Consider the following 235,000-nt stretch of genomic DNA (forward strand, 5'->3'; position numbering starts at 1 on the left):
ATTCAAATATACTGTTGCTATATTCTTGAAACGACGAGAGAAATAACGGATCTCTGTTGCTATGCTAAAAATTGTAAAATTTTATCAATTTGCTAATCTGTATGCCCTTTCTAGACTATTCTAATAATCTTTTTGCAAATTAAAACTTGTTTTTAGTTAAAAAAAAAGACTAACGCTTAGTTGTTTGACGCAAATAGAACTTAGCTTTAATTAATTATTGGTGAACGCTAATCAACTTTGTTCGTATAATAAGGAGTTCGTGTATGGTCATATCAGATTTGATAATTTCACTTAACCTCTTTGTAGGAGAAAAAATATTTAAAACTAGTCTCATTTGTTTAGATAAGTTAAAAGAGTTGTTTGGATATGTAAAGATGGTTGACTAAAAAACATAACGATCAAACAATCACTAAATAGGTTAAGTTAGGGAAAGAAATTGGAGGAAAGAGGAGACAAACTCAGGGCGTCACCGAGACGGTTGATTTCACAGAAAACTAACGAGCTAGGCTCCCACCAGAAGGCGAATAGTAGAATTGCTCCGAGTGTAGAGTTGATTGCTCGTAGAAGAATAACAATCTCGGTTAACCCAGGTAGTTTGGTAGCTGAACCAATTGGACATTTCAAAGACTAAAGTAAACCTAAGAACAGGAATAATAATAGTCTGGTCGCGTTGTGGAGTGGACACCAACGAGCACTTCACGCCAGCTTTCATCTTGTTTTAAGATTGTCAGTTTATCCAGTTCTTAATTAATTGAAGTTAGGACTTGGCATAGTTCTCAGCGGTAGGGTCTCCATCTTATTTTATTCAATAATAAAACTCTTACGACTAGAGAATAAATTCTTCAGTCCAGAGGCAGGAAGACCTTGGTGTTGCTTTCAATCAGTTAATTTGGTAAAGTGACTAAGGTTAGTAATAACTTGTGTTTTAAGTCAAAACAGCTGAATCGGCCGGAGAAAATTAAAAAAATTGATCATTGTCCTTTTGCCTAACTATTGAATAAGTTCTTTTTTTAGCTAGTATCCTTCATCAAAAATACTTCCGAGTATAAGACGATTTTAAAAATTTCATTTTATTTCATAAATCAAGTTATAATTCTCAATTTGCTTCAAGTGAAGGCAAAATCAATTTATTCTAGGCTGCGTTAACGACAAAAAAAATCTAATGAACTTTGTTCCTGGGACAGAAGGATTGCGAAAATGCAGTCTTAGCTCTGTTTTCAACAAATCAGAATTATTTCAACTGCACAATCACCAAGATGATTGTACATTAACTATAAAAAACAAAATAACTAATTTTACGCTCAGGAATTTTGCTTCAAATCGCACCGTATGTCAGTTTAAAAAGACAAAAAAAGAGGTTCATCTGGATTAGTTTTCCGGTCTCCTTTTGGCTATTAGTCACGTGATTTTTCTTGTCAAAAATGCATCTCTGATTAATTGTAGATAGGTATGTTGACAGTTCGTGAAGTGTTTTCCGAACAGTTACTTCTGTAACGCTGATATCAGAGGAAGCTTGTTAAGCATATAAAAACTTTGCCGAATGACGAATTAGTTCACAAACTAATTGTAGGAACCTGGTTCAGTTTGTTCAAGTCAATTATACGTAGTAATACTGTTTTTCAGATATTGAGGTAGTTTGAGTTTGAGTCTCAGTTTCACTTCAAGTATCATAACCGCGTACTTTTGAAAATGATAACAAATTGGAAAACAATTGCACTTCAATGGCAAGTAGTACAAAACTCTGAATGTCAAGCTAGTGTAACTTCGCTGGTTGATTTGTCCTTGAGATAATTTGGCTTTTTGTCAAGCTCAGACATAACATCAGCAGCCCGGTTTTCTATTGCGCAAACACTTTTTTGCTTTGTAGTACACGAGCAAGTTTAAATCGTGGTCGTTTGTAGACTCCGCCGTACGTTCAAATTTTGGTTGATCTACTGACCCCCTCGAACCCATCGATTGTCCCCGTACTTTGACGCAGAATACAATAGTCCTGCTTTTTGCTGTATTAGATCAACCATAAAAGATTCCATTCTCTAAGGTTTTCGCCGTAGATTGCCATGTGTACCAATCATTCAGAGTTGGCAAATAATTTCTACAAAATATGTCCGACATGTGGTTTTAAAAGGCTTCAGCTTGTCGAAAGAGCCTTAGATGATCAACAAAATTTCTTTGCGGACGGGAGATAAGGTAAACAATCATTCTAGTTTCCCAGCAAGAAGTGATTTGAAATCAATCCATCCTAGTCAATTATATATTTTTTGACTAGAAGAAAGGGTCTTGCGTTCAAGGTCCGCTCAACAGTACACATAGTAGTCCAAACAAGGTCATTGGTAACTGATCAGTTCGCAACAACGCATAAAGTGCTTTTTTGTGACCGCCAACCAACTTATCTCATACTCCTTGAACTTGAGGGGCTGCAGATGGATTGAATTTCCGTTTGATTCGTCGTTGAATAAGATTAATTGATACTTTTTCTTTGCTTTCTGCCGGGACATACTCTGAAAGTTCTGGTTTCGCTCTAAAAAAATTTGTCCGTTGTCGCTGATTGCTGTGAGTGGTTTGCCCCATTATCAAAAAATGCATGGCTATTTTTAGACCACTGTCTTTGTTCAACATGGGCAACGCTTTTATCTGTACTGCTATTACAGTTAGACAAGTGTACAGAATACACCGCAGATTTTCGCGCCCACATTTCACAGTGAGCGATCTAAAATAGTCTTGTTCTAAAGCATTTGAAGCATCTAACCGCTGTTTAGGTAAATCTTCCTTTTCTGGTGTTATTGTTTTCGATCTACCCTTTCTTCAGTAAAGAAACTTGTTTTGATTAATCGTACAGCGTTTTGTATACTTGGGGTCCACGGCCTCTCAAGAAAAAAAGAGTTTTTTACAGGCTGAAGGCCTTCCTGTTATTTTTTGTGTTCGTTACGTAAGAGAAACGAAATATTGGATTACTTGCGTTGAAGTGTAGTTGATTTTTTCCCACTCTGCTTTTTGCACAAATAACTGCTTCTGAACAAAGAGGGGCCAAAATTTTATGCTCTTTGAATTTTCAGTTTTTTGACCAAATCATTCAAGCTGTAGTGGCCTGAAAATGACTGCTTTTATCTTTCCTTTTCCTTTAATGCTGACCACTCCTTTTGTTGGTTCGTGCTTGATCGAGGTTCGGTGTAAGTATACCACCTAGTTCAATAGCATAATAAATATAATGAGCCGTAACCACTGAATAACAGCTTTTTTTTCTTCAGCTTTTGTCATCAAGTCTGATGCAGTTATTTTGTTTTGATCTGAGGCAACAAATAGGATCACTTGATTTCGTCACTGACTTTCCGGTTGCCTAAGCCAGAGAGCCGCTCAGTTCTCCTGAATCCTCAATGATATTTCCACTGGTGTCAAAATCTGCGTGATTTGTGACACTGCTCACCAGCTTCCACTGTGAAACGTCAACTGTATCCAATATCTCAGGTACTCGATTGGACAAAAACTGCAGCACAGTTGTGGGCTCTGATCAAAACCTGCAACTCGTTGTTGTCAATTTGTCAGCTCAAGTTTTTCGAAAATCCTTTTAACTGCCATGACTGTCGCTTGCAATTCCTATCGTAGTATTGAAAGATGTCTCAGCCTTGCAAAACTGCAGTTTCCCATAGAAAAGGCTAAATCAGCTGAGTTTTCTTTCGATTGTGAATCTAAATAGGCCACTAAACACATTGTGTCCGCAGATGCAACAACAAAAATATGAAGTTCAATTCCGTTCTTCAATGTATTGGAGTACCTTCCACCAATTACTTGTTTCAGCTACAATCGGAAATTGCTCTTTCTACATCAGAAATCCTACTGTTTCACCAGGCTTAACTTCTTTTGACAATTTTTAGTGCAAATACTTTCCAGAAATCGTCTCATGTGAACAGTGCATCGAGCAAGCAATCCGTTTCAGTCAAAAACTGAAAACACAAGTGACAAAATCTTCCTCTGAGTAATGGGTTTTTCGATTTTTTTTGTTGAGATCTTTGCAGACTTGAAATCCATTGAAATCCTCGCAGCGAAGATGCGTCTGCACGGAATTCCACTTCGACTTGTATTGTGTAGCTGATTGGTTTCAAGCCTTCTCGTATTGCTTCGGTAACTGTATTTTGTTGCTTATCCATTTCTTGGTTTAATCTCATTTTGCTAAAGAGGAGGTTGCAACTGATTGAAAAACTTGACTGCTCATTCTGGTGCTCCAATAGAACTGATAAGGTTGTTGTTTTACAGAACTTTTTGTAATGTTTTTGGTGCAATTAGATAATTTTCCTAATTACCGAGTAAAACTCCCTTGAGAGCATAAATGGCAGAAGTCGAACTTTTTTTTCATGTACAAGAATTTGATATTTGTACATTTGAACAAATTTTTTGGTTTTTCGTTGTCATATAAACCTCAATTATCTTCTGTCCTGCTCACGAACTTGCTCTTGTGGGCAATTGAATTGATGCCAGCTGTCTCGGCTATCGGTCTTTTACTGAAATTGATTCCTATCAAACTATGTAGTGGACCAGGTCCTGCTGTCGTTTGAATATACTTCTTTGTAATTGTTGCGGCATTTCAGACGCGTCTCAATCTAACAGGCTTGCTCGGGCTTCACACTGGACGGACTGGACGATTTGGCTAGTAGAACTTTTCCCCAACGTGCATTTCACTTCCATTTCGTTCATTTCACAAGTTCCTTTTAAACGTCTGTATATTTTGAATGTTGAAACAAATTCTTCGGCCTTCCGAATTTTCCATGAAGAAAAAATGACAACGCTTTCTGCTGTTTTTACCATCATGTTTCTTTCTGCCATGACTGTCGCTTGCAATGATAATCGTAGTATTGAAAGATATCTCAACCTTGCAAAACTACAGTTTCCAATAGAAAATGAGAAATCAACTCGGTTTTCTTTCAATTGTGAACCTCGATAGGCCACTACACACATTGTGTCCTCAGATGCAACAACAAAAATATGAAGTTCAATTCCGTTCTTCAATGTATTGGAGTACCTTCCACCAATTACTTGTTTCAGCTACAATCGGAAATTGCTCTTTCTACATCAGAAATCCTACTGTTTCACCAGGCTTAACTTATTTTGACAATTTTTAGTGCAAATACTTTCCAGAAATCGTCTCATGTGAACAGTGCATCGAGCAAGCAATCCGTTTCAGTCAAAAACTGAAAACACAAGTGACAAAATCTTCCTCTGAGTAATGGGTTTTTCGATTTTTTTGTTGAGATCTTTGCAGACTTGAAATCCATTGAAATCCTCGCAGCGAAGATGCGTCTGCACGGAATTCCACTTCGACTTGTATTGTGTAGCTGATTGGTTTCAAGCCTTCTCGTATTGCTTCGGTAACTGTATTTTGTTGCTTATCCATTTCTTGGTTTAATCTCATTTTGCTAAAGAGGAGGTTGCAACTGATTGAAAAACTTGACTGCTCATTCTGGTGCTCCAATAGAACTGATAAGGTTGTTGTTTTACAGAACTTTTTGTAATGTTTTTGGTGCAATTAGATAATTTTCCTAATTACCGAGTAAAACTCCCTTGAGAGCATAAATGGCAGAAGTCGAACTTTTTTTTCATGTACTAGAATTTGATATTTGTACATTTGAACAAATTTTTTGGTTTTTCGTTGTCATATAAACCTCAATTATCTTCTGTCCTGCTCACGAACTTGCTCTTGTGGGCAATTGAATTGATGCCAGCTGTCTCGGCTATCGGTCTTTTACTGAAATTGATTCCTATCAAACTATGTAGTGGACCAGGTCCTGCTGTCGTTTGAATATACTTCTTTGTAATTGTTGCGGCATTTCAGACGCGTCTCAATCTAACAGGCTTGCTCGGGCTTCACACTGGACGGACTGGACGATTTGGCTAGTAGAATTTTTCCCCAACGTGCATTTCACTTCCATTTCGTTCATTTCACAAGTTCCTTTTAAACGTCTGTATATTTTGAATGTTGAAACAAATTCTTCGGCCTTCCGAATCTTCCATGAAGAAAAAATGACAACGCTTTCTGCTGTTTTTACCATCATGTTTCTTTCTGCCATGACTGTCGCTTGCAATGATAATCGTAGTATTGAAAGATATCTCAACCTTGCAAAACTACAGTTTCCAATAGAAAATGCGAAATCAGCTCGGTTTTCTTTCAATTGTGAACCTCGATAGGCCACTACACACATTGTGTCCTCAGATGCAACAACAAAAACATGAAGTTCAATTTCGTTTTTCAATGTATTGGAGTACCTTCCACCAATTACTTGTTTCAGCTACAATCGGAAATTGCTCTTTCTACATCAGAAATCCTACTGTTTCACAAGGCTTAACTTCTTTTGACAATTTTTAGTGCAAATACTTTCCAGAAATCGTCTCATGTGAACAGTGCATCGAGCAAGCAATCCGTTCTAGTCAAAAACTGAAGACAAAAATGATAAAATTTTCCTCTGAGTAATGGGTTTTTCGATTTTTTTGTTGAGATCTTTGCAGACTTGAAATCCATTGAAATCCTCGCAGCGAAGATGCGTCTGCACGGAATTCCACTTCGACTTGTATTGTGTAGCTGATTGGTTTCAAGCCTTCTCGTATTGCTTCGGTAACTGTATTTTGTTGCTTATCCATTTCTTGGTTTAATCTCATTTTGCTAAAGAGGAGGTTGCAACTGATTGAAAAACTTGACTGCTCATTCTGGTGCTCCAATAGAACTGATAAAGTTGTTGTTTTACAGAACTTTTTGTAATGTTTTTGGTGCAATTAGATAATTTTCCTAATTACCGAGTAAAACTCCCTTGAGAGCATAAATGGCAGAAGTCGAACTTTTTTTTCATGTACAAGAATTTGATATTTGTACATTTGAACAAATTTTTTGGTTTTTCGTTGTCATATAAACCTCAATTATCTTCTGTCCTGCTCACGAACTTGCTCTTGTGGGCAATTGAATTGATGCCAGCTGTCTCGGCTATCGGTCTTTTACTGAAATTGATTCCTATCAAACTATGTAGTGGACCAGGTCCTGCTGTCGTTTGAATATACTTCTTTGTAATTGTTGCGGCATTTCAGACGCGTCTCAATCTAACAGGCTTGCTCGGGCTTCACACTGGACGGACTGGACGATTTGGCTAGTAGAACTTTTCCCCAACGTGCATTTCACTTCCATTTCGTTCATTTCACAAGTTCCTTTTAAACGTCTGTATATTTTGAATGTTGAAACAAATTCTTTGGCCTTCCGAATCTTCCATGAAGAAAAAATGACAACGCTTTCTGCTGTTTTTACCATCATGTTTCTTTCTGCCATGACTGTCGCTTGCAATGATAATCGTAGTATTGAAAGATATCTCAACCTTGCAAAACTACAGTTTCCAATAGAAAATGAGAAATCAACTCGGTTTTCTTTCAATTGTGAACCTCGATAGGCCACTACACACATTGTGTCCTCAGATGCAACAACAAAAACATGAAGTTCAATTTCGTTTTTCAATGTATTGGAGTAACTTCCACCAATTACTTGTTTCAGCTACAATCGGAAATTGCTCTTTCTACATCAGAAATCCTACTGTTTCACCAGGCTTAACTTCTTTTGACAATTTTTAGTGCAAATACTTTCCAGAAATCGTCTCATGTGAACAGTGCATCGAGCAAGCAATCCGTTTCAGTCAAAAACTGAAAACACAAGTGACAAAATCTTCCTCTGAGTAATGGGTTTTTCGATTTTTTTGTTGAGATCTTTGCAGACTTGAAATCCATTGAAATCCTCGCAGCGAAGATGCGTCTGCACGGAATTCCACTTCGACTTGTATTGTGTAGCTGATTGGTTTCAAGCCTTCTCGTATTGCTTCGGTAACTGTATTTTGTTGCTTATCCATTTCTTGGTTTAATCTCATTTTGCTAAAGAGGAGGTTGCAACTGATTGAAAAACTTGACTGCTCATTCTGGTGCTCCAATAGAACTGATAAGGTTGTTGTTTTACAGAACTTTCTGTAATGTTTTTGGTGCAATTAGATAATTTTCCTAATTACCGAGTAAAACTCCCTTGAGAGCATAAATGGCAGAAGTCGAACTTTTTTTTCATGTACTAGAATTTGATATTTGTACATTTGAACAAATTTTTTGGTTTTTCGTTGTTATATAAACCTCAATTATCTTCTGTCCTGCTCACGAACTTGCTCTTGTGGGCAATTGAATTGATGCCAGCTGTCTCGGCTATCGGTCTTTTACTGAAATTGATTCCTATCAAACTATGTAGTGGACCAGGTCCTGCTGTCGTTTGAATATACTTCTTTGTAATTGTTGCGGCATTTCAGACGCGTCTCAATCTAACAGGCTTGCTCGGGCTTCACACTGGACGGACTGGACGATTTGGCTAGTAGAATTTTTCCCCAACGTGCATTTCACTTCCATTTCGTTCATTTCACAAGTTCCTTTTAAACGTCTGTATATTTTGAATGTTGAAACAAATTCTTCGGCCTTCCGAATCTTCCATGAAGAAAAAATGACAACGCTTTCTGCTGTTTTTACCATCATGTTTCTTTCTGCCATGACTGTCGCTTGCAATGATAATCGTAGTATTGAAAGATATCTCAACCTTGCAAAACTACAGTTTCCAATAGAAAATGCGAAATCAGCTCGGTTTTCTTTCAATTGTGAACCTCGATAGGCCACTACACACATTGTGTCCTCAGATGCAACAACAAAAACATGAAGTTCAATTTCGTTTTTCAATGTATTGGAGTACCTTCCACCAATTACTTGTTTCAGCTACAATCGGAAATTGCTCTTTCTACATCAGAAATCCTACTGTTTCACAAGGCTTAACTTCTTTTGACAATTTTTAGTGCAAATACTTTCCAGAAATCGTCTCATGTGAACAGTGCATCGAGCAAGCAATCCGTTTCAGTCAAAAACTGAAAACACAAGTGACAAAATCTTCCTCTGAGTAATGGGTTTTTCGATTTTTTTTGTTGAGATCTTTGCAGACTTGAAATCCATTGAAATCCTCGCAGCGAAGATGCGTCTGCACGGAATTCCACTTCGACTTGTATTGTGTAGCTGATTGGTTTCAAGCCTTCTCGTATTGCTTCGGTAACTGTATTTTGTTGCTTATCCATTTCTTGGTTTAATCTCATTTTGCTAAAGAGGAGGTTGCAACTGATTGAAAAACTTGACTGCTCATTCTGGTGCTCCAATAGAACTGATAAGGTTGTTGTTTTACAGAACTTTTTGTAATGTTTTTGGTGCAATTAGATAATTTTCCTAATTACCGAGTAAAACTCCCTCCTTGAGAGCATAAATGGCAGAAGTCGAACTTTTTTTTCATGTACAAGAATTTGATATTTGTACATTTGAACAAATTTTTTGGTTTTTCGTTGTCATATAAACCTCAATTATCTTCTGTCCTGCTCACGAACTTGCTCTTGTGGGCAATTGAATTGATGCCAGCTGTCTCGGCTATCGGTCTTTTACTGAAATTGATTCCTATCAAACTATGTAGTGGACCAGGTCCTGCTGTCGTTTGAATATACTTCTTTGTAATTGTTGCGGCATTTCAGACGCGTCTCAATCTAACAGGCTTGCTCGGGCTTCACACTGGACGAACTGGAAGATTTGGCTAGTAGAATTTTTCCCCAACGTGCATTTCACTTCCATTTCGTTCATTTCACAAGTTCCTTTTAAACGTCTGTATATTTTGAATGTTGAAACAAATTCTTCGGCCTTCCGAATCTTCCATGAAGAAAAAATGACAACGCTTTCTGCTGTTTTTACCATCATGTTTCTTTCTGCCATGACTGTCGCTTGCAATGATAATCGTAGTATTGAAAGATATCTCAACCTTGCAAAACTACAGTTTCCAATAGAAAATGCGAAATCAGCTCGGTTTTCTTTCAATTGTGAACCTCGATAGGCCACTACACACATTGTGTCCTCAGATGCAACAACAAAAACATGAAGTTCAATTTCGTTTTTCAATGTATTGGAGTACCTTCCACCAATTACTTGTTTCAGCTACAATCGGAAATTGTTCTGTCTACATCAGGAATCCTGCTGTTCACCAGGTTCCAACTCTTAGTCCCAGTTTTCCAATTTTTAGTGCAAATTTATTCCAGAAATTGTCTCATGTGAACAGTGCATCAAGCAAGCAATCCGTTCTAGTCAAAAACTGAAGACAAAAATGATAAAATTTTCCTCTGAGTAATGGTTTTTTCGATTTTTTTGTTGAGATCTTTGCAGACTTGAAATCCATTGAAATTCTCTCAGCGGAGATGCGTCTGCACGGAATTCCACTTCGACTTGTTTTGTGTGGCTGATTGGTTTCAAGCCTTCTCTTATTGCTTCGGTAACTGTACTTTTGTTGCTTATCCATTTCTTGGTTTAAACTCATTTTGCTAAAGAGGAGGTTGCAACTGATTGAAAACTTTGACTGCTCATTCTGGTGCTCCAATAGAACTGATAAGGTTGTTGTTTTACAGAACTTTTTGTAATGTTTTTGGTGCAATTAGATAATTTTCCTAATTACCGAGTAAAACTCCCTTGAGAGCATAAATGGCAGAAGTCGAATTTTTTTCATGTACAAGAATTTGATATTTGTACATTTTAACAATTTTTTTGGTTTTTCGTTGTCATATAAACCTCAATTATCTTCTGTCCTGCTCACGAACTTGCTCTTGTGGGCAATTGAATTGATGCCAGCTGTCTCGGCTATCGGTCTTTTACTGAAATTGATTCCTATCAAACTATGTAGTGGACCAGGTCCTGCTGTCGTTTGAATATATTTCTTTGTAATTGTTGCGGCATTTCAGACGCGTCTCAATCTAACAGGCTTGCTCGGGCTTCACACTGGACGGACTGGACGATTTGGCTAGTAGAATTTTTCCCCAACGTGCATTTCACTTCCATTTCGTTCATTTCACAAGTTCCTTTTAAACGTCTGTATATTTTGAATGTTGAAACCAATTCTTCGGCCTTCCGAATCTTCCATGAAGAAAAAATGACAACGCTTTCTGCTGTTTTTACCATCATGTTTCTTTCTGCCATGACTGTCGCTTGCAATGATAATCGTAGTATTGAAAGATATCTTAACCTTGCAAAACTACAGTTTCCAATAGAAAATGCGAAATCAGCTCGGTTTTCTTTCAATTGTGAACCTCGATAGGCCACTACACACATTGTGTCCTCAGATGCAACAACAAAAACATGAAGTTCAATTTCGTTTTTCAATGTATTGGAGTACCTTCCACCAATTACTTGTTTCAGCTACAATCGGAAATTGTTCTGTCTACATCAGGAATCCTGCTGTTCACCAGGTTCCAACTCTTAGTCCCAGTTTTCCAATTTTTAGTGCAAATTTATTCCAGAAATTGTCTCATGTGAACAGTGCATCAAGCAAGCAATCCGTTCTAGTCAAAAACTGAAGACAAAAATGATAAAATTTTCCTCTGAGTAATGGTTTTTTCGATTTTTTTGTTGAGATCTTTGCAGACTTGAAATCCATTGAAATTCTCTCAGCGGAGATGCGTCTGCACGGAATTCCACTTCGACTTGTTTTGTGTGGCTGATTGGTTTCAAGCCTTCTCTTATTGCTTCGGTAACTGTACTTTTGTTGCTTATCCATTTCTTGGTTTAAACTCATTTTGCTAAAGAGGAGGTTGCAACTGATTGAAAACTTTGACTGCTCATTCTGGTGCTCCAATAGAACTGATAAGGTTGTTGTTTTACAGAACTTTTTGTAATGTTTTTGGTGCAATTAGATAATTTTCCTAAGTACCGAGTCAAACTCCCTTGAGAGCATAAATGGCAGAAGTCGAACTTTTTTTTCATGTACAAGAATTTGATATTTGTACATTTGAACAAATTTTTTGGTTTTTCGTTGTCATATAAACCTCAAGCATCTTCTGTCCTGCTCACGAACTTGCTCTTGTGGGCAATTGAATTGATGCCAGCTGTCTCGGCTATCGGTCTTTTACTGAAATTGATTCCTATCAAACTATGTAGTGGACCAGGTCCTGCTGTCGTTTGAATATACTTCTATGTAATTGTTGCGGCATTTCAGACGCGCCTCAATCTACCAGGCTTGCTCGGTCTGCACACTGGACGGACTGAACGATTTGGCTACTAGAAATTTTCCCCAACTTGCGTTTCACTTCCATTTCGTTCATTTCACAAGTTCCTTTTATACGTCTGTATATTTTGAATGTTGAAAGAAATTCTTCCGCCTTTTGAATCTTCCATGAAGAAAAAATGACAACACATTTTCTGTTTTTAGCATCATGTGTCTTTCTGCTATGACTTTCGCTTGCAATGATAATCGTAGTATTGAAAGATATCTCAGCCTTGCAAAACTACAGTTTCCAATAGAAAATGCTAAATCAGCTTAATTTTCTTTCAACTGTGAACCTCGATAGGCCACTACACACATTTTTGTCCTCAGATGCAACTACAAAAACATTTTTTCTTTAATGTTTTGGAGTACCTTCCACCAAATACTTGTTTCAGCTACATTAGGAAAAAGTTCTGTTTACATCAGGAAACCTGTTGTTCACCAGGTTCCACCTCTTAGTCCCAATTTTGCCAATTTTTAGTGCATGTTTCTTCCAGAAATTGTCTCATGTGAACAGTGCATCGATTAAGCAATCCGTTCTAGTCAAAAACTGAAGACACAAATGACAAAATTTTCCTCTGAGTAATGGGTTTTTCGATTTTTTTGTTGAGATCTTTGCAGACTTGAAATCCATTGAAATTCTCTCAGCGGAGATGCGTCTGCACGGAATTCGACTTCGACTTGTTTTGTGTGGCTGATTGGTTTCAAGCCTTCTCGTATTGCTTCGGTAACTTTACTTTTGTTGCTTATCCATTTCTTGGTTTAAAGTCATTTTGCTAAAGAGGAGGTTGCAACTGATTGAAAACTTTGACTGCTCATTCTGGTGCTCCAATAGAACTGATAAGGTTGTTGTTTTACAGAACTTTTTGTAATGTTTTTGGTGCAATTAGATAATTTTCCTAAGTACCGAGTCAAACTCCCTTGAGAGCATAAATGGCAGAAGTCGAACTTTTTTTTCATGTACAAGAATTTGATATTTGTACATTTGAACAAATTTTTTGGTTTTTCGTTGTCATATAAACCTCAAGCATCTTCTGTCCTGCTCACGAACTTGCTCTTGTGGGCAATTGAATTGATGCCAGCTGTCTCGGCTATCGGTCTTTTACTGAAATTGATTCCTATCAAACTATGTAGTGGACCAGGTCCTGCTGTCGTTTGAATATACTTCTTTGTAATTGTTGCGGCATTTCAGACGCGTCTCAATCTAGCAGGCTTGCTCGGGCTTCACACTGGACGGACTGGACGATTTGGCTAGTAGAATTTTCCCCAACGTGCATTTCACTTCCATTTCGTTCATTTCACAAGTTCCTTTTAAACGTCTGTATATTTTGAATGTTGAAACAAATTCTTCGGCCTTCCGAATCTTCCATGAAGAAAAAATGACAACGCTTTCTGCTGTTTTTACCGTCATGTTTCTTTCTGCCATGACTGTCGCTTGCAATGATAATCGTAGTATTGAAAGATATCTCAACCTTGCAAAACTACAGTTTCCAATAGAAAATGCGAAATCAGCTCGGTTTTCTTTCAATTGTGAACCTCGATAGGCCACTACACAAATTGTGTCCTCAGATGCAACAACAAAAACATGAAGTTCAATTTCGTTTTTCAATGTATTGGAGTACCTTCCACCAAATACTTGTTTCAGCTACAATCGGAAATTGTTCTGTCTGCATCAGGAATCCTGCTGTTCACCAGGTTCCAATTCTTAGTCCCAGTTTTCCAATTTTTAGTGCAAATTTATTCCAGAAATTGTCTCATGTGAACAGTGCATCAAGCAAGCAATCCGTTCTAGTCAAAAACTGAAGACAAAAATGATAAAATTTTCCTCTGAGTAATGGGTTTTTCGATTTTTTTGTTGAGATCTTTGCAGACTTGAAATCCATTGAAATCCTCGCATTGAAGATGCGTCTGCACGGAATTCCACTTCAACTTGTATTGTGTGGCTGATTGGTTTCAAGCCTTCTCGTATTGCTTCGGTAACTGTATTTTGTTGCTTATCCATTTCTTGGTTTAATCTCATTTTGCTAAAGAGGAGGTTGCAACTGATTGAAAAACTTGACTGCTCATTCTGGTGCTCCAATAGAACTGATAAGGTTGTTGTTTTACAGAACTTTTTGTAATGTTTTTGGTGCAATTAGATAATTTTCCTAATTACCGAGTAAAACTCCCTCCTTGAGAGCATAAATGGCAGAAGTCGAACTTTTTTTTCATGTACAAGAATTTGATATTTGTACATTTGAACAAATTTTTTGGTTTTTCGTTGTCATATAAACCTCAATTATCTTCTGTCCTGCTCACGAACTTGCTCTTGTGGGCAATTGAATTGATGCCAGCTGTCTCGGCTATCGGTCTTTTACTGAAATTGATTCCTATCAAACTATGTAGTGGACCAGGTCCTGCTGTCGTTTGAATATACTTCTTTGTAATTGTTGCGGCATTTCAGACGCGTCTCAATCTAACAGGCTTGCTCGGGCTTCACACTGGACGAACTGGAAGATTTGGCTAGTAGAATTTTTCCCCAACGTGCATTTCACTTCCATTTCGTTCATTTCACAAGTTCCTTTTAAACGTCTGTATATTTTGAATGTTGAAACAAATTCTTCGGCCTTCCGAATCTTCCATGAAGAAAAAATGACAACGCTTTCTGCTGTTTTTACCATCATGTTTCTTTCTGCCATGACTGTCGCTTGCAATGATAATCGTAGTATTGAAAGATATCTCAACCTTGCAAAACTACAGTTTCCAATAGAAAATGCGAAATCAGCTCGGTTTTCTTTCAATTGTGAACCTCGATAGGCCACTACACACATTGTGTCCTCAGATGCAACAACAAAAACATGAAGTTCAATTTCGTTTTTCAATGTATTGGAGTACCTTCCACCAATTACTTGTTTCAGCTACAATCGGAAATTGCTCTTTCTACATCAGAAATCCTACTGTTTCACAAGGCTTAACTTCTTTTGACAATTTTTAGTGCAAATACTTTCCAGAAATCGTCTCATGTGAACAGTGCATCGAGCAAGCAATCCGTTTCAGTCAAAAACTGAAAACACAAGTGACAAAATCTTCCTCTGAGTAATGGGTTTTTCGATTTTTTTTGTTGAGATCTTTGCAGACTTGAAATCCATTGAAATCCTCGCAGCGAAGATGCGTCTGCACGGAATTCCACTTCGACTTGTATTGTGTAGCTGATTGGTTTCAAGCCTTCTCGTATTGCTTCGGTAACTGTATTTTGTTGCTTATCCATTTCTTGGTTTAATCTCATTTTGCTAAAGAGGAGGTTGCAACTGATTGAAAAACTTGACTGCTCATTCTGGTGCTCCAATAGAACTGATAAGGTTGTTGTTTTACAGAACTTTTTGTAATGTTTTTGGTGCAATTAGATAATTTTCCTAATTACCGAGTAAAACTCCCTCCTTGAGAGCATAAATGGCAGAAGTCGAACTTTTTTTTCATGTACAAGAATTTGATATTTGTACATTTGAACAAATTTTTTGGTTTTTCGTTGTCATATAAACCTCAATTATCTTCTGTCCTGCTCACGAACTTGCTCTTGTGGGCAATTGAATTGATGCCAGCTGTCTCGGCTATCGGTCTTTTACTGAAATTGATTCCTATCAAACTATGTAGTGGACCAGGTCCTGCTGTCGTTTGAATATACTTCTTTGTAATTGTTGCGGCATTTCAGACGCGTCTCAATCTAACAGGCTTGCTCGGGCTTCACACTGGACGAACTGGAAGATTTGGCTAGTAGAATTTTTCCCCAACGTGCATTTCACTTCCATTTCGTTCATTTCACAAGTTCCTTTTAAACGTCTGTATATTTTGAATGTTGAAACAAATTCTTCGGCCTTCCGAATCTTCCATGAAGAAAAAATGACAACGCTTTCTGCTGTTTTTACCATCATGTTTCTTTCTGCCATGACTGTCGCTTGCAATGATAATCGTAGTATTGAAAGATATCTCAACCTTGCAAAACTACAGTTTCCAATAGAAAATGCGAAATCAGCTCGGTTTTCTTTCAATTGTGAACCTCGATAGGCCACTACACACATTGTGTCCTCAGATGCAACAACAAAAACATGAAGTTCAATTTCGTTTTTCAATGTATTGGAGTACCTTCCACCAATTACTTGTTTCAGCTACAATCGGAAATTGTTCTGTCTACATCAGGAATCCTGCTGTTCACCAGGTTCCAACTCTTAGTCCCAGTTTTCCAATTTTTAGTGCAAATTTATTCCAGAAATTGTCTCATGTGAACAGTGCATCAAGCAAGCAATCCGTTCTAGTCAAAAACTGAAGACAAAAATGATAAAATTTTCCTCTGAGTAATGGTTTTTTCGATTTTTTTGTTGAGATCTTTGCAGACTTGAAATCCATTGAAATTCTCTCAGCGGAGATGCGTCTGCACGGAATTCCACTTCGACTTGTTTTGTGTGGCTGATTGGTTTCAAGCCTTCTCTTATTGCTTCGGTAACTGTACTTTTGTTGCTTATCCATTTCTTGGTTTAAACTCATTTTGCTAAAGAGGAGGTTGCAACTGATTGAAAACTTTGACTGCTCATTCTGGTGCTCCAATAGAACTGATAAGGTTGTTGTTTTACAGAACTTTTTGTAATGTTTTTGGTGCAATTAGATAATTTTCCTAATTACCGAGTAAAACTCCCTTGAGAGCATAAATGGCAGAAGTCGAATTTTTTTCATGTACAAGAATTTGATATTTGTACATTTTAACAATTTTTTTGGTTTTTCGTTGTCATATAAACCTCAATTATCTTCTGTCCTGCTCACGAACTTGCTCTTGTGGGCAATTGAATTGATGCCAGCTGTCTCGGCTATCGGTCTTTTACTGAAATTGATTCCTATCAAACTATGTAGTGGACCAGGTCCTGCTGTCGTTTGAATATATTTCTTTGTAATTGTTGCGGCATTTCAGACGCGTCTCAATCTAACAGGCTTGCTCGGGCTTCACACTGGACGGACTGGACGATTTGGCTAGTAGAATTTTTCCCCAACGTGCATTTCACTTCCATTTCGTTCATTTCACAAGTTCCTTTTAAACGTCTGTATATTTTGAATGTTGAAACCAATTCTTCGGCCTTCCGAATCTTCCATGAAGAAAAAATGACAACGCTTTCTGCTGTTTTTACCATCATGTTTCTTTCTGCCATGACTGTCGCTTGCAATGATAATCGTAGTATTGAAAGATATCTTAACCTTGCAAAACTACAGTTTCCAATAGAAAATGCGAAATCAGCTCGGTTTTCTTTCAATTGTGAACCTCGATAGGCCACTACACACATTGTGTCCTCAGATGCAACAACAAAAACATGAAGTTCAATTTCGTTTTTCAATGTATTGGAGTACCTTCCACCAATTACTTGTTTCAGCTACAATCGGAAATTGTTCTGTCTACATCAGGAATCCTGCTGTTCACCAGGTTCCAACTCTTAGTCCCAGTTTTCCAATTTTTAGTGCAAATTTATTCCAGAAATTGTCTCATGTGAACAGTGCATCAAGCAAGCAATCCGTTCTAGTCAAAAACTGAAGACAAAAATGATAAAATTTTCCTCTGAGTAATGGTTTTTTCGATTTTTTTGTTGAGATCTTTGCAGACTTGAAATCCATTGAAATTCTCTCAGCGGAGATGCGTCTGCACGGAATTCCACTTCGACTTGTTTTGTGTGGCTGATTGGTTTCAAGCCTTCTCTTATTGCTTCGGTAACTGTACTTTTGTTGCTTATCCATTTCTTGGTTTAAACTCATTTTGCTAAAGAGGAGGTTGCAACTGATTGAAAACTTTGACTGCTCATTCTGGTGCTCCAATAGAACTGATAAGGTTGTTGTTTTACAGAACTTTTTGTAATGTTTTTGGTGCAATTAGATAATTTTCCTAAGTACCGAGTCAAACTCCCTTGAGAGCATAAATGGCAGAAGTCGAACTTTTTTTTCATGTACAAGAATTTGATATTTGTACATTTGAACAAATTTTTTGGTTTTTCGTTGTCATATAAACCTCAAGCATCTTCTGTCCTGCTCACGAACTTGCTCTTGTGGGCAATTGAATTGATGCCAGCTGTCTCGGCTATCGGTCTTTTACTGAAATTGATTCCTATCAAACTATGTAGTGGACCAGGTCCTGCTGTCGTTTGAATATACTTCTATGTAATTGTTGCGGCATTTCAGACGCGCCTCAATCTACCAGGCTTGCTCGGTCTGCACACTGGACGGACTGAACGATTTGGCTACTAGAAATTTTCCCCAACTTGCGTTTCACTTCCATTTCGTTCATTTCACAAGTTCCTTTTATACGTCTGTATATTTTGAATGTTGAAAGAAATTCTTCCGCCTTTTGAATCTTCCATGAAGAAAAAATGACAACACATTTTCTGTTTTTAGCATCATGTGTCTTTCTGCTATGACTTTCGCTTGCAATGATAATCGTAGTATTGAAAGATATCTCAGCCTTGCAAAACTACAGTTTCCAATAGAAAATGCTAAATCAGCTTAATTTTCTTTCAACTGTGAACCTCGATAGGCCACTACACACATTTTTGTCCTCAGATGCAACTACAAAAACATTTTTTCTTTAATGTTTTGGAGTACCTTCCACCAAATACTTGTTTCAGCTACATTAGGAAAAAGTTCTGTTTACATCAGGAAACCTGTTGTTCACCAGGTTCCACCTCTTAGTCCCAATTTTGCCAATTTTTAGTGCATGTTTCTTCCAGAAATTGTCTCATGTGAACAGTGCATCGATTAAGCAATCCGTTCTAGTCAAAAACTGAAGACACAAATGACAAAATTTTCCTCTGAGTAATGGGTTTTTCGATTTTTTTGTTGAGATCTTTGCAGACTTGAAATCCATTGAAATTCTCTCAGCGGAGATGCGTCTGCACGGAATTCGACTTCGACTTGTTTTGTGTGGCTGATTGGTTTCAAGCCTTCTCGTATTGCTTCGGTAACTTTACTTTTGTTGCTTATCCATTTCTTGGTTTAAAGTCATTTTGCTAAAGAGGAGGTTGCAACTGATTGAAAACTTTGACTGCTCATTCTGGTGCTCCAATAGAACTGATAAGGTTGTTGTTTTACAGAACTTTTTGTAATGTTTTTGGTGCAATTAGATAATTTTCCTAAGTACCGAGTCAAACTCCCTTGAGAGCATAAATGGCAGAAGTCGAACTTTTTTTTCATGTACAAGAATTTGATATTTGTACATTTGAACAAATTTTTTGGTTTTTCGTTGTCATATAAACCTCAAGCATCTTCTGTCCTGCTCACGAACTTGCTCTTGTGGGCAATTGAATTGATGCCAGCTGTCTCGGCTATCGGTCTTTTACTGAAATTGATTCCTATCAAACTATGTAGTGGACCAGGTCCTGCTGTCGTTTGAATATACTTCTTTGTAATTGTTGCGGCATTTCAGACGCGTCTCAATCTAGCAGGCTTGCTCGGGCTTCACACTGGACGGACTGGACGATTTGGCTAGTAGAATTTTCCCCAACGTGCATTTCACTTCCATTTCGTTCATTTCACAAGTTCCTTTTAAACGTCTGTATATTTTGAATGTTGAAACAAATTCTTCGGCCTTCCGAATCTTCCATGAAGAAAAAATGACAACGCTTTCTGCTGTTTTTACCGTCATGTTTCTTTCTGCCATGACTGTCGCTTGCAATGATAATCGTAGTATTGAAAGATATCTCAACCTTGCAAAACTACAGTTTCCAATAGAAAATGCGAAATCAGCTCGGTTTTCTTTCAATTGTGAACCTCGATAGGCCACTACACAAATTGTGTCCTCAGATGCAACAACAAAAACATGAAGTTCAATTTCGTTTTTCAATGTATTGGAGTACCTTCCACCAAATACTTGTTTCAGCTACAATCGGAAATTGTTCTGTCTGCATCAGGAATCCTGCTGTTCACCAGGTTCCAATTCTTAGTCCCAGTTTTCCAATTTTTAGTGCAAATTTATTCCAGAAATTGTCTCATGTGAACAGTGCATCAAGCAAGCAATCCGTTCTAGTCAAAAACTGAAGACAAAAATGATAAAATTTTCCTCTGAGTAATGGGTTTTTCGATTTTTTTGTTGAGATCTTTGCAGACTTGAAATCCATTGAAATCCTCGCATTGAAGATGCGTCTGCACGGAATTCCACTTCAACTTGTATTGTGTGGCTGATTGGTTTCAAGCCTTCTCTTATTGCTTCGGTAACTGTACTTTTGTTGCTTATCCATTTCTTGGTTTAAACTCATTTTGCTAAAGAGGAGGTTGCAACTGATTGAAAACTTTGACTGCTCATTCTGGTGCTCCAATAGAACTGATAAGGTTGCTGTTTTACAGAGTTTTTGTAATGTTTTTGGTGCAATTAGATAATTTTCCTAATTACCGAGTCAAACTCCCTTGAGAGCATAAATGGCAGAAGTCGAACTTTTTTCATGTACAAGACTTTGATATTTGTACATTTGAACAAGTTTTTTGGTTTTTGGTTGCCATATAAACCTCAAGCATCTTCTCTCCTGCTTACGAACTTGCACTTGCAGGAAATTGAATTGATGCCATCTGTCTCGGCTGTTGATCCGTTACTGAATTTGATTCCCATCAAACTATTTATTGGAGCTGTCGTTTGGGCATATTCTTTATAATTGTTGCGGCATTTCACACGCGCCTTACCAGGCTTGCTCGGGCTTTGCACTGGACGGACTGGAAAATTTGGCCAGTAGAATTTTCCCCAACAAGCCTTTCACCTCCTTTTTGTTCAATTCACAAGTTCCTTTTGAACGTCTATATATTTTGAAGGTTGAATTCAATTCGTCGGCCTTCTGAATTTTTCCGTGAAGAAAAAATTGCAACAACTTTTGGTCTCTTTTTACCATCATGCGTCCGCAGACTTTCCGGTAGTCCAATGGGTATTGTAGCTCATAAACATTTGGACCAAAGACCATGCCCAATTCCATCCAGTTCAAGCTATTGTTTGTGAGAACACTCAAATCATTGAGACCTTGCTTCTACTTGCGCTTGTCAAAGTGGTTCCCATTGACACTTACGTGTAGGCAAAGACTTCGATTGAATGCATGTTTGAAGGTAGTTGCTTCAATTTGAAGGGAAATGTTCTCTTTTCAGGTCCTTGGTCCTGTATATGGCAATTAATTTGAGCATAACATCGCTGCCGTAGTGTCGTAACTTCTGTTGTAAACTTTGGTCGATGAATGAAACTGTTGAACCACTATCGATGAGAACGTACGTAATCAGCCTGTTACCACCACTCTGTATTGAGACAGGAACTGCCTGAAGACAGCTTGCTACTCTGTTTGTAGGTAGCTACCCTTACTGCATAACTTTGACTGCGTAACTGCCATCGTCGATTTGGTTTTCTGAGAAATGGTTGTGTTTTATGGTACGTACAGTACTGGTTGACTTTACAATCTTTGATTGCATGTAATTCTCCCCAGAACATTTACATAACCGTTGCATCCTCAACGCTGGAGTTGAACCCTGGAGTTGAAAATTTGTTGAATTGTTTGTGTATGCCATCAATTAGCGGACAGTGATCATATTGCATTTGCTTTGTTTCATTCACATTTGAACTCATACTGAAGTTCGATGGCTCAGAGAACTGTTTTTCTCTATCGGTTTTTATTCGATTTTCTTTTATTTGCTTTCCCTTGAAATATGAAAACTTTTTGAAGAACGGATGCTATTCGAGATATCCATTTTCAAACAAAATCTCTTGAAGAATTTGGGGTACCTTATCTACTGACAAATACAATGTCGAATTTTGTTTTACATCCCCCACTTGTCACAAAGTTATGCATACTAAGTAAAAATGGATCAGATCTGTGCATGAATGTTTGAAGAAGGTCATGAAAATTTTGTTTCAAGACCTCTTCAAACAGTGTTAGAGAACTGTTAGAAACACCCATTCCAGAGAATACCAATTCTGCCTTGCCTCTAAGTAGACACTTTGGATAGCTCATTTTCTTCGGTTTTCTCCGGTCAGTTCACTGTAGAAATGAATATGCCAGATCACTCCGGTTAATTCAGAGGTTTCTGGTGAAAATTGTTTAGCTTCAGCTGCAGTAGATTACTGTCACCTTAATTATTAAAATTGTTATATTACAAAAAAGCTTTGGAGAAGCGTCGCGGTGTTCAACGCTTGATGAACAATCGCGTGAATTTCGTTGCCATGAGAAGTGACTGCGCCCAATCGGTTCAGGGGTTGCTTAAAGGCATCCTTTGGGTTTCAGTTGAAAGGTAACTTGCCCCAAACAATGGTTGAATGAGAGCAAAAATCATCGCTCTTTTGTAAATTTTCACTTCACTTTGCGCTCTAGATCACGCACTTCTTCCATTATTTGGGGATTCGGTTTGAGTTTCTTCAACTGCATTTCGTGCTCTAGCTTTCTTCTACGGACTGGATGAATTAGATGGCTTAGCAGTGGACGGACTTGAATTTGGCAAGTACCATTTTTCCCCACCGTGGGTTTTACATTTCGTTCATTTCACAAGTTCCTATCAAACATTTGTATATTATAAATGTTGAACCAGGTTCTTTGCCCTTCCGAATCATCCATGAAGAAAAAATGACAAAACGTTGTCTGGTTTTTACCATCATGTGTCCAAAGACTATCCTGTAGTCAAATGGGTATTGTAGCTCATAAAAATCTTGACCAAGGTCCATGCCCACTGCCAACCAGTTGAAGCTTTTGTTTGTGGGAACATTCGAATAATTGAGGCCTTGCTTCTGCTTCCGCTTGTCAAAGTGGTTTCCATTGACAATTACGGGTAGGCAAACAGTTCGATTGAATGCATGTTTGAATGTAGTTGCTTTATTTTGAGAGGAATTTGTTCTTTCTTCAGGTCGTTGGTTCGGTATATGGCAGGTACTTTGAACATAACATGCCGTGATGTCGTCACTTCTCTGAAAAACTTTGGTCGATGTGTGAACTCTTGATCCAATATCAGTATTCAGCCTGTTATCAACACTCTGTGTTGATACAGGAACTGCCTGAAGACCTCTTGCTACTCTGTTTGAAGGTAGCTGCTCTTACGTTGACTGCGTAACCACCCTCATCCTTTGGTTTTCTGAGAATTGATTGTGCTTTATGGTACATACCGTACTCATTGACTTAACAGTCCTTGATAGCATGGAATTGGCCCGAGTTTTGTAACATAAACGTTTCTTCCTCATTGCTGCGTACAGATCATTCACATTCGTGTTCTTAAAGAAAGTAGAGTTAAAAATTTTGCGAATTTTTCGTGAAGGCCTTCAATTAGCTGATAGTGATCATATTGCGTTTGCTTTGTTTCTTTCAAATTTGAACTTGCACTGCAGTTCGATGGCTTAGAGAACTGTTTTTCTCTATTTGCTTTTCTTCGATTTTCTTCTTTTTGCTCTCCCTTGAAATCTGAAAACTTTTCATGAACAGATGCTAATTGATAACCAAATTTCAAAAATAATCTCTCTAAGAACTCTGGGTACTCTGTCTACTGTCATATACAATGTCGCGTTTTGTTTCACATCCCCCACTTGTCAGAAAGTTATGGAATAGTTTAAATGGATCAACTTAAAAAACATCAAAATTGCCTGCGGAAGCCCTCCAGATGTGCATCAATGTTTTCATGAGGGCTTCAAAAATTATTTTCAAGAATGCTTCATACTGTGTTATAGAACTGTTAGGAACACCCCATTCCAGAAAATACCGACCAACACTGCCTTGCCTGTAATTAAAAACTTTGGATGGCTCATCATTTTCTCCTGGGTTTTGGAGTCAATTCACTGTAGCAATGAACATGCTACATCACTCCGATCATTTGAGAGGTTTCTGGTGAAATTTGTTTAGCTTCAGATGCAGTAGATTACCGTCACCCTAATAACACTGTTATATTGTAAACTAGCTTGGCGGGAGCGTCTTGTTATTCAACGCTCGATGAACGATCGCGTGCATTTCGTATCATGAAAAGTGACTACGCCTAGTCAGTTCAGGGGTTGTTTTAAGGCAAGTTGTTGGTCAATTTTGTCTTAAAAGTTGCCATTTCTGCTGGCCTAATTTGAGAAATCTATTTTCTTTGGGTTTCAGTTGAAGGGTAATTTTCCCAAAACAATGGTTGACTGAGAGCAAATATCATCGTGTTTTATAAATTTGCTCTTCACTTTGCGCTCTAGATCACGCTTTGGTTTGAGTGCTTTCATTTGCATTTCGTGCTCTAGCTTTCTTCGTTCAAACAAAGCCCATTTCGGTCCCAACTTTTTTCGAATTTGATATCAGTTTTTTCCCATCCGTTCTTCACGTCATTGATTGGCTGAAGATGTTTTTGAGACATTTTTTTATGTCCTGATCAGTTGATGTTGCCCTATTTGGTACTGTTTGAGCAACTGAGTTGTCTGTTGAGTATTTGTTGTTATTCTTGCTCTAAATCACCGCTTGAATTGCTTTGCTTTGCTCTCCATTCATTTCTGGTCACATGCATAGGCTTATGCATTCAAGCTAATGAATACCCGACTTCACACTTTGCCTATTTTTGATATTTTTTAACAATTTTCCATGTGTAGGTGTTAATTTATTGTGATGCTGCTTGGGTATTTATTCCTATAGAGAGCGATTGTCTGTTGGTACAGAAACAATAATTTTTCTAGGTCGATTTGAATTGTCTATCATTTTGCAGCCAGACCTTCTTCTGATGTTTATTTGAACAACTTAATCTAATAAAGTTTTTTTTATTAAAAAATTGATTTCAAGGTAATTGATTTGTGATGGCTGATATTGTACTGATCCAAATTGTTGTAATGGCGGAGTGTGTATTTTTTTAAACCAAGTCTCGCACTTCATTTTCCTTATTGATTTGCACCTTTCGATTGCTGACTACTTGTTCTTTCATTCGTTCGAATTTTGTTTTTTTTTGTGCTTTTGGCACTCTTCGTCAGATAAGATAGCAGTTTACATTCCATTGTTTTGGTTGGAAAAACGGATGTAACGGCTGCTCTCCTGTCAAAGACAAGGGGAAAAATTCACCGACCGATTGCTTACGCGGTTTCAAATAGGGTATTAGGTTTTGCAATAAACTGTTGTCTCCACATTATCTGCTTTTAAGAAGGCTACCGTTGTATTGGTTGATACTTGATTAATCCCAACAACTAATCGTTCAGTTTTGCTATTCAACAATCTGCTTCGCTCAAAATACAAAATATTTCAAATGGCAACAGTTAATTTTTGTTTGAGTTTCTGTTATGAATTGAAACTATAAATTATAAACCTAAATTGACTCAAATTTAAATCCTCCGTAATACACCTTACAATCTATCGAAAAAAGATTTTCTGTGTTAATTCCAATATATCACAATAGGAATTTGTTTCTAGTTTTCGATGGGCTTCAATAGCACCGATATTGAAACTGAACTAACTTTTCTTAAAGAAAGTAGCAGAAATTAAAACTTTGCTTTAAACAAAGTGTCTCTTTCTAACTGTTTTCCAAAAAGAATGCTTGAGAACATCAATTTTCTTCCGTTTTCAACATTTCAATGTTTATTAAGCGATACAATCACCAAGGTGATTTACAAACACAATTCACAATTTCAATTAAATTACCCTACAAGAATGGATATTCAAAACGCACTGTATGTCCGTTTAAAAAAATTTATTAACGAGTTTCAACTGATTTTTAGTATTTCTCAAGCTCTGCTTGATGCAATTTTTTGAGTCGTTTTTTCATGGCAATAACTTTTCTTGATATGAACTTAATTAAAATTAACAGTTTAACCTCTTGTGTGATTACCCCGTACCAATAATATCAATTAACTAAAGATATATAGAAATATGAACAAAATATTTTTGCTTCGATGGAAGGTAGCATTGATTTTTGATTGTCATGCTAACTGCTTGATTTGGTCTTCAATTGATCTGCTTTTTTACGAAGCTGGTATTTCACACAAAGCGTTCGTGGAGAGACAGATTTAATAAAGTGCACTTCTTATCAAGTAAAACCTTGATTGTAAACAACCTAATTCTTGATTTAATGAGAACAACATCGATAGTTAAAGTTTCTGTTCAACAGAATCTTCATCAAAAAGGTACGCAAAAAACAGATTTGATGGTTAGGGTGGTTTAAAAATTTCACAAATTTTTTCAGAGAAAAAATTTTAAAAAAACTAGCTCTAGCAATTGATAAAGGGCTGGGAATTTGTGCGATGAAAATGAAAATTCAAACAGATAAGCTAAACAATTTTCTTAGCATCTATCAGGTTTGAGCTTCGAAGACGGAATAGGACAATAAGAGAAACGGAGAAACAGGTTCATAGTGTTTTACATGACATAATGAAACAGAGAACGATAAGAGGAAAGTTTTATCAGAGACTAAGGAAACCTGGATTGCAGCCGTCAAGAAGATACTGAATTGCCAAAGAAATTAAAAACTGTACAATGCTTCGGCCTTTTCTCTTAAAAACGAGTAGCGGCGAAGAGAATGTGGATAAAACTCGGTCTTACTTTTGCAAGGATTTACCAGGTGGTTGAGACTAACTAAAAAAATCCCAGAGTTGCTGTAAAGTCTATCTCTTTGAAGGATCATGTGCAAATAGTATTTCTCAGCTTCTAAAGTTTATGCATCAATGTGCCTGTAGATGAAACGAATGAAAAATTTATTAAAGAAATACTTAGACGTTTTTCACTAGAGGTAAACGATGTTCACTTTAAGTTTAATTACTTGTTGTAACCACAATCTGGTAGCTTCGTCGTCAGCCTTGACAGCCTTTGCTGCTTCCTTGTCCATAATGGTGGCGAATATGTCGTCTTGTGCCTCCTCGTGACAGTCAAATCTCCTTTTGCAGTCGTGCCAGTCGAACGCTCGCTTTGCGTTCCTCGTTCGATAAGAATCCACTAATAGTTGCACGTCTGCATCATCGATATTCTGATGGATTGCCAGATGACGTTTGATCCGCTTAACATGGGTGTAGCAAATCAACCATTCCACCTTAGCATCCATCTTGACTACTTTTACCCGCTTGCCTGACTGACTTGCTGTCTGACTGTCTGTGTTGTATTCAGATTCAGCGGTTCCAACAACTGGCTCTGTATCCACTTCGTCACATTCTCCTTCAACTCCATCTACTTGCTCGCCATCCGACTGAAGTTCGCCATCCAACTGTAACTCATGTTCGCCATCGTCATCCAAAATATTATTTTCTACAACTGGGTCTGCATCCACAATAAAACTGTCTACAACTGGCTCTGCATCCACAATAAAATTTTCTACAATTGGCTCTGCATCCACAATAGTATTTTCTACAACTGGCTCTGCATCCACTTCGTCACATTCTCCTTCGACACTCTGACAGCAGGTAGAACAAAGACATTGTTCGTTCCTGTTGCCAAAATCATTGTCCGCATACGACACTGTTATCTCTTCACCTGGAGCAATACTGGTGATTGTTTCAATTCCAATCACTGTTAGGTTTTTCTCCCCTCCGCTTTGTATCTGGAGTTCGGGTTACAATTGTGATTGACAAACGAGGCAGGTCCCAACATGATTCTTGAATATTTGCAATTAGTGGTGGGAGCGAAGACAGAGAAGGTCATATCATCAAGTAAATCGGGTTCATCAATTTTCGCCGTATAGCCTCTAAGACCAGTCATCAGAATTTTTGGTTTTAACGCATTTCTGGATATAACCACCATTTCTGTAAACTTGACATTTTGGCTAAATTTATTTGTTGTTACAATATCTAAATTCTGGAAAGAATCTATATAGGCATCTCTAATCATTGTTTGAAGTTTTTGGTTCCTTGGTAGCTTCAGGAAACTTTTGATGTTGTGATGTTCAACTAATTTGTGAGCTTTAATTTCTAAGCTCTCAATGAATGTCTCGGTAATATGTGCGTCGATGTAACCTAATACTTGCCAAAAATGGGGGGAAACGTTCGGTGAAGGGCAATTTTGTGGGGCCTTTTTAACATCAACAATTTTCAACTGAACCAAACCAAAGTTATCGAAATGATTCAGAACAATATATTGCTCAGCCGATATTTCCACATAGTTTTCGTCCATTTCGATCAATACTTCTGCTGTTTCCTCCTCATGTAATTGGCATACGTAATCGTTGCTCTTATGTATAATAACGATATCGGGATTTGTTCGGGCCGATATTTTAGATCGGTTAACAACAACTTTGTCCGGGCGAAACAAATCGTCTGGTTGTGCTTCGTTAGTCCGCTTGCGTTTAGGTCACTTACCTTTTAAAGATTGGAGCGTAGATTCGCCTTGAAATTTCAAATCTCGGCTCCGCAAGCTTTTAATTAGCTGTGGTTCATCCGTTTTTTTAGTCTTCTGCTGCGGGTTGACATAACTCAGTTAAAAATTTCAATTAAATTAACGATGAATTTCTCAAGAGTCAAGGATGAATTTCTTTATTTTGATATTAGACGAAGGTTTAACGTAGTAAAAACAGTAGAATGATAGAAAAGTTGGCCAGAATAGAGTCAAGTTTAGTGAGTTCATCACCTGTTTATTGGTTTAAGTGAGTCTCTGACGCTTTTAAAACAAAAATTGACTCATGATCAAACTGAGTCAATTTTTGAATGCCCCTGCACTTATCAATAGTTTTCAATCGGTACTCAAATTCAATCGGTACTCAAATTAATGGAATGGCTTATATGGTTTTGCTTAAATCGAACTTTACAAGGAATAATGTATGCACAATTTTAGATGTTTTTTTGATGGTCTGCTTATGAAATTCAAAATTTTTTTCGGCCAGATTTTAAAGACGAACACATAGTAGTATCATGACAAGTTTCAAAAAAATAGAAAAATTTTTGCGGAAGGGAGCTGAGAAACTTTTTTATTTATTTTAAAATGATAGAAATTAATAATAATTATAAGGATAGAAATTTTTAATATTTTACTGCATAATTTAAAGGTTTTTTGATGATCTTACTTCTGAAATTCAAAAAATTTTTTCCGCCAGAGTGTAAAGGCGAACACATAGTAGTACCATGACAAGTTTCAATAAAATAGAAAAATTTTTGCGGAAGGGACCTGAGAAACTTTTTTTGTATATTTAGATTTAAAATGATAGAAATTAATAATTTTTTACAAAGGTATATTCTAAAAACCTTCGAATTATAACTTTACATTCGCATTGACGAAAACGGCCTTTTTAGTGGTTGCTTTTGTTGGCTCCAAACATTGGTTCCAGGTTAGAGGACTACTATTGTTCGGATTCATATGTTTCGCATTGTTCTGTTTGATATGTAAGTCATGAGTGTGGGACACTATTACAAATCGCTATTAATTTGTACATAATCTCCTTTAATCCGCTCGACTGCAATGCTTACTTGTTGCACGCGCATTGTTCTAATTCAAACATTGTTGTAGTTTACCAAATATTAGTTATGGGTGACAAAAATTATAAAACACTTTTGGCCGACAAAAGCACATAAATAAATCATCGTTGTAAAAGCACATATATCAAACTTCAGAATACTATGTGTTATTACCTCCTGGAGGATACCACTGATGGGATTACAAAACAAGCATTGGTAGTTCTTTCGGCTAAATTGTTTATCGTCTACGTGCCTAAATTTTATCGTCTACGTGGCATTTTTGTTCTGCGCTGCCACTTTTCGTTACCGCCATTTTGGTGTCACTAGTTGTTTCATAGTATCACAGTATGTGTTGCTCAACGCATTTGACTTCTGTGCTCGTCAGCGGATCGTTCGAAATTGTTTTGATTTTTGTGTTTCTTTCATTTTCGCTTTGTTAAATCCCAATTGTTATTTTCAGATTGATTGATTTGCTATAATGGATACCATCGATGTGACGGAGATGTTTACAATGGCAGAGAGTGGTGCTCTGGAGACCGCGGGATTGCAAAAGGTGCCATTGAGAGAAGATTGGATATTTGAAGACCGCTTCCCCGATGAGCCGTTTGTGCTTAGAGGGGCGGCTGCGAGCGAAATCTTCTCGTGGTCCGACCGTTTAACCCGCGAGTGGAAAGGTGGGGCTTGTGATGGAGATGAGTTTGTTCGAAGGCTGAACGCTTCGAGGGTAACGTTCACATCTGGTGAACAACTTCCTGGGTTCTCTAATTCTCGTACAATATCTTTCGAGCTTGGTACGTCTGTTCTGAAGACGTTTGCACCCATCCAAGTTTATATGTTCACAGTACAGCAAGCATTGCCGCGTTGGGAGCTTGGTTCAATCCTCCCCATATTGAGTGGGGCGGTGGTGAATCAGTGGCCGCTCTGATTTCGGGAAAGAAACTTTGGATCTTTTCGACAACACCCCAGTCGACGAGGGAGTTTTTTCTGTGGGACAGTTATTCAAAGCTATTGTCGATTTTGCGGAGGAGTTTATCGTCACGAACAAAGAGAAGAAAAGGGTTTTATACGAATGAGAAGTTATTGTATCATATCGGACAGCCAGGAGATCTTATTGTTCAGCCCGGTTTCGCCATGCACTGTGTGGTAACAAAGCCTCTGTTCGATGGAGATCAACCGTTGTTGGCGTTGGTCACAGAATATGAAGGCATTGACATTCGTCTGGCAAACCGTGCTTGTCGTGTGTTTTTCCCTTTTGTCCTGGAGAAAAAGCGTTCAGATTTGTTGGCTGAAGCAAAGTAATAAAAGTTTGTAGCCCTCGTCAGATTACTGAAAGTTGACGTATATCGAATTGCTGAAGACAAGTGCAGGAAATCCGGTGGCAGTTTAGAGACTACGCTTGATTATTATGAAGAACCGAACTACATGACGCACATGAGAAAGCTTCTTGAAGCAGGCTACGATGTTGATTCAAGTTTGGAGAATTCAACAGAGACGAATTTCCAGATTGCGAAAGAAATGAAGAGAGCGAAACTTGACAACTTTGGGCCGAGGGCAAGTACTTCTACTGAATCAGTTTGGAGTTCTTCTTTGACAGAAATGACACCGACAGAGCGAGAAAGGTGGTCTAGGCTGTCTGGAGTTGTGGAAGACATTGAAAACATTTGACTGTAAAGAACATATAACTTTATGTTGTTGAGGGGACATAGCTGTTTTAGAATTTGTACGAGGTTAAAGTTTGTATGAGGTTGATGGGGTAACATATCTCCTATGTTAACCCATCAACTTATGTTACCCCATCTTATATGATGGGGTAACATATCAGAATTAGAATTTGTATTAGTTTGATGGGGTAACATATCTCTTATGTTACCCCATCAAATTATCTTAACCCACATTTCAGACTGATTAGACTTAGTTGGGAAACATTTCAGACTATATATAAAAATATATATAAATTTATATTTCAGACTGAACAGACCTAGTTGGGGGTGCTACTACCAATATAGCAGCCCCATATATTTCAGACTATATATAAAAATATATATAAATTTATATTTCGGACTGAACAGACCTAGTTGGGGGTGCTACTACCATTATAGCACCCCCATGTATTTCAGACTATATATATATATAAATAAATATATTTTTAATTTATGTTTCAGACTGAACAGACCTAGTTGGGGGTGCTACTACCATTGTAGCACCCCCATATATTTCAGACTATTTATATAAATATATATATATAAATTTATATTTCGGACTGAACAGACCTAGTTGGGGGTGCTACTACCATTATAGCACCCCCATATATTTCAGACTATATATATATAAATATATATATAAATTTATATTTCAGACTGAACAGACCTAGTTGGGTGTGCTACTACCATTATAGCACCCCCATATATTTTTATATATATATATATATATATATATATATATATATAAATTTATATTTCAGACTAAACAGACTGAACAAACCATACTGAACATATCCCCCGCATCATACCCAAACTAGTGGGTCTGATGTGGGGGGTCTATAGAAATATTGCTCCTCTGAAATACAATTCGAAAGAAACGATTTTTTCACAAACTATGTAATACATAGTTTGTTAACCATGTAAACTTCGAATTGCCTGATTTCATTACTTGACTGTTCTAAACAGTCTCAAATCAGTTTTTTTGTTACCAGTGAGCTAAATTTGGCTCTACTGAACAGAATATTTGATGAAATGTTCATTTTTGGAAAATAAAAAAAATGCTACTAATGAAAAAATTCGATGCCATTTGAAAATTTTAAATTGTAAAATGGATCTTTCACCGAAAAAAAATTTTTTTTGAGGCCAAAATAATGTTGTTACTACTTTTCCAAAATATTTCGGGAATCAGAATTTTTTTCGTTCAATGGGCCCAAAAAATTTGCCTTTTTCCTTCCTGGGTGAAAAAAATTCATTTTGGCCTCTAGACAAAACTTTATGACGATGTCCATTTTAAAAGCCATTTTACATCTAAGTAATTTCCCAAATGGCCTGAGATTAATTTTTTTTTCTTACTGCAAAATGGCCTTGCGCTGAATACTACTACTACTACTACTACTACTACTACTACTACTACTACTACTACTATTACTACTACTACGACTACTACTACTACTACTACTACTACTACTACTACTACTACTACTACTACTACTACTACTACTACTACTACTACTACTACTACTACTACTCAGAGATTTTACGCCGCTGCTAGAGTATTTCCAGTAGTCGCCGATCATAGCGGGTAAAATTTATAGGTGGACACTCCATGCTAAAAAAAACGGAGATGAATAAGTGAATGGAACCAGAAGTTCGCATGACATTCTTGGTCTCTATCGATCAGAAAAAACTTTCAGAAACTTTCGGAAATCTCTTCTAATGTAGCAGAACCCTAAGTAGTCGGGCATTTTCTGTTTTTGACGTTTCATACCGTGAAAATAATTTCTTTTGAAAAGTAGGTTCTGAGTCGGTTTTGGGTGTGCGAAAAGTATTTTTAGTCAGTGTGTTGTGCTCCTTGTCTATTATATCATCTGTTTCTGCGTTTTTAGATCAATCATATTGGGAATTCAGATTTTGCAGGGTTTTGCGCATTAGCAGCAGGCTCCTCTCTCTTTGGGTAAACTTTAGTGTTTCCGTCTGTGCAATACATATTTCATATTACAGTGTTGTTTTGATTGTTGTTCCATGGACAATTCAATTTGCACGTTTACGCCGGAGCCTTCCGGTCATGAAATTGTATTGCAAACCCACGATTATATTGGTTCGAGTTCCCAAGTTGTTAGTACAAGCACGTCAGCTCCGACTACCAAATGAAAGAGGTCCAAGCTAGTTACACCAACACCCAAAAAGCAGAAGAGGAATTGTGGAAATAATGAGGATGAAAAGGACAGCCAGATAGACTCTCAAACAACGAACCCCGTATGGCCGCCTGATGTACAGTAAGTTTTTATTTAGTGAGGTCAGACTTCGTTGCTATATATATATATATATATATATATATATATATATATATATATATATATATATATATATATATGGTATCCATTCTGACTTTTCTTTTAGCCGACCCGATATCAGAAGAAGCTTCTGACCTTGACGAAATCCAACAGTTGGATAGTCCCCGAGTTCATCGTGTGACCAAGAAGTCCCGGTGTTATGTGTGCGGAAGAAAATTGGCCGATAAGGCCCAGCACTACCAGAAGTCCCACTACCGCATGACGAGAAGTGTCAGACTTTATCTCTTGGATTGCTGAAGGCATTTTAATTGTTCCGGATCATGCAAACATCCAGTATATGATTGCACTCTGTGCTTGCGTCGCTTCGTCAACCAAACTAACTATAAGAAGAAGGGAGATGAGAGGAACAGAGAGGCTATCAATGGCCTCCATGATCATTTCGATAACGATATAATCAGAATCAATAACCCCAAGGACCTCGGAGAGATGCCGGAATTCATTCGAGACGAATTATCACAACTCAGAGAACCGAAGGTGAATGGGGGATTACTCCTTGAGTATTTTGTGCGAGACCAAGTGAAAAAAGCTAGCCGAAAAAATAATAGCACGGACGTTGTTCATAAACGCGTCACAAAGTCCTTCCAACACCATCTCAATCGCTTGTGGGTGACGACCGGCCAATTCAAGAGGCATGAGGAAGCAGGAAAATTTATTGAAGAGATCAAGAACAATGGGAATTACAAGGCTAGCTCGATGGTTCTTTTCATAGTCGTAATAAAAAAGTACCTGAGGTACATCAAACGCAACCAAAAGCAGATCAGACCTCCCTACGACATTTGGGTGGACGTTCTGAGCAAAATTTTGGGTGACTACAGACACCAAATGAAAAAAGATCAAGTGTTGTTAATGAATAAGAAGAAAGAAGAGACCCCGTCGGCAGATGAGTGTGCACAGATGTTGCAGTGTGTCACGGACGACGTGGATAGTCCGACCTCTGATAAGTACTCATATAAGTTTCTGAAGGGTTTGGTGTTCTTCTACATTTTGATTCATTGTCTGGTACCCGACCGGGACCAATTCTGAAATTGAAATATGAACAGTGGCCAGCATTGCAACGCAGTGAACCGGTATACTCAACGGATCACAAGACAGGTGCTCAATTTGCAGTCAAGTTTGAGCTCACCGTGCCTCAAGTCCCGTTGTTCGAGAAAATGTTTTCGGCCTTCAAGAAGGAGACAGGAATGGAGCCCTTGTATATATTCCCGAAAATCCTTAACCACAAAGAGAAATCCATCGCTCGTTTCGTCAAGGACTCGCTCAGTGAGATAGCACCAAAGTCCCTCCTCACTAAAAAGTTCAACCCGACAGCAATGAGAAGAGTGATATCAACATACATGTATGGACAAAAAGAAAAGAATCCACAACTCTACCAAGCACATTTAAGTCAGACTGCACACCAGGACAAGACGGAAACGAGACACTACGTGATGGACTTACTAAACTCAGGGAAGGTACTGCAAGAATATGGGAAGCTTTTTTGCCTACCGACAGAGAGAATCAGAGCCCTCCCCTCTAACTTAACGCCTGAAGAATTCAACATGATGAGCAGAGAGACCATCTATTTCAATTGTGGCGAGCCCGGTGAACCCATTTTCCCTCATTTGTACGAACAAGATCCTGGACCAAGTTGTAGTAGAGAAGTGAAAGAGGACCTCGCTGATAATGAATCGGATATGGATGAGGAGGACGTTAAGGCTATGTTTGAGGTGGAAGCACACGATCAACACGTGGACGCATTGGAAGATGATAGCGACCTCGATGCAGAGGAAATGGCACGTTATCTTGAATTTGATGGTGATGGGTGTGGTGAGGGCAACGAAGAAGAATTTGACCCGCAGCAAGAAGATTTCTCAGACTTAGTTGAGAACCTCTCTGTGTTTTTGTCCACAGTGTCAGCTAGGAGGCTCCGAAGTTTCGTCCCGGAAAGAAGGAGGAAGGAGTTTATTACTAGTCTAAATAAATTCTCTGGTAGAATAAACTGGAAAGCGGAGGAGAAAGGTCTGCTATTAATTTTCGCTCAAATAAAAATGACCCCGAATAAGCAGCAGATTGCGACGGCAATTCGTGAAAAACTGGGGAGAACACCCCACAAAAACACCGTAAACAAGATCTATGACAAACTTAAGGATCTGTTTAATCGGCTGGCCGAGTAAGAGACCTATAAACTTGATTACCTAAACAGGTGAGACGAGACTTTACTGCTACTTTTGTTATTCTTACTTTGTCTTATACTGATCTTGATGTTGTGATAAGCTTACTATTGTGTTACTATTCTTGTAATGCAGTCTCACCTTTGTTTATTGTGGAAATTTATTTTAGTCTTTTGTTATATAGCCAATTATGTTACTCAGATTATGCATTTCGAAAACTGCTCTAGCAGTCGGGTCCGTGGCCCGTTTTCAACCAGTTTCAAAGCCCATGTATATAGAAAGAGAGCAAGAGGAGAAGTTAATTCAAATGTTGGGGCTAGATCTTGTCTTCTATTGAGATCAGAATTAGAGACCAATATTTCAAGTGGGTAAGTGCAAGTAGTGGGGTAACTACCCAGTAGTGGCTGTCAGTAGGCTACGAGATAATTTTTTTGATGATTTTTTGTGTCAGGTGTCACTGCTATTAGTCAGCACAGAACTCTCTCAGAGGCTTGTAGAAACTTTTTAACCTTTCTTGCAGTGTTCATACACGTAGGTTGTAGCTCGCTCTAGACAGTGAAAAACATGTTGTGAATCAGCAACATGTTGAAAATGAGAGGAGTTTTTATCTTCAATATTAGCAGTAGCCTACTCTCTTTTTCCACAACCACCGCTATGTAGGTATCAGAAATAATGATTTTAGATACCTAGTTCCTACACAAGGATGTCTTTCCAGGCGAAAACAATGATATTGGTGCAAAAAAAAGTCATCCAAAATGTAAATTGGGAATCTCATACACGTATAAGCACTAGCAGCGCGGTCTACTCACCAATCTACTACTAAAAAGTTAGCCCATCTTTATAGCTTGAATTTTGAAAAAGCCGAGAACACAAATTGTTGTGATGCTAGAGAGCTTTCAGAAAAACTTTAGATCTTTTTCAAGAGCCTTAGGAATGTGCAGTAATCAGCCTCTGAAAAAATATTATCACTGACGTCTGTGATAAAAAGTGGTGTAGCAGCCAGGTCTACTCACCCGCGATATTAGGGTCCACTACTAGGCCGGTAGTGGGCATTTTTCCGTCCAAAAAGTTAAGGTCTTATCTAATAGTAGGGATGTCGAGCAACCCTCCCAGCACGGTACTCGCTGTCTAAGGGCCCTAGTCTAGGCTCTGCATATAGGAAGTTGTTGATCATACCGAGGAGCGTTGTCCCGGACACCCGCTGATACGGACCCCCGCTGCTCCATATAGCAGGAAGGTCCCGCGCTGATACTACTAATACTACTACTACTACTACTACTACTACTACTACTACTACTACTACTACTACTACTACTACTACTACTACTACTTCTACTACTACTACTACTACTACTACTACTACTACTACTACTACTACTACTACTATTACTACTACTACTACTACTACTACTACTACTACTACTACTACTACTACTACTACTACTACTACTACTACTACTACTACTACTACTACTACTACTACTACTACTACTACTACTACTACTACTACTACTGTTTCAACACTTTAATTCCAAATATGAAATAAAAGCACGGTTGGCAACAAATACAAACAAAACAAGAAGAGTTATTTGTTTGGTTATTCTGTGAAGTACTGTACGACGAAATTGTTGAAGGCATTCTTTGACCCGGTTGCTGCTTTCTCCTGCAATCTGGTGAACGATACTTTGTTTCGTACACAGTCTCCTTCGATTTGACTCATCCACATTTTCCGTTGCCCCCCAGGAGCGCGTCTAGCATGGACGTATTGATCGGGCGGGTCCCAATCGAAGGGACTGCGGGCTAATCTTCATGGTTCCATTCTCTGGATGTGTCCGTACCATTTTATCCGTTTGAGCATGATCATCGTGGATAGTTGGGGCATTCGTGATCTTGACATAATTTCTTCGTTCGTTGCTTTCTCCAGATATGACACACGTAGAATTCTCCGAAGACAACCACAGTGGAAACTCTCAAGTTTTCTCTCCATTAATTTCGAAAGAGTCCAAGTCTCTGAGCTGTACAGCACGGCTGATAAAACGAGTGCTTTGTACAAATTGCACTTGAGGTGCACGCTGAGCTGCTTGCTCTTCCAGAGATTTTGGAAGTTAGCAAACCGTTGTCTACCTTCTGCAAGTTTGCAATTGACTTCCTGCAGGTCTCCATGCTTGAGGCTGACATATGATCCGAGATACTTGAACGCTTCTATGTTTTCAAACTCGTTTCCGAGAACATCTTGTACTTTGCAGGAAAACACGCGTGTGGCAACTGCTTTAGGTTTGCCACAGTATCTTGATTGGTGAACTTTTCGGCCATAGACTGTTTTGAACTTTCTTTCACACTTGTCACAGGTAAGGCCCGCCTCTAGTTGCTCCAACTTTGACTTGTCGACGACATTTTTTGACAAACCGGCTTTGCAGAATCTTGTTTGGTGCACTTTGCGTCCGGTAACTGTACTGAATTGCCGCTGACAATTCTGACATCTTAAAGACTCTTGGTCAGCCACCACTGACATACTCTCATTTTCTAGCGACTCTGAATCTGCTACCGCAGATTGTTGCTGTGAAGCTACCAACGCTGGCTTAGCCACCGCTAAGCTTTTCAATCTTAGCTTCCGGCCATCTTGTGTTTCGAACCAGCCCGCTTTCTTTTTCGTTCCCAGCAGCACCTCCGTGCTGATGGTTAGTCGTACTACTACTACTACTGATACTACTACTACTACTACTACTACTACTACTACTACTACTACTACTACTACTACTACTACTACTACTACTACTACTACTACTACTACTACTACTTCTACTACTACTACTACTACTACTACTACTACTACTACTACTACAACTACTACTACTACTACTACTACTACTTCTACTACTACCACTACTACTACTACTACTACTACTACTACTACTACTACTACTACTACTACTACTACTACTACTACTACTACTACTACTACTACTACTACTACTACTACTACTACTACTACTACTACTAATACAGTTACAATTTTGATTGATATTGTCTTAGAGTCACGCTGTTTTTGAAAACATATCATCAGATAAAAATTTGAGTTTCTGGGAAGCTCAAATGAATAGAAGACTCTACAATGCTGGAAATCCTTGACCACTTTCACAACTCGATGAAGAAGCCTGTTAGGTTTCTCTTATTGTCAGACAAAGAGATATTTTGAAGTGTATGATTTTGTTAGAGTCTTTACTGCCTAATTGTCGAAAAATTTGATAAATTGGATGCAGCTTTCTCCACTTCTAAATGCTAATTAGAATTAGAATTTGAAATTGCACTCAAGCAAATGATGTAATATCTGAAGGCAGTTAGCTCGCCGCAATAGCGATAAGTAGTCTGTCCCACCATAAAAAGATGAGAGACATTTGTGTCAAAACTTCTTGATCAACTGAAATTGAGACACACCAGGAATCCAAGATTTTGACCAATAACGAAGCTTACAAGTAACGCTAGCATAATACAAATTCACTTTGGCTGTTCGAAGTTGGCTGTATGGTGCATTGTGCCTCAATTAGTTAAAATTGTTTCTCCCTGAGCAAAATTGTATGCGTATGAGCAGATCCTATTTTAAATTCGACAATATTTCAAGTCTAAGGTCAGAGACTTCACTCATTGACCATCTAAAAATATTTTACTTGAGCATTCCGGACGAAAACATCTGAAAGCAAACTCACTGTTATTAAAAATAAAACAATCGTAAACACACCGCTTGGAAAACAAACTGAGATGGCTCTGAAAAACCATTCTATCATCACGCCAAAACGTTTTGTTCCATCAGCAATAAAGTAACAAGTTAAGTATTCGTGTAAAGTTAGCATGCCATCCATATACAACAGAAATCATGCGGGACAAGAGCACTGCCTTGGGAACATCATCTTTTATGTCAACAGTTGCTGGCAAAAGTTGTTCATTTATGGATCGCTGAGTTCTTCGAAAAAATTCCAATTTAAAAAATTTAGAAGTCGATAATTAAGTCCCAAATATATTTTTTGCCATTGATATATTGAAGTTTACGCAGTCAGAACTATGATGGAGACTAGATTAAAAACTACCTTTATTCTGATTTTCTCAAAGTTAGCGTAAGCTTCATTGAGATAAACAATTGATTGCGTAATAGTCGATTGCCCGTTATTTATTGCAGGCGGCTCAGAAATTAATCCATATCGTACTTCAGATGAAAAAATTCAAAATTATTTGTTCAAAAAGCGAATATAATTGCGGAAGGATAAAGATAGGCATACAAACTTTGAACATAGTTCTTAGATTCTCTCTTGTGCTTTGTGGTTACCAAAAATCACATTTTCAAATTTCAGGCTGCTCGGAAGAGGATGACTAAAGAACGCCAACAGCTTAAAAGTCAGTATATGATCTTGTGCCGCAAACTATCTGGTTGGTATCAGATCAATATCATTTCAGAGCAAATATTTGTTGTTTCTTACACTGAAGAAAGAAACGTCGCGATTGACATAATGATAATAAAACGTTGAACTACCGTCTTTTCAAATACAAGTTTGAAAATATAAGTCGTATAGCTAGAATTTTTTTGTTTTTGCCAGAAAACTTCAAAAAAATTACAGGTGTAACTGGTTCTAACGGATAATTGCTTCAATAATTTGAAGGCGTCAATCACAGTAAAATAATGAGAAGAGGAAAGAATGGCAGCTTTATCAAGCTCACTAAGTTTGTTGAATTTGTTCTTTCCTCAGTTCTTCGATGGAAAAAGAGCTCATATATGGTGGTCTAGCAGACTCTAATTTGTTTATAAGGTGAACAGTTGAGAATGAGTTGAATAGTTGCATGTTTCTGCGTTTCATGCGTTTTTAATGTCAACCATGGCCGAGGGCATTATTAGAGCTTGACTTCTAGTGGGATAAAAAATTATCATTGTGTTTGCCAACTGCAGTGCCTGATAAACATATAATCAAAGATGTTTATTTAAGGCTGGTAACTAATTAATCAGATAACACCATTTCTCCATGCATAATTTTTTATGAGGTTGTGATCTGAGCAGGCGGTATTGAGTATTACGTAGTCTCATAAATTAGAGGTGAGACTTTGTAATACTCAGAAGACAATCATGAGACAATCTTGATCTCTTTTAGGAGACAATTATGAGATAGGAAGTCGCGGAGAAATTGTTTGTGCAAATGTATAGACTTTAGAACATACCGGTTGACAACAGGTGGAATGATGTCGTCAAAAATGAGCACTCGAAATTTAATAGGTTTAAAAGAATGTTTGAAGAACTCAAACACCTCAAAAAGACTTTGTATTTCATCCTGCACTGTGACCGCCGCCAAGTAAATCTTGGAACCTCTTTAAAAGCAAATAAAAAAGTTTTACCAAAGCTCACTGAGAAATTATTATACAACTGTTGAAGTTGTTTCAGATTTTTAAATCCGAAAGCTCAATACATCTGTACAAATAGGCAAAAGTAGCTCATCATGTTTTGATTGTTTTCTATATTCTCTTCACAAAATTAATTAAGACAAACCACAAAATACAGCAGAATCGCAGACGAAGTCATCGAGCCAAATTAAGGATTCATTTGTAAGATTATCTTGTTCGTAAGAATGACTTGTACTTCGTTTGCAAGAAATTTTTTCTCGTGTTCATGACCTTGTTTAGGATGAAAATTTAGTAACTTCGTTTCAATACCGCTTTTTTAACACTGAAAGTTTGATCCGTCTTTTTTGTGCGCCAATGTACGTTTCTCAAATTTAGACTTATATCGGGTTTCAAGCTTGGATTAAGTCAAATCAGCGTCCACAAATTTGTTATGATATTTTGATGATACTCCCAAACTAATCGAAGTAATAATGCTTTGCGCAGTTTAAACTCCCTAAATACACTTTGCTACTCGGGAACTTAATTGATTTGCCTTTTTTGTCCTTTGTACCTTGGCGCTGTAAATTCCCATATGAGTATTGACAATTGCAGATTTCGTTCTGGTTGAATAGGCTCGTTCCAATATCAACAAATTTATGAGGATAGAAATTTAAATCTGTTTCAATAATTTTTAAAAATTTTTGGAGAAATTTTTTAGTAGAGTCTGGAATTAGCAATTGATTATCAGGGCTCGGGACAAAATATGGAAAAATTGCAGACAAGACGAATTTGTCAATAAAAAAAACTCAATTGATTTACAAAATGAACCTTTTTGAACAATGCGTTCATTTTCAGCTTTGTTTAATACTGATTTCACAATCATATAATTTTTTTTTACAAAAATTATAATCCTGCAATTAATTCTATCTATCGGATTCTACGAAATGAGTTAAAACTACAGCTATTTTTAAGTTAATATTTTGTTAAATTAAGATTGACAGCAAATTATCTACATTTAGTACACTAAACGTTTTCATCTTTCTTTCAGGAGTTTTTTTTTCAAATTACCGAGTTTTTTTTTAACCTGACAAGGAATTTTTAGTTCCATTCCTATTCATTGTTATCCTTTAGTTGTTTGGGCCGACAAACGTTTCGAATTAGCATGTACCAGAATAAATTCTGAAGTTCAAAAATCAAATTTTTTGCATCTGAACTAATACTTCATTTTCAACTCCCGCCCCCGGTACTCTTCGCGGGTATTTAGTTGCTGTTTCTCCTTTTGGATGTTGGTCGCTTCTGGTGTCATTACTTTTGAACCCCGCAAAATGCATAGAAAAAGGCCCACTCAATATTATACACTGTACCACAACATTCAACAAGGTGTTCTCCCACAAGGGGAATGTTTCTGATGCTCCAAAATTCTAGTTGTAGCATGTCGGCTGGTTTGGCCAACATGGATGGAACTGCTTCTCTTACATGTAACTTTATATAACAAATGCGATTTCACATTTTTTATCAAAAATCGGTTTAAGGTGGGGCAAGCAAGTACTTATTTTTTCGTGGTGAGGGTTCTAGAGGGTTTTACTAAATTTTTTCACTAAATTTTGTCAATCAACTTGCAAAAATTTGAGTGCTGTTTCCTCCACACTGAAGAAAATCATCGGTTCAGCACATTTTTGCTAAAACTGTGGACTGTTTTGAGATATTTTTCAGTTTTTGGGGGTTTTGCTGTAACCTTTTCTCCTCTGACTATTTTATCCAGCGTCTCATTTACCACACAGAAAGACCACTCAACTAAACTAATGCTAATATTTAGTTTAGATCTCCTCAATTGTCCTAAGAGCTGCATCAAAAAAGTGCCAATCATTGGTTGCATTTGAAATCCCATGTACAGTTCTTTGAATCACATTTTTATTATGATATAACGATGCACAGCTACGGAATTTTAGGGTTAAGCCGGTATTAGTAGATTTTTGATACCGATTTTTCCTTCATCGTTTACGATTGTGTTCATACTTAAGAACAAGAGGTTTCAATTACCGTGGAGTGTCTCCACAGTGAATTGTAACTTTTTGTGAGCAGAATTTGCTCACTCAAGGTTTGCTAGAGGGTTCTTCTTAACGTAGCACACTATATCAACTATATAATTTTTGAATAATTTTAATTCCTGTGTGTCCTCGGTTGTACCATTTTTTTCCATATTAGGAACAGATCTAATAAAAATTTTCAGCCTCTTTTTATCCTACGTGTCACTAATGTTTTGAGATTTTGCATGAAACCTGTTTTTAAATGGTTTGCACTCGACATCTTTCCTTCGAAAGTTAACGTGTCGCTTAAGATCTATGCACATTCCCCTCGTTTCAGGAGTTTTGTTTTTTCTTTCTTCAATTGGTTTCTGCAAAAGTTTTTCGAAAGATTTCATCCACAAATTTGCCAAATTTACCGCCAGCAAATTACCCACGGCTAAACCGTCCGATTGGTTGTGCACTTTAAGTGAACATTCATTACGGATAGTCTCAATAGGCTCTTCATAGCTGACGTCGGAAACTCAGGAACCTCCTGACTGGATTACAGTTTTTCAAAAGGAATTTCAAATGCCTCATCAACAGGTTCATTGGTGTAAAAAATCATTTAATGCCAAGAGATACTATTAGCTCATCTTCCTCCAAAATGCTCTGACATCTTTCGAGTAAGTATTTGCGCCTGGTAACCTCTGGAAAAAAATAGACTTAGTGGAAAAAAAAGAATTTAGTGAGGTTTTTGTAACTGCTACCGGGTTTTGACAAAACGGGACGGCGCGGAGTACAGTTTATGTTCTTTACCAAGTCCGTTAAGCCTGGCTGGTTTCAATCCAGTTGTCTTGAGCCTGTGTTAATATTTTTTCACTTATTTCTTTGTCTCTCAGTTCTGATGGTTAGATCGTCACTCTCCATTCCAAGCCTCAAACTGAATTGCAATAAGGATTTCTTTTAGTTATAAGAATAATTAAAGAATTCACGCTCTTCATTAAAAGGTACAGCTAATGGTACAGCTCTTTATCAAATGGTACAGCCATGTTGTTGTGATAAAAATATTGACTAGTTTGAGATAATTTATGCCTAATACCTGAGGTCAGCAATTAGATTCTGTGAATGATGGGAAAATAGCAACGTTGTGCTGTGTGCAGGAAGAAATTAAGCGAACAGTGGACTTGTTGTAATCTTTGTATAAATGATTTCATGCAACATGTTAACATGTTGTGGCGTCTCAAAGGAAAAGTTCAATACTATTCAACAAATTTAGAGCGTTCTATGGTTTTGCGAATCATGTATCTCTCTTGCACAAGATAAGTTGAGGTTACCTTAACCGGAAGAATTGATTATGGATGAAATCAATGCTAAAATACAATCAGTTAGCAAATTACCAAATGTTGTTATGGCAGCCGCAATTAAATTCATTAATGAAACACAAAAAACAGCACTCATGACAATCCCATAGGAACATTTGGACTATTTGCACAGTGCTTACCTGACACAATAGATGGAAATTTTTTTGAACGATTACAGAGTGATAAAGAATATGCTCAGAAAAAAATCTGATGTTTATCTTAGATGAAGATGTTACAATAGATGATGTTTGTAGAATTGATTGCGACGACAAAAAAACAAGAGAATGAGGAATTTTATTGTCGTGCTTGAGAATGTGTGGCAGTACCAAGCACTGCTCCGATCAAGCTACAACTTTAAAGATTATCTGCAAACAAATTTTATGTCGAAACAGCTGTTGGAGAGAGAACGCACACTGGAGAGAGTTTGCCTTATCACTGAATCAAACCTTATGAAAAAAAGGACACAGAAGAGCGATATAGTCAAAATCAATTTCATGATTTTGGTCAGACGGTCTGCTTAAAGTCAGTTGCTTGAGCATTCCGTCAACAAATTTGACTACAAAACCTTAATAAACTTTTCTGATTGCCAGATCGTTGCAGAAATCAATCAATTTTATCACCTAAAGAATGATATCAATGATAAAATATGCTAAAATGCTGTATCACCGAGACCTGGTTCAATAGAGAACAATTTAGTTTTTTATCGCTATGATCGTGACTTATCCAGTAGTGAAAATTCTGGTGATGGCATTGCCTGGTAATGTCGTAACTCGGTCACTTGTGAGCCAATAACGCCTCAAAATGCTCTTAGAAATCCTGGAGACAAAACCTAATACGAAAGCAGGAAACTTAAAACTAGCAGTTATTTAATCTCCTTCTGATGCCAATTATGCGTCAATTTTAGCCAACTATGTCAACGATACCATTAAAAAGTTCAATTTGGAGTTTGATTTCGATTGTGTAAAGGTGTGTGGTGCTTTTAATCATTTTAATTTATCTCTTATTACAAATGGCAGTGGATTGCACATCATTGATATCGGGCATACAAGAGGTCACAATATCTTGGATTATTAACTGTTCTGATCCCTCCTTTTTTATTACACTTGAGACATTATCACAACGTTAAACACTAATCCTAAAGTTATAATATTGGTTGAAAGAACGGCAAGAATAACCGTATTGTTCGGTATTTCAGTGATCAGCGAGTGATTTAAAAGATCTTTTTGTTTTGCTTGAAGCAGTTGATGATCAAATACAGTTCTTGAAGAGTTGCTGCTTGAGTTGCTGAGTTCCAGTTCTGCTGCCCGCTTCGCAGAGTTAAAAATCGAAACTCTAAAAATTCTTCTGTCATTCCGGTGTTGAAACTGCTTTTGAAAAAGAGAACTGCTGTCATTCTCAAGAAGCCATTTGCTGATGCGGAACTGGTTGCTAGTTACATCAGATCAATTATCTTCCACAACGCGCGTGATAAAAGAGGTGGTAGGCGTTTATGGCATCAGTTTTACAGCGATTTGGTTAAACTTTATCAGAATAACAAAGAGCACATCAACTTCGCTGCTGATAGACTAAATGACTTTCATTCTGGAGTTTGAATGTCGGGCAAAGCTCCCAATATTTCCGAATTCAGTGCGGCTGAGTTTTACAAGAATTAAGTCAAACCACTTTACGTTCAATTTTATCTCAAACGAATATCTCGCTCTGCCTGTGGGCCTGATCAATTGCCCCCTTTTGCTTTTTCAAAAAGAACAGTTTAGGTTTGGCTGCACCAACAGCCCACCTTTTCAATCTTTGTTTAGTTGGCGTTATCTATCCAGATTCTTGGAAAACTGCATGCATGTCTACGCCATGTGCAAAAACGCAATGATGTAAAGCAACCTAAAAATTCTGCCCAATATCCTTAACGTCTATTTTATCTTTACTATTTGAATAAATTCTCTTTGCCAAATATGTTTTTCGCTCATACAATGAAAAACTTACTGAGCAACAATTTGGTTTTCGTAAAATGGGCTGCACGTTTAAAGCCTTGCTGAAAATTTTGATTGCAATTAGGAAATACGAGCCTGAATTCGATTATTTATCGCTTGATCTTATTGCACATGTCCAATGCATTTAATACTGCTTACCGGTCCTCGATTATTAGCAGTTTGGCAAAATTTGAACCTCCATTAGACATTCACAATATCAACGTCTTTAAAAATTTTCTGGCTGATCGACAACTCTTTACAATATTCAAAATCGTTTAATCGAGCTCTCGACTAGCCCTAGTCGAGAGCTCGATTTAACGCTTTTGGATATTGTAAAGAGTTGTCGATCAGCCAGAAAATTTTTAAAAACGTTGATATTGCGAATGTCTAATGGAGATTCAAATTTTGCCAAATTGCTGATAATCAAGGAGTAAAACTGCCAACTTAGGAGCCCCCTAAGACACTGCTTCAGTTCACCCATGTTCAACGGATCAAATTGGCAAACAATAGAGGAGGTTGTGACATTCAGATATGAGTGTCAATTCACGGCCTATGCTGACGACATTACACCTATAACTCTCGGCTTAGTAAGCAGTCAATATAGTGCCGATAAAAGTGATTTAACTCTGTGACGCGTATTCAAAAATATAACTCTTGCTCAACAAATATAAAATTAAATAAACTAATCGGGTTTACCAAGAAAGGAGATGCGTCCCAATCATCAGAAATTGAAAGCGTTACTGAAATCAAATTTCTCGGTGCTGGTTTCGATGAGAAGCTAGCTTTAATATCATTTTGCTATTACATACAACAGCGAATTACGACTAAACAACAACAACGAAGCAGCGAATTACGACTCGTATTTATCTCTTACGCCGAAAAATACTAGGATATTCCAGTATTGAACGTTGGTTCTTCTATCAAAGTCTAGTTACAAGTGTCATGACTTATTGTTGTAGTGTTTGGGGGCGGTGCTTCTATTTATATCATGAACGAATTGGACTGTTGTCAGAAAAAGGCAGAATTTTCATTATTGAGGATTTCAAACTTTTTAGGCAGGTTATCAATGAGAGTGATCAACGTTTTTTTGACGAATTTATGGACATTGGTACAGCCCATCCACTAGTCATGTTTGCTCCAAAACGGTCTGATTTCGGTTGTAACCTGCGAAAAAAATGTCCGTCGGTATCGAAAGCAAAACCCCAATTGAACTTTCATTTTTTCATAACAGGTTCCTCAAAAAAACATAATTTGTCTGTTAATATGCTATAAAACATGAAAGCCATATCGTATTTTAATAAAAGCTATTTCTTTCTTTCTAGTTTTTGATCTTGAACTTCCCCTCTATCCATTAGTGTCTCACGTACTTTTTTTGCGAACCATGTTACCGATAATTTAATTTCACTATAACTCACAAACTAATCTATGGAAAAATTGCTTGATTGATGTTGTCATCCTTTTGCGTTTGGTTTTCGTTGCTGTCATCGATAGTTTTGCCTATAATTTAGGATTCTTTGCACTCAAAATAAAAAACAAAATCGACAAGGTTTGATATAGAAAGACTTTTTTGTTCAAGCTGGCTGTTGGTCTTCGTTTTATCGCTGATTCAGTTTGAAATTTTCTTGGTTCCATTGTGATAATTTCCTGGTTAGAGTCGAATAATGACTCATTCGGCTAAGTTCTTGGTTTTTTTGGTTTTTACACCCAAGTGAGCGTACAATACTTTTACTTTTAAATGTTTATACTTGGTGCAAGTTCATTGTCGCATGCAATTTGATTTTTAATTGAGTCGTTTTGCCCGCAAAAAGAAAAGACTATCAAAAGCTCGTCGGGAAAAATCACTTCGCGTCCATAAAATCACTACGAGCAAAAAACTCTTGGTTCTCAGTTTATCATTCGATACAGCCTGAGAACTCATCTTGTGCTACTTCGGACCGGTTTGAGTACCTGGGCCTTAGTAACACGTGCTGAGTTTATAGGCAGAAGTATTGTGGGGCAAAATGTCTCGCAACTCCGAAGGAAAATGCAAAACATGTAAAAGTCAAATCAAAATAGGAGAAGCTGTATACAACTGTATCTCTTGTGGATTGTGCTGGATTGGAGGAGGACGCCATAAAGATGCTCTCAAGTCTGATGATTAATGTTTTACTCCTGTGTAACGAGTGCGTGAAAAAAAGGAAGAAAGAGCAAATCATCCAAAACTGCACAAAAGGGAACGTGGAAGAAAAAATTGACGACATGCTCAACGAAAGCCTGAAAAAGATGGAGAATTCCCTAATTAAACAGATCGATCAGAAAATCGAAGCTGCTCTTGCAGGCAGCGATGCGAAGACTGAAAAATCCATGAAGAAAAGCTTTGAAGAGAATATAGTTAAGAAAGTTGTGAATGTGCAGAAAACTTCTGATGAACAGAAGGGAGTTCATCACAATATCTTGAAAACCTTCGGAATTCAAGGAATTCCAGAAGGCCTGGAAAAGACAAAAAGTGAGAACTTGATTTCACTAAATGAGAACATAAAAGATATATTTGATGCAATTGAAGTCAACACGACGGTTGAAAACGTGAGAAGACTTGAAAGGTTTGATAAAGAACGCTCGAAGCCAAGAAGCGTTCTAGTATCTGTCTCCAACTGTTGGGACACACGGAGGATTTTAGCTAAGGCTAGAGAAAATTGGAAACTACTTTCTGGCCGCTTCCATCACTAACTAAGGTAGAATCCGAAAAAGAGAATGTGTGTCTTAAGAAGAGACTTGAGATGATAGAGAACGGAACATCTGCAACCGAACTCAAAATTAGAAACTTTGAACTGTTTCACAACGATACGAAAGTCGATTTAGAAGAACCATCCGATTGACTAGAAAATTTAAATCTGATGTTAGTAAATGCTCTTAGTCTTTTGAAATTTGATAGACGAACTAAAATTGCAAATGCTGTGATGACCTGTAGATACCCCATTGTCATCGTTAGGAAAATTGGTGGAATGAAGACTTAGAAGACACAGAACTTATGTTTCCTGGGTATATCTTACTCAGATACGAAAGAGCTGTCAAAAAACACGGAGTTGTTTTGGTAGCTATCCAGAGCATCATCCGTGCAAAACGAATCAGTGACGATCTCCCGGATGGATGTATTCTCACTATCGTTGACATACAACTGAAGAAATATCTTGTATGTGTCATCTACAATCCTCCACTAGGTAGCGCCCACAGATACACTTTAGCTGACTTTGAACAGGTACTCAGAGTTATTGAAGAATTCAAGTCATGCGCATGTTTGATTTGCGGAGACTTCAACCTACCAAAGGTCAACTGGAGCCTAAACCACTGTGCAGATGAGTACGAGCAATCGGTGATTGAAATGTTTGAAAGACATAACTTTCACCAAATAAAGGACTTTAGTACTTGTGGAAGGAACACACTAGATCTTGCATTTGAACGGAAAATGGAAAACACGACTGCCAAAATTGATCGTGTCTTCAGACAACTGTTTGACGTTTAAGATCACGAACCGATATTATGTCGATTAAAGAACACAGAGAAGAAGGCAAAACCCTGTCTCTAAATATTTCAGCTTTTGCAACGCCGATTACGATGCGATGCGGCGAGAAATGACCTTGTTTTCTTTTGAGGCTACATGCTTCACTAACATCGATCGCATGGTTGAAGAGCTTTATGATTACCTTAAATCGTTAATAGAGAAAAATTATCCCAAATGTTCTCAACATAGACAGCTTGTGCCTCCCTGGTTTTCTAGGGAGACCTCTCATACTATGAAGATGCTGAGCACTGCTCGGCGAGCCCAACACAAGAAACCAAACGCTTTAGTGCTATCGGAAAAATTTTGAGACTAGAAAGTATGTTACTGGAACTTGCAGAAGAAGATAGGTGTCAGCATCAACAAAAATTTGTGACCACTCGTGATACGACAGTGATCTTCAAGCACCTAAAGAGCCTTAGAAAGACAGTAACTCTACCCAACAAACTTTTTCTAGAGGAAGAGACTGCCGATTCCACTCAACAGAAAGTAGACCTGTTAATAGGTATTTTTAGGCCGTATTTTCTGAAAAGACAGAAGACACGGTAGCCGATAACCTTCCGGACCCAACCCTAATGAATTTTGATGTCAGCTCAAAAAGAATAAGAGCAATATTAACAAACCTTGATGTCTCAAAAACTCGAGGTCCAGATAACATTCCCGCCTGTTTCTTGAAGCAGCTGGCTGAACTGCTCAGTCAATTCTTGAGCGCAGTCTCTGGGAACATCAAAAGATTAGGAAAAATCCCGAACTGTTGGAAAATTGGCGCTGTGTCGCCCATCCATAAAAAAGGCTGCAGAGCAAGTGTCAAAAATTACATACCAGTGACATTGCTGTCTATAGTTTCCAAAGTACTCGAACGATGTATGTATGATCCGATCGAAAAGCAGTTCTCGGATCATTTAACAACCAGTCAACATGGATTTGTGAAAAAACGATCCGTGTGTCAAACATGCTCTGTTTCTTGAACGACGTTCAAGTTGCTTTGGGAGGAAACCCAAATTCGGTGTATTCCTTATACACCGACTTCTCAAAAGCATTCGATTAGGTCACGCATGCTGAATTGTTGACCACAGTAAGGAGAATTGGAGTGGGCGGATGTGTACTTAGTCTTCTCAAGGACTATTCATGTAACCGTAAACAGTTCGTAGGATGTGATGATGTCAGGTCGGAACTTCTACAAGTATCAAGTGGTGTTCCGCAGGGGTCCATTTTTGGCCCCTTACTCTTCTGCATCTTCATAAAAGTATGCGGATGACGCAAAGTTCTTGTTTATTGACAAAAGTAACCAAGAAATTCAAAAAGAAAATGACAGAATCTCACTTTGGGTATCCAGGAACAGAATGGCACTTGCTGCTGAAAAATGTTGTTATTTAATCCTACCCTTGATTATAAATCCCTAATTCTACCCTTATATAAATCCCTAATTCTACCCTTGATTACTTTTGCTTCAAGCACTTGGCACCCATCGCGTGGAAGTATGAGACTAATGGAATGCTTTCAAAAACGTGCGTTGAAGTGGATAACGGGCTATAGGAATATGTCGTACTTTGAAAACATGGTATCCCTAAGATTACTTCCGCTTCCTATGTTTTTGCAACTCAATGATTTACTTCTATTGTCTAAACTGTACCATGATAAAGAAAACGCACTTCCATTGATAGAAACCTATGAACACCAATATGGTAGAGTTAAAAGCAGATTATTCAAATTTCCAAAACTGAGAACCGAGAAATTCAGAGAGAACTTTTACTTTCGAACTGCCAAAGTTGCCAACAATCTGCCTGAAGAGATAGACTTTTCCCAGCCTGTGGGACTCAAAAGACGTATTCTGTCATTCCTGTGGGACCGTCTGATGTTGAACTTCAACGAAAGAGTAGTGTGTACATGGACCATTTTCTGTGATTGCTCCGATTGCAGAAAATAGTGGAATCAAGACCAGAACTTCTATGGGAGCAATCCCCTCGGCTTGATGCCGAAAAGTCACAACAACAACATATTGGTTTACAAAGTAATGACAAGTTCTCTGTAACTGGGGATGCACAAACTTGAAAGATCCCGAGTTTTCAAAACTTTTCTGTTCCAGATAATTTAGTATGTAAATAGCATTGAAATTTGTATCCATCCTCTTTCCCTTCCGAAATGAAAGGCCCTCCTATACTACTAACCACTCTCATTTTCTGTATAACAAATCTGTTATCTGATCTAATCAACGGAGAAAGTTGTCGAGGAAAGGAACCGAGGAGAATTATTTTGTCCAATGATGGTGAAAGTGGAAATATTACTGACGGGGATGAAGCAATAAACTCTGTGCACTGTGAATGGCTAATAGAGAGGAACGAAAGTTCCCTAACAGGGGCTTCAGTGTCAATCACTTTCACTCAACTAGCGACAGAGTGCAGTTTCGATTATGTTTTCGTACAGGAAATAGAAGACACTGGAAACTCACGTTTGATCGGTGCTTTAAGTGGCCTTCGTGACAATGTAACAATGACCTCTTCAAGTGGAAAGGTAATCTCTTTTTAAAAAGTAATATATACATCTGCTTCGAGTTTGGACGGCATGTTGTATTAGCATTTTGCTTGTTTCAGCTCCACATTCACATGTTTTCCGACACGAATTTCTTCTTGAAAGGTTTTAAAGCCACATATAAAGTGTCAAAGTGCCCCAACAGCTGTTCTGGACACGGAAAATGTTTACAAGATGGTGCGGGTAACTACTACTGCGAGTGTCAGAGGTATCCTAAGTATGTGGGAAGCGACTGTAGTTTTCGGCAGTGTGCTGAAAAATGTTGGCAACACAAGAGTCAAGGAGAATGCACTGTCGTCAAAGTAAGTACTTCTCTAGCTGGTTCGCTTTTAGTAAGTAATTTTTAATTGCTCTCAAGAGAAGTTTGTAGCAATTGCATTTTAACCATCCAAAAATGTCCCATTTTAGAGCTCACGCGTTTGATAAATACGATTAGCATTTTCATCCCCCAAACACATACGAGAACATAAAACAACTCAGCGTCGCGCGAAGTGCTCTCGAAAAACAGGCGTCATGGGGTTGATTAGAACTTTTCATGTCTAAAGGGAGGGTACCCGACACGGGTTCGTACCCTCGACCCTCAGAATAGCAGTCGTCCATCTTAACAACATGCTATAACAACTTCATATCGGCGTTTCTCACAATCGCTTTTATCGTATCAATGAACATGTTGTAGGTTGAGAGCATTTGAGATGAAACAAAAGTATGAAAAACTTAGTTGAAAGCTAAGAGTATTCTAGAATCGGGCAAAATCTGTAATGGTAAAAATTTGCAAAAAACACGTTTACAAAAAGAACTTGAAACTTTGTTCGGAAGCATTTAAAAAACACGTAGGACCCAGGGCAGTAAATCCTCCCTCTGGGCGATCATACTTTTCAGCCCTCTAAGCCTAGTGGTAACTGCACCTGACTAACAGTCTTTTCTCCAATGTTCGGTTCTCACCTATCTACTTTGAGCCTTTTACGTCATTGACCTCTCGCGAAATGTTCGCTTAACCATGCTGCTCATTAAACATGCGCTTCGAGAGGCCCCTTAAACACGCAAAAATGTTGTCCCGTTTTAGAGCTGACGCGTTTGATAAATACGATTAGCATTTTCATCCCCCAAACACATACAGGAACATAAATCAACTCAGCGTCGCGAGAAGTGATCTCGAAAAACAGGCGGTATGTGGTTGATTAGAAACTTTCATGTCCATGAAAGGGAGGGTACCCGACACGGGTTTGAACCCGCGACCCTCAAGATAGCAGTCCATCTTACCAATTGTGCTATAACGACTAAATACCACCGTTTCTCACAATCGCTTTTATCGTATCAAAAAACATGGTTCAGATTGAGAGCATTTGAGATCACACAAAAATCAAAAAGTAAAGCGTGAAAAACTTTGTTGAAAGCTAAGAGTGTTGTAGAATAGGGCAGAATCTGTAAAGCTAAAAACTTGCAGAAAAACACGTTTACAGTAAGAACTTCAAACTTAGTTCGGGAGCATTTAAAAAAACACGTAGTACCCAGGGCAGTAAATCCTCCCTCTGGGCGAGCATACTTTCAAGCCCTCATATCCCCGTGGTAACTGCACCTGACTAACGGTCTTTTGTCCCTGGTTCGGTTCTCACCCATCTAGTTTGACCCTTTTATGTCATTGACCTCTCTCGACATGTTAGCTTAACCATGCTGCTCAATGCGGCTCTCATACATGCGCCTGCTCAATGCGGCTCTTAAACATGCGTTTGGAGAGGCCCCTTTAACATGCAAAAAATTTGCCCCCTTTTAGAGCTCACGCGTTTGATAAATACGGTTGGTATTTTCATTACCCAAACACAAACTCACACACAGGAATGTAAAACGATTCAGCGTTGCAAGAAGTTCTCTCGAACAACAGGCGGCATGGTGTTGATTACAATTTTTTATTTATCCAAAAGCGATGGTGCCCGACACGGGTTTGAACCCTCGGCCCTCAGAATAGCTGTCCTCCATCTTACCAAGTGCGCTATAACGACTGCATACCACCGTTTCTAAAAATCGCTTTTATTATATCAATAAACATGTTTCAGATTGAGAGCATTTGAGATCAAACAAAAATAAAAAAGTAACGCGTAAAAAATTATTTGAAAGCTAAGAGTGTTTTAGAATAGCGCAGAATCTGTGAAAATGTTTAAGAAAAACACTTCTGCAATAAGAATTTCAAACTTACTCCGGCTGAATTCAAAAAACACGTAGCACTCAGGACAATAAATCCTCCCTCTGGGCGAGCATACTTTTCAGCCCTCTAAGCCTAGTGGTAACTGCACCTGACTAACAGTCTTTTCTCCAATGTTCGGTTCTCACCTATCTACTTTGAGCCTTTTACGTCATTGACCTCTCGCGAAATGTTCGCTTAACCATGCTGCTCATTAAACATGCGCTTCGAGAGGCCCCTTAAACACGCAAAAATGTTGTCCCGTTTTAGAGCTGACGCGTTTGATAAATACGATTAGCATTTTCATCCCCCAAACACATACGAGAACATAAAACAACTCAGCGTTGCGCGAAGTGCTCTCGAAAAACAGGCATCATGGAGTTGATTAGAATTTTTCATGTCTAAAGGGAGGGGGCCCGACACGGGTTTGAACCCTCGGCCCTCAGAATAGCTGTCTTCCATCTTACCAAGCGCGCTATAACGACTGCATACCACCGTTTCTAAAAATCGCTTTTATTATATCAATAACCATGTTTCAGATTGAGAGCATTTGAGATCAAACAAAAATAAAAAAGTAAAGCGTAAAAAATTATTTGAAAGCTAAGAGTGTTTTAGAATAGCGCAGAATCTGTGAAAATTTTGCATAAAAACACTTCTGCAATAAGAATTTCAAACTTACTTCGGCTGAATTCAAAAAACACGTAGCACTCAGGACAGTAAATCCTCTCTCTGGACGAGCATACTTTTCAGCACTCTAAGCCTAGTGGTAACTGCACCTGACTAACAGTCTTTTCTCCAAAGTTCGGTTCTCACCTATCTATTTTGAGCCTTTTAGGTCACTGACCTCTCGCGAAATGTTCGCTTAACCATGCTGCTCAATAAACATGCGCTTCGAGAGGCCCCTTAAACATGAAAAAATTTTGTCACGTTTTAGAGCTCACGCGTTTGATAAATACGATTAGCATTTTCATCCCCCAAACACATACAGGAACATAAATTAACTCAGCGTCGCGAGAAGTGCTCTCGAAAAACAGGCGGCATGGGGTTGGTTAGAAACTTTCATATCCACGAAAGGGAGGGTACCCTGCACGGGTTTGAACCCGCGCCCCTCAGGATAGCAGTCCTCCATCTTACCAGTTGCGCTATAACGACTACATACCACCGTTTCTCACAATCGCTTTTATCGTATCAAAAAACATGGTTCAGATTGAGAGCATTTGAGATCACACAAAAATCAAAAAGTAAAGCGTGAAAAACTTTGTTGAAAGCTAAGAGTGTTCTAGAATAGGGCAGAATCTGTAATGCTAAAAATTTGCAGAAAAACACGTTATGTCATTGGCCTCTCTCGACTTGATCGCCTAACCATGCTGCTCAATGCGGCTCTTAAACATGCGCTTCGAGAGGCCCCTTAAACATGCAAAAATTTTGGTCCCATTTTAGAGCTCACGCGTTTGATAAATACGATTATTGTAAACTTGTGTGTCTTTTTTATGCAAGTTTTTTGCTTGACAATTTTGTGCTTTTCTTCTAGAACATTCTTTGCCTTCACAAGTGACTTTTTCACGCTTTCGTTCATCATTTTTGAGTGATCTCTAGTGCTCCGTAGTAAAGCTTGTTGCTAATATAAAATCGGTCGCTTCATAGGAAAATTAAGTGAATCGTAGCGCAGTGCGTAGTGAGGGTGGCCATGGATCGGGAGGTCAGTGGTTCGAATTCCTGTGGGGTCGATGTTTTTTGCACCCATCAAGAAAAATTGATCTATACTTAAGACCGTGAATTAAATTGCCTCGCCTGTCGTTGAAGAGCAATTCTTCCGAAATTTGTCGGTTTATGTTTTTTAAAGATAATTCAATAATTTTTTGCCTATTTTGTCCTTTTAAACTTATCGCTATACTGTTTCTTGTTCAGTATAGCGATACAGTATTTCTTGTTCTCTATACTGGCCTATTTTGTCCTTTTAAACTTACCGCTATACTGTTTCTTGTTCTATCTTTAGCTTGGAGTTATTTGATAGTGTCTGCTCCTAAAAGCAGCCGTAAAGGTCACTTTTCACTGAAATAAATAAAGCAAGTTTCATAACTGTTCGGGTTTTTTTCGTTCGTTGTATTTTTTTGTCGTTTAATAGGGTTTTGTCAGGTGTTAGGTGGTTTAGTGCCTGTACAGAAGGATTAATAAAAATGTATTTGCCAAATAATTTGTAGGAAATAGCGTTTTGTGGATAAGTTTGTACAAATGTTTTGTTGAACAGATTTCCTTTTTGCAGCTTGTTCTTAATTTTTTTCTAGTTTTTCTCTATATGAACTATTTTGTCTCTTTTTCAGTCAATTGGTAGTTAATTAATGAATAGTAAATAAATGCGTCGAGAGGTTTTTGCCAGTAGTTGTTTTTGAACCGCAATTCATAAGCAAGTTTTTTCTTTTCCATTGTTATTTTGCCTGTTACCGTTACAAATTTATCAGAATAAGCAATTTGTAGGTGCATTGCGTTAGTTATGGTAATCAATTTTCTGCTCCGAGTCGTTTCCGGAAGTCTTCTAGTTGTGTTTTTTAATTCGTTTTTTCCTTCTGATCACGTTTTTCGTTCTACATAAGTCACGATTTTCACGCTTGACTTCTGACTTACCTCACTCACTGTTTCAACTGAATGGATTTTATTTTTTTCACGCAATGATATGCGCAATGTAGTGATTGCGGTCGAAGTCAAAAGAGCAAAATCAAAAGAAACGGGATAACCCGATAAAGCCCGGTCATTAAGTCTTTGCGCATCAGGTTGTCAAAGTTAATAAGGTCGATTTATCGCTGACATTTTTTATTAAGCTTACTAGCTTTCAGTTTAGAAGCTGAATCAAGTACAGTAATAGAATCTAATTGAATCTGCACACCAAATTAGAACCTTTATTTTGAGACTGAGGAAAAGTTTAACGTTTTTAATAGCCGCGAAGCGATAGTGGCTGTTATTGGGGACATCGTGGTGTTTTTTAATCTGTCGTCTCCATCGATGATTCTTGGAATTGACTTTTTCAATGATTTCAGACTTCTACTGCTTTGCAGTTAAAATTTTTGTGCATGACGTCACTTCTGCTTTTAGGTCAATTCCGTGACTTATCTCACAAAAGAGATGACTTCTGAACTCACTTATGGAACCTTAAATATAGATCAATAGTGTGCATCTAAGTAGTGCCAAACTTATATGCCCTAATTCTAGAGTTTGTCTTGAGTTTTTGATTTCGATTATCAATTTTGAAAGCTCTTTTTAGGGCTGTTTCCTTATAGACCGTATATGTCAAAAAATTGACAGTCCTAATCTAACCCAAAAAGTCTAGTGGTGTATTAAAGGACTTGTGGTCGATCTGTCTATCTTTTTTCTTTAGTTGTTTCAATTCATGGGAGGCCGCAAGCGTCTATCGCGGCTATTTTCCGGCAATCTGCCGGCTATGTTTTCGTTTTCTGTTTCAATCCAGATGTGCGTTAGCGGCGGCTGTTTTCCGGCAATTTGCCGGCTATGTTTGATTAGTGTACCGGGCATAGTTGAGATAGACGGCAAAGCCGAGTTGAAACGCCCGGTACTAATCAATGAGCCATCAAAAGTAGTTCTATAATCGTTTGGCTACCTATCCAAATTGGTGAAATGGAATGAAAACTTGGGATTAACTAAGAGTTTTTTTTATCAAACCATGAAGCTAAGCACAACACAAATGGATTTCAAAATCTCATTTTTTCAAAGAAGATTCAGAGGGCGAGAAACTCATTTTCATGGGTACAGAATGAATCAAATTTGCCTTTCTAATTATATAGGAATGGTTTTTTTTGTAAAGATCTTGATTCTAAATCTTTTCTCTAAAGCTCTTGAAAAACAGAATTTAGTTACCGCAGTTGAAAAACATCGGATGTAGAATAACTACTACACAAGAATGAAAAATACAATTGGTTTATTGCTTTTGTTTCTTTAGTGGGCACTTTAGGACGTCAAAATATATTAGTAAAAGGTAAGGCTTCCTGCTGGATAAATTTATTGTAGGCTCTTAAAACTGATTAAAAGTTGTTTGTTTTATTTTGAATTTTCAATCAACTTAAAAATCAGAATCTTAACAAAATATTGAGTCGTCACTGAGTTACACAGAGTTCATCCCCTATTGAGATTTCCCGGAAGAAGAGTTTGAGATTTCAAACCCTAGAAAAAGCCAATTTAATCAGTGCAACCTGATATCACTCCACAAAAGGTCAAAGTTGACATGTTCAAGATTTCGATACTTAACCAAATCAACCAAGTTTCTATTAAAAAGTTTATACGCTTAAACTTCACCCCTTATCTAATTCCAACAATACATGTTATCTATACTCTACGGCACAAGTCTTTTTTGCAGTTATTTTGGCAATCTGGCGTTTATGTTTAATTGCTCTCGAACGAAGTTGGAAGCAATTATTATGAACGTGTTGGTCTGTTTTTTTGCACAATTTTTGTTTGAGCGATTTGACTTCTCGAGTGACTTTCGCACCCTTTAACTTTTTTCGTTTTGCGTGATCTAAATTTCTCTTTCATTCGCAATTTTAAGCAGCTGAAATCGAGTGGCGGGAGTTCACTGCTAAAAGTCAAATGAAATGTTGGCCAAAATTGGTGTCTTTTTTTCACTTTTAATTTAGTGGTTATAATGGTATATAATAACCTCTAATGATGTCATTTGAGCTCCCTTGGCAATTTTGTCCCCCTGACTGAAGCAGGCTGCAATAGGCTAGAGCTCGCACTAGTAGTTCGAGAGCAATTCTTCCGACGTTAGTCGGTTATGTTTGAGTTTGGTATCTGGGCACACAATAAAATTGTTAGTTTGGTAACGATTACGACTGCTGTTTTGCAATTAATTAGTGGTGGTTTTAGACCGATATAAGCCGACAATGGTGCAGTTGCAGAGGAAAAAATATTGGAGAGACTTGCTCTTTGAATCTGGAAGAAGGAGGAGAAGATATCTGGTACCGACTGCACTCGCATAAACCCTGGGAGTTTGCAGGGAGGATGTCATCAGCTGCCGTATACGTAAAGTCAAATAGCGATTCAGACGATAATGCCATATACATCTATGGAGGTTTCAACCTGAGTTCTATTTTGAGCGAATTTTTATTTTACGATTTTGAACAGAATCAATGGCGACCTGTGAATGTAGCAACTCACAACGGGTTAAACCCTCCGCCTCTGATGGGCCATACTTTAACTGCAGTCACTGTGAATGGAAATTACGAGCTAGTTATGATCGGTGGTCGGAGCGGCGAATTTCCCAACAATCATTCTAGAGAAATTTACTATTTCAATACAGGCAAGTTTACCACCGCCAAACTATTATATCTTGTGTGTATTAATCATGAGCCTAGTACTGTTTTTAGGCGACCGAATTTGGCGAGTTCTGCCTCAGAAAGGTCCAGATGTTGCTTGGCACACTGCTAATTTGGTTGGAAAATGTCACATCTATATAGTTGGAGGTGAGTAAATACAGGAAAATATTTCGAACACCGATCGATTGGCAATTATTGTAACAATAATTGTAACAAATTACTGTTGTTAGCGTTAGGCAGCCAGCTGGAAATTTAAACATGGTAGTAGTACCGGCAGATTAATCTTTGACCATCGCATCTGTGGTGCTCAGTATCCTTAATTTCGCGGTATGAAGAGTTTTTAATCGAGTTGCAAAGCTTCCAAGAGAAGGAGAAATAGCATCTGCAATTACATAAAAAGAGCATTCAGTAGAGTTCTATAAGTTTATGGGAATTCACCTATAGTTTTTGATGTAAGTCTATTGATTGTTTGCTCTCAAACAAAGTTGATTTTTAAATTGCTCTCAAACGAATTTTGTAGCAATTATATTAGTCCTGTCAGTCTTTTTTATGCGATTTTTCGCTTGACCGATTTTTCGTCTGACGCTTTTGAGTTTTCGTCCTCAAAAACGGGATAAACAGGTAGCGCCAAGCGGGCATTAAGTGCTCTTAGAGCCTTTCAGTTCTGTTTCTGCTCAAAATATTTCGGAGACTTATACTTATGGTGTGAAGGGTGGTTCTTAGAGGTTGAAGACACCCCACTGTTGACCACCCCCTCCCTCCCCATCAGCAACGCGGTGCAACCATAGCTCCGTGGCTACTGACAATTAATGGATCGCTACAAACTCGCAATTTTGTTTTAATTTTCACAGTTTTTTTCAAGATTTTTAAAAATCTTTGTCATTTTTCAGTTCTTTCAGCTCTAGGTGTCAAGGAACCTCCTCTAGGGTTTTATAAAAGGCTACTGCATAGTTTCCAGTGGTACTGGAATGGTTTCAATTTTTAAAATAACAAATTTTTCGTGCAAAATAACGAATTTTTTCGACAAAATGTGCATATTTTTTCAATTTTTTGACATTTTGCATTAATCACCTCTTTCCAGACGTAGGGGCCAGAAAACGTCCTAAAGGGTTTGATAATAAGCTTCTGTCGGTTTTTGTGTTTCTCCAGCCTCAAGAGCCGAGGAACCTCCTCTAGGGTTTGACAATAGGTTTCTGTATAATTTCTAAATGTAATGGAATGTTTTTCAAAATTTCAACTCCACGATAGTTGCTAGAAATAATGAAATGATTATCAATATTTTAAGGACTCCAACTTTAGCATTTTTAATAAAATTTAGTTTTTTTTTCAACTTTTGAAAGTTATCAGGTTCCAAGTTTATGAGCCAGTGAAACTATTTAAAGCCTGAAATAGGGATACTGGATAGTCTCTTAAGACATTGAAATGGTTTTGAAGATTTTAATATCTTGAATTTTAGCAAGACTTTGTTTAAATTTGCGGTTGTTTTCAAAATGTTTGAATATTTTTGCCCTTTTCTCAGTTTAACGATCATTACTGGCCAACGAAGCTTTTCAAGTCTTGAAGAATGGTTGCTTGACACGAAAAGAGTTATGAACTATCGAGCATGAAGACTCAGTCTCAAATAAAATTTACAAAATATTAACTATCTATTAATAGAATGAACTAAAAATATTTGAAAATGAAACATAAAAACTGCACACGGAACCCAAACATTAGAAGGAAATTCCTATTAGAATCGCTCTGCAGAGAGTTACAATATGGCGACAGAGATCATGAGCGTCATTCTGGAACAATAAAGACACGGAATCAGAAAAATTATCACAGCTGAAGCTTCACAAAAAAATCAATTGTCTCAAAATTCATGTTTATCTCAAACTAATGTTTATTTTTTGGGAAATTTATCACTCAAAAACAAGCATGTTCTGGATGCCGTGTAACAACTCCCCAATGTCAAAATTGTTCCACCGATATCCAAGAGGCACGGAATATTCATCATTAAAAATAAATAAAACTCAACAAAACTTAAACTCCCAGAGGGTGATATACACGAACTCATAGAAGCTAATGCTGGAAAAATCAGCTTAATCACCTCAAATAAACCAATAATCCCGACCTGCCAACTTTGTCGATTGAAAGCAAACGGACAAGATCCACAGGAGAATTGTTCTTTTCACTCGTAAAATACAACAACAGATATGGCCGCGCCGCACTCACCACAAGTATCGTTCAAACGTTTTGCCGGGCTACCCAACGAAAACTGGGACCAATTTGAAGGTCTTTTGAGAGCAAGCATAGCAGTTGCTTTAATTCCGGCGGATCATAACCAACAAGCCCGATACCTAAATTTACACTTCGGCGGAAACGCTTTAAACTATTATCTACGCTTACCAGAAAACAACGAAACGCCCTTGGTGACGCATTAGAACAGTTAACTGCTACCGCTACTCAGGTCCAGACCAACGGCGTAATTTTGAGTTAGACTCACAGTGCAGAAAATTTGATCCCGTGAAAGAGCAACCAGACGATTTTCTAACTGACTTTCAGCGGCTTGCCAACTTAGCAATCGTCGATGACGCTGGTGCCGGAATTGACCGCAATGACGAGCGGACAAGAAGAGTCCGAGAACAATTTATACAGGCGATGACCTTGAAATACAAAAAAGTTCTTCGCAGAGAATTGGACATTGTGGGAGTAAACGACTTATGCTCCATAGTCAAAAGACGATTTCGAATAGACCAATTAAACCCAGAGCCAGCACACCACAGCCTTCAACTCACTAACAAGCTCCCAAAAATCTGCTTTTAACCAAGCGGTCGAAAATATAATGGCAGCAGGAATGCTTCAATTCAGGCATCAGCCTCACAAACAACGCCACCAAGATGGCCTAACACCACCCAAAACACATTAACAAGCCTTTCACAAACTACAACAGAAATAACACATCATACAGATCGCCAAACCCAAATAGAAGCTTCTCCGGTTATCAAAACCGCCCCTTCTATCGAGGTAGAGAAAGAGGTACAAACGCTATAAGCAGATACAACAACCGAAGTCAACAATACAACCAGCGACAACGGTCTCCCACACCACTGCGGACTTTTTGCAGGATAAGCGCAAGCAAACAGCATACCGCACGTGATTGCACTCAGAGGCAACCACCTTATCGCGACACCACAATGCCATTCAACCAACAGCCAAAAAACTGAACAGTCTGCATGCTTTTCTACAGATTAAGCTTTTTTTGTACAACTAGTTATAACGAAAACTTCCTGATTCCCATTCAATTAGGCTCAATTACAATGAAAGCCATAGCTTACACTGGAGCATTTAGTAGCGCTATGTCACAAAAACATTTTGATAAAATCTACAATGATCTAACGCAAAAACCCATAAAAAAGGCATCACCGGAAATAACCGTCTCAACAGCGTTTATGCCGTTTATGCATCAGTCTCAAATCTTATTCACGAAAAATTTATTTTTCAAAATTGGCCATTTAGAGCTCACAGAGGACTTAAGGGTTTTTGAGAAACTCTCCGGCATATTACTTGGATTCCCTTTTTTCGACAAAAATGAAATAAGAATGGACGCCCACAACTGCTATCAACCTTTCCCTGATTTTACACTTCAGCTGAATTTGATGCAGACGGCAGGCTCAAAAACATCAAAACGATTCAATAACAAGCGTCAAATTTATCTAAAAACTACCACTCGAGTTATAATTAACCACGGTGAACACAAACTAACGAACTCATGCCTTGTCAACCATTAGAAGCAGATCACCAAATTGGAATAGTAGAGCCCACAACAAAATTCGAAAACATATCAGTCTGCCTTACGAGTACAATAGACAAAATGCTAAAGGACAAACCAATTCAACTAATGGCTATCAACAACGGAAGTACCTATCACAATCAAAAACACATTACCTTCAACTTTCACGATAATCACACCCGAACAAGCTCGCTATCTTATCCCATTAGAGCGCAAGTTGCTGGGTTGCTGGAAATTGATAATTTCTCAAAGACAACAAAAACCATATCGAAATATATTCAGAAAGTAGCGAAGGGCCAGCTAAATTACAGCACAGTTATTCACAACGCAAAATATTGGTTTGCAACCCCAGAGACAACTGAAGATCCATCCAAACTCAGAACTAGAAAAACGAATTTACGAAGAACTCATTCACTTCAAGAAGAGAGAGAGAGTCCATTCGACCACTGGATAATGTAGAGGACCGAAAAACATTCTTGGAATCCTTTAATTGGCACGGAAGTGTCCTAACAGACAACGAAAATAAGACAGAGAATATCCTATTGGAATTCAACGATATATGTACAAGACGTCGCCTTGACATTGGCTACACCTCTAAATTCTCAGTAAAACTCACGCCTGATACTGATAGACCATATCCAATTCCAAAAGTATATTAAAAAACCGTAGTATATTCAAAAAAATCAAAGCGTTTCCATCCACTTCAAAAACGATCTCTTAGTAGAACTCGCCTTATTACAATACTACGGCGTGATTAAAACGTTGCCATTCAGAAAATATTCATCACCAACTTCGCATAAAGAAAACCGAATGGAAAACTTCGAATATTATTAGAGCTGCATAAAATCACCCACCTAATTCGAAATGACTATAACAACAACAATTTCCTAGTAGCAACACTGGCTGATGCAGGAAGCCATTTTGCAGGCAAAAAGCTTTTTTGCAAAATGGACGGAAGCCACGGATACTGCTCCGTGCCAATGGCCAACGAGCAATCTATTCAACTGCTCGCCTTCAATTTTGCATCGCGAACATACGCATTTAAAATATTAGCACACGGACTGAGCAGAAGTGTCAGCGCATTCAGCTCTTTCATGCGACAGAATCTTGACCACGTAATTACAGCTGACAAATGTTTTCAATACGTAGACGATATTGGAGTAGGTGCTCCTGATCTCCCAGATATGCTGGAAAAACTATAAGCAGTCTTTACGAGCATCAGAGATTCAGGAATGAAGCTAGCTACAGATAAATGCGCCTTTGGTTTGCAGGAAATTCAGTTCTTGTGGAACAAGATAACTTCAGAGGGTTTGACCCCCATCAAACCGAAAATCGCGATGTTTCTCAGAACATTCAAGATGCCGAAAAGTGTTAAGCAAACAAAGAGAATGATCGGTTTCTTCAATTTTTACAAAGCTTTTATACCAGAGCTCGGAGAAAAGCTGCTTCCTTTTAATAGAATTTTTTTTAAGTAAAAAACAGACTTTGAAATAAACGAAGAGCACAACAATGTGAAGGAAACTGACACAAGACCTACAATCAGCCTGCGAAATATCACTGAGGCTGCCGATGACCAATAGACAATGTCATTATGGCCGATGCATCATTCTATGCTGCCGGATTTGTAGTAATGACCGAGGATTACACCCAAACGGAACGTCTGAACACATAATCTTGCACCTGTAAGTTTCGGTTCACGTATTTTCAAACCCAATCAACTCAAGATGTCACTTTACGCGAAAGAATTTTTTGCCGTTCATTTTGCCCTGGATATGTTTGCAAACATCCTTTGGGGATTCGAGAAACTAGTACTAGTCCTAACAGACAACAGAGCTGTCAACAGATCCTTTCAAACAAAGATCATTCCACCAACGCTGTGGAATGCATTAGATCACAAACTGAGTTTTGACATAATACTAGGACATATCCCTAGAAAACTCAACTTCGCGGCAGATTACCTATCAAGGATACACATAAACCCGAAGGAAAAACTCACACTTCGCATAAACTCGAAGTTACCAATCAGTGAAGTCCAAATTGACACTGCCGCCGAAGTCCCAGACAACTCAATTAATACACTCCTGCACGAAAAATCCAAGGAAAACACTAGGAAACATTGTATTTTTCAGACCGTCAACGAAACAGATCAAACAGAAATCATTGAGGAGGTTCATACTCAACAAATAAAACCGGCGCAACTCGAGGCAATACACGATCACAATCCAATGGTCGAGTTGGATAAAACCGGTCACTCGCCATTGAATATAAGAACCGAACAACAAAGACCCAGACATCAAAAGGGTTATCATTCGGTTCGAAAGAGGCCCACCAACAACCGCCCAATATCTCTCAACAGCGTTGAAAAAGTACCTGAAACAATACCCAAGACTCGCTATGTTTGACTGAGTGCTACACAGAAAGTTCTACAATCATACAGGAAACAGCTTTATCAAAAAATACTCTGTTCCAATTCAATTGCGAAAAGAAGTACTTTTCCGCATTCACAACAGTTTCTGGAGCGGACCATAGCCGAATTTCGAAAACGGTTTTACTTCCCAAATTTCACGGAAACACTGACTACATCAAAAATTGCGTGACCTTTTTTTCAAACAAAACCTAGTGCCACAGCAGCTCTGAAACCACCTCTACAACCAATGTCTTCCTTACAAAATTTTCCAGCCGATGTACTCTTCATCCACCTTGTCGGAAAAATGCACCCTTCACCGTACACTTTCATTTTATCCGGGATAGATGTCTTCTCGAAATACCTATTCGCAATACCTCTGATGGAAGGTGACGCAGACATTGTAGCCCGAGCGCTTATTTCTATCTTCATGTAACTTTCCTACATTCCATCACAGATAATCGGCGATCTCGGGACCGCTTTTACGTCACATTTAATGAGCGAACTCGCTACAATTCTTGAACTCAAACTAAAACACTGCACATTGAAACACGCAAACAATTGGATTACTCGAAAGAAATCAAGCCCCACTCAATTAAATTTTGCGAATCAATGAAAACCAAACATCTTTAGACTGGCATAGATATGTTGATATCGCAGTATTTATACACTCCAGCACTAAGAAATATTACGACAGGAAATCCAACGCATCTCTGAAAGAACAAACTTGCCTCATTTGGACCCAAAGTGTACAACACAAATCGCAACTATGAAGAAACAACAGAGCTGATGGATTCCTATGTACCGAGTGGAAAAGAGACTCACAAATGCCAATTATATTGTGCGGAAAGTTAACACAAACTATACAATGTGTACACAGAATGCGGTTGCGACCAATAAAACCACAATATGAAATCAAAGACTTAGAATCAATCGACCCTCGAAATTTTGAGGTCGATCCCACAATCCCAGAAGTTGAACGAGAACCTCAGTTTTTTGATAACCAGATCGAGAACCACATCAACCAAGAAGCAATGACTCTACCCAGAACAGTCCCAGATACCAGATCAATCAGTTTCAATCAAAATGTACAAACAGCAAGTTTCTCAGCACAAGAACCGCCAACAAACCACCAACAAATACAACAGGAACCTATATACGATGAAAATATATTCTTTTTGGAGGGCTCAGTCCCGTCTGCAGCAAGAGAATCACCAGAAACAATTTATGTGGGAGACTAAGTGTTTTCTGCAAACTGTAAATTCCCTCAAACAGATGCCGGATCTGGCTCACAAAGGCCCTACAAACTGAGACGCGGCGACCACCTTGCATTGGCAAGAGAGCACTCAGTATATAAAAGCTTACAAGTCTCCGAAGAAGATCCGCACGTGAAAGTAATCACTTACTTTCCACTCAGTCATTACCCTGACCCGGACCTCTCTATTGCTTTCAGTGATGCGGAAAATAGCAATATAGAAACTAGCACCAGTGACCCCGAGTCCTAGCTTGAGTTTTATTTCTCAATAGCTTCGGGAAACATCAATGATACCTTCAATTCTGCGGTAACCAACACTTTGATGCCCCAAAACAATGATGCAACTGAACAAACATCAGAAACTGAAAATGGAAACAACTTGCCTGAGAAAGCTTCTCTACGAGATCAAACAAATGAATTAGCAGTAACCAACAGCCAAGAATATAACGAAGGAGTATCGTACGACGATCCAGTATTTGAAACAACAGAAACTAACTCAGACCTTATCTTCCAAGGTCCTAGGCTTTCACCGCCATTAAGGCATCGGGTACCTCCCAGAGAATTAGGACCTAGGTCCAATTTTACCAAACAGAAGGCGGGTCTTTCCACTAACTCTCCTCAGGCAGGAAATTGACGGCAATCTTCATTAGTCTGGACTACGCCACGACCACAGACGAGTCTTTACTATGACGTCATTACTTCACTGCTCCTTTTCTTATTGGCTATTATTTCGCCCAATGACAATCGTTTGCATTCACTATATATTCCACAAACATAACTAGCAAAATCATTCTTCAACTTTCTTCACTTCGAAATCAGCAGCATTCTCAACTCGAAAAAAAACAACTCTATTCATTAACCATGTTCAATTACCTTCCGGAACAAGCCATAGCCTGCTTCATACTTCACTTACTGACAAATATTCAAACCACCTCATGTAACCAGCGGGCAGTGGCAACTAAAGATGGTGTACTTTTTAACTTAAATCAGAAAATTCTCTTAACAGAAAAATTTATAAAGACAGAAATCCTAGTCCCTTACCCAGTCTACAATAAAACAGTAGTAGAGTCGAAACTCACAAATCTCACTCGAGAACTGGCAAGTATGTGGACTTCAAAGATTTATGGTTGACCACTCAATTATACTAACATGACTGAATCAACATCCGGCTTACAATGGATTGCAAAACAAGCTATTATGGAAAACGAACTTGCACAAAACGATGTCGAATCGTTTAAAATAGAAATGTCACAACTCCTTCGCTCACATGCCGTGACCGATACAACCTTTTCTCGAAAACTGAGAGATGCCGACGTTGCTGCAGCAGCCGCTGCAGTGTTGGGAATAGGCGTTTGCGCTGGAGACAAATTACTCTGCTTCATCAATATAGTCTTTGGTGGATGCGACAATAGAATAAAACGAAACCAAGAAAACATTAGACAAGCTTTGGCTTATCTCCAATACCTCACAGAACATGTCGAGCAAATCACCACTAAATAAAACGAAAAATTCTTTGTCTCTGTAGAACTTAAAGCCATAAAAGAGGCGCAGGATGAAATCATTAAAACACAGAACAGAAACTGGTAGCTAGCCGAGGGCCAGTTTACCGCGCTCCGCCAAAATGTACACCATTTGAGAAACTTTGTACAGTATCTTTACGTTCGAGAGCAAATTAACCAACCTAGTCTTGTCTTGAGCAATATCTTCCAGACAATTCTGGCGAATATTAAAAACTACAGAGCAGCTCTGTGCACCTTTAGAATTAATGTTATGAATTCACTAACACCACTCATGAACTAGTTGTTACCTATGTCGCTGGTACCTCGTCAGCAGCTACATGAAACTCTTACAATGGTACACTTACAACAAAATGGGCTACAGGACCGATTGTCACTTGCCGTACCAATTCAATACATTCTCTCGTACAATGAGACAAAATTGGTCACACAAGTTGAGGCAATTGAATCAGGTTTGATCCTGACACTGGCCATACCGATGGCATCGAAGAGCACAGTTATGAATGTGGTACATGCCATTCCCATCCCCATGCCAGACGGAGATACAGGAAAAGCATTAGTTTGGCGTCAAGAAGCCAAATACATGGCCGTCTCGGACGACGGAGAAGAACTCGCGATTACCGATGACAAAGCTCAAAAATTGTATTGGGTTCCAAAAATATGCAATACGCACAAAAGCCATACCTACAGTGCAGACTCATCAGTCTTGCATGGCTACACTTTTATACCGCGACGACTAGCTACTTGCATTGCAACGCTGTCAATTGGATGTTATCGAATTACCATTGACTGAAAAGGCTCGCAATCTTGACTTCGGCGGTTAATAACGTCGGCAAGCGACGACTACGCACTCATCGAGAGCGCAGGGAATGGCAGCAATCCCTTAGCAAGGATTGAGCATCCTGGATGCAGAGTTTTCATCACATTAGGTTGTGGAAAGCAATTACGTGGACCAAGCGTTCACTTACGATCAGATCTTACTGCTTGTGATTCGGTACCGGCAATACGTCTTGACTTCCAATTACCTGACCCAATAAGCACAATCTTTAACCTCCTACCACCACATGAAGAATTGCGAAGTTTCTCATCTAGATCAGAAGCACAAATTCAAGTTCTACATCAGATACAGCCACAATTCCAACAAGTTGATTCAAGAAGAACAAGCACACAAACGATTGAAAAGATCGCGCAAAAAATTCTGGAGAAAATACAAGCACTGAAGCCCAAGCTTGAAAACAGATTGAAGGAATATATTCCATGGCAGATGTCACTATTGTTTGGATTCGTTTCATTCCTGATATGTGTTTTTCTGCATCTCACATACTCACAATTCTTACATAAATGGGCAAAACTACACCGCAGGTTTCCTTTCCGATTAACACATGAAGGGAGAAAGATCAAAACGAAGTCAGTGCAAGTAGTTGCAATCAACGACTTTGAATATCTACAGGAACATCTTGAACATCCACTACAAATGTTCACTTGTTCTGCCTTTGGAAATTAAAAACGAATTTGACACCCAGCAGGACAACGATAGCACACGAGCACATACACCGTACACTTTTTTGAGGGACTAGATCAAACGACTGAAAAGTGCGGAAGAGCCCACACTAACGATTGAACATATTAACAGACCTCCACTAGTCACTTCCTAACCAATTTACACTCATATACCAGAACAAGCTCAACCAAAACTACCAACCCATTACGGGGCGTACCCACTCAGAACCATGAACACCGGAACTGTTTAAAAAGGAATTAAATTTTTTATATAAAAACGAAAATTTTTCGCATCAAAAAGTTCGAAAAAAAACGCCTAAGTCCAGAAATTTTCCCTTGGGAAGACTAATTTTGAAAAAAATTACAAGTGTCGAAAAAAATTTTCCACTTCAAAGTGCGATATCGCGAAACCTAGAAGAGCTACGACCCTCAAACTTTCAGACCTAAATTCGGACTAAAAAAGAATAACGGTCTCCTTGTTGAACCCGGCTTAAAATTTTTCCTAAGTCTTTCCTCAAAGATGCTATTTCAAAGCTTGGGAAAAAATCTAAAATAACAGGAAACTTAACAAAAGAAAAAAAGAAAACTCTTACATCACAATGATAATCTCATCAGCCTCTAAAGCGCGGCCTAGTTATCAGCTCAAGAGTTAAAGAAGTTTGCGCCTAAATAATTGCAGTCCAGCCTTAACGTAAAAACCAACGGAAAAACACGCGAAACAGTAATAAGCAACAACAGTATTCTTAACATTCGAGCAAAAGGAGATCTATCAGTTTCTTTGATTTTTAAATCCAAAAAGAGGACATCAGGGACCATCAAACTCTAGTAATAAAACAACAACCAAAGAATCACTTCTAAACAACTCGGGAAAAAAATGAATCAACTCACCTGCCACATAACAGAATTAAATAGAAGTAACTTAAAACAAAACGAAATCAAATGCAGTTTTAACCTCTCACGGGGAAGCGAATGCGTGAAATGCAACACAATTCAAACCCCAAAAATGAAAAACATGCAAGAATGAACAAAAAGTTAAAGCGAATATCACTAGACAGTGAATTAATTTCAGAAAGCAGAATTATTTGAGGGAAATGCAGTATTTAACTATTTATTACTTGAATGCAGAAAACAGTAGCTGCAATTACAAAATTGGATGAAAAAACAAATCTTTGAGTGGCTGAACCAATTAACGAATTCTTCATAGAAATACAAAACCCAATCTTTACATCCCCTGATCATTACAACGCCACAATCGACAGTTATAGAATTTCATTTTTCTTACACCAGGGACCAAACTGTATCATTGCATCTCTCCCATTACAATCTAGGTCGGAGGGAACTTCTCCATTTAGAATTCTTTCAATATTAAATCTCCAGCCGACTGAGCCATACAAACATTCATAAGCTGATACCTTAGCATATATGCGTGATTCATCATGAGAAGCCGGCATATTATCAATAAAACATTCAACTTGATTTAAGTCAGCAAGTGGTTCCACTTCTTTACAAAAATCCTCCTTTATCCCGACAATTTCTTCATTTCGAATACCTAACGGCAACTTCGGCCAACCGTTTTTACCTACTTTTGACCCCCTCCCTTCCTCAACTAACTTAGCCCCTAATTGATGCCAACTCTTCAACCCAGAACCGTCAATCCATGGAACTTCCTTCCACCCAAGTTCTATTAACTTACCCCTCTTTAGATACTCCTCCTTAAACTTACTTATTTCCCCCAAGAGATCGCTTCTTTGCCGGGTACGCCCAAACAAGGCCATATTAAAGATTGTTTCAAATGAAAACAAAAACTTTAAACTTTAAAAAAACGAACCTCTCTGATTGCGTCGATAGAATATTTGACACCTTTAACCCAGTTAACTGTCGAGCCATAACATTTCACTGGAATATTAATTCTAAACTCGACATAATAAAACAAAAAAAAACAACTTCCAAATAAAACCCAGCAAACACAATTTAAAAGAATCTACCCCCCCTTCCCCCAACAAATTTGTGCCAAAAACCCGTGACCGCTAGCAGTCAATCCAAGTATTAAATATTCAACTCAAATTGAAATCATTGATTCACAATCACGTTCCCATTAAAATTCCCAATTTCGGTCAGTCCATTTCCTCCTGATCCCACAAAGTCTAATCAAAAAAGACATTTGGGAGCCACTTCAGTCTACTCTAACCACATTTCCCGAAGAAATTGGCATAGTTCTTCTTAAATCTAATCTTCAATGACGTTACAACTAATGCTGATGGATTTCTCTGGGCCTCCTTATCACACGAAGAAAGATTTCCAATGCAGCTACGCAGGGAATAATAGCAGAACTAATCCCCTGGGCTCCAGATGCCTCCACCCATTCGCCACATACAGAATGACGAAAGGGGACAAAGCTCACAATTCTACCTCCAACGACAAAAGTTGTATTGTACTGGCAACAAATTGCCACAGAATCATTCCGAGGAATCCTCTCACAAGCAAAACTGACACACAAAAGTGCACATAACAAAGCCACGCAACTGAATATTCTCGATCTAGGAAAACTCGACACAACTTAAAACCAGAAATTAAACTCACATGTTAATGGGTTTTCCAACCCATGCTAAACGCTTTTCTAGATATCCGCTTTTCTACATAGACTCAGACTCAAATAAAACTTATAAAATATTCACTATCTATTAATAGAATGAACTAAATTCTGATTGGACATAAATGTAAATAAAAAGTATAAATAAGAAGTGCATAACACAATCTATTCATTCATTATTCAATTGATTCTTGTGAAACTTAGTGCTATTTGCCATCCTCAGAACTTGTGAAGTTTTCACATCTTAGCAGAATACCGGACGCTTGGGAACCTAAAAACTTAAAAATATTTGAAAAGGAAACATAAAAATTGCACACGAAACCTAAACATTAGTAAGAAATTCCTATTAAAATCGCTCTGCAGAGAGTTACCATATGAACGTTTTCACTGCTAAATCTGGAAGCTTTTTAAAATTTTGCAATATTTTGCAACTTTTCAAAATATCAGTTTTTAATTTATTTACTAACGAGGCTAGAAAACTAAAAGTTGCAGAGTCGAATCAAGCTAAAGCTAGCCTCACTATACCGTGGTTAGCTACTGACGAAGCCAACCGCTCGCTGGTCCTTTGAGAGCTATTCGCCCTACGTTCGTCGGATATGTTTTTCTGACTAGTCCAATTTACTTTTCATCCTCAGAAACTGACCAACTGGGTAAAGACAGAGGACATTTCTTTTCGGATTGAGCCATTTCTTTTGCGCTTTTGTTCTGGAATATTCTTTTATTTGAGTGACGTTTTCTCACTTCAGTTTTTCATTTTGAGTGATCTAAGTTGCTCTTTTCGGAATCTTGTTCGTTGGTGGTAAAACCTTTTGTGAGGGAATGGAAATCGAAGTATCTGTCCGTGTAGTTGCGTGGTTAGGAGGTCAGGCTACCACCCTGTAGGTTCAGATTCAAACGCCAGCGGGAAAGTTTTTTTTGCACCCACAAAACAATACCAAGCTACGCCTCCGTATAACGTTCGAGAGCAATTCATCTGATGGTAGTCGGTTTATGTTTGATTAATTTGGTCTATTATCATCTCCGCTTTTTCCCCGGATTATATTTAAGTTCTACGTAGCTCCAAATTTTCTCTAATTTTAGCTCCTAATAGCTCCACATTCTTAAAAACAATTGCCTATGCAGTCGGCTTTACATTCCCCCTCCACAGAAACTTGACATATAGCCTAAATATTAAGTACAACATAACTGCAAATAGTTTTGTGTCGTAAAGTTTTTTTACACCAGTCTTAAAGTGGAGTGAGAAAATGACTTTTTTAAAAACTGATATTTGCTTTCGCGATTGTGTTTTTTTTTGCATCTGACAATTTGATCTCAAAAGCATTTCAAAAGCTGACCTCATCTTTTGAGCCATGTATTATAGTGGCCGTATTTTTACAATTCACAGGATTTGTTTTTACAATTCACAAATTTTCATGTTTTTTTAGTCACGCCGAAGCAGGAAGTGGAGCGAAAAATCGAGCGGTTTTGAATTTGTGTTTCACTAAAATGTTTCACTAAACTGAGTAAACAGTGTTTCAACACAAAATCTTTTTCTATTCGATAATTTTCTTTTCACATGCGGCAAGTTGACTGAGATTTTTTATTCGTTTTTAATCGGGTGTTTTTTTGAATCGTTTTCGAATTCCACTCCTAGTCCTTTTTAGTTCGTTTTTTTTTCGTTCTGTCAATAAAACTTCCTTGAATTGTAATTCAGGACCTGTGGTGCTAAGTTTTTACAACCCAAAGTTTTTGGGTTGTATTGGTGTGTTGTCTTTTTTCTAAGATCTCTTCGCACTTTTTTGGGTTTTTCGCGTCATTAAGAAGTCAAATTGGAGTGGAGTGGTGATTTTAATCACGCTGGATTAGCAAAGGGAGCGAAAAAGCGAGTAGGCTTGAAGCCTGATTTTCTCCAGGTACGTTTGAAGTGGATTGAGAAGTTGGTACTTAAACAATTATTTTGATTTTTGAAAGCATTTTTTTCACGTGCGGCAATTGGGTTGCTGTTTTTAGTTTCTCGAGTTCTATTATTATGATACCTTTGTGTTGTAATAGCGCATATTTGCAAATTAGTTAAACTCCTCGACGGGCCGGTATTGCTTTTTTAGTTTGACACTATTTAGTGTCAATATTTTTGAAAAATTGGTTGTTAGAGCCCCTTTTTTTGTTAATAGCCGCACGGCGATAGCTGAGGCTCTTATAAGCCTTCTTTTGGTTTCTCTTTTCTAGCTCATTCGTGATTAAATCGAAAATCCTTACGCTCAAAAATGACTTCTGACTCTGAAATTGACGTTTTCTTTAATTCAAAGAGATAAGGTCTAGTGAGTGCGTGTCCCTCTAATTGAAGGGCATTTGAGAGCACCTAATAGAAGCAGCAATAACTTAAGCAGATGCTTAATCAAAATACAACATCTCAGCATTAAATAAAAAAGTTTTGTTCTGTTTTATCTTTTTGAGTCTGCAGATCTACGAAGCTATAGGGGCTAGTTTCTGGCAACCTGCCAGCTTTGTTATTTGTGTTGTCTTATCACCTAGCATCAATAATGGCAGTGTCGTTGGTTGCTAATGAGGCATAATTGAGCCTGATTAAGTATTTGAGTTTGGCTATTGGTTTTCATGACTAACACTCTGTTCTCATAGTATTTTAAGATTTTTTCGTGTTTCGGAGTAATTATTAATAGCCGCCGTCAGCCTGTCAACGGCTATTATTTAGGCGCCCTCTTCTTTCTTGAATTCGATTTACTTTTTGATTACGTTTTTCGTTTGACATAATTCACGATTTTTATGTTTGACATCTGACTTACTTCACTCACCGTTTCAACTGAATGGATTTCACTCATTCAATTACGCAATATAGTAATTGTGGTCAAAGTCAAAGGATCAAAATCATAAGAGACGGTATAAACCGATAAAGCCCAGTCATTGAGAATTAGGTTATCAAAGTTCATTATAGTTTTTGCTAGCTGACATTAGTATTAAGCTTATTAAGCTTTCAGTTTAAGATTCGAGTTAAGTTTAGTTTTAGAGTCCAACTGAAACGTTCTTTCGAAATCTCTATGACTTTCGTTGTTTTCAAGAAGTTTTATCAAATATTTGAAGTCTTCGAGATTTAATGGCTGAATTTGTTGTCTTTTCTCTTAGTCTCCTTAATGACAAGGTTCCTCGATTGCTAATTATGCCCAAATTAATCGAATTAATCGTTGCAAGCTTAAGCTGTTTTTTCTTTGACTCATGCGCTGTTGGTTTTTCAAAAGTTTTACCGAATTTTTGTGTTTTGTTAGTTATTGTTGTACTTATTGCTGTTTTATCACTTAATCTCTTTAATTGCAGTTTTCATCGGTTGCTTTTAAGTGATAGGTGAATCTAATTAGTAGCTTGAGTTCATAACAATTGTTTTTAATATTGTGACACCTGGTTTTTCAAAAAAACTGTTTATTCTGTGGTCTTACGTGTGTTTTTGTTGTCTTATTGCTTAGTATCAAAAATACGATATCCCTTATTGGCTTTCTAGTGCTGCTTATTTTTAATCAATTCATTTGCTCCAACTTATAGCCAACGTTTTTATTTCTCTAAATTACCGTTTGTTTTTGAAATGTTAATGATTTTGAAAATCTTGCGTTCTTTTGTAGTTTTATTGTACGTTTTTCAGCCATTAGATCTGCTTAAAGGTATCTTCTGACTTCTAAAGTTTTATGCGATGCTCTTCAAGATTTTGGCATTTAGTTATGTGGTTTTCGTACTTTGATGCCTCTGACCTCCACGAATTTTTGCCAAAAAACACTAAATCTTGGAAAAAAATTCCATATTTTTCAAGATTTTGTTTCGAGATCAAAAATAAACTAGAAGAACGCATAAAGCCCAATTTTATATATCTCTTGATTGAGCTTTGTTCTTGTAGGTCTTAATTACCGTCTCTAATTGCCGTTATTGGTATTAATACTAGCCTCTGTTTTCTCTCATTGAGTAACAGGAGTCTGTTCCACTGCGAAATGAATGTTATCATAGCAGTTCGCACTTTAAAAATGGTTTTTGTACAAAATCAATTTTTTAATACCAATTGGGGTTATCAAAATAAATGGCAGCTATTATCCGGATTATCCGGATTCGCCGGTTATCTTATTTATGCAAATTTATTGCTTGACCGTTTTGATTTTTTTTACCTAGAGCGTTTTTGAACATTCTTTTGCTCACTCTAGCAATTGAAGTAGACTTTGCGTCCCCCCGAAACGGTATAAGCTGGTAAAGCCCTAGGGAATTAATTCTTTGATCACCTCCTTAGAGTTTTAATAAGATCATGTGTATGGTTGAGCCAATAGGCAGATTCTCATGGTTTAAAGGGCAATCTTTAACCTTTGTACCAAATGAAGGTCTAAGCAATCTTTCGTGTTTATTTTCCTTCAACATGCGTGTTTTTGAGATGTAAATGATTGATTTCATTTGTATCATTTTGTATAATTTATTTGCTTATCAATGAGATGTTAACATCTTAGCCAGCTGTATAGACTCGAATTATAAAGCGGGCTTATTTTTTGCACTCAATAGTTGATTACTGTATAAGTGTCAACTAAAACTACAAAGCTTTGTTATTTTATTATAACATTCAAGTTAAAAGAGTCCATTGAGAAAATTAACGAACAGTTCGTTTAAATGTTCAACAATGGGCAACTTTTTTGACCGTACATTTGCCTCAATTTTTAAAAATGAAGTTGAAAGAATTACTAGTCTTTTAAGGGAGCGTCATATCTAATACTTGCCACTAGAATGTTCCTAGGATTTTGTGCATTCGCTTTTATACTTGTGTTATGATCCTGTTATACTTGGAAGATATCACATTGCTTTGGCGGTAAATTAGGAAGAGAAACAAGCTGGTCAAATTTTTCCTTCGTTGCGTGACTCAATAACATCGGCAGATATTTTATATAGTTTCTCTCAAACCAGTTGTCCGAACGGAAGTTATTGTTTGTTTGTAGGACGTATGAGTAACTATTCATATAACGAGGAGGTGCACATTCTGGACTGGTGTCAGAATGACAAGCGATGGCAGTTCAATGTGAGAGTGTACGGACTGAAAACTACAGTGCTGCAGTTAGCAGGCCATTCCACTGTCTACGTGGAGAGATACAGATCTCTCTTCATATTCGGAGGATTCACGCCCGTGTCTATCAAGTGAGAGCTTGCATACTCACTGCTTAATCCCGCTCCTTGAGACATTTTTTACAGAAATGTTGGAAAACACGGCTTAATCGAACACCTTTGACCCATAGGGATTGCACTCAAAGTGAATTTACAGGGCCACACCACTCCACCCCCAAACACCCCCCCCCCCCTCGCTTGTGCTATCATCCTTAAGCCCCAGTTGGCTACTACCGACGTTAAAAAGCAATTCGCCCGACGTTAATCGATTATGTTATCATTCGCACTCTTTTGAACAGAGAATTTCAATGGTTCTGAAATGGTTTGTTATTCTTTGCATGATGTGAACGCCTATAAAGTTTGTGGCGAAACGTTTTGTCGGAGATCGAATTGATATTATGTTGGCTATTTCGTTAAAAATGAAGTCTGAAACTAATAGGAATGGGGAAACAAGACGGCGCACGCGAGACTGCGCGTAGCACAGAAAGTTCCAACATAGGTCCAAAGTTTGTCAAAATTTTTCTTGCTCTGAGAAGAAAAACTCTTTTTGTCAATCAGATTTAAAAAGCTCAAGTTTAAGCAATTTTTTGGGGCCACCTTAATGAGAACTTTCACTAACCTTAAAACTGGAAAAAATCACAACCCGGATTTTGATATAATGACATATTAAACCACATGCACTGTCAATTTTTGCAGTACACAGCAGCTTCTCAGAAATTTGATGCTCAAAAAGAGCAATTACTTGCAAATAATATTTAATAACAGACGGTTGTTCTCAGAAAAAATGAAGCCGTCAGTTTAGCCGCTCGAAGCCGCAAATAATTAAGTGATTTTTAGCATAATTTTTTTTCTCATTGAAAATTTGTTCAACAAATGAAATCTCTTCCAATTAAACTGACAAAGATTGCACTAATTGTTCAGCCTCTCGACGGCTATCATTTCGACGGTTATGGTGGTCAATTTTCTGCTCCGAGTCGTTTCCGGAAGTCTTCTGGCTGTGTTTTCTAATTCGCTTTTTCCTTTTGATCACGTTTTACATGAGTCACGATTTTCACGCTTGACTTCTGACTTGACTCACTGACTGTTTCAACTGTATGGATTTTGAATTCTTTCACGCATTGAATTACGCAGTAATGAATACGGTCAATGTCAAAAGAGCAAAAGCTAAAGAAGGGATAAACCGATAAAGCCCGGTCATTAAGTCGTAGTGAATTTGAATATCAAAGTTCCTTAGAGCGATTGCTAACTGATATTATTATTAAGTTTTATTATACCCTTCAGTTTAGAAGCTGAAGCAAGTATAGATTTAGAATCTAACTAAAAATAATGTGGCGATTACTGTCAAAGTCAAAAGAGCAAAATTAAAAGAAATGGGATGAACATATAAAGCTCGGTCATTAAGTCATAGTGCGTTAGGTTGGAAAAGTTCATTAGAGCGATTGCTAGCTGACATTAGCATTATGCTTAATACCTTTCAGTGTAGAAGCCGAATTAGTTATAGATTTAGAATCTATCTGAAATTGCAGACCAAATTTGAGGTTTTTTTTGAAACGTAGGAAAAAAATTATCTCAATTTCCCTTGTCTTTTTTTCTGTTTCAATCCCGATGTGCGTCAACGTTGGCTTTTTTTCGGCAATCTGTCGACTATGTCTTTTTTCTCTTCTTCCGGCTACGATTTCTGCGCACAGAATCAATTCAGCTAAATATAGTCCTATAGAAGCCTTAACTGACTGGAGGAAGTGCTTTTAGCAAACTGTTTCAGCAATTTGGAAAGAAACTTGCTAGCTAAAAAAACATTATTTTTTATTGTTTTTAAATGAAAACATATAAATGACTCCAGTAGAATATCTAATAAACAACAGTGTTCATCGAAATGAGACCATTAGAACACTGCAAACATCAAAGTCAATTCAAATTTGAAGTAAAGAAGTTGAAAAGCAATCCATTTCTGAATGTGCACTATGAAACCAATTCCAAAAAACCAATTTTATCTGACGCGTTTGTTTATGCCATATTAAAGCTTAAATTGAACGTATACAATGAAGAAGGATTAGAAGGCAGATCATAATTTCGCAGGAAAAAAACCAGAAAGTGAATTTCCACTTTTCCTTAACCTTTCCTGATTTGCTTTCCTATTTCTCATTTGAAGCAAAAATACTTGTAATTTCATCTTTTTTTGCTCTTCCTGTTTTCCTATATTCATGGTCAGTTAGAGACCAACGAAGAGCTTTAATTCACCTGAAGCATCAGGAACAAACAACAGAATATTGAATAAAAGATAAGTTTTCGTTCTTCCTCACATTATTTTCTGTAGTTCTCGTCTCGAATTTCCCATATTTGGCCAAGTCTGTTTAAATTTCAATTAATTTGCAAATGATCTCTTTGGGTTTTTTCAAGGTTTCAGCGTAGGTACTAAGATAATTTTACAAAATTCGGCTATTTCATTTATCTCTCTTGCTCTTATTCGTCTTTCTCTTTCTTATTTTAAAATTGTTTGCAGTTGATTCATTTAGCTCACTATATAAAGGCTTTTTTTTCTTGCAAGATGGTTTGTTCGAGGGCCTGAAAAACAAACAAAGAGAAAAACCAAAAGTTTCAACTTTGTTAAGTATTTTTAATAGCTGCGTCAGCAATTCCAGGCGGCTAATACAGCGCTCCTTTATTTTTACAAATCAAAGAATTTGAATTGTATTGGGGCGATGTTTTTTTAAGATGTTTTCACACATTTTTCAATGACTTTGATTTTTCCAAACGGGATAAACAGGGAAAGCCCAGCGGGCATTAAGTTTCATTAGAGGCCTAAAGTGGACGTTAGTAGTCCATCATGTGCTTATAGTGTTGCAGCTGCTGGGATGGCCTCAATTCAAGGTAAAAAGGTCATTTTTTAGGAGTTTTTGGGCTTAAAATGGTGCAATTTCTTGTTTTTTTGGTGATTTTTTTAAGTTTTTTACTTGAATAGTCTTAGGTTGAAGTTTTTTAAAAGTTGATGAGGGCCTTTTGCGAGACAAAAGTACTTGTTATGACCATTTTATGAGCTTTATGTTTTGGTACTACAAACAAACACGCATTTTTTTCAAAATTTTTTTGAAAAGTTTCACTTTTTGCGTTTTTCCGGCTTCAGGGGCCACGGAATCTCCTTTAGGGTATGATAATAGGGCAAACTATAATTTCTAGTAATAATGGAGTGGTTTTCAACATTTTAATGTCTCGAATTTGAGCTTTTTTTATTGAAAAAGTCTGCAAGTGTTTTGTCAATTTTTGGTATTTGTCCATTCTCAAGTGCCAGGAAACCTATTCCATGGTCTGCGAAAAGTTACTGCATAGTTGTTAGTTTCATTGAATTTGTTTTCAACAATTTAACCTTTCGAATTTTGAAAATTTTCTGATAAAACTTTCAAGTTTTTTTCAAAACATTTGTCTTTTATTCAGTTTTTCTTGCCTGTGTAGCCAGATAGCCTCATACAGGGTTTGATAGTGTGTTATTAAATATTTGCTCGGGGTAATTGAATGATTTTCAAGATTTTAATAGAACGAATTTCTGTTTTTTGAAATTTGAATTTAAAAATTATTGCCTATCGATCTTTGAACCAATTAATTTTTTAAGGCTTAGAATTGGTTTACTGGATAGCCTCTAGAGACACTAGAATCATTTCTTAAGAAATGATATTAATATCACGATTTTCACTAACATTTATTAAAATTTCAATTGATATCATTTTTTTTTAATTTTTGAATTTAAAGTTAATCGATCTTCAAGGGCCAATGAATTTTTTCAAGCCGTGCAAATATAATACTGCACCAATTTCAGAAACAAAATTTGGTTTTGAAGATATTTTTGAAATAGGTATATTTAAAGGGATCAAATTTTGCCTTAGAGGTAAAAGCTTCAACGTTTTATCAATGATTATATATTTTGTTTAGTTTATTTGATTGTTTGTTTCACAATTTTTCGATGATTTTGTATGTGTTTTGGCTGGCATCGTTGAATTGATCTGCTGGTCAGGTAGAGTAATTCTAAGTTTTCCATTCAATTCTTTGAATTGTATTTCAGGACTTTTCCTGCTATTTTTTTTTACTTCGTCTAACAGATTTTTGTTTTGTCTTACCCTGACGTCTTGGAATTGACTTTTTCAATGACTTAGTGACTTCTACTGCTTTGCAATTAAAATTTGTGTTCGTGACGTCATTTTTTCGTTTAAGTCAATTGCGTGACTAGACTCAAAAAATGACTTCTGAACTCACTTATGGAACTTTTAATTTTATGAACATTTAGTAATTAAAGGTCAATAGTGTGCATCTAAGTAGTGCAAAATTTATATGCCCTAATTCCTGAGTAATAGAGTCTTGGGTTTTAATATCAAATATTAATTTTGAAAAAGCCCCATTAGGGTTTTTTCCTTGTAGAGCAAATGTGTCTAACCCAGTCCGGATCTAACCCAAAAAGTCTAGTGGTCTATTAAAAAGCTGGTGGTCGATCTATCAATCTTTTTTCTTTAGTTGTTTCAATTCATGGTTGGCCACAAGCGTCTATCGCGGCTATTTTCCGGCAATCTGCGGGCTATGGTTTTCCTTTTTCTTGCACTTAAAAAATCGTTTTCTTACATATAAAGAGTATCACAGCAATCATTTGGCTCTGACTTCTACAAAATGATGTATCTCTTCTTTCTCTACGATGCGTAAACAAAAAGTGAAAATTTGACCTGAAGAAAAAGAAAAAAGCCAGCCTGCCATATATTCCCCCATTTTGGAAAAATGTTGGAACAATAACGTTGGTTTTAAGTGTTCTTTCGGAAATATCTGCGAGGTTTTCTGCATTTTTGTATAGTTATTTTGTTTCGGGAAATTAAACAAATATTGACTTATTTCAACAGCTGATAACAACAAAACTTCTAATTAAGGTATCTGCAATTAGCGAGAATTTGCTGAAAAATTAACGCAAGTTAGTGTAAATGGCTCTAACTCTAAAACTGTAATTTTAAATCATTGTACAGGACAAATTGAAGCGCCAGAGCCCTTGTGTTATTCAAATATGAACGAGTTAGCAGCCTTAAAAGAGATGAGTTGCAAAAACTTACATAACTTTGCTGCAAATTGCTGATTCTGTACAATATTAAAAAGATGCTTAAGTACTTCAATTTTTTTCGAAAATGTCTAGCTGTAACCAAACAGGTTAGCAGCCCTTGGAAAGTCTTAACGAAAATTTGGGCAGAAAGGTAATGAATGATATAATCAGTCGGGAAAATTATTAAAATTTGACAAAAAAAAAATCCTCTAAAAGTGACAAAAAGGCAAAATTAAGCCCCTAAGCCGTTGAACCTCAGCTCGAGAAGACGAAATTCAAAAATGTTTCAATTGAAGTATTCTGCGCTCGACGGGCTTTCTAATATCTTACAAATCTTTTGACACGGAGTTTGTCGATCGACCAAGAAGTTGAACTGAACAAAAAACATGGGAGAACATTGTGTCTCTATATCCAACTAAAGTGTAGTTCGGAACCATCAGACGTTTCAATAACTCGCGTGTAAGCATGTGCGGTGTTCAGGTCATCTGAGAGGAGTGACCGATTGTTTGTACTCAATACTGACAAGATGTTCCTCTCTGAGTGGTCCACTGGGAATCAAACTGAGGCTGCCAGACCACCCAGTATGGCCTACCACACTGCAGTTGTACTGGGAAACTATATGGTCATATTTGGTAAGTGAGAAACCTCTAATTGCATATGTCGGACATCGCAGCGGCAGGTGCTGTTCCAGATTTGTTGTAAAAAGTGGATTATTGAAAGCTGCCAAGGATTATTGAAAGCTGTTCTTAGTTTTAAGATGATTGAATTATTTATTAATTGCTCTCAAACGAAGCTTGTAGCAACTATATTAGTCCTGTCGGTCTTTTTTATACGATTTTTTGCTTGACCGATTTTTCGTCTGACTTTTTGTCCCCAAAAACTGGATAAACAGGTAGCGACCAGCTGGCATTAAGTGCTCTTAGAGCCTTTCAGCTCACTAGTCTCCAAGTATGCGGGATCTATTCTGTTTCGGCCCCGTGTTTTTTATGACCTCCAGTTACAAATTATATGTTATATAGAACGTTACTATATAGGAAAATAGCACATGCGCCTCGGGCTCAGAAAAGGTTTTATGCTCAATAAGCTGGGGGGGGGGGGGAGAGGGGTGTGGGAAACAGAATAGATCCGTATGCGATTCACAGAAACTGTTTTGGAGACTTATACTTATGGTGTGGAAGGGCGGTTCTTAGAGGTTGACCCCCACAGAATTCAAACTCTGAATTCTCTGCAGTTCTATTAGCACAAAACTATAGTGTGATGTCCAGAAATGATGGTGTGAACTAACATGTGTGCCCAATCAAATTGTATCATTTTGAACTTGATCCAGTGTACATATATGTCCGTTTTGTTGTAATGATTAATTGTTCTCGAACGAAGTTTGAAGAAGTTGTTGTAAACGTGTTTTTTTTATGCTTGACTGTTTTGTCTTTTCGAGTGACTTTAGGGCCCTTGACTTTTTCGTTTTGCTTGATCAAAATTTATCTCTCATTCACAAGTATCAACACAAGTGGCGGCAGTTCACTACTAAAACTCAAATAAAAAGTAAGCCAAAACTGGTTTAATTTTTTCACTTTATATAATTTTAGTTGTTTAGTGGAATATAATTACCTCTAATGATGTCATTTGAAGCCCCACCCCGACTGAAGCAGTCTGCTATAGATGCGATTTGCCACTAGTCGTCCGAGCGCAATTCTTCGACGCTATTTGTTTTTTTTGCGGTGTTCCGCAATAACTTAAAATATATATATTGTTAGTTAATCCACGTTACACAGCACAAACTTTTTTTGTTCCGACCCCGCCTTAGTGGTGGGAACTATATGCTCAATTTGGTTTTTAATTGCTCTCAAACTATGTTGAAATCCTGCGGTCTTTATACGATTTTCCGCCTGACCAATGTTTTCCTGTCTGACGCGTTGATCGTTTGGGTAACTTGTACCAGTCTTCACTTCCTAATTTTTACGTGATCTAAATTGCTCTCATTCAGAAACTAAGACGCTATCTTATTTCGGGTGTGAGTGAACTGTTTGACCCGACTTTTTTTTAGCTCAGCTTTGTCCTTACTTTTTCAAGTTTCAGCATCAAAAATGGCACTAAATATGCTTCTTTAGCCCACTGTTCAATTGCTCTCAAACGACGTTCAGCAATTATATTAGTCCCGTTGGTCTTTTTTATGCTATTTCAATTCACCCCTCTCCGCAATCCCCAACCCTGCACATTGTTCAGGCCGTAAGGGTCCCGTGCGACCGAAACCCTCTCCCACCGTTGACCACCCCCCCCCCCCCCAGCATCCCCCACCGCTGCTCGCTAAACTGTGGCTAGCTACTGACGAAGCCAACCGCTCGCCGGTCGTTTGAGAGCAATTCGCCCAACGTTAGTTGGTTGTTTTCAAATTTGAAGTCGTTATCAGCCTGTGGGGGGGGGGGTGAAATTAGAGAATTTTGTTTCTTTATGCCTGTACCAAAACCATGACCCCCGAAGAAAGCGTTCTTGAAATAATGAAAAAATATATCAGATCACTGCTAGATCCATCATCGCAACAAATTATTTGTCTTGTTGATCGTTTACGATTTTTCGCTTGATCGGTTTACTCGTTTTACCGATTTGAATGTTTAATATTGCTGAAAGTGTAGACCTTAAAACTGCTAACAACATCTTGAATAAATGCAGAAGTGGGCTAGTTCTTTTTCTCTTGCTATAAGTGTCTTGTTTTTGTCGACGACTTGTATCTTAGTTTCAGCAAACATAGAAAACATCCTCTTTTTAATGAATTGAAATGTAATTTTTATACTGGTTTTGTTTTTTAACTAATGCTTTTATGGATTTGTTTAAGATTTTCATTTTTTTTTGGATATCTGCACATTTTTGAGATCCTTTTTTGTCACATCATCACAATAATAACTGGTTCCATTCGGGTTTAATGAAAAGGTTCAATGGAATATTTTAAATGTTTTTAGTGATTAGCTGATGGTTTTAACGGCTTCGAGACAGTTTTCTCGCAATATTTGTTGCCTGCATTTGTCGTTATTTTTGTAGTCTCATGAAAATGTCGTTTTTGGGTAATAAAAGATCTCAGTGGTTTCCTTTTGATGTAATAATGAACCTATTTAAAGATTTTAGTTGATAACTAATCGTTTTAGTGACTTCGATATTATTTGTTTTCAAACGCATTAACGTATTTTTCAACTTAGCGCTCTTCGTTTTTTTTCCGACTTGTTAACTATTCTCATTAAGAACGATTCTCTACTGAATTATGAAATAATTTCTTAAATTAGGTTTTATCTGATGCTGGTTTGACTTTATTATGAGTTTATAATAGCCGCGTCAGCAATTTCCGGCGGTTATCATTGCTGTCCTATTTTTTTTCAATTCCTCTAACAGATTTTTGTTTCGTCTTACCCTGACTTCTTGGAATTGACTTTTTCAATGACTTAGTGACTTCTACTGCTTAGCAGTTATTATTTGTGTTCGTGATGTCATTTCTGCTTTTAGGTCAATCTTGCTCACTTAACCTCACTCGAAAAAATGAACCACTATGTTTAAGACAATAGACCTTGAGTTTTTGTCGTAATTAATGTTTGTTGTAGATATTTTATTTTGCTTTATGTCTTGCCTCTTAGTGTCATTGATGGCAGCTCTCATCGGGCCTAAGGTGTTTCATAAAATTTTTAATATTTTGCTTTTAAAATGTTTTTTTTTACTAATGTGTTTGTTTTCAAACACGAATTTTTGAAAGTGTTCTATCTCCTCATTTTGTGGATGTTTAAGTGAAAATTGTATTTCAGAGGTTTCAGAACTTTATGTGCAAACCTAAATTTCAGAGGCGTCTAGTACGTCTTTAAGCGCAGTACATCTTTGTGTTACATCTGACCTAAATTGCTTCCTTATACTCTCAAGCAAGGATAAGGGAAGTTCATTTTAAGAAATGAATTTACTTTGAATATTTATTGAAGTAAATAAAATGAGGTACTTATAGTTGCCTGATAGTAACATTGCCTGATGCGCCATTATGTAATAATTTCACAAAATAGCCAAAAATTCTTTTGGCCTCATCATATGACAAACTATTTCGAGGCAAGTGAGAACAATAGTTCTTGCTTAGAATTCTTAGTTTCCTGTTACACAAAATGTTAATTCTAAAATAGATGGTTGATTTAACGGCTTCGACACTGTCTTCTAGCAGAAGTTAAAGGGTTTTTCTTTTTGTCGTGTAAAAACTTCTGGTTAATTGCAGGTCTTAGTGGCTTCCTATGGATGAACAAATTAACCTATTTACTGACGATAAATAAATCTTTTCATGATTTTGAAATCAAATGTATTAAAAAAATGGATAGACGTTTTTTTTTAAAAATTTGCACATTGCTGTAGTTTTGTGTACCTATTACCTAATATCTTTTTTTAAAGGTCGCATATCGCCTTTTTCGTATTGAGCAAATGCACAATTGAAATATCTTATGCTTAGTGCATCGCTTATTGTTCTAAAGTTTGTGACACTGGTTTTTTTTGCAAAAACTCAGTTTAGAATTTGATGTTGTGTATTTTTTGTTCTTTTTGTAGATTTCTGAATATTGACTAATCTCAATGTATTTTTCTGGCGAATTAAATGAACCTTTTGATTGATTTTATTTGATAGCTATTGTTTCTATGACTTTGAAATTAAATGTTTTCGAAAAATAGAAATGCATTTTTCAACTTCTCCTTTGCGCTTCCCCTTTTTGTGTACTTGTTAACTAGTCTCACCATTCGATGTCACTCATCGCGTTATTGGTGTTCATTTAAAGCGCAATTGACGTTATTTTGTTTTACAGAATAGGTTATGGTTTTAACTTCTTCGACAGTCTTCTAGCAGAATTTTTTTGTGATCCTATGAAATATTCCGTTTAATTGCAGATCTGAGCGCCTTCCTGAGGATGAGAAAAGAAAGCTTTTTACTGATTTCAGTTGTAGCTAAAAGTTTTGATGACTTTGAAATCAAAGGTTTAAAAAATAGACATATTTTTAACTTTTCCCTTTACTGGTCTTTTTTGTCTACTTTTTCCTTGTTTCTTTAATTACCCTTCGGATAACAAATTAGTTGCGTTAGGCAATAGAACCTATCTTATCTTTTTTGTGCATTCCCCATTGCTTTAATGGCTTCGACTTCGCTTTCTGACAAAAAAAATATAATCTGATTTTTCTCTATTTGTCGTTCTTTTTGTGGACGTCTGACGTATTCTGAATAATGAATGATCTGGTTTTGTTTTTTAGAGAAATAAATGAACCTATATAATGATTGCAGATGCTAGCTTATTTTTTTTTTTGACTTTGAAATTAATTGTGTTCTAAAGTTTGACTTTGAAAGGACTTTGAAATTAATTGTTTCGAAAATGATTTTTTGTAAACTTTGCGTATTTGTTACCTAGTCTCCTTGTTCAGAGATAAAATATAACATTATTGATGTTTGAAGAAGGCGCAATTGGATATTATGGTTTTAACGGCTTCGACACAGTTTTTGTCGCAAAATCTAATTGATTTTTTTTTGTTTTCCGTCTGTATTTGTTGTTTATTTTTGTAGACGATAGTTTTCTGGATAATGATAGATCGCAATGTCTTAAAATGAAGATTTGAATGATCATAAACCTATTTCAAGATATTAGTTGATATCTAATGCTTTTCTTATTTGAAATGGTTTGTTTTTAAAAACTATAAATGCATTTTTTAATTTTTCCGTTTTCTTTTTTGTCTACCTTTTGCCGAATCTCATTAAGGGCTGGTCCCATTTTTTTCTAGTGAAGTACAAAATAATTTCTTTAGTTTAAGTTCTATTTGGCGCTATTTTGACTTTGTTTTTTATTATTTTTTAGTTAGATGAATTGGAAGCATTTTTTTATTCATACAGCATTTATTTTTAAACAATATTTGAATTTCTGAAAGTTTTCTATCTCTTCCTGATTTGGTAGTTAATTAAGCCAAAAAATCGGATGAGTGGGGTGGGAACATTATGTGCGATCGCAAATTACCGAGCCTGTTTGTTTTATTCAGCATAAGTTTCTCATTGTTTCATTCACTGGGTATGTTGGATTCTGCAAGCACTAGTTTCATTCACTTGGACGCAAACTAGCGCGAGCTGAGCTTTGTGCTGTTTGAATCACCATGTGGACAATTTATCCTCTTGAGAAACTCAGTGATTGGGCTGCTGGAAATTTGCGTTGCAAATATATCAGGTGTTTGCAGATCTAACTAAAAACACTGATTTAAAAAAATGACTTCCGCCTGTATTTCGAGAATCAGTAGTATTGGATGCTTGTATATGTGCGGCCCATTTAGGTGGTACAGCCTACTCGCACAAGCGCGAGCGTGGCTTTGGTGCTGATGATATGTGCTACAGGAACGAGCTCTACTTCTTGCACTTGGATTGTGTCCTCTGGACTGACAAGGCCAACTTGTCACCTTCAGAGAAAGGTACATACATACATACATACCACCTCCTTTCCTCTTTATTTAAACCACTGGCAGTATTTTCGCTGTAGTTGCAATTAGCCAAGCTTCTAACCGTACCAGTCGAATTTTGAGTTTCGTGTCAATTGGTTAGGAGCTCTTAAGACTTGGAACTGTTTCCTTTCTCACAAATGCACAGGTGATACTTTGCTCAGTAAGAAAGGACAACAGTTTCACAGAAGCCTGGATGCTTGGATACATAGAAGCATCTATTCTCAAAATTGATTTGCCACATATTTAAAATTGTTTCGGGTAGTTTTATTTTAAGGGGCATAACTGCCAAACCGTTCTATCAAGACCTGCCAGAAATGATCAGGAGCAGGCTAAAAAAGCAAAAAGTAGGCGAAATAATAGCTGATAAGATGCGTTTACAATTTAGTATCCCGAGAATCGTTTTGTGCGCATATATAAGTGTGTAACCCGCGCGACTGGCTAGCGAATTAACCCAAATTAGTTTCAGCTTTAGTTCCTCTTCCTTCTTAGTTATGTTAATTGATTCTTCTGTCTTAACTGATGTTGGTTGCGTTGCAGCAAATGAGCGAATCAAGTACTTGATAATGGACATCAAAGACTTGTTGCGTAAAGAAATGCAGACCGATAAATCAAGTGGGTAACTTTGCAGAATCACAACGAGCATATCAATATTTTTGCAAAATAGTCACAATGACGTATCTGTTTCCTCATTTAAGACGTTCTCTGCGATATTTACTTCAGAGAAATTTAAAGTGAAAATTTTAAATATAACCAGCAATTAGAGATCTGAAGTTCTTAGTTTTTAGTTTTCTTTTAATATTTTGAAAAAACAATTATTTCCAATTGTATAGAGAGATCATCCGTGGAATGGTAGTACGAGTCGACCAAACTTGAAAGCAAAAAATGGTATCAACTCTGTTTACCTAGCCAAATGATGTTACTGTAACAAATGAGAAACATTAAAAGCTCCGCTGTTCTAAAGTGCCTTCTCTTTCCTAAATGAAAGCAATAATTTACTTGAAAACGCCAAAACCGAAAACGCTTCTAAGGAAGCATCCAACAAATCGGTTCTATTGGAAAATGATAATCCATTGTCTATACAACTTCAGTATTGGCAGTAGATGCGGAGTGACTAAGAACTCATTGCAGATCAGATGATTGGATCAAAATTGGCTACCATCTGATCTGGTTGCAATAATTTACAGGATATATTGTAGTCGATCTTTTTGGCTATTATAATGTTGCAGAAGGGGTGGGTGAGATATTTATGAAGAAAAAATAACTAGACAATTAAATGAGGAAGCGAATTGAGAAAAGCGGGACGATTATGGGGACTATATACTAATGGGCATCTCATTTGCACGTTTCCTTAGCTTAAGTTGAGAGGATTGGTGGTGGGTTTGATGATGAATAGATTTGCAATCTCATTTCTGGTGGCTTTGTAGGTAGCTCGCGTTAACCGGAGAAAAAAGGGGAGAACAGATACGTCATTGGTGTGTAGTAGTGTCTATGGCATTGGATTGTTTTGAACTTATTTTCGGCTAAGAAGAGTTTGACAGTTTTATAGCCAACTATGGCATACAAATTTGCATAGACTGTTTTCAGAGTGAGAGAGATAAGCTGTGGTGGTGCTGGAACTTGTAGTTTATTACATAATATACTACTTCCTTCTACTGTTTGCTGGTCTGTTCTGTTTGTTTTTTGTTTGTTTGCAGTGAGCGAGAGAAAAGAATTGTTTTCCTGAATCAGAAGTGATTGTTTTCAGCACTCGTATTGCATAGCAGAGAATGGAAAAGACGCAAAGCCAGACAACTGTACTGTTCTGATCTGCGTTTATTTATTGCTATAATTTTGCATAAAATGTACTTTCAAAAAATACAACTCGTACAATCATTTGTAGCCGCAGTGCTTGTACATTACCTTGAAAAATGGTAACAAAGCAAAAATTTGAATATAGTTCAACTCCACTTACACACAAAATACATGCGGCAAACAAGCGTTTAAATTTTAATGATGTAACCCTAAATTCGGTTATCTTTAGATCGAATTGCGAAAAGTAATCTCAATTCTCTGTGTTTTCAATTGAGGCTGTTTATAAGTTAACGCGACAAAATTCGGTCCTCAGAATGAATTAAGGCTAAAACTGACGTCTAACTTATCAATTACCGGATTTCAAAATAAACTTTGAAATAGTCAAATAACCCCCTGGTCATTTAAGTTTGTCGTTTGGATAGGTTTTTGATAAGCAATTTGCGATGCTTATTAAGACATGGCAAATATCATATCGGTAGAGAAAGTTTTTGCAATTTTGGTCTACTTGCATCTTAATGAGCCAATGCGCGTATATAGAACAGAAAAATTTGCTCATATTTGTATTTGCGTTCAAAAGTGCAAAAATTTAAATGAGAGGAAAGTCAAATATGAAAAGAAGCTGGGTGCAAATAAAGACGGTCGGATGCAAATTGCAGGTGTTTAATTGCTCTCAAACGAATTGTTTTAGACCAATAATAGTCCTGCGGTCTTTTTTAATGCGATCTTTTGCTTAAGCCCCAGCTGGCTACTACCGAATCCAACCGCTCACCGGTCGTTTGAGAGCAATTCGCCGGACGGTGTTCGCTTATGTTAGAAAGCGTTTCAAGTGAAGAGTATGTTAAGAGTTGGGAAGAATTACTGTATAAAATTAAGAGGACTTGTGTTGGTTTCAGTGTTCGCATTCGAGGATGCCAAATCAAAATTCGATGATATTTCCCATTATGGTATGTGGAAAACAAGAGTAATAACAACTTCAATTGGACCACTATTGTCTATTAATTAACCAACCAAACAATCGAAATCATGACTTTTGAGTTAACACAGTAATTAAACAGTAACCAAGAAAAACGTATCTCACAGCAGCTAATGGCCAAAATGTCATTGATAAAAATGGAGTGATGGTTTAAATTATTTAACAGAGGTTCCAGCTTTATATTATTCCAGCTTCTGATTTTCCACCTCATTCGATATTTTGTTCGTTCCGTCTGGCTAAACTCATGACCGTGGCTTCTATTGTTCTTAGTGTAACTCTATATCCATGTAATTGTGTCACAAAGAACCTCGATTGAACTGAAATTATGAACTGAATTAGGTTACTGTTTGTGTCATATTTGCGTTCTGATTAAATTCGCAATTGATATCTGCATTGGGATAACATTATTATGTTAATGGGTCCTTATTACTCATTTGTTCCCCTGTTGATTTAGAAGCAGATGTTTTAAATTAGGCAAAAGCCGTTTATTATGTCAAACTAAGAGTGATTATGGTAACTATAGGCTTGATTAACTTGTTTTACTGAGTCATCAAATTGATCTCTTTTGAGATCGACCTTTACTGATAATAGAAATCATGCAATTGAACATATGTCTTTTCACATAACTGAATATCAAATTACGACAGTTCAATCGAGGGATTTTCACACCCAATTAATATTGGTTTTCAAAAACCAATTGATATAGGCTTCTTCATGGATACTACGAGCACCTATCGGCTAGAGAAGATCATGTTTTTTTTTGTGTTTTGTTGATGGTGCGCTCAATTCATTGTTGGTTTCTGTTTGACAGCTACGGTTTTGATTCATGTTTTATTTTTATCATTCCTAGCAAATTTTTAACTTGAGCTTCTATCTCAAATCATGTCGAATTTTATTTATTGGATCTTTTCGAAAAGCCCCCCTCATCCCTGTACTACCGCTTTCGAAATTTCAATGAACAGATTGTCAAAAATAAAAAAAATGATGGGGCACTTTGCGGATGGTTTGCGAGGTGGAACAGTTTGTTCTAAAGTTTGCATTTGATAATGTTCTAAGCAACAAAACAATGCAGGCAAACAAAAAAGCAACTGATGCAAGAAGACTCGCTTGTCTCCGTGTTGGAGAATGGATACTAACATGTTCTAGAATAACGTATCATTGGAAAAGAAAAAGAGAAGTGAATAACGGATCTCATAAACAGCTGTTATACGCACACTTCATAAAAAAAAATTTTGCGCACATCTTTGAGTTTCAGATGCAATTTTTTTGTTTCATGAAAGTTTCGGTTTAGTCAAATGACTTCACATTTCTCACGGAAGCCAGGAACTGAAACGTCTTCCGGTCTCAAAAGTAATAAGAGTTTTAAAGTATCAGTTGCAAGCTTCCTGACGCATCTCAATTCAATTTGAGTATAATTTGCAGTATTACTAGCAGGGGTTCGGTTAATGCTGCAATTTAAAGCAACTGGAAGTAAAATCCAAAACATATTGGAATCTGGAGAAAAAGATTTTGACGTCCGATTGATTAAAACTATTTTTTTTACTCTTCAAAAGATCATAAGTTTATTATGTTTAATAGCCGCCCTCATCTTCTCAGCCGGCTATTATAGCGCTCCTATTTTTTTTTTACTTCGTCGAATAAAAAAATGTTTCGCTTTACATTTTGCCGCCTTTTCAACATTTTGCGTGAAATCTTTTTGACTTCTCTAGGCTAGTTTCTCTCTTCTCTCATTCTGCTAAAAGTGATTTTGAACATCAGTTGCTCAGCAAAGCAATTCAAAATGAACAGAGTCAGTAGAAAAAATTGAAGTCAGAAATAGAAACGGGATAAAGCCCAATTTTAGATGCCCGCTATTTGAACGTCGTTTTTATAAGTATTAGTTACCATCTCTAATGCTTATTGTTATTGATAGTAGCCCCTGTAGCCTCTCTCTAAGAAACAGAAGTATAATCAACTACGAAATGGCATCAAAATAAATCGGACTTAAAAAAATGTTTTTGTACAAAAATCTTTTTTTTTTCAATATCTTCTGTTATTTCAATCCCAATCATGCTTATTGGAATCAACGGCGGCTATTTTCCGGCAATCTGCCGGGTATGTTTATATATATATATATGTTTATTATAGCTACGAAGCTGTAAGCTGAGCAGTGCTATATTACGGTGATTTAGTTTTTACAATTCAAAGAATTTGAATTGTATTGGGGCGACGTCTTTTTTTAAGATCTGTTAACACATTTACATGATTTTTGAAGTCAAATTGGAGTAGTGATTTTGGTCACGCCGAAACAGGAAGTGGAGCGAAAAAGCGAGTGGTTTTGTGGTGTGAATTTTTTTCGCTCTAAATTTAAATAAGAGTGAGAAAACGGTGTTTGAACAAAAATTCGCTTTCTCGCTAGTAGTTTTTTGTTCACATGCGGCAATTTCACTTTGATTTTTACAGTTTTTTCATTTTTTTTGGATCGGATTTTTTTCCAAATGGTTTTCAATCCATTCATAGTTCATTCTAGGCCTAGTTTTTTGTTTGAAGCAAAGTTCCATTTCTCGAAAGTAGTTTCTTAATTCACATGCGGCATTTTGACATTGATTTCATGTTTAATTGCTCTCAAACGAAGTTTTTAGCAATTATATTAGTCATGTCGGTCTTTTTTTATGCGATTTTTCGCTTGACCGATTTTTCGTCTGACGCTTTTGACTTTTCGTCCTCAAAAACGGGATAAACAGTTAGCGCCCAGTGGGCATCAAGTGCTCTTAGAGCCTTTCAGCTCAAACTGTTTTGGAGACTTATACTTATGTTGTGAAGGGCGGTTCTGAAAGGTTGAAGACACCTCCACTGTTGACCCCCCACTATTGCCCCACTCCCCCACACCGCGCTTGTGCATCCCCACACCCCAGTGTTGCCCCACCCCCATCAGCCGCCGGTGCCCCCCCCCCCCCCCCCTTGGCTAGCTACTGACAACAACCGCTTGCTAAATACGCAAGTTTATACTATTTTGCATTTTTTTTCAAGATTTTTGAAACTTTTGACATTTTTTGATTTTTGTCAGTCCTAGGTGTCAAGGAACCTCCTCTAGGTTTTAATAACAGGTTACGGCATAGTTTCTAGTGGGAATGGAATGGTTTCAACTTTTTAACATCACGAATTTTAACAATTTTTTTGACAAAATGTGCAATTTTTTTTTAATTATTTGACATTTTTTTCCTTATTCAGGTTTTTCCTGACCCAGAGGTCAAAAAACATCATAACGGTTATCATAATGATACACTGACAAATTTTTTTTGGCCATGGAATAGTTTTTCAATTTTTTAATGTCACAAATTTTGGCAATTTTTGGATAAAACTTGCTTTTTTTCAAGTTTTTTTGAATTTTTTGTCGTTTTTGAGATTTTTTCAGCCTCAAGCGCCAAGGAACCTCCTCTAGGGTTTGAAATTAGGTTACTGCTTTATTTTTAGTTTAGATGGAATGTCTTGCAAGGTTTTGGCAACACGAATTTTTGCATACTTTTGGCATTTTTTGCCACTTGCAATTTTTTGACATTTTAAATCATTATTCAGGTTTTATGAGGCTCAAGTGTCAGAAAACCTCCATTAGGGTTTGATAATCAGTCACTGAAAAATTTGTATTGGTCATGGATTAATTTTTTTTAAAAATATCTTAAGTTAGCAATTTTTTTTATAAAATTTGCATTTTTATCAATTCTTTCATTTATTGTCATTCAGGTTTTTCAGACTAACAGACAATCTCCGTTAGGGTTGGATAATAAGTTGATGGAAAATGTTTTTCGACCATGGATTAGTTTTCAACTTTAAATATCGCAAATTTTAGCAGTTTTTTATGCAAGTTGCAATTTTTATGTTTTTCGAATTTTTTCGTCGTTTTTTCGGTTTTTCAGACTCAAGAGCCACATAACGTCGTCTAGGGTTTGATTATAGGTTACTGCATAGCTTCTAGATGTGATGGAATGGTTTTCAAGATTTTAATAAGCAATTTTAAAAAATTATTTCCAATTTTTTCCGGCACCAGGGTCCTAGGGACGTCCTCCACGGTTTGAAAATAAACTGCTGCATAGTTTCTAGAGTTAATGACATGGTTATCAATATTTTTCTGACTCCAGCTGTAGCAATTTTCTGATTTTTTCGGAAAATTTTTTCATGTTCCAAGTTTACCGATCTTTAAGCCAGTGAAACTATTTAAGGCTTAAAATAGGTGCACTGGATAGTCTCTTGAGACAATGAATTGGTTTTGAAGATTTTAATATCTTGAACTGTAGCAAGATTTTAAAACTTGCGATTGTTTCCAAAAGTTTTGCATTTTTTGTCTTTTTCTGAGTTTAACGATCATTACTCGGCAACGAAACTTTTCAGGTCTTGCAGAAGGCTTACTTGACATAACTCCAGAGAAAAAATGGTTTAAAACACTTTCACTGCAAAATCTGGAAGCTTTTCTTTTAAATTTTGCAATTTGCAAATTTTTAAAATGTCAGTTTTTTATTTGATTTATATACTAAGAAGGCTAGAAAACTAAAAGTTTCTAAGTCGAATCAAGTTAAAGCTAGGCTCACTAAACCGTAGCTAACTACTGACGAAGCCAACCGCTCGCCGGTCGGTTGAGAGCGATTCGCCCGACTTTAGTCGGTTATGTTTTATTTTTTGATGTTAATTTTTTAGAAATAGTTTTCACAGTTCACTAATAGTTCGTTTTTGGTCTAGCTTTTTGCTTTGTCAATGAAAATTGATTTGTACGTCAAGACTTGTCCTGCTATGTTTTTTTAAAAGATATGTTCACACATTTTCGTGGTTTTTGAAGTCAAATTGGAGTAGTTCTCTTGGTCACACCGAAACAGGAAGTGGGGCGAAAAAGCGAGCAGTTTTGCAGCGTGCATTTTTTTCATTCTAATTTTAAAGTAGAGTGAGAAAACGGTGTTTTTTTCTTTTTTCGGTGTGAAGATTCTGCGTGCGACCATATGACATCACGCTCACTTCAAATCTGCCTTTTGATCTTGAAATTGCGACTGAATTGGGTTTGTGACGTCATTTATCACACTTGATAAATGAACAGCGAGTTTTTGTTCATTCGCGTGATTAATTTTTTGGACCTAAGTCACTTACCATGCTCTCAAAATGGCTCTTACTCCCTCTCAAAAAGATTTTGATTACTTTAATTGAAGGAGATTAGTTCAACTAAGTCTATGTCACTCTAAATGGAGCTTTGGTATGGACAGCTAATGAAAACAACACAAATTATACAATTTCTCAATTAAAAACTAATCACCAGTTTAAATATTCTCTCCTCTTCTTGAAGTTTCTCTTTTCCGGGCTTCTTTTGTTGATTGTTTTTTGACACTGCAGGTCTACGAAACTCTCGCAGCTATTATTGCAATCTTTGGCTGTTAAATTTCTCTCGAACGATGTTTGTGACAATTATTGTAAACGTGTCTTTTTAATGCAATTTTTTCGCTTGACCGTTTTTGCATTTTTGTTCTACAACATTCTTTTACTTCTAAGTGGCTTTTACGTTTATTTGTTTTATTTGTGAGTGATCTCAATTGCTGTCATTTCGAAATAAAGTTGCTAATATAAAAGCGATTGTGAGCAGTTGAGTATCAAATAAGTTGTAGCTAAATGGTTAAGATGTTAGATTACTCTCCTGGAGGTCTTGGGATTCAAGACCTCCAATTTTAAACGTAATTTTGTGACTACTTCGATAATTTTGTGTAATTGAAATTAACAATTTAACTGTTCACGCGCATGAAAGTTTCTGTCAATTTGAACAAATTTAGTGACAAAATGTAATCTAATAAAATTTATTCTCGTAAATGGAACTGAAGTCAGATTTAGTTTAGATTAATTTCACAAATTTTCCTCATGAACTCAATTAATCCCTTTAAACCCTTTGCAAGACAGGTCCAACTGCTTTTTGATAATTCATCTAAAAATACACGCAACTCAATTTCTAATGGCAATAGCCCAATTTCAAGCGTCAAAGAGGATGTCAGCATCATTGCAGTCCATTTTGCCCTCAAATATAAACGAGAGAAATGTGCGGTGACATTGAATCGGAAGTGATGAATTTTCTGTATTTTTAGGCAAAAGGCAGACCAGCTTTAAAACATCAGGCGAGCACAGAATGTCAACTTGGAAAAGTAATTAGCACATTAGTGTAATCGATTTTAACAACACGTTAATATAGGAAAAACTGTTGATCAGTTTTCCTTCGTTTTCAATTGATCAGTTTACTTTTTTGACGAACTTTTTTAGCTGAACTTTTTTTTGTGTATTACCAGACTCTTGTTTAAGCTTCCTCACAAGCTGTTGATGTTGGTTGTTTTCTTGCCACCGCGCTGACTCTGTCAGTACGTGCGATAGCCGCTTCGGTGGTCTCTGTTTCTCCAATTTGTGTTAAGAAGCCTTCGTCGAAATTGGAGCTTCGTCAACATCTTCGGGTGATATTTCGAGGACCGAAGACACTTCATTCCATGGCATGATTTCAATTTCATTTTGATCAGCTAGCACCACCTTCGCTCTTCAATTCATATAAAATAATCAGTCGTTTTAAAATCGTTTAACCTCGTCCCTCTTCTTTTTGATAAGTTTAGGCATGACAGATGAAAATGATTATTGAGGGACATTTGTGAAAAATTAATAAATGATTCCTGTAATTCTCGTTAGTTTACTACTTGTTGAACGGCTTAGGGACGTTTTTGAGAAAATCTATCTAAATTTAATTTATTTTTTTTAAGTTTTTCAATTCTCCTCAATAGTTGAGGGATAATTATTAAATCTATTGTCAATCTGAGGGACTTTCAAGGAACTTATAATCGTAATCGTGCTGGCAGTGGCTTGATTATTTTCAGTGAGGGCAGTTTTATGATGGACACCTATGATGTGACGGAAAAAATTGACTCAACTTAAGGATTATATTAAAATGATCAATGGCAATGGAGACAGACAAGTAAAATGATGCCTGTGAAATTGTCAGAAGTTTATGAAGCTCATTAACTTGAAATTTTTTCTAGTTTCTTATTCTATTGTGTTCGAATAGTTCTTTTGGTGAATTCTGGAGATGTGACATCAGAAATGTTGTGACAGTCGTGACATGTGTTGTTGCGCAGTTCCTAATGTTGTTGGTCGTTTTTTGTTGTCTTGATTCTAAAACGTTGAAAATGATAGTTTTCAATTGAAAAGATGTTAATTGATAAGATGTTTCAATTGAAAAGATGGAATGTAAGCTACAATTACATTCGCGAAATGTAATAACTTTAAGGATAGATTTGAAATACAAAGCGCGTTGAATGTAATTTCTTTAAATCTTCTAATTTTATATACGTTGCGAACGTGAAATCTAACGACAACTTTCTGTTAGTACTTTTCAATTTCCTTTGGGATTCATTTACGGATGAAATCAAATTTGCATAATAAATTTAGGGTCAAACAACTCATGTTTTCTGAAAAAGATCTATGTGCAGAATAGAATACTCCTTTACGTAATTTGAAAGTTAATTTTTGTTCAAATGAGTTTATCAACAATTAAAAATTAGTGCGCACAAGAAAAACCGCATTCATAAAAATTTTTGGCATCAAAGATGAAGCTTTTTTGTGTCTCGGAGCGATCTTTTCTAAATTTTGCATAAGTTTCTAGGAAAAGATGAGTTTTCGCTGAATGAAATGGTTCACGATCATTTGAAATAGGCGTTTGAAAAGTATATCAAATGAACAAAATGGCGTTCGGGTTGGGTATATATTAGTCAGAACATCCAAACCCCACGCTTACTGTAGTGGTTTCGACTTCCAAAAACAGACCTTTTACCCCGCGGAAAGTTCTGTGACCAGGGATGGCTGAGGGGTGTATCAAAAGATCCAATTGTTTTTATTTTAATATTTGTTTTAATAGACTTTTTCACTTGCACAAAACCAAGCTATACAAACCATTAAATTTAGGGCATGCATGTTTGCACTTAAACGTTATATTGTGTGCTTTTAATCGGGATGGCCGGATGTGTGGGAGTGCAGCTTTCGTTGTCTGCATTTATGGTAACCGGATCATGATATGGAATCTCGGTTTCCAGAGAGATGGTGCTATAATTTTGTACATAGTGAGGCAAATCATTAAGTTTTTAATGTTATTCTCTGGTGCGTTCCTAGTAATTTTGACTGCTACTATGATTATACGGCATTTTGGAGTTATGGAATCCCGAGTGACTGCATAAGAGAAAGCGAAGCATAGTTTATTGTAATCTGACAGGAATGGTGTTGAGAGCCTCCGTTTTGTTTAACGTACATTGGCAAAGAGAGGAAGTAAGCAAATTACTTGCCTGTGATTGTTTACTTCAACACATCAAAATGGGATGATTATCAGGTAACCGCGCAGTGCGGAATGCAAAATTGGCGCTCGTCAAAAGCTGCTCTGATTGTCATATCGATTTTGTCCGCGACCCACTAGCCGAGATCCGACTAACTTGAGGTCTAATTAGGAAAAGATTCATCTGTTCTTTTGTTTTGCTTGATGCGGTCAAGCTTGATACGATTCGTTTTAGCAACCTCGCAGATCGATTTCTTTGAAACGTTAATTCGTTTGGTAACGAGTTACATGTCTACAATTGATGTGTTGCCATTTAGAGAGAGGTCCGCCTCTTAGCCCCAATGACCAGAGAGCTCTCGACACACTTTACGACCGTAAGATATATGTACTCTACTCAACTGTACATTGGAGATATACTTATGAATACGTACCACCAATCAATTTACTCTGCTACTGACTGTGTAATGGCAATTGGGTGTGGGTTCAAGACGAATCCTCTGCTCGGATACACGCATTTACGCATCCGCCGCCTCATGTGCATTGGATAAACAGTTATTTTTAATAGCCGCCGTCAGCCTCTATTATTTAGGCGCTCTCCTTTTTACATTCCGAAGAATTTAGATTGTATTGGTGCGCTGTGTTTTTTTTAAGATGTGTTCACACATTATTCAATAACTTTCAGAACGGGATAAACAGGTAAAGCCCAGCGGGCATTAAGTTTCATAGAGGCCCAAAATCGGCTTTAGTAGTCCTTCAAATGCTTAGAGTTGGGCAGCCGCTGGGATGGCCTTAATTTAACGTTAAAAGATCATTTTTAGGAGTTTTTGAGCTCAAAATGGTTCAATTTTTCGTTTTTATTTTTTTGCGTTTGTTTGATTAGTCTTAGGTTGAAGTTTTTGGTTGAAGTCTTAGGTTGAAGTTGACGAAGGGCTTTTGCGAGACAAAATTACTTGTTACGACCATTTTATGACCTATTTGTTTTGGTATTACAAACACAAACAGGCAGAATGATAATTTTTGCAATTTTTTCAAGTTTTTGAAATGTTTTGTCTCTTTTAGGGTTTTTCCGGCCTCAGGGGCCAGGAAATGTGCTTTAAAGTTTGATAATAGCGCACTGCATATTTTTAGTAACAATGGAATGTATTTCAACATTTTAATGTCTCGAATTTTAGCGTTTTTTTAAATCGGAAATTTTTTTTAAAGTTTACCGAAAACTTTGGTCCGCTCTTGATTTCTGTCCAGCCTCAGGGGCCAGAAAAGCTCTACCACGTTCTGATGAAAAGTTACTTCTTGGTTGTTATTGTCAATGGAATTGTTTTCAACAGTTTAACATTTCAATTTTCAAAAACTTTTTTGATAAAGTTTGCAATTTTTTTTAAAGTTTTTTGAAGTTTTTTGAAGCTGTGTTTTTGTTCAGTTTTTCGTGCCTCAGAAGCCAAGTAACCTCCTCTAAGTCTTGATAGAATATTTTTACATAGTTGCCAGAGGCCATGGAATGAGTTCCAACTTTTTAATGGAACGAAATTCTGTTTTTTGACAAATTTGAATTGTTTTCTACAAATTTACCTAGTTTATCGATCTTTAAGACAATGAATTATTTAAGGCTTGGAATTGGGTTACTGGATAGCCTCTAGTGACACAGAAATGGTTCTGAAGATATTTATATTACAATTTTCAGCAACATTTCATCAAAATTTTCAATTGATTTCAATTTTGAATTTTTCTGTCATTGAATTTTTGAGTTTTTCTGTTATTTTCTAAGTTAATCAACCTTCAAGTGCCAATGGTTTTTAAGGTCTTTTAGACGTGAAACGAGCGATTTTAGAGAAAAAATAGTTTTGAACATTTTTTTGAATCAGGTATATTTAAAGGGATCAATTTGCCTTCGGGGTAAAAGTTACGAGTTTTAGCAATGAGTATGTTTTTGGTTAGTTTGTTTGGTTGTTAATAGCCGCACAGCGATAGCTGGGGCTATTATTGGCCTTCTCTTGGTTTTTTTTTATTTCGTCGTCATGATTTTTGTTACGACCAAATGACGTCACAGCCACTTTTTGTTCATTCGTTCATGCAATTTTAACTGAATTGCATGTGTGACGTCATTTTTCGCTCTTAGTGGAGCGAGTTTTTTTGTTCAGGCGTGTGATTAAATTTTTGGTCACACTTGACTTACCTCACTCTCAAAAATGACTTCCTCACTTTGAAATTGACTTTTATTTACTTTAATTCAAAGAGATAAGGTCAAATGGGCGTGTGTCACTCTAAATGAAGGTTATTTGAGATCAGCTAATAGAGGCAGCAATAACTTTATACAGATTTTTAATCAAAATATAACATATCAGCCTTCAATGAAAAGACGAATTTTTTTGGTCTGTCTTTTTTACTGTTTTTTTTAGACTGCCGATCTACGAATCTATTGCGGCTATTTTCTGGCAATCTGCCAGCTATGTTTCTAATTTGTCGACTTTTGATGTTGTTTGGCTGCCATTGTTCAATTGTTCAGCGGAGCAATTTTTTCATTTTATTTCATTTTTTAAGATCTGTTCACGCGTTTTCATGATTTTTGAAATAAATTGGAGCAGTGATTTTGGTCACGCTGAAACACGAAGGCGGCTTGCATTTTTCACTCTAGTTTTAAAGTAGAGTGAGAAAACGGTGTTTGAACAAAAATTCGCTTTCTCTCTAATTGTTCACATGAAGCAATTTCACTTTGACGTTTACTGTTTGTTTTTCGATTTTTTGGATTGGATTTTTTTAAATGGTTTTGGCAATCCCTTTCAAAATCATTGTATAACTAGTTTTTTTGTTTGGAACAAATTTCCATTTCTCGCTAAAGGTTTTTTTGTTCTAATGTGGCATTTTGACATTGATTTTCCCTTTTTTTTTAATAAATTTCTTGATCTGATTTTTTAGAAATGGTTTTTCCAATTCTCATAGTCCGTTCTTTTTCCAGTTGTTTGCTTAGTCGGTGAAAATTCTTTGAATTGTACGTCAGGACTTGCCCTGCTTTGTTTTTGTTTTACAATTCAAAGAAATTGAATTGCCTTGGGACAGTCTTTTTTCATGATCTGTTCACACTTTTTTATTATTTTTGAAGTCAAATTGGAGTATTGATTTTGGCCATGTCGAATCCTGAAGTGGAGCCAAAAAGCGAGTGGTTTTGCGGCGTGTGTAGTTTTTCAACTCTAATTTTACAATATAGTGAGGAAACGGTGTTTGAACAAAAATTCGCTTTCTCGCTGATGAATTTTTGCTCACCTTCGGCAATTTCACGTTGATTTTTTTCTGTTTTTTCGTTTTTTTTGGATTGGATCTTTTTCTTAATGGTTTTTTCAATCCATTCATAGTTCATTCTAGAATTAGTTTTTTTTGTTTAAACCAAATTTTATATTTTCGCTTGTGGTTTTTTGTTCACTTGCTGCATTTTAACTTTAGTTTTTTTTTGATCTGATTTTTTTTTGAAATTTTTTCCACAATTCACTCATAGTCTGTTCTAGGTCTAGTTTTGTTTAGTCAACGAAAATTTCTTGAATTGTTCGACAGGACTTGTCCTGTTATGTTTTTTTTAATTCGCTTTTCGTTTGATCACGTTTCTCGTTTTACAAGTCACGATTTTCACGTTTGACTTCCGACTTAATCCAGTCACTGTTTGAAATGAATAGATTCTAAAGTCTTTCAAGCATTGAATTAACGCAGTAATGGATACGGTCAATGTCAAAAGAGCAAAATCAAAAGAAACGGGATAATCCGATGAAGCCTGGTTATTAATTCATAGTGCATTAGAATTTCCTTAGAGCGATTGCTAACTGATATTAGTATTAAGCTTTATACCCTTCAGTTTAGAAGCAAGTATACATTTAGAATCTAACTGAAACTGCGCACTGAAGTGAATTGTCAATTTCAATCTCCTCGTTTTTCTTTTTCTGTTTCAATCCCGATGTGCGTCTAGCGCCTGAACGACGGCAATTTTTTGGCAATCTGCCGGCTTTGATATGTTCATTTTAGATAAATTGCTGGCTGATTTTTAAAAACATTGTGGTTTTACAATAGTCTTTAATTTCACATCGCAAGAAAATAGGATTTGAGTCTAGAACAAACTTCTTTTATTAATAGACGCCCTTATTTCAGCCGGCTATTATAGAGGCCCTTTTTTCATAAAAAAGAATTGGACTTGTAAGAGGCGCTGTCGTTGTACGATTCGTTTTACGCATTTTCGGAGAGAGCAGGAAAAATAGTTGTGAAAAAAATGAGAAACAATATTTTGATCACGTGCGGCTTTTTTATAGCAATTTTTAATAGCCGCCGTCAGCCTCTCAACGGCTCTAGTTTAGGCGCTCTCCTTTTAGGCGCTAGTACGAAAGATTTCGATTGCATTGTTGTGCTCTCTATTTGTAAGATATGTTCACACTTCAACTGCTGTTTTCAGTTTCTTCTCTTGATTGCTATTAATAGGATACATATTTGTTCTATGTCAGCTATTTGCAATTGATTGAACTAATCGATGGGTCGCTTATGTTGTTTTCTACTGACAATATTTGTGGTCATAAAATATTTTTATTAGCCGCCGTCAGCCTCTCAACGGCTATTATTTAGGCGATCTCCTTTTTTAAAATCCAAGAATTGGATTTTATTGGTGCTCTGTCTTTTTTCTTTGTAAGATTTTTACACATTTTTCAATGACTTTGATCTTTCAAAGCGGGATAAAAAGGTAAGGCCCAGGGGTGATTAGTTTCTAGTTTTGCACTTTTTTGGGGGTTCTTCCAGCCTCAGGGGCCAGAAAACATCCTGTAGGGTACGATAGTATACAGGTGCATAGTTTGAATGCCAAGAGAGTTTTACTCAACATTTTAATGTCACGGTATTTGGCAGTTTTTTCAAAATAAAATTAGTAATTTTCATTTTTTTGAAAACATGTCTGTTGTTTTTCTTGCTTCGGTGTTTTTCCTGCTTCTGCTTTAGGGTTTGATAGTGTATTATTGCTTAGTTTATTGGGGAAATGCAGTGGTTTTCAGCATTTTTTCAAGAATTCCTTGTTAAATTTTTTGTAATAAATTTTGATTTTTTTTCAAGTTTTCTTAGAATGATTATCATGCTCTGAATATATCAATTTTTATGAGCCAGTGAATCATAAGGTTTTGCAAATGGGTTATTGGACAGAAGGGTTACTGATAAGATAGACAAAAATGGTTTAAAACTTTTTAAATTTGGAAAATTAAACTTTTACAAATTTTACAAATTTCACTTTTTATAATTTATTTGTCATTTTATCAAGTTTTCCTGTATATATTGGCCAGTTTACCCGTTTCAATGCTTGTGCGTGTGTTAATAGGTGCATTTTATTAGATCAATTTTGGCTTTCCAGGTAAAACCCTCAAGAGTTTTAGCAGGGATTAGTTTTTTGTTTAGTTTGTTGATTTTAGTTTCTCTAAACTTCCGAGATTGCTGATCTTATTGACTGGCATTGTCCAATTGATCTGCTGGTCAGCTACAGTATTTATAAATTTTTAATTCATTTCATTGGATTGTATTTCAGGACCTGTCCTGCTGTGTTTTGTTAAGTCGCTTTACCTTTTTCTCACGTTTTTCGTTTTACAGAAGTGACGATTCTCACGTTTGACTTCTGACTTACCTCACTCACTGTTTCAAGTGCGTAGATTTTAAATTCTTTCACTCATTGAATTAAGTAATGGTTTGAATACGGTCAAAATCAAAAGAGCAAGATCAAAAGAAACAGGATAAACCAATAAAGCCCGGTCATTAAGTCATAGTGCATTCGGTTATCAAAGTTCATTAACGCGATTGCTAGACTGTATTAGAGTGATGCTTAGCCTAACTGATTAGGTGCTGATTTAAGTGTAATTTTAGAATTCAGCCGAATACCCAGATTCATTAATGACAGTTTCATTGGTTGCTAATAAGGCATAAATGAACCTAAATTAGTTTTTAAGTTGATGGCTAGTGGTTTTTTGTGACTTTTATACTATCTGTTCTCAAAGTTTTTGTTATACTTTTTGATGTCTTATCAGTTAATCTCACTAGGGACAAGTCTAATAGGTTGCTAATATGAACTATTGTCATCGATTTAATTGTTTCCAAATATTTAAGTTAGTCTTTTCTATGACTTTTACTTTCATTGTTTTCAAGAAATATCGAATTTTAAAGGTCAGAGATTTTTTGCTCAATTTGTTGTCTTGGCTTGGTATCCCTAATTACAAGTGTCGTCGGTTGCTAAGGATGACTAATTTAATTACACTAATAACGTTTATTTGTCCGGTCTCATAATTAACAAATTCGTATTTGCGTTCTGTTGCAGCGTAATTTTAATCAATTTGTTAGTTCCAACTTTCACTCAGCGTTTTCATTCATTGAGCTACATTTTGTTTTCGAATTGTTTATCTGTAGTTCTACTATTCCGCTTTTCAACCATGAGATTTGCGAAAATTATCTTGTAACTTCTTAAGTTTTTCTATGCTTTGGTTAAGGATTTTGGCTTTTAGTTATGTGGTATTCTTACTTTGACGCCTCTGACTTAGATGCAATAATTTCTATATCTTGTTGTTACTTTCAGTGAATCATAGAACGCGAAATTGTGGGGAAAATGTTTCTAATTCTTTTTCAGATTTTTTCTTTTGCTAATAGGGTTAGGGGCTTTGTTGACTTCTTAGTTTGATATAGCTCTGAAAATTTTAGTTGTCGGGTCATTAGTTAATTCAACTATGTGCATTGTAGTTCAGGACTTGTTCTGGTATGTTTTAATTCACTTTACCTTCTGATCAGGTTTTTCGTTTTACAAAAGTTAGGTTTGACTCGTGACTGGCTGCAGTCATTCTTTCAACTAATTGGATTTTAATTTCATTCACTCATTGAATTAAGCAAAGTAGCGAATGCGGTTAATGTCACGAACAGAATCAAAAGAAATTGGATAAACTGATAAGTTCCTATCATAATGCATTAGGTAGTCAAATTTCATTAGAGCCATTGCTGGCTGACATTTGTATTAAGCTTAAAATTGTTCATTTTGAGCTGAATTAAATATAGTTTTAGAATCTAATTGACACTGCACACCAAATGCGAACGGTTTTTTAACTTCGGTCAATTTATCTTTTTTTCCTGTTTCAATCCCGATGTGCGTCAAGTGCGTCACTGGCGGCTATTTTCGGGCAGTTCGCCGGCTGTTTTTCCTAATTTTACTCACAAATGTTTGTCTCGTTTATCCGATTTAGCAATGATGCGTCGAGAAGTTTTTTGACCATCTGAATCAAATATTACACTTCTACATTAGATTGTTAGCTTTTAATTTTTATTCATTTTCCCTGTCAGATTTTTTTGTTATCTTATTCACGTTCTTAAAGCATTTGGGGAGTATTGTGGTTGATTTTAGTTGTTGTAGTGGTTTTAGTTGTCTGTGGATTTGGTTGAAGCTATTTTTGAACCGTTTTGTTGAAGAAATTTGAATAATTTTGAAGTTTTGACCAATTCTTGTTTCTTTTTACAACTTTTCTTGTTTCTTTTTTCAAGTTTTCAACTATTCTGTAGTTAGTGCTACTAAGAGGTGACACTTTGTTGAAGGCAAGAAAGGAAAGTTATCGCTGAAATGAGTTAGATTTTTCATGTTTATTTTGCTTTCCGGCTCTTTAATTGTTTATTTTAATAAATCTCTGCCAGTTATTGGGTGGATGACTGATCAAACAGAAGAAATTATAAAGCTTTTTCCGGAGTAATTGATTGGAAGTAGCGTTTTAGTTGTCCATAGAGAAATTCGTAGAGAACATTTTAGAACATTTTAGAACATCGTAGAGAATATTTTAAATTTGTCCTTCATTTCTTTCCCTTTACTCAATATTCTGAATGAACCTTTTTATTATTTTTTTTCTGTTTTTCGGTGTTTCTTTTTTTGAAAATTGACGGCATGAAAAGTACTTCATTACATGGTGTTTTGTCAATAGTTGTGCTTGCGTTAGTTCTTGTAATATATTTTCATCCGAAAATTTTCTGTCCGAGGCTTTTCTTTTGTTTATTTTCCTGTTTTTTTTAGAAATTGTTAGTATGATGAAGTAAGTCGTAATTTCCTTAATGTGGTCGGTCAATTTGAAATTTCGAGTCTTTTGCGGAATTTTTTTGGCTATATTTTTAAATGCTCATTTCACTCATTTTCGTAATTTTTGAAGTCAGTGAGGTAGGGTATTTTGGTTTCACTGAAACAGGAAGTGAAGTTCAGATAGAAAGCAGCGTTTGAACATAATTTTGCTTTCTTGCTATGGGTTTTTGTTCACGTGTGGAAATTTGAATTTGATTTTTACTGTTTTTTTCATATTTCGCTCGTATTTGTTCTAAATGGTTTGGCAAGGTTGTTTTAGCTTGTTTTTAGTTAATTATAGATAGTCCTTTGTTTAGTCGATGATAATATCTTGAATTGTATGTCTGGACTTCTGTTCTATTTTTGCATTCGAAAGGATTTGGATTTTTTTGGAATTATCAAATTAGAGCGGTCATTTTTACCTTCAGGGACAATTAATAACAGTTCCCATCGTTTAGTTAATAACTGTTTTGTGTTTTTTCCGCTCATTTCTCGCAAAATTTTGTGGTATACCGTAATCTGATTAACCATCAGATCAACAATATATTGCTACTGAATGTTAAATAATGAGTTCGATTGTTTAAGTTCTTGCTTCCAATGGCTTTGAAACAAAAGCTTTTCTAAGGTTATTAGCTAAATTTGTTTTTGCTGCTTCTTATTTTTCGTTTTCTTGTCTTATAACTTAGTGTCAATTATCACCATTGTCATGTTTTTTTAATGCGGTATAATTGATTCTAATTAATGACTTGAGTTCAAAAGGTTGATTTTTAGGACTTTTAAGCTTTTTTATTAATACAAGTGAATTACTTATTTTTGGTATGTTTCTTGTGGGCGTGTCGCTTGGTCTAAAAATAATTCTAATTGGCCATCTGTGGCGTAATTGTCGTCATTTTTATCGGCTTCAACTTGAATCTTAGTGTATTTTGGTCGTTTTCACGTAACTGAACTTCTAAAATTGGTTTTATGACTTCGAATATTTCCGTGATTATAGATTTAAATATGTAGTTTTTTTTCTTAATATGTCAGCACCAATTTTAAAAAAAAAGTTGGTTTTTGCCAAATTAGTCGATTGTTGCCGCTTTTTACATCCTATATTGTTGCTTTCTACTTGACTTTTGTCAATGTTTTTTTTATTGGTTTCTGAAACTATTTTGTAGAGTTGATTTGCATTTTTGAATGTCAGGTCCTAAGTGAATTCAATTCTTTGGATTCTAATTGGAAGCTTGTTCTGCTATTGTTACGACTCGAAGGGGAGTATCCTTGGTGCATCTTTTTGATCGATTGTTTCGAAGTGTATATGAAACAGGTTGCAAAGGTCAACGCAGCATGTGAAAACTAATGGTTTAGGTCAAACGGCTGAACCTATTGAGGACAGTTTAATTTATTGTTTTTGATTGAGGACAATTCGATATATTTTTCTGCAAATTTTCTGTATTACAAGAATTTTTGTCAATTGTAATTTTTGAAGTCTCAATTTAAATTTTTTTTTTCACATGCTATAAATTTTTCTCACTTACTTCTCTCGTTATTTTTCCTGTTTTTGTTTCAAAAAGTTTTTTTAGTTATGTAGGATATGCATTGGGCCAGTGAGAATCTTCAATTTTCTACTGTTTGCAGTTTTTTGTTCATTCGATGATGAGTTTTTTCTACTGAATCTCATGTGCAAGGTCATTTTTTAGGCTAATTGAATATTTTTTGATGACAAATGATGGTTTATACCTACTATAATTTGAGGGATATTGGTCAATTCAGGACACCGGGCTCTAAATTGTCTGGAAGGCATTATAATGTTATTATTAATAGGCGCTCTCCTTTTTTAGGAGAGCTGTTATTTAGGCGCTCTCCTTTTTTATTTGCTTTGCCTTTTGATCGCGTTTTTTTTTTGTTTTACATAAGTCGCGATTTTCACACTTGACTTCTGACTTACCCCACTCACTGTTTCAACTGAATGGATTTTAAAATTTTTCATGGATTGAATTATTCAATTTAGTGAATACATTCAAAGTCAAAAGTGCAAAATCTAAACATCAAAAGAAACAGGATAAGCATATAAAACCCGGTCATTAAAACAGTGCCCCAGGTTATCAAAGTTCACTAAAGCGATTGCTATTTGACATTAGTGCTATGCTTATTAGCATTCAGTTTAGAATCTGAATTAAGTTAAATTTTAGAATATAACCGAATATGCAGAATTGGCACCAAATAAATGAATTTGACAAAAAATCTGTCAATTTCTTTTTTTGTTTCAATCGCAATGTGTGGCAAGTGGGTTAACGGTGGCTGTTTTTTGGCAATTTGCTGGCTATTTTTTATGTTTAAGATGAACTCTAGGATATTGCATTTGAGTTTTATATATCACTTACAGTTGTTATATTTTTTTCTGCCAGTAGTTGTACAAAGCATGTTTTCGTTCGTCTCATTTTCAATTGCAGCTATTTCTTTCTCTAAAAGTTTGTTTTTGAGTTTAATTTAAAAATATTGCCTTTTTCTAGTTCAGAATTTATTACTCTGGGGCAACAAAAGGTAGTCGGAAAAATTTATTTAGTGCATTTGCATAATCGGCGTTCTTTTATCGCAATATCTAATATATACCTATCTTGAACGGTTTTCGCACAGGAGTGTAAAAACTGTAGAATTTTATACATTGCAGTATTGTAAAAGGTTTTCCTGACCTACCTACGACAAATCCTAGATCTATTTGTAATGATCAAGTTTTTGGGCATGCCTCCGCGGCCCGTGGGACTTGATATGAAACTACCTCAACTGAACATGAGATAAGTTTACTCACAAATTTTTGAGATGGGGAAATGTGGTTGATGAGATACTAAGCTACTGAGCAATCAGAAAAGGGAATTAGTGTTTTCTCAATGTTGTTTGGCTAGATAAAAATAATCTTTCAAATGTCTGGTTGATTTTCCGTTTCGAATTGGTTGGCGGATGTGTGCGTGCTTCCGGGTTGAGTACTTGCGGTAACTTTAAGATCTACTACTTAACACGTGTTCAAAAACTCTCCCCGTTAATTGTCCCTTGACTCATAATACTTCTAATTGTCAACAAGTTTCAGGTTTAACCTTTGACCTTATTAAATGGAAATCCTTGTATGAAATTAACAGAATCTCATTGTTTAGAACCAAGATGCACTTATGGAATTGAAAGTTTTGACTGTCTCAGATTTTATGGAATAGAATGTTATACAATTGGTTCCTTACTATCAATCTTACTAGACAAACTAGCATTTCCATTTGTGACAATTGATGTGCAATTAAGTTTTTGAACTGTGTACTGAACTGTATTTTGACGAAGAGCGAGGTAAACATGTATAATAAGAGACTTGTTATTTTGAGTCTGTCCCATTATTGTCCCGCCCACACACACAAAACTAAGTGTTGATATTACGAAAACCCACCCAAATTACGGTAAATATGCCATAATGGGGTGGGGCTATAATTTCATTTGGGGAGGGTGGGCTAAACTGGGAAAGACCCGTTATTTTCTGGTGGCGGTAACGGTTGTGGTTGGAAAGGTGATGTGATAAGTGTTCAACTGAAATGTGGTCAATTTTCCGATTATGTTCTGCGAATGTGGACTTGCCAATTCAGGATAACTTGTGTAGCTGTAGTTTAAATGGAAAATGAAGGCTGGCGCGCATTTGTAATTGTAGATTTATACTTCCTCTATTTTGACGGAGACGTTCATTTTCCAATTGACAAGTGACAGATGATGAAAAAAAGTATGTGTACACAATTATGCTGTGCTATTTTTGTTGAATTAAAGCGCAGTTGTGACTATTGTTTCTACCACTAAGACGCGCGCAACTGCAGAGCGAGATGGAATAAAGCTGAACATTTTTACAATGGGTGTAAAATGCCATTGGAAGAGTTTCTTCCCACAAAATTTGCATACAAATTGAGAATTACATGCCGAACAATAAGAAATAGAATGGTAATGGAGCAAAATTGGCTGTAATACTTTTCACACTATGGGAAGTCTTCCTTGTGTTATATGCGCAATAATATACATTTGAACCTAATTCTCTCGATTTTTACTTCCCCCTCTTGTATACATGATCAAATTGGCATCATCATCATCAGCTTGGTGTTGGCATTGTTCTTTTGGGTGTGTGGTGTGTCGCTTGTTTTGCTATATAATGTTTGCTACCCTTTTGGTGTGTTATTTGTCTGTTAACTATGATTAACAAAAGCCAAACCCCTGCGTGATTTTATAAAAATCCAAATAAAACGTTAAACCATATTCATGTAACATTTCGCTAAGAGGATGTTTTATCTAAACGTGCACATGCACAAAAGTTAGTGTGGTGTAAGAGGACATGTACGAGGTAGGGTAAAGAAGTGACTATTTGGTCTGTTTAGATCTATCCATTCAATCTCGGCCGCCTAGTAAAAGGTACGGCCATGTGATGTTGAATCTGACCAATAACGTGTTAGTCATCATCGGTGGCTTCGACGGGACGGCTATGGGAGATATGTATGCCTTCAAGGTGGGTACCAATCAATCACACAGAATCAATTTTAAGTTTATGGTCAATTCGCCCGATCGACAACTTAGTACTGAGTTGCAACTGTTAAACGGATAAGGTAACTGTTTTAATGTCAGCCACTTTATTGTTCCAAGATATAAAACCTCTCTAAACTCAAATTTTCATCCACATCCAAAATCTAATTTTTTTTATAGCTGCGAAGCTGTAAGCTGAGCGAAGCTATATTGCGGTGCTCTTGGTTTTTTTTACAATTCAAAGAATTTGAATTGTATTGGGGCGCTGTCTTTTTTACGACTCGAAGAGGAGTATTGGAGAAGTCCTCTTTTTAAAATCAATTTTATTGGAGTGATTTTTAAGCGGGAAATGAAACGCGTGAAAAATTTGGAGTGATTTTGGCGGTGAACAAAAGTGAAGAGCGGAGCGAAAAGAGAGTGGTTTTTGTTCATACCGCTGTTTTTGAGAGAGCGAGAAATTGATGTGTGAAAAAATTTTCTCTAAGCGAGCGAAATTTTTTTGTTCACGTGCGGCATTTTAAAGCAGTTTTTTCCATTTATTTTGGTTAAGATGTTTGGTTATGATTTTGTTTTAATTTTAGGCTGGTTTCGGTAGTGGTTTGAAGGTTTCCGGAAATTAATATGAATTTTATGATAATTCGGAGGTTTTTAATGTTTTTTGCTGATTTTCGGGCTAATTTTTGCGTTTTTTTGACGATTATTTTGTTTTACTAGCTCAAATTGGTATTGAAGAAACCCCTTCTACTTGAGCAATTTTATGATAACAATTGGTTACAGTTTCGTGGGTAAGAATCATTTTTTTTGTTGAGAAATATGACAAAAAAATGGCGAAAATTGGAACTATTTTTCTAAATTTTTTGCAGTTTTTCGTTTTCTGTTTTTAGCTAAATTTTTTTGCCTATTATGACTTGCCTATTGTTTTGCGAACATCTGGATACCCTATTGGCTGAAGGTAATCTTTCTTTGGATTTATATGTTTTTGAAATATTAAAAAATTTCGTAACTTTTTCCAGTTTTTCAGTGAAAGTTGTTTTTAGGAGCCTTTTTTCATAATTTTAGCCTAAAGTAATTTTCAAAATTCACATGGTTTTTGTAAGTACTAGTTGTTTTGATGGCAGAGATAGTTCTTTCGGGATCTCATTTTATAACAAAATTTGATCCGATTTTTTATCATATTTTAACAGATTTGATTTTATTGTTTTTACTTTTGTTTCATGACTTTGTTTCAAGATAATCACAAATTAGTGAAAGCACGTTTTGTTTGATGAGTAGTTGGATGGCGTTTTAATGGATTTTCACTTCGAGTCGTCTCCGGAATTCTTCCGGCTATGTTTTTTTAAGATATGTTCACAGATTTTCATGATTTCTGAAGTCAAATAGTAGTGATGTTGGTCATGCCAAAACAGGAAATGGAGCGAAAATGCGAGTGGTTTTCCGGCGTGAATCTTTTTCGCTCTAATTTTAAAGTAGGAGAAAACGGTGTTTGAGCAAAAATTCGCTTTCTCGATAGTGGTTTTTTGTTCATATGCGGCAATTTCACTCTTGATTTTTACTGTTTTTTCGATTTTTCTGACCTGATTTTTTTAATGGTTTTTCCAATCCATTCTCAGCTCATTTTAGACCTAGTTTTTTGTTTGAATTTAATTTTCATTTATCGCTAGTGGTTTTTTTGTTCACATTCGGCATTTTGACATTGATTTTCCGTTTTTTCTTATTTTTTGATTTGATTTTTTTTAAATTGGTTTTTTTCAATTCACTCATAGTCCATTCTAGGTATAGTTTTTCTGTTTAGTCAATGAAAATTCTTTGAATTGTACGTCAGGACTTGTCCTGCTATGTTTTTTTGTTTCGTCGTCTGACGCTCTTTTTCGATTTTACATTTGTTCACACAGCAAGCTGAAAAAAACAAAATTTCTGGATGACTTCTTGCTCTCACTAACGGCGTTTGCGCGTGTAACGTTATTTCTCAATCTCTCTAGCAGAAGTTTTTTGCGTGATTATATTTTGATCATACATCACTTACCTCACTCAATAAAATGACTTTTGCACTTTAAAACTTAAGTTTAAATTGAATTAATTTAAGGTCAAAGGAACGCATGTATGCAGTGAAGGTTTCTTATAAAAGGCTTTATTAATTTATCGCTGAAGGTTTTAACTAGAATTTTGAGCGGCGTCGATTTTTTTCAATTTAGATCTGTATCTGTTTCTATCTCTATTATACGGCACGCAAGTCTATTCTTTCGCAGCAATTCCGGCAATCTGCCGGCTATGATTTACATCACCAATTGTACATCACTTGAAAAAAGAAGGGATCAGTCCTTAAACGGTATTGTTAAAAAATACGTTTATAGAAAATAGGTTGAAGTTACGTTAACTATTATTTATCAACTGAACTGAATTCTATAAATAGGTTTGTTCACTCATACCTCCATCGCCTTCTTTGAACACCAATAATGTGATATGTGACCTCTGAACTATTAGACTAGGTAAAAACTAGACAAAAAAGAACAAAGGTCAAAGTTAAAAATGCTCATTTGTGTTCTTCGAAAACAAATAATTCCAAAGTTATAAAATCATTAGCTATCAAGTGAATTCATTAAATAGGTTCACTTGTTTCTCTGAAAAAAGCCATTGAGATCTGCCGTTATTCAAATTTTGTCATACGTCAACAAGAGGAACGACAAATACAGAAAAATCAAATTCAATTTATTCGCGAAAAACCGTTGTCAAAGCCGTTAAAACATTAAGCAATGCACTAAAAACATAAGATGTTTAATTGTGCCGTTTAACACCAATAATGTGATATGCGACCTGCTATTAATGAGACTCGGTAACAAGCCGCCAAAAAAGAAAAGCAAAGTGCGAAATTGAAAAATATGTTGGTTTTTTAAAAAATATTTCACTTCAAATTTATGAAAAAACTTGAGTTATGAACTGCAATCATTAAATGGGTTCTTTTTATCCATAGGAAGACGCTAAGACCTGGAATTATCTAGAAAGACAAAAATGAAAAATTATACTAAATTCAACTAGTAGATGGTGTCGACCTGTCATGAGGAAACCTTGATTTGAATTGTTCTGTTTGAGTTGATTTGAACAAATTGCGAAAGTATTTTTCTAAAAACAACGATCAGACCAACACTAGCATGGCTGTTTACTATTGCTGTTCGTCCATTAGGAACACGCAATTGTTCCTAATGTGGTGAGCGAGAAAACTGTTTTTCGATTCAATCGTAAATTCCACTTGGAATGAGAGTAATACTATACGTTACACACAATAAGGCAGAACTGCGCTTTTGCATTGTTATGCATTTGCACTATGTGAGGTGCTAGACAGATACCTGTCAGAATAATGTTAACACTTCGTAACACTTCATAACTAATCAGTAAGGATGAACAGAAAGTAATGTGGCTTCACTATGATCAAGTACTACACTTGATTATAATATATAAACTTATCGTATAGTTTAAGAGAGTTTATAGTTAATACTTGTAAGTGCTTGGTTACTAGTTTCTCGTCTCCATTCGGAGATAGGTACCTTGGTACCACACTCCCCCGGCCACTGTGAAGAATTTCACTTGTGTAATTTTTCCTCGTAGAAGTCGCTTGGTTTGATATCCGATATCGAACTCTTTGCTGGCGATGGTGATGCAGTGTAATGTTCTTCGTTACGTTCGTTTCCCAAGATACCTTCCGTCGTAGGTTTATTTTCTTCATTCTCTTCTTGGTGGTTCTTCGATGCCGGTGCTGAGTTCTGTGTTTCTTCTATTTTGTCTTTCATTGATGCCTCAACTGGATTGGTGATGGCTTTTGAGCTGCCTTGTATCTCCTTTTCCGATGTGCCTCCATGGGGAGTTGTTATATTTAGAATTGGCGAGGTGCTGAACTTAGGGGATGCCTTCAGTTTTTGTATTTTTCCGACCGCTTTGTCCAACTTTGGAGTTGAAATTCTTGACTCGAATTGTGGGGGTATTTCGGGGCTGTCCGGTGATGTAATCATAAAGTCGTATTTGTTATCTGATGTAAACACTTTTATTGGACTATTTTCAGTAGAGTCCGAGATGGTTATGCATTCAATTGTTGGGGATTTTACTAATTCTTGTTCGTTGACTTTAATGAAAGATCGATTTTGTTTCTCCATATGGAGTTTTGATTGATTTAATGCTGCTGCTCTTGATTTCGTTCGGAACGTATCGCTTGAGCTTGGTTTTTCCTTTCGTTTTTCCTTCTGGGGCATCACGTGTCTTTTGTTTCTACGCGGTGTGAATTGGTGTTTTTCTTGCTGTTTTTGTGGTTGTTGTTTTCTTGCAGGCGTTTCTTGTGCCTTCTTGGTTTTCCTCTTCTGCTGTTGTGCCCTTTGGTTCTTTTTCGCGATCGAAACTATTTGTTCGTGGCTGTAAAGATTTTCTCCGCTTGGAGCCGAAGTTGTTGCGGTGCTTGTTCCCTGTTTCAATTGTTCCTGTCTTTGCTTCGTTTGTCTCTTTTCTTCTAAAAAAATTGTTTACTTTTTTCTTTGTTATTGTTGTATTCTCTTAGTGATTTGCATGCTACCATGTGTATTAATCTTTTTGGTGGTGATGGTTGTCTTTGATGTGGAGTTAGTGGTTGTGTTACTATTTCTAAGTCGCTCTTTCTAATAACTGTGTTTTTTCTATTGTTAGTGTCCAGTGTGATTGTGTGTGGTGAATAATTTGTGATTGTACCATTTTCAATTATGTTCCATTGTGGTTTTAGTGTTCCCCGTGTTTCAGGTGCTTTTCGTGCTATAGATTTTCGTGCTACTTGTTTTTTACCGTATATTAGTGTTGTAGTTTTGTCTCCGAATGTGACTTCAAGTTTAGAAGGTATTATCGTACCCGGGGTGCGCGTGGGGCTAAGCAGCGGCGCATTCTCGGAGTCGTCGCTTTCTGATGCGATGTTTACCTCTGGTCTTGTTCCTTTCTTCGCATCTTCTCTATACTGTATGTTCAGTTCTGGCTCCGAGTCCTGATCCATGTCCCAGATTGTTGCAGGAGACAGGACTGGTTGCTTGAGTAGTTTGCGATCTGAAGCGAAATGTTTTATCTTTTTATATGATAAGTTTTGTTTGTTTGGTTTTGTTACTATATTTGGTAATACAGTGTTTGGTTTCCTACCGAAATGTGCTTCGAATGGGGTTATTTTTGTTATTCTGTTTGGAATTAATCTGATGTTTTGAATAATGTTTGATACAATTGTTGTGATATCTTCTGATGACCATAATGGATCTATAGCCATTACACCTAATTTTCGTTTTATTGTTTGGATAAGGCGTTCGACCATGCCCGTTGCTCTATGATCTCCAGCTGGAGCTAGGATGAGTTTTATGTTATTGTTCTTGCAATGTACGTTAAAGTCTCTAGATTTAAATGCTTGTGCTTGGTCGCACCTTAATGACCGTGGTATACCGTGGAACTTACAGTATTCTTCTAAATATTCTATTGCTGTTGATGCGTCGCAGTTTTTAAAGACTTGGGCAGTTGGGAATCTAGAGTATCTATCCACTGATACTAAAATATAATAGTTGTCTGTGTGATTTCTAAAAGGGATGGGGCCTGCGAAATCCATTTCGAATTCTTCATTTGGTTCTTCCAAATGTTGGAGTTTTCCTAACTTTTGCTTAGGTATTATAGGTTTTAGATTTTTACCTTGTCTTGTACCTTCTTCGCATGCTTGGGCTTTCGAGGTTAGGCTGCGATGTATGCAGGGAAACCAAATTAGATTTCCTAAACTTAGCATTCCTGCTTGGCCCGGGTGCGTTTGGTGTATTGCGTCGATGACAAATTGTTTTAGACTTCCTGGTATTACTAATTTGTTGTCGTATAGCATGCATCCTGATGTTGTTATAGATAGGTCTTTTCGCAGTGAGTAAAATTACTTGTTGGATTTCCTTAATGCCTCCCAATCTTTTTCCTTAATCATTTTCATGATGGGTGTTAATGTTCTGTCCTGTCGCGTTGTCTCCGCGAGGAATTCTTCTCCGAATACTTGTGAAAGATGTTTCCTATAGTCGGGTATTGTTTCACTATTGCTGAGGGGAAAGATTTGTGGGTGAAGTTCTGGTTGTATTGGGTCCCGTCCTTTGCCTGTGTTGTCAATGTCCTCCGTTTGGGTACTAATTGTAATTAGAGGTGGTCTTGTTGTTAGGTTGTCCATCTTGTGTGGTGTTGTTTTTCTTTTGTTGGTTGTTCTGTTTCTTCTAATAATGGGTCTATTCGCCGTTTCAATATGTGGTCTATTTCTAGTGATTGCGTTAATAAATTGATTTGTATAATGAAAATTTGTAGATGTTTTTATAAAGTTTTTTGAATGAATAGGTAAGGGGCTAATTTGAATAATTTTTAATTTGACTGAGTTAATGTGTTCCGTTTGGAGAAATTGTTTATTTGAATAGCGTGTTAGATTTGGCGACTGTTTTCTAAGGCGAGAATGGCAAAAAGCGTGTTTTGTACGTTGCTTGTGTTGAGAACGATTAATGACGTCATTGTTGTTATGTGTATTGCTGGTATTGTTGCGTAATGAATTCTTAATTAGTGTATATTTAAAGTCGTTTATCTGATTTATTATGAAATGTGTATCTTCTTCGGATGGTGGGATTGCTATTCCATTTGGATTTCGACTAAAATAATCTGCGAATCCCATTTGTTTACCTGGGATATGTTCTATAATAAAATTAAATGGTAATAATCTGTCAACCCACCGAGTAAGTCTACTTTGGTAGGTTTTGTTTCCTCTGTTTTCTTTTAGTGCTGTCAGTAATGCCTGGTGATCCGTTTGGAGTGTGAACTCCGATCCTTGTAGATAATGTTTGAAATGTTCAAGAGACCAGACTACTGCTAGTAGTTCTAATTCGTTTGTACTATATCTTTGTTCTACTGTATTTAGGAATCGGCTTGCGAATGCGATGGTGTGCCATATATTGTCTGTTTTCTGTTCTAGTGTTGCCCCTAGTCCTAATTTACTTGCATCGCATTTTACTCTTGTGTCTTTGTCAACGTCGAAATGTTTGTTTTCTACGATTTTTGCTATTTGTGTTTTGATCTTTTCGAATGTTTTTGTATGTTTCTCTTCCCATTTTAATTTATTTGATGCTGTGACGTTTTCCTTTTTTAATAATGGGCGTAATGGTTCTGATATTTCGGCTAAGTGTGGAATAAATTTAATTAGGTGGTGGATGCTACCCATGAATGATCTCAGTTGTTTGAGAGTTTTCCGTATATCGAATTTTTGTAGTGCTTCCGTTTTGGTTATTAATTGTGTTACTCCATGTGGAGTTATTTTGAATCCAAGCCATTCAATCTCTTGTTTTGCAAATTCGCATTTTTGTAAGCTAATTGCTAGTCCTTCTTTGTTTAGTCGGTCTAGTATTATATCTAATGTTTCTTCGTGTTCTTTTAGCTTCCCTTTTGTTGCGATTAGTATGTCATCTAGGAATGCGAAGTAGTTTTTGCAACCTTCTAGCGTTTTATCTATAGTTTTTTGGAATGTAGCCGGCATGTCTGTTAGTCCGTAGAAGCCGTTTATGAACCTGTATGTTCCTGTTGCTTTCCCTCCTAGGATGTTGAAGTTGCAGTGTTCAGCGATGCTATCGTCTAATGGTATTTGACTGTACGCGTATTTTAGGTCGATTTTACTAAACCACCATGGTCCTTCATTGTTTTTGTTTGATGCTATTTGCATTGCCAATGAGTCAGTTAAGTGATCAATACTTTGCATTTGGTATTTATTTTTGTGAATTGCTTTGTTTAGCTCTTTTGAATCTAGTGCTATTTTTATTGACTTGTCCTTTTTTACTGTTATTACTACTGGACTTATGTATAAATCATCTGGGCATTTCTCCAGACGGATAATCTGTTTGTCTTCTATTAGTTTTTGGAGTTCGTTTTCTACTTTTTCGACTAGATGTAGTGGTACTCTTCTTCCCTTGTGTTGTGTTGGTGTTTTTTCTTGTTTCATGATGGATTTTGCGATGTGATTTTTACTTCTGCCGAGTCTTGTACAAAGGTGTGGATATTCTTTGAATATCCATTTTATGTTTTGTTCGATAATGTTTTCGTTGATGTTAAGGATTTTCTTACCTTCATTTTGTTGTTGTGTTAGAGTTAGTCCCAGTTTTGCGAGGATGTCCCTTCCCATCAGGTTTTGTGAGCCGTGTTTTACCACTAGTATGTTGCAGTTTTTTGCTGTCCAGGATCCTGAATGTAGTTCCATGTGGATTTGTCCTATGATGGGTATGTCTTGGTTGTTAAAACATTTGAATTTCGTTTGTCCGTTGTATGGTTCCATGTTCATCTTGTTGTTGTTTTGTAAAATGTCATTAGCTGTCTTGATGTCAATAAAGCTCCGTGGGGATCCTGTATCTGCGAGCCAGTCTAATTTATGTGTTTTGTTTATTGTTGTTTGAATGATAATTTCTCCATGTGGAGTTCGGTTGTTTATGTCACAGTTTTTTGTTTCTTTAAAATCTCTCTATCAGATTAATTTTTTTCCAATCCTCCATGAGTTCTGTTATATACATTGTTTGTTCTGGGTCAATTGTTTCTTCCTCTTCCTCTTCTTCTAGTGGTGGTGCAATAGTTTCTTCCTCTTCCTCGATGATGTTTTTGACATTTCTTGTTTGTTGAAATTGTCGTTGTTGGTACTGTCCTCTGTTTTTAGGTAGTGATGGTATCTGTGAACGGCACATTTTTGCGAAGTGTCCTTGTTTTTTGCATATATTGCATTGTGAGATTCTTGCTGGACAGTTGTTATTGTGGTTTGGTGTGAACGATCCTCCGCATCTCCAACATTGTGGATATTGTTTTGTGTTTTGTGGTGTTGGAAGAATTGCTGGTTTTGTTTTGCGTGCTGATAAGTGTGCAACCGTAGTGTTCCATGTGGAGTTATTTCCTCTCAATATTTCTTTTTGGTTTTGTTGTCCTCGTTCTCTTGCTAGTGCATAGTTGAGTGCTTGTGCAGGTGTTCTCATCTCCGAGAGGAGTTCCATTTGTATGGCTGTATTATTCATTTTGCCGATGACGAAGTCTTTCACTAGGTCCTGTTCTACACCCCCAAATGCTGCCTTTGCTCCCAGTTCTCGAAGTCTACTATAGAATGTTTCTAATGACTCATGTGGCTCTTGTCGTGCGTTGATTATTTGGAATCTGTCGTATGTCGTGTTTCTGGGCTTAGTGAAAGTGATGCTTAATTCGTGTGCAAATTCATACGTGCTACATGTGTCTATGTTTGTGTGTGGATTATTTTGATGGTATTGTCGTGTCCCTTCTTGGCCGATTGATAGATATAATAAGCTTTTGATTTTCGTGTCCGCCTCGTCCCACGGGTATCTGTCCACATATGGTCCTCTAAATTCTATCGTCTTGCATTCATTCTCCCAGTCAATTTTTCTTCTTTGATTCCTTATATATCTCTTTCTTAGCTCTTCCTCTGTTTCGTTTGGTCGTTGTTCCTCTAGACTTGGCATTGCCGGGTAGAATAAGTCGGCAGGTGTTGGTTTTGTTCTCAACAACTTGTCCACTTTTAGATTTTCCTTTGCCATGACGGCTAGCTTAAATGTTGAGAACCATTGGGCCCATTCTTGATTCGGGTTTGCTCCTGTTTCCCAGAATAACGGGACTCCAATCGGAGATTTTAGTGTTGACTGCGCCATGTGGTGAGCGAGAAAACTGTTTTTCGATTCAATCGTAAATTCAACTTGGAATGAGAGTAATACTATACGTTACACACAATAAGGCAGAACTGCGCTTTTGCATTGTTATGCATTTGGACTATGTGAGGTGCTAGACAGATACCTGTCAGAATAATGTTAACACTTCGTAACACTTCATAACTAATCAGTAAGAAGGATGAACAGAAAGTAATGTGGCTTCACTATGATCAAGTACTACACTTGATTATAATATATAAACTTATCGTATAGTTTAAGAGAGTTTATAGTTAATACTTGTAAGTGCTTGGTTACTAGTTTTTCGTCTCCATTCGGAGATAGGTACCTTGGTACCACACCTAATATTCCGGATATTTTTAATTTGACAAAAAGGTCTATCAAAATTAATGATGCATTTTGGAAAATTATTGGGTTATTTCAAGAGCACCCTCAAAGGTAGCGAGAGTAAAACACAAGCCCTCTTAGGAGGTAACGAAGAACGTGTAGGTAGTTTAAGGAAGTGTTAATTCGGCAAATTTCTAGAAAGTGGAGTAAAGAAGCGTAGTTCGTGCCTTCTTTAATGAAAAAGCTGAATTTTGAAAAATTTAGCAAAAAATAGCCAAATAATTGGATCAAAGAGTTCAACAACAACACTTTTCTATATTTAGAAGTAGAACCAACAACATTTTCGTTAACAATTATAACACATTTTCCAGCAAAATTGGCAAAAAAATTCCTAAAAATACGGAAAATGAACAAAAACAGCGAGAACCAGTCAATTGTTCACAAAACCTTAAACCCCGATAACTGTGGGAAAAGCAAAATTCTTCAAAATATTTTAGTTCTAATTTCTACGCAGGGCGGGAATTGTAATGATACCACTCACAACCTTCGATGAATATATCAATAGGTCAAAATTTATTGAAAAAAGTGGGTCGCAACAACAATTTATCTGGCTTTTATTTGTAACAATTGGAAGTTTTTCTGATATACATATAGGAAAATCTTAAGAAAAATACAGTTTTCAGAAGCCGAAAAGTTTCAGCTTAATTTTCTGTGCTCAAATATCGAGTAATTTAAAAATTCTTTGTAATTGTATTGCTAGTTCTGAACAATTGAAACCGAAAGTGTTTGTGAATTCTGTTTTAATTTTTTCCGATCATTTTATTGTTGTTCTGCTTAGTTTGCAGGATCCAGTAAAAATAGGCTCCATTAGCGCGCAGATTTATTATTTTTAAGGGCCGGAATAAAGGACACCTATTTTCAAAACGTAAAACTACTAATTCCCACAAAGTTTATAGTAAATTTTATTTTCTTTTGACCTTCTATAATTTATTGTTATCAAATAAATTTGGTTTTTGAATGCAATTTGTTCCCGGAACGATTTTTCGTTGACTTTTTGTCCTCAAAAGTGGGATAAACACTTACGAATGTAATTATACGATTCACTGAAACTCTTCTGGAGACATGTGTTAAGTCATGGTATGAATGACGGTATCAATTAGGGAAAATCTAGCCTGCGTAAAATGTATTTAGCTTCTGACGAAGCCAACCACCTTCCACTTCTTGAGAGCAATTCTCCCGACAATAGTCGGCTATGTTTCTGAATTGTCAACAACAAATATCTGCTTGGCTCATAATATTGCTTGTTCAGCCTCTCGACAGCTATTATTTAGGCGCACTTCGTTTCTTCATTTGTTTTACCTTTCGAGCACGTTTTTTAACACCATTAACGACATTCACAATTGACTTCTGACTTGCCTCACTCACTGTTTCAACTGAATGGATTTTAAATACTTCCACTCATTGTATTACGCAGAATATCGCGCAAAGTTCAATAGAGCGATTGGTATCTAGCATTAGTATTAAGCTTAATATCGTTCATTTCATAAGCTGAATTAATTTTTGTTCTAGAATCTAACTGGAACTGCGCACCAAATTAGAATACTTTTTGATACTTAGAAAAAATTCTTTCAATTTCTATATCTTTCCTTTTTCTGTTTCAATCCAGATGTGCGTCAAGAAAGTCAAGGGAGGCCATTTTCTGGAATCTTGCCGGATATGGTTTTGTGTGAGCGAACAGGCTCTACTTCATGGCAAAAAAATATTTTTCTACTTTTTTCAAAACCTGTGAACTTTTGATTCTTTTCATTTCTCTGTGCTTGCAATGGTGAAGAGAGATATTTTTAGCTCACATATCTGTATTGGATGTCTACATTCATATTTTCGAAGTAATTGGCTTTAAGGTTCGAAGCCAGTTACTTCGAAGCTTTAATTGGTTGGAAGCAACTGGCTTTAAGGATATTAACGACCCAGAAAATTAAAAATTAGTAATTTTTTCTTTTGTCTGTTCTGGCATGAAAGGCTGAGTACTTTCCCTTAACTTGCATAAATTTATTTTTTGAGAGAAATTATCATTTTTAAACCCTAACAGAATTTTAAAACATCCGAAATTGCTTTTGCTACTTTCTTGGTCCAAGTTTTGGTCCAATTATTGTATCAAGGGTTGAAGCTGGGCTTAATGGTATTCACGTAGCTACCTTCTGATGAAGCCAATTCCTCGCCATTTGTTTGAAAGTAATTCGCCCTCAATATCAACAACAAGCATTGCCGTGGCTCATAATATAGCGTGTTTAATAGCGTTGAATTTTGGTCCAATTTCTTTATCTCAGGGGTTGAATCTGGGCGTAGAGGTATTCACGTAGCAACCTTCTGTTGAAGCCAATTGCTGCTCGCCAGTTTTTTGGAAGCCATTAGTACGACTTATCAACAACAAATATTTCCGTGGCTCCTAATATAGCGTGTTTAATAGCGGTCGCCAGACTCAATGGCTATTATTTAGGCGCTCCTTTTCTTAATTTGTTTAAATTTTCGATCTCCTTTAATTGCTGTCAAACGAAGTTTGTAGCAATTATATTAGTCCTGTCAGTCTTTTCAATGCGATTTTTCGCTTGACCGATTTTTTGTCTGACTTTTCGTCCTCAAAAACAGGATAAACAGGTAGCACCCAGCGAGCATTAAGTTCTCGTAGAGCCTTTCAGCTCACTAGTCGCCAAGTGTGCGTTCCACAGAAACTGTTTTGGGAGACTGATACTTATGGTGTGAAGGGCTATTCTTAGAAGTTGACCCCCACCCTCAACAACCCCCCTCCCTCTCGCCCCCTCTCACTTTGCCCCAGTCCCCACCCCTGCACATCGTTCAGGGGCCGTAAGGGCCCCGTGCAGCCAAAAAGCCCTCACACCGTGCCCCCCCCCCCAATGTTGCCCCCCCCCCCACCGCTGATCGCTAAACTTTGGCTAGCTACTGACGGATGAAGCCAACCGCTCGGCGGTCGTTTGAGAGCAATTTGCCCAACGTTAGTCGGTTATGTTTTGGATTCTGTCAAAGATCTTTTTTACACCAATTTTTTTTTAATAATCGTATCCTTTCTCTCATACTATTCAAATTGGCAATGGTGCACCCTATTTACTCGAACATAGGCAAATTTTCACATCAGGCATTGAACATTTCTTTGACCTTAAATTAAGCTTGTTAGAGCAGTTTTTGTTCTCTGTCGAAAAGAAACCAAAAAATCATTTTTGTTAATTATGTTAAGGAACTGCATTTCACGATTGAGCTATTTATCTTGTTGCAATAGAATTTAGGCAATGCGCCGCATGAGAAATCTTGTTGAAAACTTAAAGAGAGCGGTGGGGGTTGTCAAGTTTGTGACCATGACCCTTTTAGCGCCATTGTCTTGAAAATCAAATGTATTATAACTGCGACAGCTGAGCGGAGTTATAATTCACTCAAAGTCCGTTCTTGGTTAATTGCTCTCAAACGAAGTTTGTAGCAATTATATTAGTCCTCTCGGTCTTTTTTATGAGATTTTTTGCTTGACCGATTTTTCGTCTGACGCTTTTGACTTTTCGTCCTCAAAAATGGGATAAAGAGGTAGCGCCCAGCGGGCATTAAGTGCTCTTAGAGCATTTCAGCTCAAACTGTTTTGGAGACTTATACTTATGGTGTGAAGGGCGGCTCTTAGAGGTTGAGACCCCCCCACCCTGTTGACCCCCCAGCACCACTATTGTCGCCACCTCTCACCGCGCTCTTGCCCCCCTCCGCCCAACCCAATGTCCCCCCACCCAACCCAGTGTCCCCCCATCAGCCCCCGGTGCACCCTCCCCCCGTGGCTAGCTACTGACGAAGCCAACGCTCGTCGGTCGTTTGAGAGCAATTAGCCTGACGTTAGTCGCTTAAGTTTCTCTTTTTACACATGTAACAACTTTTATCTTTGACTTCTGACATACCTCATTCACTGTTTCAATTGAATGTATTCTAAATGCTCTCGCTTTTTAATCACACATTGTAGTGAATATCGTCAAGGTCAAAGGAGCAAAATCAGGAGAAACGGTAAACCGATGAAGCCCGGTCATTTTTTCATGGTGCATTGGGTTATCAAATTTCAATACAGTGATTGCTAGCTGGAGTTAGTATTACTCTTAATATTGCTCATTTCAAAAGCTGATTTGATTATTATTTTAGAACCTAACTGGAACTGCACCCAACTTGGAAAACTTCTAAAAAAAATTCTCTCAATTTCCTCTGCGTTATCTGTTTCAATACCGATGTGATTCAAGAAAGTCAACCGTGGACATTTCCCGTCATGTAACCGGCTGTTTTATTTGTGTGAGAAAACACGCTCTTCTTGAGGCATTAACAAATTTCTGGAAGAAAAAAAACTAATTTTGAATCTTTTTCAAAAACCTTGAATTGATGTCGGTCTTTCTGTCTTTGTGCTTCAAATGTTAAAACAAAAATTTTGGCTGACATATCTATATTCGTTGCCCTCATCGATACGTTTGAAGTAGTAGCAATTGGCTTTAAGGGTATTAAAAACAAAAAGGCCAAAAAAAATAGTAAAAATTTCGTTTCCCGTTTTTTCTCTGTTTTGTTATTGGAAATTATTTTTTGCTTTTTTCTTCAAGACTTGAAATTTCGGTCCATTTTTATTGTCTGAAGGGTTGAAGCTAGATTTCATGGTATGCACTGTCAATAGTTTTGTAGCACCGGGTGTGGCTTTGATGGCGAAAAAGTTATATGGTATTTGATGGTATAAGTTTTCTCTTTAATCTGTTTTGATTTTAAAGGTCAATGAATGTTTCCATTGGTAATTTTGCCAGTGTTTTTTTCACAAATCATATGCGTGTTAAAAAGTCATTTTTGAAATCCGTGTTTTTGTATATTTTGTTAGTGTTTGAAATCAGTTAGAGACTAAAGTAAGTCTTATGAAAGAAAAACTAGTGACGTATTTCAGCTTGAAAATTACTGCTTGTTCTGATGAAGGAGCATTAAGCACATGAAAGGAATAAAAAATTGATTTTTTGCACTTCAAGATCAGCGAAACTTCTTGCGGCGTTAAAATGCAACAAATAAAAACATTACTGCGAATTTAACCAACTGGTCACTTAATTAAACTAGTGCTGTTACCTATTGAGCAAGTCATTGCCGTACTTACTTTGAAAAAGAACTCAGGATTCTGAGTTCCTTCAAATTCTTAGTTCTGATTACTCATTTTGATATTTCCTTGCAAGGTGTGACCCAGAATCAATTTGATATTTCCTTGCAAGGTGTGACCCAGAATCAATCAGTCTTTGTTATACTGGCGTGCCTAGCTAGTTTAGTTTTCCCGTCAGATAGGTAAATTAGTAAATACCTACCGAGAAAAACAAGAGATATGAAAGAATCAAAGTCAAAATCTGATAAAATTTTCACCTAAGACTAACATAAGATGTTCAAAAGTTTCCACGAACAAAAGTAATTAAAGGGCAATAGAATTATGCAGATAGCCCCTACGAAACATAAAAAAACAGTAACAAATTTGAACTCATTTAACCCATTTTCTGGATCAAACGTAAAAGTTACTTAATTCTATTTGTTGAAGAAACTCCTTCTGTAAAGCTTTTGAGATATCAAATGGATGAAGTTGGCCAATTTTTAATCTAATTAGTACTTGAAAAAGAGAAAAATGTCCTCAAAAATAGTCCTAAGTGGTGTTTAATAAATGGTTTTGATGTTCAGAAGTGCACGATATTCTCGTCCCTCCATTGACTGCGAATATAACAGATGACAGACAACAACAATGACAAGAAATTTTTTTTGAAGAGAAACAAAGAAAACATTTAATTCGGTAAAAAAAAAGGCCCAAGAAAAACCGTCAAAATACTCGAAAATTACCTAAAAGGATCTTCGGGTTCAAGTTTTTAAGAATTGTTTTGAAAAGGGTAGAAGAATCATGCAGACAACTTCGGAGAAAGATGAAAACTAGCCTCAAGTTGAAAGATGAAAACAAGTGATTCGATGTAATCCACTTTTTGGAGCAGTGACTGCGAATACAATAGATGGCACACAAAATAACAATGAGCACACAAGCAATTATAAAGAGTTTTAAAGAGAAACAAAATGCTTATAGAGAAAACTGCCTAACTAGGAGAAATTGGAAAAACAAAAAAACTTTTAAATGAAACTTCAGTTAATATTCTAAGTTCAAGTTTGGGCAAAGAAACCTAACTCGAAGAAATATTTTAAACATCTTCAGTGAAACGGCTTAAAAATGATGAAACGTGAGTGAAACCTAATTAATAGCCGCCCTCATCTTCTCAGCCGGCTATTATAGCGCTCCTATTTTTTTACAATCCAAGAATTGAATTGTGTTGGTGCTCTGTCTTTTATTTTTGTAAGATGTTTTCACACCTGTTTTCATGACTTTGAGCTTTCAAAACGGGATAAACAGGTAAAGCTCAGCGGGCATCAAGTTTCATTAGAGGCCCTCGTTTAGTAGTCCCTCAAGTACTCAGAGTGGTAAAGCTAGTGGGAAGGCCGTAATTCAAGGTTAAAAGGTCATTTTTGGGAGTTTGGAGCCTAAAATAATGAATTTTTTAAGCACTTTTTCGTCATTTTTTGGATTTTTCGTTCGACCAATCTAAAATTGAGGTTTATTAAAGTTGATAAAGGTCCTTTGCAAGACATAATTGCTTTTTACGGCCACTTTCAGCGCTATATCTATTGCTACTCCAAACATAAACACGGTAATTTATACTAATTTTTTCAAATTGATGGAAAATATTTGTCATTTTTTGAGTTGTTTCAGACTTTGATGTCAAAAAAGCTCCTCTGGGGTTTAATAATAGGTTATTGTATAGTTTTTAGTGGTAATGAAGTGGTTTTAAACATTTTAACTTCATGAATTTTACCAATTTTTTTAAATCAAACTTGGTTTTTTTTCCAAATTTTCTGACATTTATTGTCATTATGCAAGTTTTCCAGCCCCATTATGCAAGTTTTCCAGCCCCATTCCAGCCACATTTTAATATCTTTTACCAATTTTTTTATAAAGTTGCTTTCTTTAAATTTTTGAAATTTTTATTCAGTGACCAGGGAACCTCCTATAGAGTTTGCTAGTATGTTACTGCATAGTTTCTAGGGGCAATAAAATAGTTTCCAATTTTTTAATTTTGCAATTTTAGGGAATTTTTTAAATAAAGCTTGCAATTTAAAATTTTCGATTGTTTTCAAATTTTTCGATTTTTTTGTCATTCTCTGAGTTTAACTATCTTTACTGGTCAACGAAACTTTTTAAAGACGGTTGACAAAACAGAACTCCAGAGTCAAAAAATCTTCTGATCTTTTTGAAGCCCTATTTTTGGAAATTTTCTTTAAATTTTCTCTTCTCAGTTTCTTGATGCATTTGTCATATTTGTCCAGTGTATCTACTTTTAGTCGCAGATTCATCTCTTTCAAGGTTTTTGCGTGAGTTAATGAGTATTTTGAAATGAGTCATATATGGCCTTCAAGTTGAAAGCTCAAGGGTTTAGCAATGATCGTTTTTTTATTCGTTATTAGTTTGTTTGATTCTTTTATTTTCTCAATTTTTGAGATTTTGTCTTGTTGGCTGGGATTGTTCAATTGATCTGCTGGTCAGGTTCATTAGGTCTGTCTTTCATTCAATTACTTGGATTGTATTTCAGGACTTGTCCTGCTATGTTTTTTTACTTCGTCGAATAAAAAAATGTTTCGCTTTACCTCATTTTGCCGCCTTTTCAACATTTTGCGTGAAATCTTTTGACTTCTCTAGGCTAGTTTCTCTCTTCTCTCATTCTGCTAAAAGTGATTTTGAACATCAGTTGCTCAGCAAAGCAATTCAAAATGAACAGAGATAGTACAAAAATGGATGTCAGAAATAGAAACGGGATAAGCCCATAAAGCCCAATTTTAGATGCCCGCTATTCGAATGTCGTTCCTATAAGTCTTGTTTACCATCTCTAATGCTTATTGTTATTGATAGTAGCCCCTGTAGCCTCTCTCTAAGAAACAGAAGTATGTTCAACTACGAAATGCCATCAAAATAAATCTTGTACAAAATTTTTTTTTTTCAATATCTTCTGTAATTTCAATCCCAATCATGCTTATTGGAATCAACGGCGGCTATTTTCCGGCAATCTTCCGGGTATGTTTAGTAATTACAGAAAATGGTCCTAAATAGATTTTAGTAAGTGGTTTAAATGGTCAGAAGTGTACGATACCATTTTCGCCCCTCGGGTGATTTGCGAATACAACCGATGGCACACAAGACTAAAAAAAATATACACAAAAGACTCAAAAAAATGAAAAGACTCAAATTCATCTTAAGTGAACCTAAAATCGGTTGAACGAGAAACACTTTTTTCAGAAAAAAGGCCATTGAAAAACCATCAAAACACCTGCTGGAAATTAAGGAAGCTTCTGGGTTCAATTTTTTTAAAAACCTGTATTGGAAAGAACAGAGTGAAGATTTATGCCGACAACTGCAGAGAAACGTGAAAAGCCACTTTTGAACTGAATTTTTGTATGTTTTCTTGAGCGAAAATTGAAGATGCCTTCCAGTCAAATTAAAAAATTGTTGCGTGAAAGGCCAATTGATAGTCAAAAAGTTCTCGTTGACTGCTATCAATAGACGGAGCAGCGTTTGAGTTTTCTGGAAAAGGTCTAAAACATCACCAAATGGAATTTAAAAATTCATCGTAAGTGAACCCAAATGCTAATTAAAAAATCGAAGTTGGTGCGTTAAAACAGTCAGTCCTAAATGGTATTTATTAAGGAGCTTAAATGATCAGAAGTGCACGATACCATTCCTGTCACTCAAGTGACTGCAAATAACAGACAAAACTAGTCGAGATCGGTGAAAAAACTTGCCGTAGACTGTTATAAATAGACGAAGAAACGTCTGAAGCGTCTTTGCAAAAATGTCTAAAACTTCAATAAAGGGTTATAAGAATAATCCTAGTAAAACCGAAATTGTGATGAAATTTTAATGATGTTTTTTGTAACACATCTTTAAATAGATTTAAATAATAATTCTTATTGAACGTAAGTACTAATTAAAGAATAGAAGTTGGTCCTCAAAATACTTTTCTAAATGGTATTGGATAAAGGGCTTAAATAGAAGTGCATGGCACCATTCTCGTCCCTCCAGTGACTGCGAATGAAACAGATGACGCAAAAAACAACAATTAACACACAAAAAACAAAGGAAATTGAAGTTTAGTTGAAAGAGAAACAAAGTCATTTTAGGGGGAATAAATGGACCAAACATAAAACCATCAATCAAATAACAACCGCTGAAAAAAACCTGAAAGGTTCTACTTGCAAATTGTTTGAAAATATTTTGAAGGGAGGAAAAATTATATTGACAACAAAAAGGAAGCATGAAGAACAGTCAGTCACAAACGTGACTTGATTTAATCCAATACATTGTAATAACTAGAAGAGGAAACATCTAAAAGGTTTTCTGCAAAGCGTCTAAAATTTTAAATTGAGTTATAAAATTGTTCTAAATTAAACCTAATTAAAGTTTGAAAATTAGAATGTTTCCACAATCGTGTCTTATTAATTGCTCTCAAACAAAGTTTTAGCAATTATATTAGTCCTGTCGGTCTTTTGTAATGCGATTTTTTGCTTGACCAATTTTTCGTCGGACGCTTTTGACTTTTCGTCCTCAAAAACTGGATAAACAGGTAGCGCCCAGCGGGCATTAAATGCTCTTAGCCTTTCAGCTCTGTTTCAGCTCAAACTGTTTTGGAGACTTATACTTATGGTGTGAAGGGCGGTTCTGACAGATTGAAGACACCCCCACTGCTGCCCACCCTCATCATCCCCCCCCCCCCCCCCCCCCCGTGGCTACTGACGAACAACCGATCGCTAAAAACACGCAATTTTGTACTAATTTTTTTTACAATTTTTTTCAAGCTTTGAAAATTTGTCATTTGAGTTCTTTCAACCCTAGGTGTCAAGCAAACTCCTCTAGGGTTCTATAATAGCTGACTGCATAGTTTCTAATAGTGGAATGGTTTCAACATCTTAGCGTTACGAATTTTAGAATTTTTTTGACAAAACGTGCAATTTTTCTCAATGTTTTTGACATTTATTTTTCAATATTCACATCTTTCCAGATACAGGGGCCAGAAAACGTTCTTAAGGGTTTGATAATAAGTTACCGAAAAAATTTTATTTGCCATGGAATAGCTTTCAATTTTTTAATACGACAAATTTTAGCAATTTTTTTGATAAAAGTTTATTTTTTTTTCAAGTTTTTCCAAAATTTTTGTCAGTTTTTAGGTTTCTCCAGCCTCAAGAGCCGAGGAACCTCCTCTAGGTTTTGACAAACGGTTACCGTTTATATTCTAACTGTAATGGAATGTTTTTCAAGATTTCAACACCACGAATTTTAGAATTTTTTTGAAAAAAAAACTTGTTTTTTTTTTCATTTTTTAAAAAATTTGTTGTCATTATTTAGCTTTTTCCTGGCCCAGGGGCCAGAAAACTTCCTAAAGTGTTCGATAATAACTTTTATTGACCACGTAATAGTTTTTCAAATATTTTATGTCACAAGTTCTAGCAATTTTTTTTTATAAAATTTACTTTTTTCAAGTTTTTTTTGAATGTTTGTTTTTTTTTTTGGTTTTTTTAAGCCTCAAGAGCCAAGGAACTCCCTGTAGGGTTTGAAAACGGGGTACTGTATAAGTTTTAGAGGTAATGGAATGTCCTACAAGATTTTAACTTCACGAAGTTAAGCATTTGTTCGACAATTTTTGCAGTTTTTTTTTTACATTTAGTCATTATCCAGGTTTTTTTGAGCCTCAAGGGTCAGAAAAGCTCGTTAGGGTTTGATAATAAGTTACTGAAAATTTTTGTTGGCAATGGATTAGTTTTCATTTTTTATTATCATAAATTTTAGCAGTTTTTTATGCAACTTGCCTTTTTTTCAAGTCTTTTGAAATTTTGTCATTTTTTAGACTTCTCCAGCCTCAAGAGTCAAATAACCTCCTCTAGGGTTTGATTATATGTTACTGCATAGCTTCTATATAGAATGGAATGTTTTTCAAAATTTTAATATCAGCTATTTTTTTTAAAATATTTGCATTTTCAAGTTTTTTTTGAATTTTTCATCATTTTTTCCGGCACCAGGGTCCTGGGGACCTCATCCAAGAATTGATGATAAGCTGTCGCATTTTTTCTGGAGTTAATGTAATTGTTATCAATATTTTAATGACTCCAGCATTAGCAATTTTTTGATATTTAATTTTTTAAATTATAGGAAAATTGTTATCATGTTCCAAGTTTATGGATTTTTGTGAGCCAGTGAAACTATTTAAAGCTTGAAATAAGGATACTGGATAGTGTCTAGAGACAGTGAAATGGTTTCGAAGATTTTATTATCTTGAATTGTATCAAGATTTTGTTAAAATTTGCGGTTGTTTCACATTTTTAATATTTTTGTCCTTTTCTGAGTTTAACGATCATTAGTGGCCAACGAAGCTTTTCAATTCTTGCAGATGGGTTATTTGACATAACTCCAGAGACAAAAAACAGTTTTTAACATTTTCACTGCGAAATCTGGAAGCTTTTCTTTTAAATTTTGCAATATTGCAAATTTTTAAAATATCAGTTTTTTATTTGATTTATTTACTAACAAGGCTAGAAAACTAAAAGTTGCAGACTTGAATCAAGCTAAAGCTAGCCCCACTAAACCGTGACTAGCTACTGACGAAGCCAACCGCTCGCCGGTCGTTTGAGAGTAATTCGCCTTACGTTAGTCGGTTACGTTTAGGGTTTAGAATGGTCTGAAGTGCTGCCATACAACTACTGTTTGCCTTATCCGAGAAAAGTTTGTGTAACTGAGCAAATTTCAGCAACCCCCTTTTTGCGCTCTCCTCTCTCTCTCTCTCTCTCTCTCTCTCTTTCTGCGCAATTAATAAAGTAGAAACAAGCTGCCTATCTCCTTGCTTTTGAATTCTGTGAATTGGACTCACTCAAAACAAATTCTAACGTACGGCATTGACCTTCACATTCTGTTCAATAATTTCATTAAATTTCATATGTTTACTTAATGACTTACTATGTAATGGTACTTCTCTCTCTAAAGGGGTTAATAACGTACGGGGGGCAATGGAGATCAACTTTTATTTTCAGTTGCTATTAAATTTTCAATTGAATATCAAATTCAGAGATATGTTTCCTCCTGTTTAGAAGTCGGTTTTAATTATGATTCTATATTGTTCTAAAATGCTGTTCAATTAGTTCAACACTTTGGTGATTAATTAGTGCTGCGGTCTCTTCTTATGCAATTTTCTTATGCTCGACCGATTTTTCGTCTGACGCTTTAAGTTTTTGTCCTCAAAAACGAGACAGTGTAAAGCCCGGAGGTCTTTAAATGGCTGAGCATCTCTCTAAAGATCCTTCTACCTGCGTAGAATTTTGAATTTTTGTCGTTAGAAGGCTTCTAGCTGAGGACTGACTAGCGCCCAAAACCCTATCAAAATTCCGAAAGTTTTAATTGGTAGTTCGTTTTGTTGTAGGGAGTGTACTATGTTGTCCCCGAAAAGTGTTGCTCTCTCGGCTGCTTGAAAACTTCACTCTGGATAATTGAATTAATAATCAAAATATGCCCAACCAGCAACAAGTAATTTTATAGCCAGAGACAGTTAATCGAGTAAATTCAACAATCAAAAGGAATTTTTCTATCAAAACTAATTATTGGTCCACACTAAATCAAAAAATTCAATCACTCTCTCCGCAAGTATCCACAAATCCGTCACTCTACTTCCTATACAAGCTAACTAAAATAAGTTCTGCTTCCCAGTAGCTATGTTACTGGCCAGAAACTTATAATCTTCACAGCCAACAATTTTGAATAACTTTGCAGTTTCACTCACTGCAACTGCGAAACTATGTTCTTTCGCAAAGAACTCAACAACAACTATTTTCTAACTCTGAGAATCGACTGCTCCACTTGAGCTTTCTCTCTAAAATTTTTGACTGACGAACTGCTGTTTCTCAGCCTCGTAAGTCTTTCTCTCAGACTTGCTCTCTCGCGTCTGGTGGTTTTTCTTGTGCTTAAGGGTACTCAACCTTATCAGTTTTTATCAGCGAAATGTAACGTGTCGTTCCTTTTAGATCATTTTGACCTAACGTATAAGTGCAATAGTGGGCGTAGAAGTTACGCGCTGCAGTTTATCTGATATAATTGTTTGCTCAATATGACCGGAATTTTGTGAATAACTCGCTTTCATGAATTCAAGATTCAACAAAATTTATGTTTCATGTTCAACAGTCCTTATACAAGTACATGCATTCTGTTTTCATCCTTTTCCATGTTACTGATACTTCTCTGATTTAGCCCTTGAAAACTTTTTAACCCCTTGTGGATGTAGCAATGTTTGTTTTAACCAACCTTTAACTATTTTCTTATTTTCACAGTGAAGAAAAAATCATGGAAAACATCTTTCTGCCTTTTTCTTTGTAGAATATTCGTTAGCGTTAATAACATGAAACTGAACGATAACTAATTCGCGTTCAAGTTTGATTGTGGTTTTTGGTAGATATTTTGATTCTGGTAAGAGTGTTGCTTCTTTCATAGAAGCACAAAAAAAAATCAGTTGTCGCCTTTTGTTTGTTATAAAAAACAAAATGAACAGTTTCAGGTACCGGAAAAAGCCCGTTGTACTTCTCATTGCATATGTAATTGTACAAAGAGTTACCAGTTAAATTTTGAGGTCAACCGGATTTGAAGTAGGATTTTCAGGACTGGGGGGGGGGTGGAGAAATTATAGACGCTTGATTTTCTTGCGTTTTAGTCTCTCTTTATCGGAATTTATTCCAAACAGCCATTGTGCACTTTTGGACTTACCAATCTATTCTCAAGAATACTTTGGAGCAATAATTAGTCCTATCTTAAACATCGAACTCACTTCATAACTCGTTATTTCCACTAAAAATCCTCTTTTGCAAATTTTTTGACCTTTTGAAGCTCCAATACTTTAGTTACTGCTTTTTCTTGACAATAAGGATTCCTTCCTCTGTATAATTACTAAAACTTTAGTTATATTTTTTTACCTAGCTCTTGTTTCAATTAAGTTCTGTAAATTTCCCAAATTTCACCTGATGTACTCAACTGTATGAAAATTTGAAAATCAGAACACCAACAATTTTTTTGCCTTATTTACTCAGATTTGTTCCAAATGTGCCCCATAATCACAAATTCACTTTGAAATTATCATTACACTGGATGTTCATTATGATCGCTTTACATTTTATCCAAAACTACAACTAAATACAGAAACAAACAAAAGTCGATTGCAGTTTTTTTTAATTTCATTTCTTCATTCATATCCTTTCAACCAACCATCTGATCCATTTAATTGCGTTTTGATAACAAACCTGTCTGGTTATTCTACAAAGACAGGAAAGACCTGCCCACTTACACCATAAAAGAACCATTTTTAGTTAACAAAATTCTTTTTTCCTACCATTCACAAAATAAAACAATTGGTAAGTGTAATTTTTACTATATAGTAATCTTCTTCTTCAAACAAGAAATTTGGTGACAAGTATTTTTATCTGCTGTTCTTAATTTTCTATCCTCATGCTGTGGGTAACCATTAGATGCAAACAAAAGTCCTTTTTCTTGGAAAAATTCAAATTTGGCCGACAACTCCTTCAAAACATATCTTTTGTTTTTCTCTCTTCTTTAGCAGTAATTTTTTCTAGTTAGCATACCCATTACATCCTTCCTGAGAACACTAACTGGTAACCCTAAACATGTAGCTACCAATAGGGAGTAAATACTCACTTTTTTATAGCAAAATGGCTAATAGAGGGTGCATTTTTTGGGATTTGGGGGGAATTCATAAATAAATATCGTTGTTTTTCCCAAGCTCTTCCATTGTGGGAAAAATTCAAATTTGGCCGACAAATCTTTCAAAGCATATCTATTGTTTTTCTCTCTTCTTTAGCAGTAATTTTTTCTAGTTAGCATACCAATTATATCCTTCCTGAGAACACTAACCGGTAACCCTAAACTTGTAGCTACCTATAGGGAATGAATAATCACTTTTATTATAGCAAAATGGCTATTAGAGGGTTCATTTTTTTGGGATTTGGGGGAATTCATAAATAAATATCGTTGCCTTTCCCAAGCTCTTCCATTCTTTTTTCTGCTGTTATCATACTTTGTTCTTTTTGTTTAGTGAACTCAGAGTTTCATTCTGAATATTTCTGACAACTTGATCATTTTGCTAAGCTAGTCTCCATTTTGTTTACTTAAATAACAATCAATCAATTCGCTCCAACTTATGTCGCTCAAATTCGTTCGTTTTGTTTGCATAGTCATTATGCTCAAGATTAGCTCCTAAACTCTGCAAACCAATTAACCAGTGAAATTGCAAGTTTCAAGGTCATGTAAGTTCAACGATTTGCAGTAAAAATTCCACAACCCGACTAGTCTCTTAAAAACACCAGGGCTCGATTTCATCGGTCACTGAAACTTCAAGGTAGAGTGCTCAGTTTGAAGATTGAACTTACGCTGAAAGAAGTAAAAGTCTAATTTAGGACACTACGTTTAGGGTAAAAAGATAACTTAGTTAGAAATCTAGCTTTCGACACTTGAATCAAACCGCTATAAATAATGGGTTGCTTCGCTATCGGAGACGGAAACGTTTGGTTTATTTCAACTCCTTCATATTTTTAATGATGAAACTTTTCTTTCATTCATCTACAAAATTAAATACGTTAGAACAATCTTAGTCCCTATCTCTAAATACGTCAGACAAAATCTTAATCCCCCTCGGGTGACTTAAGATTTTGTTCTAACATATACTAAGTATGCTATTCACCAAAACTTCTGAGGAAACAAGTTTATGGCCTGATGTGCGGTTCTTAATCGAGTTTGAGTCCCCTTAGTCAGTCAACTCCTCTCCCCTTCATTGCACCCCCCGAATGCTGGCATCCCTACGCCCTACTACCGAAGCCAACTGCTCGACGGTCGTTCTAGAGTAGATCGCCCGACGTTAATCGGTTTGGTGAAAAAAGAATTTTTACTGTTGGTTGGGACATTGATGATAGTTTTAACTGTTTATTTTGGAGATTAGCGTTTGATCGATTCTGCGTTTAATTTCGGAGATTTTTGCTCAGGGTGAATGCTAAGAAATAAAAATTAGTTTCTGCCTAATAGCAGGAGCAGCAGGTCATGGCAACATTGTTTCGTCAACGGCCTGTTTTTATCTGCCCTTTTTATTATGCCCACATTTCATGACTGCTCGTCTCATGAGCAGCTTTTATTTTTTCATGACTGGCCACCTTTTCCATGTTAAACTTTTGTGTGGTACCATACCACATTGCAGCTCGATTGGTCATGCAATGATTGTCTGAGCAGTGATTGATGGTCAAGTGAATGTTTAACGTCGAGCAGGGGGCTTTACGGAGGCATTGGATTCAACTGTCAGTAGTTCGCGTGTTAATCATTTACCTTAACTCTTGGCTATTTCGTCAAACAAATTTTTATTTACATTTTTGAATTAATAGATATTTTCCGGGATTCTTTCTTGAAGTCCATCGTTTTTTCAGGAGTCTTTCTTGAGCTATTTAAAACGCTATTCAATATTTATGTCAATTCAAAAACTCAATTTAAGATGCATTTACAAATTTTTCTGTCGGGATTTTAAAAGCTTTGCAGCTAGATTTAGTTGGACTGGAGGTATGAAGTCCTCGTGCATTGTTTGGTCTTCCATAACTTGCTTTCAAACATAGTGTGTAGCAAATATTTTTTTCCGTTGCGATTTTTCGTGTTACCATCTTTCCGTCTGATCGTTTTCCCGTCCGAGCATTTGAACTTTTCTCCGAGCATTTGAACGGGATAAACAGGTACGGACCCGGAGGGCTTTAACTTTGCTCTAGAGCCTTTCGGCTCGCTAGGATCTAAGTATGCGATTCACCGAAACATAATTTCATGGTGTGAAGAGCGGTTAACCCCTCCCCCCCCTCCCCCCCCCCCCCCGTTTAACCCTACCTACCTACCCCCCCCCCCCCCCCACCCCCACGACTTCACCCCAACCCCACTCCACCTCGTGCACTCGCACGCCCGTCACCACCCGTGCTCACTCCCTCGGTCTCCCCTCTTTTCCATGCTCCTCCCACCACCCTTCAATTAAGCTAAAGCTAGCCTTCCTAAACCTCAGCCAGCTACTGACGAAGCCGACGTTGGTCAGTTGTTTATACAAGCCCTTCTTGCCTTATGGGATTTTTGTACTACCGACATTTCGTCCGACCGTTTATTGCCTGAACACCGAATTTTCATGACTTCTGTCTTTAGAAACGGGGTAAACTGGAAAAGCCCAAGGCAATTGAGTCTTTTAGTAGATCATTACTGGTCTCTATGTATGCGATTCACCGAAATGTTGAGGAGACCCCCTACTTTAATCACTACTTCCATACTCCATATATATCACAGTTCGGATAGCTCGTCCGATTTTAATTTTGGTTTTTCATGATTCGGAAAAATCCAAAGGAGAGATTCAATTCTTCGGGATCTGTACTTCGTCCTAATTTAAAGAGAAATTCAAAAACTTTTGCGTTTCATTTTTGAAGCTGTCGATGGAAAGAAAATCCTAATCTTTTTCAGACGGAAATAAAGTCTCAAAATATATTTTAGCTGATACTGGTGCATTTTATTCGTATTATAGAAAGGTTTTTATAGCTGCAAAGTTGTAAGCTGAGCGGAGCTATATTGCGGTGCTCTTGGTTTTTTTGCAATTCAAAGAATTTGAATTGTATTGGGGAGCTGTCTTTTTTTTAAGATCTGTTCACACATTTTCATGATTTTTGAAGTCAAATTTGAGTAGTGATTTTGGTCACGCCGAAACAGGAAATGGAGCGAAAAAGCGAGTGGTTTTGCGGCGTGGAATTTTTTCGCTCTAAATTTGAAGTAGAGTGAGAAAACGGTGTTCGCTTTCTCGCTAGTGGTTTTTTGTTCACATGTGAAAATTTCACTCTAATTTTTACTGTTTTTTCGATTTTTTGGATCGGATTTTTTTCTAAGTGGTTTTCCCAATCCATTAATAGTTCATTCTAGGCTTAGTTTTTTGTTTGAACCAAATTTCTATTTCTCGCTTATGGTTTTTTGTGCACATGCGGCAGTTTGACATCGATTTTCTGTTTTTAAAAATTTTTCTTTTCTAACTGATTTTTTTTAGAAATGGTTTTCCCCAATTCACTCATAGTCTGTTGTTTCCCAATTCACTCATAATTGTTTGTCTAGTCAATGAAAATTCTTTGAATTGTACGTCAGGACTTGTCCTGCTATGTTTTTTTGTTTCGTCGTCTGACGATCTTTTTTCGTTTTACTTTTGTTCCCACAGCAAAGCTGAAAAAGTCAAATTCTCTGAATGACTTCTTCCTCTCACTAACGGCATTTGCGCGCGTGACGTCAATTCTGACTCGCTTTAGCAAAAGTTTTTAGGTTATTTGCGTGATTAGATTTTGATCATACGTGACTTACCTCACTCAATAAACTGACTTTTGCACTTTAAAACTTAAGTTTAGTTTGAATTTGTTTAAGGTCAAAGGAACTCATTTGTGCAGTAAAGGTCCCTAATAAGAGGCTTCTGCGGAATGAATTTTAACAAGCTTTATTAATTTATCGCTGAATGTATTTTACCAGTTTTTTTAGCGGCGTCGATTTTTTTGAATTTAGATCTGTATCTGTTTCTATCTCTATTATATGGCACACAGGTCTATTTCGCAGCTATTCCGGCAATCTGCCGGCTATGTTTGTTCATATTTAGTTAAAGTTTTTCACTGGGGTTTTGAATTTTACAAGTTTTGTTGTACCGTTTCTTTTTGTTGAACAATGGTTAAATTTTTAATTCAAATAGCCAGTATAAATAAAGCAGCGAGAAATGGGCGTTGAATGGTCTGGAACTGAGTTATAGAGAGACAGATGTTTGACTGCATAAATATTCACTAAATGTCTCAACTTATTGAAGTTCAGACTTTGTTCAACAAATTTATGCTGTATTGCATACGGATAAGATCAGAAGAGCAAAGTGATAAAGCGCTGTCATCAAGTTAAAATTCAATAGTCCAACTGGTTGAGATTAGTTGTGAGATTAATAGTCTTCAGTTTAGTATCGGCATTTAGTAAAACTGAATTTAGACGCACAATTTAGAACAAATTTGAGTTTTAGAAAAAAATAGATTGTCAATCTTTTTCATTTGTCCTATTATTTAGTTTTTGGTTTGTTGATAGCTGCAAAGTGGTAGCGAGGTTTTTCGTTTAATCTTTGTTTTTAGTTCTTTGTTACTTTGTCGTCTTCATCAATGATCTTGTAAACATTTGAGTTTTTCATATTCAGAGACTCCTAATAGGAAAGGATAAACCCATAAAGGCTAATATTAGATGCCGGTTACTTGAACTTTGATTTTATAAGTCTTAGTTAATATCTCCAATGCCTATTGGCATTGATTCTACTCCCTGTATCTTATCATTGAGGAACATGCGCATGCATAACTCTGAAATCCAATCAAAAAAGTTCGCATTTATGAAATGTTTTTTTTTTATAATTGGTAATCAATGGCCGCCATTTTCCGCCAATCTGCTGGGTTTATGGTAATCCACGATTTTCTGGCATTTTCCGGGGTTATGCTAATCAATGGCCGCCAATCTGCCGGGTGTGTTTAATTTTCGAAGAGGTGTTAAGGTTATCTATTGTTTATAATTGCCCTCGAACCCAGTTCGAATAATTTTTGGTAGCCGCGTTATTTTCACTCGTTCAATCTATTCAAATTTTTGTCCTGAGAATCTTGATAAACTTGTAAAGCCCGAGAGCATGAGTCTATGTGTACTTCTTTTTAGGCGCTAAGTGCACAGATTACCGAAGCTGCTGGTGAGGGTGACCTTAATGATTTGAGAAATTTTCACCCAACTATCTGCCCCTCCTTCTAAGTCAGTGCGGCTGACCTCCTTAGGTTAAGCTAGCTGCACCCGACGCCAAAATCTTGGATATTGCCGGTTTCTTTTTTGCTTATTCATAAATAAGGAGCTTTTGAGTTATTCTGATTTACTTTCTGAGTTATTGATAGCAGCCTTCATCTTCTTAGCTTGTAGCAACGTGCTCTAAATTTTTTACAATCGAAAGAATTTGGCCAGTAGCGCTGCTCTGTTTTAAGAATAGTTCATACATTCATCTGATGACTTTCAGCTTTCATAACGGGATAAACAGGTAGTTCGTAGAGGGCATGAAACTCCGTCGAGGGAGTTCAGCTGGCTCTATTAGTCTCGAGTGCTCAGTGTGCTGACGTTGTCCAAAAGCCTAAATTATAGGAGGAAAGTTCTTTTTTTGAAGTTTACTGTCAAAATGTTTGCTTTTCCTCGGTTTTCTGCTCCTTTTTGTTGAATGGTTCTTACCTTGATGTTGATCGCAGTTCAGTTAAAGTGGTCTCTCATATTGGGGAATTTTTTTTATTCATATCTGTCCCTGAGGTATATGTATTGATGATGCCAGCTTAACAAAAAATTTTTTGCCTTGTTTTTTACTTTTAGAAAAGTGTGTTCAAGAAGTTGCGCATATCTCATTAGGCAAATATCAGGAACACAAAACTTTTCAGCTGAAGAATTAGCTTCAGAATAATTGGCCAATTTTGCGGTAATTTTTGCTATTATAAATTTTGGCTATTTTTAAAAGCTTTTGTCATTTGTCTGTTTGTCTCTTTACATTTTAGTTGGCTTGCAGATAATGCTTTAGTCTAGCACGACGGCTTTGAACTCCAGCCTAGTCGCAATTTTTTGCGACTAGGCTGGAGTTCACTCTAAATTGGCGCGCCTTGTGTTCTAGAGAAATTTGTCTTTCCTTTGTCGGTTTATATCCGACTTTTCTTCTTTATTTATAGTTTCTAGCGTTCTAATATTGGCTAATATAGCCAATTTTTAAAATTATTTTTCGCTATCTCAAGTTTTAGTAGTTGGGGAATATTTTTGCCTGCTTGGTTTGCAATGCTCAACTAGTCTGTCGGTTCTTTAGATTCTATTGCAGAACTAGCCTTGCTATGTTTTTTTCTTGCTGTGGATTTTTTGAATTTTTAAAAAAACCACAGCAAGAAAAAAAACCACCTGCTTTTTTAAAATTTAACCAGTGATCAGGTGGGCAGTCTAAAACAGAGGGCCAGCCCATGAAGCCCTTTTGATACACTGTATTTGAACTTTGATCTAATTAGTCTCAGAAGTTACGAAGTCTGATAATAATCCATGTATCCTCTTATTAGGAAACAGGATTTTGCCTAACTACAAAATGCAATCAAAATAGCACGCACTTGTGGCATTTTTTGTAGGACAATGACCTTTTTTGTGTTCCTGTTTTGATCTCAATAGGGGTCGTGGAATCTTCCGGGTATGTTTCGACTTCCAAATGCAATTAGTACCTTCTTTAAATTTCATCTTAGATACTTTTTTAGCTGCTCCTTCCGGATGAAGCAGGCTACAATCTATTTGAGCCCCTGTTAGTCCCCGTTTGAAAGCAATTTGTACGAGATTAGGTCTTACGTTTTTGATTGTTCTTACCATGTGAAGAGGTTCTTTTTGGGGGGTTCAGTGTGATCGGTTTCATTGAAAACTTTATTGAATGCGTTGATCAAAATTTAGGGTTAGAATATACATACACTCTACTCTACTACAACCATGTTTTTAATACAGCTAAGGGGGTTTTACAGTATTGCCCCTTTCCATTTTTAAACTTTCTTCCCTAGCTTTTCGGCAGATTTTTAAAATCTGCTCTATTTATTGTGCCACAGATTTTAAATGCTGCCTTGTTTTTTCTTGTCTTTCTCCGATCAACAATTCAGGAGACTATGTTATCCCGGTTTTTTTTCTGCCAATTTTGGGAGACAAAATTGACAGAGCAAAAAGTGGAGCAATAGAGGAGAAAGAGTGGAGCCCAAAAGTTTGAACTTATTTGACGGTTCTTCTGAAACTACGCAGTTACTTGTTTAATAGCTGTGATCTACTAATTCGTGAAAGAATTTTTGTTGAAAGCTATGTGAATTTGAGCGTGTACCCTAACTATAAATGTGTCTTGTAGATGTTTAACTCCGGGCAGGAGCCCATTTACGTTCGAAATCACTCTCGACCCTCGCCTAACCGACGGGTAAGTGAGTCACCCATTGACGCGACTGAACATATCATAAGTAAATCTCACTGGGCTTCGATTTGTAACAGTCAGCTCTGCTTGTGTGCCGCAGCAGAGTCTCAATATGTTGTCAGTGATATCGATGTTGATTTATGATAACATGACATGTCATGAAAACGACAGCTTCCTTTCGATCTTAAAGTTTTTGCAAATATAAATTGATGTGCTGCTAAATGTGTAACGTCAAGTTAACTTAACCACGGGGCAGATACATAAATACCTTTAATGAAGTACAGTGTTATATTAGTTCGCCTCAACTTTTCACCTCTCTTCAGATAATTGGTTAAATAGATGTATATAAACAATGGTCCCGAAGTCTGAGGTAGTGGGTTTTGTTCTGAATGCAGAAATAAGTTGCAACACGTTGTTGTCAATAGTGAACAATTAAGTCTTAACATTTCGGAAGCTGGCGGTTTCTATAAAAGTAAAGATGATTTGGTGCTGAAGAGTAAAGTATGCGAATCTCTGTTGTGAGCCAGTACAGTATATACTCGATGGTTGACGTTGTCTTTAGTAGATAAGAATTACTCTGTTGGCACTCAAGTTATATCAAGACTCACTCAATCGGAGCAGTTTTCACAGAAATTGACGGGAACCCTCGTAATTAGATTAGGAGTCAAACTAATTCCCCTCACTAACAATGAAGTTCCTTCCTGATTTAAAAGAATCACCTGTCATTGATCAGTGATCAATTTTGTCCTAATATTTTACGGATGCGCATCTGCTGAAATGGTGCAGAATTATTTGTGGCCGAGAACTAAAATGATTTAAAATTTGACAGTAATGTAGTCTACAGTTTTCAATGTTATAAAGTGTTGGCCTTTTCATCGCTTTTCTCTTATCTGCTGGATAATTTCATTTTTTGGTTATTGAATTATCTTGAGGTAACTAAATGTTTTGCATGCATCCAGCGTTAAGAGTAACAAGGGGAACAAGGTCGAAACAAATGTAGCTTTCATTTGTCTTATGGATTGGTTCATTTAGGTGTCTGAACTGGTGGTACCTGCTGGAGGCAGCGGTAGTGGCAGTAGCAGTAGTCCTTGTACCAAAGTGAACAATGAGAGGGAGTGTTTAGGACACCCTGAATGTGCCTGGTGTCGTAACAAGAACAACATGGGCATCGACAGCTGTCTCCATCGCAACTCACATCCACTGGTCTGTTCTGATCTGCGCTAACAATTTGCTCCGATTTTCCAACTCGAATGAAAACTTAATTTCTCCGGCATATTTTGCCAAAAAGGCAAAGGGAATATTCTAATCAACTGATGTCAAGATTGAAGATTGCTGCAAATTAACTCCTGAAAGATAGTTGTCGCAATCTTACTTCAGCCTTACTAACATGATTGATCACTTTAGCCTGGGAGCTGTCAAAAGTTTTTAATTGACCTCGACCGCAGTTACAAGCAATTATTGTAGTCGTGTCTTTGTAATGCAAAGTTTTCGCCTCACCATTTTTGAGTTCTTAGTTGAGTGTTACGGCGTAATCTTAGTGAGCCATGAGTAGTATAAGTAAATGACTAGTTGTAACACTAGGGGGGTCACGCACTAAAAAAACGACCCCCTCATTTTTGGCCGAAAATACAAATTTTCAAAAAATTTTAGAATTGATCCCTCCCATCCAAGGGAGGGTATTAATATTCATATTAGAGATTTAGTGGCGAAATGTAAAGATTTAGAGGGGGTCGTTTTTTTACAGTGCGTGACCCCCCCCCCCCCCCCCTCCCTAGTGTTACTACTAGTCATTTACTTATACTACTGCCATGCCGGATTTTAAAGGCAACCCCATTCACAGCTTTAAGCACCTCTGCTCAATGGGCTGCAGTTTACCCCTGTAATGCAAATTAAAAGTGCGCCAAAATTGGCTCCATTTTTTCACTTTATCTTATTAGTGGTTTATATTAACCTGTGATGACGTCATTTGAAGCACCTTTGGGACCTTCTTCTCCACAAGCCGTGGCTTGTACGAAAAGTTGGCAGAATGTTATATATGTAAATTGACTTTTTGAATAACTTTTTTATTATAGCTGCGAAGCTGTAAGCTGAGCGAAGCTATATTGCGGTGCTCTTGGTTTTTTTTACAATTCAAAGAATTTGAATTGTATTGGGGCGCTGTCTTTTTTTTTAAGATCTGTTCACACATTTTCATGATTTCTGAAGTCAAATTGTAGTGATGTTGGTCACGCCGAAACAGGAAATGGAGCGAAAATGCGAGTGGTTTTGCGGTGTAAAATTTTTTTGCTCTAATTTTAAAGTAGAGTGAGAAAACGGTGTTAGAACAAAAATTTGCTTTTTCGCTAGTGATTTTTTGTTCACATGCGGCAATTTTACTTTGATTTTTACTGTTTTTCGATTTTTTTGGATCGGATTTTTTTTTCTAAATGGTTTTCCCAATCCATTCATAGTCCGTTCTAGGTCTAGTTTTCTGTTAAGTCAATGAAAATTCTTTGAATTGTACGTCAGGATTTGTCCTGCTATGTTTTTTGTTTCGTAGTCTGACGCTCTTTTTTCGTTTTACACTTGTTCACACAGCAAAGCTGAAAAATTCAAATTTTTCACGGCATTTGCGCGCGTGACGTCAATTCTGACTCACCTTAGCAAAAGTTTTTAGGTTTTTTACGTGATTAGATTTTGATGATACGTGACTTACCTCACTCAATCAAATGACTTTTGCACTTTAAAACTTAAGTTTAATTTGAATTTGTTTAAGGTCAAAGTGACTCATTTGTGCAGTAAAGGTCCCTAATAAGAGGTTTCTGCAGAATTAATTTTAACAAGCTTTATGAATTTATCGCTGAATGTTTTTTACCTAGTTTTTTGAGGGGCGTCAATTTTCTATTTAGATCTGTATCTGTTTCTATCTATTATATGGCACGCAAGTCTATTCTTTCGCAGCTATTCCGGCAATCTAACGGCTATGTTAGGTTACACATCTAAGTTGGAACAGGAAAACCTATTACCTAGAGATGAGCTAAACATGAAGAAATGCTTGCCATTTGGATTTCGACGTATCTATCATTGAAATAGGTGATAACATTGATTTGGACTTTCTCCGAATTGGATTAAATACTTCGCAAAAAGATGGACTCAACAAAAAGGTCGACCATCAAAATCGGCTTGCCTCTGTACGAGCCTACGTTTATTTTTCTCAAATAGCTTGCACTCCAGTTCTTGTGGCACTCACCAGCTCGCGTAGCCACTTGGTTTTGAAAAGCTCATGCTTGGGTAGGATAGCAAGGAACTTATGGCGGATTGATTCGCGAGACGACTCCTAGATGCGTTAATCCGATGTTTTTACAGCTGCGAAGCTGTAAGCTGAGCGAAGCTATGTTGCGGTGTTCTTGGTTTTTTTTACGATGAATTTGAATTGTATTGGGGCGCTGTCTGTTTTTTAAGATCTGTTCACACATTTTCATGATTTTTGAAGTCAATTTGGAGTGGTGATTTTGGTCTGGCCGAAACAGGAAGTGGAGCGAAAAAGCGAATGGTTCGCGTCGTGAATTTTTTTTGCTCTAATTTTAAAGTAGAGTGAGAAAACGGTGTTTGAACAAAAATTCGCTTTCTCGCTATGGTTTTTTGTTCACATGCGGCACTTTCACTTTGGTTTTTTCTGTTTTTTCGATTTTTTGGATCGGATTTTTTTCTAAATGGATTTCCCAATCCTTTCATAGTCCGCTCTATGTCTAGTTTTCTGTTAAGTCAATGAAAATTCTTTGAAATGTAAGTCAGCATTTGTCCTGCTATGTTTTTTGTTTCGTCGTCTGACGCTCTTTTTTCGTTTTGCATTTGTTCACACAGCGAAGACGAAAAAGTCAAATTTTCTGAATGACCTCTTCCTCTCACTAACGGCATTTGCGCGCGTGACGTCATTTCTCACTCGCTTTAGCAAAAGTTTTTAGGTTATTTGCGTGATTTGATTTTGATCATGCGTGACTTACCTCACTCAATAAACTGACTTTTGCACTTTAAAACTTCAAACTTTAATGATTAATTTGAATTTGTTTAAGGTCAAAGGGACTCATTTGTGCAGTAAAGGTCCCTAATAAGAGGCTTCTGCAGAATGAATTTTTAACAAGCTTTATTAATTTATCGCTGAATGTTTTTTACCTAGTTTTTTGAGGGGCGTCAATTTTCTATTTAGATCTGTATCTATTATATGGCACGCAGGTCTATTCTTTCGCAGCTGTTCCGGCAATCTGCCGGCTATGTTAGGTTACACATGTAAATTGGAACAGGAAAACCTATTCCCTAGAGAACATTAGCTAAACATGAAGAAATGCTCGCCATTTGGATTTCGACGTATCTATCATTGAAATAGGTGATATTGATTTGGACTTTCTCCGAATTGGATTGAATACTTTGCAAAAAGATGGACTCAACAAAAAGGTCGACCATCAAAATCGGCTTGCCTCTGTACGAGCCTACGTTTATTTTTCTCAAATAGCTTGCACTCCAGTTTTTGTGGCACTCACCAGCTCGCGTAGCCACTTGGTTTTGAAAAGCTCATGCTTGGGTAGGATAGCAAGGAACTTATGGCGGATTGATTCGCGAGACGACTCCTAGATGCGTTAATCCGATGTTTTTACAGCTGCGAAGCTGTAAGCTGAGCGAAGCTATGTTGCGGTGTTCTTGGTTTTTTTACGATGAATTTGAATTGTATTGGGGCGCTGTCTGTTTTTTAAGATCTGTTCACACATTTTCATGATTTTTGAAGTCAATTTGGAGTGGTGATTTTGGTCTGGCCGAAACAGGAAGTGGAGCGAAAAAGCGAATGGTTCGCGTCGTGAATTTTTTTTGCTCTAATTTTAAAGTAGAGTGAGAAAACGGTGTTTGAACAAAAATTCGCTTTCTCGCTATGGTTTTTTGTTCACATGCGGCACTTTCACTTTGGTTTTTTCTGTTTTTTCGATTTTTTGGATCGGATTTTTTTCTAAATGGATTTCCCAATCCTTTCATAGTCCGCTCTATGTCTAGTTTTCTGTTAAGTCAATGAAAATTCTTTGAAATGTAAGTCAGCATTTGTCCTGCTATGTTTTTTGTTTCGTCGTCTGACGCTCTTTTTTCGTTTTGCATTTGTTCACACAGCGAAGACGAAAAAGTCAAATTTTTTGAATGACCTCTTCCTCTCACTAACGGCATTTGCGCGCGTGACGTCATTTCTCACTCGCTTTAGCAAAAGTTTTTAGGTTATTTGCGTGATTTGATTTTGATCATGCGTGACTTACCTCACTCAATAAACTGACTTTTGCACTTTAAAACTTCAAACTTTAATGATTAATTTGAATTTGTTTAAGGTCAAAGGGACTCATTTGTGCAGTAAAGGTCCCTAATAAGAGGCTTCTGCAGAATGAATTTTTAACAAGCTTTATTAATTTATCGCTGAATGTTTTTTACCTAGTTTTTTGAGGGGCGTCAATTTTCTATTTAGATCTGTATCTATTATATGGCACGCAGGTCTATTCTTTCGCAGCTGTTCCGGCAATCTGCCGGCTATGTTAGGTTACACATGTAAATTGGAACAGGAAAACCTATTCCCTAGAGAACATTAGCTAAACATGAAGAAATGCTCGCCATTTGGATTTCGACGTATCTATCATTGAAATAGGTGATATTGATTTGGACTTTCTCCGAATTGGATTGAATACTTTGCAAAAAAGATGGACTCAACAAAAAGGTCGACCATCAAAATCGACTCGTCTCTGTACGAGCCTACGTTTATTTTTCTCAAATAGCTTGCACTCCAGTCTTGTGTCACTCACCAGATCGCGTAGCCACTTGGTTTCGAAAAGCTCATGCTTAGGTAGGATAGCGAGGCACCGGTGGCGGATTGATTCGCGAGAGGACTCGTAGATGCGTTAATCCGATGTTTTTACAGCTGCGAAGCTGTAAGCTGAGCGAAGCTATGTTGCGGTGTTCTTGGTTTTTTTTACGATGAATTTGAATTGTATTGGGGCGCTGTCTGTTTTTTAAGATCTGTTCACACATTTTCATGATTTTTGAAGTCAATTTGGAGTGGTGATTTTGGTCTGGCCGAAACAGGAAGTGGAGCGAAAAAGCGAATGGTTCGCGTCGTGAATTTTTTTCGCTCTAATTTTAAAGTAGAGTGAGAAAACGGTGTTTGAACAAAAATTCGCTTTCTCGCTATGGTTTTTTGTTCACATGCGGCAATTTCACTTTGGTTTTTACTATTTTTCAATTTTCTGGATCTGATTGTTTCTAAATGGTCCTCCCAATCCATTCATAGTTCATTCCAGATCTAGTTTTTTGTATAGTCAATGAAAATTCTTTGAATTGTACGTCAGGACTTGTCCTGCTATGTTTTTTTGTTTCGTCGTCTGACGCTCTTTTTTCGTTCTACGTTTGTTCACACATCAACGCTGAAAGAGTCAAATTTTCTGAATTAATTCTTCCTCTCACTAACGGCATTTGCGCTTGTGACGTCATTTCTCACTCGCTTTAGCAAAAGTTTAGGTTATTTGCGTGATTAGATTTTGATCATGCGTGACTTACCTCACTCAATAAACTGACTTTTGCACTTTAAAACGTAAGTATAGTTTGAATTTGTTTAAGGTCAAAGGAACTCATTTGTGCAGTAAAGGTCCCTGATAAGAGGCTTCTGCGGAATGAATTTTACAAGCTTTATTAATTTATCGCTGAATGTATTTTACCAGTTTTTTGAGCGGCGCCAATTTTTTTGAATTTAGATCTGTATCTGTTTCTATTTCTTATGTGGCACGCAGGTCTATTCTTTCGCTGCTATTCCGACAATCTGCCAGCTTTGTTAATTCAATTTCTGAAGGCAGATTACTACTGCTTCACAATTTACAATAGTTCACGATCAATTGACCATTCAGAACTACCAAATAGCAGATGCTCGTCTAGTGGTGATCTCTGAAGAATATTTCAAATCACGTGGAGAACAAAAATGATTTATTCTGTATGTTTCCAGAAATAAGTTTATGATTCAAGCTTTGTTTTAAAGCATATAATTTTTTATTGCGATGAGGACTTGAGATCCATTTTGTTAGCTTTTTTGTTTCTTGTCTGATTTTACACAACGTACAGCTGTCAAAATATTTAAATTTGCCGGAGCAGCACAGTCAATTATTAAGTTTATCCTGATTAAATTGTTGCAGAAGTGCCCCCAGTCTTTTGAAGAGCAGTTCACTGGGTGTCGGACTCTTAAATTTAATTTAAATAAAGAGAAGAGCCTGTTGGGAAGCTCACAAGTCTTAAAGGGACGGCAATAAAGCTCCCAACATGCTAATAAACTATTACTTTTCGTTTAGAAAATTTGCGGTTCTGAAGAGAACTTCGACCGGAGCTACTGTCCTGGAGTTTGTTCTGCCCTGACCGACTGTCAGTCGTGTGCTCTGTGGGGATCTGGACAACCCAATCAAGTGAGTTGTGGCTGGTGCTCTCACGCACACAAGTGCATGCCCAAAGAAGAAATCTCCAAGTGCATCAAACAAGCAGAGATAGAACAATGGCGGGGATTCCTTGACCTAAATGTAGATCCAATGACCAAACGAGTTCCATTCATTGACACTTTTGACGCATGTCAGAAAGCTGAAAATTTTCGGGGCATTATTTTGGAAGAGCATCAGTTTCCGCGTAATGGCATTTACCCACATGGAATCTATTTCCTGCCCAAAGTGGAGAGGAATGATTCTTTTGCACTGGAAAAATTGAAGCTATCTAAGAGTTTTTGGGATTCGGCGATTAACGCGAATAACGAAGATGCATATATTTTATTCAATACGTCGCTCAACGTATCATTCCAAGCCAACGATCGGGATAAAAAGTTCAGACTTCTTGGCACGACAAGTCGTCTAAGCCAGACTATTACGGTGTCAAATGAGCAAGCTTATGTGGATGCAGCAAAGTGCATTGGAGATTCATCTGTGGAAAACATTGTTTGCCTCACTCCCATGCAAGAGGCATACTCAAATGTAAAAGTTAACTTTGAGCAGATGCTCCATCCCCTTGCTCTTAACGGCAAAGACTTCAAATTCCAATTGTCTCTCAAGCTCTCTGGAGTTGAGAACTCCTTGGCAGTCATCCCAAGCTCTTATGTTTTCGCCCCGGAAACTTGGTCTGTGGACGAATGCAACGCCCAAAAATCCTGCTTCGCTTGTCTTCGAAATGCAGCTTGTGGCTGGTTCTCGTCGCGTGATCGACCAGCGGTAGCTCGGTGCTATCACAAATCAGCAACAACCTTAACACTGACCATTACTCCTCAGCATTGTGTAAACTGTTCTGATTTCACCAATTGCTTGTCTTGTGTAGATAGAGATAACAACGGTCAATGTATTTGGTGGCAAAATCCCGGGAATTCGATGAAAGTTGACACTGCTAGGTGCATTGAGAGGCCACCAGAAGGCCATGAAATTTTAGGCAACAACCCTACTAATGCTAACGAGTGTTTTGAGCCCTGTATCAAACGAAGGAATTGTTCCGCATGCACGGCCAGCAGCCAGATTGCGTCTCATTGCGCGTGGTGTAATGACCCCCCTGTTTGCTTTCCATTCCAATCATACCTGACCTCATTTCCGTATGGATCATGCAAGTCCTGGGTGGACGCAAAGTCACCTGACGTAGATGAGCAGTGCAAAGACTGCAGCCAGCACAGCACTTGCGACAGTTGTACGAATCAATACGGGTGCGGCTTTTGCTATTACAAGAGTGGGGAAGGAATGTGTGTGTCGGGAGGCTTTCTACCCGACAGTGCTGATCAGAATGCTTTCTGTCATTCGAGGCTGAACGGAGTGAAAGCCAAGTTCAACTACACTTACAGTGTGTGCCCTGAGAAGAACTGCAAAGGTAGGGATGACTACTGCGAGGCACCCAAAACGTGCGAAAAGAGTAAAAGCAATCCGGGAAAATACGAATGTGCTTGTAGAAAGGGGACTACTTGGAAGGAGGCCACATTGCAGTGCAAAGAGACATGTAATCCCTCTTGTGTGCATGGAGGTTGTGTAAATGATACTGTGTGTGAGTGCAAACAAGGATACACAGGCAAGGACTGCAGCATCGACTGTGGATGTAACATGCGTGCCAACTGTACCAAAGTTGGAGTGTGTGGACCTTGTGTGGAAGGCTACTGGGGATCAAAATGTCAGTTTTGTTCGGAGATGTTCTTCAGAAATAAAACGGGACAATGTGAAAAGTGTAGATGTAACGATCACGGCACCGGCTGTAATGAGAAAGGAGAGTGTAGTTGTGTTAACAACACCATTGGTCGTAACTGTGAGAAATGTGACGAGAGTTATTACGGAGACCCAAGGAACGGAGGCATCTGCTACAAAGGCTGCTCTAGTGGACAAGCTGTTCTGACTAATACGGAGGGCATCATCTATCTGGGTTCTAAAGGTGGCAGTGAGATCACAAATGCAAAAAATGTATCCTCGTGTATTTGGAAAATAACTCACAAGAAACAAGCAGGATTACAGGACAAACAGCCTTCGTTCATTCCTAAGATGGTTTTGACGATAACGCGAATTAATGTGATGTGTAACTACCAGTTCGTCAATGTGTATGATGGGGAGCCGAGCAACATGAATGGCTTGAGTGGCGACACGGGTGGCCTTGATGACTCACCTTCTGCGATGCAAACTCCATCTGGTTCGTCCACTTCGAAGCTTTTGGGCTCTTTCTGTGGCCGAACAACATCAGACCAGACGCCAGAACGTGTTGTGATAGCCGATACAGGAGCGATGACAATTGTATTCAATACGAAAAAACGAGAGGGAACGGGAATAAATAGTCTACAGTTTTTTGAAGCCGAACATACAGTGTTGACGGAGCCATGTCCCGATAAAGAACATTTCAAAGTCACTTCTGGAGCCGGCAGTACAGGTGGGTCAGTCTGCACGTGTGCCAATGGTTGGGGTGGAAGTTTATGCCGGGTTCGACTTTGCGACGATTCTGCTGGAAGGCCGTGTGCCAACAACGGAGTATGCCAGCCAAATGGTCTGTGTGATTGTAAGCCTCAGTACTGGGGAGAAAATTGCACCGAGCATTCTGAAACCAAGCTTGCAAGGTTCAATTTAGAGTACGATGATTTGTTGGAGGACACGGAAAGTAATTCGGACAAAGCACGTAGTGGACACAGTATGGTGGCGGTTGGAAGTCAAATTTTTATAATCGGAGGATATCTGGCCAAGTCTGCTACGTCACCACCTCGAATAATGACTTTCAATTCAATAAAACGATCCTTGAGTTTCTTTACAAATGCTGGCTTGCACAATAACATACACTATTCACTTTCAGCTGCAGCTTTGGTCCAGGTAGAGAAACAAGATCCTAGTGTGGGAACCGTTCGAAAGGTTGACGCAGTTTACATTTATGGGGGGTTTGGCAGCGGACTTTCCATTAGTGGTAGCATGCAAGTCCAGTATCTGTCATCTAAGTCAGGATCCATGCCAGACTCTGCAGCTGGCACCCTCGCGGACTCTTCTTTGTCTATGAACTACGTCGAAGTGCCTAGTTGGGTTCCAAAATTAGTGGGTCACACTATGACAGCTGCAGAATTAGGAAGAGATATTGAACACAGTGTGCTGTTAATCATTGGAGGTTACTCGCCAGATGAGGGTTACAACAATATGACGATTCTTTATCATGTGCAACGCAACGAATTTGTGCCTTTGCAAATTAAGGGAGATTTTCCATTAGGAATTTACTGCCATTCAACTGTGTTTTATAAATTCTCAAAAGCTTTTTACGTCTATGGTGGTCTGCTTTACGATACCTGGGGATCGCAGAAGGTAGACTTGAGTCGGGTCTTATTTATCGTTACAATTCAGAATTACGGCAACGACTTGTCACAGTGGCAGGCAACATGGACCATAGTAAAGCCGAGAGACAGCAGAAATCCACCAAAAATGATGCTTCATAAGTCAGTTATTGTGAACAATTACATGTTGGTGTTAGGAGGCAGAACTCACGATCATGATTTTACCAACAAGACTTTCATTTATCAGTTTACTTGTAACACATGGCTCATCCCTGACATCAATTTGCCCAGTGACAGTTTTGTAAATTTGGGTCTTTGGGAACCGGTTGTGGGACACGATGCGGTTGCACTCAAAAACAAAGTGTACATATTCGGAGGTTTCAATGGGCGCTATTTATCGCGGGTTGTCAGTTTGGAGATGCCTACAGACATTTGCAATTTAATGAGCAGGAGAGATGAATACGCGGAAGATAGCATAGCTGCAGAAAGATGTTGGAAAGTATCTGGGTGTATGTATTGCCCTCTTGAAAAGCAATCTTGTGTGCAATATAAAGAAAATTCTTTTAACTGTAAACCCAATCCTAATAATCGAATCAAAAATGTCTGTCATTCTACGGCTCTCTCCACTGCAGTGCGCCTGAAGCCTGCGTGTGAGCAACTAACAAGTTGCAACGAGTGTCTATCACCAGATCCTTTTTTGAAATCGGCCTCACCTTGTGTGTGGTGCAAAAAGTGTCAGGTACAACGTTGCATGTCCGCAACTCTTTCATGCAGTTCGCTCAATGTAAATTGCAGGGGGTCGCTAGAATCTGATTACCAGATATTTACTAATCAACAGTCTTGTCCGGAGCAGAGCGTGTGTGTGGCCAGTACTTGCTCGCAGTGCGTGGCGGTGAATGAACGGCTAAAACTTCTGGAAGCCCAGAAAGCAAATGGGAACCCGACTCCTGAATGCATCTTTACCCAAAATGCCAGAAGTGAGTCTCATTTTGAGGGAGCCAAGCAAGTTATCAATTCCAGGCCCATTTTCGACTGGAGTTGTCAAAAGTACTACACGAACATCGTGACAAAGAACGATTTGGATTTTGGAGGATCAAGTACTTTGGAGACCTGCCCCAAGAGATGCTCGGAGTATCTGGACTGCAAGTATGTTTCTCCACTGCTGTTTTCTCGAGGCAGTTGGATTATATCTAGCTCAATCCAGATTGTAATAACAAGTGTGCAAATGCGCCAAGTGGTTTTTTAAGCTCTTAAAACTTGGTTGTCTCTTGTTCTTGACAGCTTTATTTCGGCTGCGTTTGCGCTGAAGAAGTAGACCGTCTATTTATGCAATGTCAAGATTCTGCTATTTACATTTTTAATTGCCGCGTCAGCAATTCTAGGTGGCTTTTATTGCGCTCCTAATTTTTTTTTACAATTCAAAGAATTTGGGTTGTATTGGTGCGCTGTGTTTTTTTCTAAGATGTGTTCACACATTATTCAATAACTTTGATCTTTCAAAACGGGATAAACAGGTAAAGCCCAGCGGGCATTAAGTTTCATTAGGAGCCCAAAATGGGCTTTAGTAGTCCTTCAAGTGCTTAGAGTGGTGCAGCTGCTTGAACGGTCTTAATTTAAGGTTAAAAGGTCATTTTTAGGAGTTTTTGGGGCTCAAAATGGTGCAATTTTTCATGTTTTTCTTTGTGGTTTTTGATCGTTTTTTGTTTGATTAGTCTTAGGTTGAAGGTGACGAAGGCCTTTTGCGAGACAAAATTACTTGTTATGACCATTTTATGAGCTATATGTTTTGGTACTACAAACACAAAAAAGCAAAATGATACTAATTTTTGCAATTTTTTTTTTGAATCTTTTTTTGAGTTTTTCCAACTTCAGGGGCTATGAAATCTCCTCTAAGGTTTGATAATAGGGCACTGCATAGTTTCTGGTAATAATGGATTGGTTTTCAACATTTTAATGTCTCGAATTTTAGCAATTTTTCGATAAAATCTGCAATTTTTTTAAGGTTTCCTAAAGTTTTTGTCATTTTTTTTTAATTTTTGTCCATTCTCAAGTGCCAGAAAACATATTTCACGGTCTGATAAAAAATTACTGCAACAATTTAACATTTCGAATATTAAAAATTTTTTGATAAAATTTGCAATTTTTTTCAAGTTGTTTAAAAACATTTCTCTTTTCAGATTTTCTTGCCTCAGAAGCCCGATAAACTCCTCCAGGGTTTGATAGTATGTTATTAAATAGCTGCTAGGGGGCAATTGAATGGTTTTCAACATTTTAATAGAAAGAAAGTCTTTCTTGAATTTTTTTTTAAAAAATCATTGCTTATCGATCTTTGAGCCAATGATTTTGTTAAGGCTAGAATTGGGTTACTGGATAGCCTCTAGAGACACAGAATTGATTCTGAAGATTTTAATGTCACGGTTTTCAGCAACATTTCATTAAAATTTGCAATTAATTTCTTTTCGAAAAAAATTCCGTCATTTTCGAGTTAATCGATCTTCAAGGGCAAATGAATTTTTTTCAGGTCGTGCAGAAATAATGCTCTACCTATTTGAGAAACGAAAATGGGTTTTGAACGCATATTTTAAATAGGTATATTTAAAGGGATCAAATTTTTCCTTGGATAAAAGCTACTAGAGTTTTAGCAATGAGTATTTTTGTTTAGTTGTTTGTTTCTCAATTTCTTTGAGTTGATTTTGTTTGTGTTTTGGCTGGCATTGTTCGCTTGAGCTGCTGGTCAGTTAGATTACTGGTTTGATTACAATATCAAGTGTTAAATTCCTTGTAGAGCAAATGGGTCTCATAAAAATTACTGTCCGAATCTAACCCAAAAAGTACTGGTCTATCAAAAAGCTGGTGTTCGATCTGTCAATCTTATTTCTTTAGTTGTTAATAGCCGCACAGCGATAGCTGGGGCTATTATTGGCCTTCTCTTGGTGTTTTTTACAATTCAAAAAATTTGAATTGTACTGGGGCGCTGTCTTTTTTTTAAGATATGTTCACACATTTTCATGATTTTTGAAGTCAAATTGGAGTAGTGATTTTGGTCACGCCAAAACAGGAAGTGGAAAGAAAAAGCGAGTGGTTTTGTGGCGTGAAATTTTTTAGCTCTAAATTTAAAGTAGAGTGAGAAAACGGTGTTTGAACAAAAATTCGTTTTCTCGCAAGTGGTTTTTTTTGTTCACATGCGGCAATTTCACTTTGATTTTTACTGTTTTTTCGATTTTTTGGATCCGATTTTTTTCTAAATGGTTTTCCCAATCCATCCGTTCTAGGTCTTGTTTTCTGTTTAGTCAATGATAATTCTTTGAATTGTACGTCAGGACTTGTCCTGCTATGTTTTTTTGTTTCGTCGTCATGATTTTTGTTACGACCATTTGACGTCACAGCCACTTTTTGTTCATTCGTTCATGCAATTTCAACTGAGTTGCATGCGTGACGTCATTTTTCGCTCTTAGTGGAGCGAGTCTTTTGTTCATTCGCGTGATTAAATTTTTGGTCACACGACTTACCTCACTCTCAAAAATGACTTCACTTTGAAATTGACTTTGATTTACTTAACTTCAAAGAGATAAGGTTAAATAGGTGTGTGTCACTCTAAATGAAGGTTATTTAAGATAAGCTAATAGAGGCAGCAATAACTTATACAGATTTTTAATCAAAATATAACAGATCAGCCTTCAATGAAAAGACGAATTTTTTTGGTCTGTCTTTTTTAATGTTTTTTTTTAGACTGCCGATCTACGAATCTATTGCGGCTATTTTCTGGAAATCTGCCAGCTGTTTTCAATTCATGGTAGGCCACGAGCGTCTATCGCGCCTATTTTCCGGCAATCAGCCGGCTATGTTTTATTTGGTTGTATTTTGAACTTTCCAAAGCATTTTCGGAGAAAGCGTCAACAAATTGATGATTTTTTCTGCTGTTTTTTTTTACTGGAAGAATAATTTTGAGATGAATTTTTGTACACAGGTCATGCTTGGATGCACCTGGAGGCTCAGATTCAGGATGGCGAAGCTGTTTCTGGGCTACTGGTCTTGATAGATGTATTTCTCCCACATTTGAGCCCGTTTTATGTCTGGACGGTGTTTGCGACATGGTCGTGCGTGGATCTGCTGAGCAGTGCCCGAAACCGTGCGAATCGTTTTCGAGATGTATTGATTGTGTTAATATGAGACATTGCGGCTATTGCTCTCTGCAAAGCTCAAATCCTGAAATTGGAGGTCGGGGCATTTGTCTGGCCGGTAATCTTGATGGGCCTAACTCAGAAGGGGGACGGTGTACAAGTGATTCTGTGATCTCAGCATTCATTCAAGAACGCGACGAATCAGCCAATTCGGGATCTCGTGGTGGCTATGGACCTCCCATAGGACAGCTTCCTGGAGAATTCGATGGTCTGTCGGGGCACCAATGGGGCTATCAGTCATGTAGCGATGAAAATGAATGCAGAAATGGGCACCACGACTGTGATTTGGATCGGGAGGAGTGTAAAGATTGCAAGCGCGACAAGGAAAGCTGTCATCTGGGCTATTTATGCCTTTGCAAAGAGAAATACAAGCGTAACAATACTAACAATATATGCGAACCTCAATGTGACCCAGCATGTGGACCCCACGGCACTTGTTCAGCTCCAGATGTGTGTGATTGTGACTTTGGATTTGCCGGAGAAACATGTATGGAGGAATGTCAGTGCAATGGGAACAGCAACTGTGATATTGAAAAAACCTCCGAAAGCCCAAAGTACTGTACTAAATGCTTGTTCAGTACGAATTCCGAGAGCTCAAAATGTGATAAGTGTAATGCTACGTATTATGGAGTCGCCACAAATACAAAAGTATTGCCAGAAAGACGTTGCAAGAGTTGTCTGGATCTGTGCAATAACAAAACCTCTATCTGCCACTTCACCAACAAGCTATCGGATGTGTCACCTTTAACGGTAAGTTTGGCTGTTATAGCAGAGCGCGTTGGCACTCTCTTCGTTTCTGTCTGCACAATTTTGTTAGCACTGACCTATGTAGATAATTCTTGTTGAATAGCCGCACAGCGATAGTCATCCCGATAGCCTTTTAATTGCTCTCGAATGAGACGCAATTATTTTAAACGTGTCTTTTTTGCAAATTTTTCGCTTGACCGTTTCGCGGCTTTTTTCAGAATAATCTTTGACTTCTCAGGCGACTCTTTCACGCACTTCTTCTTGATTTTTGAGTGATTTCAAATGCTCTCACTCCGAAATAAAGTTTGCTGTTTAAACAAAACGATTGTTTGGGAGATGATGACAGGCACTGATAGCGTAGTGGTTGATGCCTCTGTCGAGATTACGGAATCGGACTCAGGAGGTCTGGGTTCGAATTCTACCGTCGGTCGATGGTTTTGCACTCAAGAAAAAATTTATGGAGGCTACAGCCCCTGAATTAATTTGCGCCGCCGAGAGCAATTTTTTCGGCGTTAGTCGGTTTGTTTTATTTCGTCAACATTTTTGTTTCGAACATGTGACGTCAGAACCACTTCAAATCTGCTTTTTGTTCATTTGTTCATGCAATTTTAACAAGTGCACGCGTGATCTCTTTTCTCACTCTTAGTGGAGAGTTTTTGTTCATTTGCGTGATTTAGTTTTGATCACACATGACTTACCTCAATCAAAATTGACTTCCTCACTTTGAAATGGACTTTTCTTCACATTAATTCAAAGAGATAAGGTCAAGTGAATGTGTGTCACTCTAAATTAATGTAATTTGAGAGCAGCTTATAGAGGCGGCAATAACCTGTACAGATTCCTAATAAAATTATAACATCTCATCCTTTAATGGAGCGTATTTATTTGAACTGTCTTTTTTACTGTTTTTTGAGACTGCAGATCTACGAAGCTACTGCGGCTATTTTCTGGCAATCTGCCAGTTATATTAATCTGTGTGAAACAAACCAGTGAAGTTTGTAGAAATTAGTGTATTTGAATCTACTGTCCCCCATGCACAGTTTTTTGTTACGCCCACTTTTTTTGTTATATAGCACGTTGCTATGTGAAAAATAGCATGTGAGCCTGGAGGGGCGTAAAGGTAACATGCCCTTGCTGAGGGGCGGAAACAGAATAGATTGTTTCTTTACGACTCGTGGTGAGTTTTTGGTTTTCTACGTTTTTACCATTTGAAGACAATTGTTGGTCTGCTGCCACTAAAATGACCAAAAATGTGTGCCGTATTATTTTGAGCAATATCAGACTATATACTCTTGGTTTTATGTTTGATGTCTTTTTGTTTTCAGATCGGTTTCTCCTGGATATAAATTTCATGTTTTCTAGATTTCATGTTGCACAAATTTGAAGTCGGTTCCGGCGTTCTGTCGATTGTGTTTTAATATTGAGCCCAACTATGTTTGTGATCATTGACGAAAATTTAAATATACGTAATTAAATCCAGTAAATCACCCGTTTGTGATGTCTTTTTCCCACCGTTTTTTGAAAAAATATAAGGGAAAACTTATGCTTGCGCCACTTTTGTTGTTCAGACAGTTTCGACTTCCCAGGCTAGCATATGTGGTATCAAGTTGAATCATTTTTTTGTCAAAATTCAGTTTCTTATGACAACTAGTGGTTTTTTCGAAGGTATCTTTCGAAGTTTTCCTGTTTTTTCAAGGTCTCCAATTTGTAGAAATGCGAAATTGCATTTTTTGAGAAGAAAAACTGAGACAAATTTTTAGCGAATTTCTAGACATTTATTGAATTTTTAAACCGTCCCTCACCTGGCTTACTCTAATTTCTTATCCAACGTTCAGTTTTTAGACATCCTTGTTTAAGTCTTGATAAACATGGAGAAAGTTAGTTGTTATTCTTTGAAAAATCACATCAGGTAGCAGAACGGGTAATCACACTGAGGTAGCACAGGTAACAAATAACTTCAGTCTTCAGAGCGCGGACAGCTATTTTCGAGTTAAGAGAAAAATAAATATTCCGCGATTTTTGAAGTGCCGTGCTTGGACTGGTGCTTCTAGTGTTATCCATTTTTCAATATTATTCTTCGTCAAGACTGTTATTTAAAAGCAACAACCTAATTCCATGAGTGCCTAATTCCAATTGCGTGAATCACTTTGGTTCTGATGATAGATTCTCAAAATAATTTTTTTGAAAGGAAAACTCGACATTTTAATTCTAGTTCTCCTATTCATTCCTTTTCGGCAACTTCCCTGATTATCGTTGATGACAATTCGTATTGAAAGGAAGTAATTTTTAGTGCATTTAGATTCATATATGCGCATTGAGATAACCTGCTTAGAAACGATACTTTTTTCAATTCAGAACCTTTTACTTTTTCAGTTTTGTTCTAATTTGTTTTCTATTTTGATCTGTGTTCTTTGCTGTTGATGACAGCTTTGTCGAGTTTTAAATTTAAGCAATTTGAAATAATTCGGACTTCAACTCTTCCGTCTCTCTGTTCGAAACTCAAATAGCTACGTTGTCCTAATGGCTCTCCCGTAAAGTATATCAAGTTCCTTTTGAACTTTCTTGTACGTAACCTAAATAAGTCTCATACATTTTTTATGCTTTGTATTTTAATGTTTTTTAAGGCTAGAATTAATAAGCATGTTTTGGATCAAGTGAACTGCACAGGTTTTCGAAAACCAAATCGGTTTTGCTAATTTTCTTCAGTTTTTCAGCTCTCCATAATCTTTCAACTATTTTATCATATGCATCATCCGGGTTCTTAGCTCATTCTGTGTATCAACTTGATTATCGATTACTCTAAGCCCACAGGTTTCAAATATTAAACTTAACTTTAGTTTCTCAATTGTGTATCCTTTTCTGCTTTGCCGTTAGCAGAACACGTCAGTAGTTACGAAATTATTTAGATGGTCAAAATTTCTTTTGCTTTGTTGTTCTTTGCTTGAATATTTTTCCGGGATTCAACCTGCTACGTTTATGAATTTCTCAACTAGATTGATTCGTTTAACCCGATTTTGCCGCCTGTTTATACAATTACCTAAGTTTTTTTCTCTTCATGCTATTTAATTCTTTCATTCGACAGAAATAACATTTAGGGATGTTGCAAGAATAATCTTGAAAAAATGTAAGCCAATTTTTCTCGTTGATGATGTAAGCCATAAAATTGAAACTGACGATTTTTTTTTAATTAATTCCGATTCCAGTGTTTTGTATTGAGGAAACAAAGTGTTACGACAGGTTAGGAATAGCTTGAAATCAGAAAGTTTATACTGAATCCGTGGAGCTGTTGTTTTCTTACTGGTTTTTCGGTTCGTTCTTGGTTATCTAGACAAACAAAACTTTTTTAAAAAACTACTGTAATTTCTGCAGCCACATTTACCAATATTTTTGAACAAAACGTTCTTCCTGAGAAAAGTAGAGGGTATGGAAAACAGTTTACTTTGACTTAGAGGTAATCAGTTTGACTTTTGAGTTTTAAAAGATGTTAATTTCTTTGTTGTTTTCACACATGACTTACTGCACCCAAAGATGACTTCCTCACTTTGAAATGGACTTTTCACATTACTTCAAAGAGATAAGGTCAAGTGAATGTTTGTCACTCTAAATTAATGTAAATTGAGAGCAGCTTATAGAGGCGGCAATAACCTGTACAGAGTCCTAATAAAATTTTAGCATCTCATCATTTAACGGAGAGTAATATGGTCTGTTTTTTACTGTTTTTTGAGACTGCAGATCTACGAAGCTACCGCGGCTATTTTCTGGCAATCTGCCAGTTATATTCATCTATGTGAAACAAACCAGTGAAGTTTGTAGAAATTAGTGTATTTGAATCTATTGCCCCCCATGCACTGTTTTTTGTTACGCGCGCTTTTTTGTTATATAGCAAGTTGCTATGTGAAAAATAGCACGTGACGCTGGAAGGGCGTAAATGTAACTTGCCCTTGCTTAGGGGCGGAAACAGAATAGGTTGTTTTTTACGACTCGTGGTGAGTTTTTGGTTTTATACGTTTTTACCATTTGAAGACAATTGTTGGTCTGCTGCCACTAAAATGACCAAAAATGTGTGCCGTATTATTTTGAGCAATATCAGATTTTATACTCTTGGTTTTTTGTCTGATGTCTTTTTGTTTTCAGATCGGTTTCTCTTGGATATAATTGATTCTAGATTTCATGTTGCACGAATTAGAAGACGGTTCCGGCGTTCTGTCGATTGTGTTTTAATTTTGAGCCAAACTATGTTTGTGATCATTGACGAAAGTTGAAATATCCCTTTTTATAAATCCATTAAATCACGAAATTGCGGAAGTATTTTTCCCCGCATTTTTTGAAAAAAAATGGGAGAACTTATGCTTGCGCCACTTTTTTTTTCAGACAGTTTTTGACTTTTTTGAGGACATCCCAGGCTAGCGTATGTGATATCAAGTTAAATAATTTTTTGGTCAAAATTCATTTATTTACGACTTTTCGTTTTTTTGAAGTTATCTTTGAAAAACAATTTCTTTTAATTTGTCAAGTTCTCCAATTTGTACTGAAATGCGAAACTGATTTTTTAGAAAATTGAGACAAATTTTTAGCCAATTTTGGACATTTTTTGAATTTTTAACCCATTTTAGCGAGGGCAGCTATTTTCGAGTTAGGAGAAACATAAATATTCCGCGATTTTTGATGTGCCGTGCTTTGACTGGTGCTTCTAGTGTTATTCTTTTTTGAATATTAGACTTCAAGACAGTTATTTAAATGCAACAGCTTAATTCCATTAATTCTTTATTCCAATTGCGTTAATCACTTTGGTTCTGATGGTTGATTCTCAAGATAATTGTTTTGAAATAAAAACTCGATTCTCAAGATAATTGTTTTGAAAGAAAAACTCGACATTTTAATTCTAGTTTTCCTTTTCATTCCTTTTTGGCGACTTCCCTGATTATCCACGATGACAATTCGTATTGAAAGGAAGCAATTCGTAGTGCATTTAGTGTCATTTATGCGCATTGTGATAACCTGCTTAGAAACGACATTTTTTCAAAACAACGTTTTACTTTTTCAGTTTTGTTCTAATATGTTCTATTTTGATCTGTTCTCCTTCCTGTTGTTGACAGCTTTGTCGAGTTTTCAATTGAGGCAATTTAAAATAATTCGGACTTCAACTCTTCCTTCTCTCTTTTCGAAACACAAATAGCTACGTTGTCCTAATTGCTCTCTCCTAAAGTTAGATCGTGTTCCTTTTGACCTTTCTTGTACGTTACCTAAATAAGTTTCAAACTTTTTTAAATATTTTTAATGTTTTTTAAAAACTATAATTAATAAGCATGTTTTTGGATCAAGTGAACACCACCTGTTTTGGAAAACCAAATCACATTTGCTAATTTTTGCCAGCTTTTCAGCTCTCCATAGTCTTTCAACTATTTTATCATATGCGTCATCCGGGTTCTTAGCTCATTCTGTATATCAACTTGTTTATCGACTACTCTAAGCCCACAGGTTTCAAATATTAAACGTAACTTTACTTCCTCAATAATGTAACCCTTTCTGCTTGGCCGTTAGCAGAACACGTCACTAGTCACGAAATCTCATTGATTCGTTAAACCCGATTTTGCCGCCTGTTTATACAACTGCCTAAATTGATTTTGACCTCTGCATGCTATTTAGTTCTTTCATTCGACAGAAATAACATTTAGGGATGTTGCAAGAATAATCTTGAAAAAATGTAAGCCAATTTTTCTCGTTGATGATGTAAGCCATAAAATTGAAACTGACGATTTTTTTTTAAATTAATTCCGATTCCAGTGTTTTGTATTGAGGAAACAGTGTTACGACAGGTTAGGAATAGCTTGAAATCAGAAAGTTTATACTGAATCCGTGGAGCTGTTGTTTTCTTACTGGTTTTTCGGTTCGTTCTTGGTTATCTAGACAAACAAAACTTTTTTTAAAAAACTACTGTAATTTCTGCAGCCACATTTACCAATATTTTCGAACAAAACGTTCTTCCTGAGAAAAGTAGAGGGTATGGAAAACAGTTTACTTTGACTTAGAGGTAATCAGTTTGACTTTTGAGTTTTAAAAGATGTTAATTTCTTTGTTGTTTTCACACATGACTTACTGCACCCAAAGATGACTTCCTCACTTTGAAATGGACTTTTCACATTACTTCAAAGAGATAAGGTCAAGTGAATGTTTGTCACTCTAAATTAATGTAAATTGAGAGCAGCTTATAGAGGCGGCAATAACCTGTACAGAGTCCTAATAAAATTTTAGCATCTCATCATTTAACGGAGAGTAATATGGTCTGTTTTTTACTGTTTTTTGAGACTGCAGATCTACGAAGCTACCGCGGCTATTTTCTGGCAATCTGCCAGTTATATTCATCTATGTGAAACAAACCAGTGAAGTTTGTAGAAATTAGTGTATTTGAATCTATTGCCCCCCATGCACTGTTTTTTGTTACGCGCGCTTTTTTGTTATATAGCAACTTGCTATGTGAAAAATAGCACGTGACGCTGGAAGGGCGTAAATGTAACTTGCCCTTGCTTAGGGGCGGAAACAGAATAGGTTGTTTTTTACGACTCGTGGTGAGTTTTTGGTTTTATACGTTTTTACCATTTGAAGACAATTGTTGGTCTGCTGCCACTAAAATGACCAAAAATGTGTGCCGTATTATTTTGAGCAATATCAGATTTTATACTCTTGGTTTTTTGTCTGATGTCTTTTTGTTTTCAGATCGGTTTCTCTTGGATATAATTGATTCTAGATTTCATGTTGCACGAATTAGAAGACGGTTCCGGCGTTCTGTCGATTGTGTTTTAATTTTGAGCCAAACTATGTTTGTGATCATTGACGAAAGTTGAAATATCCCTTTTTATAAATCCATTAAATCACGAAATTGCGGAAGTATTTTTCCCCACATTTTTTGAAAAAAAATTGGAGAACTTATGCTTGCGCCACTTATTTTTTTTCAGACAGTTTTTGACTTTTTTGAGGACATCCCAGGCTAGCGTATGTGATATCAAGTTAAATAATTTTTTGGTCAAAACTCATTTATTTACGACAACTTTTGGTTTTTTTGAAGTTATCTTTGAAAAACAATTTCTTTTAATTTGTCAAGTTCTCCAAATTGTACAGAAATGCGAAACTGATTTTTTAGAAAATTGAGACATATTTTTAGCCAATTTTGGACATTTTTTGAATTTTTAACCCATCCCTCACCTTTTTTACTCTAACTTTTCATCCAACGTTCGGTTTTCCAATATCTTTGTTTTAGTCTTGATAAACATGGAGAAAATCATTTGAAATCTGTCTATTATAGTTGTTAGTTTTTTTGAAACATCACATCAGGTAGCAGAATGGGTAATCACACTGAGGTAGGACAGTCAACATTTAACTTCAGTCTTAAGAGCGAGGACAGCTATTTTCGAGTTAGGAGAAAAATAAATATTCCGCGATTTTTGATGTGCCGTGCTTTGACTGGTGCTTCTAGTGTTATTCTTTTTTGAATATTAGACTTCAAGACAGTTATTCAAATGCAACAGCTTAATTCCATTAATGCTTTATTCCAATTGCGTTAATCACTTTGGTTCTGATGATTGATTCTCAAGATAATTGTTTTGCAAGAAAAACTCGATTCTCAAGATAATTGTTTTGAAAGAAAAACTCGACATTTTAATTCTAGTTTTCCTTTTCATTCCTTTTTGGCGACTTCCCTGATTATCCACGATGACAATTCGTATTGAAAGGAAGCAATTCGTAGTGCATTTAGTGTCATTTATGCGCATTGTGATAACCTGCTTAGAAACGACATTTTTTCAAAACAGAACGTTTTACTTTTTCAGTTTTGTTCTAATATGTTCTATTTTTATCTGTTTTCCTTCCTGTTGTTGACAGCTTTGTCGAGTTTTCAATTGAGGCAATTTAAAATAATTCGGACTTCAACTCTTCCTTCTCTCTTTTCGAAACACAAATAGCTACGTTGTCCTAATTGCTCTCTCCTAAAGTTAGATCGTGTTCCTTTTGACCTTTCTTGTACGTTACCTAAATAAGTTTCAAACTTTTTTAAATATTTTTAATGTTTTTTAAAAACTATAATTAATAAGCATGTTTTTGGATCAAGTGAACACCACCTGTTTTGGAAAACCAAATCACATTTGCTAATTTTTGCCAGCTTTTCAGCTCTCCATAGTCTTTCAACTATTTTATCATATGCGTCATCCGGGTTCTTAGCTCATTCTGTATATCAACTTGTTTATCGAATACTCTAAGCCCACAGGTTTCAAATATTAAACGTAACTTTACTTCCTCAATAATGTAACCCTTTCTGCTTGGCCGTTAGCAGAACACGTCACTAGTCACGAAATCTCATTGATTCGTTTAACCCGATTTTGCCGCCTGTTTATACAACTGCCTAAATTGATTTTGACCTCTGCATGCTATTTAGTTCTTTCATTCGACCGAAACAACAGTTAGGGATGTAGAGAGAATAAACTTCAAAAATTTTTGGAAACAATTTTTCTCGTTGATAATGTAAGCCATAAATTCGAAACTGACGATTTTTGTATAAAATTGATTTCGATTCCAGTGTTTTGCATTTAGAAAACAAAGTGTTGCGACAGGTTAGGAATAGATTGAAATCAGAAAGTTTTTACTTAATACGTGGAGCTGCTGTTCCCTCACTGATTTTTGGGTTTGTTCTCGGTTACCTGGATGAAACATGAAAACATGTTTCAAAACTACTGTAGTTTCTGCAGCCACAGTTACCAATATTTTCGACCAAAATGTTCTTGCTGAGTAAAGTAGAGGGGTTGGAAAACAGTTTATTTGAATCGGAGGTCATTATTTTGACTTTTGAATTGTAAAAATTGTTAGTGTCTCAGATTTATAGAAGTTAGTTACAACACCTTTTAGGAAACCTCCTTTGATCAAAATCTTAATTTAACTGCAACAAAGAATTTCATAATTGAAGATTTCTTGCTCAGTTTTTTTGGTTACTCTGAGAACTCAACTATTGATTTTTCTCTGTTGTTTCTGTTTCAAACTTGTTTCGCTTAAAAATGATCTCTCGAACCGAAGAATTGTTGGTTCAAGAATTTGTTGGTTCCTCTCGAGCCAAAGAATTTGGCGACTATAAATTATGAATGATTTTACCATTAAAAAACAAATTTTCTTTTGAAAAGATATTTGATTTGCAAAATATGTCTGCACCAAGCAGTCTTTGAACATTTTTTAACGACCAATGCAGATAGTTCAAATTTTTTTTATTCTCTTAATTTTTTTAATAGAAGTTTTTTGGATTGCCGTTGATTGAAAAGCAATTTTTGTAAACGAGCGTCTGTTTATGCAGATTTTTTACTTGACCGTTTTTGTGCTTTTCTAGAATAATCTTTGACTTTTTGACGCATTTCTTCATTTTCAAAGATTTCAATAGATCTAACTCGGAAATAAAGTCTGTTGCTCTAGCAAAACAGATTCTTAGAGAAACGGTTACATGCCTCTGATAGCCGAGTGGTTAAAAGCTCAGTCAATGTGATGGAATCGGACTCAGGAGGTCGGGGTTCGAACCCTTCCTTCGGCTTGTGTTTTCGCATCCATAAAGAAAATTTATCTAGGCTACAGCGCCTGAATTTAATTGCCCCGCCATCATTCGAGAGCAATTTTTCCGACATTAGTTGGTTGATATTTTAAGTTCGCTTATGATATCTTAAACAGCAACGGGTTCAAATATTTTGGAAGCACATCGCACCGAAAATAATACGCCTCTACCAGAAGTAGGGGCTCATGGAGAGGTCAAGCTTTTATACAACTATGGCTTAACAGAAGAGACACACTGCAAAAGTTGTTTCGATTTTTTGAAATGATTTAATGATGAATGAAGAATGCTGCACATGACACTTGTTTTCAGCTGTTTTAAGAAGAAAGGAGACAGCTGTACTGTATTTTTCTTTTTTTGATAATAAAGTTTTCAGACTTCGACAACAAATCCTCTTTGAATCTGTTCAGCATCGGAAATAGACAAGAAAATTAAGTTCAGGATTAAAAAAATTTTAGAATAGCTGCTTTGTAGTATTAAAAGCTAATTTTTGTCTTCTCTTGGTGTCTTCAATTCTTAACCTAGATGTTTTGCGACCATACCTTTTCACTCACTTCTGCTTTGTCATGAAATTTTTACTGAATGACGTACTTGACGTTTGTTTTCAATTTTTGTGGAGTATTTAATTAGTTCACTTGTGAGTCACCTCAATCTCAAAAGTGACCTGCCTCACTTTCTAAATTGACTTCTGCTTACTTTAATTGTATGTGACAATTTCAATTGAATTTATGGCGCTTTAATTGATGGTTATTGGATGATGGTGATGCATTTTCTCCGAAAGCAAGATATATCTCAGCCGTTAATTAAATAAATTTCTCATCGTCGTCATTTTTAAAATTTTCCGAGACCGCTGTTCTACATAATTATTACAGCTATTCTCTTAGAAATCTGCCAGCTATATTATATTCATGACATCAACTATATTCTTGACATCAGCGAAGATCAAAACTAGCAAATGCAATTGTTCTGTCTTAGTAAAACATAATATGCCTGTATTTAACCTGGCCAAACGAGTACCTTAACGACTACGAACTCTTACTGTGACTACTCGATTTTAAGATCAGACGGAAAACGGCTAGGGGGAAGCAACATGCATGGAGGCGTACTCATAGCAATAATGAATACCTTCAATGCTGAATTAGTGTCACACGAACAACCAGAATGCTGCGAAACGTGTAAAGTTGTTGTGGACGGAAGCCCCATTAGCGTCTGGTGCTCCTACCAGCCCCCAAAAGGCAGTAACTTTTGATACGAGCTTCCTGATTTCAAGCGAAAAGTCAAAAATTTACCCAACTAAGCCCCGAAAAACCACAAACTGCTAAAGAACATCCAAAAGCTTCGAAAAATCCCAATCTTTGGAAAGTGGCAGCTATATCTCCAATATACAAGAAAGGAGACAAAAGAATGGTTGAAAAATACCGCCCTGTCTCCCTATTGATCACCGAGAGTAAAAAACAGGAAAAGCTAATGTACAGAGCACTATACTAGTATTTTGTGGACTACCTGACAAAATACCAACATTGTCTTGCTCGAGATCATGACTAACGAACATGATTTAGTTTCTGAAAACAATCTAGGAGGCGGTGGACAAAAATTTGCACTATGAAATCATGGCGTTCTACTCGGACTTCTGTAAAGCGTTCAATCAGAGTTCCACATTTGAACTGCTGAAGAAAGTGGCACAAATGGGAGTCGGAGGTTGCTTCCTTGAACTCCTATACGATAGCTTAAAGGACAGGAAACAATACATGCGAGTTGAAAATGCCACCTCGAAAACACTAAATGTCACAAGTGGATTACCACAGGGTTCACTTCTTGGACCATTGTTGTTCTGTATCTTCATTAACGATCTACCCGAAGTGCTCAAGTTCAATAGCCCATTCATCTTTTCTGACAAGTCTAGCGATTGCGAAAACCCCCGCAGAAGTATACGAGGAAGTACTGGCAATCGAACGATGGGTAAGAAACAACAAAATGGAACTAGCCGTTGATAAATATGCCAAAATCATCTTTCGTGGAAGCCAAGTGGACCATCTCCTGGGAAGAGAAATTCAGCTCTCTACATGAAATAAGGGATCACAGTGTGCAGCTGTTTGTCTTGTCAGCACATGTCAACGCTCGTCTGAAGAAAACCAACAGAGTTCTGTACGCAATTAGGAGAAATGTGGCCTTCAAAGTCAAGACGTTCATTAAACTGGGACTGTATAAATCACTCGTTTTGCCTGTGCTGCTCTACGGATTGAACTGTCCAACTGACGAAAACTGACCTTCAAAACAGCGACAAGTTTCCAAGGGCTGTCTAATGGATAACCGGCCAACCTGAAGTACAGTACCTGACAAGCCTGGGGCTACTGAATATACTGCCGCTTCCAATGTATATACAGCTAAACGACCTTCTCACGTTTTCGAAATTCTCACGGAAAACATGGAATCGAATTTCGTGATCTGACTGAGTCTAGAGGACGAAGCTCTGAACTGTTAGATCTGAGGAAAATAAGACCCGAAAAGGCCAGAAGAGAGTTCATCTTCAAAACCGCGAGAACTGTTAACAAAACGACCTCTGATATCGACTTTCTGAGAACGGAAGGCGTGAAAAACAGAATCCTGACCGCGATGTGGAACTTCGTCAACAAATGTTCTTCAAGAGATTACACCTGCACGTGGCAACTAGCCTGCGATTGCCATAGGTGCAGAAATAGCTGGAACAGATTTAAACAACTTGCCAGGGATAGACTCCCATCAGCCATCGGCTGTAAATCTACAACAACAACTACTACTACTAAAATTAATCTTCCTTGTGAATACGAAGATTAATAATAAAATTGGTCTGAAGCATTTAAAGATTATTTCCCATTCCAAGCCATTTTTTTGAATAAAAGTTTGTCGTTTAATTTCAGCCTCCCGTTGAAACAGAATATCTTGCATTGCATGAACGAAAACTTTGATACATTGCTCCTCCCGTATCAGTGATATGCATGGTTTGTATATATGATTGTGGGAACATTCTGTGCGTCGCACAGAATATTGCGAGCTTTCTTATTTAAGTTGCTCTTTTTCACAATCGTAATCAGCTGAAGGTAATGGGTGGCAGTTAGTTTGAAATCAACTAAAATACTGGGTAATGTTTCAGCTGAAGTGGGTGAACTATATAGCCTTTCTTTTTCTCCAGCCAAAATCCATAATGTACGCATTCTGGAAAGATAAGAGTGGTACCTTTTAAAAGCTCAAAGTGTAAAATTCAGATGCAAAAAGAAAAATTAAAAATTGTTATGTTACTCCCATGTCTCTCTCACACAAGAGCACACACGCACACACAGATTTAACCTCATCATCATAACCAACTTCACCTGCGTCAACTTTTTTAAAAAAAGATTGCTAATTGGCCTCTGCTCACTTTTCGTCATCGTCGATATAAGTCTCGTTTGTTTACAAGGGTTTTAATGTATTGATTTTTTTACGTATGTGTATTCATGACTTGAAGAAAAAATTGTGAAATTTGCAAGCTTTTCAAATTCTTTTTATTTAATTTTTAAACTTGATAGGCCCATTAAACTGCTTCTATTTATGCATATGTGATATGCGAACAATTTTTGCCGCGATGTATCTTATTGAAGATCTCAATCCAGAACTAAATAGAATTTCAAGTAATTTTTTATAAATTTATCAATATTATTGACAGTTTTTGTCCCCATTGCCTCTGGTTGTGTCTTATATGTCGATCAAGGTTTCTGCTGCTTCAAAGTTATTTATTTGTATCATTTCACACACAAGAAATGTTTCGAAGACATTAGATTCAAAAATATAAACGGTATTTTAGTGAATGAAATTTGCAATTTTTCAAAAAATATTTATAGTACTTTTTCTGTCTGTCTGTTGTTTATAATGGCCTGGAGTAGAAAAAAGTAACGTGTCTTGTTTAAATATTCGCTCTTTGCTTTGGAATTAATTAACAGAAAGCTTTTCTTAAAAATTAGTAACTTGAGTTTCTTAAAACATCGGAGAACTTCTGAACTTCGCTTACAGAAAGAAGCTTAAATTGAAGAAGACTAATTCGGATTGAATTATTGGAATCTCAACTTCTGGAAATGTGCGTAAAACTTTTAATCAATGTATTGAGATTGAGCATTTCGACAAGATTTCTGTACGAATAACCCCTTTTCACTCCCCTCTTTGACTTTTCTTGCATTTTGTTTAATTGCTCTCGAACGAAGTTTGAAGCAATTATTGTGAACGTGTTTGTGTTTTTTTAATGCATAATATTTGCTTGACCGTTAGAATCTTCTAGAATAGTCATAAACGTACATAGACTTTGAAGCGTAGTGGCTAGTGTCCAGCACGAGAGGTCGCGGGTCCCTATTCATTAGTTTTTAAACCATAAAAATGTCTCTAGCCTATGCCTCCTGAATTGTTTGCCTCGGCCGTCGTTCGAGAGCAATGCGTCCGACATTAATCGGTTTATGTTTTCACTTACGATTTACAGAACATGGTGAAGAAGATAACTAACGTCATTTTAGTTGATGATGAAAATTTAGGTTGTGAATTTTGTGGAGTCTGTGAGCAATAAGGGGCCGAGCAGTGACGATCCTTCAGAGTTGGAGTGCTACGGATGTTCTGACAACACCGAGGGACTGCACTGTGAGAAATGCCGGGCTGGCTTCAGAAAAAAGAAGCAGATTGGCAGTCTGTTCACGTGCGTCTTGTGCAATTGCAACTTCCACGGAGCCAACAACAATTCATGCAATGAGAACGATGGCAGTCAGTGTAGATGTCAGGGCCACACAAGGTCTCCCGATGGATGTGACTCAGATGCGACTTGCAGAATATCCAAACAGGTAAACTATCTGCTTGCGTCACCATTTTTTGTTGAACGCTAACACAGGTTAGTAAAATTACAGGGCATATAAGATAACCAAACTGTTTTTATAGCTGCGAAGCTGTAAGCTGAGTGAAGCTATATTGCGGTGCTCTTGTTTTTTTTACGACTCGAAGAGGAGTATTGGTTTTCTTAAGGTTTTTTTTTACCGGAAGTACTATTCGTTCAGACGCTGTTTTGACCTAAAAGCGAAAGTGAAAAAAATTGCCGTGTGAACTAATTTTTTCTGAGCGAGAGAAGTTTTTTGATCATGCGCTGGGTTTAGTGAATGACTTTTTGACTTTGAAAAGTAGTTTTTGACTGAATGGCACATATAGATAACCGTTTTTAGCCGTTTTTTTCGTCTAAGTGGCCCATTTTTTTGCTTGTAATTTGGTTTTTTGTAGAAATGATTTTTATTCGATGCTATATTGAAATGTAAACCTTGGAAAATAATAGCACAGTATTTTGCAGAGCCTGAAAACGCGTTTCAAGTTCAAAATTGGCTTAAATTTCTTGATTTTTTAATTAATTTTTGGCCTTTTCCCTATTATTTTCTTCCTTTTTGGATCTTTTAGGCGTCTTTTTGTCAAAAATCAGTCAATATGACAACTTCCCGTTGACAATTCATATACTCGAAGCCTCTTTTGACCTCGATGTAATTTTGTTTTATAAAATTGTACATATGCTAATCTGATTTTGGTAGTTTTTTTCCTATTTTTCTCAGTTTTTTGTCTGTATTTTGGTTTTAATTACTAGAAATATTCTTTTGGTGCAACATGAGGGGCTTTAATTTTGTTTCAATAGAAACGTCAATAATTTTTTAGCGTTAAATTTTTGAAAATTAGTTAAATTTTTTCTATAAATGCAGTCCTAAAAATTTTTTGACCTTTTTTTGCAAAATGTTTCAATGTTTCGTATGTTTGATTTCTGCTTTTTCTTTTTTCGATCTGTTCAGGAGGATAGATTTTTGTGTCGGATGTATCGTTGTATTTTCTATGTCTCGAATGCTGAAAAATGAAATGGTGTTAGTTTTTCTTGTTTTTTTTTAAATTTGATTTTTAAACTTTCAAAACTTTTAAACTTTGATTTGAACTTTCAAAAATCAAGAATTAGTCTTTGTTACGGTGTTCCTTACATTGTGTCCATATGGTTCACTTTCTAGCTTGTATCATTCTAGCTCTGTCCTGGCACCTACACTTATACTGGTTTTATTGATTTTTTCAGTTATTAATAAATTGAATGATTTCGTCTTTTTCTTAGATTTTCGTCATTTCTTTGGGTTGCAATTGATTTCATTCAACATAAGGCAGTACTAAGAGTTTACTAGAAAGCCTTTTCCAGAATTGCTACTTATTACTTAATTTTACTTATATTTTATTTACTTATTCTTATTTTTTTCCGACCTTGGTATTGTTCTTTAACATTTTTTTGCCTTTAAATATTACTCGGTTGCTTTTCTATGATTATTTTAATTTTTGAATTAGTTTGAAATCATATTGTCTAGAATATATACAAGACGAAAAAAGTGTATGTTGTTTTTGTCTTAATTGCAGTGATGAGAAATCTAACTGTAGTAGTTTTCTGATTCTTAACTTTGAGCATTTTTTTTTTTGAAAAATTTAATTTAGTTTCTAAGTTATTATTATCTGCCGTTTGCTTTGCGATCTTTTTGAGATTAGAATCATGAATTATTTGAGGGCAGTTGATAGCCCTGTCAGCTTTTTGAGACTATCAGTGTTTTGACTATCCTAATTATTTTGCACTTATCCTTACCAAACGTTTTCAATAATAAATATTTTTGCGGCATTTTGTTTCTCTTGGTGACAGTGGTTTAAATTTCACCAATTTTTAGATCAGACCCGGGGGGGGGGGGCGATAATAAGTTTATGGTTTATTAAAAAAGGTAATGGTTTCAGCTGCAATTAGGGATTTGTCTAGTTATTACTCTTCGAGTTGCTTCCGGAATTCCTCCGGCTATGTTTTTCTGTTTCGTCGTCTGACGCTCTTTTTTCGTTTTACATTTGTTCACACAGCAAAGCTGAAAAATTTCTGAATGACTTCTTCCTCTCGCTAACGGCATTTGCGCGCGTGACGTCATTTCTCACTCGCTTTAGCAAAAGTTTTTAGGTTATTTGCGTGATTAGATTTTGATCATACGTGACTTACCTCACTCAATAAAATGACTTTTGCACTTTAAAACTTAAGTTTAATCCGATTTTGTTTAAGGTCAAAGGAACTCATATTTGCACTAAAGGTCCTTAATAGGAGGCTTCAGCGGAATGAATTTTAACAAGCTTTATTAATTTATCGCTGAATGGATTTTTACCTAGTTTTTTGAGCGGCGTCGATTTTTTCAATTTAGATCTGTATCTGTTTCTATCTCTATTATATGGCACGCAGGTCTATTCTTTCGCAGCTATTCCGGCAATCTGCCGGCTATGTTTATAGCTGTCAGATGAGACGCTATTTTGTGATACCCTTGGTTTTTTTACAATTTAAATAAGTTTTTACGGTTTTTGATTCATGTGGCAATTTTTTTGTTCAGGTGCGGACTAATTGTTGTTCTTGCGCGTAATAATTTTGTGTCTTTGTGCTGCACTTTAAAGCGCGTATAGCAATTAAATTCTGGTCTTTATCGTATTGCCAACTTTTCGTCTGACCATTTTACGTTTCTTCCTCAAAAACGGGATTAACAGGTAAAGCCCGGAATCTATTAAGTTCTTTTGGAGCCTTAGGTCTCACAGTTTTCTGTGTGCGATTTACCGAAACTATTGAAGAGACTATTGAAAGTTTTTAGCGTTATGGGGTGGTTCGTAGACTGTTTCACCCCTCTTTCACTTCACCCCTCATCACCGACCACTCCATGCTCACCCATTGAGCTTCCATAAGTCGAAGCTCTTACTAGGCCAACCGCCTGCCAGTCTTTTGAGAGCAATGTGCCTGACGTTAGTCGGTTCTGTTTAATAGCCGCCGTCAGCCTCTCAAACGGCAATTGTTTAGGCGCTCTCTTCTTTTTAAAGTTCAAGGAATTTGATATGTATTGGGGGCGTTGTCGTTTTTTAAGATCTGCTCACACATTTTCATGATTTTTGAAGTCTAATTGGAGTAGTGATTTTGGCCACGCCGAAACGGGAAGTTGAGCGGAAAAGCGAGTAGTTCTGCTTCGTGAATTTTTTATTCTAATTAATAGCCGCACAGCGATAGCTGGGTCTACTATTTGCCTTCTCTTGGTTTTTATTTTGTCGTCAAGATTTTTGTTGCGACCATATGACGTCACAGTCACTTCAAATCTGCTTTTTGTTCATTCGTTCATGCAATTTCAACTGAAGTGCGTGCGCGACGTCATTTTTTGCTCTTAGTGGAGCGAGTTTTTTTTTATTTGCGTGATTAAATTTTTTGTCACATGACTTACCTCACTCTCAAAAATGACTTCCTCACTTTGAAATTGACTTTTATTTACTTTAAATCAAAGAGATAATGTCAAATGGGCGTGTGTCACTCTAAATGAAGGTTATTTAACAGGAGCTAATAGATGCAGCAAAAACTTATACAGATTATTAATCAAAATATAACGCATCAAACTTCAATGAAAAGACGAATTTTTTGGTCTGTCTTTTTTTACCGTTTGTTTAGACTGCAGATCTACGAAGCTATTGCGGCTATTTTCTGGCAATCTGACAGATACGTTTTTAAACTAGAGTGAGAAAGCGGTGTTTGAAACAAAATTCGCTTTCTCACTTCAACTGAAAGGATTTAAATTCTTTCATGCATTGAATTACGCAATATAGTGAATACAGTCAAAGTCAAAAGAGCAGAATCAAAAGAGACGGGATAAACCGACAAAGCCCGGTCATTAAGTCCTTGAGAATTGGGTTATCAAAGTTCCTTACAGTGTTTGCTAGCTGATATCGGTTTTAGGCTTATTAGCTTTCAGTTTAGGAGCTTAATTTAGTATAGTTTTAGATTCTAACTAAAACTGCTCGCCAAGTTAGAACAGTTTTGACAATTAAAAAAAACCAGAAAAAATTCAGTCAATTTGTCTTTTTTTTCTGTTTCAATACCGATGTGCATCAAGGGTGTCAGCGGCGGCTAGTTTCCGGCAATCTGCCTGCTAAGGTTACTGTTTAGCGCTATTTTTAAAACAAAATGTGGGCTTTTGCATACTTTTTAAGCTAGTTAATTTTTTAAACCATTATGGGTAGTGTTTAGGCTAGAAACTTTTCTGGCTTTTCGTTGTTTCATTCAATTTGACTTGTTTTGTTCAATTTCCGGGAGGATGTTTAGTGTTCGGTATTCAGATGTATTGTCAAAGCTTTTGCTTTCTTAAAACCTTTGTTTGATAAGTCGTTAAGTGTTAGATAACGTCGGGCCAATTTTTGGGAATGGAAATTAAAATTAGTTTTTCAGGTTTATCATGTTATCAGGTTGTTCTTCAGGTTTATCGTGTTATCAGGTTGTTCTCTTTGCAATTTTAATTTTTTATGCTGTAGTGGCTTCTGCGTGCTGAGCATAAATGCTTTGAAAGATATTTATGGCATTTTTTGTGTACTTCTGATCTTTTTCGACTCAGTGAGGGAGTATTTGTTTAGTATAGTTTTTTGCGTTAGCTGGTATTCTTGCATTTTTTTCAGTCATAATTAATCTGGTTTCATAAATTTTGGGTGGCGGATAATAACGTAGAGTTTATACTCGTTGCGTTTGTTTTTTGGAACGTTGTTCTGCTGTTTAGGTTATTCTGGACGACTTTGTTTAATTAAGTGCTCTCGAACGAAGTTGGTTGCAATCATTGTAAACGTGTTGGTCTTTTTATGCAATTTGGTTGCTTGACCATTTTGCGCTTTTCTTCTAGAACATTCTTGGTTTTCTCAGGTGACTTTTCACGCTATCGTTCTCCGTTTTGAGTGATCTCTATTTCTCTCTTTCCGAAGTACAGCTTGTTGCTAAAATTAAATCGATAGCAGCATAGAAACAAGAAGGGCGTGATGGCCGAGTGGGCAGTGCTTTTGGTAATGGAGCGGGACGTCAATGCTCCGAATCCCGGAATGGTCAACTATTTCTGCACCCATAAAGAAAAATTTATCTAGGCTACAGCCCCTGAATAAATTGTCTCACCTGTCGTTTGAGGGAAATTCTTCCAACATTAGTCGGTTTATGTTTGATATTTAAAAAGTAATTGAACAATAAAAATTTTTGGCATTCAAATGTTGTCACTATTTTAATTTATTAGCCCATTCAAAATTGAGTTGTCTTTAAGTTGAAGGAGGATTTTGAAGACTTTTTAGTTTCATTTTTTAGACATATGAATTCTTTAAGGTGCTACCATTGGTGGTGATTGCGATTAGCGCTCTCAAAGAAAATTTGTAGCAGTTTTATTAATCTTTTGGTGTTTTCTACGAAATTTTTGCCTGAACGATTTTTTCTCTGACGTTTTTAACTTGTCTTTCCCGAAAACGGAAACAACAAGTTACGTCCGGATGGAATTCAGTGGCCGAGCAGCTCTGCTAGAATGTATTCGGTTCACTGAAACTTATGACGATCCTGTTTTGTTTCTTTCTGTTTGCTAAACATCGGACTTTAAAAGTCTTTTAGTTTCTGATATATAGTGGCCGGTAACTGCTGGTAATATTCTAGGAAAATGCCAACTGAAAATTTCTTTATGAATATTTCTAATTAAAAAGTATTATTTTTATTTTTGGCATTATTGTTATTACTTTTAAAATTTTTTTTCTAATATTATTTTTTATCATTTTTATTGTTTTTTTATTAATATTATTATTGTTAATATTGTTTTTTTACCAGTTAATTTTTTTGATGTTTGTCATTTAAGTAAAGTTAGTTTAGAGATATTGTTGAGCGTCTCTTCCCGGCGTTTCCGCTAAGACATCGGACTTTTTGACGGAGTCAAGTTTTTTGTGCGTTTAATTTTGACTTCTAATTATTTGAGTTTTGACTTCTGTTTTTGAATGTTGACATCGGGTTTTGAACATTGGAATTTAACAGTAGCGTAGTTTCTAATGTATGGTAATAAGGAGCAAAGTTTTATAATTGTGGTGAAGAGTTTAACCTCCCTCCCACCACCACCCATCCATATTGTTGCTGTTACTATTTATTATTATTAATCTGACTAACAATATTGTTTTATTTTAATCAGCCAAGTTTTTCTTTGTTATTTGTCATTCAAATAAAGTTAGTTAACATAAATTGTTGATCGTCTCTTCCAGGCGTTTCCGGTAAGCCGCGTGCGTTGCTGACACCAGTGTCAGCAAGCTAACCCCAGCTAGCCTCAGCTGGCGAACAGATTTGACCCATCCCCCTTTACCCTCTCATCTACCTACCTACATACCCCTCAAAAGCCTACAACTCCAGGATCCATTTTCTGTCTGTTGTTCGTTTAGTTTAAGAGTTTATATTTTGCGACAATTTGAGACGTTTCTTCTATACGACCCGTTGTTTTCATGCGATTCTTGGCTTAACCGGTTTTTCATATGACGTTGTTGAATTTTTGTCCTCAAAAACTGGTTAAACAGGTAAAGCGCGAAGGGTATTAGGTGACTGAGCACCTCTCTTAGAGCTTAGTAGTCTCTAAGTATACCATTAACCAAGTTGAGACATAAATTCATATGTGAAGGGCGTCTCTTAGAAGTTTGAACGCCTCTCTCAGTCCGCCCATCTTAGGTAACCACACTATTGCGCTTTGGCTTTTGATTGGTGGATAAAATTAGATAATAAAAAATTTTTACCCTGTTTCAGTTACTTACACTACCGTATTTCCGTTCAGTTGCTTCTATAAAGCAGCTATTAACTTAGAAAATAACTGAGCAGAAATCAGAGCGTTTTTTAATTTTTACCCCGCTCTTGGTGAAACCTAGCAAAAACTCTGGTTGAAAACCCCTAGTAAAGAGTTCAGGCATTCAAGTCAACTTCGCATTCGTCGACAAGTCTGAACAATTTAAGTTCATTGGTTCTTGAATACAACCACTGTACAACTTAGCAATCCTTACATGGAACTCAACTGGCCTCTTCAACAGCATGACCAAACAGCAGTAATATCCTTTAAGTGTCCAATCAAACCACCCAATGTCTTAAAAACAGCCCAGACAAAATACTTACTACGTTTATTGATTTAACATTTCTCAGACACAAAGAAAATCTTAAACCGACGGCAGACCCAAGCCCTCATGTCCAACGGCGACGTTTCCTTGGATTCTCAAATGAAAACTGGGACCAATTTGAAGGCCTGCGTCGGGTAAGCATTGCATATCAAGAATAGTACCACCAACGAGCACAACACCTTCACCTACATTTTGATGGGAACGCACTTAACTTTTATCTCCGGCTGCTAGAAGCCACGCAAAAGGACCTGAACAACTCACTACAAGAACAACGCAACCGCTATTCAGGGACAGTTCAAAGACAAAATTATTCGCTTGGCCTATAATCCCGAAAGTTTGACCCGTAAACAACCGGACGATTTTCTCGCCGACCTACAACGCCCCGCGAATCGTGCAATAGTAGACGACGCCGGTTCAAGAATAGGTTGCACAAACTAAAGACAACCATGATTAAGGGAGCAGTTTATACAAGGCACGCCATTCAAATGCAAGAAAGTTCATCTGAAACAAAATAACAATATTGCAGTAAACGAATTCTGCGCAACCATCAAAAAAACTAGAATCTACCAAATACATCTGGAACAACCGCACACCACAGAATTCAACGCATTAAATGCATCAAGCAACCCAGCAGTTGTCTATGTTTTAGAAAATATTTTGTCCACAGGATGCGCATCAGTTCAAGTATCATAATCACAAAAACCTCAAATTTCCAGCCTTACACCACCTTTCATTATCACGCGAGAATTCATTCTACACCACACTACAGCCTAAACAGGAAAAAGAAATAGACGTTACGGTAATCAAACATTTCTCACTGGACAATTCATTACCGAGAATTTTTTTTCCAAATTGATGCGAAAGACAACTCGGATGAAACAGAAAATCACTCAAACAGTGACACGGGTCTGCTACACACGAAAAAGAATAGCCATGATCACTTGTGGCAGGACTGGTACATTTCATTTGAACCCGACTACACAGCTAACATCACCAGCACTTACTACTCTGGTTACGAATACGGATATTACACAATGGACTTCACAAATCCGGAACCAGACCTATCGAAAAATTTTCAATTTGACGACGAACAATGTTATAGTAACTGCTAGAAACAAAATCACACAAAACTCAAACAACAGCTCTTCGATGGACGAGCTTCAAATAACGTACCAGAAGACACCCATTTCCCGAGAACATCATCACCGATCCCACAGAGTATCAGAAAGAGAACTCCGTGATCTCGGACCTATTTTGAATCAAAGAAAACAAGAAGAACCAGTAACCAAATATTTGCGTTCGTCATAAAACTGAAAACTAGGAAAAAACGCTGCCGTTGATTGGCCATGGGAGAAAAATGAAACGGAACAAAATCGCAACACCAACTGAGACCATTTTTTACTACTTGCACCACTGAAAATCAGTTGCAACAAATTTTGGGAAATTTTTACATATATAACATGTACACTGCAATTTATTTTTCGACACTAGCCTTCAAATCAAAATTGGAACGTTGCATAATCACGTTGCATGCTATTCTCCTGACTTACCGCCCTGTTACCCCAAGTCAACCAACAATGGCTACAAAAGTTTGAGTGCTTTTCAAGCTTCACCAAAAAATTCTACTGATGGAAGAATTTGTTAAAACCGAAATTCTGGTCCCGTTACGCAATTACAACAAAACAATTTAGAAAACTTTTAAACCTTTTATGGGAAATTCAGAGAATGTGGACTACAAAAAAGAATGGATGCCCATTAAAGTTTTGCCAAAATTTCTAATTCAACAGCTGGGTTTTATTGGATACCCCGGCAGTCCATGATGGAAAACAAACGAGGACAAGAAGATATTGACAACCTTCGCCTGGAAATCAGTACGTTTCTGAAAGCGAACAGTCAAACAAATTCAAATTTGTAACGCTAGCTACGGGGAGCGGCAGCAGCGGAAGTCTTAGGAATCGGAATTTGTGCTGGAGATAAACTGCTTGACTTCATTAAATCTGTCTTTGGCGGATGCGATAAGAGTTGCACGTAACCAATAAAGTTTAAATAGAGCAATGAACTAGCTTCTGTACTTGAACACTAGTGTAGAAAAAATCACGCCATAATACAATGAAAAGTTTTAAGTTGTGTCTGGTGATTTGAAAGTGATGAAGAAAGCCCTAAACAAAATAACAGACACAAAACCGCAGCTCTGAATTTGTGGAGAGGCAATTCATGGATCTGCGAAAGAACTTGAATCACATGCGGAATTGCATGCAATATCTGTGTCAGAGAGCAAATTAACCAACACAGCTGATTCCTCAGAAATATATTTCAAATAATTTTTGCAAACAAAAACAAGCCGTGCAGCATTATACTCATTTCGAATTAACCTTCTCAATGCTCAACCAACTATTACGAATGTCACTAGTAACACGAGCCCAATTCAACAAGATTCTGACTGCTGTTCACTCGAGTCAAAATGGACTAGAGGACCGATGATCTCTTGCCGTGCCGATTCAGGAGATCCTATCATACTATGAAACCCAGTTGAAGCAATCGACTCGGCTGTTATTCTAGCACTGGCCGTTCCCATGGCCTCAAAATGCGCCGTGATGAACGGCCTACATGCAATTCCCATCCCAATGCCTGATGCAGACAGAGAAAGCATTAGTGGGGCGTTTGGAAGCCTTATATATGGCCGTCTCTGATGTTGGAGAGGAAAAAGCGTTTATCGATGAAGATGAGCCGCAGTTTGTTCTGGGTCTCAAAAGTATGCGATGCAGCATGCTGGAAGACCATCAAAACTGATCAGACTGGCAACTCCTGTATGGCTACATTACTTAACGACGAGGATGAGCTACTTGCATTGCAACGCCGCTGACAATCGGATGTAAGATTTGCCACTGACTGCTGAAAAAGCGTGCAATATCGGCTTTGGTCTTTTTTAAAACTACATCGTTTCAAGACGACTATGCGCTTTTAAGGCGCTGGAAAGAGCACCCTGGATGCTGGGCTTGAATCAGTACCGTAGTATGCGGAAAACAGCTATGAGATCCAAACGTTCATTTACGTTCAGACTCAACACCCTGCTGAACAGTACCGGCATTACGGCTCTAATTTCAACTCATTAAAACCTAACTTCCAGCAGTACTTTTTCTGGCAAACGTTAATTCTTTTCGGTTTGCTGTCATTTTCAATAAGCGTTCTTCACCTAAAATATTCTCTTTTACTTCAAATAGTCTAATCTACATAGATTCCTATTCAGAATAACACATGACAAAACCAAGACAAAACCAGTCACTATCAGCGATTACGAACACTTGCAAGAGGTCCCGCAACAGTAATTCTCATTAGTACTTCCTCGTGCGATTAAGAGTGATTTTGAAAACCAGACAGTCAGACAAATCACAATCAGCGGACGCTGTACACATTCCTCTGCAACTACATCTGACCACTTCGACAAAACGAAGAAGTGTAACAGTCGAACATGTTAATCGACCCGCACCTCCAGTGTTTTGTCGCAACCTCTGTGCACTCACATTCCAGAACAAGCAATATGACATTCTGCAGCTTACCCTTTACGAACAATGGAACTCGGCAGTGCTCAAGAAAGAGAGAAAAATTCTTTTCGAAAGAGTGAGATGTATTTTACAGAGAAAATACGGGGAAACAATTTTTAGGTTTTTGGAAATGGTCAACTTTAATTTTCGATTTCTCGAAAACCAGAGGAGAATCGGCCATCATATTTTAGTGCTAAATTATGGCCTTGAAATTAAAACTAAATAAAAAAAATTAAATTTTGTCAACTCCACTCACTCGGAAAACTTGAAGATCAGGCCAAGACAACTGTGTACTACGCCACCAAAGCATCCAGCACAAGCAACATTCAGTTCCTAACAACATCAAAAGGAAAAACTGCGAAAATTCACAGCTGAATAATAATCATTTTTTTTGAAACATTCAATCGTCCCATTATGACCGCATTAGCAACCCCCTTGAACCTCTCAAGTCGAGGCCGTGGTTTGCTCCCTATCTTGCTTGTTCTGCAGAGAAATTAGAAAACCAGACCAAATGAATTGAAAACCTTTATAAACATTTATTTCACATCGAACGCAGTTTAAATTGTAAGAACACGGTAAAGAAATACGGCTGTATTTCATACACTGACGTCATAGCTGCGGCTGAATTAAAAATAAGGTATAATCTTAAATTATCACGTGACTTCCGTTTAGTAAACGACCTCTTTTGGATATTCAAGTGTGGTCAATAACTCGTTCATTTATCTTCTAAGCGACTTGCGAACTCGTTTCAATTACACAAATATTTTATCGAGTTGTGGGAAAAAGACGACACTCCGACAACCAATACTTTCAATATCAATGATCACAACACAAGAAAACAATCGATACTTTGCAACAAAAAAGCTGGAATTTATCCCATGGAACGAGTATAAATTTAAATGGCAACTATTACGTGTTTCACAGCCAATCACGTGTTTCACAGCCAGTAATGCCGGAATTCGGCTTCGATAAAAAAAACAAGCTCCCTTCTAATTTGTGAAAGCAAAAATCTTCATCATTAAAAATGAGCGAATGTAGCTCCCACTTTCTAAACTTAGAACCGACGATACGTACAACTTTTGATAATATTTCCGTTTATATCAATTGCTATCAATTTTAGTTTTTTCTTGAACACGAATCATTTAATTAATCGAACCTCACTTAGCAACCATGATATTACGTCTGTCTCAAAGTGGCAACAAGATACTGCAGAGCCTTTTTCAAACATTGTTGTCCTGACTGATGGAACATTTGTCATCGGGGCTATTCTGCCAATTGGTTTGCTCATACATAGATGCCACTTTAAGCTCACATGGGAGTACTACATTTCTGTCCGCCATTTTATAAAATCTGCAGGCCTGTCTTTGAGGGATGAACATTTGGATTATATCAACTTACAGTGACGACCCTCTTGATCCCGAATTCCTGGAAGCAGTTCACAGGATGGACACCTCACCCCAGGCCTCTAATCAGACAGAGCCCCCCTAGCTAAACTATGTATCCCTTTTTCTTGTATTTCATTGTGGAATTCAACATCAAGCTCGGAGTCTTCAACGAATATCTCATCTTACCGTGCAACACCATTGCGTTCTGGTTAACTTTTTTGATAATTTTACTCCATATATGGCCTAGTTTAAATCAAGTAGTCCCGAATATACCCGAGTACGAAGATTTGGTGAATTTGAATTAGAAAAGAGCTCGGATCAAAAGTATCTACAGCAAACTATTGCCACCTTAAACCTGTTCGAGGTTTCGAACCAATTTACATCACACAAAAACCGTTTTTCAACAAGAGGCATTTGTTGCAAATGCATCCTGAATTCGATAATTCATAGCAGAAAAATTCTTGTCAACAATCCATTCTAAAATTTTACTTTCAATTACACCAAAAAACCACAAGTGCAATCTATTGCAGCCCATCAAAACCACTGTCAGCTGCAAACATCAAAATCACACGGGGCATTTCTTTAACTGAAATAAATTTAAACTTTGGCGTAAAATTATTGCTCCACAGATTTGGTTTCATTTTCCAGCAGCGTCAACCCAATTTTATTGCATCTTTTTGAGAAACAAGTGTCTCACGCTGATTGTCTGAAAAAGGTTTATTGGAAATCATTAATCCTTGAGAAGTTAGCAAAACTATAAAACCCTGGTTTATAAATTTACGTTCCAGTTGGACTACCAAAAAGACATCTTATAAAGAAAAATTACGCCTAGGCATACCGTGCCTTTTGCGACAGGAAACTGTGACTTATAGGCACTTACTCGGCTCTAAATATCTTTATCTTCCTCTTTTTTTACTCGTTAAACCCACCTACGGAAACTAATGAGCTACAACTGGAGATTACCAAATCCAGAATATGGCTGCATGCCAAATTTTTTGAGAGAAATCAAAACACATATATATGTACCACGGAAGGCCTCGTCGCAACGAAGTGAAATTGGCCGTCTAGAATGCTTTTTTAATCATTTTGTTACTGCCTTTGACGCAAGCATAGCAAAAATTTGTTTTGCACTGCCACTGATTAGTAAATTATTGTATTTTTTTTTGGTCTATGATCAAATATTTTGGAATGTTCCAGATAGTAACTTTAGTTCCAAATTTTTAAAAATTGCATCATTTTCGTGATGAATTGCTCCCAGCGTGATCTTGACCAAGAAACTGAATCATTACAGCACTCCTAGAGCTGTACACTATAACTTTTGTTTTGAATCAGGAGGTCCTGGATTCGCCCGTCCCCCCAACAGCTTCGAATTTTTTAGACAGCCGTAGTATCAGGCTTAGGCCTTTGATTGTGTGATGAAAATAGAAAATGGAAAAATGTTACACGCTGTAAATTTGTTTCATTTCAGTTGCTAGCCGTTCGGTTGCTTTTATAAAGCAGCTATTAACTAAGAATTTAAATAGCCGAAATCGGAACGTTTTTACCTTGTACCCGCTTTTGGTGAAACTTAGCAAGAACACTGAAGAAAAACCCTTGCCAAAGAGGATATGAACACTACTACCAGAGCTCCTTAATACGGGAGATGCCACACACACTTCAGTCGTTCTTCTTCAATGAACCCACATCACACCCGGTCTATTTTCCTCGACTTGGCGATTTGAACCGACCTCTTCGTTCCCCCACACGCTTGACACCTCTTGGAACCCCCCTCTTCTCACCCCACCTCTCCCTAATGCTTGCTTGCCGCTCCTGCTGGGGGCTACCAATGTCAATCGAATATTGGTATTTTGCAGGGTTGTACTACTCGAAAGGAGTATTTGTGTTTTACATTTCTTTAGCTGAAGCTTTTGTTGATGACTTGAACTTCAGCCCTAACGTGGACCACGCCTACCTCGCCTACACCCACCCCAGCACATTCACCCTCCCTCCTGCCTACCAACGCCCCCTACTACACTCGCCGCCCAATACAGACACCCTACCTGCCCGCCCCCTGTGACCTGCCCCTACCTACTTGCCCCCTAGTTTTGTAGCTGAAGCTAGTTTGTTCATCACTTTATGGTTTCATTGGGCACTTACATGTTTTAAAAATTTCTGCCGTAGGTAACTATAATGTGCAGTGTAATCTGCTTTCGCTAGGGATTATATTGCAATTATAGTTTCTGTATTTTACCGGCTGTTCTTTTAAACTGAAGCAAGTTTGTTGCTGACTTGATCTTTGTCTTCTTTTTTCAATTGATGACTTTAATTTAGGAACATCGACTTCTGTTTACGAACATTGGTTTTTGACAGTTGCGTAGTTTCTAATATAGAATAAATAGGAGCTGCTTGAAGTATTCAAGGCCGAACGATCATTTTGATAAATTTTTTCCTATAAATTTTTTCCCCTATTCAAACTACTGACACCCCGACCTACCTGCCCGTGCTACCTAGCCCTCACCATGCGTATCCTGTCTACCCCATTTGTCATTCAGCCTCAACTGCAGACCCATCCACCCCACCTATCTGGCACCTAAGCAGTAAACTAAAAGTTGTGTCTACATTTTTCTATAGTAAATTGGGTTATTATTTTTATTTCTCCTTTTGGTATTTCTTTTTCTGATTAAGGTGGTGTTAATGTTAATTATTTATAGCCGGAATCGGCCTCTCAACGGTTATTATCTATGTGCTCCTTTCTATATCCTTTTTTCGACTCTAAGAGGCGTTTTGGTTTTCTGTTTTTTTTTATATGTCAGCTAGCAAATAAACTTGAAGTTCAGGTAGTAAATAAAGTTAAAAAAAGGATTTTCTCCGTTTTCAAATTTGAAGAGTAGAAATTTAGGTGTGGCAATTTGCTGAGGGAGTGATTTTTTGTTCTTCTGCTTCTTTTTAAAGCTTTTTTGTTGGTTTTTATGTTGTCTAACAGGTTATTGTAAATTTCTTTGGACTATGATCAAATTTTTTGGAATAGCCCAGATAGTAACTTTGGTTCCCAAATTTTAAAAATTGCATCATTTTCGTGATGAATAGCTCCCAGCGTGATCTTGACCAAGAAACTGAATCATTACAGCACTCCTAGAGCTGTACACTATAACTTTTTTTGAATCAGGAGGTCCTGGATTCCCCCGTCCCCCGACAGCTTCAACTTTTTTAGACAGCCGTTTTTCTCTGTTATCAAATTTGAAGAGGAGAAATTTAGTTGTGGAAATTTGCTGATGGAATGATTTTTTTGTTCATGTACTTCTTTTTGAAGCTGTTTTGTTGGTTTTTATGTCTATCAGGTTATTGTATATCAAAGAAGTAATATTCTGCCTGACTTTTTTTAATAACGGGATTATAAGCTAATTCGAAGTTTTTTCATTTATTTGGCTGTTTTTTTGCAATTTTTAACCCATTGTTTACATTTATTGATTTTTTTTGGTAAATGAATTAAAGTGCCATGCTTTTAGGCTCTGTTTGCTACAAAGTATATAATTTTCTTCTGCTACAAATTTGTCAGTTTCTTTTAAATTTGACAAAAATTGAGAGATTTTACGCTGACATCATATTTTATTTTTTCTTCTTTTCGAAAATAGAGATGTTAAGGCCTAATTAAAGCTCAGCTGTTTTTTTGCTGTTAGATTACTAGTTTCCAGTTCATGAAGCAACGTTTTACGGTTGTATGTGTACCTATAATATATGAAAAATAAATTGAATTTTCTTAATTTTTCTTGCTGTTAATTTTTTCTTTTTTGACTAAAGATCGTTGTTCTCTCTGCATTAGTATTTATCCCTTTGAGAAGCCACTTTTTCGGGGGGGGGGGGTACGACTTCGTGTCGTTTCCGCAATTCTTCCGGCTATTTTTCCCGATCATTTAGTCATAGTGCATTAGGTTATCAGACTTCATTCCATGGAGTGATTGCTAGCTGACATCGTTATTAAGCTTAATAGCTTTGAGTTTAGAAGCTGAATTTATTAAAGTTTTAGAATCTAACTGAAACTTCATACCAAATTCGAACTCTTTTTGACACTTAGAAAAATCTTTTTTATTTTCTTTTTCTGTTTCAATCCCGATGTGCATCAAGCTCGGCAACGGCGGCTTATGTCTGGCAATTCGCCGGCCATTTTTGTACTGCATTTCGGGTATTCTAGTGGCTATGTTTTTACGTTTCTGTGTTCCATAGAGATCAGGGTTGACGCGGCTCCGTCGAATAGTCTGCCGTCTGATTTTTTTGCTCTGCGCGTTATGTCGAGAGAAAAGCCGTATGACCATCTAATCGCTGAGATTTTTAAGATTATTGTCGTTTAAATGAGACAGTGTCGCAATTTGATGCCACTCATAGTTAAAACTCGGCAAAATTGGAGGTTGGCTTCTGGGATTACTGTTAAGTTTTAAGTTATTTTTCCCCTTTCACAATGTGAATAAGCTTTAATAGAATCATGGCCCTTAACTAATGATAAGAAGCGAAGTTTAGGAGTAGGTGGGTGCCAAAGGCTGTTAAAGAAACAGGCAATATTTGTTTCAGTGCTCGTTGTGCGACAACAGAGATGGGAATGGCGACTACGCTGGTACAGGGATAGATGGACAGCAGTGTTACCGAAGAATGTCCTCTGCCCCTTTTCAACCTCACAACACATTCTCCATTAATCCAGACAACGCAGTTTACACTCAGCACAGTCCTGAGAAAGGTTTGTCTCCCGGAGAGGCGGCTTTCTTCTTTGTTGTACCCAGGTACAGAAATGTCAACATCAGAATCACGGTTGAGGTCACTTCTGGACAAGTGGACGTCTATTTGACCCAGAATTCCAAGATCATCAGATTGAGGAGTTCGTCACAGGAAACACCCAGTGTTGACCAGATCTCCTTGATCGACCCTCTCAATGACAAAGTCCAGTTCTCAAAAATGGGACCAGTGGCGGAATCCAAAAGCAAGGAAATAGATACGCTTGAGGATGAAGAGAAACCGGCAGTTCGACTGCGGAGATCTGTTATCAAAGTCGTTGCCTCCGAGGAATCCGATAAGCAAGCAGTGAATTCAAAAGAGAACCGCGTTGATGATACAGAGACGGCGAAGCCTTCGAGCGAGAAACAAATTCAAGTTGCAGATGACGAAACCATTCATTTTTACAGAGCAAATCAAACCAATGGAAAACGGGAACTTTTTGTACGTTTAGAATATGAGAACTCTATTCTGTACGGTCTCAACATATCCGGTCGGCTTGTAATAGAACTTCCTCATGAGAAGTTCCTCTTCAACAAGGACAAATTTTACATTGCGATTCACAACGCAAATTCGGAAATGACAGCAAGTGGTATTATTTATCAGCAACAGTTGCACAATTCTTGGAGGGTAATACACATAATAACTATCTTGTGTGTGGCTTTCATACTGACTGTGTTTGTGACGATAGCAGTCTACTTTCTCTACATGCGCCTGTCTCAGCCGGCTGGTTTTGTCAATCCGAATCGACATGGACGTAACCTTTACTCGGCTGCCTCTCAGTTTGGCTCAGGGAGTCCCTTCGTACCTTGCGATTTCCTATTTAGCGAGTACAACTTCCAACCGCAGCCAGTGTCAACAATCATCCCCAAAACTGGCAAGAGCGCCCAGCGGTACTTCACTGTGGACTCGAGAATGAAGAATAAATACACACCATCTGTGATTGGTTACCAGATATTCAAGAAAAACGAGAAGATGAGAGTTGCGACTGTGCTATTTGAGTTGCCTGGAAAAAGCTTTAACCTGTGCTTTGGATCCGCAGTAATTTCTGTGTGTGAGAAGTTCCCAATAATAGAGACTATTCCCAACACTCCAAGTATGACCATTAACAATCGTAAGAACAACACCATTGGCAACCCCATGGCTTCTTCGCTCCCATTCGTTGGAAACAACACAATCTGCAATTCCACCATTACTCCACCTATCCAACACGCAACCATGTCTCATGTATTTGACAACCACCCTCTGAAGAAAGGAGGTCAGCAGAAGGTGCCAGCCACCTTGACAGTGGAGCTCCCTCCGATAAGAGGCTCCTCCCCCTCCAGAGCTCAGCCCTTACACCACCCTCAATTCCAGACATCCATGTTTATGACCCCACAGCAGGCCATGATGCCTCAGGCAGGTCAACAGGGCCCAGGTTTTCACCCGAGCTCCTTGTCCGGAACATTGCAAGACGCCAAGAAGCCCAAGCGGAAGGGCCAGACTTCTAATTTCCAACACTTCCCCGATACTCCGACTGGCATTGGCCGCAGTGTGGGTCCTGGTGGAAAATCGGGTTTTAATGCTACCCCATCTCCTAAAAACGTCTTTGCTAGGCTCCCAAAAGAGCCCTAAACAATGTAAAGCTCACTGTGGAAAGGGAACTTTTTAATTGCTTCTTTTTGTTTCTGCGCTAACTTTCTTATGTAACGACGACAAGTGCGCGGTCGTGAATCTAAGCATGTATATACAGTGTAAATTCTATTCTATTCTATGCTCTTTGATCTCTGACTGACTGATTGACGTTGAAGAAGAATGGCCTTACAATGACCTGATTGTTTCAGCGAATTCATTTTTAGTGTTGTCCCAGAAAGGCTTTAAATTTGTTCTACATGCACTTAAATTACTGCCGCTCCTAATTGAACTTAATTTCTAATTTGATTTATTTGTAATCCTAATGATCCATTTGTAAATCTTCAATTTGATACTTAATTTGCAATTATCCATTAAAAATCCCTTGCTGAGCAAGACTTATTTATCCACTATCCTACTCAACCTACGTGCAGTCAACTTGGTGTGCTTATCGCTCCATTATTTTTTATGCTTAAATTATTACTTAGAAAAATGAAGATGCGAGAAAAGCTTATTTGATTCGAAACATATAAAAAATTAGCTTAACTATGATGTGCATGAACTGATCTTTCAAATCTATTAGTGCAATACAAATCAATTTAACTTTTGTCTCCAACCTTTTCAACATCATTCTTTGCTCCACTTTTTTCAGTTGGTCTCAAAAAAGCTCGTAGCAATTATTTGAGTATTCTGTTTTTAATAGCCGCGAAGAGATAGATAGCTTGGGCTATTATCGGCCTTCTGTTGGTTTTTTTTAAATTCAAAGGATTTGAATTGTATTGGGGCGCTGTCTTTTTGCGACTCGAAAATGAGTGATGGCGATCTAGTTTTTTTTTTAAAAATTGGTGACTTCTGTTTTTAGTGGACGTGTTTTTGAAATCAAATTCTGCACGTAAAAAGAAGTGTTGATGTCAATCTGCTGAGCAAAAGTCAAAAAGAGAGAATTTAGTGGTTTTTGTTAGAGCGTCATTCTGAGAGAGAGAGAGCGAGCGAGAGCGCAAAGTATGTGTGAAAAAATTTCGGGCTATGCGAGCGAATTCGTTTGATCACGTGCGGCTTTTTCGCAGCTGTTTTTAGTTTTAGCTATGACTTTTTCAGCCACAGCAGTTTGTCTCAATTTTCGAAGCCTGAAATTTACGTTTGCTATGATTTTGTTGAACTTCTAATATTCAATTTAAAGATGCAATTTTGAGCTATTTTGCCTTGTTTGACGTTTTTCATAGCAGTTTTTGCAAATGTTTTCTTTGGCATGGCATCCTTGGTTTTTAGTTGAATTTAATTATTGAAGTGGTTTAGGTTGTCTTTCGAATCGATTGATTTTCATTTTGTTAAGGTATTCGGTTTGTTGAAGAAAGTAGGTACTTTTAATCAAATTTTGTCCCTTTTGCGTTGATTTAAATGTTTTGCCTGATTGAAGCTTTTTGCAATAGCTTTTCTTGTTCACTATTTATTCTAGAGCTAATATTTAGTTAAGGTGTATTGTTGCTAAGAGTCGGCACTTAAAGGTTGTATGCGGCCGTTTTTACTGAAAAAATTTATAGTAATTTCCATCGAGTTTTCATTGTTTACCTTTTGGATTGCTGATTAGCGTTTTTCGGACTAGCTTTTGGGTTGTTCATCGAACGAGGAGCAGAATGGTTTTTACGGAATAGTTGTCGGAAGGTACCTTGACTTTTCAAAGCAAGTTCGTAGAAATTTACCGTTTTTCTTTTCCCTGTCCTCGGTCTAATTTTATGTACCGCCATCTATTGTTTTTTATTAATAGCCGAAAAGCGATAGCTAAGGCTATTATTGGCTTTCCCTTGGTTTTTTTATTAGTCGTCAAGATTTTTGGTACGACCATGTGGCGTCACAACCACTTCAGCTTTCCGTTCGTGCAATTTTAACTGAATTGCGTGTGCGACGTCATTTTTCGCGCTTAATGGATCCAGTTTTTTTAATTGCTCTCAAACGAAGTTTGTAGCAATTATATTAGTCCTGTCGGTCTTTTTTTATGCGATTTTTCGCTTGACCAATTTTTCGTCTGACGCTTTTGACTTTTCGTCCTCAAAAACGAGATAAACAGGTAGCGCCCAGCGGGCATTAAGTGCTCTTAGAGCCTTTCAGGTCTGTTTCAGCTCAAACTGTTTTGGAGAATTATACTTATGGTGTGAAGGGCGGTTCAGAGGTTGAGACACCTCCCCCCTTGTTGACCCCCACCCACACTATTGGCTCCACCCCCCACCCCCCCCACCGCGCTTTTGCCCCCCCCCCCAACCCAGTGCTGCCCCCATCAGCCCCCGGTGCACCCCCCCCCCGTGGCTAGCTACTGACCAAGCCAACCGCTCGCCGGTCGTTTGAGAGCAATTCGCCCGACTTAGTCGGTTATGTTTATTCTTTCGCGTAAAAAAGTTTTTGGTTGCAGATGATTTATCTCACTCTCAAAACACTTCCTCAATTTGAAATTGACTTTTGTTTTTTCTAATTCAAAAGAGATAAAGTCAAGTGAATGTGTGCCACTCTAAACGAAGGTTATTTGGGAGCAGGTAATAGAGGCAGCAATAACGTAGACAGATTCTTAATGAATACCTAACTTTTCAGTTTCAAATAGAAAATATTGTATGGTCGGTTTCTTTTTTTTACTATCTAAACTGTATAGCTAGAAAGCTTCTGAGCCTATTTTTTGGCTATTTCCCAGCTATGCTTATCAGATCGTAATCATTTATTGAATGATGGCTATCTGTATTGCAAACTGTTTTGCCAATAGTTGTATCAGATTTTTTTGAGATATCAGTTTTGGTTTCACTCATGTTCTCAATTTTCCTCAGCTAATTTTTCAAAATTTTTGATAAATTATTCAATAAGTTCATCCCATTTAGTGAGCGGATTGCTAGATCTTTAGTAAATATCTGCTTTGAGTGAGTTCCTGGTTTTTCCGGCTATGTTTTTAAGGGTCATGTTGACACATTTTTATGCTTTTTGTAGTCAAATTTAATTGATGATTTTCGCCACGCGTTAATGGGAATACCAGCGAAGGAACAGGCAATTTAAGGGCGAAAATTTTATTTTGCTCTGGTCTCATAGTAGAGAGAAAACAGGGTGCTTGAGAGAGTCAGAGTGTTTGAAGAAAAAGTGACTTTCTTGTTGGTGGTTGCTGTTCTTATGTGGCATTTTGACAATGATTTTTACTGTTTTTTTTTTCAATTTTGCTGGATCTGAATTTTTCAAAATGTTTTCCGTATCAGCTCACTGTGAATTCTAGGTCTAGTTTTTAGTTAAGTAAAAATTTTTTGAATTTTGTCAGGAGCTGCCCTGCTATTTTTTTAATATTATTTTATCGTCAAGATTTCTGCTACGACCAAATGACGTCACAATCACTGCAATTCCGCTTTATGTTCATTTGTTCATGCAAGTTCAACTGAATTGCATGTGTGAAGTGTTTTTTTTTCAAGGGTTGCTATCTTTTTATAGTGTGAGAAAGAAAGAAAGTAGGTTTGCAGGAATTTTTCGCAGCAGTTTTTAGTTTTAGCTATGACTTTTTCAGCCAAAGCAGTTTGTCCCAAATTTCGAAGCCAGAAATTGTACGTTTGCTATGATTTTGTTGAACTTCTAATATTCAATTTAAAGATTCAATTTTGAGCTATTTTTGCCTTGTTTGACGTTTTTCATAGCAGTTTTTGCAAATGTTTTCTTTGACATGGCATCCTTTGTTTTTAGTTGAATTTAATAGTGGTTTAGGTTGTCTTTCGATTCGATTGATTTTCATTTTGTTAAGGTATTCGGTTTGTTGAAGAAAGTAGGTAATTTCAATCAAATTTTGTAGTCAAATTTAATAGATCATTTTCGCCACGCCGAAACGGGAATAGGAGCGAAAGAACAGGCAATTTAAGGGCGAAAATTTTTTTTTTGCTCTGGTTTCGGAGTAGAGTGAGAAAACAGGGTGCTTGAGAGAGTCAGAGTGTTTGAAGAATAAGTGACTTTCTTGTTGGTGGTTGCTGTTCTTATGTGGCATTTTGACAATGATTTTTACTGTTTTTTTTTTCAATTTTGCTGGATCTGAGTTTTTCAAAATGTTTTCCGTAACCGTTCACTGTGAGTTCTAGGTCTAGTTTTTAGTTAAGTAAAAAATTTTTGAATTTTGTCAGGAGCTGCCCTGCTATTTTTTTATTATTATTTTATCGTCAAGATTTCTGTTACGCCCAAATGACGTCACAATCACTGCAATTCCGCTTTTTGTTCATTTGTTCATGCAAGTTCAACTGAATTGCATGCGTGAAGTGTTTTTTCTTCAAGGGTTGCTATCTTTTTATAGTGTGAGAAAGAAAGAAAGTAGGTTTGCAGGAATTTTTCGCAGCAGTTTTTAGTTTTAGCTATGACTTTTTCAGCCAAAGCAGTTTGTCCCAAATTTCGAAGCCAGAAATTGTACATTTGCTATGATTTTGTTGAACTTCTAATATTCAATTTAAAGATGCAATTTTGAGCTATTTTTGCCTTGTTTGACGTTTTTCATAGCAGTTTTTGCAAATGTTTTCTTTGGCATGGCATCCTTTGTTTTTAGTTGAATTTAATAGTGGTTTAGGTTGTCTTTCGATTCGATTGATTTTCATTTTGTTAAGGTATTCGGTTTGTTGAAGAAAGTAGGTAATTTCAATCAAATTTTGTAGTCAAATTTAATAGATGATTTTCGCCACGCCGAAACGGGAATAGGAGCGAAAGAACAGGCAATTTAAGGGCGAAATTTTTTTTTGCTCTGGTTTCAGAGTAGAGTGAGAAAACAGGGTGCTTGAGAGAGTCAGAGTGTTTGAAGAATAAGTGACTTTCTTGTTGGTGGTTGCTGTTCTTATGTGGCATTTTGACAATGATTTTTACTGTTTTTTTTAATTTTGCTGGATCTGAATTTTTCAAAGTGTTTTCCGTATCCGTTCACTGTGAATTCTAGGTCTAGTTTTTAGTTAAGTAAAAATTTTTTGAATTTTGTCAGGAGCTGCCCTGCTATTTTTTTAATATTTTTTATCTTCAAGATTTCTGTTACGCCCAAATGACGTCACAATCACTGCAATTCCGCTTTTTGTTCATTTGTTCATGCAAGTTCAACTGAATTGCATGCGTGAAGTGTTTTTTCTTCAAGGGTTGCTATCTTTTTATAGTGTGAGAGTGAAAGAAAGTAGGTGTGCAGGAATTTTTTTCGCTAAGAAAGCAAAACTTTTTAGTCATGTGCAGTATTTTAGAGCAGTGTTTTTAGTTTTAAGTTTACTTTTCCGGGAAGGTGGTTGCTCTAAACCACATTGACATCAAAATTTGCGTTTGGGAGCATTTTTACTATTTCTATCATGTATGAGTTTTTAAATGCAAGCTCGAGTTGTTTTGGCGATTTTGATAATTTAGACGCTTTTGTAGAGTTTCATGGACTGTTTGTTCATATTTTCAGTGTCCTGGCGTACTTTTTAGTTGAAATAAATTTCTATAGTTTTTGTTTTTTTTCGTTTTTGTTAATTTTAGTTTAGTTTGTTTTTTTTTGAAGAAAATAGGCTAAAGTATTTGAGCTGAATTTTTCTGTTTTGAGTTTTTGTCTAATTTATCTTTTTTCCTGACTTTCAGAATCAGAAATGTTATTTATATTCAATTGCTTAATTAGGTTTGTTGGTAGGGTTAGTGCTACTAAGTGGAAACAATTGAAGGTTTTATAGCACATATTTTCATAAAATACACGAAACAATTGTGCTGTTTCTCTTTTTTCATTCTTGCTCATGTTTTAAGCGCTTCTATGTGCGTTTGGATGTCGTGTAGGTGCTCCATGAATAAACGAGAACTTTTGTCGACTGTGTCGAAAACAATTATTCAGTTTGCACTTTTTGGAGCATACTTTTAACAATTATCCGTCTTTTAGATTTGGTCTGTCATTCTTTTCCGTGTGCATGGTTTTTCCTTTTTCTAGATGTATCGTTGGTTATGATTTCGTCATCATTTGATGGTTAGATGTTGAAGGCAATCAAATCATACGAGACAATCTATTATTAACGATGCTTTTGGATATTATTTTGATATTTGTCTTCAGATTTCAATTTTCCCTCCATTAATGCGTTTGGCCGTTTAAGACATTTGGAAAGCTTGTTTTTTCGCGAAGTCAAATTCTTCAGGCTATACTTAATTGTTCTCAAACGAAGTTTGTATCAATCATATTAACCCTTTTTATGCCATTTTTCGCTTGAGCGATTTTGCGTCTGACTTTTTCAAATTTTCATCCTCAAAATTGGTAAAAAAGGAAGAGCGTTCAGCCCTCCAAACTCTACCCCCGCCCATCGCAGGAACACCCCCCTAACGCTTGACCCACCGCCCCCTTATAATAGCATTCCTAAACTCCAGCTGGTTGCTACCCAAGGCAACTGCTCTTCAGTCGTATGCGAGCAATTCTCCCCACGTTAGTCGATTCTGTTTTTAAGATGTTCACATGTTCAGACGTTGTGTTGTCAGTGAGAAGTCTCATTTAGAGTAGTGATTTTAACCACAGTAGTCATTTAGCAAAAGCAGAAAAGAAAGTAAAAGGGGTCAGCAATTCAAAGGTGTGAAAGATTTTTTAAAGTGCTCTAAAAGTGTAGTGAGAATTTGATGTTCGAACATTTTCACTGCTGTTTTAATGATATTTATCCACTAATCTTAGCTAAGTTTGTGTGTTCGAACGCTCCGTATAAGCAATTGTAAATATTTCTTACTTGGCAGATAGAAATTTTTACGATTTTGTTGCCCTTTGGTTAAAAAAACTGGCCTTTTTAGGTTTACCCCAATCTGTTGCCGCATTTGTCTTGTCTCCTAATATCATAAATAACAACTGTCAGCGGCATTCAAAAGAGGCAGAAGTTACCTTCCCTGTTTCTTTCAGTGGCGTTTGATTTTTTTTTGAACTTTTGCACTACCTGTTGTCCAAGATATTCGTGATATTTTGAGCTTTACAGGTATTTTCGTCGTTTTTGCTGTGATGTCGCTTTGCATCATTGATCACAATTTTACATGTGGTAATTGGCGTCGAAAGTTTTGACACCTCTAGTTTTCCTCACGTTTTCGTTTTCCCAGACTTTCTAATTATTTTGTTGGTGCACTCAAAATCTTCGATTGTAAATGAGGACATATTCTGCTATTTTTTTTAATAAACTTCGGTGTATAATTTTTTGCATTACCTAATTTTGGTGCTTTTTCACATTTGCGTCGAATCTTTTTATTTCACATTGATAATTTCACTCTTGTCCAACACCGCTGAAAGTGCGCTTAAACAGCAGTTACTCTGCAGGGTAATCTAAAATGAACAAAAAACATTTAAAATAGAAACGGGGGTAGCAGACCTAGATTCTGATTTCCTGTGTGTAAATTTCTCTAGTAGGCTTAGTTTTTTTGATCCTTTTTTATTAAGTCTCCACTATTAAATAACCTTGGTTTATCTTAATCTAAACGTCAAAGGTTTGCAAAGTTTTGCTGATATTTCTTATTGCCAATCTTAATTTTTTCTCCGCTCTTTGATGTTTCCGCCTCTCTTTCTCAGCCTTTTAACTCCCGTTCTTTATTTCCTCGCGTTATTGAACTTGAATTGAGCATAAGTCCCCTTCTGTTGGATGACATTGCTTAAGAAAAATCTCCCCTCTCATTGGGTGAGTTCAATAATGGTTTTGGGTGTGTTTCCTACTCATCAAGATATTGATTCAGCTCAACACTAACGTCTAGGAATAGTTATCTTCACATTGCGTCCAACGTAATCGGGTCGCTAATTATCGGACATGTTCAAATAAAAGCTGCGTTCAACTACGGAGCTCGCGAAAACAGCATAGTAGCTGATCCTTATATAATGACAACAGAAAGTGACTGAACTGCTCTATCGAAGACAATGGAATGTCTCACTGACTGATAATTTCTCCTATCAGCTAACAATGACATGCGCAGTTAGGCGTTCTCAGAGTCCTTGACACACCGCCCAAAACTTCGATAGCCAGAGGGACCAACGAAACTTGTTTTTGGCGCCACTTCAAATTAGCTACAAAAGCCATCAGACAGCAAGAAATAACCTTTGAAACTGAAGAAACTTAACATTTGTCAAAACTGAAAATTTTTACAAGTTGGTACCGAAATTTTTTAAACCCATCCCCCGAATTTTGGAAGGGAAAACTTGAGCAACCCGATGTTACGGCACACGGTTAGGGTCACCTCTAAGCTATTCATGGACCCAACAACCGTTATCGCATCAGGCCCACAAGTGTGGCTATTACCACTTATATGGTGCAAAATTGGCATTCTTTGATATTCTTTTTATTTTTTGTTGATTTTCTTAAGTTGTTTATTTTATGATACTTTGGTGTTCATAAAAATCCAAATACCGTATATTCGATGAATTTAGAGCCATGTAATAAATATCCGTAATTATGTCAGCAAAAAACATGCAGTAATGTGATATTTACTATGTAAACAATGATCTAAATCACTTTCTTGATTAACGAATCGGAAACAAGTAGCGTTGATGTTATAATTGATCTATTTCTGATTTTTTGCTCTAACCCAATTGTTTGAATAGTGAAACTATATTGCATTCAGAACCATTAGAAAGTGTTATTCAGAGCAGTTGCCTCTCAGATTAGACTAAAGTTTGATTCTTTAACAATTTTAGTCTTATTTGCAAATTTTTGCTAGATCTTAAGGTCTTGAGAGTTTTAAGATAGTTGAGCTTGACGTGAAGTTAGGAACAATACTACTGGCTGAAGCATTACCAGCTTCAGCACGAGATTGAACACAGATCAGCACTAAGAATTTTCTTTACTTCAATTAACAAATTTATAGTTACAGCCCTTTAATACGTCCGAATGACTAATTATCTCTGCGAGATCATTAGACAATCGGTTTCAGTGAAGAACCAGGCCGGCGAAAAGATTCAAAACCAAGCTGTAATACATCGGTTCCGCTGAGATTCCTGAGCAGCCGCAACAATTGGTCCGCCGACCCGGACAACAACACGAAGAGCAACGAATCTTCGATTCAATTTGGTGGATCAGAACGAAACCTGTACGATGGCTGGAAAGAGCCCCGATGGACATTGATAAACGACTGACCAGAAGAAGTCAGGCCAACTCTCAAGAATGTAGAAACTGAGCAGGCTGAATTGCTCAAAACGTTTGACAGACATCTAGCTGATGTGAAAAGTCACTTGGCTCAGAAGTAAACAGTGTCCGCGGAAAGAGCATATCAATTGTTCTTTGAGACTTGCGATGATTTCGAGAAAAACAGACAGCAGCAGAGACAACTCCAGAAGCCCAAGTTTTTGGAGGGTTTCGAAGATGACACAGGGCGAAATTTGGTTGAATGAAAGAAGACGCTCAAATAGCTAGTTGAACAATACTTAGAGAAATTGAATGATACAGCAGCTGCGTTTTTAATCTACGAAAAGACAACTTGCGTAAAAATGTGAATCGTTTTACAGAAAAGAAGTGAAATTGGAAGAGGAGTTGGGATCAGAAAATTTAAACAACCCCGCAAGCAAGCATTGTGTAATAGACTGGAACCGCTGGTATTTAAACTAGACTCAAATCTGCAGCACCTATACACATCGTGACGTCAGATATTGCTACGGATTACATATTGGTTGACGACTTTAAGTGAGAATAAAGATTATCATCAATGAATTCTGAAACAGTAACAGCAAGCCGCAGAGAGTGGAAATCAAACATCGTTAGTGTCATCTACATCGGCTGTTGATAAAGATCCAAACGGCACTGTAATGGATACAGGAATGGGAGCAAAATAAAATGCCGAACAGAACGTCGAGGTCTCTTTCAGGCATTCTGCTACAGATGGAAGCAGAAAACAACCCAGTATCGCCATCTCTCGATCATTGAGAAGGCGATAGATCGACGAAATGGAGCTCGAAAACCTAAGAGCTAAGAAGGAAACAGAGCAACGACTGCGAGAGCGGCAGTTGGAGTTAGAGCAAGAGCTTGAAGAAATAGAACTTCATCGCCAGCAAGAAGAATTACGTTTACAACAACAACAACAAGAACAGGAGTTACGTCTAAAGATGCAGCAACACGAAGACGAACTGCTTCTTCGACAGCATGACCGAGCCCGTGAAAACGAAAGAAAGAAAGCAGAGGCCGACGAGAACAAAGATGTCTGAAACTTGAGCTGCCCAAAGGAAGCTCAAGGGCATCTGTGTCAGTGGCAGATGAGATAGAAATTGTTGGATCGAGATGCAATCATGAAAGAACAGCCGGGTGGACAAAATCAGTGCCTCAACTGTCTGTCTCTAGACGTCCGCTATCTCCAAACGTTGTTATCGACCCTAAAATGAAAGTCACACAGGAAAGAGTAGACAAACGTTTCAGCACCTACCCGAAAATTACCCCACTGTTCCAACCGGGTGAAGGACTTTTCTCAACACAACTGACAGAAACGAGCATTCTCAAGAAATCAGAAATCCGTAAGTCAATTAGTAACGGACCCAACAGCGCCGTTGACAAGGACGACGTTTCAGTAGCTGGGAAAGTCAGCAGTTAAAGCCGAAACATGAGTCCCCTTAACAACTCTCGAAACAGGTCTTTCGAGGGCAGAAACAGGAGCACACTGAATCAAACCACTCCCCAAGTCCTTTACCAACTAGTACCAAGCCGCGGTGTCAGTGGTTTGCCGAATATAAAACTGATTGTGTTTTTAGGAGATCCAATCACTGGAGTGGCCAGAGTGGTCAGATCTGTTTCATGTTGTTGTTGTTCATCAAAAGCCAATCAGCGTTACGGAAAAGTTTGAATTCCTGAAGAACAGTCTCACGGGTCAAGCAAAAGCAACAATAGCAGGAATGGGATTCAGCTCACTGTCATACTATCATGCTTGGGATATACTCTGTGAGAAGTATGGCAGAGCAGATGTCAGCAATGCGCAATTCAAGAAATAACATACCCATCCTCCACGACGATTCTACGAGCATCGTCAAATTTGCGAATGTGGTCACAAATTTGGTGAACAACTTGACTCAACTTGGATACTCATCAGACCTTGAAGCAGAAGCAGAGCTAAATTCAACGTCGGGAAAATGTTTGCCGCAACTGAGAGAACGGTTAGTGCAGTATATACAGGATCGTTGACTACTGAGAGGCAACCTGATTATTTTCAAAGAGCGGCTTACCTTCAAAGCAGTAATTCAAAAGAATTTGTTAGCATAGACAAACTCGTCGTCTGACAGAAATAAACTTTAAAACCGTGATAAACCGAAAACAAGTACCTTTTCATCAAACGCCGAAGAGTCAGGAAAACCCAAGAACCTCGAATGTCCTTTCAAGGATGGACAATACCCCATTTGGACTTTTGTGAAAAGTTCAAGTCAATGAAAGTAAATGAGCGACGAGAGCATGTCCAGAAGTTCCTACTGTATTTAATTTTTTGAGACCAGGTCACATGTCGAAGGACTGCAAAAGCAGGACATGTAGTGTACCCAGCTGTGGAAGGCAACACAACAGACTGTTGCACAGCGACTTACCGAACAAGGATACTACAAGGAATGTCTCAGATACTACAACTGCATTGGCAATTAACATCATTCAAGGAGGATTCCCAGTTGTGCGAATCAAGCTGACAAACAGAGCCTTAAGCCTAATTTTACTAGCAATGTATGATTCAGGATCCTCGTTTTTTTCTAGACAAGTCAGTGGTGTCTAAACTTCAACTTCAAGGCCGAAAAGCGTCTTTAGCAGTAGCAGGGATCCATGGCTCACAAGATGTCACGACTGAAATAGTGCCGATGGCTGTTGCAGCGCATGAGAAGTTTCAACAGTGGAAAACAGTGCAATTACATCTGCAGGCGAAACTGAAGTTGGGTGACCAGATTGTGGAGCTGTAAGAATTGAGAGACCGTTACCCACATCTGAGGAACTTGCCAAATCAGACCTACAATCTAAACGAGGTTCAAGTGATTCTCGACAAGACTGTTATGACGTTCATCACCCTTTAGAGTTCAAGAGATCTGAAGATAAAGCTGCACCATGGGCATTGATATCAAAGATTGGCTGGGTCTGAAGTGGTTACCTACCAGGGAAGCAGGCAGCAACTCTTGCCACAACAGCAAAATCAATCGCAGATGATAAACTAGAAAACCAGTTGAGTAAGTGGTGGGATATCGAGTCCTACGGTTCAAACTGCGATGTCACAGGTCATTTGAAAGAAGAGCAACGGGCAATCAAGGCGTTTTAGCAAACAGCCCAATTCAACGGCGAAAGATATGAAGTTGCACTTCTGTGGCGAGAGGATGAAGTGAAGTTACCGAACAACTTCTACTCTCCAATGGGGCAACTAAAGTCTCTAGAACGGCGCCTGCAGAAAGACGGAATGCTAAAGAAGCGCTACTAAGAGACCAATTACACAGATGTCATGCTAGATACTTTCGGAAAGTTGATCAAACTGAACTGAATAAAATTAAAGAAAAACTACAATGGTAAAGACAAACTGCAAGGGTATTTTTCACATCATCCTGTCATAAACCCGCATAAACCTGAAAATGTCAGAAGAGCAGCAAAGTATTAAGGCAGCAAAGTATATGCAACACAGCAGCAAAGTATTAAGGCGTTGCCCTGAACAACAAACTTCTTTCTTGCCCAGACCTGCTGCAGAGTCTGATAGTGGTTATTTTTCGCTTCCAAGAACACCCATTAGCTTTATCAGCCAACAGAAGCGATGTTTCTCCAATTCGCTGTCCCAAGCGACGACAGCCGATGTCTCCGATTCTTCTGGCGAGAAAACTCAGAGCAAAGAATAGAAGTTTATGAGTACACACGACATGTTTTTGGGGCGAAAAGATCTCCGACTTGTGCAAACTACGTTTTGCACCAAGTGGGGAAAGATAATGCTGTCAACGACGAAAGTCTCGTCAGAACGGTTCAGCGAAATTTCTACATGGACGACTTCCTCAAGTCAGTCAGAACCCTTCAAGAAGCAATCGAAATCTACCAGAAAGTCAGAGACAACCTCATCAAAGGTGGATTCAAAATGACGAATTGGATAACGTGTGACGATGAAGTCAAGTAACACGTCCCAGAGACAGACAGGTCAACGAAAGTTGTTAAAAGGCAGAACCACAATCATTAAAGCAGAACCACAATCATCTTCAATCCTTGGACTCAGCTGGAATGTGGACACAGACAGTCTCGATGTCTGTCGTGGGACTGAGCAAGAAGTTCCGGCAAAAAAACTCAGAGACTTGTCCTATCGGTTGTCTCAGCACTTTTCGATCCGGTTGGGATATGTTTACCCTTCACCATACGGATGCGGTATTTACTCAAAAGCATTTGGGCAGCATAGGGGCAAGCATGGGACAAAGAATTGACAGAAGACCACTCAAAACTGTTCCTTGATTGTAGCTCTGAGTTGAGAGAAATAAGGACGATGTCAATAAATTAACTTTATTTCGAAAATGGATGTTCAAACCTGAGACTTCATATTTTCACAGACGCATCTGAAAAGACAATCTGCATCGTGGCATATCTGCAAGATGAAGCGACGTTAAGACTAACCTATGTAATAGGGAAATGGTGTATGACACCCTGAGACACTTGACAAAACTGAAGTTAGAGCTCCGAGCCGCAGTCTACAGTTACAGTTATCTCACAAGAAACAACACGTGTTTGTTGCCAACAGGGCAGCAGAAATGCTGGAAAACTCTTCGATGGAACAATGGAGACACCTCAAAGGCATCGAAAACCCCGCAGATATTGGCACAAAGGGGATGTCCATCGGAGGCTTTAAGGAGTCCGGTAGGTTAAACGGGCCAGCATTGCTCCAAGTGAACGAAGTTGGTGCCAGGTGAACGAAATTGAAGCTGAGCAAGCTGCCAGTACTGTAGCCACAGAAACTAAACTAGACCAACTATTTGACAGGAGACGATACAGTACCTTCATCCGAATTAGAAACTTCATTGCCTACTGCATGAGGTTCAAGACCAGGCTGAAGGGACCCCTTAAAGCAGACGAAATTCATCAAGCAGAGGAAATACTGTTTCGATTTGTTCAAAACGAACGCTTCCTGAATGTTTCGATGTCGATTACAAATAGCAAGGAAATCTCCAAAACATTGAACATCGCCAAATTGTCAGCCTTCATAGAGGAAGATGGAGCAATGAGAGCGAAAGGTCGACTGAAGCATTGAAACCTTGATTACAATGCTAAACACCCAATATTTTTAATCTCGAAACATCCAGTTGTAAAACTTCTGTTAGAGAGAGCGCATCGTGACAACTTGGCAGATAGAAATTTTTACGATTTTGTTGCCCTTTGGTTAAAAAAACTGGCCTTTTTAGGTTTACCCCAATCTGTTGCCGCATTTGTCTTGTCTCCTAATATCATAAATAACAACTGTCAGCGGCATTCAAAAGAGGCAGAAGTTACCTTCCCTGTTTCTTTCAGTGGCGTTTGATTTTTTTTTGAACTTTTGCACTACCTGTTGTCCAAGATATTCGTGATATTTTGAGCTTTACAGGTATTTTCGTCGTTTTTGCTGTGATGTCGCTTTGCATCATTGATCACAATTTTACATGTGGTAATTGGCGTCGAAAGTTTTGACACCTCTAGTTTTCCTCACGTTTTCGTTTTCCCAGACTTTCTAATTATTTTGTTGGTGCACTCAAAATCTTCGATTGTAAATGAGGACATATTCTGCTATTTTTTTTAATAAACTTCGGTGTATAATTTTTTGCATTACCTAATTTTGGTGCTTTTTCACATTTGCGTCGAATCTTTTTATTTCACATTGATAATTTCACTCTTGTCCAACACCGCTGAAAGTGCGCTTAAACAGCAGTTACTCTGCAGGGTAATCTAAAATGAACAAAAAACATTTAAAATAGAAACGGGGGTAGCAGACCTAGATTCTGATTTCCTGTGTGTAAATTTCTCTAGTAGGCTTAGTTTTTTTGATCCTTTTTTATTAAGTCTCCACTATTAAATAACCTTGGTTTATCTTAATCTAAACGTCAAAGGTTTGCAAAGTTTTGCTGATATTTCTTATTGCCAATCTTAATTTTTTCTCCGCTCTTTGATGTTTCCGCCTCTCTTTCTCAGCCTTTTAACTCCCGTTCTTTATTTCCTCGCGTTATTGAACTTGAATTGAGCATAAGTCCCCTTCTGTTGGATGACATTGCTTAAGAAAAATCTCCCCTCTCATTGGGTGAGTTCAATAATGGTTTTGGGTGTGTTTCCTACTCATCAAGATATTGATTCAGCTCAACACTAACGTCTAGGAATAGTTATCTTCACATTGCGTCCAACGTAATCGGGTCGCTAATTATCGGACATGTTCAAATAAAAGCTGCGTTCAACTACGGAGCTCGCGAAAACAGCATAGTAGCTGATCCTTATATAATGACAACAGAAAGTGACTGAACTGCTCTATCGAAGACAATGGAATGTCTCACTGACTGATAATTTCTCCTATCAGCTAACAATGACATGCGCAGTTAGGCGTTCTCAGAGTCCTTGACACACCGCCCAAAACTTCGATAGCCAGAGGGACCAACGAAACTTGTTTTTGGCGCCACTTCAAATTAGCTACAAAAGCCATCAGACAGCAAGAAATAACCTTTGAAACTGAAGAAACTTAACATTTGTCAAAACTGAAAATTTTTACAAGTTGGTACCGAAATTTTTTAAACCCATCCCCCGAATTTTGGAAGGGAAAACTTGAGCAACCCGATGTTACGGCACACGGTTAGGGTCACCTCTAAGCTATTCATGGACCCAACAACCGTTATCGCATCAGGCCCACAAGTGTGGCTATTACCACTTATATGGTGCAAAATTGGCATTCTTTGATATTCTTTTTATTTTTTGTTGATTTTCTTAAGTTGTTTATTTTATGATACTTTGGTGTTCATAAAAATCCAAATACCGTATATTCGATGAATTTAGAGCCATGTAATAAATATCCGTAATTATGTCAGCAAAAAACATGCAGTAATGTGATATTTACTATGTAAACAATGATCTAAATCACTTTCTTGATTAACGAATCGGAAACAAGTAGCGTTGATGTTATAATTGATCTATTTCTGATTTTTTGCTCTAACCCAATTGTTTGAATAGTGAAACTATATTGCATTCAGAACCATTAGAAAGTGTTATTCAGAGCAGTTGCCTCTCAGATTAGACTAAAGTTTGATTCTTTAACAATTTTAGTCTTATTTGCAAATTTTTGCTAGATCTTAAGGTCTTGAGAGTTTTAAGATAGTTGAGCTTGACGTGAAGTTAGGAACAATACTACTGGCTGAAGCATTACCAGCTTCAGCACGAGATTGAACACAGATCAGCACTAAGAATTTTCTTTACTTCAATTAACAAATTTATAGTTACAGCCCTTTAATACGTCCGAATGACTAATTATCTCTGCGAGATCATTAGACAATCGGTTTCAGTGAAGAACCAGGCCGGCGAAAAGATTCAAAACCAAGCTGTAATACATCGGTTCCGCTGAGATTCCTGAGCAGCCGCAACAATTGGTCCGCCGACCCGGACAACAACACGAAGAGCAACGAATCTTCGATTCAATTTGGTGGATCAGAACGAAACCTGTACGATGGCTGGAAAGAGCCCCGATGGACATTGATAAACGACTGACCAGAAGAAGTCAGGCCAACTCTCAAGAATGTAGAAACTGAGCAGGCTGAATTGCTCAAAACGTTTGACAGACATCTAGCTGATGTGAAAAGTCACTTGGCTCAGAAGTAAACAGTGTCCGCGGAAAGAGCATATCAATTGTTCTTTGAGACTTGCGATGATTTCGAGAAAAACAGACAGCAGCAGAGACAACTCCAGAAGCCCAAGTTTTTGGAGGGTTTCGAAGATGACACAGGGCGAAATTTGGTTGAATGAAAGAAGACGCTCAAATAGCTAGTTGAACAATACTTAGAGAAATTGAATGATACAGCAGCTGCGTTTTTAATCTACGAAAAGACAACTTGCGTAAAAATGTGAATCGTTTTACAGAAAAGAAGTGAAATTGGAAGAGGAGTTGGGATCAGAAAATTTAAACAACCCCGCAAGCAAGCATTGTGTAATAGACTGGAACCGCTGGTATTTAAACTAGACTCAAATCTGCAGCACCTATACACATCGTGACGTCAGATATTGCTACGGATTACATATTGGTTGACGACTTTAAGTGAGAATAAAGATTATCATCAATGAATTCTGAAACAGTAACAGCAAGCCGCAGAGAGTGGAAATCAAACATCGTTAGTGTCATCTACATCGGCTGTTGATAAAGATCCAAACGGCACTGTAATGGATACAGGAATGGGAGCAAAATAAAATGCCGAACAGAACGTCGAGGTCTCTTTCAGGCATTCTGCTACAGATGGAAGCAGAAAACAACCCAGTATCGCCATCTCTCGATCATTGAGAAGGCGATAGATCGACGAAATGGAGCTCGAAAACCTAAGAGCTAAGAAGGAAACAGAGCAACGACTGCGAGAGCGGCAGTTGGAGTTAGAGCAAGAGCTTGAAGAAATAGAACTTCATCGCCAGCAAGAAGAATTACGTTTACAACAACAACAACAAGAACAGGAGTTACGTCTAAAGATGCAGCAACACGAAGACGAACTGCTTCTTCGACAGCATGACCGAGCCCGTGAAAACGAAAGAAAGAAAGCAGAGGCCGACGAGAACAAAGATGTCTGAAACTTGAGCTGCCCAAAGGAAGCTCAAGGGCATCTGTGTCAGTGGCAGATGAGATAGAAATTGTTGGATCGAGATGCAATCATGAAAGAACAGCCGGGTGGACAAAATCAGTGCCTCAACTGTCTGTCTCTAGACGTCCGCTATCTCCAAACGTTGTTATCGACCCTAAAATGAAAGTCACACAGGAAAGAGTAGACAAACGTTTCAGCACCTACCCGAAAATTACCCCACTGTTCCAACCGGGTGAAGGACTTTTCTCAACACAACTGACAGAAACGAGCATTCTCAAGAAATCAGAAATCCGTAAGTCAATTAGTAACGGACCCAACAGCGCCGTTGACAAGGACGACGTTTCAGTAGCTGGGAAAGTCAGCAGTTAAAGCCGAAACATGAGTCCCCTTAACAACTCTCGAAACAGGTCTTTCGAGGGCAGAAACAGGAGCACACTGAATCAAACCACTCCCCAAGTCCTTTACCAACTAGTACCAAGCCGCGGTGTCAGTGGTTTGCCGAATATAAAACTGATTGTGTTTTTAGGAGATCCAATCACTGGAGTGGCCAGAGTGGTCAGATCTGTTTCATGTTGTTGTTGTTCATCAAAAGCCAATCAGCGTTACGGAAAAGTTTGAATTCCTGAAGAACAGTCTCACGGGTCAAGCAAAAGCAACAATAGCAGGAATGGGATTCAGCTCACTGTCATACTATCATGCTTGGGATATACTCTGTGAGAAGTATGGCAGAGCAGATGTCAGCAATGCGCAATTCAAGAAATAACATACCCATCCTCCACGACGATTCTACGAGCATCGTCAAATTTGCGAATGTGGTCACAAATTTGGTGAACAACTTGACTCAACTTGGATACTCATCAGACCTTGAAGCAGAAGCAGAGCTAAATTCAACGTCGGGAAAATGTTTGCCGCAACTGAGAGAACGGTTAGTGCAGTATATACAGGATCGTTGACTACTGAGAGGCAACCTGATTATTTTCAAAGAGCGGCTTACCTTCAAAGCAGTAATTCAAAAGAATTTGTTAGCATAGACAAACTCGTCGTCTGACAGAAATAAACTTTAAAACCGTGATAAACCGAAAACAAGTACCTTTTCATCAAACGCCGAAGAGTCAGGAAAACCCAAGAACCTCGAATGTCCTTTCAAGGATGGACAATACCCCATTTGGACTTTTGTGAAAAGTTCAAGTCAATGAAAGTAAATGAGCGACGAGAGCATGTCCAGAAGTTCCTACTGTATTTAATTTTTTGAGACCAGGTCACATGTCGAAGGACTGCAAAAGCAGGACATGTAGTGTACCCAGCTGTGGAAGGCAACACAACAGACTGTTGCACAGCGACTTACCGAACAAGGATACTACAAGGAATGTCTCAGATACTACAACTGCATTGGCAATTAACATCATTCAAGGAGGATTCCCAGTTGTGCGAATCAAGCTGACAAACAGAGCCTTAAGCCTAATTTTACTAGCAATGTATGATTCAGGATCCTCGTTTTTTTCTAGACAAGTCAGTGGTGTCTAAACTTCAACTTCAAGGCCGAAAAGCGTCTTTAGCAGTAGCAGGGATCCATGGCTCACAAGATGTCACGACTGAAATAGTGCCGATGGCTGTTGCAGCGCATGAGAAGTTTCAACAGTGGAAAACAGTGCAATTACATCTGCAGGCGAAACTGAAGTTGGGTGACCAGATTGTGGAGCTGTAAGAATTGAGAGACCGTTACCCACATCTGAGGAACTTGCCAAATCAGACCTACAATCTAAACGAGGTTCAAGTGATTCTCGACAAGACTGTTATGACGTTCATCACCCTTTAGAGTTCAAGAGATCTGAAGATAAAGCTGCACCATGGGCATTGATATCAAAGATTGGCTGGGTCTGAAGTGGTTACCTACCAGGGAAGCAGGCAGCAACTCTTGCCACAACAGCAAAATCAATCGCAGATGATAAACTAGAAAACCAGTTGAGTAAGTGGTGGGATATCGAGTCCTACGGTTCAAACTGCGATGTCACAGGTCATTTGAAAGAAGAGCAACGGGCAATCAAGGCGTTTTAGCAAACAGCCCAATTCAACGGCGAAAGATATGAAGTTGCACTTCTGTGGCGAGAGGATGAAGTGAAGTTACCGAACAACTTCTACTCTCCAATGGGGCAACTAAAGTCTCTAGAACGGCGCCTGCAGAAAGACGGAATGCTAAAGAAGCGCTACTAAGAGACCAATTACACAGATGTCATGCTAGATACTTTCGGAAAGTTGATCAAACTGAACTGAATAAAATTAAAGAAAAACTACAATGGTAAAGACAAACTGCAAGGGTATTTTTCACATCATCCTGTCATAAACCCGCATAAACCTGAAAATGTCAGAAGAGCAGCAAAGTATTAAGGCAGCAAAGTATATGCAACACAGCAGCAAAGTATTAAGGCGTTGCCCTGAACAACAAACTTCTTTCTTGCCCAGACCTGCTGCAGAGTCTGATAGTGGTTATTTTTCGCTTCCAAGAACACCCATTAGCTTTATCAGCCAACAGAAGCGATGTTTCTCCAATTCGCTGTCCCAAGCGACGACAGCCGATGTCTCCGATTCTTCTGGCGAGAAAACTCAGAGCAAAGAATAGAAGTTTATGAGTACACACGACATGTTTTTGGGGCGAAAAGATCTCCGACTTGTGCAAACTACGTTTTGCACCAAGTGGGGAAAGATAATGCTGTCAACGACGAAAGTCTCGTCAGAACGGTTCAGCGAAATTTCTACATGGACGACTTCCTCAAGTCAGTCAGAACCCTTCAAGAAGCAATCGAAATCTACCAGAAAGTCAGAGACAACCTCATCAAAGGTGGATTCAAAATGACGAATTGGATAACGTGTGACGATGAAGTCAAGTAACACGTCCCAGAGACAGACAGGTCAACGAAAGTTGTTAAAAGGCAGAACCACAATCATTAAAGCAGAACCACAATCATCTTCAATCCTTGGACTCAGCTGGAATGTGGACACAGACAGTCTCGATGTCTGTCGTGGGACTGAGCAAGAAGTTCCGGCAAAAAAACTCAGAGACTTGTCCTATCGGTTGTCTCAGCACTTTTCGATCCGGTTGGGATATGTTTACCCTTCACCATACGGATGCGGTATTTACTCAAAAGCATTTGGGCAGCATAGGGGCAAGCATGGGACAAAGAATTGACAGAAGACCACTCAAAACTGTTCCTTGATTGTAGCTCTGAGTTGAGAGAAATAAGGACGATGTCAATAAATTAACTTTATTTCGAAAATGGATGTTCAAACCTGAGACTTCATATTTTCACAGACGCATCTGAAAAGACAATCTGCATCGTGGCATATCTGCAAGATGAAGCGACGTTAAGACTAACCTATGTAATAGGGAAATGGTGTATGACACCCTGAGACACTTGACAAAACTGAAGTTAGAGCTCCGAGCCGCAGTCTACAGTTACAGTTATCTCACAAGAAACAACACGTGTTTGTTGCCAACAGGGCAGCAGAAATGCTGGAAAACTCTTCGATGGAACAATGGAGACACCTCAAAGGCATCGAAAACCCCGCAGATATTGGCACAAAGGGGATGTCCATCGGAGGCTTTAAGGAGTCCGGTAGGTTAAACGGGCCAGCATTGCTCCAAGTGAACGAAGTTGGTGCCAGGTGAACGAAATTGAAGCTGAGCAAGCTGCCAGTACTGTAGCCACAGAAACTAAACTAGACCAACTATTTGACAGGAGACGATACAGTACCTTCATCCGAATTAGAAACTTCATTGCCTACTGCATGAGGTTCAAGACCAGGCTGAAGGGACCCCTTAAAGCAGACGAAATTCATCAAGCAGAGGAAATACTGTTTCGATTTGTTCAAAACGAACGCTTCCTGAATGTTTCGATGTCGATTACAAATAGCAAGGAAATCTCCAAAACATTGAACATCGCCAAATTGTCAGCCTTCATAGAGGAAGATGGAGCAATGAGAGCGAAAGGTCGACTGAAGCATTGAAACCTTGATTACAATGCTAAACACCCAATATTTTTAATCTCGAAACATCCAGTTGTAAAACTTCTGTTAGAGAGAGCGCATCGTGACAACACAATGGCACAGAGTACGTGAGAAACATGCTCCAACAAGAATACTGCCTTTTCACTTGTCTAACAACGAGAGCAGTGCACATCGAAGTCGCACGGTTATTGAACACCGAGTCTTGTCTAGCTGCAGTGACAAGATTCATTGCAAGACGTGGCTACCCAAATGCCATCATCAGCGACAATAGAACGAATTTCGTTGCAGCAGCCAACGAGCTGAAAGCAATCATGAACGAGTGGGATAAAACTAAGACTGAGAGTGACTTAGCTCAGAAAAAGATTGTAATCTTGGCCAACCGAAGCCTTTACCGTATTGAGAACAGCAATGCGTCTTGTAGAGCAGACTCTCATTGCAAGACCCCTGACAACAGTAAGTGACGATCCAGAAGACTTGACGGCACTAACACCAAATTATTTCTTGCTAGAATGAGAGAACGCAAGTGCACCATTCATTCCATCCAGTGAGCGTTATCTTGACCTGAAAAATCTTTCAAAATGTTTTAAGCATAAGACGACATGATAGGTCAAAGATGGGATCGCGAATACCTTCCACAATGGAACCAGAGATCGAAGTGGTCAAAAGAACATGTGCGAAAACTGAAAGAAGGCGAGTTAGTATGGCTTGTAGATGACTCTGTGAACCGCTGTGAGAACAAACTGGGACTAATCATTGAAATATACACTGGTAACGACGGCGTTGTGAGATCAGCGAAAGTCAAAATGCAAAATGGACAACTGAACACGCCAGTCGTGAAGTTAGCGCCAGTATTCTACGAAGGTTTTTCCGAGATCGCCACTTCAAATCAGCTACAAAAGCAATCAAACAGCAAGAATTAACCTTTGAAACTGAAGAAACTTAGAATTTGTCAAAACTCAAAAATGGTCAAGACTGAAAACTTTTACAAGTTGGGACCGAAGCTTTGTACACCCCCCCGATTTTTGGAACGGAAAACCTGGGCAACCCGAGGTTATGGCACACGGTTAGGGTTACCTTTAAGCTACTCGTGGACAGCATCAAACGTTATCGCATCAGACTCACAAGTGTGGCCATAGCACTTATACGGTGCAAAGTGGGCATTTTTTGATATTTTGTTTTATATTGTTGAATTGTTTAAGTTGGTTATTTTATGATAGTTTAGGTGTTCATTAAAAGTCAAACACCGTATATTTGACGCATTCAGAGCTAGGTAATAACCATCCGTGCTTATGTCAACAAAAGCAAAAATTGCGGTAATGTGACATTTACTATGTAAACAATGATCTAAATCACTTTCTTTATTAACCAATCAAAAACAAGTAGCAATGATGTTATAACTGATAAATATTTGATTATTTACATTAACCCAATTGTTTGAATATTGAAACCATAAAGTATTCAGAAACATTAGAAACTGTTATACAGAGCAGTTGGCTCTCAGGATAAACTCGATTTTGGTTCTGTAACAATTTTAGTTTTCTTGCTAAGTTTTGCTTGATCCTAAGGTCTTGCGAGTTCTATGTTAGCTGAGCTTACTTGACGAGAAGTTAGCAGCATTACTAGCTACTGGTTGAACCCTTGGAAACCTCACCACGGGATTGAACATAGATTATCACTAAGGATTTCCATAACTTCAATTAAGAAAATTAAAGTTACAGTCCTTTAATACGTCCGACGACTATCTAATTTTGCGAAATTATTAGAGAACCGGACTCAGTAAAGAACCAGGCCGGCGTAAAGCTTGGGAACCAGGCTGTGATATATTGGTTCCGCTGAGATTCTTCAGCAGCCGCAACATTTCTTGTTGAGCACAACTATTTTCATACTGAGCAAATTTTCGATCTTCAGCAGCTTCATTTGCATAGCAACAATATGAGAAATATTGTTAATTTGCAGAGAGGAAGTCACGGTTATGTCTAGAGCAGCAAATTGGCCGGATTTCCGAGAAAGCAGATAGACGTCTCCTGGGCGTGAGTTATTTTCCGCAATGAGATTGCTATTTTTAATTACTGGGGACAAACTAGCTGTTGAACAGGGGAAAACTGTACGATCGGGAAATCTATTGTGCCTGGAAATCGCATCTCCCCTTCAATAGCAGGCAACTGCATGGTCACCAAATTTGTCCAATGTACCTGACCTGAAATAAGGACGTTTGCTTTCTAGATCGTAAACCGCGATCCCAAGCCTGTACTTGACTTGAAAGGATTGAAATTTCTTAGCCGAAAAGTGTAGACCTAGAGCGGGGGTTGGAGGAGCAGCAAGCCACGCGCCAGAATGAGGAAGGCATCGTAATTGGAGTCTTGCCTTTTCCCCGGTTGACGTTTGATTTCTTATTAGGGCAGCAAGTTCATCTTTATCAAGTGCTTCTTGGATTTTTTTGCGTGCGCGAAAGTAGATTGAACGGTTCCATACTTTGGTGTATCTCTTTTAAAGTGTCACTTTCACAGCTACTTGTTTTTTTATTGATCAGCTCGTCTGAGACTTTAACTGAGACCACGAACGCTCCTTTGTATTTTTGTATTGCTCTTGTGACAGTCTGACGCCTAATCCCGACAAACTGATAGATAAGAAAGAGTGTTTCTATGCGTCATCACCAATGATCGGTGTTCCCAAACAGTAACGAAGGATACCTAATGCACATTCAGGATCGTTGCAGTGATGTAAAATGTCCAATATTGATAAAATTTGATGAAATCTCCTCTTCAAAGAAGAAGCGACAAATGCTTTTGAAGCAACCGCAGCACCCAGAATTTCAAAACTGTTTCCTTTTTACTGCCTGATCAACGGAGGGTAAATCTTTAATTGACCACTGCTCATATATGTCTTTTCTCAAGATCAGATTTCTCTCAGGACCTTCGCTGGCTTGGATTGCAAGCTTTTGTTTGATCTGATCTTCAGCCCCCGGCAATAAACCCATCTTCTAAGTACCAAGTGTGCTGTAACAAACTCGGAACTGAAGTCTTGATCTTTCTTATGATTGCCCATAACGTCAAGGGGAACAATTACGATCCCAGCTGATCACCCTGCTGAACACCCGATACACTTTGATACGATTGCATTGTTATAAAGGAGTGGTGTGTGCTGGGAGTAGCAAAAACTAGTAAAGACGGCAATAAGAGAAATATATTCATAAGTCGCTTTTTATAACCTTAATCGCTTGACTGAGTTAAAAGCGTTTTGGAAATCATTTTGAAGCACGCCTTGGTCCAACTGAGCATTGTGTTATCGTATTTAATTTTTGACGAATGATTGATTGCCTTAGCGCCTCCGTAATTTAATGGCTATGCTTTATAGCCGCGAAGATGTAACTTGAGGGAGTCGTGATTTTTTAGCAATTCAATAATTTTGATTTCTGTTTGTGGTCCGCCTTCTCACAACTTGAAGATGAGTTATGGTGATTTATGTTTTTTGATAAGCTATTGCCGAACTTAAACATTTTTTTGTCAAACAAAGTTCAAGTCGCAAAATTAAACAATTTTCGAGAAAAAAATTGGACTCTACTTCCGCCATCTACTCAAAACTGCTATTTTAGTCACATTGCTTTTTTCGAATCGCATCATACTTCCTTCAGGTTTCAAGATTTTCACAAGTCTCAATATAGCCGCTCAATTATTATCGCATTACACGCAACTGTATCTGTTTAATATAATAAGAGATGCTTAAAATAATATAATATAATAATTGAACAAATTTAAGCAATCTAGTGAACACTGTCGAGCTCTCGGTCTCACGGCTCTCAAATTTTTTCTTGTTTTTTTTGTTTTGTTGTTTGAGTCCAATGGACATCAATGGGGAACGCATGGCCATCTTGCAATTTGTTGATGCTATTTTGTGTTTGTTTCCTGCTTCAAAATGAACCGCTTAGTAAGCTGAATCAGATAGTTAGTTTAATTAATTTACCATGGCGTCTTGTTGATTGTACAGTGCTTGGGCTTTGTTTCCTGTTAAATGTATGAACAGATCATTCAGTTACGTTAAGACGTTTGAAGCAGATAGACAATTTAAACTGATATGGCATTACCTTTGTAGTCTCAGTTAAAAATTAAGATCAGTTATCCTAAATTTTGCTTCGTTTGGCAAGACTAGCATATTTCACTTTTACATAACGAGATAACAGCGTAATAGCATAAAGCAACGTGTTAAAATTGGTAACAATTTTAGCAACAAGCGAGATTTTTAGGGCAAAGTTTTCTGGATGCTCTTTTACCGTTATTTTGTCTGATGCTTAAGACGTCAAAATTGAATAAAATTTTGTCAACAATTGTCATGAGAACCTGAAAATTAAACTGAAGCCCCACCTTATTTGATTCATTGTGTGGTGTTAGATATACTTACTTACTATTAGGTTATTTGAACTTTTTCTGACGTTTCAACGTATATTAGAACGATTTGTCTGTATTTAAATCTGTATTCATCAATGGGGAGTGTATGGCCCTCTCGCAATTTGATGAGATTTTGTTTTTGTTTCCCGCTTCAAAATGAACCGTTCAGTAATCTGAATCAGATAGTTAGTTTAATTAATTGACCCGGGCTTCCTGGTGATTGTTTAGTGTTTGGGCTTTATTTTCTGTTATATGTATGAACACATCTTTCAATTACGTTGAGACAATTGAAGCAGGTAGACAGTTTAAAGTTATAGGGCCTTATCTTTGTAATCTCAGTTAAAAATTTAGATCGGATAGTATAAATTTTGCTTCGCTGAGCAACAATATTATTTATCATCTTAACATAACGAGGTTACAGCGTATTAGCATAAAGCAATGTGTTAACACTAGTAGAAATTGTAGCAACAAGCGAGATTTTTTTGGCAAGGTTTTCTTGATGCACTTTTAGCGTTTTTTCCTGATGTTTTAGACGTCAAAATTGATTCAAAATTGGTCAACAATCGTCTAGAGAACCTCAAAACTGTACTGAAGCCATCTTATTTGATACATTGAGTGGTAGTGGTTTTTGTTACTTAAAATTAGGTCATGTGAACTTTTTCTGTCATTTCAACGTATATTAGAACGATTTGTGTGTTTTTGAACCCGTATTTTAAATACTTTATTCTGATTGGTTACTATTCGCTTAAATACTCAGTAACATCTTCTGGCCCAGAAGATGTTAGGAGAATGGGTACCAATTTTGCAAGTGGGTGGACGAAAAATCTGGTGGACGTGAGCAATACGACGGAGCATGCGACGCTATCGGAACCTTAACGGAGTTCAGTTATCACAGCGGTATGGTAATAGCCCTATTATTTGGTGTCTTGAACAACCCAACCAAAGTCACCACTCTTTAGGTGTTGCTCGGTAGGAGTGTGCGCCTTAGAACGTCGGTTCAGTTCCAGGAAGTACTGTTTGATCCAACCTGACCAAATAGCGTTAGCGTAGGAGTGTGCGAGGGCGTACCGTTTACGCTGATCACAGTCATCAACGCCAATGAAGGAAATGATACTATTTGATTGTTATCGGGGTGAAAATGATTAGGTGTTATAGCGCCCAGGTCGAACGATTGCGCGCTCAAGGGTCTAAACGGATGTGAATTACATGCGTGTTCTACCAGACATAAAATAGTACTTAAAATTTTATCTCTGAAGTGACGTTTTCAAAGGACGCTGTAAATTACGCGCCCAAAACGACGCGACATTCTCTCCAAGACGCCAACTTAGTGTGGCTCACTGGGCGGGTTTAATGTAAACCTAATGCCTTTGTGGGCAAGTTCGGCTGCAAAATTGTTAGTATTCCACTTTTCGATTTTTTGCTAGAGCGTTTTGTCCGCACCAACAATGTTAGTACAATTATCTGACCAGATCAGTGCAGGAGCCCAACGATTGGAGACAAACAGCTTTTCTTCCGAAACTCACTATTTAGTGACCATAGATGTGACGATTTCCATATGGACAGCACGAGTAGTCAAACAAGTGAAGAAGAATCCCCAGTTTTCCCGGTAGTTCAACAAACGGTGTTGTAAAATGAGCCAAAGTAATGGTTCCCGGTGTTGGTAGATGGAGCAAATTGGTATTTAAGTCTTTCTACTGGTAGGTAGCCAGGATGGTTTGATTAGTTGAAGCGCAGAACGTTCGGCGCTAATACAGTTAGCTTTGAACACTGAGAGAATAGCGTTACGTTTTCCTACTTTAGCCCTTAGATAGTCAACGCGCTGATGGTGAAGTTTTACCTGGGTATGCCGAAGATACAGATTTATAAATACATAACGTTCGTCTAGAACAATGGGGTATTTTGCATCAATTGAAGCAACCGTTTGATGAAGCCAACCAATCCTAATCAACCATTTATTCCAAAGAAGGAGAAAACGGAGTAATACGGCTACTTCGTTTCACGGATTGTTTTTGAGGATATTTTTTTCTGCCTTTATTGATTATCTTCTCAAAAGATACTGGATATGACGCTCGGCTTTGTTAAGTCCGGTGAGGTCTATTTTACTAAAGTTGGAGTCATGGTAGAATTCGTGGGAGGGTAGCCGCCTGAGTGTGTTTTCTGATATCTGAAGCAATTTTTGATAAGAACAGAAATCATTGAAGGAAATTATTTGCAGGGGCATTTCCTTAATTGACTCACCTACAGATGCGGCCAATGATTTGTTATTTTTGTCTTTTTCTTTGCTTACTATAGCAAGTATGATGTTCTTAACTACTTCAGTGCTTGGTTTGAACTGAAATGAAATTTTTCTGACAAATTCTGGGCTACTCAAACAGCTACTTGATGGCAAAACTCAGCGGACATACCACAAATACCAGCGTCTGCCGCTTTAACATTTGAGGCAATGCTGGTCCGGCCGTCATCGAGTTTTTTTCTAAAATCGCACGTACTTGGATTTCATTAAATACTGGGTGGTTGCCTGTAGAGTTGAGTCAATGCAAAACGGTAGTGCTGTCGGTCCTCATAAAAAACCTGGTTGATTGACAGTATAAGGGATCGTTAGAATCCTCGTTTCAACCGAGTGGCCAGGAGGGCGGCTTGCATTTCCATTTTGGGAAGTGTCATCATTTTCATAGATGCTACGCTAGCTCTACCCAGAACAGACGCAACCTTACTTAGGGGCCTATTCAAGTAAGTACTCGAACTCGTAGAAACAAAACAGCACAAAACATTTCTTGCTTTCTATCGCCAAGCACGTATAGTTCAAATTGTTCGAAGGTTCCCGAAAATTAGCTACTCGGTTTAGTGGTTTCAGCTAACTTAGAGCGTTTCAGATTCCAATCGAGGAATTTTTTTAAAGTGTTTTTGCTTATTCTTCCTCCATGAGCCGTCGGTTGACCCGCCAATTGTGCTTTGCTAAGAATTGAGTGCCAACGGTGGATTCTGTCACAAGACCAATGGGATTAAATACTTTAGACACAAACCAAGAATTGTTAAAAAGACTTAGTGAACGTAATTGAGGTACCCCAACTCACAACTAGAGTATCCTTGCTGCGAGTTCATTTCAATGCCAGCACGTGCGAAGATAAATCCATAGATGACGTAATTATCTTTGGTTCGATAGATTGAGTTGACCCATCAAGTTGATCGGCCAGGTTTGTTACAGTGCTTAAAACATAGTAAGCTTGAATCCACCCAAATGGTGAAGATGGACTAGTTCTTTCAGTCTTTTGAAAGCCCTCTCCAGGGACGCAAGTAAGAGTCCGAACGCAAGTAAGAGCCCATGAAGAATTTTTTAATATGGCTTTGGTTGCTTCCGGGTACCGACTTGTATTTTATAGGGCCGGGCTTTGTAATGCATAGTAGTCGTATCAAGACGAGTTTCTATTCCCGGATATATGGCGCGTGTACTGACAGATTCTATGATTGGTCACATTCACGAAAACCAACCTGTAGGTTTATATCGTAGCTATATGCAAACAATGCAAATTGTTGTTGACCGAAACACTTGAGCACAAACGTTAAGTTTTGGAGCAAGACGGACTATTGAGCAAAGATTTGTTCAAAAAGGTACCATCGTTATTTTGCCGGACCATTTTATACCCTACGGAATTTTCCCGGTCTTCTGCTTTAATTACAAGATTATATGGTAGGTACCACGCGTTTGCCGATCGCTTCTCGACCATTTGAGCGCCAGGAAATGTTATTGCGTCAGCTGTTTCAAAGTCTTTACTGACGGTTTTCTCTCAACTTTGTGTCTCTCTATAGAGCCGTTTTTCATTAGTTTTAAGCTTTACTCGTGAAGATAAGTAGTTATTTGAGAGCTGGAGGCTATCTTCACCCCCGAACAAACCCTTATCATATCTTTGGCCATTATGAATGGATGTTGTTCCTAGTATTTCATCGCGCGCGCATGCGCTACGGATCATGGGTTATCATGCTTGTACGCGCCGGAAAATTTCATATCTTTCCTAGACCTGACTTGACAGTACACAACCTTGTTCATTATCGACTTTGAATTAAGTTGAGGCTAATTTTGAACTTGACGGAAATGGGCTGCTTAGAACCCAACCTATGTGCAAGCGAGCAGCCAGCGAAGAGCATTTTTGTCAGCTGCAATGTACTCTAAAGGACAGATGGCACGCAGGCATTGTTTCCAAGTACCACCTCATTGTCTCCACAATGGCGGCCTCATGTGGTTAAATTTTGTGAATGGGCTTAACGTCAATGATGTCGGAACCTATGTCTGATGTTCTCTCTCAAAAAGACGTACAGTGAACGATTCGAAATCTTGATCGTGGTGAGTTTTGATAGTCAATCGAAACACTTTTGTGTCAGTGCGTTCTTCCTTAAATTTATCTATGATAGTTAATTTTAATATGTTACGCTGCAAACCGAGTCTAAGTGCTAGACTATCCAACTCAAAAGAGTTACTGCAAGTAGTTTTGCATAAAACTAACGCTGTAATATTAGTACCAGAACAATTAGTCAGTTGCTTTTCTGTCACCTGAAGGAGGGCTTTGACGTCAGCGACAGACAAATCGGTTGTCTTGCTTGGTTGTTTTTGACCAGTAAATGGCTTACAACTACCTGCGTTTGCTTTTTAATCATTTATAATGTTTTTTGACGTTTAGCTGGAAAATATTTTTCAACTCCTTGGAAAGGGGTTTTATGTGAGTGTTGCAGCCCTTTTTCTACATTTACGGGGACTTGGGAGCTGCCTGAATTCTTTTTTATCATGCAAACAGGAGAAAGAGAACCTTGCCTCAGCCACAACTTTGGCTCCCTGCATGAGGTTTTACTTGAAGAAACAACATTCTCACAGACGATGGCTGCCGTTGCATACAAAACAGCTCAAGAATGATGTTGGTGAACTCTGTTGCGGCTCCGGATAATTCATCTGTTGCGTATTTGCTGCAAATTTTTTTAATACAACATTTGTCTTAGTGGTTGAGCTCATGGCATCGCCAGTCCTTGTTTCGATGGCGGCTTTCTTCTTTAAATTGTGCGCTTCGGTCTTCCCCTTTAACCAGTCGTTAGAGTCCCGGAAAACAAGTTTTCACCCAATGCTTTTTGATGATGAAGAGTGATCATGACTTCTTCATATTCCGTGGAAGTTTTTGTAGGGCATTAATGAGAAGCTCAGCACAATTTGATTCCAAATCATAAGAGAGCGATTTGAAAACCTCGACAGGACTAGGAACAAGTTTGTCCAAATGGGCACCTACAAACGCTTGTGGTCAGCCAATTTTGCGTTCTTAGCTTTTCAATGCGTTTTTGTATTTTGCGCCGCAGCAGGCGAGCTCAGCGGTAACTGTTTTTGCTTTACCAGTTACGAGAGTCTTAAGTCATGTCAGTTTTACATAATCAGTTAGAGACTGAGAACAAATTGCGTTTATGAAATGACCATACTTTTCATGTCACTATAATGGATTCCCTATGTATTGGGAAAACTTCGATTTGGGTAGCGGGTCATGCATCTTGTTCAGCCTACGCCCTAATAAATATTCTTTTTTCCAAAGATGGCGCCAGAAGCTGCGCATGAGGTGGGCTATCCCAAAACAACGGCGTGGGTTACTGTGCATTTATATTAGATGAAGAGTCTGCGTGAAATAAAGTGACGTGATGTTAGTTGTTGCACTAAAGTTTTTAACTGGGATACTAAAGGTCGCTTTGTGGTCAGTATTAAGAATTGCGGCTGATTGCCAAGTGAGATTGCTGATGAAGGGGCTGGTGGTACTATCGGGTGAGTGATGCTATACACGGCAGCTTCATTTGTCTCCTGATTGGCGGTCTGCGTTGTTTTGGATAAAACAACGCAGGTTCAAGTAACGATAAAGGTCATTTGGAACTTTTGGTACGCTGGTGCACTCTAAAGGCAGGGCTGCGGGAAAACCGACTGTGTTTTTTGGGAGTTATTAAAACGGGTACTTGCGATGCTGCACTTGGTGCTATGGCGAGTGGAATCACGGTAAGTCGAAGACTGGCTATTAGATAAGGTGCGAATATGAGCGGCGGGTTATAGAGTGTGTTCGGAGGTGGATGGACGTTATGCGTGCAATGGCTATTAGGGTGTTGTGTTCCGTCTGGAAATTTAAATTGAGGTGGATTCTGTTGATCTTAAAGATAATGGTTAGGCAGATTCATCTAACTAGGCGTACTTCAACTTTTCAGTCTCAAATGTACAGCAGATTGATCCTTAATTCGATTTGAGGGTGGATTTGTCGAAAACTTAGCTACAAAAATAGAGTTCGGCGCTGCCATAAGAAGTGGCGATGGCCGGGGACGTTGCACAAGTGGGAGAAGTGGTGGAGGTGCGACGTTTTGTACTGCGGTCTGAACTTGGTTCTCTGGATTCTCCACACCGCCACATGATTGAATATTTGCTTTTTTGCGCTCTGATCAATGTCAGATCGCTGCAGTTTTGCATGGAGGCATTCTCCATTCAAAATCTCTTGCTGAGCAACAGAGATTGCGACTCATGGCAGTGTGTACAATAGCATTTCAAGATGATTTGAGGCACCTACCGGAAACGTTAGATTGTCGGTCCCAGCTCCATTATCATTCACTTCTGGAGACAATTTGGCAGCCTACGTCAATCTTTGAACTGAAGATTGCGACTGTTCGACAGGACTTTTCGCAGAATCTTGAACGAGAGAATCGACTGTTACTGAACCAGGACGCGACAGGTTCGATTCACTTGTGACAGTCAATTAAATACCGGGCGGAAACAAGTTTACTCAATTCTGTACAAGTTTTTGATCCCGTCTCTTTCAGTAGATTTAGTTCACTTAGGTGGGGGCTAAACAATAAACGATTATTCATCCATTCGTCCTCGTTTAATTTAGCTGCGGCAACACGCTGGTGACGATCTTCCTCCACGATGTTGAAATTGTGAAGTATTTTTCTATTGTAAGCTCTCAACTGAAACTAACATTTAGATATAATTTTTTTCATTTTTTTAGCAACGAACACGTCAGTTAGTGAGAATAAGAGGAATTAGGACAAAAAGAACAAGAAATAAGTTCAGGACTCAAAACTCATTTTAAAAAAAAACAATTAGTGCCACAGTCATCAACTCTATCAGCTTTGATTTTAGCCCATTAATACGGCTCAGTTATGAAATTATAGCAATCAGTGATATTTTTTGTTACACAAGATGTGATGCTGCTGTAAGCCTACAGACAATTAGACCTCGTTAGAACTTCAATGAGCCCTGTCAGTGTTGAGACTCGGTAAGATAAAGATCAAAACACGTTCAGTTTGCAAAAATTGAAACTACATTGAGAAGGTAAATTAAACATTAAATGCCCACAAACCAATTCAGGCAGCGGTATCTATGCAACATTAAAACACAATTATCAATTTTTGATCTCCCATCCAATCTATGTTAATTTCATTCTTCCCTGGTTATATGGATCGGCAGGAATATTTTGTCCTGATACAGACCAACTTCTCCGAATGCGGGTCCTTGGTATATACTTATTGTTTTGTCGTCTCCGGAACTTTCGACTTCGTGTCTTTTTCAACGGTTGTTCTGTTAACTCTCTCGATGCAATACACTAAAAAGACCCGTATTTCTTACTGGCTTTAAAACATACATATTAAACTGCAAGTGCCAGCTGGCATAGCGACTTTAATCTTTAAATACTTTGTTTTTGCATGTTCTTCACATTTGGTACAGCTTAATGATTGCATTCATTTGTGTAGTTTCAAAGTGTAGTTTCAAAGTGTAGTTTCTCACCGAGCCCCATCGTACTTTGTTATAGCTGTGCACTTTTACTTCTCAGATGATAATGATTGTTTTTTCATGACTAATGATAGTCAGTCTTTTGATTATTGTTCAATTTAACCTCTAAAACAGTGTATGTATTAGGCAAGTTCGGAGCAAAACCTTGCAACTGAAAAAAAGTGAAGTTTTATCATGCGCTTACCAAGTACATCGTTGAATAGTTGTTTGTTCGCACTTGTATCTTTGTATGCAGTTTATGCTCTCAGCATTTATTTAGAAAAACATCGACATGTTAAGCCTCAAGATGTGGTTGCTTCGTTGTATCTTAAGTACAATGACTCCAAAGTACACAAAGATTGTCGTGGATGGTCCGATAAGACAATCAGACACGTGAGGAAATTTGTCTTTTTCTTCGGATTCAACCGATGTGGGTCGTCAGCTACGGGTAACATCATAGACGCTCACCCGAATGCAATCGTGGCCAACGAAATGGTTTTATGGGATAGACTAGCCGAGAGCGATTTCTCAATGTTGGAAGCCACAAAGAAGATCTGCAAATGGGCAGTGTATAATCTGGATAACTTGGACACAATATACGGATACTCGCACAAGATGGGAGATTTCCATGGCAGATTCCGGCAACCTTTGCTAGTAGTGGGAGTGCGCAAGTCTTCCAAGACCACACAAGTGTTCAGCACTAATAGTGCCGCATTCAGCAGAGCTGTCAAAAAGTTAGTTTTTTTCTACTTGCTTCACCTCTGAAGCATAAGTATTCCCATCTTAAACGCCTGTATAATTTCCATACTTTCGGTCAGGAACGGCGGTTTTGATCTGGAACGATTGGATCAGACGTTTTGCTCTGGAACAGTCTGAGCAAAGGTAGTTTTTTTCGGTCTGGAATGGTCTGATGAGAGGTCATTTTGTTCTGGGACTGTTTGATCGCAGGAAGTTTTGGTCTAACACCTCGTTCTAGATATGTCATTTTACTGCGAGTCAGATTACAGTATAACCAGGAATTATGGTATAAATTTTTCAAGCTGTCAGATGTAAACTGAGTTATGGAATCTTGCAATTAGTTTATCCAAATGTTGAACGTTCAGGCAACCCGGGGTGGGGTGGAACAAATGCGATTCGTGTATTTCAGACAAGTAACTGACTATGATCAGACAAACCACATCAAAATTTTTTTGACGTGGTCGAGCTTTGCAGGGAAAGAATGTAAGATTTGCAGATATTAACAGTAGAGAAAAATATCCACCACCACCAGCATAAAAAACGGTGAAAATAAAAATTTCAGTGTGAAAAATTGCAGTTCGAAAATAAATTCACCGATAAAAAATTTTCGATGATTTTTATTGGCAAGAAATTGTGAAAGAATAGAAAGTTCCCAAAATTGGGACAAAAGCTCAAAAAAAGAAGTGAGTGAGCCAGTAGTGTTGAAAATCTATAGCAACCGAACATAACTTACTGCTTTTGAGGTACTTCAATGAACTCCCATTGAAGTAAATGTTGAGAACAATCAATATCAAGAAAAACTTGAACTAAAATACCTAAATTATTTTAATTTGATTAATCGAAAATGACCAGATGGATTGTGATCCCCTTTTCATCTGAATACACTTTACAAAATGTAACGGCTGCTCTTCCACAATTGACAAAGAAAGCTTTACACCACCCAGTTTGTTTAAGTGGTTCCAAATCTGTTCAGATATTCTGTTTTTGCAGTTTGCTTTTGTAACTGTATATCCGTTATGTTCTTATCCTTGCATCAAAAGTTGAGTTGACAACTGTTTGCTTATTTTAGTCTTATCAATATCAATTTGGACAGGTTTACTACATATCACACAATACGGGATATGTTTATGGATACCAGTTCAATCCGATAAGGAAAAAAAGTGAAGATAAAGTTATATGTCTAAGACCGGTGTATGCAAAAAATATCTACATAAACTTATGTTGTGTTTGCCTTTTTTACTCACGAACTGCGATATCAGAAGCTTGGGTTCGTAACATTTGAATTGCAGCGCAAGTAATTTGTAGATACATGACCCAGTAACAAATAATGTACTGCTCGGGAATAGCTGTCTATGAAAAACACAGCATTACTTTACTGCTCATGAATAATATAAGCACATACACAGTAACAAGATTTTTACCGCTTAAGTTAATTTATTCTTGCAATGATGAAAGGCAATGCGAGTTATATGACAAAGGCTAACACTCTGTTGATTCTGATGGTTTGTTTTTGTTATTTCCGCCTTTCCCTGTTAACACGTGACTATAACTGCAACAGTAAAACTGTAACTAGAACTAAGACTATTACTTTGAGTTAACAGTTACTATGACAACAAAAATTGAACAAAAAAGAACAACTAATACTGAGGTTTTCCCATTCTCAGTTTTTTTGCTGCTTCAATTTTCTACGCAAACTCCGCAAGCCCAGCCCCTACATCACCGGCCCTGTTTTCCTATTTGAAATCATCTTCGTCAATTCGTTTTACTAGAGAGAGATTCACAACATGCATCATGTAGACTCTGTTTTTAGTTTTTATCGGTGTCGGGCGAAACGGTTGTTCAGAGTCTTCAACAGTTTCTGTTTCTCGACCAAGTTTATAACATCCTCATTTTTCACTATCTTTAACCAACCAAACGAGCTAACCTTCGTTCATATTTTTTTCTACTCACAATTCCGTTTTTGCCGGTTGTTCAGAGTCGGCAAATACTTTTTCAAAATCTGTTGTCGCTGAGATTGGAGTAAGTTCATGTTGGCTGAAAAAGCTTTCAATCAGTAACAAACTCTTCTTCGCATGTTAATTATGGGAACCCTTTTTTTGATGGCAAGCTAGAATTGATTTCGGTATAAAGATTCAAAAAATATTTTACATCGGAACTGACTACCGTCAGTGGCCTCGCGTTCAACGTCTACTCAAAAAGACACATTGTTGCACTATGCAATGAGTTTCTGACAAAGTGAGGTGCTGCGTGCAGGTTGAGCTTCCATCAGATTCCTTGCTGAATCAATTGTTCCTCAATCCTTCTTGGTTTCAATGCGGCAGCATGTTCTTTGAACTCTCGGTCTGCTATGACGAAGGTCGTCCCGTTGTCACTGATCGCTGTTACCGATTTGTATTCTGACAACTGTCATTATCATTATCATTATCATTCACTTTAGACATATAAAAAAACAGCACCAACGTTTTTTGGTTCTGAGATTGACTTTTACTGTAAAAGGGCCAAAGTAGTTTACTTCAACGTCGTTTGCAAGAATTGTTGAAGAATACAGTTTGTTTTGCTGGCAGCTCTGATATCTCTGGAGCCATTGTTTTTTCTGTACTGCCTCGGCACGCAATAAAGTTGTCATTTCTTAAACATGAAGCATTTCTGACTTCAAAAATCCAGAATTGTTGCTGAAAAATGTTTTTGACATTTTTTCAGTCCCTGTGAAAATTTTTCTTGATCTTTTTAAGCAAGAATAATTCGACAACGTTTTTTTCCCAGGTAACAATAATGAATGCTTTTTTTGAAGTTCAATTGATATTTGCTTTTTTTTGCCTTAAGCTCTTTTGACCGGCTCTTTAGGCCGGCTCTTTAGGCCGGCTCTTTAAGCTCTTTAGGGAGGCTCTTCTGACAAAAAAGGGAGGAAATTGGAAGGTTTGGTGCTCCTCGAAATGTCCTTTTCTACTTTGAGAGATTTCATTTCTTCAGCAAACTCTTCCTGCTCTAGTGACTTGAGGGTGGTTGCCTCGGCATCTTTTCTGAAATGCCAAATATGTGTGCTGCCAGTTCTGTTTTGTCTCGCTCAATGATAGCTGCACATATTCCATTGTAATTACCATTCAGTTGAAACCGCTAAAGGGTTTCTAGTTACCTTTTTTTTTCTTTTCAGCTTGCGTTTATGCTCTTCTTAAGTGAAGGAAAGTTGGACTTTTTCAAGTCCTTCGGTTTCTCGTCACTTCAACCAGGCCGGCCCAGTAAGCAGCGCGTTCTATGAGTTCCTGAACATTAGTCTCTTCATTAACCAAAATCTTTTTTTGTTGTGAATACAGCTCACTTGTTTATACTGTGAGTCATCAGTTGTATCCAGTATCTCAGCCACTTGATTGGTCAAAAGCACTTGTTGTTTGCAGTGAGAGCTACATATCCATTGTAGTACGGTAACTGAATACGATCCGAAACAGCAACTGTGTATCTTCATCTCGTATTCCTTGACAACTTGATCTTTCAATCTCAATGCCACGACCGCTGATTGCAATTCCAAGTTTGCAAATAAAAGATGGCTCATCGGTGCCACTCTGCATTTTCCAATCATAAACGGTAAATCGGCTTAGTTGTTTTTGGTTGAGAACGTATGAAGGCCGCTGCACAAATCGTGGCTTGAAATGCGTCAGCGAACTAAGGAAGCTCAATTTTAAACTTACTTCATTTTTTTTATTGAAACCGGTTTAAGGTACAGTAGAAAGTTGTTCTCTTCACATTAGGAGATTTGTTTCTTCGCTGTCATTTTTTGTCCAGCTGTTCTTCGAGAGTCTTCTCAGGTGAACGCTGAAGGGAGCAAACAATCCGACCTGGTCAATTACTGAAGATACTATATCACAGATCTTCCTTTGTGTTTTGAGAGCCTCAACTTTTTTGTTAATTTTTTGCATACCTGAAGACTATCATCAGTAACACAGCATTGGATCCCAATTACATGTGTACCTCTAAATTTAGCTATAACTCATTTTGCTTGGTTTGTCAGGTTATTAAGTCTTTCGCTATCAATATTTTCTGATCTTTGTTGCTGATCACTCAATTCTTTAAATCACGCCATGTTGTGAGAGAATTGGTTGTAGCGAAATAATCACCTCGATAGCTTATTGCAGTGCTTCTACTGTTTTAACCAAATCGTCCATACAAAAAAATGTTGCTAATTGCTTTTGCTAGGGCAGGACATACGTCTCCATTATCGAAGCCGCCTCATTCAAGAGCGTAGTTTGCTCACGTTAGTGAACTGATTGCTCCCAGAACGTGACGTTTTGACTCATATATTTGCACTGGTTGATTATATTTTGGTCTCTATAATTATCTCAAGCAGCTCCTGTCCTGTTCACGAAATTGCTTTTGTAGAAACTTCCATTCGATATCGACTGTTACGGCTCTTGGTCTTTCATGGAATCCTAAAATTGTTCCAATGAACCCATGCAGCAAATCAGGTCCGGCTAGTTGCTTGTTGCCCAGGCAAAAGTCTTTGTAATTTGATAAAGCATTGCAAACACGGCAGACCTTGACGGGCTTGTTCGGGTTCAGCACTCGACGGTGTGGCTTGTACCATGGTTTCCCAAAATCGCCTTTGAATTGCGATTTGTTCAATGTTTTTGCAAATTTATTGTCAATTTCTGTATCTATTGACTGTCAATACAAAAACTCAAAGTTAGTGTCCCATTGAAATCTTCGCTCCGATGAGTAAAACTGACTCAAGACCGAGCTCTAGTTGTTTGATACGTTGGGCTGTGGTTCACTCCACATCATATGCTTATCATACAGCCCGCCTGTAAATTTTTCGCACTTTCTTGCCTCTTTTGCGTTTGCAACTCCTTCGTTGTCCGACTGATGACTTTGATTTTGGAAACATATTTTTCTATGTCCGACAAGGAACGAGTTTTTTCCGGCATTTTGGAGTGTTCTTTGAAGGCGTATTGACAAAGTTTTTTCCTCTATTTCACTTTATGGGTCCACTGACTACCCATCCTATTTCTAGTGCTAGAACGACTGGTTCACTTCGTGTCCTTGTCTTGTAATGAAATGCTTTTTGTAGTACATATCCATCCTGACTTAGAAAGATGCCGACTGCCTCAAATTGAAACTTTAGTAGGAATCGCACTCGAGTTGTTTGAACTTTGTTTTAGCTTGTTGTAGTCATAAACTGTTTTCCCATTGGAATTGACGGTTCTAAAAACGCCTTGAGAAAGTGCGTTTTTGAATGTTTTCCTTTTGTTTTCAGCGGAAGTTTTTCCATCTTCAGTTACATCGTTCCTTGTATGCAAGCTATATTAGGCTTAACATCGTTGCCTCGGCCTTCTAACTTCTCGCGAAGTCTTGATTGACAAATGATACCGTTGGTCCACTATCGGGGAAAGCATATCTGTTCAGTCGGTTTTGTACACTCTTGATTGAGACTAGAACTATTTGTAACTTCATTGCTTTGAAATTTTGTTGCAGCGCTTACGTTGACTCCGTGATTGCTTTCACCCATTTTGAGTTATGAGTGTACAATTGTTGGTGTTTTTTGGTATATCTATTTATACATCACGTTGTCCTTGCATTCTCTGATTGCCCGCATTTTACGCAGAAATCCATATTATAAGCGTTGCTTCCTCGCTGCTACGTATCGATGTTTCTTATTCCCTTTTTGATTACAATGAGCTGATCCATACACAATGAGTACTCTCAGCTGGCAAAACATTGGTCGCTTTGGGTTGGTTTTGCTTCTTTTATGTTAGCACTTGCAGTGAAATTTGATTTCTTTGAGAATCATTTTGATTTTTTACGGCACCTGACCTGATTTAGGAATGTCGTCCGTGATGGCCTTTTCTGCAAACGTGATTAGATCAGACTCGTTCTCGTCCTTGTCTCCAACATAGAGCCACCACTTCGCTTTGAGTATATGTAGCTTATTAAGTGACATATACAATGTTGCAACTTGTTGCAGGTCACCCATTTGTGTGTAAATTTTGGGTACCTTCACAAAATTACCCACAAAAACAGAAAAAGGAATAATGCTTTCTGCTTATGAGTTTTCACTTGTATTGCTTTTTGCAGGCTCTTGAGCTCCGCATCTATAATAACTTGTCGTCTTTTAACTTTTTTTTTCAAGAAAGCTCCAAGTGGCACTGTACAACTGTCCAGACTAACCCATTCCCGAGGTTGCAAGTTTTTCATTGCCTGTTGCTAGGGTGTTCATGTGGCTCATTTTTTCTGAATCCTGAATCATGCATTTATCTACTGGTCAAACTCGGTAAAATGCTGCTGCTTGAATGTACAGTGTTCGTCTGCATACCTACTTCGTCCGAAACATCTCTGTCTTCAATACTTGATGAACGATCGCGAGAGTTTGGTACCTGCAAGAAGGCCTGTCTTCATTCCGTTCATGGCAGACAATGAAACGAACTTTGTTGGAACTGGCGTTTGTGTGTCCTTCAACGCATTGGCCCACTCAGAGGCATCATTCGTTTCCGGGGCCTATTGAAAAGTGACTTTTCAAGGTCTTTCGCTTTCGACTGAGAACCTACACCATGTTTCTGCAAAGTTGCTCTTTGTAATTTGCGCTCTAGATCTTG

At 37.4% G+C, this 235,000-nt stretch overlaps 1 protein-coding gene across 9 annotated transcripts; it reads left to right on the top strand.

Annotated features, from left to right (window-relative positions):
* Positions 1-51,871: 51,871 nt before the first annotated feature.
* On the top strand, positions 51,872-194,474 carry LOC142358650 (multiple epidermal growth factor-like domains protein 8). Of its 9 annotated transcripts, XM_075410125.1 has the most exons (17): positions 51,872-52,347; positions 52,428-52,667; positions 59,414-59,846; positions 59,914-60,009; positions 77,847-78,042; positions 83,552-83,703; positions 89,375-89,509; positions 90,077-90,151; positions 92,224-92,274; positions 100,920-100,976; positions 113,047-113,174; positions 145,275-145,340; positions 146,367-146,537; positions 152,669-157,260; positions 160,082-161,045; positions 175,149-175,448; positions 192,053-194,474. In XM_075410125.1, exons 1-17 carry the CDS (start codon positions 51,979-51,981, stop codon positions 193,859-193,861), a joined length of 9,834 nt encoding a protein of 3,277 aa, XP_075266240.1. In that variant the 5' UTR covers positions 51,872-51,978; the 3' UTR covers positions 193,862-194,474. The 9 variants fall into 9 exon arrangements, with proteins under 9 accessions (XP_075266240.1, XP_075266243.1, XP_075266242.1 ...); XM_075410128.1 differs by lacking the exon at positions 145,275-145,340; XM_075410127.1 differs by lacking the exon at positions 100,920-100,976.
* Positions 194,475-235,000: the final 40,526 nt, after the last annotated feature.

This window comes from Convolutriloba macropyga, chromosome 2 (genome assembly GCF_964194025.1).
Source record: "Convolutriloba macropyga chromosome 2, txConMacr16.3, whole genome shotgun sequence".
In the NCBI taxonomy this organism is placed as follows: Eukaryota; Metazoa; Xenacoelomorpha; order Acoela; family Convolutidae; genus Convolutriloba; species Convolutriloba macropyga.

What these genes read in the sequence shown, in the direction of transcription:
- LOC142358650 (XM_075410125.1), top strand. Translation starts at nt 51,979, where the DNA reads ATGAAAGGCCCTCCTATACTACTAACCACTCTCATTTTCTGTATAACA. An exon ending in AAACTATATGGTCATATTTG is followed by an intron (nt 83,704 to 89,374) that starts GTAAGTGAGAAA and finishes CGGCCCATTTAG; the next exon opens with GTGGTACAGCCTACTCGCAC. An exon ending in GAGATATGTATGCCTTCAAG is followed by an intron (nt 113,175 to 145,274) that starts GTGGGTACCAAT and finishes TGTGTCTTGTAG; the next exon opens with ATGTTTAACTCCGGGCAGGA.